Below are 288358 nucleotides of genomic sequence, written 5' to 3'. Positions count from 1 at the left end.
GAACTTTCGTGGAGTGAAAGTCTTCAGTAGCAGAAAGAGATAAGACTCAATACAATTACAAGTACCTCAAAAGTAAAAGTACTTTGTTACTCTCCACCACTGGTTGTTATTATTAGACCTATTTCCTCCTTGTTTAGGACGCTTAATCAGTTGTTTACCTGTTTAACGCAACACAGTATATGTTGCCTGCTAACCTGCTGAAAGGCTGTCCCCTCTTTGTCACCAGGTAGCGGTCCGAGCCATGACAGATGTTGTTCATATGATGAGACGAACATGGTGGATGGAGTGTACTGCCATCCGATTGGTCACTGGATAGAGGAAACAGGACACACCGATGAGATGAAACACACCACCAGCTTCTATTTCAGTGTGGCTGGTCAGAAGGCCATTCATTTCTCCAGGTAATAAAGTACAACAGCCAAACAAAAGCCAAAGCATTCAGTTTGATGATACTTCTCTGTGATTCATCCCCTCTATAAGGTGCTGGTGCACTTCTTTTATCTATTCCCTTGATCGGAACTGATGATCTGACTTTTTATTGATGGAGTCTTTTAAGATATGATTGATGACAAATCAGAAAATTTCTTGCCAGAATTTCTTGGTGTGAAAAGAAAAATGCCAAAATATGTACATCTGAACATTCATCACAGAAAGAGCAGTCTGTGTTTGTCTCTTTTTAGAATATCTGCATGTAGTGGGTAATAATCATGAATAATTATGAAAAACGTATGAACTGAGTATAAGCACCCTACCCTTACAATATATTACATTAACAAAACCATTCCAAAATGCCATGACATATGAAAGTATAGTCGAATTGGAAAGTCGTTTCACATATTGCGCAACATCCTTCAGAAAAACAACAAAATATGTTTCTGATAGATCCGATTTCATTTCATTTTCTCCTTTTTCTTTTATTTTTAGGGATTTATTCAGGTTTATACATAGAATGATTTAATATATGCTGTATTAGAGAACTTTTCTGATCACATGACACGTTTACAAATCAGTATGAATTGGTTAAGAAACACCATAAAACAGCAACATTCCTTGTTCGAGTTACAGCCAGGAACCTTTGTTGCTTGTCAATTCCCTCTCTGTCCCGTCCCATCTTTCCTGTCTGTATCGGAGAGAGAGTTATTCCAGTTTTTAACATTCATTGTGAGTCATTAAACATGTAGTTACATGCATCTGAAGAAATCTGCCCTTGGAAGCATGAAAACATTTCTCACTTCACTTCAGATTGCTTTAAACCTGGGATCCACTGAAGTGAAGGGAGCTGTGGAAAGGATGTCACTGACCTCTTCTTGTAACAGAGTATGGAAGCTTAAACCCTCTATGAATTATTTACATCGTGTTCCAGTTCGGGACAGTGTGTGCACATCTTAGATGGCACAAAATGTCACAGTTTGCAAATGTTGCGTTTTTGATGTTATGTTCGTGAAGTCCACAGTCTGACCACTTTTTAATGCCTATATCTATATGGGATGTTGCCCTTCTGATATACAGTCATTAAGACGAAAGAATAAATTTGCGTATGATTCTTCAAATTTTTCAAGTGAACCTTGACCCGCCACCATTTGAGTATCTTTTATAGACTTGTATAGAAAAGACAGCACATCAAGCAGAGACGCTTTTCCAGAGTAAACCAATTGTGTATGTGTTCGTTCTAGTAAGCAACGGTCTTAATAGTGCAGACGTAGCGTAGCGTAGCTACCGGCAGCTATACAAGCAAAGCACTGTCACTAACAGAACACGAGTATATTTAAATCAGGACCCAATGGAGACTCACCGACAGCTCCGCAGGTGAATCACCTGTGCAGGACGAGGGGAGCCCCAGAGATAGTCTAAAAAAAACATGAAAGCCAATATAACGCCAGACCAGTATGACTGGGAGAAACAATGCAGCTGCATTCCTGCATAGTATGCACTGCATACTGTGCAGGTATGCAGTGCATACCTGCACAGTGGCGGATGTCCGGCAAACCGGAAGCGGGACACGCGTTTGACGTCAGGAGGGAGCAGAGGGGATCCCTGGCGCATTTATGCGATGCCCGCCCACTGCGATTGGCCTGGTAATTAAAGGGACACAGAGGCCCTGAGAATGGTAATGCTCCCTTCTGCTACATAAAGTTATATGTTGTGATGGTTATAAAAAGAAAGCAAGTTATATGTTGTGATGGTTATACTTTTTCTACAATCTCTTAACAGTAGGTATGTATGTGCACAATTTGTTTTGTTTACGATTGACTTGTAAATACACGTTTCATTTCTTATTATCTGTCCAGCTTTGTTGTCCTTGTCCCTTATTTATATTTCTGTGTAAGTAGTAGTAGTAGCAGTAGCAGTAGCAGTAGTAGTGGTAGTGGTAGTAGTAGTGGTAGTAGTAGTATAGAATTTCAGTGGTAGGACCATAACGCATGGTTTAGTTCAGCTGCTGATGACCCTCTACACAGCTACACGTATATCAGCTGAAAACAAGAAACAACATGTTTAATTGACAGTTACAACACCTCTTATGTCAATACACAGTGAGGGAGGTACTTAAAAGAAGGTTGAAGTCAGGGTGGAGGAGCTTACAAGAGCCAACAAGCAGGAACACAGTTCACAGAACAGCTTCAATCTGAAGGTATGGGTAGGAACTTTCCTTATCTTTCCTCATGGTATAAAAGTAGATTATCTACACTTGTAGTAATGTAAACAGGATAATCCTAGACAAAGTTAAGTGTTAAAAATGTTTTTTTGATAGCTGTTGACAAAAGAAATTGAGTTTAGAAAAACTATCAAAAGTTTTTGGTAAATAAATTATTTACAAATTTTAAAACGTTTTGTACAAGTGGTATCAAAACATATATACACTGTCATGAATGCATTTTTTGAAGATCATTGGAGCATTCACTCTGCAATTTAGAGATCTAAATGTGTTTATTTTTCGAGACAGTTTCCACAGACTGACCATGACTGAGTACAAGCTAGAGGTCACAACAGGTGACCTGCAATATGCAGGAACATGGGACCACATATTCATCACCTTATTTGGAACTGAAGGGCAGAGTGAGCGAACTGAGTTGGACAACTTTGGCATCGACTTTGCAACTGGGACAGTAAGTTGAATCCTGTTGAACATCCTCAAATTAGGTCTGGGACAAAGTAATGATTTTTGTTCGTGCATACATATATGCTGGGGTAGTATTTGTCTTCATGACTAATTCAAGAAACGTTTACCTTTATGCAATTAATACACTTTAAGTTACTGTGAGGATCATTTTACTGGTTATGCAACCGTCTCAATATAATACTGATGCCTCTATATGACCTACATAAGTAAATGAGACCATCAGCGAGAACATTGGCGATTTCTATGTAGTTATTGTTTATGCTTTTCATTGGTCCCACTGGCACCAAGTCTGTCCAGTCTTGGCGGACATATGTTCTCTTTAGATGCTTGCCTATATCAACATACGTGCTGAACTGAGTTTGTTCAACACAAATCGTTTGGACACAGTTTTATGTGACACCTACCGTATACATTTGATCCATACTTTTCTAAATTTAGTATATAAAATGTACGGACGAGTTCAGGTTCACATTTGGTTTTTCATAAGGTGCGCCACACTAATTTATGAGTTGTCAAATTCTTCCTCAAGGTGTGGCCTATCTGACTCGATAGCCTGGAGCTCTGCAGGGGGTCCAAGGTATCCTTCCCCGGGAATTGTGTTGTGTTAAACAAGCTCTATTTTGATGCTTATTTACATACTCCGACACCTACAATCAAAGTACATATATAATCATTTTTTAAAAATCAAGTGTGTAACACAAAAACTGGTTAACTTTACAGATTAATTAAGAATTGACCCTTCACGAAACCCCATCCCCTTGGTTACTGTTGCCTGTCAAAGTGGCGTTCTCATGTTATGTTATATGAAATATTATCAGTTCAATGTGTATTGACAACACTCTAACATACATGTTAAACTGCATTATAATGTATTTGTTTGTTTAAATTCATATTAATGCTTATTTCCAGACAGGGAATTACACCATCAGCACCAATTTGTCTCTGGGGAAACTTCTGCTGGTCAAGGTGGAGAAAGATCCTTCTTTGATCCTCCCAGAAGATGAGTGGTACTTCTCCAAAATAGTGGTGACGACTCCTGAAGGAGAAGCCATTCTTTTCCCCTGTTACAGATGGATCTCCAGAGGAGAACTGGTGGAGCTGAGAGGAGGGAGAGGTCTGCTTCAAGTTCCCAAAATATTTCATTAAAGATACTTTATTAAGATTTATAGATATCACTACTTTTCACACGTTTGTTTTGTTGCGTTTGTCTTTTAAAACTTTACTGATGTTATGTTCTTTTCATGCCTCAGCCTTGAAGGCTTTTGAGGAGGACCATCCCATGTTGATTGACCATCGCAAACAGGAGCTGATACTTAGCAAGAGCTTTTACCAGTAAGTTTTTATGTGTGCAGTACAGTATGTACCAGGAGCTGCTGTTATGGTCTCAGAAGTTCATCTGGAGAAATTTATACTTTTGGTAACTTTGATTTTTTTGTTTTTGTTTGTTTTTCAGATGGACCACTTTGGCTGAAGGACTAAACCACATCAGCAGCTTCAAGAATATGTCTGATCTCCCAGCTGAAGTCCGCTTCTCTAAGTCCAAAGCAACCGAAGTAGGAAATGTGAAAAGGGAAACGTAGGTCTACATCATATAAAATGGACACAACCAGGCTCGATTATTGTCACATTTTCTATGTTTTGAGACAAAAAGTAAATTTGAAACAATAATATCAGTATAATGTTTAATCATGTATTCTGGATATCTTTTTTTTTTACCCTGTCTTACTTCAGTGGTATTGAACTCATACTCAAGGGGCTGCTTGGATCTAAAGAACAATGGGAAAGCATTGATGACATGAAAAACATCTTCCGGTGGAAAAAGACAACTATGTCCGGTAGATTGTTTTTCCCCATTATCCACATCTGCAGCACAACTCACAACAATAATGTCATTGTCATCATTTCATAACAAGTGAATATGAGCATTTGGCAGACACTATCATCAGTTCCAATGTCACAACAGTTCTTTCTACAACACTGCTTGATACAAATACAATATGTATGAAAACAGTTCAAGAAAGGTTGATACACTGCTTCTTAAATGAATGAAGTGGACTCGGCACTAATATATCTGTAATCCATCTAGGATTTGAAATAAAATGTAAAATCATCCGGAAATGTAAACCCAAGGAACACTTCTAACTAGAAAGGTGCACTCAGCAGAGTGTAGATATCAGCTAGGTGTGTCTAAACAACTGAATACAACCCATAATTGGCTGTAACATTTATTGTATAATTATGAATTTACTTTGAAATATGGTCTGATAAAGGACCATTAAAGAAACAACAGAAACCCTGTGTGATAGCACCATCCAACATCTATTGTCAGTTTTGAATGAAATTCTACTGTATCTTAAATATCAATTACATAATGTTCTCCATTAAAATGAGTTAACGATGTCTAATTACATTAGATTGGATGTTGTTCCTGTTGGGTAAAACAATTTATTTTACCAAAGTAAAAATCTCTCAGGAACAAACCAGCAATGACTATGATCAACATGTACTTCAAAAAAGTTAGACATCAGATAGATATTTAGATATTATATGAAATATCATATTTGCAATTCTTCCAGAGTATGTTACAGAGCACTGGAAGGATGATGACTTTTATGGATCCCAGTTTCTGAACGGAGTCAATCCCAATGTGATCAAGCGCTGCTCAGAGCTTCCCCCAAACTTTCCAGTCACAGAGAAGATGGTGAAGCCGTTCCTGGAAGAAAAAAGCTCTCTGAAGAAGGAGCTGAAGGTATGAAAGCAGAGTGGCTTTACTTTGGAGATAATCTTTGCTTTTGGAGACGATATTTGTGTTTCATCCCAATATCACATGTGTGATCTGTGAAACCTATTGATGTCTTAAACACTTCTTTCCTCTGTCTTTCTTTCCCATACAGAAAGGCAATATATTCCTCTATGACCAGAAGAAGATGGATGGAATACCCGCTAGAGCCTATCATGGTGAACCTCTGCACGTGACTCCTGGTCTCTGTTTGCTCTACGTGAACCCAGAAAACAAACTGATGCCCATTGCAATACAGGTCTATTCACATGATCATAGTACATCCCGTAGTACATTACTGTGTCTTCAAAAGTCCAGTTGCACTATTTTAACAAACAAAAACTAAATATATTTTTTTTCAGTTGCATCAACAACCTGCTGAGCTGAACCCCATCTTCCTGCCCAGTGACCTGGAGACTGACTGGCTGCTTGCCAAGATGTTTATTAGAAATGCTGATGCCATGGATCATCAATCAGTCCATCACCTCATGAAGACTCACTTCCTGGCAGAGGTCTTTACTGTCGCTGCTCTCCGCAGCTTCTCTGTGATTCATCCCCTCTATAAGGTATGATTACACAGCAGAGGTCAGAGTGCTGGTGCACTTCTTTTACCTATTCCCTTGATCGGAACTGATGAGCTGACTTTTTATTGATGAAGTCGATATGATCAAATTGCAAATCTGAAAATTTCTTGCCAGAATTTCTTGGTGTGAAAAGAACAATGCCAAATTAAAGCTGCGAGCAGCATTGATCGGGCCCTCGCATCTTCACGCATGTCGAGGGTACTGTAACAATAACTTTGCATCCATCAGGGTTTACTCTTGTAAAAGGACAAAAAGCACTTGAAGAAAGCCGGTTTTAAGTTTTGCTTATAGATTCCTTTGGTGATCAACACAAACAAGATGTGCTGCCTGTTGTTTGCTCAAATAAGTATCGTAACATGACTTTTAAAATATTTCCCTTTGTCTGCACAGCTGCTGTTTCCACACTTCCGGTACACTCTGCACATAAACACTGCAAGCCGCATATCTATTTTTGGACCTGACGGATCTCTAAATACGGTACGGCTCTGTAAAATACATATTTCTGAAAATTCAAACTACTCCAATTAGATTGCACCATTGCAAGATGAAATTATAGCCTTTGACTTTTTAACAATGCATAAGCCTTTTATTTCAAGAAATGTGTCTAATGGTAACCATTTACCTAGGCCTAAACTCATGTCCTAGGCCTGCTTTTATGCCATGTTTTTATTGTGTACTTTGTTTTTTGCGTGTTCCTAAATGTAAACTTTTGGCCCTTATATGGTCACTTTGTATTATTTATGCTTATGATTCCACTCCTGTTAAGCACTTTGTGACTAATGTCTGTGAAAAGCGCTTTATAAATACATTTTACTGACTTACTATTTGTGCATTATTGATTCATTAACAATGCATCATTCTTTTATTTCAAGAAATGTGTCTCATGGTAACTATTTGTGCATTATTGATTTATTAGAGTTCACTTGGATATGAAGGACTGATGGAGCTCATGAGAAGGGCTTTCTCTGAAACGACCTACAGCTCCCTCTGTCTACCAGAGAACATCATTGCACGAGGACTGGAATCCATCCCCAACTTCTACTACAGAGATGATGGCCTGAAGCTGTGGAACATCATCAACAGGTTATCTTTCAATAAATATCACATCTGTCCAGACCGATTTATTCTACAAGCAACAGCTGAGTTATTCAGTGTTGTTCACATCCAAACATTTTAAATCTAATTATTTTGTGTTCATAGCTTTGTGAAGGCAGTAGTGGGGTACTACTATCCCTCAGACAGTGAAGTACGTAAAGACACCGAGCTGCAGGAATGGATCAGTGAGATATTCACACATGGCTTCTTAGGAAACACAGCCTCAGGTATTTAACCCATGCTGTGAAGTCATTTGTAAACACAAGATATATAAAATCTTAATAGTAGCCTTTAATATTTAACGAAGACAGGGATTGCCAATAATTAACTCACAGTAATTGTGCTACCAACAGGGTTTCCAGCAAGCTTTCATACTGTCGAGGAGGTGATCAAATTCATCACCATGCTGATCTTCACAGTGACGGGTCAACATGCTGCTGTAAACAATGGACAGGTAATTAGTTGGGACAATGGAATATGTATTGATGTTTGATCAAGTGCAAGTTTGCTTTAATAATTCAAATTTATGAACATTTGGCAGGTCTGCAATCTGGTTATTATTCATTCCATTGTTTTCTTTCGCTGAGCATTACAATGGTGCAATGGTTGAATTCCCAATGTAGATTTACATAATTATTTTTGTAATGTTTGACATTCAAATCATTTTATTAAATTAGTTTTGTATCAAAGATGTTACATATTGAAATGTCTCTTATAACTTAGTTCGACTCCTACTCCTGGGTGCCAAATGGCACACGCCTGCTGCGCAAACCTCCTCCAACCACTAAGGGGCAGTCAAGCATGAAGACTATTTTGGAGACCCTCCCAGATGTTGGTGAGACAGTCAGCATTGCAGCAATTGTTTGGATACTTACAGAGAAGTACACTGACACGGTAGGTTTGGTGTTGATAAACGCTCATTATAACTCGTCCACATTTTAAATGTTTAAAATAAATTGTACAAAGCACAATACTGTGTCAATCAGATTTACAGTTTCGTTTTGTCCTTTTGGCAGGTTCTCATTGGTGCATACCCCGAAGAACGATTCCAAGAGCCTGCTCCAAAGCAGATGATGAAGGAATTCCAAGCAGAGTTGTCCGACCTCAGTGAAGCAATTTCATCAAGAAACTTGCAGCTTGAAATACCCTACACATACCTGAACCCTACTGAGATCGAGAACAGTATTACTATTTAGCTCCGCCTGATAAGCCTTTTCTATCTCTGCATTAGGCAACAATATCAATACCTTTTTAACACCTGTCTTGCATGCTGGGTTGTGAGTTTAACTCTGGAAGACGATAGGCTGTATCATATTAAGTCAGCCAATGATAGGGCACCTGTATCTTTGTGTGAATTATATTCCACATGTTGAGTAATAACTTAAATGAGCAGTTTAGGTAGCAAATGCTGATGTTCTCTCCAAAAATGGTCACAGCTAATTTCCTCACACTTGTTATTATGATAAATTGACCACATATTGGGAATCTAAAGGGTTATTTCTGGCATGTAAACATATTAAACCTTAATAAAGTGACATATAATCAGCTTTTCTCTTGCCTCAAAATTTTGCAAGACTCATGGCTGGTCTCAAGGTACTCAATCCCAATGTACTCTGGGGCACTTCATTATTACCTCTTTATTATCAAACTATTACCCCACTATTGATATATCATACTGTACTATATGGTATTACCGAGCTGTAACGTAAAGTGCTACATGTTTTGGTTTTGTTTGTTACTGCTGTTGCGTTTCTATTTTCACCTTTTGCATATAACTGACTTAAGGCCATTACTTCTAAACAATATCTTACAGGTGAATGAGGGGTGATGGGAGGGATGCATCGCGCATTTGTGATTTGTATTCATTGTGTACCCTGGGGGTGCGCGAGGTGCTTCTAGGGGGTGCGCGAGAGGTAAAATGTAATGGTGGTCTAATGGTGTAATAATTAATATTAAAAATAAATTTCACAAAGTAAAAACATGAATGTAACAGACTGTCTCGTGTTTGTCGTTCTGGTGTTGACGATGATATGTCCCTTGAGTGTTTCCGTAGCGAAGGCGCAACCCCCGCCTCTGGCCAAAGGAGAAAACAATAATAAAGAGAGTAGCCGTGGGCTGATACAAGATGTCTAATCTCCCGACTCCAGTTATTACTGTATGATAAGTGCCCTTATACACGAACCCAAGACGCTCGGTTACATGCATTATAAAAATCCGCCTTGTAAGATTTAAATTTAAAATTAAAGACGTACAATTTAATAAATAAATGCAATTCTGCTCCTGCCGCCAGACTGTCTTTTACGTGGCTAGCCTAGCTTGTGCAGCTAACGTCAGCTAACAGCTAACTTCATTCATTCAGCAACATTCATGCAAATATGATAAACTGGCTGAAAATCGGGGAAACTGTCAGGTGGGACATCTGAAGCTATCAGTCATAAAAGAGGAGAGAGAGAGAGAGAGAGAGAGAGAGAGAGAGAGAGAGATAGAGAGAGAAGGGGGGGGGGAATCGGAGGCGAGAGGAACGGAGAGGTGTGTTGGGGAGAGACCGGGAGAAGAAATCGAACGGGAGTCAGAGGAAGATGAGACGGAGGAAGGAGGAAGGGATTGCACAGACAAATCGGGAGCACATAGGCCCATCGCGGAGTCAAGGTAAAAAAGTTATTGAAACTTTGTTGCAGTGTTTCAGGGCGTTTTCACACCTTCAGTTCGTTTGCTTTGTTCTGATTCAGGGATTAATATGATACAATGTTGCAGTTGCCCCTTTGTTCGGTTTGTGTTCACACTGCAACATTTAACAGCGGACTAAATATTGTAAACAAACGCCACGCGCGAGCAAACTGTTCTCTCATTGGTCCGATTTCTATGAGGCTATAAATAGGCTCTGTTGCTTCTTCTTTTTTTAAGGTGTGGGGGATTGGGGGTGCGTGAACCCGGTCGGGATGTAGAAGGGGGTGCGCGGCCTAAAAAGTTTGGGAACCGCTGCTGTAAACAATCTGTGACATTAAATGAAATCCTATATCTATCTATCTATCTATCTATCTGTCTGTCTGTCTGTCTGTCTGTCTATGTTTTTACCAAGTTTTAGCAGCATTCCCCAGTGTTACAATATAATCTCACATTTAATGTTGCTGCATTCAAAATTATACCTCAGTGTAATGTATGTAATTTAACTGTACAAAGGTATTATCCGCAACAGTAAATGGACTCAGAATGCCAAAAGGCCCCATTCAGTGTTAATCATATTATATTACTGTTACAATGTTGTAGCTGGTTGAGCTGGAGCTTATTATATGTTATATACTGTTGGGTTGTTTGTAAAAACCCATCATATTGTATAAGCTTCTTCTATAAGTGATTTCTATTTAATTTAAATATATCAGATTCATGTACTGTAGTGCAGTACAATTTCCCTCTGAACTTTCGTGGAGTGAAAGTCTTCAGTAGCAGAAAGAGATAAGACTCAATACAATTACAAGTACCTCAAAAGTAAAAGTACTTTGTTACTCTCCACCACTGGTTGTTATTATTAGACCTATTTCCTCCTTGTTGAGGACGCTTAATCAGTTGTTTACCTGTTTAACGCAACACAGTATATGTTGCCTGCTAACCTGCTGAAAGGCTGTCCCCTCTTTGTCACCAGGTAGCGGTCCGAGCCATGACAGATGTTGTTCATATGATGAGACGAACATGGTGGATGGAGTGTACTGCCATCCGATTGGTCACTGGATAGAGGAAACAGGACACACCGATGAGATGAAACACACCACCAGCTTCTACTTCAGTGTGGCTGGTCAGAAGGCCATTCATTTCTCCAGGTAATAAAGTACAACAGCCAAACAAAAGCCAAAGCATTCAGTTTGATGATGTATGGCAGGGGTGTCAAACTTATTTCCACTCTGGGCCACATCAGCATCACGGTCGCCCTCAAAGGGCCGGTTGTAACTGTAAGACTGTATAACTGTAACTTCTCCTAACATATTGTTAAATAAATCTCTGCATTTGATTATTGTTTATTCAAGTGTACACATATTGTACATGCAGTTATATAAATGAAAAATTATATTTAAAAACATTTCTGTTATTATAACATAAATCATTTTAATTGAGGGTTAAGAAACCTCTATCAAAGATCAAACTATTAAAGAAAATAACAAAGACAAATATCAAACACAAGTTATTACATTGACTTTGTTCAAAGCTGTTTGTGTCACCTCTCTGCATCACTAATGTTCCTCCCTGTCGTCGTCCTGTGCATGGCAGCTACATCCAAGAGCTCCTCACTGAGAGTCAGGTCTGATGAACACGGATAGATGCTCTGTATCCGTGTTGTCTGTGCTTTCATCAACAGTTAATTAGAAACACGAGTACCTGCTCGTCTCTTAGCTAGCTGTGTTGTTAGATTGCTGCTAGTTCATGAACTCGGTCTGCGATGGTGTTTCTTCACAAACTGACGTTTGTAAAAGTCTGTATCTGGTCGGAGCACTGCTCACATACCTTTATCATGCACTGGGCTGTAGCTGTGTAAATATATTCTGCTGTGATTGCAGTCTGCCTTTTAATTCTTGGACAGTTTGATGTTTTTCTTGGAGGCTAAATTTAGCTCCGTGTTTGGTGTCAAAGTGCCGACGTGAATTGTATCCTTCATCACCGACACGCCTCATAACACAGAAGACAGACACGTTTTTCTCCTTGAAGCACAAACATGTATTCGCTTTCACATCTTTCATTACATTTTCTTCCCTCTGCATCAATTTTTCTCTTTGTGATTATTTGTCGATCTTTTTCAATCGTTGGAAAACTGCTTTTCGGGCTGTTGCCTCTCCTGTCCACCTGTTGTGATAATTTTAATGTCGGTACACAGACAACATGCTGTCACATAATTTCAAATGTCTATCTCATAATTTCGACCATGGGGATACTTTTATTTTCAAGTCTAACTTTTAATTATTTTTCCAAAAAAAAAAAAAATCTTTTTTTTATTTGAATTTATTTTTTGCTGGCGGATTCGCGGGCCACATAAAATGACGTGGCGGGCCGAGAGTCACAAGGAATGTTAAAAACTGGAATAACTCTCTCTCCGATACAGACAGGAAACATGGGATGGGACAGAGAGGGAATTGACAAGCAACAAAGGTTCCTGGCTGTAACTCGAACAAGGAATGTTGCTGTTTTATGGTGTTTCTTAACCAATTCATACTGATTTGTAAAAGTGTCATGTGATCAGAAAGTTCTCTAATACAGCATATATTAAATCATATGTATAAACCTGAATAAATCCCTAAAAATAAAAGAAAAAGGAGAAAATGAAATGAAATCGGATCTATCAGAAACATATTTTGTTGTTTTTCTGAAGGATGTTGAGCAATATGTGAAACGACTTTCCAATTTGACTGTACTTTCATATGTCATGGCATTTTGGAATGGTTTTGTTAATGTAATATATTGGAAGGGTAGGGTGCTTATACTCAGTTCATACATTTTTCATAATTATTCATGATTATTACCCACTACATGCAGATATTCTAAAAAGACACAAACACAGATTGCTCTTTCTGTGATGAATATTCAGATGTACATATTTTGGCATTTTTCTTTTCACACCAAGAAATTCTGGCAAGAAATTTTCTGATTTGTCATTGATCATATCTTAAAAGACTCCATCAATAAAAAGTCAGATCATCAGTTCCGATCAAGGGAATAGATAAAAGAAGTGCACCAGCACCTTATAGAGGGGATGAATCACAGAGAAGCTGCGGAGAGCAGCGACAGTATAGACCTCTGCCAGGAAGTGAGTTTTATATATGTATGTGTATATGTATATATATATATATACATATATACATATATGTGTATATATATGTGTGTCTATATATATGTGTATATATATATATGTGTATATATATGTGTATGTGTATATATATATATATATGTGTATGTGTATTTATATATGTGTGTATATATATATGTGTATGTGTATATATATATATATATATATATATATATATATATATATGTGTATGTGTATATATATATATGTGTGTGTATATATATATATATATATGTGTGTGTATATATATATATATATATATATGGGTGTATATATATATATGTGTATGTATATATATATATGTGTGTATATATATATATGTGTGTGTATATATATATATATATGTATATATATATGTGTGTATATATATATATGTGTGTATAGTTATATATATATATGTGTATATATATATGTATATATATATATATGTGTATATATATGTATATATATGTGTATATATATATGTGTATATATATGTATGTATATAATGTATATATGTATATGTATGTATATATATGTATGTATAATAAAGATCTTGAAGGATTAATCTGCTGTGTGAGCGTGCTTTTGGGTCCATTTACTACACCACCACATAACAGAACGGACTGACCATGTCGGACCCAGCCGCCGCAGCAGATTTTCTTTCTGCGGATCAGCTGCAGAGGGCGATGGCCAACCAGGGCGCGCTCCTCGGGCAACACCATCATGTTCTTCGGGACCTAGCGGACTCGCAGCGATCTATCGGGGCCCAGGTAGCGGAGATAGGAGGCCTGCTGCAGGACTTCACGCTACGCCATTCTCCTCCCTCGGAGCCGGTCCCTGAGGACGCATCCAGCACTTGTGAGTCCTTTGTTCCCTCACCGGTGCCATATAATGGAGCGTCCGGGGAGTGTAGGGGGTTCATGCTCCAGTGTGGATTTGTTTTTAACCAGCAGCCCCGCACATTTGCTTCGGACAATGCGAGGGTGGCCTTTACGGTGGGGTTGCTGCGCGGCAAGGCGCTGGTCTGGGCGGAGGCTTGGCTCAACAGTCGCAGCCCAAACCGGGTTCCCTACGAGCTCTTCGCGGAGGAGTTCAGGAGGGTATTTAACCACCCAGTTTACACCAGGGACGTTGCTCAGCGCCTGCTCAGTCTTCGTCAGGGTTCCACCAGCGCAGCGGAGTACACGGTGGACTTCCAGATTCTGGCCACGGAGTCCAGTTGGGACAAGGAGGCGCTTAAGGGGATATATCGCCACAGCCTTTCGGATCTGTTCAGGGATGAGCTCGCAGTCCGGGAGGAGCCAGAGTCATTAGAGGAGCTCTACACTCTGGCCATCAATATGGATAACCGTATCCGGGAACGCCGCCGGGAGAGGAACTTCCGGCCGTCCAATCCGGTGCGTCAGTTGGGTTTCTGTCCCAGCCTTCAGTTCCCGAGCCCGTCCGGACGGTACAGCTCTGCGCGCCCCCGTTCTCCTACCTCGGCCCCTCCCCCTTTCGAGCCGGAGGAGCCGGAGGAGCCGATGCAGCTCGGGGGGACTCATCTCTCTCCAGAGGAGAGAGAGCGACGCATCTGCTCAGGAAGTTGTCTGTACTGTGGTGAGTCGGGACACCGCAGGGCCGTCTGCCCTGTTCGACCAAAAGAGAGCGCTCGCTAGTAAGAGTGGGGATGCTGGCGAGCGATGCAGAGAGAATTCCCCCTTCTAAGCCTCGTGCACTGTTTCCTGCCACCCTGAGTTTAGCCTCTGGGCCTGTGCACCTGCCGGCACTCATTGATTCAGGGGCTGAAGAGAACTTTTTGGACACTGAGTTTATTAGGAGTAATGGGATTCCCGTGGAGGCGTTGGAGTGCGCTCAGCTAGTGAGCGCACTGGATGGCAGTTCACTGGCAGAGATAACACACCAGACTCAGCCAATTTCCCTGCTCGTTATCCGGTAATCACAGCCAGAAGACCTGGTTCTACGTGTTTCCTACCCCTCAGACACCCCTGGTCCTGGGACTTCCCTGGCTTAAGGATCATAATCCACAAATCGATTGGGCTGGGGCAATGTTCCCTCTAATTTTTCATGTGTCTGGGCATACACACAAGCTCCCTGAGCACACTGAGGACCACTATGAGCAACATCAGATGTGCACGCTGTGGCCACACACCAGTATCACACCTGTTCAAAACCTTGGATCATAGCAAGTTACATGGCTTATTAAAAGAATCAAATTACAGCAGCAATTTTCACTAGTTTACTTTTATTATAAGTGATTTGACAAACTTTAAAGGAAAAAGACAAAAATCTTGTTGTTCATGAGATGTGTAATATGTTTTATGTGAGAGTCCTGCTTGGCCATGGGAAGAGTCTTGCTTTGGCCATGGGAATAGTCCTGCTTTGGCCATGGGAATAGTCCTGCTTTGGCCATGGGAAGAGTCCTGCTTTGGCCATGGGAAGAGTCCTGCTTTGGCCATGGGAATAGTCCTGCTTTGGCCATGGGAAGAGTCCTGCTTTGGCCATGGGAATAGTCCTGCTTTGGCCATGGGAATAGTCCTGCTTTGGCCATGGGAAGAGTCCTGCTTTGGCCATGGGAATAGTCCTGCTTTGGCCATGGGAATAGTCCTGCTTTGGCCATGGGAAGAGTCCTGCTTTGGCCATGGGAATAGTCCTGCTTTGGCCATGGGAAGAGTCCTGCTTTGGCCATGGGAATAGTCCTGCTTTGGCCATGGGAATAGTCCTGCTTTGGCCATGGGAATAGTCCTGCTTTGGCCATGGGAAGAGTCCTGCTTTGGCCATGGGAAGAGTCCTGCTTTGGCCATGGGAAGAGTCCTGCTTTGGCCATGGGAATAGTCCTGCTTTGGCCATGGGAAGAGTCCTGCTTTGGCCATGGGAAGAGTCTTGCTTTGGCCATGGGAAGAGTCTTGCTTTGGCCATGGGAAGAGTCTTGCTTTGGCCTGTGTGAGGTCCTGTTGTGGCCTGTGTGAGGGTCCTGTTCTGGAAGAAATGATACATATACACCTTTCAGACATAACATTTTGTTCACATTAAAACATTCACATTTGTGTATTCACGCTTGTGATACAGTGTAAATTCCTGTAACTCTGTCTGTAAAATATGTAATTACTCAGTTTTTTTATTATCATTTCTACTACCCATAAATTATCTAGTAGTAACATAATTTAATGATTAATATCCATAAGTAAAAAATCGTAATAAATGTCACTAGAATATGCACAAATCTGACTTAAATTTTACCTTATTTTTCACGTCTGTCCTTCTCACTTCTCCAATGGTTGTACACTTTGTCCAGGTTGATGGCTTCGTCTGCTTCTTGCTTTGACTTTATGTGCATCAGCTGGTCCAAATGTGCCACTTCAAGACGATTTCTGGATGCTGTTTTGATACGATTCATTAAACTGAATCCTCTTTCACAATCTGCACTGGAAGCTTGAAATGTAGCACAAATATCCACAAGCTGTGAGATCTCCTTTAGCTCCTCACATCTAAGTGCTGCAGCAACCATATCTGAGAATGTGCTGATTGACCCCTGTTTAAGTTTTTGCTTCATTATGTACTTGAATTCAGCATATTGACTGTTAATGGCCTCCATAGACTGTGGGTGGTGGAGAATGGCCTCATACTTCTTTGCCAGTGTGGCAATGTCTGCTGATCCAAAGTCAAAACTGATGTCTGAGCTCAGTGCTTCAATGTCAAATGCAGACCACTCCTTTAATTCATCCTCTGGAAAACGAGCATCCATGTGATCACAGAGCTTACTAATGAAAAGAGTAATCTCACCAGTATTTCTGCCATCAGCTGATGAGGTCCCCATTGCCTCTTTGACACGGTCACTCCACTGTACATCCTTCCGCTTCAAGTATTGGGAACGCAACTTCTCAATCTTTGCTCTGGCAAAGCAATGTCCTTCCATCACAGTCAGGTTGCGTCTTTGCAAAGTGAGGCAGAGTTGTGCTAGCTCACCCAAAACATCTCCCAGAGCAGTGACAGTAACCTTGAACTTTGAATCACTCAGCTTTTTGTAGCAGTACTTTGCCACTGGATCTCCGTTATCACTGGATTCTCTCTTGCAGTATTCTTCAAGCACAGTGTAGTTCCTCAGAACAGCATTGACAGCTTGGTGCCGCGACAGCCATCGCACTTCGTTCAGAGGCCTGAATGACAGTGTATCTTCATCAAGAATCTTTGCTAGGTCCTCCATTTTGCCCCTCTTCACAGTGGACCGAGAGAAAGTGGAATACACAGTTCTAAGAAGAGTTTCCACATCTCGCATCATAGGTACATTTTTCCAGGCATCATCAATGCCCAAGTCCTCTCTATGGGCCACACAATGTTGTTCGGTTAGGTGTGGTATTTGGCGCTTTAACAAAGCTGCGACTCCGTTGTGTTTTCCTAGCATTACTGTGGCACCATCGGAGGTCAGCATCACCATTCTCTGCAGGTCCAGTCCATGTTTGGAGTAAAACTGAGTTATTGCCTGCACAATATCCCGAGCAGTGCATGCTGTCAGCTGGATGATGCCACCAAACACAGTTTTATAGTTAACATCATTTTCCTTCCTGTATTTAATATATAGGACTAGCATTTTGTGTACTGATATGTCTGTGCTCTCATCTACTATCAGGGTATGCCAGGGTGCATTTTTAACACTGCACATAGTCTCATTCTGCACTATCTCATTGATTGAGTTCACAAATTCAAAGGCATAGTTTTTGCTTCGCCAGCTTTCTGGTATACTCACATACTTTGCCATGTGATCGTGGATTTGTTGAACTGACAGTATTGATGCATTCATTTTGATGGCTAGTAAAATGTTGTCAATGACAACTTTAACTTGCTTGGGGTCAGATTTTGTTTTGTGTGACAGCTCGTTCCTTTTCTCTCTGTCTTTTGCGTTTTCCTGCAATAATGTACCAATCCCCTGTCCCATCTTGAGTCTTCGTACAATTCCAACAGCTTTCAAATGACTTTTCTGCTGAATGTGACGCTTGAGGTAGTCCAACTTCCATTCAGTCCACATTTTTCCCTCGGAAAACTCATTTGCTACTTTAGCTTCGCTGCATGTTTTGCAGAGTAGACCCTTCTCACTCGAAAAAGAAAAAATCTCACCCAGTTTCACCGCTTGTTCTTCTATTTGAACATACTCCGACAGCCATTCCATCTTAAAAGAACCACATTTCTTTTTTCCAATGGCTTGGTGAGTGGATGTGTCGCTGCCCGTTCGTTTCGCCATGATAAGGGGTTAGCATTTGCGTCTCGTAACTGCGCCGCACTGTTGTTAACTAGCTAACCTGCACGGCGCGAATGGGCAGGGCAATAGTGTCAATGCTATGATTGGCTGCGTAGCGTAAGTGAACCGAATCGTATCATTGGCTGGACACCTGTCACTCACTGAGTTACGTTGCAAAATAGTACAGAAAACAAAATTATTATTATTATTGCTCAAGCGCGCAGCTTAGAGGGAACATTGGGCTGGGGGTAGTATCACCGGCTGGAGCTCCACCTGTCACTCTCGCTGCCTCAGATCTGCGGTCCCCCGGCAAGCTCCTCCCTCCAGCAGACCTGACACCGGTCCTAGCCTCTCTGCCATGCCCCGGGAGTATTTGGATTTAGGAGAGGCATTCAGCAAGGAGCGGGCTCTTTCACTCCCCCCTCATCACCCCTACGATTGTGCTATTGACCTGCTCCCGGGTGCCCCACTTCCCACTAGTCGGCTATATAATCTCTCCCGGCCAGAACGCGAGTCTATGGAGAAATATAAAACTGAGTCAGTCGCCTCAGGAATCATACATCCCTCATCTTCGCCTGTGGGAGCGAGTTTCTTCTTCGTCTCAAAGAAGGACAAGAGCCTCCGTCCCTGCATCGATTTCAGAGGTTTGAATCAAATTACTATCAAGAATAAATATCCTTTGCCACTCATCTCGTCTGTTTTCGAATCCTTAGCTGGAGCTAAGATATTCACCAAGCTGGACCTACGCAACGCGTATCATCTGGTCCGAATTCGCGAGGGACACGAGTGGAAGACGGCCTTTAACACCCCCTAGGGACACTTTGAATATCTGGTGATGCCGTTTGGATTGACCAATGCCCCTGCCGTCTTTCAGGCACTGGTTAATGATGTCCTCCGCGACTTCCTCAACCGTTTTGTGTTTGTGTATATTGACGACATTCTGATCTTCTCCCCGAATCCCCAGGAGCACACTAACCATGTCCGCCAGGTGCTGCAACGACTGTTGGAGAATCAGCTCTTCGTTAAGGCTGAGAAGTGCGAGTTCCACGTCTCCTCTGTGCAGTTCCTGGGCGTCTTCATTGAGGAGGGTCAGGTGAGAAAGGACCCCGAGAAGGTTAAAGCCGTAACGGAGTGGCCGGTGCCCACCTCACAAAAGAAGCTCCAGCAGTTTCTGGGGTTCGCTAACTTCTACAGACGGTTCATCCGGGACTACAGCCGAACGGCAGAACCGCTGACGCGACTCACCTCCTCCAAAGTGTTGTTTTCATGGACCCCAGAGGCCGACAGGGCTTTTTCTGCTCTCAAGGAGCGGTTCGCCTCGGCTCCAATCCTGGTCCACCCAGACGAGACACGGCAGTTTGTCGTCGAGGTGGACGCCTCCGACACCGGAGTCGGAGTCGTACTGTCTCAGCGGTCAGTTTCCGACTCTAAGCTCCATCCTTGTGCTTTCTTCTCCCGTAGACTTTCCCCTGCTGAGAGAAAGTACAACGTGGGCAACCGAGAGCTGTTGGCTGTCAAGTTCGCCTTGGAGGAGTGGAGGCACTGGCTGGAGGGATCGGTGGTCCCCTTCATCGTTTGGACCGACCACCGAAATCTGGAGTATATCCACACGGCGAGACGCCTCAATTCTCGCCAGGCCCGTTGGGCTTTGTTCTTCGCCCACTTCAATTTCACCATCACCTATCGGCCAGGTCACAAGAACATGAAGCCGGATGCACTCTCCCGTCAGTTTGCCCCGGAAGGGGGGAACTCTAGTCCCGACACCATCCTGCTGGCTTCATACGTGCTCGGTGCTGTCACCTGGGAGATCGAGAGGGTGGTACGTGAGGCCCAGCAGGCTCAACCTGACCCTGGAGGGGGCCCTCCGAATCGTCTGTTTGTCCCTCCGTCCGTCTGCTCCCAAGTCCTGCGGTGGGCCCACGACTCGCGTCTCTCTGGTCACCCCGGCATCCGGCGGACTATAGACCGGCTCCGCCGCACCTTTTGGTGGCCGTCCCTCGAAGAGGAGACCCGTACGTATGTGCGGGCCTGCACTACGTGCGCCCGGAACAAGGCCTCGCACCGACCCCCCATGGGGCTACTACGGCCACTCCCTGTTCCACAACGTCCGTGGTCCCACATTGCGGTGGATTTCGTAACGGGTCTCTCCCCGTCAAACGGCAACACCGTCATTCTGACTGTGGTGGACCGGTTCTCAAAGGCGGCCCACTTCATTCCCCTACCCAAGCTTCCATCGGCCTGTGAGACCGCTGACCTACTGGTCCAACACGTCTTTAGGCTTCATGGCATTCCTGCGGACATAGTCTCGGACCGTGGCCCGCAGTTCTCATCCCAGGTATTGAAGGCATTCTGCCACACCCTCGGCGCCACGGCCAGTCTCTCCTCGGGATTCCATCCGCAAACTAACGGCCAGACGGAGAGGCTGAACCAGGAGCTCGAGGCCATCCTCAGGTGTGTGACCGCCACTAATCCCTCCTCTTGGAGCCATCACCTCCCGTGGGTTGAGTACGCCCACAATTCCCACACGTCTACTGCCACCAGGCTGTCTCCTTTTGAGGCCTCCTTGGGCTATCAGCCTCCCCTGTTCCCTAGCCAGGAGGTAGAGGTGGCAGTTCCATCAGTCCAACACAATGCCCGTCGTTGTAGACGGGTGTGGAGAGCGGCTCGGGTGGCTCTGCTCCGCACGGCTGAGCAGAATAGGAGAGTGGCGGATCGGCGTCGTGTCCCAGCTCCGGCATACCGTATTGGACACCGGGTCTGGCTTTCGACCAGGGACATCCCCCTACGCACCGAGTCGAGGAAGCTCTCCCCCAGATACATCGGCCCTTTTCCCATCATCTCCATCGTCAACCCGGTGTCGGTCAAGCTGCTGTTGCCTCGCTCCATGAGGATTCACCCGGTGTTCCATGTCTCCCTCCTCAAGCCTGTTGTCTCCAGTCCCCTAAATCCTCCACCAGCACCCCCTCCACCCCCCCCCCCCCCCCGCCTCATCGAGGGGGGCCCCGTCTACACGGTCAATTGCCTCCTGGATGTCCGCCGTCGAGGTCGGGGGTTTCAGTACCTGGTGGACTGGGAGGGTTATGGACCTGAGGAGCGGTGCTGGGTGCCACGGTCCAGGATCGTTGATCCGGGGCTCATATGCGCCTACCACCGACAGCACCCCGGTAAGCCGGACGGTTCGCCATGAGGCTTCCGTTGAGGGGGGGTACTGTTAGGAGATCGGTCTGACCTAGTGTGTGCTCCTCTGTTTTTCACCCTGTCAGTGTTGTTGTTTGAAGGCCATGTGCATAGTGTCTGTTTCACCCTCTTTTTTCTAGTTTTAATTGATCTACTAATAGTACGATGTCAGCCAACACGTACTAGAAGTTTTTTAGAACTTTTTTATAACTAGAACTGTTTTTGCATTTGATCTGCTATGGCTTCACTCACCCCTCCATCCGACTGTGTCAGCTGCGCCCGCCTGGTGGATAAAATCACAGAGTTGGAGGGAAGAATATCCACGCTCTACAGGATCCAGTATGCTGAGAGCCTCATGGACACCATCATTTTCGGTCCATCACAGACTGACACAGCCAGCGACCGCGTGCATGAGTCCATCGCTTCCAGTCCTGCTGCCGCGGCACCTCCTCCGGTCGCAGCTCCTGAGGCCTCCTGGCTACGGCTCGGAGCTAAGCCCAAAGCCCTGGTCAGCTCTACTCCATCACATCACGAGCCCTGGTCCCTGGTCTGTGCTCGCGGCAGCCGGAGAGGGAGACGCTCATCTCCTACACCCCATGGCTTCGATGTCCAGCTGAAGAATGGATTTGACGCCCTTGCCCTGCACGAGTTCCCTCCTCTGACTACGGACTCCCAGCTTCCTACATCATCCCAGCTGCCGCCTCGGGGGACCCACAGCCCCGGGTCCACCGACATCCCTACGCCAGTCATTCCTGAGCCCTCCTCTCGCCCCAGGACACGCCGCTCCATACCGTGCTTTACACCAGCACCGCGGCGAGCTTCGGTCGCCCGTTCTCTCAGTCCTTGCTTGTCTGCTCCGCCACCACTGGTTGAATCCTCGCCTCCATCCACGCGTATTGCACGCGCAGTGTTGCCGCCTCGTCCCCTCTTCGCCCCGACGACGCTGATAGTCGGGGACTCAATCATCAGGAACACCCGTTTCTTCAACGCGGAGACACACTGCTTCCCCGGAGCAACGGCTCCAGACATCCTGCTGACACTGCCTGGCCTGATGCGCGCCCTCCCGTCTTCCATTCGGCGAATTATCGTTCATGTGGGAATCAACGATACAGCCCTCCACCAGTCCGAGTTGACCAAGATGGATTTTACAAATCTTTTAAGCTTTTTAAACAGCTGTGGACTGTCTGTTTTTATCAGTGGTCCAAGTCCAACACTCGGCCGTGGATCACAGCGGTTCAGCAGAGTCCTCAGCCTCCACACCTGGCTCCAGGCCGCCTGCAGGATCAACAACGTGAGCTTCATTGACAATTTTAATCTGTTTTGGGGCCGCTCTTCCGCTTTTAAGAAGGATGGTATTCATTTTAACAAGCTGGGTAGCCGCCTGCTAGCGGCTAATTTACAGTATGCTGTTCACTCCCATTCACATGATTGACTGTTTACACCTGGATCCCCTGTCCGCTGTCACTCTTCCTCTACGATAAATCATCAGCCGCATTCATCCCCTACAAGCAACACCAGCTCCCCCTGGCGGCATGGAGGATCTCCAGCCTCTAACGTAACCTCCACTCCACGACCCATGAACATTCCCGTGAGAATCACAGACTCGCGCTCACGCCCTAGTTATGGTCGGTTTCGAGGTGCTGCACGAGTGATCCGTCCTATTGCACATACCCCCAAAGCTTCCTGTGCTGATGACGACACAGTGTCTTCCCCCATCAAAATGTGTCTGATTAATGCACGCTCTATAACAAACAAGGCTCACATTTTAAATGACTTGTTCACAAGTCATAATTTGGCTTTTTTATTTCTGACCGAGACCTGGCAACAGAATATGGAATGCATCCATTTCAATGAACTCTGCCCTGTGGACTGTTCTTATGTTGGGACACCGCGTCTGACAGGCCGCGGTGGAGGCCTCGCCGTGGTCTGGAAGAATCAGTTTTCCTGCCACTTGGGGAGCACAGAATCCTATGCTACTTTTGAACTACAGCTGACTAAAGTGGGCCGGCAAAAGCCGTTTTACTGTTTTTTAATTTACCGACCTCCAGGTCCTGCAGGTCAGTTTTTATCAGAATTCAAAGACTTTCTGACCTCTATTATCAAGCTAGACAAAGTGCTTCTGGTTGGTGATTTTAATCTGCATGTCAATGATACCACAGACTGTATAGCTACTGAGTTTCTCAATATTACTGAATCTTTTAATTTCACGCAACATGTTTCTGGCGCCACTCACAGGGGTGGTCACACCTTGGACCTTGTGTTTTCTCTGGGTCTTGATATTGATAATACCCGTTGTGAGGACCTATTGATCAGTGACCATAAATGTATTTTCTTTGATCTTTCTGTCAATGCTGACCCCTTGTGTCTGAAACAAACATTCCACTCACGCATTATTACTCAGAGTACAGCTGATCAGTTCTCGATGCACTTCTGCTGTGACTTTTACACAAATCTCAATGATGTTGAATACTTGATACAGTCCTTTAATGAACATTGCACCACTTTGCTGGATAAAGTGGCACCTCTTAAGGAAAGGACCAGGGCTGCCTATAACACTACTCCGTGGATGACAGAAGCTGTGTGCAGCGTGAGACAGAAGTGTCGCAGGGCAGAGCGACTCTGGAAAGCTACTGGGCTAGAAGTGCATCGTTTATATCTCAAAGACCTCAGAGTTTCTTTAATACCACAGTAAAGGAAGCTAGAACTGCTTATTTTGCCAACCTAATCTCTTCTTCAAAGAAAAATCCCAAGATTCTGTTTGACACAATTAGAGGAATTGTTTCACCACCTGTCTCCACTGTACCATGCTATTCTGTTGACGATTGCAACAAATTCCTGATCTATTTTAATGATAAGGTAACAGGTATTAGGTCTGGCATTCGGCCTGGGATCTGTTCGGCTACTTGTAGCTCCTCGCAATCTCCTGCTGTTATGGGCTCTTTCCAGCCTATCAGCCTTCAAGACCTGATGGACTTAATTAACAATACAAAGCCATCAACTTGCCCTCTGGATATAATTCCATCCTCTCTATTTAAGAACGTTCTGTTAACTATTGGCCCTGCAGTAACATCTATTGTCAATTCCTCATTGTCTACAGGAATTGTCCCTTCCTATTTCAAACATGCCACTATCCAGCCCATATTAAAGAAACCTAACTTAGATCCAGCTTTGCCCATGAACTACAGGCCCATATCAAAACTGCCTTTCCTGTCCAAACTTTTAGAGAAAGTGGTGGCCAAACAACTTACTGCTGCACTGGAGAGGCACAACATGTATGACAAGTTCCAGTCTGGGTTTCGTAAGCAACACTCTACTGAAACCGCTCTCCTGAGGGTTTCAAATGACATTCTCATGTGTGCTGATGCAGGTGACTGCTCTGTGTTAGTTCTTCTGGATCTCAGTTCTGCATTTGACACTGTAGACCATGACATCCTGATTAAGAGGCTACGTGATTGGGTGGGCATAACTGGCATAGCGTTAGACTGGTTTACATCTTACCTCAGTGACAGAAGTTTCAATGTCTCTGTGGGTGCTTTTGTGTCTGTTACCTCTCCACTGTCTTGTGGTGTACCGCAGGGCTCGGTTCTGGGGCCTCTGTTATTTTCACTTTATCTGTTACCTTTGGGACCGATCATAAAAAGCTATAATGTGTCCTATCACTTATATGCAGACGACATCCAACTTCATCTGTCATTCAAACCCAGCGAGGCATTCACATTAACTAGGCTCCTGGACTGTGTCAATGCCATCAGAGACTGGACGGCAGAAAACTGCCTGCAACTCAACGACTCTAAGACGGAGGTCCTAGTTATTGCTCCAGAGGAGTTTGTCCCCATGATCAGGCAGATTATTAGTCCTCTCTCCTCTGCTTCCCATTGCAACCTGCGCAATCTTGGGATTTTCTTTGATCGCTCCATGTCATTTGACCCTCATGTTAAGCAGCTGTCCAGGTCATGTTTCTTCCATCTAAGAAATATCAGTAAACTGAGATCTGTATTATCAACGCCTGAATTAGAAATGATCATACACACATTTATCTCCTCTCGCATTGACTACTGCAACTCACTTTTTACATCACTCAGTGTATCTGCTCTTAACCGTCTGCAGGTCATCCAAAATGCTGCCGCCAGATTACTCACCAGGACAAACCGACGGTCTCACATCACCCCCGTACTCCGATCTCTCCACTGGCTTCCTGTAGCATCTCGGATACACTTCAAAATTCTCACCATCACTTACAGAGCACTTCACGGTCAGGCTCCGACTTATGTAGCTGATCTACTTCGCCCCTATTCACCCGCCCGCACTCTCAGGTCAAATGCTCTAGGTCTTCTGTCAGTCCCACGCACACGATTTAAGACCCGTGGTGACCGAGCCTTTGAGGCAGTGGCCCCGAGGCTCTGGAATGCTCTGCCTGCAACTCTACGCCTCGCCGATACTGTGGATACTTTTAAAAGCCAGCTAAAAACCCACCTGTTTAGGCTGGCGTTTGTGTAAAAGTAAACCCATGTCCTAGACCTGCTCTTAACATTTGTTTTACATTTTTATTTTATTTTTATTTTATTCTTTAACATTTTTTATTCACTCTGTGTATGTAATTTATTGACCGTAGGGTCACATTGTGTTTTTTATGCTTTTAAATGTCTGCTCTGTTAAGCACTTTGTGATAGTACTGTCTGTGAAAAGCGCTATATAAATAAAATTCATTCATTCATTATGTTTTGTTTTTGTGTCAGCCTATAGTTTCCACCCCCGAGTTCCATCTCCAACCATGCCCCTCTCCCCAGGCTCAGCTGTGGGGAATTCCGGTGATCAGCGCCGATGGACTTAAATACCCCCAGCTGTCCTCCGGCGCATTGTCAGTCCGTACGGTTACCAGTCTGGTTCTAGTCTCCGTGAGTTTGAACAGTGTTTTCATGAACAGTTATTTCTAACCTTTCTGGCTGTCTGCAGCACTCCTGCCGCGCAGTCGATCCCCGGGAATTCACCTGTGCGCAGAGGCCGACCCGAGTAGTACCACGGAGTTCACCGGTCAGCATCCCTTGTTTTCATCCCGGACCGTTTCCAGCTGTGAGTAAGGTTGAGTTTCCCTCCCGACTCCGGAGGCTGCATCATCCTTCCTCGGTTGAGTTTCCCTCCCGACTCAGGGAGAACGGACAGGCTTTGGCCACTGGACACGGGGCCGTAGTCTGATTGGATATTGTTGTCTGTTTAAGTCTGCAGCTATATATATATAATAAAGATCTTGAAGGATTAATCTGCTGTGTGAGCGTGTGTTTGGGTCCATTTACTACACCACCACATAACACAGAGTGTTAACTCTTGCCTTTATGCTTTTAATGGTTTCATGTGAAGCACTTTGAATTACCTTGGTGTTGAAATGTGCTATACAAATTACAAGTACAAACATATACAGAAACAACACTGTTCATGCACAGCAGGGTAAGTCAATATATTGTTTCTTTTAGCTAAGTTAACATTTAACGTTTAACGTGTAACACCAACACCATGCAACTTAAAATCACACACTAAAAATACAATCTAATGGCATTTCATCTTTATGGTGCTGCAGTCACATCATACATTTAAATTCAGTTGTCAGAGTCTAACTCATTGCTTTTTAAAAGCTTTAATTTCAAATATTACCAGACAGGAATTGTTCTAATCAGGGCTTTTACTAGCCAGTTGGCATGGTTGTCTATCATCATGTACTTAGATGATGATCAAGGTTTCTAAATGTTTTTATATCAAAATGACGATTTAAGAATTTGCATTTTTGCAGAGAATTGGAGCATTCACTCTGCAATTTAGAGATCAAAATGTGTTTCTTTTTCGAGACAGTTTCCACAGACTGACCATGACTGAGTACAAGCTAGAGGTCACAACAGGTGACCAGCAATATGCAGGAACATGGGACCACATATTCATCACCTTATTTGGAACTGAAGGGCAGAGTGAGCGAACTGAGTTGGACAACTTTGGCATCGACTTTACAACTGGGACAGTAAGTTGAATCCTGTTGAACATCCTCAAATTAGGTCTGGGACAAAGTAATGATTTTTGTTCGTGCATACATATATGCTGGGGTAGTATTTGTCTTCATGACTAATTCAAGAAACGTTTACCTTTATGTAATTAATACACTTTAAGTCACTGTGAGGATAATTTTACTGGTTATGCAACAGTCTCAATTTAATACTGATGCCTCTATATGACATACATAAGTAAATGAGACCATGAGTGAGAAAATTGGCTATTTCTATGTAGTTATTGTTTATGCTTTTCATTGGTCCCACTGGCACCAAGTTGGCGGACATATGTTCTCTTTAGATGCTTGCCTATATCAACATACGTGCTGAACTGAGTTTGTTCAACACAAATCTTTTGGACACCGTTTTACGTGACACATACATTTGATCCATACTTTTCTAAATTTAGTATAGAAAATGTACGGACGAGTTCAGGTTCACATTTGGTTTTCATAAGGTGCGCCACACTAATTTATGAGTTGTCAAATTCTTCCTCAAGGTGTGGCCTATCTGACAAGATAGCCTGGAGCTCTGCAGGGGGTCCAAGGGTTCCTTCCCCGGGAATTGTGTTGCGTTAAACAAGCTCTATTTTGATGCTTATTTATATACTCCGACACCTACAATCAAAGTACATGTATACCGTACTTTCCAGCATATAAGCCGCTACTTTTTTTCACACGCTTTGAGACTGCGGCTTTTACAACGGTGCGGCTAATGTATGGATTCTTTCGTAGCTTTGCGCCGCCAACACATTTAACATAAATATGGATGAAGTACCTTTGACGTTTGACCTACCTCTCACTAGGACTGTTAACAAAAATGGTGAGACGTCCATCACACTGAAAACAACTGGCCATGAGAGAACGCAGTTCACTTGCACAGCATCCGGACTAAAGCTTCCACTCATGGTGATTTTTAAGCGGATGACAATGCCAAAAGAAAAATTCCCGAAAGTAATCGCCGTGAAAGTCAACAAGAAAGGGTGGATGATAGAAAGCCTAATGATGGAATGGTTGAAGGAATGCTACGGGAAGCGACCGGGTGGATAATTTCAAGCGTTGCTGCTAGCACAACAGCTAGCAGCTGTTGTGCTAGCAGCAACTGACGCCGCTGATGACGCTGCTGGTCACGGCGCTCGCTAATCGCTCCAATAACAGCTGATTCCTCCACAGAAATGCAGACTTTTACTGCACTGTAAAAGTCTGCAGAGGAATCAGCTGTTATTGGAGCGATTAGCGATCGCCGTGACCAGCGGCGTCATCAGCCCTATTAAGCGGCCAAGCCAGTTAGCCGTAAATGCTATTCAGAGCTACGAGCAACAACAGTTATTGCCTCGTTGCTTTTAGATTCTAATGAGAAGACACGCTGCTTCGTTTTACTTCTTCCATTTGGTAGCCTTGAGAGACCTTATTCTGTAAGTATGTCTGTATGAAGCATGAAAAGATGTGCGAAGATATATTATATTCGCTAATGCTAATCGCGGTTAGCATTTCCCCATTAGAGGAAATGTTAAAATTAGCTTAGAAGCTAGCGAGACAGACATGTTATGATGTTCAGAGAAGAAGATAACTTTAGTACCGGTACTGGTAAAAGCATCTTGCCGTTCAACGGGGACACCTGCGGCTTATAGACCAGTGCGGCGTATCTATCTACAAATTATGTAAGAGCTACAAGTAGCCGAACAGATCCCAGGCCGAATGCCAGACCTAATACCTGTTACCTTATCATTAAAATAGATCAGGAATTTGTTGCAATCGTCAACAGAATAGCATGGTAAAGTGGAGACAGGCGGTGAAACAATTCCTCTAATTGTGTCAAACAGAATCTTGGGATTTCTCTTTGAAGAAGAGATTAGGTTGGCAAAATAAGCAGTTCTAGCTTCCTCTACTCTAGTATTAAAAGAAACTCTGAGGTCTTTGAGATATAAACGATGCACTTCTAGCCCAGTAGCTTTCCAGAGCCGCTCTGTCCTGCGACACTTCTGTCTCACGCTGCACACAGCGTCTGTCATCCACGGATTAGTGTTATCGGCAGCCCTGGTCCTTATTATACACATCGAGGGAAAAACTCACCAGTCACAATGCAAACGTCTACACCCCGAGTACAAACATAGACAGAAACAACACTGCTCATGCACAGCAGGGTAAGTCAATATATTGTTTCTTTTAGCTCAGTTAACATTTAATGTTTAACACCAACACCATGCAACTTACGTGTTATAATAATTTTTTGTTTGTTTAAATTCATATTAATCCTTATTTCCAGACAGGGAATTGCACCATGAGCACCAATTTCTCTCTGGGGAAACTTGTGCTGGTCAAGGTGGAGAAAGATCGTTCTTTGTTCCACCCAGAAGATGAGTGGTACTTCTCCAAAATAGTGGTGAAGGTGAAGCCATTCTTTTCCCCTGTTACAGATGGATCTCCAGAGGAGAACTGGTGGAGTTGAGAGCAGGGAGAGGTCTGCTTCAAGTTCCCAAAATATTTGATGAAAGATACTTTAATATTGAGAGTGGGGCTGTTGCCGACTCTGCACACGGTTTACTGGTAAGAGTGAAAGTAATGTCAGGTCAAGCCCACTGATCCAGTCGGCTGTTCAAGGGACAAATCCATTCGACAGATATGGGAGGACAAGATGTGCAGTCTGCCAAAACTCTAGTCTTTCGAGTTGCAAGTTTAAACCGGTGTTTCAGGTTTTAAAAAGAAAATGTTTGTTTTTTGTGACTGTTTATTTTGTGAAGAGAAAGGGGAGTTTGTTAAGTGCTTAGTCAGAAACGGACGACAACGGAAAGTCAGGACTGCCGAGAAAATCATTGGTGCTCGTCTGCCCTCAAATCAGGACTTATACTCCTCCAGAGTCAGGAAACCCTTCACACCCTGAACACAACCTGTTTAAATCTCTCCCTTCTGGGAGGCGTTGATCAAAACACTACACTTGTAGTAATGTAAACAGGATAATCCTAGACAAAGTTAGGTGTTGACAATGTTTTTTGATACCTGTTGAAAATAAATTAGTTCATAAAACCAGGTACAACCAGGTTCAATTCAGGATTTATACTCCTGAGTCAGGAAACCCTTCACATCCTGAACACAACCTATTTGAATTTCTCCCTTCTGGGAGGAGCTACAGAACATTGTACGCCAACAACCAGACACAAGAACAGTTCCTACCCCACAGGCTGTCACTCTGATGTACAGTTACTGTCGTACACCGTCATCAATCCAGTAACACCCAAATATACACTGCTGCTGTAATAGATTATACAGTTTCTGAAGCACAATTTGCTGTTGAAAATATATAGATCTGTCACTATAAATATACATCCTACACACTGTTTATACAGAATATAGTCATCTTTAAATATGCATACTGTACATAATAGTTCAGTCCATGTATATCTATTTGATATTGTAGCGTGAACGGGTCCTGCCCAACGGAAAGAAGGGCAGGATCGCACCTAACACGGTGATAACTCCGTCAGTAGTCCGAACAACCTTAGGGGATTCGTGTCCCTCTGAAGAGTCGGAAATTTACCTTCGGCCTTTTATCTCACCCCATAGCTGAATCGTTAATATTTCGGAATTATTGTCTTTCTGAGAGTCTTGTACAGCTACGCCCGAGGCGCTCTCAGTAGGATGTAACACTAACACCCAGTATGAATAGTTACGTAGATCGTCTATACTTTACTTTTGCCTACTTTAGTTTTCTCAGCATTTTTGACTAACACTGCCAAGTCATCACCCAGGGAACTTACCTGACGCTCCTCTGGTAGAGTCAGTCGTCACTAATATATCACAAGTTTCCGGGACAGGGGAAGAGGGGTAACTTAATCTAAAAAAACAGAGTCTTCAGTTTGAGTCCCAGACACTTACAAATGGTAAAGGCTGTGGATTTATTACAGTTTTCTCAAAACAGTCACATAAAACAATTTCAACTCAATGAAAGTCTAAGTGGTGCAAAAGATATCAGTCACTGTAAGCTGTCTTCTGATAGCAGAAATGTCTCACAGGGTCTTCTACAAAAGAAGAGTAGTCCAGTCTCTACAACTGGAGAAGAAGCTCTTTCTCTGAGTTCTACTGCTGCCTTTTATGCTCGTCTGAGGCTGGCACCTCAAAATCATGCATCACTCACACATGAGGAGTCCTGTTTCTGGATTAACAACAGGATGTTTAAACGGTTTGATCCTGTTTGAACCGGATGTATATGGCATGAGTGACTTTCTTACATAAAAAGTTATAGAAATTCTAAAAGGTTATAAAAAGTGTAAACAAGTTATATGTTGTGATGGTTATAATAAGTGTAAAGTTATATGTTGTGATGGTTATAAAAAGAAAGCAAGTTATATGTTCTGATGGTTATACTTCTATGCTTTCATATTTTTCTACAATCTCTTAACAGTAGGTATGTATGTGCACAATTTGTTTTGTTTACGATTGACTTGTAAATACACGTTTTATTTCTTATTATCTGTCCAGCTTTGTTGTCCTTGTCCCTTATTTATATTTCTGTGTAAGTAGTAGTAGTAGTTGTAGTAGTAGTAGTGGTAGTAGTAGCAGTAGTAGTAGTAGTATTAGTGGTAGTAGTAGTAGTAGTAGTAGTGGTAGTAGTAGTAGTAGTAGTAGTAGTAGTATAGAAACAACATTTTTAATTGACAGTTACAACACCTCTTATGTCAATACACAGTGAGGGAGGTACTTAAAAGAAGGTTGAAGTCAGGGTGGAGGAGCTTACAAGAGCCAACAAGCAGGAACACAGTTCACAGAACAGCTTCAAACTGAAGGTATGGGTAGGAACTTTCCTTATCTTTCCTCATGGTATAAAAGTAGATTATCTACACTTGTAGTAATGTAAACAGGATAATCCTAGACAAAGTTAAGTGTTAAAAATGTTTTTTTGATACCTGTTGACAAAAGAAATTGAGTTTAGAAAAACTATCAAAAGTTTTTGGGAAATAAATTATTTACAAATTTTAAAACGTTTTATACAAGTGGTATCAAAACATATATACACTGTCATTGATGCATTTTTTGAAGATAATTGGAGCATTCACTCTGCAATTTAGAGATCTAAATGTGTTTATTTTTCGAGACAGTTTCCACAGACTGACCATGACTGAGTACAAGCTAGAGGTCACAACAGGTGACAGGCAATATGCAGGAACATGGGACCACATATTCATCACCTTATTTGGAACTGAAGGGCAGAGTGAGCGAACTGAGTTGGACAACTTTGGCATCGACTTTACAACTGGGACAGTAAGTTGAATCCTGTTGAACATCCTCAAATTAGGTCTGGGACAAAGTAATGATTTTTATTCATGCATGCATATATGCTGGGGTAGTATTTGTCTTCATGACTAATTCAAGAAACGTTTACCTTTATGCAATTAATACACTTTAAATTACTGTGAGGATCATTTTACTGGTTATGCAACCGTCTCAATATAATACTGATGCCTCTATATGACCTACATAAGTAAATGAGACCATCAGCGACAAAATTGGCAATTTCTATGTAGTTATTGTTTATGCTTTTCATTGGTCCCACTGGCACCAAGTCTGTCCAGTCTTGGCGGAAATATGTTCTCTTTAGATGCTTGCCTATATCAACATACGTGCTGAACTGAGTTTGTTCAACACAAATCTTTTGGACACAGTTTTATGTGACACTTACCGTATACATTTGATCCATACTTTTCTAAATTTTGGATATAAAATGTACGGACGAGTTCAGGTTCACATTTGGTTTTTCATAAGGTGCGCCACACTAATTTATGAGTTGTCAAATTCTTCCTCAAGGTGTGGCCTATCTGACTCGATAGCCTGGAGCTCTGCAGGGGGTCCAAGGTATCCTTCCCCGGGAATTGTGTTGCGTTAAACAAGCTCTATTTTGATGCTTATTTATGTACTCCGACACCTACAATCAAAGTACATGTATCATCATTTTTTTTTTAAATCAAGTGTGTAACACAAAAACTGGTTAACTTTACATATTAATTATGAATTGACCCTTCACTAAACCCCACCCCCCTTGGTTACTGTTGCCTGTCAAAGTGGCGTTCTCAACACTATGGAAATGGAAATAATTGTTCAGAAATATCAGAGAGAAGTAGACAGAAAGGACTACACTGTGCATTTGAGAGCTAAGGTTACATTCACAATGTAATTTGTTGGCTGAGTGTTGTGAATGAACATGAAATTATTATTATTATACACATCGTGGGAAAAGCTCATCAGTCACAATGCAGACGTCTACACCCCAAGTACAAACATATATAGAAACAACACTGTTCATTTGGGGTGGGAATCACCAGAGATCCCGCGATACGATATTATCACGATACTGCGATATTATCACGATTCTGCGATATTTTGAGTGTTGCGATAACATAGGCCTATATTGCGATTTATTACTTTTTTGAACTTCAAATGATGTCCCCAAAGGAAAACTGTGTCAACATGTTTTATCCAATAAGATAAAGTTTTCAGTCTGTTCATCTCACTTCAATCATTTTTATTGCAGCAAAATATCAAGCAGCAATGTCAAGCAGACATACTGACCAACAATGTCATAAATGTTGCATGAACCTGACAAACTGAACTGTTTGTATTACTACATAGTCCAACTTAACTAAATGCAAACGTGTGGACTCAGTATATGAACTATAACTTATATAAGTAGGATATAAGAGTTATATAACTCAGTGTAACTTGCGATGCGTGGACGTCGAGGGTAGAGAGACAGTTATGCTCTGCACTCTCCCCATGGGCCTGGCTGCTGTTGGCAGATTTAACCCCGTTGTGAGGCCAGATGTCTCTATCTTTGTTTTGACCAACTTCCTACCAATCACACTGACCCGAAACTTTTGCTGACCTCACCAGAAAACAACTCAGCACCATCTAGTGGATAGTTTATATCATAAAAGATCAATACTTGGCCTCCGTATTTCACAATACTGTGCTGTATCGATTTTTTCCCCCACCCCTACTGTTCATGCACAGCAGGGTAAGTCAATATATTGTTTATTTTAGCTAAGTTAACATTTAATGTTTAACGTGTAACACCAACACCATGCAACTTAAAATCACACACTAAAAACACAATCTAATGGCATTTCATCTTTGTGGTGCTACAGTCACATAATACATTTAAATTCAGTTGTCAGAGTCTAAGTCATTGCTTTTTAAAAGCTGGAATTTCAAATATTACCAGACAGGATTTGTTCTATAAAGGGCTTTTACGAGCCAGTTGGCATGGTTGTCTATCATCATGTACTTAGATGATGATCAAGGTTTCTAAATGTTTTATATCAAAATAACGATTTAAGAAGACTGTCCGGTCTGTGTGGACGTTTGTACTCCTTAGACACTTACGTATATCATGTTATATTAAATATTATCAGTTAAATGTGTATTGACAACACTCTAACATACATGTTAAACTGTATTATAATGTATTTGTTTGTTTAAATTCATATTAATCCTTATTTCCAGACAGGGAATTACACCATCAGCACCAATTTGTCTCTGGGGAAACTTCTTCTGGTCAAGGTGGAGAAAGATCCTGCTTTGATCCTCCCAGAAAATGAGTGGTACTTCTCCAAAATAGTGGTGACGACACCTGAAGGAGAAGCCATTCTTTTCCCCTGTTACAGATGGATCTCCAGAGGAGAACTGGTGGAGCTGAGAGGCGGGAGAGGTCTGCTTCAAGTTCCCAAAATATTTGATGAAAGATACTTTATTAAGATTTATAGATATCACTACTTTTCACAGGTTTGTTTTGTTGAGTTTGTCAATTTTGTCTTTCAAAACTTTACTGATGTTATATTCTTTTCATGCCTCAGCGTTGAAGGCTTTTGAGGAGGACCATCCCATGTTGATTGACCATCGCAAACAGGAGCTGATACTTAAAAAGAGCTTTTACCAGTAAGTATTTATGTGTGCAGTACAGTATGTACCAGGAGCTGCTTTTATAGTCTCAGAAGCTTCATCTGGAGAAATTTATACTTTTGGTAACTTTGATTTTTTTGTTTTTGTTTGTTTTACAGATGGACCACTTTAGCTGAAGGACTACCCTACATCAACAGCTTCAAGAATGTGTCTGATCTCCCAGCTGAAGTCCGCTTCTCTAAGTCCAAATCAACCGAAACAAAACATGTGAAAAGGGAAACGTAGGTCTACATCGTATAAAATGGACACAACCAGGCTCGATTATCGTCACATTTTCTATGTTTTGAGACAAAAAGTAAATTTGAAACAATAATATCAGTATAATGTTTAATCATGTATTCTGGATATCTTTTTTTTTTACCCTGTCTTACTTCAGTGGTATTGAACTCATACTCAAGGGGCTGCTTGGATCTAAAGAACAATGGGAAAGCATTGATGACATGAAAAACATCTTCCGGTGGAAAAAGACAACTATGTCCGGTAGATTGGTTTTCCCCATTATCCACATCTGCAGCGCAACTCACAACAATAATGTCATTGTCATCATTTCATAACAAGTGAATATGAGCATTTGGCAGACACTATCATCAGTTCCAATGTCACAACAGTTCTTTCTACAACACTGCTTGATACAAATACAATATGTATGAAAACAGTTCAAGAAAGGTTGATACACTGCTTCTTAAATGAATGAAGTGGACTCGGCACTAATATATCTGTAATCCATCTGGGATTTAAAATAAAATGTAAAATCATCCCAAAATGTAAACCCAAGGAACACTTCTAACTAGAAAGGTGCACTCAGCAGAGTGTAGATATCAGCTAGGTGTGTCTAAACAACTGAATACAACCCATAATTGGCTGTAACATTTATTGTATGATTATGAATTTACTTTGAAATATGGTCTGTTAAAGGATCATTAAAGAAACAACAGAAACCCTGTGTGATAGCACCATCCAACATCTATTGTCAGTTTTGAATGAAATTCTACTGTATCTTAAATATCAATTGCATAATGTTCTCCATTAAAATGAGTTAACGATGTCTAATTACATTAGATTGGATGTTGTTCCTGTTGGGTAAAACAATTTATCTTACCAAAGTAAAAATCTCTCAGGAACAAACCAGCAATGACTATGATCAACATGTACTTCAAAAAAGTTAGACATCAGATAGATATTTAGATATTATATGAAATATCATATTTGCAATTCTTCCAGAGTATGTTACAGAGCACTGGAAGGAAGATGACTTTTATGGATCCCAGTTTCTGAACGGAGTCAATCCCAATGTGATCAAGCGCTGCTCAGAGCTTCCTCCAAACTTTCCAGTCACAGAGAAGATGGTGAAGCCGTTCCTGGAAGAAAAAAGCTCTCTGAAGAAGGAGCTGAAGGTATGAAAGCAGAGTGGCTTTACTTTGGAGTCAATCTTTGCTTTTGGAGACGATATTTGTGTTTCATCCCAATATCATATCTCCTGGATCTGTGAAACCTATTGATGTCTTAAACACTTCTTCCCTCTGTCTTTCATTCCCATACAGAAAGGCAATATATTCCTCTATGACCAGAAGAGGATGGATGGAATATCCGCTAGAGCCAATCATGGTGAACCTCTGCACGTGACTCCTGGTCTCTGTTTGCTCTACGTGAACCCAGAAAACAAACTGATGCCCATTGCAATACAGGTCTATTCACATGATCATATTACATCCCGTAGTACATTACTGTGCCTTCAAAAGTCCAGTTGCACTCTTTCAACAAACAAAAACTAAATGTTTTTTGTTTTTTTAAATCAAATTCCAGTTGCATCAACAACCTGCTGAGCTGAACCCCATCTTCCTGCCCAGTGACCTGGAGACTGACTGGCTGCTTGCCAAGATGTTTATTAGAAATGCTGATGCCATGGATCATCAATCAGTCCAACACCTCATGAAAACTCACTTCCTGTCAGAGGTCTATACTGTCTCCGCTGTCCGCAGCTTCTCTGTGATTCATCCCCTCTATAAGGTATGATTACACAGCAGAGGTCAGAGTGCTGGTGCACTTCTTTTACCTATTCCCTTGATCGGAACTGATGAGCTGACTTTTTATTGATGAAGTCGATATGATCAAATTGCAAATCTGAAAATTTCTTGCCAGAATTTCTTGGTGTGAAAAGAACAATGCCAAATTAAAGCTGCGAGCAGCATTGATCGGGCCCTCGCATCTTCACGCATGTCGAGGGTACTGTAACAATAACTTTGCATCCATCAGGGCTTACTCTTGTAAAAGGACAAAAAGCACTTGAAGAAAGCCGGTTTTAAGTTTTGCTTGTAGATTCCTTTGGTAATCAACACAAACAAGATGTGCTGCCTGTTGTTTGCTCAAATAAGCATCGTAACATGACTTTTAAAATATTTCCCTTTGTCTGCACAGCTGCTGTTTCCACACTTCCGGTACACTCTGCAAATAAACACTGCAAGCCGCACATCTATTTTTGGACCTGACGGATCTATAAGTAAAGTACGGCTCTGTAAAATACATATTTCTGAAAATTCAAACTACTCCAATTAGATTGCACCATTGCAAGATGAAATTATAGCCTTTGACTTTTTAACAATGCATAAGCCTTTTATTTCAAGAAATGTGTCTAATGGTAACCATTTACCTAGGCCTAAACTCATGTCCTAGGCCTGCTTTTATGCCATGTTTTTATTGTGTACTTTGTTTTTTGCGTGTTCCTAAATGTAAACTTTTGGCCCTTATATGGTCACTTTGTATTATTTATGCTTATGATTCCACTCCTGTTAAGCACTTTGTGACTAATGTCTGTGAAAAGCGCTTTATAAATACATTTGACTGACTTACTATTTGTGCATTATTGCTTCATTAACAATGCAACATTCTTTTATTTCAAGAAATGTGTCTCATGGTAACTATTTGTGCATTATTGATTTATTAGAGTTCACTTGGATATGAAGGACTGATGGAGCTCATGAGAAGGGCTTTCTCTGAAACGACCTACAGCTCCCTCTGTCTACCAGAGAACATCATTGCACGAGGACTGGAATCCATCCCCAACTTCTACTACAGAGATGATGGCCTGAAGCTGTGGAACATCATCAACAGGTTCTTTCAATAAATATCACATCTGTCCAGACCGATTTATTGTACAAGCAACAGCTGAGAGTCATTCAGACTTGTTCACATACAAACATTTTAAATCTAATTATTTTGTGTTCACTAGCTTTGTGAAGGCAGTAGTGGGGTACTACTATCCCTCAGACAGTGAAGTACGTAAAGACACCGAGCTGCAGGAATGGATCAGTGAGATATTCACACATTGCTTCTTAGGAAACACAGCCTCAGGTATTTAACCCATGCTGTGACGTCATTTGTAAACACAAGATATATAAAATCTTAATAGTCGCCTTTAATATTTAACGAAGACAGGGATTGCCAATAATTAACTCACAGTAATTGTGCTACCAACAGGGTTTCCAGCAAGCTTTCATACTGTCGAGGAGGTGATCAAATTCATCACCATGCTGATCTTCACAGTGACGGGTCAACATGCTGCTGTAAACAATGGACAGGTAATTAGTTGGGACAATCGAATATGTATTGATGTTTGATCAAGTGCAAGTTTGTTTCAAAAATTCAAATTTATGAACATTTGGCAGGTCTGCAATCTGGTTATTATTCATTCCATTGTTTTCTTTCGCTGAGCATTACAATGGTGCAATGGTTGAATTCCCAATGTAGATTTACATAATTATTTTTGTAATGTTTGACATTCAAATAATTTTATTGAATTAGTTTTGTATCAAAGATGTTACATCTTGAAATGTCTCTTATAACTTAGTTCGACTACTACTCCTGGGCGCCAAATGAGTCACTCCTGCTGCGCAAACCTCCTCCAACCACTAAGGGGCAGTCAAGCATGAAGACTATTTTGGAGACCCTCCCAGATGTTGGTGAGACAGTCAGCTTTGTAGCAATGGCCTGGCTACTTGCAGAGAAGTACACTGACACGGTAGGTTTGGTGTTGATAAACGCTCATTGTAACTCGTCCACATTTTAAATGTTTAAAATAAATTGTACAAAGCACAATACTGTGTCAATCAGATTTACAGTTTCGTTTTGTCCTTTTGGCAGGTTCTCATTGGTGCATACCCCGATGAACGATTCCAAGAGCCTGCTCCAAAGCAGATGATGAAGGAATTCCAAGCAGAGTTGTCCGACCTCAGTGAAGCAATTTCAACAAGAAACTTGCAGCTTGAAATACCCTACACATACCTGAACCCTACTGAGATCGAGAACAGTATTACTATTTAGCTCCGCCTGATAAGCCTTTTCTATCTCTGCATTAGGCAACAATATCAATACCTTTTTAACACCTGTCTTGCATGCTGGGTTGTGAGTTTAACTCTGGAAGACGATAGGCTGTATCATATTAAGTCAGCCAATGATAGGGCACCTGTATCTTTGTGTGAATTATATTCCACATGTTGAGTAATAACTTAAATGAGCAGTTTAGGTAGCAAATGCTGATGTTCTCTCCAAAAATGGTCACAGCTAATTTCCTCACACTTGTTATTATGATAAATTGACCACATATTGGGAATCTAAAGGGTTATTTCTGGCATGTAAACATATTAAACCTTAATAAAGTGACATATAATCAGCTTTTCTCTTGCCTCAAAATTTTGCAAGACTCATGGCTGGTCTCAAGGTACTCAATCCCAATGTACTCTGGGGCACTTCATTATTACCTCTTTATTATCAAACTATTACCCCACTATTGATATATCATACTGTACTATATGGTATTACCGAGCTGTAACGTAAAGTGCTACATGTTTTGGTTTTGTTTGTTACTGCTGTTGCGTTTCTATTTTCACCTTTTGCATATAACTGACTTAAGGCCATTACTTCTAAACAATATCTTACAGGTGAATGAGGGGTGATGGGAGGGATGCATCGCGCATTTGTGATTTGTATTCATTGTGTACCCTGGGGGTGCGCGAGGTGCTTCTAGGGGGTGCGCGAGAGGTAAAATGTAATGGTGGTCTAATGGTGTAATAATTAATATTAAAAATAAATTTCACAAAGTAAAAACATGAATGTAACAGACTGTCTCGTGTTTGTCGTTCTGGTGTTGACGATGATATGTCCCTTGAGTGTTTCCGTAGCGAAGGCGCAACCCCCGCCTCTGGCCAAAGGAGAAAACAATAATAAAGAGAGTAGCCGTGGGCTGATACAAGATGTCTAATCTCCCGACTCCAGTTATTACTGTATGATAAGTGCCCTTATACACGAACCCAAGACGCTCGGTTACATGCATTATAAAAATCCGCCTTATAAGATTTAAATTTAAAATTAAAGACGTACAATTTAATAAATAAATGCAATTCTGCTCCTGCCGCCAGACTGTCTTTTACGTGGCTAGCCTAGCTTGTGCAGCTAACGTCAGCTAACAGCTAACTTCATTCATTCAGCAACATTCATGCAAATATGATAAACTGGCTGAAAATCGGGGAAACTGTCAGGTGGGACATCTGAAGCTATCAGTCATAAAAGAGGAGAGAGAGAGAGAGAGAGAGAGAGAGAGAGAGAGATAGAGAGAGAAGGGGGGGGGAATCGGAGGCGAGAGGAACGGAGAGGTGTGTTGGGGAGAGACCGGGAGAAGAAATCGAACGGGAGTCAGAGGAAGATGAGACGGAGGAAGGAGGAAGGGATTGCACAGACAAATCGGGAGCACATAGGCCCATCGCGGAGTCAAGGTAAAAAAGTTATTGAAACTTTGTTGCAGTGTTTCAGGGCGTTTTCACACCTTCAGTTCGTTTGCTTTGTTCTGATTCAGGGATTAATATGATACAATGTTGCAGTTGCCCCTTTGTTCGGTTTGTGTTCACACTGCAACATTTAACAGCGGACTAAATATTGTAAACAAACGCCACGCGCGAGCAAACTGTTCTCTCATTGGTCCGATTTCTATGAGGCTATAAATAGGCTCTGTTGCTTCTTCTTTTTTTAAGGTGTGGGGGATTGGGGGTGCGTGAACCCGGTCGGGATGTAGAAGGGGGTGCGCGGCCTAAAAAGTTTGGGAACCGCTGCTGTAAACAATCTGTGACATTAAATGAAATCCTATATCTATCTATCTATCTATCTATCTAGCTGTCTGTCTGTCTGTCTGTCTGTCTATCTATCTGTGAATCTACCTATTGAGATTTAAAGAGTTCACTCTGATATGGGTGATGTATGGCGCGCGGTAATTCTGACAGAGTGGGACTTCATTCTCTCTCCCCCTTCTTTGCTGTAAACGACACGATCCGATTTATTTTTAGATTACACCTTACAGTCAATGGGCCACGCAGACTGAATACAAGAGCTACAATGTAGACTATAATAACCCAAGCCCGCCATACTAAACGATTGAGGACACATCATTTGGTTAAGGTGGCAGCAATGTTATTCAGGTTCGGTGTCATTCTCACTCCGGAGTCTTCGGATGTAAAGGTTTATATTTTGGGCTCGCGTGAGGAAATGGGCAACTGGGACCCGCGCGGAGCGGTTCAGATGAGAGCCTCACAGAAGCTCCTGCTGTCAACACATGAACCGTGTCTGTGGATCGGCGACGTGCAGCTGGCAGAGCCCTTCAAAGACACCCTGTGGTTCAAGTTCGTCAAAAGAGTCCGCGGCACTTGTATCTTGGAAGGTATACATGCATCAATACTCTGGTGCTGTGCCAGAGATTCAGCCGCGTGCAAAAGGAAATCGTTTTTGAGACGTCACATCGATTTAATGTAATTCCCATCGGAATTAACGTTTCAGGCAAAAGACGAAAATAACTCCGCCATGTTTGGTTCACATTGTGTAATCCATCCTTACTGCCACATGATGGCGGTGAAGTGACACTTGTTATTTATCAAACGCTCAGTGGCTCGTGGATTTCAGTGCATACAATAAAAGTGTTTTTACCAAGTTTTAGCAGCATTCCCCAGTGTTACAATATAATCTCACATTTAATGTTGCTGCATTCAAAATTATACCTCAGTGTAATGTATGTAATTTAACTGTACAAAGGTATTATACGCAACAGTAAATGGACTCAGAATGCCAAAAGGCCCCATTCAGTGTTAATCATATTATATTACTGTTACAATGTTGTAGCTGGTTGAGCTGGAGCTTATTATATGTTATATACTGTTGGGTTGTTTGTAAAAACCCATCATATTGTATAAGCTTCTTCTATAAGTGATTTCTATTTAATTTAAATATATCAGATTCATGTACTGTAGTGCAGTACAATTTCCCTCTGAACTTTCGTGGAGTGAAAGTCTTCAGTAGCAGAAAGAGATAAGACTCAATACAATTACAAGTACCTCAAAAGTAAAAGTACTTTGTTACTCTCCACCACTGGTTGTTATTATTAGACCTATTTCCTCCTTGTTGAGGACGCTTAATCAGTTGTTTACCTGTTTAACGCAACACAGTATATGTTGCCTGCTAACCTGCTGAAAGGCTGTCCCCTCTTTGTCACCAGGTAGCGGTCCGAGCCATGACAGATGTTGTTCATATGATGAGACGAACATGGTGGATGGAGTGTACTGCCATCCGATTGGTCACTGGATAGAGGAAACAGGACACACCGATGAGATGAAACACACCACCAGCTTCTACTTCAGTGTGGCTGGTCAGAAGGCCATTCATTTCTCCAGGTAATAAAGTACAACAGCCAAACAAAAGCCAAAGCATTCAGTTTGATGATGTATGGCAGGGGTGTCAAACTTATTTCCACTCTGGGCCACATCAGCATCACGGTCGCCCTCAAAGGGCCGGTTGTAACTGTAAGACTGTATAACTGTAACTTCTCCTAACATATTGTTAAATAAATCTCTCTGCATTTGATTATTGTTTATTCAAGTGTACACGTATTGTACATGCAGTTATAAAAATGAAAAATTATATTTAAACACATTTCTGTTATTATAACATAAATCATTTTAATTGAGGGTTAAGAAACCCACACGACTCTATCAAAGATCAAACTATTAAAGAAAATAACAAAGACAAATATCAAACACAAGTTATTACATTAACTTTGTTCAAAGCTGTTTGTGTCACCTCTCTGCATCATACACATGGATAGATGCTCTGTATCCGTGTTGTCTGTGCTTTCATCAACAGTTAATTAGAAACACGAGTACCTGCTCGTCTCTTAGCTAGCTGTGTTGTTAGATTGCTGCTAGTTCATGAACTCGGTCTGCGATGGTGTTTCTTCACAAACTGACATTTGTAAAAGTCTGTATCTGGTCGGAGCACTGCTCACATACCTTTATCATGCACTGGGCTGTAGCTTGTGTAAATATATTCTGCTGTGATTGCAGTCTGCCTTTTAATTCTTGGACAGTTTGATGTTTTTCTTGGAGGCTAAATTTAGCTCCGTGTTTGGTGTCAAAGTGCCGACGTGAATTGTATCATTCATCACAGATACGCCTCATAACACAGAAGACAGACACGTTTTTCTCCTTGAAGCACAAACATGTATTCGCTTTCACATCTTTCATTACATTTTCTTCCCTCTGCATCAATTTTTCTCTTTGTGATTATTTGTCGATCTTTTTCAATCATTGGAAAACTGCTTTTCGGGCTGTTGCCTCTCCTGTCCACCTGTTGTGATAATTTTAATGTCGGTACACAGACAACATGCTGTCACATAATTTCAAATGTCTATCTCATAATTTCGACCATGGGGATACTTTTATTTTCAAGTCTAACTTTTAATTATTTTTCCAAAAAAAAAAAAAATCTTTTTTTTATTTGAATTTATTTTTTGCTGGCGGATTCGCGGGCCACATAAAATGACGTGGCGGGCCGAGAGTCACAAGGAATGTTAAAAACTGGAATAACTCTCTCTCCGATACAGACAGGAAACATGGGATGGGACAGAGAGGGAATTGACAAGCAACAAAGGTTCCTGGCTGTAACTCGAACAAGGAATGTTGCTGTTTTATGGTGTTTCTTAACCAATTCATACTGATTTGTAAAAGTGTCATGTGGTCAGAAAAGTTCTCTAATACAGCATATATTAAATCATATGTATAAACCTGAATAAATCCCTAAAAATAAAAGAAAAAGGAGAAAATGAAATGAAATCGGATGTATCACAAACATATTTTATTGTTTTTCTGAAGGATGTTGAGCAATATGTGAAACGACTTTCCAATTTGACTGTACTTTCATATGTCATGGCATTTTGGAATGGTTTTGTTGATGTAATATATTGGAAGGGTAGGGTGCTTATACTCAGTTCATACATTTTTCATAATTATTCATGATTATTACCCACTACATGCAGATATTCTAAAAAGACACAAACACAGATTGCTCTTTCTGTGATGAATATTCAGATGTACATATTTTGGCATTTTTCTTTTCACACCAAGAAATTCTGGCAAGAAATTTTCTGATTTGTCATTGATCATATCTTAAAAGACTCCATCAATAAAAAATCAGATCATCAGTTCCGATCAAGGGAATAGATAAAAGAAGTGCACCAGCACCTTATAGAGGGGATGAATCACAGAGAAGCTGCGGAGAGCAGCGACAGTATAGACCTCTGCCAGGAAGTGAGTTTTATATATGTATGTGTATATGTATATATATATATATACATATATACATATATGTGTATATATATGTATATATATATATATATATATATATATATATATATATATGTGTATATGTATATATATATGTGTATATATATATGTGTCTATATATATGTGTATATATATATATGTGTATATATATGTGTATGTGTATATATATATATATATGTATGTGTGTATATATATGTGTGTGTATATATATATATATATATATATATATGTGTGTATAGTTATATATATATATGTGTATATATATATATGTATATATATATATGTGTATATATATGTATATATATGTGTATATATATATGTGTATATATATGTATATATATATAATGTATATATGTATATGTATGTATATATATGTATGTATAATAAAGATCTTGAAGGATTAATCTGCTGTGTGAGCGTGCTTTTGGGTCCATTTACTACACCACCACATAACAGAACGGACTGACCATGTCGGACCCAGCCGCCGCAGTAGATTTTCTTTCTGCGGATCAGCTGCAGAGGGCGATGGCCAACCAGGGCGCGCTCCTCGGGCAACACCATCATGTTCTTCGGGACCTAGCGGACTCGCAGCGATCTATCGGGGCCCAGGTAGCGGAGATAGGAGGCCTGCTGCAGGACTTCACGCTACGCCATTCTCCTCCCTCGGAGCCGGTCCCTGAGGACGCATCCAGCACTCGTGAGTCCTTTGTTCCCTCACCGGTGCCATATAATGGAGCGTCCGGGGAGTGTAGGGGGTTCATGCTCCAGTGTGGATTTGTTTTTAACCAGCAGCCCCGCACATTTGCTTCGGACAATGCGAGGGTGGCCTTTACGGTGGGGTTGCTGCGCGGCAAGGCGCTGGTCTGGGCGGAGGCTTGGCTCAACAGTCGCAGCCCAAACCGGGTTCCCTACGAGCTCTTCGCGGAGGAGTTCAGGAGGGTATTTAACCACCCAGTTTACACCAGGGACGTTGCTCAGCGCCTGCTCAGTCTTCGTCAGGGTTCCACCAGCGCAGCGGAGTACACGGTGGACTTCCAGATTCTGGCCACGGAGTCCGGTTGGGACAAGGAGGCGCTTAAGGGGATATATCGCCACAGCCTTTCGGATCTGTTCAGGGATGAACTCGCAGTCCGGGAGGAGCCAGAGTCATTAGAGGAGCTCTACACTCTGGCCATCAATATGGATAACCGTATCCGGGAACGCCGCCGGGAGAGGAACTTCCGGCCGTCCAATCCGGTGCGTCAGTTGGGTTTCTGTCCCAGCCTTCAGTTCCCGAGCCCGTCCGGACGGTACAGCTCTGCGCGTCCCCGTTCTCCTACCTCGGCCCCTCCCCCTTTCGAGCCGGAGGAGCCGATGCAGCTCGGGGGGACTCATCTCTCTCCAGAGGAGAGAGAGCGACGCATCTGCTCAGGAAGTTGTCTGTACTGTGGTGAGTCGGGACACCGCAGGGCCGTCTGCCCTGTTCGACCAAAAGAGAGCGCTCGCTAGTAAGAGTGGGGATGCTGGCGAGCGATGCAGAGAGAATTCCCCCTTCTAAGCCTCGTGCACTGTTTCCTGCCACCCTGAGTTTAGCCTCTGGGCCTGTGCACCTGCCGGCACTCATTGATTCAGGGGCTGAAGAGAACTTTTTGGACACTGAGTTTATTAGGAGTAATGGGATTCCCGTGGAGGCGTTGGAGTGCGCTCAGCTAGTGAGCGCACTGGATGGCAGTTCACTGGCAGAGATAACACACCAGACTCAGCCAATTTCCCTGCTCGTTATCCGGTAATCACAGCCAGAAGACCTGGTTCTACGTGTTTCCTACCCCTCAGACACCCCTGGTCCTGGGACTTCCCTGGCTTAAGGATCATAATCCACAAATCGATTGGGCTGGGGCAATGTTCCCTCTAATTTTTCATGTGTCTGGGCATACACACAAGCTCCCTGAGCACACTGAGGACCACTATGAGCAACATCAGATGTGCACGCTGTGGCCACACACCAGTATCACACCTGTTCAAAACCTTGGATCATAGCAAGTTACATGGCTTATTAAAAGAATCAAATTACAGCAGCAATTTTCACTAGTTTACTTTTATTATAAGTGATTTGACAAACTTTAAAGGAAAAAGACAAAAATCTTGTTGTTCATGAGATGTGTAATATGTTTTATGTGAGAGTCCTGCTTGGCCATGGGAAGAGTCTTGCTTTGGCCATGGGAATAGTCCTGCTTTGGCCATGGGAATAGTCCTGCTTTGGCCATGGGAAGAGTCCTGCTTTGGCCATGGGAAGAGTCCTGCTTTGGCCATGGGAATAGTCCTGCTTTGGCCATGGGAAGAGTCCTGCTTTGGCCATGGGAATAGTCCTGCTTTGGCCATGGGAATAGTCCTGCTTTGGCCATGGGAAGAGTCCTGCTTTGGCCATGGGAATAGTCCTGCTTTGGCCATGGGAATAGTCCTGCTTTGGCCATGGGAAGAGTCCTGCTTTGGCCATGGGAATAGTCCTGCTTTGGCCATGGGAAGAGTCCTGCTTTGGCCATGGGAATAGTCCTGCTTTGGCCATGGGAATAGTCCTGCTTTGGCCATGGGAATAGTCCTGCTTTGGCCATGGGAAGAGTCCTGCTTTGGCCATGGGAAGAGTCCTGCTTTGGCCATGGGAAGAGTCCTGCTTTGGCCATGGGAATAGTCCTGCTTTGGCCATGGGAAGAGTCCTGCTTTGGCCATGGGAAGAGTCTTGCTTTGGCCATGGGAAGAGTCTTGCTTTGGCCATGGGAAGAGTCTTGCTTTGGCCTGTGTGAGGTCCTGTTGTGGCCTGTGTGAGGGTCCTGTTCTGGAAGAAATGATACATATACACCTTTCAGACATAACATTTTGTTCACATTAAAACATTCACATTTGTGTATTCACGCTTGTGATACAGTGTAAATTCCTGTAACTCTGTCTGTAAAATATGTAATTACTCAGTTTTTTTATTATCATTTCTACTACCCATAAATTATCTAGTAGTAACATAATTTAATGATTAATATCCATAAGTAAAATTCTTAATAAATGTCACTAGAATATGCACAAATCTGACTTAAATTTTACCTTATTTTTCACATCTGTCCTTCTCACTTCTCCAATGGTTGTACACTTTGTCCAGGTTGATGGCTTCGTCTGCTTCTTGCTTTGACTTTATGCGCATCAGCTGGTCCAAATGTGCCACTTCAAGACGATTTCTGGATGCTGTTTTGATACGATTCATTAAACTGAATCCTCTTTCACAATCTGCACTGGAAGCTTGAAATGTAGCACAAATATCCACAAGCTGTGAGATCTCCTTTAGCTCCTCACATCTAAGTGCTGCAGCAACCATATCTGAGAATGTGCTGATTGACCCCTGTTTAAGTTTTTGCTTCATTATGTACTTGAATTCAGCATATTGACTGTTAATGGCCTCCATAGACTGTGGGTGGTGGAGAATGGCCTCATACTTCTTTGCCAGTGTGGCAATGTCTGCTGATCCAAAGTCAAAACTGATGTCTGAGCTCAGTGCTTCAATGTCAAATGCAGACCACTCCTTTAATTCATCCTCTGGAAAACGAGCATCCATGTGATCACAGAGCTTACTAATGAAAAGAGTAATCTCACCAGTATTTCTGCCATCAGCTGATGAGGTCCCCATTGCCTCTTTGACACGGTCACTCCACTGTACATCCTTCCGCTTCAAGTATTGGGAACGCAACTTCTCAATCTTTGCTCTGGCAAAGCAATGTCCTTCCATCACAGTCAGGTTGCGTCTTTGCAAAGTGAGGCAGAGTTGTGCTAGCTCACCCAAAACATCTCCCAGAGCAGTGACAGTAACCTTGAACTTTGAATCACTCAGCTTTTTGTAGCAGTACTTTGCCACTGGATCTCCGTTATCACTGGATTCTCTCTTGCAGTATTCTTCAAGCACAGTGTAGTTCCTCAGAACAGCATTGACAGCTTGGTGCCGCGACAGCCATCGCACTTCGTTCAGAGGCCTGAATGACAGTGTATCTTCATCAAGAATCTTTGCTAGGTCCTCCATTTTGCCCCTCTTCACAGTGGACCAAGAGAAAGTGGAATACACAGTTCTAAGAAGAGTTTCCACATCTCGCATCATAGGTACATTTTTCCAGGCATCATCAATGCCCAAGTCCTCTCTATGGGCCACACAATGTTGTTCGGTTAGGTGTGGTATTTGGCGCTTTAACAAAGCTGCGACTCCGTTGTGTTTTCCTAGCATTACTGTGGCACCATCGGAGGTCAGCATCACCATTCTCTGCAGGTCCAGTCCATGTTTGGAGTAAAACTGAGTTATTGCCTGCACAATATCCCGAGCAGTGCATGCTGTCAGCTGGATGATGCCACCAAACCCAGTTTTATAGTTAACATCATTTTCCTTCCTGTATTTAATATATAGGACTAGCATTTTGTGTACTGATATGTCTGTGCTCTCATCTACTATCAGGGTATGCCAGGGTGCATTTTTAACACTGCACATAGTCTCATTCTGCACTATCTCATTGATTGAGTTCACAAATTCAAAGGCATAGTTTTTGCTTCGCCAGCTTTCTGGTATACTCACATACTTTGCCATGTGATCGTGGATTTGTTGAACTGACAGTATTGATGCATTCATTTTGATGGCTAGTAAAATGTTGTCAATGACAACTTTAACTTGCTTGGGGTCAGATTTTGTTTTGTGTGACAGCTCGTTCCTTTTCTCTCTGTCTTTTGCGTTTTCCTGCAATAATGTACCAATCCCCTGTCCCATCTTGAGTCTTCGTACAATTCCAACAGCTTTCAAATGACTTTTCTGCTGAATGTGACGCTTGAGGTAGTCCAACTTCCATTCAGTCCACATTTTTCCCTCGGAAAACTCATTTGCTACTTTAGCTTCGCTGCATGTTTTGCAGAGTAGACCCTTCTCACTCGAAAAAGAAAAAATCTCACCCAGTTTCACCGCTTGTTCTTCTATTTGAACATACTCCGACAGCCATTCCATCTTAAAAGAACCACATTTCTTTTTTCCAATGGCTTGGTGAGTGGATGTGTCGCTGCCCGTTCGTTTCGCCATGATAAGGGGTTAGCATTTGCGTCTCGTAACTGCGCCGCACTGTTGTTAACTAGCTAACCTGCACGGCGCGAATGGGCAGGGCAATAGTGTCAATGCTATGATTGGCTGCGTAGCGTAAGTGAACCGCGCGCAGCTTAGAGGGAACATTGGGCTGGGGGTAGTATCACCGGCTGGAGCTCCACCTGTCACTCTCGCTGCCTCAGATCTGCGGTCCCCCGGCAAGCTCCTCCCTCCAGCAGACCTGACACCGGTCCTAGCCTCTCTGCCATGCCCCGGGAGTATTTGGATTTAGGAGAGGCATTCAGCAAGGAGCGGGCTCTTTTACTCCCCCCTCATCGCCCCTACGATTGTGCTATTGACCTGCTCCCGGGTGCCCCACTTCCCACTAGTCGGCTATATAATCTCTCCCGGCCAGAACGCGAGTCTATGGAGAAATATAAAACTGAGTCAGTCGCCTCAGGAATCATACATCCCTCATCTTCGCCTGTGGGAGCGAGTTTCTTCTTCGTCTCCAAGAAGGACAAGAGCCTCCGTCCCTGCATCGATTTCAGAGCTTTCAATCAAATTACTATCAAGAATAAATATCCTTTGCCACTCATCTCGTCTGTTTTCGAATCCTTAGCTGGAGCTAAGATATTCACCAAGCTGGACCTACGCAACGCGTATCATCTGGTCCGAATTCGCGAGGGAGACGAGTGGAAGACGGCCTTTAACACCCCCTAGGGACACTTTGAATATCTGGTGATGCCGTTTGGATTGACCAATGCCCCTGCCGTCTTTCAGGCACTGGTTAATGATGTCCTCCGCGACTTCCTCAACCGTTTTGTGTTTGTGTATATTGACGACATTCTGATCTTCTCCCCGAATCCCCAGGAGCACACTAACCATGTCCGCCAGGTGCTGCAACGACTGTTGGAGAATCAGCTCTTCGTTAAGGCTGAGAAGTGCGAGTTCCACGTCTCCTCTGTGCAGTTCCTGGGCGTCTTCATTGAGGAGGGTCAGGTGAGAAAGGACCCCAAGAAGGTTAAAGCCGTAACGGAGTGGCCGGTGCCCACCTCACAAAAGAAGCTCCAGCAGTTTCTGGGGTTCGCTAACTTCTACAGACGGTTCATCCGGGACTACAGCCGAACGGCAGAACCGCTGACGCGACTCACCTCCTCCAAAGTGTTGTTTTCATGGACCCCAGAGGCCGACAGGGCTTTTTCTGCTCTCAAGGAGCGGTTCGCCTCGGCTCCAATCCTGGTCCACCCAGACGAGACACGGCAGTTTGTCGTCGAGGTGGACGCCTCCGACACCGGAGTCGGAGTCGTACTGTCTCAGCGGTCAGTTTCCGACTCTAAGCTCCATCCTTGTGCTTTCTTCTCCCGTAGACTTTCCCCTGCTGAGAGAAACTACAACGTGGGCAACCGAGAGCTGTTGGCTGTCAAGTTCGCCTTGGAGGAGTGGAGGCACTGGCTGGAGGGATCGGTGGTCCCCTTCATCGTTTGGACCGACCACCGAAATCTGGAGTATATCCACACGGCGAGACGCCTCAATTCTCGCCAGGCCCGTTGGGCTTTGTTCTTCGCCCACTTCAATTTCACCATCACCTATCGGCCAGGTCACAAGAACATGAAGCCGGATGCACTCTCCCGTCAGTTTTCCCCGGAAGGGGGGAACTCTAGTCCCGACACCATCCTGCTGGCTTCATACGTGCTCGGTGCTGTCACCTGGGAGATCGAGAGGGTGGTACGTGAGGCCCAGCAGGCTCAACCTGACCCTGGAGGGGGCCCTCCGAATCGTCTGTTTGTCCCTCCGTCCGTCTGCTCCCAAGTCCTGCGGTGGGCCCACGACTCGCGTCTCTCTGGTCACCCCGGCATCCGGCGGACTATAGACCGGCTCCGCCGCACCTTTTGGTGGCCGTCCCTCGAAGAGGAGACCCGTACGTATGTGCGGGCCTGCACTACGTGCGCCCGGAACAAGGCCTCGCACCGACCCCCCATGGGGCTACTACGGCCACTCCCTGTTCCACAACGTCCGTGGTCCCACATTGCGGTGTATTTCGTAACGGGTCTCTCCCCGTCAAACGGCAACACCGTCATTCTGACTGTGGTGGACCGGTTCTCAAAGGCGGCCCACTTCATTCCCCTACCCAAGCTTCCATCGGCCTGTGAGACCGCTGACCTACTGGTCCAACACGTCTTTAGGCTTCATGGCATTCCTGCGGACATAGTCTCGGACCGTGGCCCGCAGTTCTCATCCCAGGTATTGAAGGCATTCTGCCACACCCTCGGCGCCACGGCCAGTCTCTCCTCGGGATTCCATCCGCAAACTAACGGCCAGACGGAGAGGCTGAACCAGGAGCTCGAGGCCATCCTCAGGTGTGTGACCACCACTAATCCCTCCTCTTGGAGCCATCACCTCCCGTGGGTTGAGTACGCCCACAATTCCCACACGTCTACTGCCACCAGGCTGTCTCCTTTTGAGGCCTCCTTGGGCTATCAGCCTCCCCTGTTCCCTAGCCAGGAGGTAGAGGTGGCAGTTCCATCAGTCCAACACAATGCCCGTCGTTGTAGACGGGTGTGGAGAGCGGCTCGGGTGGCTCTGCTCCGCACGGCTGAGCAGAATAGGAGAGTGGCGGATCGGCGTCGTGTCCCAGCTCCGGCATACCGTATTGGACACCGGGTCTGGCTTTCGACCAGGGACATCCCCCTACGCACCGAGTCGAGGAAGCTCTCCCCCAGATACATCGGCCCTTTTCCCATCATCTCCATCGTCAACCCGGTGTCGGTCAAGCTGCTGTTGCCTCGCTCCATGAGGATTCACCCGGTGTTCCATGTCTCCCTCCTCAAGCCTGTTGTCTCCAGTCCCCTAAATCCTCCACCAGCACCCCCTCCACCCCCCCCCCCCCGCCTCATCGAGGGGGGCCCCGTCTACACGGTCAATCGCCTCCTGGATGTCCGCCGTCGAGGTCGGGGGTTTCAGTACCTGGTGGACTGGGAGGGTTATGGACCTGAGGAGCGGTGCTGGGTGCCACGGTCCAGGATCGTTGATCCGGGGCTCATATGCGCCTACCACCGACAGCACCCCGGTAAGCCGGGCGGTTCGCCATGAGGCTTCCGTTGAGGGGGGGTACTGTTAGGAGATCGGTCTGACCTAGTGTGTGCTCCTCTGTTTTTCCCCCTGTCAGTGTTGTTGTTTGAAGGCCATGTGCTTATGTTTTGTTTTTGTGTCAGCCTATAGTTTCCACCCCCGAGTTCCATCTCCAACCATGCCCCTCTCCCCAGGCTCAGCTGTGGGGAATTCCGGTGATCAGCGCCGATGGACTTAAATACCCCCAGCTGTCCTCCGGCGCATTGTCAGTCCGTACGGTTACCAGTCTGGTTCTAGTCTCCGTGAGTTTGAACAGTGTTTTCATGAACAGTTATTTCTAACCTTTCTGGCTGTCTGCAGCACTCCTGCCGCGCAGTCGATCCCCGGGAATTCACCTGTGCGCAGAGGCCGACCCGAGTAGTACCACGGAGTTCACCGGTCAGCATCCCTTGTTTTCATCCCGGACCGTTTCCAGCTGTGAGTAAGGTTGAGTTTCCCTCCCGACTCCGGAGGCTGCATCATCCTTCCTCGGTTGAGTTTCCCTCCCGACTCAGGGAGAACGGACAGGCTTTGGCCACTGGACACGGGGCCGTAGTCTGTTTGGATATTGTTGTCTGTTTAAGTCTGCAGCTATATATATATATATATATATATATATATATATATATATATATATATATATATATATATATATATATATATATATATATATAAAATAAAGATCTTGAAGGATTAATCTGCTGTGTGAGCGTGTGTTTGGGTCCATTTACTACACCACCACATAACACAGAGTGTTAACTCTTGCCTTTATGCTTTTAATGGTTTCATGTGAAGCACTTTGAATTACCTTGGTGTTGAAATGTGCTATACAAATTACAAGTACAAACATATACAGAAACAACACTGTTCATGCACAGCAGGGTAAGTCAATATATTGTTTCTTTTAGCTAAGTTAACATTTAACGTTTAACGTGTAACACCAACACCATGCAACTTAAAATCACACACTAAAAACACAATCTAATGGCATTTCATCTTTATGGTGCTGCAGTCACATCATACATTTAAATTCAGTTGTCAGAGTCTAACTCATTGCTTTTTAAAAGCTGTAATTTCAAATATTACCAGACAGGAATTGTTCTAATCAGGGCTTTTACTAGCCAGTTGGCATGGTTGTCTATCATCATGTACTTAGATGATGATCAAGGTTTCTAAATGTTTTTATATCAAAATGACGATTTAAGAATTTGCATTTTTGCAGAGAATTGGAGCATTCACTCTGCAATTTAGAGATCAAAATGTGTTTCTTTTTCGAGACAGTTTCCACAGACTGACCATGACTGAGTACAAGCTAGAGGTCACAACAGGTGACCAGCAATATGCAGGAACATGGGACCACATATTCATCACCTTATTTGGAACTGAAGGGCAGAGTGAGCGAACTGAGTTGGACAACTTTGGCATCGACTTTACAACTGGGACAGTAAGTTGAATCCTGTTGAACATCCTCAAATTAGGTCTGGGACAAAGTAATGATTTTTGTTCGTGCATACATATATGCTGGGGTAGTATTTGTCTTCATGACTAATTCAAGAAACGTTTACCTTTATGTAATTAATACACTTTAAGTCACTGTGAGGATAATTTTACTGGTTATGCAACAGTCTCAATTTAATACTGATGCCTCTATATGACATACATAAGTAAATGAGACCATGAGTGAGAAAATTGGCTATTTCTATGTAGTTATTGTTTATGCTTTTCATTGGTCCCACTGGCACCAAGTTGGCGGACATATGTTCTCTTTAGATGCTTGCCTATATCAACATACGTGCTGAACTGAGTTTGTTCAACACAAATCTTTTGGACACCGTTTTACGTGACACATACATTTGATCCATACTTTTCTAAATTTAGTATAGAAAATGTACGGACGAGTTCAGGTTCACATTTGGTTTTCATAAGGTGCGCCACACTAATTTATGAGTTGTCAAATTCTTCCTCAAGGTGTGGCCTATCTGACAAGATAGCCTGGAGCTCTGCAGGGGGTCCAAGGGTTCCTTCCCCGGGAATTGTGTTGCGTTAAACAAGCTATATTTTGATGCTTATTTATATACTCCGACACCTACAATCAAAGTACATGTATACCGTACTTTCCAGCATATAAGCCGCTACTTTTTTTCACACGCTTTGAGACTGCGGCTTTTACAACGGTGCGGCTAATGTATGGATTCTTTCGTAGCTTTGCGCCGCCAACACATTTAACATAAATATGGATGAAGTACCTTTGACGTTTGACCTACCTCTCACTAGGACTGTTAACAAAAATGGTGAGACGTCCATCACGCTGAAAACAACTGGCCATGAGAGAACGCAGTTCACTTGTGTTCTGAGCTGCACAGCATCCGGACTAAAGCTTCCACTCATGGTGATTTTTAAGCGGATGACAATGCCAAAAGAAAAATTCCCGAAAGTAATCGCCGTGAAAGTCAACAAGAAAGGGTGGATGATAGAAAGCCTAATGACGGAATGGTTGAAGGAATGCTACGGGAAGCGACCGGGTGGATGATTTCAAGCGTTGCTGCTAGCACAACAGCTAGCAGCTGTTGTGCTAGCAGCAACTGACGCCGCTGATGACGCTGCTGGTCACGGCGCTCGCTAATCGCTCCAATAACAGCTGATTCCTCCACAGAAATGCTGACTTTTACTGCACTGTAAAAGTCTGCAGAGGAATCAGCTGTTATTGGAGCGATTAGCGATCGCCGTGACCAGCGGCGTCATCAGCCCTATTAAGCGGCCAAGCCAGTTAGCCGTAAATGCTATTCAGAGCTACGAGCAACAACAGTTATTGCCTCGTTGCTTTTAGATTCTAATGAGAAGACACGCTGCTTCGTTTTACTTCTTCCATTTGGTAGCCTTGAGAGACCTTATTCTGTAAGTATGTCTGTATGAAGCATGAAAAGATGTGCGAAGATATATTATATTCGCTAATGCTAATCGCGGTTAGCATTTCCCCATTAGCGGAAATGTTAAAATTAGCTTAGAAGCTAGCGAGACAGACATGTTATGATGTTCAGAGAAGAAGATAACTTTAGTACCGGTACTGTTAAAAGCATCTTGCCGTTCAACGGGGACACCTGCGGCTTATAGACCAGTGCGGCGTATCTATGTACAAATTATGTAAGAGCTACAAGTAGCCGAACAGATCCCAGGCCGAATGCCAGACCTAATACCTGTTACCTTATCATTAAAATAGATCAGGAATTTGTTGCAATCGTCAACAGAATAGCATGGTAAAGTGGAGACAGGCGGTGAAACAATTCCTCTAATTGTGTCAAACAGAATCTTGGGATTTCTCTTTGAAGAAGAGATTAGGTTGGCAAAATAAGCAGTTCTAGCTTCCTCTACTCTAGTATTAAAAGAAACTCTGAGGTCTTTGAGATATAAACGATGCACTTCTAGCCCAGTAGCTTTCCAGAGCCGCTCTGTCCTGCGACACTTCTGTCTCACGCTGCACACAGCGTCTGTCATCCACGGATTAGTGTTATCGGCAGCCCTGGTCCTTATTATACACATCGAGGGAAAAACTCACCAGTCACAATGCAAACGTCTACACCCCGAGTACAAACATAGACAGAAACAACACTGCTCATGCACAGCAGGGTAAGTCAATATATTGTTTCTTTTAGCTCAGTTAACATTTAATGTTTAACACCAACACCATGCAACTTACGTGTTATAATAATTTTTTGTTTGTTTAAATTCATATTAATCCTTATTTCCAGACAGGGAATTGCACCATGAGCACCAATTTCTCTCTGGGGAAACTTGTGCTGGTCAAGGTGGAGAAAGATCGTTCTTTGTTCCACCCAGAAGATGAGTGGTACTTCTCCAAAATAGTGGTGAAGGTGAAGCCATTCTTTTCCCCTGTTACAGATGGATCTCCAGAGGAGAACTGGTGGAGTTGAGAGCAGGGAGAGGTCTGCTTCAAGTTCCCAAAATATTTGATGAAAGATACTTTAATATTGAGAGTGGGGCTGTTGCCGACTCTGCACACGGTTTACTGGTAAGAGTGAAAGTAATGTCAGGTCAAGCCCACTGATCCATTCGGCTGTTCAAGGGACAAATCCATTCGACAGATATGGGAGGACAAGATGTGCAGTCTGCCAAAACTCTAGTCTTTCGAGTTGCAAGTTTAAACCGGTGTTTCAGGTTTTAAAAAGAAAATGTTTGTTTTTTGTGACTGTTTATTTTGTGAAGAGAAAGGGGAGTTTGTTAAGTGCTTAGTCAGAAACGGACGACAACGGAAAGTCAGGACTGCCGAGTAAATCATTGGTGCTCGTCTGCCCTCAAATCAGGACTTATACTCCTCCAGAGTCAGGAAACCCTTCACACCCTGAACACAACCTGTTTAAATCTCTCCCTTCTGGGAGGCGTTGATCAAAACACTACACTTGTAGTAATGTAAACAGGATAATCCTAGACAAAGTTAGGTGTTGACAATGTTTTTTGATACCTGTTGAAAATAAATTAGTTCATAAAACCAGGTACAACCAGGTTCAATTCAGGATTTATACTCCTGAGTCAGGAAACCCTTCACATCCTGAACACAACCTATTTGAATTTCTCCCTTCTGGGAGGAGCTACAGAACATTGTACGCCAACAACCAGACACAAGAACAGTTCCTACCCCACAGGCTGTCACTCTGATGTACAGTTACTGTCGTACACCGTCATCAATCCAGTAACACCCAAATATACACTGCTGCTGTAATAGATTATACAGTTTCTGAAGCACAATTTGCTGTTGAAAATATATAGATCTGTCACTATAAATATACATCCTACACACTGTTTATACAGAATATAGTCATCTTTAAATATGCATACTGTACATAATAGTTCAGTCCATGTATATCTATTTGATATTGTAGCGTGAACGGGTCCTGCCCAACGGAAAGAAGGGCAGGATCGCACCTAACACGGTGATAACTCCGTCAGTAGTCCGAACAACCTTAGGGGATTCGTGTCCCTCTGAAGAGTCGGAAATTTACCTTCGGCCTTTTATCTCACCCCATAGCTGATTCGTTAGGATTTCGGAATTATTGTCTTTCTGAGAGTCTTGTACAGCTACGCCCGAGGCGCTCTCAGTAGGATGTAACACTAACACCCAGTATGAATAGTTACGTAGAAAGTCTATACTTTACTTTTGCCTACTTTAGTTTTCTCAGCATTTTTGACTAACACTGCCAAGTCATCACCCAGGGAACTTACCTGACGCTCCTCTGGTAGAGTCAGTCGTCACTAATATATCACAAGTTTCCGGGACAGGGGAAGAGGGGTAACTTAATCTAAAAAAACAGTCTTCAGTTTGAGTCCCAGACACTTACAAATGGTAAAGGCTGTGGATTTATTACAGTTTTCTCAAAACAGTTACATAAAACAATTTCAACTCAATGAAAGTCTAAGTGGTGCAAAAGATATCAGTCACTGTAAGCTATCTTCTGACAGCAGAAATGTCTCACAGGGTCTTCTATAAAAGAAGAGTAGTCCAGTCTCTACAACTGGAGAAGAAGCTCTTTCTCTGAGTTCTACTGCTGCCTTTTATGCTCGTCTGAGGCTGGCACCTCAAAATCATGCATCACTCACACATGAGGAGTCCTGTTTCTGGATTAACAACAGGATGTTTAAACGGTTTGATCCTGTTTGAACCGGATGTATATGGCATGAGTGACTTTCTTACATAAACAGCTATAGAAATTCTAAAAGGTTATAAAAAGTGTAAACAAGTTATATGTTGTGATGGTTATAATAAGTGTAAAGTTATATGTTGTGATGGTTATAAAAAGAAAGCAAGTTATATGTTCTGATGGTTATACTTCTATGCTTTCATATTTTTCTACAATCTTTTAACAGTAGGTATGTATGTGCACAATTTGTTTTGTTTACGATTGACTTGTAAATACACGTTTTATTTCTTATTATCTGTCCAGCTTTGTTGTCCTTGTCCCTTATTTATATTTCTGTGTAAGTAGTAGTAGTAGTTGTAGTAGTAGTGGTAGTAGTAGTAGTAGTGGTAGTAGTAGTAGTGGTAGTAGTAGCAGTAGTAGTAGTAGTAGTAGTGGTAGTAGTAGTAGTAGTAGTAGTAGCAGTAGTAGTAGTAGTAGTAGTGGTAGTAGTAGTAGTAGTAGTAGTAGTATAGAAACAACATTTTTAATTGACAGTTAACAACACCTCTTATGTCAATACACAGTGAGGGAGGTACTTAAAAGAAGGTTGAAGTCAGGGTGGAGGAGTTTATAAGAGCCAACAAGCAGGAACACAGTTCACAGAACAGCTTCAAACTGAAGGTATGGGTAGGAACTTTCCTTATCTTTCCTCATGGTATAAAAGTAGATTATCTACACTTGTAGTAATGTAAACAGGATAATCCTAGACAAAGTTAAGTGTTAAAAATGTTTTTTGATACCTGTTGACAAAAGAAATTGAGTTTAGAAAAACTATCAAAAGTTTTTGGGAAATAAATTATTTACAAATTTTAAAACGTTTTATACAAGTGGTATCAAAACATATATACACTATCATTGATGCATTTTTTGAAGATAATTGGAGCATTCACTCTGCAATTTAGAGATCTAAATGTGTTTATTTTTTGAGACAGTTTCCACAGACTGACCATGACTGAGTACAAGCTAGAGGTCACAACAGGTGACAGGCAATATGCAGGAACATGGGACAACATATTCATCACCTTATTTGGAACTGAAGGGCAGAGTGAGCGAACTGAGTTGGACAACTTTGGCATCGACTTTGCAACTGGGACAGTAAGTTGAATCCTGTTGAACATCCTCAAATTAGGTCTGGGACAAAGTAATGATTTTTATTCATGCATGCATATGTGCTGGGGTAGTATTTGTCTTCATGACTAATTCAAGAAACGTTTACCTTTATTTAATTAATACACTTTAAGTTACTGTGAGGATCATTTTAGTGGTTATGCAACCGTCTCAATATAATACTGATGCCTCTATATGACCTACAAAAGTAAATGAGACCATCAGCGAGAAAATTGGCGATTTCTATGTAGTTATTGTTTATGCTTTTCATTGGTCCCACTGGCACCGAGTCTGTCCAGTCTTGGCGGACATATGTTCTCTTTAGTTGCTTGCCTATATCAACATACGTGCTGAACTGAGTTTGTTCAACACAAATCTTTTGGACACCGTTTTATGTGACACTTACCGTATACATTTGATCCATACTTTTCTAAATTTTGGATATAAAATGTACGGACGAGTTCAGATTCACATTTGGTTTTTCATAAGGTGCCCCACACTAATTTATGAGTTGTCAAATTCTTCCTCAAGGTGTGGCCTATCTGACTAGATAGCCTGGAGCTCTGCAGGGGGTCCAAGGGATCCTTCCCCGGGAATTGTGTTGCGTTAAACAAGCTCTATTTTGATGCTTATTTATGTACTCCGACACCTACAATCAAAGTACATGTATCATCATTTTTTTTTTTAAATCAAGTGTGTAACACAAAAACTGGTTAACTTTACATATTAATTATGAATTGACCCTTCACTAAACCCCACCCCCCTTGGTTACTGTTGCCTGTCAAAGTGGCGTTCTCAACACTATGGAAATGGAAATAATTGTTCAGAAATATCAGAGAGAAGTAGACAGAAAGGACTACACTGTGCATTTGAGAGCTAAGGTTACATTCACAATGTAATTTGTTGGCTGAGTGTTGTGAATGAATATGAAATTATCATTATTATACACATCGTGGGAAAAGCTCATCAGTCACAATGCAGACGTCTACACCCCGAGTACAAACATATACAGAAACAACACTGTTCATTTGGGGTGGGAATCACCAGAGATCCCGCGATACAATATTATCACGATACTGCGATATTATCACGATTCTGCGATATTTTGAGTGTTGCGATAACATAGGCCTATATTGCGATTTATTACTTTTTTGAACTTCAAATGATGTCCCCAAAGGAAAACTGTGTCAACATGTTTTATCCAATAAGATAAAGTTTTCAGTCTGTTCATCTCACTTCAATCATTTTTATTTCAGCAAAATATCAAGCAGCAATGTCAAGCAGACATACTGACCAACAATGTCATAAATGTTGCATGAACCTGACAAACTGAACTGTTTGTATTACTACATAGTCCAACTTAACTAAATGCAAACGTGTGGACTCAGTATATGAACTATAACTTATATAAGTAGGATATAAGAGTTATATAACTCAGTGTAACTTGCGATGCGTGGACGTCGAGGGTAGAGAGACAGTTATGCTCTGCACTCTCCCCATGAGCCTGGCTGCTGTTGGCAGATTTAACCCCGTTGTGAGGCCAGATGTCTCTATCTTTGTTTTGACCAACTTCCTACCAATCACACTGACCCGAAACTTTTGCTGACCTCACCAGAAAACAACTCAGCACCATCTAGTGGATAGTTTATATCATAAAAGATCAATACTTGGCCTCCGTATTTCACAATACTGTGCTGTATCGATTTTTTCCCCCACCCCTACTGTTCATGCACAGCAGGGTAAGTCAATATATTGTTTATTTTAGCTAAGTTAACATTTAATGTTTAACGTGTAACACCAACACCATGCAACTTAAAATCACACACTAAAAACACAATCTAATGGCATTTCATCTTTGTGGTGCTACAGTCACATAATACATTTAAATTCAGTTGTCAGAGTCTAAGTCATTGCTTTTTAAAAGCTGGAATTTCAAATATTACCAGACAGGATTTGTTCTATAAAGGGCTTTTACGAGCCAGTTGGCATGGTTGTCTATCATCATGTACTTAGATGATGATCAAGGTTTCTAATTGTTTTATATCAAAATAACGATTTAAGAAGACTGTCCGGTCTGTGTGGACGTTTGTACTCCTTAGACACTTACGTATATCATGTTATATTAAATATTATCAGTTAAATGTGTATTGACAACACTCTAACATACATGTTAAACTGTATTATAATGTATTTGTTTGTTTAAATTCATATTAATCCTTATTTCCAGACAGGGAATTACACCATCAGCACCAATTTGTCTCTGGGGAAACTTCTGCTGGTCAAGATGGAGAAAGATCCTGCTTTGATCCTCCCAGAAAATGAGTGGTACTTCTCCAAAATAGTGGTGACGACACCTGAAGGAGAAGCCATTCTTTTCCCCTGTTACAGATGGATCTCCAGAGGAGAACTGGTGGAGCTGAGAGGCGGGAGAGGTCTGCTTCAAGTTCCCAAAATATTTGATGAAAGATACTTTGTTAAGATTTATAGATATCACTACTTTTCACAGGTTTGTTTTGTTGCGTTTGTCTTTTAAAACTTTACTGATGTTATGTTCTTTTCATGCCTCAGCGTTGAAGGCTTTTGAGGAGGACCATCCCATGTTGATTGACCATCGCAAACAGGAGCTGATACTTAAAAAGAGCTTTTACCAGTAAGTTTTTATGTGTGCAGTACAGTATGTACCAGGAGCTGCTTTTATAGTCTCAGAAGCTTCATCTGGAGAAATTTATACTTTTGGTAACTTTGATTTTTTTGTTTTTGTTTGTTTTACAGATGGACCACTTTAGCTGAAGGACTACCCTACATCAGCAGCTTCAAGAATGTGTCTGATCTCCCAGCTGAAGTCCGCTTCTCTAAGTCCAAAGAAACCGAAGTAGGAAATGTGAAAAGGGAAAAGTAGGTCTACATCGTATAAAATGGACACAACCAGGCTCGATTATCGTCACATTTTCTATGTTTTGAGACAAAAAGTAAATTTGAAACAATAATATCAGTATAATGTTTAATCATGTATTCTGGATATCTTTTTTTTTTACCCTGTCTTACTTCAGTGGTATTGAACTCATACTCAAGGGGCTGCTTGGATCTAAAGAACAATGGGAAAGCATTGATGACATGAAAAACATCTTCCGGTGGAAAAAGACAACTATGTCAGGTAGATTGTTTTTCCCCATTATCCACATCTGCAGCGCAACCCACAACAATAATGTCATTGTCATCATTTCATAACAAGTGAATATGAGCATTTGGCAGACACTATCATCAGTTCCAATGTCACAACAGTTCTTTCTACAACACTGCTTGATACAAATACAATATGTATGAAAACAGTTCAAGAAAGGTTGATACACTGCTTCTTAAATGAATGAAGTGGACTCGGCACTAATATATCTGTAATCCATCTAGGATTTGAAATAAAATGTAAAATCATCCCAAAATGTAAACCCAAGGAACACTTCTAACTAGAAAGGTGCACTCAGCAGAGTGTAGATATCAGCTAGGTGTGTCTAAACAACTGAATACAACCCATAATTGGCTGTAACATTTATTGTATGATTATGAATTTACTTTGAAATATGGTCTGATAAAGGACCATTAAAGAAACAACAGAAACCCTGTGTGATAGCACCATCCAACATCTATTGTCAGTTTTGAATGAAATTCTACTGTATCTTAAATGTCAATTGCATAATGTTCTCCATTAAAATGAGTTAACGATGTCTAATTACATTAGATTGGATGTTGTTCCTGTCGGGTAAAACAATTAATTTTCCACAAAGTAAAAATCTCTCAGGAACAAACCAGCAATGACTATGATCAACATGTACTTCAAAAAAGTTAGACATCAGATAGATATTTAGATATTATATGAAATATCATATTTGCAATTCTTCCAGAGTATGTTACAGAGCACTGGAAGGATGATGACTTTTATGGATTCCAGTTTCTGAACGGAGTCAATCCCAATGTGATCAAGCGCTGCTCAGAGCTTCCCCCAAACTTTCCAGTCACAGAGAAGATGGTGAAGCCGTTCCTGGAAGAAAAAAGCTCTCTGAAGAAGGAGCTGAAGGTATGAAAGCAGAGTGGCTTTACTTTGGAGATAATCTTTGCTTTTGGAGACGATATTTGTGTTTCATCCCAATATCACATGTGTGATCTGTGAAACCTATTGATGTCTTAAACACTTCTTCCCTCTGTCTTTCATTCCCATACAGAAAGGCAATATATTCCTCTATGACCAGAAGAAGATGGATGGAATACCCGCTAGAGCCTATCATGGTGAACCTCTGCACGTGACTCCTGGTCTCTGTTTGCTCTACGTGAACCCAGAAAACAAACTGATGCCCATTGCAATACAGGTCTATTCACATGATCATATTACATCCCGTAGTACATTACTGTCTCTTCAAAAGTCCAGTTGCACTATTTTAACAAACAAAAACTAAATATATTTTTTTTCAGTTGCATCAACAACCTGCTGAGCTGAACCCCATCTTCCTGCCCAGTGACCCAGAGACTGACTGGCTGCTTGCCAAGATGTTTCTTAAAAATGCTGATGCCCTGGATCATCAATCAGTCCAACACCTCATGAAAACTCACTTCCTGGCAGAGGTCTTTACTGTCGCTGCTCTCCGCAGCTTCTCTGTGATTCATCCCCTCTATAAGGTGCTGGTGCACTTCTTTTATCTATTCCCTTGATCAGAACTGATGATCTGACTTTTTATTGATGGAGTCTTTTAAGATATGATTAATGACAAATCAGAAAATTTCTTGCCAGAATCTCTTGGTGTGAAAAGAAAAATGACAAAATATGTACATCTGAATATTCATCACAGAAAGAGCAGTCTGTGTTTGTGTCTTTTTAGAATATCTGCATGTAGTGGGTAATAATCATGAATAATTATGAAAAACGTATGAACTGAGTATAAGCACCCTATCCTTCCAATATATTACATCAACAAAACCATTCCAAAATGCCATGACATATGAAAGTACAGTCAAATTGGAAATTCGTTTCACATATTGCTCAACATCCTTCAGAAAAACAACAAAATATGTTTCTGATAGATCCGATTTCATTTCATTTTCTCCTTTTTCTTTTATTTTTAGGGATTTATTCAGGTTTATACATAGAATGATTTAATATATGCTGTATTAGAGAACTTTTCTGATCACATGACACGTTTACAAATCAGTGTGAATTGGTTAAGAAACACCATAAAACAGCAACATTCCTTGTTCGAGTTACAGCCAGGAACCTTTGTTGCTTGTCAATTCCCTCTCTGTCCCGTCCCATGTTTCCTGTCTGTATCGGAGAGAGAGTTATTCCAGTTTTTAACATTCCTTGTGAGTCATTAAACATGTAGTTACATGTATCTGAAGAAATCTGCCCTTGGAAGCATGAAAACATTTCTCACTTCACTTCAGATTATTAGTTTGCAAATGTTGCGTTTTTGATGTTATGTTCGTGAAGTCCACAGTCTGACCACTTTTTAATGCCTATATCTATATGGGATGCCCTTCTGATATACAGTCATTAAGACGAAAGAATAAATTTGCGTATGATTCTTCAAATTTTTGAAGTGAACCTTGACCCGCCACCATTTGAGTATCTTTTATAGAAAAGACAGCACATCAAGCAGAGACGCTTTTCCTGAGTAAACCAATTGTGTATGTGTTCGTTCTAGTAAGCAACGGTCTTAATAGTGCAGACCAAGATATATTTGGGAGTCCAGCCCCACTATTTTATTTAGATAACTGTAATATTCTATCCAAAATAAGATTTCTAATGAGAATGTTAGCTTATGGATTTCTTTGGTGATCAACACAAACAAGATGTGCTGCCTACAACATCGTAACATGACTTTTAAAATATTTCCCTTTGTCTGCACAGCTGCTGTTTCCACACTTCCGGTACACTCTGCCCACAAACACGAAAAGCCGCACATTTCTTTTGGGACCTGAAGCCGCTCTAAGTACAGTATGGCTCTGTAAAATACATATTTCTGAAAATTCAAACTACTCCAAATAGATTGCACTGTTGCAAGACAAAGTTATACCTTTGACTTTTTAACGATGCATAATTCTTTTATTTCAAGAAATGTGTCTCATGGTAACTATTTGTGCATTATTGATTTATTAGAGTTCACTGGGATATGACGGAGTGATGGAGCTCATGAGAAGGGCTCTCTCTGAAATGACCTACAGCTCCCTCTGTCTGCCAGAGAACATCATTGCACGAGGACTGGAATCCATCCCCAACTTCTACTACAGAGATGATGGCCTGAAGCTGTGGAACATCATCAACAGGTTATCTTTCAATAAATATCACATCTGTCCAGACCGATTTATTCTACAAGCAACAGCTGAGAGTCATTCAGTCTTGTTCACATCCAAACATTTAATTATTTTTAACATTTAATCTAATTATTTTGTGTTCATAGCTTTGTGAAGGCAGTAGTGGGGTACTACTATCCCTCAGACAGTGAAGTACGTAAAGACACCGAGCTGCAGGAATGGATCAGTGAGATATTCACACATTGCGTCTTAGGAAACACAGCCTCAGGTATTTAACCCATGCTGTGACGTCATTTGTAAACACAAGATATATAATATCTCAATAGTAGCCTTTAATATTTAACGAAGACAGGGATTGCCAATAATTAACTCACAGTAATTGTGCTACCAACAGGGTTTCCAGCAAGCTTTCATACTGTCGAGGAGGTGATCAAATTCATCACCATGCTGATCTTCACAGTGACGGGTCAACATGCTGCTGTAAACAATGGACAGGTAATTAGTTGGGACAATGGAATATGTATTGATGTTTGATCAAGTGCAAGTTTGCTTTAATAATTCAAATTTATGAACATTTGGCAGGTCTGCAATCTGGTTATTATTCATTCCATTGTTTTCTTTCGCTGAGCATTACAATGGTGCAATGGTTGAATTCCCAATGTAGATTTACATAATTATTTTTGTGATGTTTGACATTCAAATAATTTTATTGAATTAGTTTTGTATCAAAGATGTTACATCTTGAAATGTCTCTTATAACTTAGTTCGACTACTTCTCCTGGGCACCAAATGAGTCACTCCTGCTGGTCAAACCTCCTCCAACCACTAAGGGGCAGTCAAGCATGAAGACTATTTTGGAGACCCTCCCAGATGTTGGTGACACAGTCAGCATTGCAGCAATAGCCTGGCTACTTACAGAGAAGTACACTGACACGGTAGGTTTGGTGTTGATAAACGCTCATTATAACTCGTCCACATTTTAAATGTTTAAAATAAATTGTACAAAGCACAATACTGTGTCAATCAGATTTACAGTTTCGGTTTGTCCTTTTGGCAGGTTCTCATTGGTGCATACCCCGATGAACGATTCCAAGAGCCTGCTCCAAAGCAGATGATGAAGGAATTCCAAGCAGAGTTGTCCGACCTCAGTGAAGCAATTTCAACAAGAAACTTGCAGCTTGAAATACCCTACACATACCTGAACCCTACTGAGATCGAGAACAGTATTGCTATTTAGCTCCGCCTGATAAGCCTTTTCTATCTCTGCATTAGGCAACAATATCAATACCTTTTTAACACCTGTCTTGCATGCTGGGTTGTGAGTTTAACTCTGGAAGACGATAGGCTGTATCATATTAAGTCAGCCAATGATAGGGCACCTGTATCTTTGTGTGAATTATATTCCACATGTTGAGTAATAACTTAAATGAGCAGTTTAGGTAGCAAATGCTGATGTTCTCTCCAAAAATGGTCACAGCTAATTTCCTCACACTTGTTATTATGATAAATTGACCACATATTGGGAATCTAAAGGGTTATTTCTGGCATGTAAACATATTAAACCTTAATAAAGTGACATATAATCAGCTTTTCTCTTGCCTCAAAATCTTGCAAGAGATGGCTGGTCATGGCTGGTCTCAAGGTACTCAATCCCAATGTACTCTGGGGCACTTCATTATTACCTCTTTATTATCAAACTATTACCCCACTATTGATATATCATACTGTACTATATGGTATTACCGAGCTGTAACGTAAAGTGCTACATGTTTTGGTTTTGTTTGTTACTGCTGTTGCGTTTCTATTTTCACCTTTTGCATATAACTGACTTAAGGCCATTACTTCTAAACAATATCTTACAGGTGAATGAGGGGTGATGGGAGGGATGCATCGCGCATTTGTGATTTGTATTCATTGTGTACCCTGGGGGTGCGCGAGGTGCTTCTAGGGGGTGCGCGAGAGGTAAAATGTAATGGTGGTCTAATGGTGTAATAATTAATATTAAAAATAAATTTCACAAAGTAAAAACATGAATGTAACAGACTGTCTCGTGTTTGTCGTTCTGGTGTTGACGATGATATGTCCCTTGAGTGTTTCCGTAGCGAAGGCGCAACCCCCGCCTCTGGCCAAAGGAGAAAACAATAATAAAGAGAGTAGCCGTGGGCTGATACAAGATGTCTAATCTCCCGACTCCAGTTATTACTGTATGATAAGTGCCCTTATACACGAACCCAAGACGCTCGGTTACATGCATTATAAAAATCCGCCTTGTAAGATTTAAATTTAAAATTAAAGACGTACAATTTAATAAATAAATGCAATTCTGCTCCTGCCGCCAGACTGTCTTTTACGTGGCTAGCCTAGCTTGTGCAGCTAACGTCAGCTAACAGCTAACTTCATTCATTCAGCAACATTCATGCAAATATGATAAACTGGCTGAAAATCGGGGAAACTGTCAGGTGGGACATCTGAAGCTATCAGTCATAAAAGAGGAGAGAGAGAGAGAGAGAGAGAGAGAGAGAGAGAGAGAGAGAGAGAGATAGAGAGAGAAGGGGGGGGGAATCGGAGGCGAGAGGAACGGAGAGGTGTGTTGGGGAGAGACCGGGAGAAGAAATCGAACGGGAGTCAGAGGAAGATGAGACGGAGGAAGGAGGAAGGGATTGCACAGACAAATCGGGAGCACATCGCGGAGTCAAGGTAAAAAAGTTATTGAAACTTTGTTGCAGTGTTTCAGGGCGTTTTCACACCTTCAGTTCGTTTGCTTTGTTCTGATTCAGGGTTTAATATGATACAATGTTGCAGTTGCCCCTTTGTTCGGTTTGTGTTCACACTGCAACATTTAACAGCGGACTAAATATTGTAAACAAACGCCAAGCGCGAGCAAACTGTTCTCTCATTGGTCCGATTTCTATGAGGCTATAAATAGGCTCTGTTGCTTCTTCTTTTTTTAAGGTGTGGGGGATTGGGGGTGCGTGAACCCGGTCGGGATGTAGAAGGGGGTGCGCGGCCTAAAAAGTTTGGGAACCGCTGTTGTAAACAATCTGTGACATTAAATGAAATCCTATATCTATCTATCTATCTATCTATCTATCTATCTATCTATCTATCTATCTATCTATCTATCTATCTATCTATCTATCTATCTATCTATCTATCTATCTATCTATCTATCTATCTATCTATCTATCTATCTATCTATCTATCTATCTATCTATCTATCTATCTATCTATCTATCTATCTATCTATCTATCTATCTATCTATCTATCTATCTATCTATCTATCTATCTATCTATCTATCTATCTATCTATCTATCTATCTATCTATCTATCTATCTATCTATCTGTGAATCTACCTATTGAGATCTAAAGAGTTCACTCTGATATGGGTGATGTATGGCGCGCGGTAATTCTGACAGAGTGGGACTTCATTCTTTCTCCCCCTTCTTTGCTGTAAACGACACGATCCGATTTATTTTTAGATTACACCTTACAGTCAATGGGCCACGCAGACTGAATACAAGAGCTACAATGTAGACTATAATAACCCAAGCCCGCCATACTAAACGATTGAGGACACATCATTTGGTTAAGGTGGCAGCAATGTTATTCAGGTTCGGTGTCATTCTCACTCCGGAGTCTTCGGATGTAAAGGTTTATATTTTGGGCTCGCGTGAGGAAATGGGCAACTGGGACCCGCGCGGAGCGGTTCAGATGAGAGCCTCACAGAAGCTCCTGCTGTCAACACATGAACCGTGTCTGTGGATCGGCGACGTGCAGCTGGCAGAGCCCTTCAAAGACACCCTGTGGTTCAAGTTCGTCAAAAGAGTCCGCGGCACTTGTATCTTGGAAGGTATACATGCATCAATACTCTGGTGCTGTGCCAGAGATTCAGCCGCGTGCAAAAGGAAATCGTTTTTGCGACGTCACATCGATTTAATGTAATTCCCATCGGAAGTAACGTTTCAGGCAAAAGACGAAAATAACTCCGCCATGTTTGGTTCACATTGTGTAATCCATCCTTACTGCCACATGATGGCGGTGAAGTGACACTTGTTATTTATCAAACGCGCAGTGGCTCGTGGATTTCAGTGCATACAATAAAAGTGTTTTTACCAAGTTTTAGCAGCATTCCCCAGTGTTACAATATAATCTCACATTTAATGTTGCTGCATTCAAAATTATACCTCAGTGTAATGTATGTAATTTAACTGTACAAAGGTATTATCCGCAACAGTAAATGGACTCAGAATGCCAAAAGGCCCCATTCAGTGTTAATCATATTATATTACTGTTACAATGTTGTAGCTGGTTGAGCTGGAGCTTATTATATGTTATATACTGTTGGGTTGTTTGTAAAAACCCATCATATTGTATAAGCTTCTTCTATAAGTGATTTCTATTTAATTTAAATATGTCAGATTCATGTACTGTAGTGCAGTACAATTTCCCTCTGAACTTTCGTGGAGTGAAAGTCTTCAGTAGCAGAAAGAGATAAGACTCATAGCTGATTCGTTAGGATTTCGGAATTATTGTCTTTCTGAGAGTCTTGTACAGCTACGCCCGAGGCGCTCTCAGTAGGATGTAACACTAACACCCAGTATGAATAGTTACGTAGAAAGTCTATACTTTACTTTTGCCTACTTTAGTTTTCTCAGCATTTTTGACTAACACTGCCAAGTCATCACCCAGGGAACTTACCTGACGCTCCTCTGGTAGAGTCAGTCGTCACTAATATATCACAAGTTTCCGGGACAGGGGAAGAGGGGTAACTTAATCTAAAAAAACAGTCTTCAGTTTGAGTCCCAGACACTTACAAATGGTAAAGGCTGTGGATTTATTACAGTTTTCTCAAAACAGTTACATAAAACAATTTCAACTCAATGAAAGTCTAAGTGGTGCAAAAGATATCAGTCACTGTAAGCTATCTTCTGACAGCAGAAATGTCTCACAGGGTCTTCTATAAAAGAAGAGTAGTCCAGTCTCTACAACTGGAGAAGAAGCTCTTTCTCTGAGTTCTACTGCTGCCTTTTATGCTCGTCTGAGGCTGGCACCTCAAAATCATGCATCACTCACACATGAGGAGTCCTGTTTCTGGATTAACAACAGGATGTTTAAACGGTTTGATCCTGTTTGAACCGGATGTATATGGCATGAGTGACTTTCTTACATAAACAGCTATAGAAATTCTAAAAGGTTATAAAAAGTGTAAACAAGTTATATGTTGTGATGGTTATAATAAGTGTAAAGTTATATGTTGTGATGGTTATAAAAAGAAAGCAAGTTATATGTTCTGATGGTTATACTTCTATGCTTTCATATTTTTCTACAATCTTTTAACAGTAGGTATGTATGTGCACAATTTGTTTTGTTTACGATTGACTTGTAAATACACGTTTTATTTCTTATTATCTGTCCAGCTTTGTTGTCCTTGTCCCTTATTTATATTTCTGTGTAAGTAGTAGTAGTAGTTGTAGTAGTAGTGGTAGTAGTAGTAGTAGTGGTAGTAGTAGTAGTGGTAGTAGTAGCAGTAGTAGTAGTAGTAGTAGTGGTAGTAGTAGTAGTAGTAGTAGTAGCAGTAGTAGTAGTAGTAGTAGTGGTAGTAGTAGTAGTAGTAGTAGTAGTATAGAAACAACATTTTTAATTGACAGTTAACAACACCTCTTATGTCAATACACAGTGAGGGAGGTACTTAAAAGAAGGTTGAAGTCAGGGTGGAGGAGTTTATAAGAGCCAACAAGCAGGAACACAGTTCACAGAACAGCTTCAAACTGAAGGTATGGGTAGGAACTTTCCTTATCTTTCCTCATGGTATAAAAGTAGATTATCTACACTTGTAGTAATGTAAACAGGATAATCCTAGACAAAGTTAAGTGTTAAAAATGTTTTTTGATACCTGTTGACAAAAGAAATTGAGTTTAGAAAAACTATCAAAAGTTTTTGGGAAATAAATTATTTACAAATTTTAAAACGTTTTATACAAGTGGTATCAAAACATATATACACTATCATTGATGCATTTTTTGAAGATAATTGGAGCATTCACTCTGCAATTTAGAGATCTAAATGTGTTTATTTTTTGAGACAGTTTCCACAGACTGACCATGACTGAGTACAAGCTAGAGGTCACAACAGGTGACAGGCAATATGCAGGAACATGGGACAACATATTCATCACCTTATTTGGAACTGAAGGGCAGAGTGAGCGAACTGAGTTGGACAACTTTGGCATCGACTTTGCAACTGGGACAGTAAGTTGAATCCTGTTGAACATCCTCAAATTAGGTCTGGGACAAAGTAATGATTTTTATTCATGCATGCATATGTGCTGGGGTAGTATTTGTCTTCATGACTAATTCAAGAAACGTTTACCTTTATTTAATTAATACACTTTAAGTTACTGTGAGGATCATTTTAGTGGTTATGCAACCGTCTCAATATAATACTGATGCCTCTATATGACCTACAAAAGTAAATGAGACCATCAGCGAGAAAATTGGCGATTTCTATGTAGTTATTGTTTATGCTTTTCATTGGTCCCACTGGCACCGAGTCTGTCCAGTCTTGGCGGACATATGTTCTCTTTAGTTGCTTGCCTATATCAACATACGTGCTGAACTGAGTTTGTTCAACACAAATCTTTTGGACACCGTTTTATGTGACACTTACCGTATACATTTGATCCATACTTTTCTAAATTTTGGATATAAAATGTACGGACGAGTTCAGATTCACATTTGGTTTTTCATAAGGTGCCCCACACTAATTTATGAGTTGTCAAATTCTTCCTCAAGGTGTGGCCTATCTGACTAGATAGCCTGGAGCTCTGCAGGGGGTCCAAGGGATCCTTCCCCGGGAATTGTGTTGCGTTAAACAAGCTCTATTTTGATGCTTATTTATGTACTCCGACACCTACAATCAAAGTACATGTATCATCATTTTTTTTTTTAAATCAAGTGTGTAACACAAAAACTGGTTAACTTTACATATTAATTATGAATTGACCCTTCACTAAACCCCACCCCCCTTGGTTACTGTTGCCTGTCAAAGTGGCGTTCTCAACACTATGGAAATGGAAATAATTGTTCAGAAATATCAGAGAGAAGTAGACAGAAAGGACTACACTGTGCATTTGAGAGCTAAGGTTACATTCACAATGTAATTTGTTGGCTGAGTGTTGTGAATGAATATGAAATTATCATTATTATACACATCGTGGGAAAAGCTCATCAGTCACAATGCAGACGTCTACACCCCGAGTACAAACATATACAGAAACAACACTGTTCATTTGGGGTGGGAATCACCAGAGATCCCGCGATACAATATTATCACGATACTGCGATATTATCACGATTCTGCGATATTTTGAGTGTTGCGATAACATAGGCCTATATTGCGATTTATTACTTTTTTGAACTTCAAATGATGTCCCCAAAGGAAAACTGTGTCAACATGTTTTATCCAATAAGATAAAGTTTTCAGTCTGTTCATCTCACTTCAATCATTTTTATTTCAGCAAAATATCAAGCAGCAATGTCAAGCAGACATACTGACCAACAATGTCATAAATGTTGCATGAACCTGACAAACTGAACTGTTTGTATTACTACATAGTCCAACTTAACTAAATGCAAACGTGTGGACTCAGTATATGAACTATAACTTATATAAGTAGGATATAAGAGTTATATAACTCAGTGTAACTTGCGATGCGTGGACGTCGAGGGTAGAGAGACAGTTATGCTCTGCACTCTCCCCATGAGCCTGGCTGCTGTTGGCAGATTTAACCCCGTTGTGAGGCCAGATGTCTCTATCTTTGTTTTGACCAACTTCCTACCAATCACACTGACCCGAAACTTTTGCTGACCTCACCAGAAAACAACTCAGCACCATCTAGTGGATAGTTTATATCATAAAAGATCAATACTTGGCCTCCGTATTTCACAATACTGTGCTGTATCGATTTTTTCCCCCACCCCTACTGTTCATGCACAGCAGGGTAAGTCAATATATTGTTTATTTTAGCTAAGTTAACATTTAATGTTTAACGTGTAACACCAACACCATGCAACTTAAAATCACACACTAAAAACACAATCTAATGGCATTTCATCTTTGTGGTGCTACAGTCACATAATACATTTAAATTCAGTTGTCAGAGTCTAAGTCATTGCTTTTTAAAAGCTGGAATTTCAAATATTACCAGACAGGATTTGTTCTATAAAGGGCTTTTACGAGCCAGTTGGCATGGTTGTCTATCATCATGTACTTAGATGATGATCAAGGTTTCTAATTGTTTTATATCAAAATAACGATTTAAGAAGACTGTCCGGTCTGTGTGGACGTTTGTACTCCTTAGACACTTACGTATATCATGTTATATTAAATATTATCAGTTAAATGTGTATTGACAACACTCTAACATACATGTTAAACTGTATTATAATGTATTTGTTTGTTTAAATTCATATTAATCCTTATTTCCAGACAGGGAATTACACCATCAGCACCAATTTGTCTCTGGGGAAACTTCTGCTGGTCAAGATGGAGAAAGATCCTGCTTTGATCCTCCCAGAAAATGAGTGGTACTTCTCCAAAATAGTGGTGACGACACCTGAAGGAGAAGCCATTCTTTTCCCCTGTTACAGATGGATCTCCAGAGGAGAACTGGTGGAGCTGAGAGGCGGGAGAGGTCTGCTTCAAGTTCCCAAAATATTTGATGAAAGATACTTTGTTAAGATTTATAGATATCACTACTTTTCACAGGTTTGTTTTGTTGCGTTTGTCTTTTAAAACTTTACTGATGTTATGTTCTTTTCATGCCTCAGCGTTGAAGGCTTTTGAGGAGGACCATCCCATGTTGATTGACCATCGCAAACAGGAGCTGATACTTAAAAAGAGCTTTTACCAGTAAGTTTTTATGTGTGCAGTACAGTATGTACCAGGAGCTGCTTTTATAGTCTCAGAAGCTTCATCTGGAGAAATTTATACTTTTGGTAACTTTGATTTTTTTGTTTTTGTTTGTTTTACAGATGGACCACTTTAGCTGAAGGACTACCCTACATCAGCAGCTTCAAGAATGTGTCTGATCTCCCAGCTGAAGTCCGCTTCTCTAAGTCCAAAGAAACCGAAGTAGGAAATGTGAAAAGGGAAAAGTAGGTCTACATCGTATAAAATGGACACAACCAGGCTCGATTATCGTCACATTTTCTATGTTTTGAGACAAAAAGTAAATTTGAAACAATAATATCAGTATAATGTTTAATCATGTATTCTGGATATCTTTTTTTTTTACCCTGTCTTACTTCAGTGGTATTGAACTCATACTCAAGGGGCTGCTTGGATCTAAAGAACAATGGGAAAGCATTGATGACATGAAAAACATCTTCCGGTGGAAAAAGACAACTATGTCAGGTAGATTGTTTTTCCCCATTATCCACATCTGCAGCGCAACCCACAACAATAATGTCATTGTCATCATTTCATAACAAGTGAATATGAGCATTTGGCAGACACTATCATCAGTTCCAATGTCACAACAGTTCTTTCTACAACACTGCTTGATACAAATACAATATGTATGAAAACAGTTCAAGAAAGGTTGATACACTGCTTCTTAAATGAATGAAGTGGACTCGGCACTAATATATCTGTAATCCATCTAGGATTTGAAATAAAATGTAAAATCATCCCAAAATGTAAACCCAAGGAACACTTCTAACTAGAAAGGTGCACTCAGCAGAGTGTAGATATCAGCTAGGTGTGTCTAAACAACTGAATACAACCCATAATTGGCTGTAACATTTATTGTATGATTATGAATTTACTTTGAAATATGGTCTGATAAAGGACCATTAAAGAAACAACAGAAACCCTGTGTGATAGCACCATCCAACATCTATTGTCAGTTTTGAATGAAATTCTACTGTATCTTAAATGTCAATTGCATAATGTTCTCCATTAAAATGAGTTAACGATGTCTAATTACATTAGATTGGATGTTGTTCCTGTCGGGTAAAACAATTAATTTTCCACAAAGTAAAAATCTCTCAGGAACAAACCAGCAATGACTATGATCAACATGTACTTCAAAAAAGTTAGACATCAGATAGATATTTAGATATTATATGAAATATCATATTTGCAATTCTTCCAGAGTATGTTACAGAGCACTGGAAGGATGATGACTTTTATGGATTCCAGTTTCTGAACGGAGTCAATCCCAATGTGATCAAGCGCTGCTCAGAGCTTCCCCCAAACTTTCCAGTCACAGAGAAGATGGTGAAGCCGTTCCTGGAAGAAAAAAGCTCTCTGAAGAAGGAGCTGAAGGTATGAAAGCAGAGTGGCTTTACTTTGGAGATAATCTTTGCTTTTGGAGACGATATTTGTGTTTCATCCCAATATCACATGTGTGATCTGTGAAACCTATTGATGTCTTAAACACTTCTTCCCTCTGTCTTTCATTCCCATACAGAAAGGCAATATATTCCTCTATGACCAGAAGAAGATGGATGGAATACCCGCTAGAGCCTATCATGGTGAACCTCTGCACGTGACTCCTGGTCTCTGTTTGCTCTACGTGAACCCAGAAAACAAACTGATGCCCATTGCAATACAGGTCTATTCACATGATCATATTACATCCCGTAGTACATTACTGTCTCTTCAAAAGTCCAGTTGCACTATTTTAACAAACAAAAACTAAATATATTTTTTTTCAGTTGCATCAACAACCTGCTGAGCTGAACCCCATCTTCCTGCCCAGTGACCCAGAGACTGACTGGCTGCTTGCCAAGATGTTTCTTAAAAATGCTGATGCCCTGGATCATCAATCAGTCCAACACCTCATGAAAACTCACTTCCTGGCAGAGGTCTTTACTGTCGCTGCTCTCCGCAGCTTCTCTGTGATTCATCCCCTCTATAAGGTGCTGGTGCACTTCTTTTATCTATTCCCTTGATCAGAACTGATGATCTGACTTTTTATTGATGGAGTCTTTTAAGATATGATTAATGACAAATCAGAAAATTTCTTGCCAGAATCTCTTGGTGTGAAAAGAAAAATGACAAAATATGTACATCTGAATATTCATCACAGAAAGAGCAGTCTGTGTTTGTGTCTTTTTAGAATATCTGCATGTAGTGGGTAATAATCATGAATAATTATGAAAAACGTATGAACTGAGTATAAGCACCCTATCCTTCCAATATATTACATCAACAAAACCATTCCAAAATGCCATGACATATGAAAGTACAGTCAAATTGGAAATTCGTTTCACATATTGCTCAACATCCTTCAGAAAAACAACAAAATATGTTTCTGATAGATCCGATTTCATTTCATTTTCTCCTTTTTCTTTTATTTTTAGGGATTTATTCAGGTTTATACATAGAATGATTTAATATATGCTGTATTAGAGAACTTTTCTGATCACATGACACGTTTACAAATCAGTGTGAATTGGTTAAGAAACACCATAAAACAGCAACATTCCTTGTTCGAGTTACAGCCAGGAACCTTTGTTGCTTGTCAATTCCCTCTCTGTCCCGTCCCATGTTTCCTGTCTGTATCGGAGAGAGAGTTATTCCAGTTTTTAACATTCCTTGTGAGTCATTAAACATGTAGTTACATGTATCTGAAGAAATCTGCCCTTGGAAGCATGAAAACATTTCTCACTTCACTTCAGATTATTAGTTTGCAAATGTTGCGTTTTTGATGTTATGTTCGTGAAGTCCACAGTCTGACCACTTTTTAATGCCTATATCTATATGGGATGCCCTTCTGATATACAGTCATTAAGACGAAAGAATAAATTTGCGTATGATTCTTCAAATTTTTGAAGTGAACCTTGACCCGCCACCATTTGAGTATCTTTTATAGAAAAGACAGCACATCAAGCAGAGACGCTTTTCCTGAGTAAACCAATTGTGTATGTGTTCGTTCTAGTAAGCAACGGTCTTAATAGTGCAGACCAAGATATATTTGGGAGTCCAGCCCCACTATTTTATTTAGATAACTGTAATATTCTATCCAAAATAAGATTTCTAATGAGAATGTTAGCTTATGGATTTCTTTGGTGATCAACACAAACAAGATGTGCTGCCTACAACATCGTAACATGACTTTTAAAATATTTCCCTTTGTCTGCACAGCTGCTGTTTCCACACTTCCGGTACACTCTGCCCACAAACACGAAAAGCCGCACATTTCTTTTGGGACCTGAAGCCGCTCTAAGTACAGTATGGCTCTGTAAAATACATATTTCTGAAAATTCAAACTACTCCAAATAGATTGCACTGTTGCAAGACAAAGTTATACCTTTGACTTTTTAACGATGCATAATTCTTTTATTTCAAGAAATGTGTCTCATGGTAACTATTTGTGCATTATTGATTTATTAGAGTTCACTGGGATATGACGGAGTGATGGAGCTCATGAGAAGGGCTCTCTCTGAAATGACCTACAGCTCCCTCTGTCTGCCAGAGAACATCATTGCACGAGGACTGGAATCCATCCCCAACTTCTACTACAGAGATGATGGCCTGAAGCTGTGGAACATCATCAACAGGTTATCTTTCAATAAATATCACATCTGTCCAGACCGATTTATTCTACAAGCAACAGCTGAGAGTCATTCAGTCTTGTTCACATCCAAACATTTAATTATTTTTAACATTTAATCTAATTATTTTGTGTTCATAGCTTTGTGAAGGCAGTAGTGGGGTACTACTATCCCTCAGACAGTGAAGTACGTAAAGACACCGAGCTGCAGGAATGGATCAGTGAGATATTCACACATTGCGTCTTAGGAAACACAGCCTCAGGTATTTAACCCATGCTGTGACGTCATTTGTAAACACAAGATATATAATATCTCAATAGTAGCCTTTAATATTTAACGAAGACAGGGATTGCCAATAATTAACTCACAGTAATTGTGCTACCAACAGGGTTTCCAGCAAGCTTTCATACTGTCGAGGAGGTGATCAAATTCATCACCATGCTGATCTTCACAGTGACGGGTCAACATGCTGCTGTAAACAATGGACAGGTAATTAGTTGGGACAATGGAATATGTATTGATGTTTGATCAAGTGCAAGTTTGCTTTAATAATTCAAATTTATGAACATTTGGCAGGTCTGCAATCTGGTTATTATTCATTCCATTGTTTTCTTTCGCTGAGCATTACAATGGTGCAATGGTTGAATTCCCAATGTAGATTTACATAATTATTTTTGTGATGTTTGACATTCAAATAATTTTATTGAATTAGTTTTGTATCAAAGATGTTACATCTTGAAATGTCTCTTATAACTTAGTTCGACTACTTCTCCTGGGCACCAAATGAGTCACTCCTGCTGGTCAAACCTCCTCCAACCACTAAGGGGCAGTCAAGCATGAAGACTATTTTGGAGACCCTCCCAGATGTTGGTGACACAGTCAGCATTGCAGCAATAGCCTGGCTACTTACAGAGAAGTACACTGACACGGTAGGTTTGGTGTTGATAAACGCTCATTATAACTCGTCCACATTTTAAATGTTTAAAATAAATTGTACAAAGCACAATACTGTGTCAATCAGATTTACAGTTTCGGTTTGTCCTTTTGGCAGGTTCTCATTGGTGCATACCCCGATGAACGATTCCAAGAGCCTGCTCCAAAGCAGATGATGAAGGAATTCCAAGCAGAGTTGTCCGACCTCAGTGAAGCAATTTCAACAAGAAACTTGCAGCTTGAAATACCCTACACATACCTGAACCCTACTGAGATCGAGAACAGTATTGCTATTTAGCTCCGCCTGATAAGCCTTTTCTATCTCTGCATTAGGCAACAATATCAATACCTTTTTAACACCTGTCTTGCATGCTGGGTTGTGAGTTTAACTCTGGAAGACGATAGGCTGTATCATATTAAGTCAGCCAATGATAGGGCACCTGTATCTTTGTGTGAATTATATTCCACATGTTGAGTAATAACTTAAATGAGCAGTTTAGGTAGCAAATGCTGATGTTCTCTCCAAAAATGGTCACAGCTAATTTCCTCACACTTGTTATTATGATAAATTGACCACATATTGGGAATCTAAAGGGTTATTTCTGGCATGTAAACATATTAAACCTTAATAAAGTGACATATAATCAGCTTTTCTCTTGCCTCAAAATCTTGCAAGAGATGGCTGGTCATGGCTGGTCTCAAGGTACTCAATCCCAATGTACTCTGGGGCACTTCATTATTACCTCTTTATTATCAAACTATTACCCCACTATTGATATATCATACTGTACTATATGGTATTACCGAGCTGTAACGTAAAGTGCTACATGTTTTGGTTTTGTTTGTTACTGCTGTTGCGTTTCTATTTTCACCTTTTGCATATAACTGACTTAAGGCCATTACTTCTAAACAATATCTTACAGGTGAATGAGGGGTGATGGGAGGGATGCATCGCGCATTTGTGATTTGTATTCATTGTGTACCCTGGGGGTGCGCGAGGTGCTTCTAGGGGGTGCGCGAGAGGTAAAATGTAATGGTGGTCTAATGGTGTAATAATTAATATTAAAAATAAATTTCACAAAGTAAAAACATGAATGTAACAGACTGTCTCGTGTTTGTCGTTCTGGTGTTGACGATGATATGTCCCTTGAGTGTTTCCGTAGCGAAGGCGCAACCCCCGCCTCTGGCCAAAGGAGAAAACAATAATAAAGAGAGTAGCCGTGGGCTGATACAAGATGTCTAATCTCCCGACTCCAGTTATTACTGTATGATAAGTGCCCTTATACACGAACCCAAGACGCTCGGTTACATGCATTATAAAAATCCGCCTTGTAAGATTTAAATTTAAAATTAAAGACGTACAATTTAATAAATAAATGCAATTCTGCTCCTGCCGCCAGACTGTCTTTTACGTGGCTAGCCTAGCTTGTGCAGCTAACGTCAGCTAACAGCTAACTTCATTCATTCAGCAACATTCATGCAAATATGATAAACTGGCTGAAAATCGGGGAAACTGTCAGGTGGGACATCTGAAGCTATCAGTCATAAAAGAGGAGAGAGAGAGAGAGAGAGAGAGAGAGAGAGAGAGAGAGAGAGAGAGAGAGAGAGATAGAGAGAGAAGGGGGGGGGAATCGGAGGCGAGAGGAACGGAGAGGTGTGTTGGGGAGAGACCGGGAGAAGAAATCGAACGGGAGTCAGAGGAAGATGAGACGGAGGAAGGAGGAAGGGATTGCACAGACAAATCGGGAGCACATCGCGGAGTCAAGGTAAAAAAGTTATTGAAACTTTGTTGCAGTGTTTCAGGGCGTTTTCACACCTTCAGTTCGTTTGCTTTGTTCTGATTCAGGGTTTAATATGATACAATGTTGCAGTTGCCCCTTTGTTCGGTTTGTGTTCACACTGCAACATTTAACAGCGGACTAAATATTGTAAACAAACGCCAAGCGCGAGCAAACTGTTCTCTCATTGGTCCGATTTCTATGAGGCTATAAATAGGCTCTGTTGCTTCTTCTTTTTTTAAGGTGTGGGGGATTGGGGGTGCGTGAACCCGGTCGGGATGTAGAAGGGGGTGCGCGGCCTAAAAAGTTTGGGAACCGCTGTTGTAAACAATCTGTGACATTAAATGAAATCCTATATCTATCTATCTATCTATCTATCTATCTATCTATCTATCTATCTATCTATCTATCTATCTATCTATCTATCTATCTATCTATCTATCTATCTATCTATCTATCTATCTATCTATCTATCTATCTATCTATCTATCTATCTATCTATCTATCTATCTATCTATCTATCTATCTATCTATCTATCTATCTATCTATCTATCTATCTATCTATCTATCTATCTATCTATCTATCTATCTATCTATCTATCTATCTATCTATCTATCTATCTATCTATCTATCTATCTATCTATCTATCTATCTATCTATCTATCTATCTATCTATCTATCTATCTATCTATCTATCTATCTATCTATCTATCTATCTATCTATCTATCTATCTATCTATCTATCTATCTATCTATCTATCTATCTATCTATCTATCTATCTATCTATCTATCTATCTATCTATCTATCTATCTATCTATCTATCTATCTATCTATCTATCTATCTATCTATCTATCTATCTATCTATCTATCTATCTATCTATCTATCTATCTATCTATCTATCTATCTATCTATCTATCTATCTATCTATCTATCTATCTATCTATCTATCTATCTATCTATCTATCTATCTATCTATCTATCTATCTATCTATCTATCTATCTATCTATCTATCTATCTATCTATCTATCTATCTATCTATCTATCTATCTATCTATCTATCTATCTATCTATCTATCTATCTATCTATCTATCTATCTATCTATCTATCTATCTATCTATCTATCTATCTATCTATCTATCTATCTATCTATCTATCTATCTATCTATCTATCTATCTATCTATCTATCTATCTATCTATCTATCTATCTATCTATCTATCTATCTATCTATCTATCTATCTATCTATCTATCTATCTATCTATCTATCTATCTATCTATCTATCTATCTATCGATCTATCTATCTATCTGTGAATCTACCTATTGAGATCTAAAGAGTTCACTCTGATATGGGTGATGTATGGCGCGCGGTAAGTCTGACAGAGTGGGACTTCATTCTTTCTCCCCCTTCTTTGCTGTAAACGACACGATCCGATTTATTTTTAGATTACACCTTACAGTCAATGGGCCACGCAGACTGAATACAAGAGCTACAATGTAGACTATAATAACCCAAGCCCGCCATACTAAACGATTGAGGACACATCATTTGGTTAAGGTGGCAGCAATGTTATTCAGGTTCGGTGTCATTCTCACTCCGGAGTCTTCGGATGTAAAGGTTTATATTTTGGGCTCGCGTGAGGAAATGGGCAACTGGGACCCGCGCGGAGCGGTTCAGATGAGAGCCTCACAGAAGCTCCTGCTGTCAACACATGAACCGTGTCTGTGGATCGGCGACGTGCAGCTGGCAGAGCCCTTCAAAGACACCCTGTGGTTCAAGTTCGTCAAAAGAGTCCGCGGCACTTGTATCTTGGAAGGTATACATGCATCAATACTCTGGTGCTGTGCCAGAGATTCAGCCGCGTGCAAAAGGAAATCGTTTTTGCGACGTCACATCGATTTAATGTAATTCCCATCGGAAGTAACGTTTCAGGCAAAAGACGAAAATAACTCCGCCATGTTTGGTTCACATTGTGTAATCCATCCTTACTGCCACATGATGGCGGTGAAGTGACACTTGTTATTTATCAAACGCTCAGTGGCTCGTGGATTTCAGTGCATACAATAAAAGTGTTTTTACCAAGTTTTAGCAGCATTCCCCAGTGTTACAATATAATCTCACATTTAATGTTGCTGCATTCAAAATTATACCTCAGTGTAATGTATGTAATTTAACTGTACAAAGGTATTATCCGCAACAGTAAATGGACTCAGAATGCCAAAAGGCCCCATTCAGTGTTAATCATATTATATTACTGTTACAATGTTGTAGCTGGTTGAGCTGGAGCTTATTATATGTTATATACTGTTGGGTTGTTTGTAAAAACCCATCATATTGTATAAGCTTCTTCTATAAGTGATTTCTATTTAATTTAAATATGTCAGATTCATGTACTGTAGTGCAGTACAATTTCCCTCTGAACTTTCGTGGAGTGAAAGTCTTCAGTAGCAGAAAGAGATAAGACTCAATACAATTACAAGTACCTCAAAAGTAAAAGTACTTTGTTACTCTCCACCACTGGTTGTTATTATTAGACCTATTTCCTCCTTGTTTAGGACGCTTAATCAGTTGTTTACCTGTTTAACGCAACACAGTATATGTTGCCTGCTAACCTGCTGAAAGGCTGTCCCCTCTTTGTCACCAGGTAGCGGTCCGAGCCATGACAGATGTTGTTCATATGATGAGACGAACATGGTGGATGGAGTGTACTGCCACCCGATTGGTCACTGGATAGAGGAAACAGGACACACCGATGAGATGAAACACACCACCAGCTTCTACTTCAGTGTGGCTGGTCAGAAGGCCATTCATTTCTCCAGGTAATAAAGTACAACAGCCAAACAAAAGCCAAAGCATTCAGTTTGATGATGTATGGGAATGCCGTGAGTATCTAGATTTCATTCAACAAGTATGGCATGCCACAGACTCCGCGAAAAGATTTTAGAAATCAGAGGGTCAATAAGTTGGTTGCATGACTTTAGACTGTTAGAGGTGGGCAGCATGGGCGTCATACAGAGAGTCAGTCCTGTAACCTCCATACAAACTGGTGAGGTGTACTTTAGCAAGATGCCCGCCAGCATCAGAGCCTCGGGGTGTTTTTATTGTTGTTGTTGCTGAGCTTTGACTTTGACCTCCCCATTTGGTCTGTGTGGGTAAACTATGTATTAAAACATTACGAAAACAGTCAAGATATGTTTTATGTTAACATGTTTTCCAGAATTATTGGACATTTGCACTTTCCAGTGACAAAAGAAAGCCCTACACCTGCAAACTGTCAAAGTACTCTCCTTGTAGCCTGTAGCAAGTACAAATTGAAATCCATCTATTCCCCCCCCCCCCCCCCCCATGAAATCTGATGCTCGTTGAAAGTTTTCTGCCTTTCTGATGTGAAATCCGACGTGTGTACTACATTTAATAACACTGAAAAATAATGAGATCCCCAGGGGCCAATGAATTTCCATGCTGAAGTTTGATTGCTTCTTTTGATTGCTTCTTGAACCACACAGAGGGCTGATCAGCTCCTCCTTCCTTATCTTCCTTACGGTTTTCAAACACAACCAATCTTCTTTAGTAAGTTCTCAGTCCAAGTTTGAATTCTGCGTTGTTGTGATACGAGATCAGTTAGAGCAACTTCTTCTGCTGCTGACATGACTGTCGTGCTCAAAGGACGGGGCAGTCATGTCACACTGCCCTCTCTTGATGGAAGTTGTCACTCTCTCACAGGGCAGACAAAGCCACCAATCACCCTCTTAGGCCGGCTCACTCCTTTGTTTTTTGACCTTGCTCTCTCCCATTCAGTTATCAATGCTGTCTGTCACTTGAAAATCATTGTCATGTTATCGTGTAAAGCTTCCAGGCTCAATAGTTGAATAAAAATCCCTCGATGCTTCAGTCAAAATTGAGCTAAACTTTGATCAGAGAATTTAAAAAGGAATCCTCAAAACATAATTTGTTGTTCAAACTCTTTTTTGCAATCTGTCTGGCATTGATTCTACACGTTTTTGTAGGTTTTGAGAACCCAGATTTATTTTCAGCACCCTATTAGAGCACCCAGAATGTGTTTTCCCTTTTTAAAAGTTTCCAGAAATGTACGACTGGGAAAGCAAAGACTAGGGAGGGCAAAGTCTGTTGAGTCAGTCAGTCAGTCCACCACTTCGATCCATACTGCAATATCTCAGCAACTGTTACATGGATTGTGAAATTTGGAGCAGATATCTATGGTGCCCAGAGGATGAATGTCTGTCTTTGGTCCTTCATCCACTGAGTAAAAAAAACAACAACAGTCTCCCACCATGTCTGACTGTTTTATGCACCGTTACACCACCCCTCTGATGTGCCTGCCTCACAGAATATGAACACACATCTGTGACACGTGAGCAGCAGTGAGGTTAACTCACCGTCTAGCAGGTGCCTGGTCTCTCATGCTGGTATCTAGAGAGGAGGCTCGAAGGTTATTTCACCCTTTTTGTAATGAGCTTTACTTTTGAACTGAATAAGAGTCAAGTTGTAAAATAAACTGATACAACTGAACACCGGAGACAAAACAGACATATTTTCCAAAAAGTATATCCCTACATTGTTGGGTTAGCAAAGAACCATCTATACTAGAAGAGCACTAAATGGAGTCAATAAAACATCACTCTACACTACTCTTGAAAAGCATATCCATTCTGATCCTGTGTTATCTGATTATATCCACCCGTACATTGTCTTGCCTTTCTTTTATTGTGTAGTCAGTCATTTCACAAGCCCCACTGGTTCAGCATGTGTAACAACATAATAATGACGTAAACACAAATGGTGAATGCATCTCTGTTTACTGCCCTCAGGGTGCTGCCACATATTTGGCTGGGCAGCTGCCCTCGACAGGTGGAACACGTGACTATAAAGATGAAGCATGAATTGGGGATTACTGCAGTGATGAACTTCCAGACAGAGTGTGATGTGGCGAACAACTCCGACGGCTGCAGGCGCAACCTCGGAGAAGCCATGACCCCCGAGACCATGATGCATTTGTACAAAGACTGTGGCCTGGTGTACGTGTGGATACCCACGCCTGACATGAGCACTGAGGGTAAGGAGAATTCTGGGGACATACAGGAATAAATACATAATAATAACAGTATTTAGTCAAGTCCAAGTTGAAAGAATCTGTGATAATTGACGGTATTATAGCCTACTATGGCCACTGATCACCTTCCATGTGTTTCCTTTAACCAGAATGTTACACGATAGTATCTCATGTGTTGTGTAAGTCACAAAAGAAGTGCCACATATACTTCCACAGTGAATTTAAGTAAAGAAAGAATGCCCTTGATAAACCTAAGTCGAAACAAATTTACCCGAGATAGAGATCCTACTACTTGTAGTTTATTCCTGACATGTGATATTTTACTCGAGATCCAGCAACCTGCTCAAGGATTGTGATAAATGTACATTTTAAGTATGCATGGGGTGGCTTAAAGCAAACAACTGCCGACAGTCCTTTATGGTATGTTTAAGTCTCTTCTCCAAAGGTGATGCAAAGTATTAAACATTCGAGTTAATCCATACAGGTCACGATATGTTTAAGAATAAGTCTGACAATATTCTACATTGTTCTTATCAATACCATTTAAACAATACCAAAACCAACAATGAATTGACCCTACTAAGTATTATCTGTGTATCTAAAGCCTAATGTTTGTTAATAAAAAGCTACGCTGCCCAGGAAAAAAACGAAAAACATACACTTGTGATTCTTTGGAAAGATTGAATTCAGTAGGAATGAATGGGTTTGGGGCTGAATGCCACAAAGAAGAGTAAGGAAATGTCAAAGTATTGAGACGAACTCAGACATTGTTGGTTTTGTTCTTGTATTTATTGTGATGAGAAAGACATAAAAATGTCGCGAGCCTTTCCCTCTGTATTGTGTGTTATTTTCTTCTTCTGCAGGTCGGATCCGGATGCTTCCCCAGGCTGTGTTTCTGCTTCACGGCCTCTTGGAGAATGGTCACACTGTGTATGTTCACTGTAACGCTGGAGTAGGCAGGTCGACGGCAGCTGTGTGCGGCCTGCTCATGTACGTCCTTGGCTGGAGCCTGAGGAAGGTGCAGTACTTCGTCGCAGCCAGGAGGCCGGCAGTGTACATAGATGAGGAGGCTTTAGTCCAGGCTCAGGCAGATTTCATTCAGAAGTTTGGACAACTACGATCATCCGTCTCTTACCCAGATACATGATACATGCTCCTCGGTAAAGGATTTTTTTCACAGTTGCTTTATTTCCCATGAAAGCCGCTGGGATTTGTCACTGAATGGATGCCCATGTAATTGGTAAACATGGTAAACATGTTGCATTTATTCCACTGGGTTGTTGTCAGTGATTGATGTTGGAAAGTATTTGTAGTCCATATGATTTCCGGGATCTGCCAATCACCTATACCGGTTCCCCCGGATCCTTGCTTTCACATTAGAGTAAGCATTCGAGAGAATTTGCAACTGTCAAAGAGATGGCTTTTTATGGTGCAGATGAAGCCACAAATATTTCAAAAGTTCCATTTATTCCAGAATGTGCCAGGAGGATACACTGTGTACTTGTTGTGAGCCGATTGTTTTGGCATGCAATGTCACAGCAAGCCATCAGCTTGTATGTATTCCTGTTGCTTCTTCTATTACAGACATTCATTTTGCTGATTTAAAGTGTCACAGACCCATTCTTTAAACTTTTTTTCCCATTAATGGACCCATCAACAATGCTATTTTCTCTACTGTAAAGTGAAAAAAAAAACGATCATGAAATAAACATTTAGGAGGAGGAACCTTTTCAGTGAAAGGTTCAATCCCACTGTCTAAGCAGAGCGACTTGGTCATGATAATGCATTTGTTTGAAATGTGGACAACAAAAATTACAGTATCCCAATACATACAGTGTCCTGTCATTTATGCCCAAAGGTAAAGATTACACTTAAAGACATTTTTACTATAGTCCTCTTAGTATCCATATCCTGTATATAGCGTATACAATAAGTATATAATAACTTAATGATTTCAGCCATTTCAACTGCTTCAGTTACGTTGAGGATGTTAATCAAGAGGATGGGTTAGATCAGGGAAGCAGCTGGGCAGAGGGGTTTATATTAAAACTCCTTGGACACACATTATGATATTTAGTGTATTTTAACAGGTAATGTTAATTTTCCATACATGCGATGCAGTTTCAAATGCTCTTTGTCAGAGTGTTCCAAGTGGCAAATTTAAATCAGTACAAGTTCATGACAGTGCCACAGAATGTTATCAGCCAAGACGAAAACAAAATAATAGAGCTGTGAATCTACAGAAAGCCTGAAATGGCAAATCGCACCAGCTGTGACAATTGTATCATCATTTCTGCAGCAGCAGTGGGAATACTGCCCGTCAGTGTATCCAAGACAGCAAGTACGCCGGACAGCTGATCCCTGGTGGCCTCTGGGTTAGCGCTGTACTCTCCATCTGCTTGTTGACTAGAAAAGACTATTGTACATGAGAACCATACTAAGGGTAACTTCCTCAACCAAGTTCATAGCCTGCTATATGTCACGGAGGTGAGCCAAATCTGAATGACTCATTTAATCAAGTTTCCTCATCTAAGCAGCCCCACAGTTTGTGGGTTGGTAGGCGCTCCAGACACCCAAAACGGTTGTGTACAAGCACTGAAAAAGTCATTCTTTTTCATGATATGTTCCCTTTCAATTCAGTATATGAGATATTACAGGATTTATTTGTTGCAGCAGACAGCACATATACACTGTGCAGAGACAGTACAGAGTGCAGGTAGACGACACAATTCGTACAGAAGTATATCACTCTAGGTAAGATACATTATCTATTTGTACGGTTGTATTTATTCTCAACCATTGCCTGATTTCATCCAACAGTTTGGTAACAAAGCTGTTTCCAGTAACAAGCCAGACACTCAGTCCACGTCTTGCAAAGGGCTCATTCAATGTCCCTCTGCTTTATTTTGCATATCTGCAAGATGAGCTGAGCTATTTAAAGTCAGTACGGCACATTCATAAGAAGTCATTATTTGTTTATTTTCTGTCATAGATATTATCTAAACTTAGCCAGACAGTTTATTTCAGGTTTGGAGAGTGAATTGTGTTTTGTCCAATAAGCCTTTGGTCTACTAAGATGCATGATGATGATTTTGAACATGAACTCTGCCCTTTGAAACGTTTGCTATCCATCTTCCATGCAGTTCTATTAGCTAGAACAGTCTGCACTAGGCATGCATTCATCAAAGAGAGTTAAAGCCTTTTTCACCTGCAAAGACAGTCACACAAATGATTCATGGTGTATTCATCAACATCAGTCAAGGCACCACTGGTCAATTTACTTAATAGTTTCCATGTCCATCCATACCATTTGCATGGTGTGGGCTCACTGTGTGCTTCAGAAAAATCCAGCAATGAAGAGATTTCTCTTGACTTTGATCCTGGGCAGACGTCCAGCCACCCTGGCAGGTACCTACTGTAGAAGGAAAAGTGAAGAGATGCGGTTTGACCAAATAGTTCCAGATTTACAGGCTTATTCTACTATGTATGTTTCAGTAGCTTGTACCAGCAGCCCATCTTGTCGGAAGACAGGAGGGAGGTCGCTATATGTTCAAGAACATTTGACTATGAGGAATTTTTTGAAATAAAAATAATAATAATAATAATAATAGTATTGTGAGACAGTTGAAAAGAGAGGGGCCGCAATGTATCACTGTTGAACGATCAATACATCTGAGATTGACAGACAGATTGACTGTGTTTGGCTAAATTGCATTTTCTATGTGTGGGCCATGCTTAAACATGTGTTCCTTCAGACATGCCACATACAAGACTTAATGGACAATAACTATGTGTAGACTGACTCCAGCTTTTTAAAACAGGCTTTTCTCATTGTAAAATCTCCCCACTTCACCTCCACCTTAGCAGTTCAAAAGAATTATCTTGCGGAAATGCATCAATGCGGTCCAAGCTGCTGAGCTAGTCCATTGGCCAACTAAACTTGAAATGCATTATTTGCAGTCTGAGTTATTCCTCAAGCAGCTAGTGGCAGTGCCCCACTGATATTCAATAATATCCTGCCTTTGTCCCTGGGGGACCATAACAATGACTTGGTTGATATATGCAGACTTGGTATTTCTCATGCAAACTGTGTGAATACAATCTGAAAATTGTTTATCCAGTTAGCATCATAGAACAGGTGTTTCAGTTCCATGAAACAAGACAAATAAAAAAAGTCAATTCAACGTCATTTATTTGTATAGCCATTTGTGACTAGAGTAGCTGTTGTTTTGAATGAGTATTGACAAGATTATTCTTTATCATGGAAAGATTGCTTATAATGTTTGAGGTTATTTACAGTAAAGGCACCAGACTGTCGTTCCCTGTTGCTAGACTGCAAGGAGATTTATAATGTCAAGACACAACTGTATGCAATTTACTGTGCATGGTTGTTTGTGGTTGTGATGACTGCCTCCATTTATGATACTGAATCACTGAAGTCAATTTAAGCACATTACTGTTCATCACAGTTGGAAGAGTGGTGGGCGAGGGAAAATGAGAAATGGATAAAGTAAGTAATTTGCTTTGACAAACCAACACCTGGCTGTTGGTCTCATTCACTGTGCAACTGTGCCGACTAAGCTTCCTGCTAAATCCATTCTTGCTGTCAATACCTCTGTTGTTCTCTCCATCTTCCACATCGGCACTGCCATTGATCAGCGTCAGCAGGACAGATTCTGATATGAAAAACGGAGAGGGGTATGAAGCTTGGGTACCACAGTGAATAGAGTGTCGGTGTGTCACAGGGGAAAACACGAGAGTGAAAGGAGTGTGTGCTGTTCACAAACCCTGATCAAAATACTGATGTCGTTATGCAAACTCTGTCATGAACGCGACTACAACACTTCACAGGTAGATGCTAGGTTCACTGACCTTGGACTTGGCCAATAGAGATATATCCCAAATCAATGAATTCCATCTGTTACCTGGGGCTCTGCTCTGGGTCTGGACACTGTCCTGTCTGGCTCTGTATTTCACTCCTTTTCTATATCTAATTTCTCACATTGGATATCAAGCAATGATCTTGAGTCACACAGAGGTTGAAGGAAACATTTGAGTAATCGGCATTCAACGTATTTGCTTGAAACTACAGCTACTAGTTAACTAACTATATTCTGATTAAATCTATATTTGTTAACATTATTAGTTCCGCACAAAAAGAATGACAGAAAGAAATGTATACATCTATATACGTACAGAAAACGATGTCTGTTGAATTTTGTGTAAAATTATAAAATGTTTAAAACCCTTTATTTTTACAAAGACAAATGGAGCATTATAAAAATGACCATTATAGTGCTTTTGTTTGTTTTGGCTCATTAAATACAAACTTCTACTTGCTCTTCATGAGCAAACACTATGACGGTTATTCTTGTGGGCAATAATCATGCAAGTTTGCTGCAAACTCCAAATATAGGTCGGCAGCTCCACAAATCAAGTGGGTTTAAGTTTTGATTTCTTGAATCAATATAATTGCATTGGTTTTTTTCACATTCGAATCAGACTTAAAGGCTTTTGATTCGAATATTAATACAAATTGGGATCCCTGAAACCTTTTTGCATACATTTTTTATGATGCTCTCTCTTGCTCTTTGTGCGTGAGAAAGAAAGATGCAGAGCCTTATTTCTGTGCTTTGCTCCAGATTTACAGCACAATAAATGTGAGCCCAAGATGGCCTAAAATAGTATCATTAAACCTTTGGTGGTGGTCACATTCAGAGCAGTTTCTCACTTCATCTAAATCTAGAGGAGGATAGGCATATTTGACAGTTTGACAAAACAATCACTCAGTTGTCTACTCTTTCAAAATCATGTCTCCTTTCAGTTCATTTTTTAAAATTGTCTCCTGATCCACTAATCCATCAGATGGCTTTGCAGTAAACAGTGGTGATCTGTTGAGAAATCAGATGTTTTCATCTGAAACGTACGAGTGTCTTTACAAACTGTTTGTATTCAGATTTGTAATCCTGCTTGAACTAAACAAGACCGGACAGGTATACATTACCTTATGAAAGGAGTTTGTTTGAAGACGTGTTTAGCACGTAATTAAGCCGGCTAGCTTTCAGAGAGAGACAATAGAGATTGTGTGATCATGCATGATAAGTGGGCCTGCCTCCCTTGTTTCTTTCCCCCTGCCTGAATCTGTGATGCCAGATGCCAAAGCTGACACCTCAGTTAACATGATAATCATGAGTTCAATGAGCGCGAAATGGATCCAATGAAAGACATGTCCATCATTTTAGCATAGAGTGACTCTGCAGGGGAAAAGGTTGCCATGCGATATGTATATGTGGTTTATATTTATTCTTTTATAAATACTAGGGTTGGAACGGTACCATTCGTACCATCCGTTGGGTTATCTATGAGTTTTCTGTTCGGAACAACCAGCAATTCAAACTCTCGAAATAGCTTATCAATGTCTACTCCTCTCACGCACGGAAAATAAAAATTCTGGAGCTTTTCCCCCTGGAAATATCCGGCAGCTCACCAGTTATTGTCAGCATTAATCAGAACTGGTAGTTGTCTACAATTCATATTTATCCGGTTTTTCAAAGAGAGATACATCATGAAAATGAGTCTGAGGATGTTTTATTGTTGTCTGTGTGAATGAAAGTTTAATTTTATTTCGCGAAGGTTTGAAAGACAGTTTACCATGAAACCTTGGTGTGTGACACATCTCAGAAAAGAAAACCATGCCGAACATGAATACTGTGTGTTTGTTTTTATATTCCTCCTTTCAAGGAGTATCAAAATGATGTGCTTTGTTTCCAAAACATTTTTATCTTGAGAAAAGTAAAATGTACCCATATCTGGTGTTCTTTAACACCGTGTTTTTTGCTGTGTGATGATGTTTTTCTGACTCCATTGTGTATTGATACCATATTTCATCACACACTGGAAGTGTTATCTTTACCCATAAATGCAAACTGTATTGCATTTGCCTTTTTTTTTTGTCATGGGAATAACCCTGTAGGCTGGAGCCATTGTTTTGAAGGCATTTAACCGTGACCTTATTATCCCTTTGATCATTTTCTTGGCAAAAAGGAGATTGTGAATGCCATGGCCACCTTCATGCCAAAGAGGGAGTGCCTGACTGTGTCAAATGGGAGTGGGTGTTTGAGGAAAGGGGTGGTGAGGTTCATGTTTTACTGCATCTGCTTGCTTGTGAGGAGGCACTATTTATTGTGTCCACTGAAGCACTGACCGAAACATTTTCCAATGTTCTACACGTGAAGATGCCAAACTAAATAAACAGCCGGCGCAAAACAATGAGATGGTGTAGTCAGCCCTGGCAATCAATGAAGCACCCACTGTGTTTGTCTTTGAGTCTGACTGTCTTCTCACGAATCAACATTATAAATCATCTGTTTATTTGAAGAAAATACAGCTTTTAAAGGGACTTGTTTTCAGCCAGGCAATGCAGTGGTGTAATGTTTCCTAAAAATAGAGGAAATCAAGAACAGAACTGACTGATGGGAAAGCGTGAGACATGTGAGGAATACATGTGGAAGTATACCGGATGAGGGGAAAAGAATGATGAGACGTTAAAAGTGAAGAGTGTAGTGTAAGAGTAAGGGAGGGGTAAAGGCTCAGGATGAGAAGTAACTTAAGGGTGGTAGAACAGAGAAGTAGGTTCATGGTCAGGCAGTAGAGTGCCTAGATTAGATCACAAACCCTACTGTTTTACCAGAGCAATTTGCAAAAAGACCTGAGAAAGAGACTGAGAAAAGACGAGGGAGCAGGGGGGCATTGTGTAATCTCAGAATAGCCCATTGAAGTTTTGTGCAGAGAGCAAAGGGCAAAAACAGGAGGTGAGAAACAATTTCTTACAAATGACATTCATATGCAGCTATTCTCTATCAATGATTGGCATTCAATGGCACTTAAAAGTTATTCTAGGATGAGCTTCCATCACAACAGCTTGTCATCTATCAGACGGGAAGACTTCCTAAAAGCGTGAGATCAGCTGTTACCACCTTTCTCCATAAGAAAGGAAAAGGATAATTTCCAAAATTCGCAAAATATTTTCATACAGCAAAATATTTTGCGTCAATCCATATTTGTTGGCGTTTAGCCTTTCAAAAACATTTTCACTGCGGTCAAAACCTGTTTACTCTCTCGCGTGCCTATGTATTAACCGAGTAGTCTAGCAGCAATCTAACAGCACAATGAATTACATATCATAATAACACAAAATCAGATGTAAAACGCACATTGGGAGTTGTGCTCAACATCTCTTACCTTTTCTTACACACTGGCACACAATATAACTTTGATTTTTTTAAATCAAAGAACAGTAAAGTGACTTGAAAAACCCACAATAATACGGAGCATGATAAAGGGGTTCACACACACACACACACACACACACACACACACACACACCCAACAACCCTCTTTGAGTTCACAGAGAGTTCATTCATATTCAACTGTGAATGTCCATCCAAGCCTTGGTGGTGCTCCAACTGTCAGTCAGCTTGTCTCTTCACAAAATAAACAGGACTTTCACTTTAAAACAAAAACATAATCCATGTTTGCAACTGTATGGTTTGTTGATTGACAAAAAAAAGCAATACATAAAAAAAGAAAGGAAAAAATGTTTTCTTGATAGAAGTGAAGGAAAGAGTTGACAAAAGTTGACAGAGGTAGAATTAATTCCGTCTTGTGTAAGAAACAGTGCAAGAATAAGTGTGTTGTTTATGTTGTCCATACTACTCACAGTAATGGCGGTGTATTATCAGCAGAGACAATGAGACTCGGGAGCCAATAATGCCAATATTCAGAGAAGCAAGCAATTTCCACATTCCAATACAAATGTTTGTGGGGAAAAGTAGAGTATTTGAAGTGAGGCTGCACTATGACTTTGCTTTTTCTGTCACTGTCAGCTGTAGGCTATAATCTGTCCAAAGAGACATCAGTCAGGAAATATGACATGAAATTACCCACAATCCCCTTCTGCCCTCCCATCAACTTAGCAGTTGTTTTAGTACTTGATTGTACAAATATATTCCTGAAGTAAGTTTTGAACACCTGGCTTAGTCCCCAGACTAAAGTCAGGCCTCATCTACTTTCCAGCTGTGTGGCTGTGGGGCCCAGATGTGCTGACCAGCAAAAGTAATGAAGGCAAGGTAGAGAAAGCAGAACATCAGGACAAATGCAGAGTGGTATGAAAGCTCAACCTCTCATAGCTACATTTCTATAAGAAAAGACATTTTCTGAGAACATTTCAAACAAGCATTATTATTTGTTTTGGGGCCAAATGTTGTACGCTGTTGCACAATACTCTTTTCATAACTTATTCATACTTGGACACGTAATTCATGTAGAACACAACTTTTACTGTAAATATAATTTCTACCATCACTTCACATAACTGATATAGGGATGGGCAAACTAATCTTCTCTGATAGGCCTGCGTTCATTATCCACTGTCCCTGGTGATTTATGAGTCTTGCTGTGCGGGGTACTGGCAACCATATGTCTGCTCATCCCTACACACACACAGGACCCGTCCTATTAATGATGTTCCAAAGACACTATAAACACACTGAATGAACGTTTAATGGTATTGACAGCACCAGAGCTTTTCCTCTCTTCAACTCTCAGCTCTGCTAAACATAACAGAAAGACTTCGATTTGAGAAAGAAAATGCTCTGTAAAGCAATTTTGAGTTCCAGTGGCTGGTGTTGCTGCCAAACACGGACAGAGAAATTACTCTGTTTCAATTGTCCATCAGTCAGCGTGCTATTACGTTGAGAAAGAGAAAATCCCATTAGCTTCAAAGATGTCGATTAGCTGGTGGCTAATCTAAAATTCATTTCCATTGTGTTGAGTGGCTCATTATCTCGTTAACGGCCTAATACCATGAAAATGATGGGATGCACATCATCAACACACTGGATATCCCATGTAAAACATTTGTATGAAAACGTTCTAACGCCACCTTGTAAATGCTTAGCTTGATAGTCTGGTCAGTTTAGAGCCTTTCATGTCGAGGAGTATTAAGCAGAGACTGCTTTTTTCAGCAACTCGTGCATGTGATTACATATGAATATCTGTGTGTGTGTGTGTGTGTGTGTGTGTGTGTGTGTGTGTGTGTGTGTGTGTGTGTGTGTGTGTGTGTGTGTGTGTGTGTGTGTGTGTGTGTGTGTGACTCCAGTCCATCTGTGCCGGGCTGTTCCCTGATCTGTAGTAAATGTGTTCTGATCTGGCAGCGAGTCCATGTGAAATACTGTGAGGGTGACGAGGCGGGTTAGAGTCACGCTGTGTTACTTGTCAACCTACTTCAGGTCTCCTCCCTTCCCCCGGTGGCCTTCTGGATCTCTGTGATCATGGACAACTCAGGCTGTAACGGGTGTAGTTAGGACCCAGGAGGGGGGATGGGCTGGGTCATGGCTGCAGCCTCTGCCCGACAATCTACAAAAAGTTCCAAATCCTTAAAATATAGTCACAGCTAAACAATTAACAGTTTTTATTAATATTAAACCTTTATTCAACCAGGTAATCCCATTGGGATTAGAAAATCTCTTCCCCGAGGGAGCCCTGGCAAAGACAGCAGCAATAAGACTCTGACCTGTTCATAATTCTTGAACTGTTCTGCAGCTTGTACTCACTTCACTTGTATCGAATGCTTTTATTCGGTATTGTGTTTGATCAAATGTGGTCACATATAGGCAGCTATAAACACACTCCAGCATTTGTTGTTACTTTTGCCGTGGTCTGAATCTGCCGTAGGCGGCTGCCTGAACGCTGCAGGGAGAAAGACTTCCCAAGACTTGTTTTTATCTCGTTCCGCTAATAGAGTAGTCTCGTGTGACGTCACAGTTTAGCTGTGTTGGAGGACACACAAAGCCACTGGCATGCACGGCTGAGTCGCATAGCCTATCGATCATGGTGAACTTTTGTGCTGTCTTTGGTTGTGGCAGCAGAGCTGATAGACAATAAATCATTCTTTCGTTTGCCAGCGGTCATTACACATCAAGGAAATGACACGAAGGAGCTATCCAAGCGACGTCGCGAGAAATGGCTGTCACGCATCTCTCGAGATATAAAGGAATGGAATTTGGCGTACACTAGAGTATGTGCGGATCACTTTACAAGTGGTCAGTGATTTTATTTACAAATTCGTTTGTGAACAGTATTTAATAAAGGAAATATAAATTAAACTTGGACATGAGAAGGTTACCGAAGCTTCATCGGCCCGTGACAGCAGTCTGTGCCAGAGATGTGTCGAGCGTGTACAACAGGCGAAACACAAAGATGCAGCCTCAGCATTGCTTGATATGAGTTTAACGTCAGATCATATATAGATATATATATATATATATGTGTGTGTGTGGGGGGGGGGATGAAGTTAGGGGTTAGTTTAAAGTGAATTCCTACACACACGCACACAATGACATGCATGTACAATGTACACAAACACACGTGTCTGTTTGCACTGAGTAAACATTGAATATTGCTAAATATCTGACCATATCTGTATATATTTACCCTCCCAATGACAAGATGAGAATTCTCGACGACCGTTGCTTTGACGTCTCGGACCCATCCACTGACAAACTGATTATAAGCGTTGAGCCCTTTGTAGCACTCCAGCTCGTCTTTTGTGTAAGGACTGGGGGTGTTCACGAGATACGCGTAGATGTTGGCGTAGTTTACCGATGGAAGATAAGTAGGATCGGCACTGAAACGATCTGCACTCATCGTATAGGGATCCAAGTTACCAATAACCTTCAATTTGGCCAGGTAGCGAACCTTTGATGCACGATCCAGTGATTCAAAGTATGGTATTTTCGCCGCACTTCCTTGTTTACTCGCCGCCATGTAGGATCTGTATGTACTCCAACATGGCGGACAGACCTCGTAACTAAGGAGATCGTGACGTCGGCGAGACCACTCTATTGACACATTCGGGTGATGCTTTCTCAAATCAAATGTTTGGAGTGTATCCACAGATATACCTGACTGGAGCTGAACAGTGTCAACATACAGTTTGACACAAATCATATGAGCTCGACTAACCGGGCCACGCCAACTAGCATGTTAACTCCAACTGGCTACTGAAAATCTATCCATGCAAGGACCCCAAAGGATTATGTTTGATGGGTCACCTTTAATGACCCACTGTAAACTCCGACATATAAAAGCCGAAACGATAAGCTTTCTAACATAAATGATTGCCTCCACCACGGCCAACCAAAGCTTTACAGCAGCTGCCCCTCTACCTTCAGGGCGGAAGATCTTTGGCTGAAAAGAAAAAAAGAGAGATAAGGAAGTGGAGAGAGCTGAATTATTCATATATGCTCTTTACACTTGTGTCATGATGCTACAACTGTGTGAGTAAGTGTCTGTTCTTCTTTAGTTGTTTGTATTTGTGTGCAAGTCCCAGAGCAGTCCCATTCAATTCCCTGCTGTCAGTTGTAAGAACCAGGAGGCAGCCAAAGTAAGATGCATTTGCAGGACAATGTCAAAATTACACCATTATGAGATGCTGACGTTTTTATCACTTTGGGCATGTAAACAACAGCTCCAAAGCTACAAGCCCTGACATAACAATTCTCAACAGCCCAGTGCTTCGTTTAATATATCGTCTTGTGTGGCACTGAAAATATCCTGCAGGCAATATAGTACGTTGACTGAATTTCCCTAAGTCCTTGTAGTACTCTCAAAGAACAACAGAGAGCTGTTTTGGGAAGTGAGGGTGGTCATGAATCAGGAATGAACATCATTTGGCGCTTCAAGTTCAATAAAAAAGACTGAATATCCCACATTTTTTAATGGATTAGGATGTTGTATGAATCTAAATGAATTCACACGGCCTCTAGCCGTCTCTGTCACAGGGGGAGGAGGGTTTACAAGTCTAATTGGTACCCAGGGGTCAACATAAGTGCTCGCCCACGGAAAGTAAACTCTGTGTTCGGGCAAGTGGAATGCCTCATGCAGTTGTCCGATCGGGCAAGTGAAAAATAAATGTGAACTTTGTTTTAAGGGCCGATATTCAGTAAAAAATATGCAATCAGGAAATTGGTACTAATGCTCTCAAGTCGCAGATCACTGATAATGCTATATTATATATCTGTTGAAATCGGCAAGAGGAGAGATAACGTTGGCTGTTAGCAGCCGGTTGGCAGCATAGTCCTGCTTAGCTAAATAACGGAGCAATACAGCAGCTAGGGGTGTAATGGTACACAACATTCATGGTTCGGTACGTATCTCGGTTTTGGGGGGGAAACAAAGCAAATGCAGAAAATAACATTTTTTGTTGATTTATTCTGAAAATAATGAATGGAGCAACTGATCATAAAACTCACGGTTTGGATTGTATCACAGATCAGAGTCACAGATTGGATCAGCACAAAAAATGGGAGGGGAAATATAACTTTTAGAGATCCCTGATCAGGTTTTTGATGTGATCTTTTTTTTTGTTATTCGCATTAGTAAATAAATTATTGTATTTTTATTTATTTTATGATTTTCAACACAATTATTTATTTGAGCTACCATCTATTTGTTTAAAATCCAAAAGAGGGGCTTGCCCTCATACTTTCTATGGACGAGCGTATCACCAATCTGACAGCGGTAGATTGGAGAAAGATGTGATGCATGACACGATCCGTTGGAGAGAATATACTGTGAATATCATCGCCTACAGGTTTTATTAGATGGAGCCCAGTTCCAGGTTCATTCATGCATTATACAGGCAGTAGTTAGCCGACCACTTTGTATTAAAATCAATCATCTATTTATTATATACAAAGCAAAACAAAAAAAAATGTAAATCATGTACTACTCATGCCCATCCCTGCCCATGCTCAATAATATAAGCGAAATCCTATTGGTAACACATTATATTACTTTTTTTTACTGCTAAAAGCAATGTATTACCCTCAGCTGACACTGCATGTCAATAACCTCCTTTACTCCCTGACGCATAGACGATGTTGCTGTTGGTCCACCTATTCACTAGTTTTGCCATTTTTCCTTCTTCTGTTGAAAAAATGTTTCACTTTACGCGAGAACCTAAACACGATTCTTTTGTTTTCTTCTTCACCACAAAGAACCGTGGGTTTCAGTTTTGAATGCACTCAGACAACAATGGCCCTTTTAGAACTCTGCTATTTTTGAGTGCCTACTGGAGTTGAATTTGAAAGAAGTGATTAACGGTTGAGTACTGCTAATTATTTGAGGGTGTGAATACAATTGCAACAACAAAATTGCAGTTATTCTTTACAGACTAATATAAAAATTTTCTCTGAAAACCCTGAAAGTACTTTAAATTGATTCAAGAAAAAACACAGCTATAAAATGAAGACATAATAATGTAATCTCTCTGCACAGGAAATTGTGCAAAAATTGAATCTCGAAAAAGAATCAATATTCATAAACCACAACTTTGCCGTGAGTGAGCAAAGTTGTACGGAAGACAAGAGATGCAGATAGATCTGATCTCAAAAGAGAGGCATCGACACAATGCACTTCAAACAGTGATTATGAAATGATAGTTAGGCACAAGGCAAAAGAGGGGAGGGGAGGAAATGAAGAGATGGAAGAACGAGGGCCGATTTGGTTCAAGTGATTGGGCTTTGTCCCGGGCTTGTTGGCCAACTTCATCTCAGCGAAGACACTGATGAGCAGAAGTTTTAAAGTGAAAAAAGGCAAATAAATGTGGGTAGCTAAGACAATGAGTGTGGACATATGACAGAGAAAGTTAGATACACTCTCAGAAGACTGTACATACTATAGAAACCCCTGTAATGAAATGGCAGTGATGTTCAAACTGATCTAAGTGATCTGATAAATAAGCTATTAAGTATGAAAAAGGCAACAAAGCAGAGAAGACAATGGTCAATGGCAAAGAAGACAATGGTCATTTTGGCCATTCAGTTTGGCTCTTTTCTGTCAGTGGTGTGTTTTATCTGGAAGATGTGTTCGGGAAGCTGAGCGCCGTAAAACAATGTTCATTTAAACGCGACAGAAACTAAATAAAACCCAACAAAACAGTCTTTTCACTGCTCCAACCATTTGGTCGAAATAAACCTTTAATTCATCAAGTCAATATTTTGAATTGTGCTCTACTCACTGTTTTCACCCAGTGTCTCTCTCCCCAAAGGGCAGCGTCGAGGGTAATAAATAATGTCGTTTTGCTTGAAATGCCATCCCCTATTATTCCGTCACAAATTTAGCCATCAGGCTCGTTTGTCTTTATTCATAATTTTCTAGAAATGAGCATCAACATCTTGATGTTTGATAAGGCAGATCTCTGTGCTTGTGTCACAAAAAGACATAGCCGACTTCTAGAAAAATGATTTATCAGAAACAGGTGAGATTATATTTATTCTTTTTCTTGTTTTAAGTAAAAAATATTTTTGAACTAAATAATAAACACACGTATGACAGGGATTTTGGGCCCACACTGCCCACATGCAAACACAGATACGATGCAACCATAGAGTCTCTTTCATTGACAAGCAAGCCAATGCCAGTACTCTTCATAAGTAACTGCACAGCTGTCATGGTGCTCATTTTGCCGATATTTTATTGTCCTTTCCATCTGTGTCATTCTGTTTTCAGCCGTCTGCGGGTGCGATGGCTGAGGTGCTCTGTGATTGCATCACGTTTTAATATCTGTCCGTGGTTGTTTTCATGGACGGAACACGATGAGTGAGAGAAGGAGGATATTGAATGTGCTTAGACGGGAAGCATCTGTCCCATTCGCCACCCAGTTCCATCCAGTAACTCATGCAGCACATTGGACACACACACTCAAAGAATTCCCAAAATTCCCCTATTGAATGTATGGTAGGTGGGCCTATGTGTGTGTGTGAGCAGAGGGGACATGTTTAGGGTTTAGCAGAGAAATGAGACAACGGGCACCACAGCCAATGCCCTGTGTATCAGAAAACACAGTGGAACAGTAATACTGGTGATCCATCACTGTCTGTCTGTGTACACCAGCAGCTGGTGACCCACAAAACTGCATACTAATGTGTTAAGATGTCTGGATAATGCTACTTACAATGTACTGCACAGACATTGTAAATGCAGTTGTTCAGGGACCTGAGATATTTTGTTGCAAGTGAAATTACAGCTGCTTCGTTTCCTCTCACCACAGTGAAGTAACACAATATTTAACATTAGGATATATTGCGAATGTAAGTGTCTTTCCATTGCTGTTACCTTTATGTCCAGGTTGTCTGCCGAGTGCCTGCTGGGATGTATCTAGTCTCCAGTTGATCTGGTCATAAATGGACGGAAATTTGATTGTCAGGCTTTTTTTATTTTTCTAGCCTGTTATATTTACTGGTGTTGGTTTTACCTTAAGTCTCTCACAATTACACAGTAAAATAACATTTAATTAACAGCTGGAACAGTGTAGTATGAAATAAAATAATGTATATTACTCCTATATTACAGTATCTTCAAAATGTAGACAGACTGACTGCCTGAAGGGCCACACTATGGACATATCTATAGTGCAGACTGAGGTTGTTCATCCCCTCAGTTCAGCCTGAAGCCAATTTTCAATACTCCCTCGATGGTCTACCAATTCTATTGTAGCTTGTTCCTGCTACCGCAGTGGTATTTTGGGTGTCTGGGTAGTCTCCAGAGCCTGTAACAGTGTGTATTTGTGTGTGTGTGTGTGTGTGTGTACGCACGCAACAAATGCAAATGGCCTACCAAAGAGAGCCATATCACCATTAATTCTTGCTATGATATGAATTTTTGACAATTATTATGTCAACTGTAATTATGCAAATGCAGGCGTAACAGCTCACTTTACACAGTGAGAGAGAAATAAAACTGTAAATCAATGTAAATGAATACTGGGTGTTGCTTCAACTCTACATTCACATACACAAAATGGCGAAAATTGTTGCAGTTTGTCTGGTGCTCAATAACACTTACAGTCAAGATTGGTAAACATGCACATCCCACTTAATTTCACTTTAAGGGTAGATGAACTTAAACAAACAGTCACAGCAAATAGAGGGGGGGGGGGGGTCTGTTGAAACCCCCTAAATTCCATCCAGCACACCTTCAGCACAGGCTCAGATAGAGATGGATAGAGCTTGTGAATGTTTGTATTGTGTTTTTCGTTGAAGCAAGAATATAGTCAATAACTCTACTTCTCTTCCTTTCTCTCTTACCCCATAAACTCCTAAACTGCTATGTGAGACAAGTTCAAAAGCATTTTCAAAAAAATAAGAGATTAGGGAAGAAAAAAGCCATCTCGGTATATGACAAAGAGATGTCACTAATGCTTCTTTTATTTCCAAGCTGGTGCCAACACACCTTTGATGGAGTCACATCCACAATGTGCATGTCATGACTGGCTGTGGAGGATATTGTCAGAGAGAGAGAGCGAGAGAGAGAGAGCGAGAGAGAGAGAGAGCGAGAGAGCGAGAGAGAGAGAGAGAGAGAGAGCGAGAGATCAGGTCATGGTGGCTGAACAATAATTGAGTCTACAGCCAAACCAAAGCCAAAAGGATTCAGATAGTCTTCAGCTTTTAATCACTGTGAAGTACTACTTGGTAAAGAACCAAAGAAACTGGAACCCTTGGTCCTTCAGAAAACAATTTCACATTGAAATGAACAACATCACATTGTATACACTGTCAGATGGATGGCTTGTCCCGGCCTTCAAAGAGCACTGTACAGACAGTTCAAATATGCATCCAACTTCATTGTTTCAGTATTTTTACATTGATATTCCACCAAATGATATGATAATAAAAACGTTTCGGCGAACAGTCCTAATCTTGGGATCCACGACAAATCACCCGTGGTGCATCCCATCAGTCAGCTCTGCAAAAACAATGCATCTTTCTGATGCCTTTGTGAAGCCTGTTGTTTATCCCCGGGCTCCTTAAAAATTCAATCATGTTCTGCAGCAACCAGGGTGGGAGAGAGAAAATAGATATGGGAAATCATATTGTATGGTTTCTAGGGAGGAAATCACTCCCAATTCTGAATATGTTCGAGAAATTGATGTTGGCTGCTGCTGAATAATAGACGGCCCTATTGGCAGCAGACACACTGCATCTCTCCCGCTTTAATAAGAGGACGCCGGCTCGCGCTCTACAGTGAATGCAAACAATTATACCACCAGGAATGCAATGACAAGACACCATTGATCTGGCAATTGTGAAGCTTTAGTAATGGTCGATCATAGCCGCAGTCCACTGAGCGTAATTTATGAGGGCCATATTTGTCTCATAACATCACAGTCAATACAGTTTATCATTTTTAGACATGTGTAATATGAGCCAATGCTGCTGTGAGACTCTGGATTCATTAAAACCTTAATCAGCAAGGCTAGGAAACTCAGTGTACCTCAACCAATTCACCGACATCCAGCTGATTTTCTGCGGTTTGAGGAGAGGAAAAGAAAAGACATCTGGGATACAGTGTGTTTTAGCCTGTAGAGACAGTAACATTAAAAGCAGAGTGGAAGACGCCGTTAATCATCCCATATGTGTCTGACTGTCCATTTCCAACCAACCCCTCTCTCCGCCCACAGAGTAATGAAAGCCGAAGCCAGCGCGCCAGGGTCCTGATAGCTCCCCTCTGTTCCAGGACAGTGGCTGTGCTCTCGCCCTCGGGCCCTGAGCAGGATCTCTTTATTCCGCTTGGATCCTCTTCTCTGTGCAGCCAGCTGCTGCCCTACTTGGGTTTCTCATTCCGTGCCTGTGAATGGCCCCCTCTGCTAAAAGCCTGTGCCACTTTCCTCAGAAGGCTATTTGAATCCATTGCACCTTGAATAATTGTGCAGGTCAAAGCTCTGCGTGGAGGAACACAGTTCGAAAATGGTTCGTTATGCAGGTCTGACTTCGGTTTTCAAGCATTTCACTAAATTGGTTCATTTGGAAATGCTGCATAAATAGCAGATAGGGTCTCCGTCTGGGTCTAAATGACACACATTGAGTCTTTTCTTGCAACGTATTTCTCACTCATCTTGTCGTTTTAGTGTTCAGTTTGGCCACCTCGTGCAGTAATTGAACCTGTTACATCAGCATGGGCCATTTAACATGACTAAAGCTGGCATGCAACTCCTCATAAGCAGCAGTGGAGAGAATATAGAAAAAAAGGTTTTAGCACGAAGTGATGAAGCAAGAAGTGTGTTGCATTTATCATAAACACAATCTGTAGGAACAGAGGAAAAAGTTCAGGTGAACCACGATCCTTGTTATGAATCCTGCACCAGGCCGTAGATTCAGCAAAACATTCCGTAAGACGTCAAGACGACCCTCGTTAAAGCTCTCTTTTCATTAGCATTAGCCGGGTGAATATGTGCAGCTGGTAATAGATGTGGCTCTGTGCTCGTTAGGCGACCTGGTGTACATTCGTCAGGATTTAACAGGTAGCTGTGTTCATTAAGAGCCGATCAGCTCCGGAAAGAAGGTTAACAGATGGAGCAGAGGTTATTCCCTTCACACAACCGTGTGAGGCGTTTAGTGGGTGTGTTGTGTCTTTTTTTTTTATTTCACTCTAGTTAACGTTTGTAACACACTCAGGAGCATTTGCTGAGACAAACACAAAGATTTACTGTGACAGGACAAGTGGTGAGTCAGATGTACTATGTAGCACAGCGAGCGGTGACGGACAGGAACAAACAGGAAGAGCAGTCATGAGGAAGCAGTCATTCTTTGCAATCCGTTTAGTCCTTTACTGTCCAACCCCATCACAGCGATAGAGACATAGAGCGCCTCTCTCCTGCATAATCAGCACCTCCAGCCACTTTCTGCATGGAATGTTATGCCTAATCTCTCATTTTGTGCTTGTCAGAGTTTACACCTTCAATTCTACCTGCCCTCTTGCTATCTCATGCCGTCTGCTTCTATGTTGATCAGCAGAAGGCCCTGGCTATTGTTGTTCCTCCGGCAACTCTCAACACTGACATTTTCCTTGCAAACTTCTGTGTGGACATAGGTTCCAGATGTGACAACAGTGGACAAGATGTGTCTATGTTTTTCAGTATGTGTGTATTTTGTTGTGTGTGTGTGTGTGTGTGTGTTGCGCGAATGAAAAATAAAATGGGCAAGGTTCAGCAAGATTCAATAGCTATGCTGGTGGTAAATGACCTTTACAATAAATGCATTCATTTTTCAGCGCAGGATAAGCAATCCATCCAGTCAGCTGCATTGAAGCAAACTTTAAGTTCAAACTATAACTTTAAGCCTTACCCTGCAGGTAAATATGAACTCAATGTACATGCACCCACACACATACATACACAATGCTATTCTGTGGACCAAAATAATGTAAAACCTGGTATAGGCCAATATATTCCAATGTTTGGTCTCAAAATTGGCACATGTCCTGTTCTAACCCGACCCGCAGGACTGTTTGTTACACAGAACCATCTGAGAAGGAAACGTTGGACTGTTTGGAAAAGGGCAGGAACTTGGCAGGTGATTGGATGAACCGTCTGTCTGTCAAACGAAAGTTACGAACGTAACTACGGTTCTATGAATCCTGGATGACCGCCAGAGGCAGTGCTTAACACTGGATGTATCCCGTCTCGCGCATGCGCAGGTCGAATATTTATATCAACAAAGTCACGTGTGACCTCGGATGACCACCGTCATCTATAAGTTCCGGTGTCATCCTGAGCTCAGTCCTATGGAATCTTCTCGCGAGTTCACGGGATTCCGAGTGACCAAGAACTCTGGCGGTCATCCAGGATTCATAGAACCGTAGTTACGTTCGTAACTTTCGTTCTATTTCATCCTTACTGACCGCCAGAGGCAGTGCTTAACACTGGATGACTTATACCAAAAGAGTCACGAGGAAACACAGTAACTACCCCTTATAGCTCCGGCAGAGAAAATTGGCCAAGAACCCTCCCCAGTGGGTGAGGGGTGGCAACGTTAACTCTGTAGTGTTTGGTGAATGTGCTCGGTGATGCCCATGAGGCCGCCACATGTATCCCCCACAGGCACACCACTCAGGCTTGCCCTCGGTGTGGAGACACTCTTGGTAGTGACCCTTCACCCCGGATGGCCGAGCGCAGCCGCTCGCCTTGTATGTATCGGCAATGGCCTCCACTATCCAGTGGGACAGGTGCCGTTTTTCCTTTTTTTTCTTAAAAAGGAGCACAGCCCTTCTTAGGCTCACCATAACTGACTATGCAGGCGGTGGCTTCCATATAAGCTCTGAGGGCCCACACTGGGCACAGCAGCCTTGACCTCTCCTCTCCCGATGGGGGAGGGGGGGGTCAACTTTGCCAGCTGGATAGGCCGGTTTATATGTGAACGTATCCACCCCCTTGGGAGAAACACTGCCTTAGGCCAGAAAGTGACACCCAAGCCATCTGAGTTCCACCTCAGACATGATTCTTCCACTGATAGGGCATGCAGCTCGCCCCCACATTGAGCTGAATTGACAGCAAGGAGAAAACCGTCTTGCTGATAGCCATCTAGGCTCCGCCTGTGCCAGGGGTTCAAAAGGACAAGCATAAGCTGTCCAGTACCAAGGGTAGGTCCCATGCAGGGGAGACCGGCCCTTATCCAGGAGGGACTGTAGAAACTCAGTATAGCAGGCACGGGGCGCTGTACTGGGACCTTGTTCTGAGCCGCACACTAGTCGGAGAACAGCTTCCACCTGTTTCTTGTACTGCAGGCAGGTAGACCGCGCACTGGCATTCAGAATAGTCCGTCAGACTGGTTCTATGCAGCCACTCAGCATCCGGTCGGGCCCTCCCGTGACCCCTAATTGAAGGCGGCAGGGATTGGAATGCCAAATCCGACCCTCTAGTTGCGACAGGAGATCCCTCCTGTCGGGGAAGAACTCTGACAAGCTTATAGCAAAAGCAGAGGGACTGGTGGAAAGGCATAAAGAAGATCCTCTGGCCACGTGTGAGCCAGGGCATCTTGACCCAGAGGGCTGGTCCTCTCCGTCAGGGAGACCCAGTGGGGGCAGTGGGTCGACACGTCTGGATGCAGCCGCCACTCTCCCGGTGGAGGCTTGTAACGGAACAGGAAAACCACAACCTTGTTCCATTCTCCTGGTGGGTACATTGCCCACAGGCTGGTCAGGCGAGGGGCCTCCCAAGTCAGAAGGCCACGGTGATCCCCGTAGCAACTTCTGCAGATCTGGTGCCCCATCGATAGTTCATGGGAAATCACAGCAGAGGTGCTGTCCACCGGACAAGCACATGCTTTCCCTTCAAACATGGAAGGGAGTGCTCGAGCGCTAGCTCTAGAACCTGGACCTGCGGTCTTTCAGCAGACAACTGCCCCCAGGCTGTCCCGTTCTGTCACCCTGCACCCGCCTTGAGAGGCAGGTAACTGTTGTGACAATCTCCTGGTGGAATGGAACCGAGCCCCTGGGGCTCGGTTCGCCAGATATGCACTCCCTCCATGGGGATAGTGAATAGATGAATAGACACTGTTTCGATAATATTATTGCCCTGTATCTGTGCCACTTGGCATCCAAGTGAAGGCTGTTCAGCCATCCGCACTGGGGCGACAGACAGGCCCTCATAGGGCCACCCTAATGAAGGTTATGCTCTGAGAAGGGCTCAGGTAGCTCCTCTCCATGTTCACCTTGAGGCCTACCGGGCCACGTGAGAGAAGGCGAGCAGTGTCCTGTGGCGCCTGAAGCCGGGACGGCGCCTAGGTCAGCCAGTCGTCTAAGTACGGCAGTATGTTCACGCCCTGCGATTGCAGGGGGAAAGGACAGCAGTAACACACTGTGGACACCCATGGGGAGATGGGAGAGTCCGAATGGAAGCACCCCGGACTGAAAGTTGTGGTGATGCACCATGGGAACAGGCGTCGATAGACGTGAACCACTCTCCCTTGGAAATCCGCTGATGGGAGAAAGAACCCCGACAGCCGGCCTGGAGACATCTCCTGGCACCCCTGCCGGGGGGGACGGGGACGTAAGTTGGGTTGTATAGGTAGCGGTCCGGCCTCTCAGCAGGACGCCGAGGCCTGTTGCGCTACTAGGGTAAGCTGGAGGCTGAGAAACGGCCTTGTGGGCCAAAAATGGGACCCCTAGGTCTGGGGGTGCAGGCAGGTCCCTGCAAAGACCAGAGAACTGCTGCCAGGTCTGGCTAGCTCTAACAGTCCGCTGAAGCGCCTGTACAGCAGCTGACTCGAACAGCTCACCAGGCTCCACTGGGACAGTATGGAGGGTCCTCCTACATGTCTCAGATAGGGGTGACTGCGCCAGCCAAACCTGGCGGCGAGTCTGAACCAGGGTGGACATCATACATCCACGTTCCCTCGATATGAGCGCAAACGCCTGCAATGAAGCATCACTGAGCAGAAGCGTCGAAGTAGCCCGCTGCAGAGAATCTGCGAGGGAAAGCATGAGGTGGGAGAGGGAGTTGTCGATACGGTGCACAGCGCTGCTGTGTCCTAAGCCCTGGATAGCAGGTCATCTTTGACCCGACATTGGGTCGAGGGCACCTGGCATCGGGCCTCAGAGTCTCCTCAGGGGAAACTGATGGACGCCATAGTCGTCTAACTGGCTGGCATACGTGCAAGGCCAGATTTGCCACCTCCTGCATGGTCTGATGTAAGGCGGGAGAGAGCCCTGGTGTCTCCACCATGCACGCAACTCCCTCAGATATTCCTCGGAGGGAGGAACAGAAAAGGTGGTGAGGGCGGGAAGGTGCCTGAAGAAGGCACTCACAGGTGGATGTTCCAGCTGCTGTGTATGCCCGGCGTGCAAGCGCCATACAAATGACCAGGGTAGGTTGGTCTGGATTCAGCTGCCCTGACAGGGGGAGGTAGCCCTCCCGCATCAGGTGTTCCACTTCGGCCAGCCTAGCAGACCCTACTGCTCAAGGTGTGATGCCGCAGGTCCTGCCTGGGTTCTCCCTGCTAGGGCAAGAGGTCAGGGCCGTCCTCCGGCTGAAGAGGAGCTATACAGGTCCTACAGCCGGGAGAGTTTAACATGGCCGCGATTCTGGTGGAACCCTTGTCCCACTAGTTTATGCGGAATTCCAAATCAGTCCGAGCGGGAGCGCTCTGCTGAATGTTAAGAGAACAGGCAGGGGGCAGTCAGTGGCGAGTGATCCTTCGGACACTCTTCCCTTAGCCAGCCGCTGCGGATATTGGTGACCCACCAGTTAGCCTGAGCGAGAGCACTCTGCAACTGTGGAAACAGGTCAGGCAAAGTCCTTATAGTGAGAGGGGCGAGGGCACTCTCTAAGCCCACTCTCTTCACTAAGATAGTTGCTGCAGATATTAGTGTCCCCCCAGTTAGCTTGAGCGAGAGCACTCTGTTACCGTAAAAAACGGACAAAACAGAACACAGTCCGTACAGTGAGAGGGGAGCGAGGCCACTCTTCACTAAGATAGTTGCTGCCGATATTGGTGTCCCACCAGTTAGCTTGAGCGAGAGCACTCTGCCACTGTGGAAACAGGTCAGGCAAAGTCCTTATAGTGAGAGGGGCGAGGACACTCTTCACTAAACTAATTGCTGCAGATATTGGTGTCCCACCAGTTAGCTTGAGCGAGAGCACTCTGCCACTGTGGAAACAGGCCAGGCAAGTCCTTATAGTGAGAGGGGAGCGAGGACACTCTTCACTAAGCTAGTTGCTGCAGATATTGGTGTCCCACCAGTTAGCTTGAGCGAGAGCACTCTGCTACTGTGAAAAACTGACAAAAAGAACACAGTCCTTACAGTGAGAGGGGAGCGAGGACACTCTTCACTAAGACAGCTGCTGCAGATATTGGTGTCCCACCAGTTAGCTTGAGCGAGAGCACTCTGCTAACTGATATCCGCTACCGATATGTCCATAATGTTTACAACAATCAATGGACACACCGAGTATTAGCTTAGTCTAGTTAGCCGGAGCGAACTCGACAGCCGTAATGCGTAAAAACCATCAATGGGCACAACCTCAATGTTGATTTAGTATAACTAGCATTCACCGAGTTAGCCTGAGCGAGCACATTCCGCTAACTGTGATCGTTGTAATGCTACAAAGTTGATGGCCACAGCCCCAGTACCAGCTTTGTTTAGCTAGTTTCCCACTGAGTTAACCTGAGCGAGGACGCTCTGTTAACTGTGACAGCTCTGTTAACTGTGACAGCCGTAAGGATACAAAGTTGATGGACGCAGTCCCAGTATCAGCTTTTGTTCAGCTAGTTTCCCACTGAGTTAACCTGAGCGAGGACGCTCTGTTAACTGTGACAGCTGTAAGGATACAAAGTTGATGGCTACAGCCCCAGTATCAGCTTTGTTTAGCTAGTTTTCCACTGAGTTAACCTGAGCGGGGACGCTCTGTTAACTGTGACAGCTGTAAGAATACAAAGTTGATGGCTACAGCCCCAGTATCAGCTTTGTTTAGCTAGTTTCCCACTGAGTTAACCTGAGCGAGGACGCTCTGTTAACTGTGACAGCCGTAAGGTTTACAAAGTTGATGGACGCAGTCCCAGCTAGCATCCAAGTTAGCCTGAGTGAAGACACTGCTAACTGCGAATTACGTCAGATGTAAAGATTAAATCTCCATGTACACAACGCCAATGCGGACTAGTGTCTCACAAAGTTTGCCTGAGCAGGAACACTCTGCTAACTGTGATAGCCGTAACACTGTGAAGGGCGGGCCGACAGCGTAATTCTACGCTCTCGTTAGTGCGCCACTCGATTACTAGAGCGGAAGCGCTCTGCCAACCGTGGAACAAACAACTGTTATAGAAAACAATGTTAATCGATCTTACCGATTGCTGTCATCACGACTTAGCTGACCCTTATCAGACTGGTGACGACCGATGATAGGGGCGTCCACCAGTCCGGGGCTCGATGTCCGAACGGCGAACACACCGTTCCCTCCGAAGAGGGACAGCTCGTCGCAGCCTTTGGAGGGCGAGAGAACCGCAACTCCGACCGGTAGTCACAAGGCTACAGCGACGAGCTCTAATATGTCTTGATCGTAGACACATCCTTGTTTAAGCTACCATGGTAGCTAACCTGCGACGCGAGAAGAAAAAAAGGACTGAGCTCAGGATGACACCGGAACTTATAGATGACGGTGGTCATCCGAGGTCACACGTGACTTTGTTGATATAAATATTCGACCTGCGCATGCGCGAGACGGGATACATCCAGTGTTAAGCACTGCCTCTGGCGGTCAGTAAGGATGAAATAGAACTCTTGCCAAAGCCAGATGGTAAAAAAGCCAAAAGATCGTTTCCATTGGGAAAAGCCTTTCAGTGCCGTTCTTTACTTTTCTTTCAGAAATACTCTCCAGTTCTGACATAACTGATGCTATTGCAGCATCTACGCTAACCTCCTTAAAAGCCGCCATTGTTGTTTTGAACAAACAGTCGCCTCTCCATGCCTTCTCGCACACACCTATACCTCACCCATAGCTGCCAGTAGCTCCTCACGGGCTGCCGATTGATCGAAGCATCATAAATTACATTTTAAGATTTACATTTTCTCAACATAAAAAGGATAGTTTCATAGTTTTCACTTCACAAGTAGCAGCTTAGTTCATCATTGACTCTTTGTTGAACTGCACCGGCCGCTTCCTGGCATTTTGTGTTCCTCTCGCATCATTTCTCTGATTGGATCTCCAGTTTGCCGTGAAAATGTTTCATTCCATTTGGGAAACCTTTACCAGATATTGTTTCCCCGCCTCGCTTCATCGCAGCACAAGTGAAGCGGGATGTAATGACGGAGGTTGGCCATGAGTGTTTGCCATTAATTACTGAGACTGTTGCTGCCAGCTAAAGTCTACTTTGTCCCCAACAGTTTCAAAATGAACTGAAAACATTTTCCACTTCTCAACGTGTGGGCTGGCGGGCCCTCTCCAGTGCGCAACCACCGGCTCTAGTTCGGCACGGAAAGTGAAAGTTTCAGCTCCGGCCGTTTCAGCTTTACAGCACCCCTTGCCCGAACGTTGCTAGAGCACAGTTTAAAAACACCTTTTTTTATTAGAAAAGATCCTGCATTCAAAATGCTACAGAAGTAAAAGCACAAAAAATTGAATATACTTCAAAGTACCAAAGGTAGAAGTAAATTCATTGCCCAGCTGGTAAAGGTGGAACATTATAGAACCATTAAAAATGTGCACGTATTATAAATGATGTAAATGATGATATAAATGTAATGAATTGTAATTTATTAAAATAATGGTATCCGATACCAGATCGGCCCATTGTCACCGGTACCCGACCCAGCTGTTTGAGTCAGTATTGGACCTGTATCCGATATCAGTATTGGTGTGTCTCTAGTTGACCCGATGACTACCGTTACATGTTGTCTGTGATTAGAGATAAATAGAAGTTATCTACTCAACAAATGTTTTCTCGGTGTGGTTACTCTTAAACATGTTTTTTCTTTAATAATGCTATCCAGCTGCCACAGACATATCAAGGCCAGCAAAATCATTGCATATAAAGTAAATTACAATGTTTGGAAGACCAAAATTGTTGAACATCACTTTTCAGGCGGGAACTTTTTTTTTTATGTGATTAAGGCCACTCTTCTCCTGGCTTCATGTCATTGACGCTTAATGCCAACTAAGAGTAAAATACCGACCGGTAATAAGAAAATTCAGGATCATTGCAGTGATGCCTGCAAAGAAGAATGTCATTTGTATTGATTTTATATTTTTTTATGAAATAGTAGTCCAGCATCAACGATGCCTGAAACTGATACCTTGCAGATAAATTGTTCATTAAGGAAAAGAACACGAAAAATAAAATGAAAAAGGATACGTACAGAACAGGCAATAAGTGGCACTGATGTATTTTGGCCCTCTTCCATGGAAGTAAATTGGATTGTAAAGGCAAGCCGGTGCCTCGGGCTCTTTCTCCAATCTACAAAGCTGCCACTGCCTTCCACATTAGTAATGAGTTGAGCCAAACACTCAGATGGAATGAGTATCCGGTATGGATAATGCACTTTTTACGAGCAGGAGTATCATACAAATAAATGTGTCAAAATCGGTACTCGCTCCTCCCCTACGGAGTTCACTGCAGTTCTGCTGTGCCATGCACATGCACACACACACACAGACACACACACAGACTTTTATTGCTTCTGCACCCATCAGATTTCTTCCATTGGATTTGTCTCGCTCCTAAAATATCTATATCCAGCCAAGTTACTTGGGGAAGTTGGCTGGTACCAGGTTGGCGGTGGGAATCTCGAAGCGCCTCACGATTCGATTCCGATTGAGAGGACTACGATGCGATTATAAAACGATTATCAGTTCATCTTGAGAATTGAGTTTTCTGGATCGGGTCACAATCTTTCAATGGAGAAAAAAAAAAGTAGCGCTGTGCAATTGATCAAATTTAAATGATGAAAACAAGAAAATCGACATGAAACGATTATTTTGCTGCATCCGCTTTGCAATGACGCTCTCCTTATCTTACCTCAAAACAGGATGCATAGAAATACTGATTAGGATTCTCTTCAGATATATGTACCATGCTGGTTGCTTCTTATCTTGTCCTTTGCTTTGTCAACACACCTTTTCAAATGTAAATGTGAAACGGGAGCAATGTCAAGTGCTTCTGTCCTGCTCCCACTTGAGTGTCCTTTGGAGCTTTGTGAGCTCCAGGAAAATAAAACTTGCATGTCACGAAACCAATAACATCTTTTATTGATGCGGAATATTTAACCCTCATGTGTTTAAGTAGGTCTGCTTGTTCCTCGTGCATTGAAGCATGAGATAGATACAAATCTCCTTTCAGAGATAAACAGATGTGGCATACCATTGTTATTCCAGCCCACCAGTCTCAACAAACCTCTGTGGCTGAGCAATGTTAGAACTTACTATGGTAGGATTCATGGTCAGTAACCAAGGGAGCTCCAAGGGTACTTGACTGAAGATGTAGATAAAGAATGTCACCTCACCATGATTGCTGGAACAACTGCACAAACGCAAATGCAAACACACACACACACACGCACACATTCAAAGAAAGAATTGAAACAATGTCCACATCAGCCAACCATGACAAGCCTGACAGGTAATCTTGGGAGAGCAAAGAAAAGGGCATTCACTGTGTCTCTGCCTTGAGTCTTTGTGTGTCCAAATATGAAGATTAGAAAGGGATTTGGTTATGCTGGTGTGTGGAAGACCCAACAGCCTCGCTCAGTGGGGGAACCTCAAATAATAATACAATTCTTGGATTCTGAAAATAAACTCAGTATCACAATCGCATCACTTTTTGCAAAAAAACATAAAAAATATCAGCATCAGGTTATTACATAGTACACTCAATGAGGGGGCCCTTCATGATACAGACTCATTGTCTCGTACCTTGCAAGAATTTGAAAACAAACACTGCTAATTATTTTCTTGTGCAGGCAGACAATGCTGGTGTTAATTCAGCTGAAGCCCATCTTCCACGTGATATTATTATAAAGAATTGACCTAAATGTACAGTATATTTGCTCCCACACAAACAAGAAACCGAATTGGAAAATGAGGCGAGAGGAAAAACATCACACCAGTATTTTCCGTGGCCCGCAGCACTCCAAGCACACACAAGTCGACACGCACACACAGGGTTATAATCTAGCATGCATCCACCCTCCAATGGGGTATAGATCCACACTCTACAACCACTAATTAGTTTACAGAGAACCTTTGGCTGGAGAGAAACCAGACGTGTGTGCAGGGGAACGGAGTAGTTTGTAAAAAATGGGCGGTCTGAGCCGATCGCAGTAGCATGAACCAGTTGTTAATAAACAGATTGGCTGGAAAACTAAAACGGCACTGGAAACTGGAGAGGTACTATATAAGCTGAAAACAAATGGTGTACTGTAAGAATGTGTGTGGGTGAGAGTGTGTGTGTGTGTGTGTAGTTGTGGTTTTCTGTATGTGAAGATGTATTCGCCACCATATGAAATTGTATGCATGTCCAGACCGTGCATTCTCCGTTGTATCTCTCTGAGGCTTTTCTTACTCTCAGTTCTTTATTGTTTGGCATACAATGGAAAATTTTAGCCCACAGCCCAGAACGTGATTCATAAAATACTGGACAAATTACAAAAACAGCCGAAAATCATTAGCATTACACAGCTGGGCATTTAATAAAAGCTATCCCTTCCATCCTAAAACACCAGGCATCACTATGCCTGCTCTGAGAGACCCCGTCACTGACCGGATTAGCACAGATCAGTGTTAGCGGCTCGTCTGAATTCAACTGGGCTTTCAGATAAATTCTGTTGTCTTTGGTAAACAGTGATTTGTACAGTCTCAGACAGACATAATCCTGCACATAGGGAGGGATTAGCCTGAATCAATAATGACCCCACACAGTGACCATGTTGTGGCAACTGGAATCCACCTAACAGAGCTGTTCGGGTGAATTTGTCGAGGTTTTTGTTTCGAAATCAAGGGTAAGAGCTTTCAGGATGCAGAAGCAAATCTGTGGATCATTGCGGAAGAAAGGAAGAGGTTACCCAACACGAGAGCTCACAATCTGTCGAACAGGTTGGAGCATTAAACCCAATGTGTCGTTTCACTTGTCTTCCGTTTCAAGTGAATTGAACAGATTCTCATTCATAAGCTAAATTAAAAAGCTATCATTAGGCATTGAATGTGCTCGTTAAAAATTCCAGAATTGCATGCGGTCCCGCTTTTTGTCTGGCATCCACTGAAACTGAATATTCCTCTCATTTACTCAACACTAAAGCCCTGTCGGCAAGTCATCAGTCTCACAGGTCTGGCCAACTAATCAATTAACTTGTCAATCAAGACTACTACACTTGCATGGAAAGAGCAGTATATGGAGGCTTTGTCACATGTGACGTAGCGTCATCAGGCTGCTGTCACTCACCCTGTGGCACTAAAAAGACAACATGAAGGAAGACGAGTGAAGCACAGACCACACCAGGAAAAGGCAACATAAAAAAAAACTACACTACAGCTGCGAATGTAAGTCTCCCAATTGTTGAGGGACTCAGTCGTGCTCATATTGGATTGTGTTTGTCTGAAGACAAAGCAAAATGTATGAGCATAGTCATAGACTCCTGGGTCAGTTTTCACCTGAATCATGGAAAACAACAGGTACTTTAAAAAGGGGCAATGTGTGTCATATGGCCAGAATTCTATTTTAAAACATAAAAACTAAAAAAACATTATCAGCATAAGAACATAGGAAGAGTTTACAGCGTTGACATTATGTCAAAAACGTGTTGTGGTGCACAGATATCAACTGAAATGAGCATGCTAACCAGCTAGCCCCAGCCCGCCCTGTCTTGTAACACCCCTTGTACCTCCAGAGGCACGGTGACGTACAGTCTTCCCTCAGTCCAACATGAGTTGATGAAGAAGTACAGCTTCCCCCGAGGGCGTGTCAATCATGCTGAAGGTGTAGGGTCCGTGAGCGTTTTGATGGTTTTTTTATTGGATTCAATTCAAAGTGGCAGAAACGAGCAAACGCCTTCTGTAGCAGTTAGCAGCCAGCTTAAGCTCAGCCAGTGGTGCCCTGTGAGTAAATGAACCAATGAACACTTCATTGACAGAAAAACTACAGTTTGTAGGCTGCAGAAGATTTAGAGACTGCTTTGTTGTTGTTTGTTCCCAATTAAAATATTGTTGTTTCACATTCAAAATACCTAAATTTGAAATGAATCGTCAAATTGCGAGTGACACAGGTTACACAGGTTAGACCCAGCGTTACACCAGCCTTGTGAAGATTAGAGGATATTTGCGTATTATTACCCTGCTGTTTGTTAGTAGTTGACTCGTAGTTTTCTTCCGATAACTGACGATTAAAGAATTCCGATTGAGTGGACCTTGTGGTGGAGGTGAAATGCTGACCCCCCTCCGTTTCTTTGAGGCATGTGCCCAGATTTCACACATTGCCCCTTTAAGAATTTGCAAATGTACCGATTGTTTCCTCCGTGTTTTGTTCATGCACGGGAGAGCAACATGAAGGCGTGATGAGGAAAATAGCAAATGGCAGCAACGGAATTGAAGTGAAGTAATCAGTGTGAGAGATGAGAGAAATGTGGGAGAAGAATGAACACAATTTCAACTGAAGATATATGCGATTCTTAAAAGGTGGTAGGAGAAAGCGAAACAGGAGGAGAAAAGGCTCGAGATTCATGAATGCATGGGACGGATATGGACCATTAGGTGATTGCTGCAATGTTCGCCAATAAGACTCTCAGGGCCGGCCATTTCCCCTGCAATCATTTACCCCACAGTAGTTTCGAACACAGGCACAAAGGCCACACGGTAATCAGAATGCAGACGAAATAAGACCGTCTCAGCTGAATACATCCAGAAACACATGTGCACACGTAGATTAGGCACCATCATCTTTTTCTCTTCCTCTCAGTCTCGAGCTCACTCTCAAGCTGTGTCAAGGTCATAAACTATTTTTGCTTCCTTCCTGCCGCGCTATTGGTGTTTCTTCCTCGCATTGTGATAATTAACAATTAACCTTTAATCGAATATGCTTGTCAGAGCTCACACTTAACATGTCCATTAGTTTCATGTCGGTGCACAGCCGATATTAGCAGCCAGCACGCACTTAATACATCACACAATCCAAAGTACACAAAGTCTGACCTTCTAGCTGTTGAACAGATGATTAACCTTTAGCCTCTGGTTCGCTTCATTACTTGATGAAATTTTAATTACAAAGCTGAAATCATGTTCCGAGAACCCTCCCTAGAAATCCATATCTGAGCTCTCCCTTGAAGACTATCTGTGCAAATTGAATCCATCCACACGTTTTGTCTTGGTTTGCTAGCTACTAGGGACAAGAACACTTTTTAGCTGGAGTTAAAGGAATTTGTCTGTTCAAACTTTTGTCTCCTAAATCTCCTGGCACAAAAACATGTCAAGGAAACCTCTTGGCCATCAGTTATTTGTCATTTTGTGAAATTCCCAATGCAAAAAGTCGTGCATTATGGCTGTTCAGTGGCAGCAGGAGCCCATATTAAATGGATCTTCAAGCCTCTTTGTTGCTTCAGGATCCAGAGCTTGACAAGGAATTCTCCAAAGCAGATGTTGTTTTCAATAGTTAATGGAAAGACTGAACACATCTCCCAGAGAAGAGCTAACAAACCCCAAAGCTGTAGACTTGTAATACACCCGGACAATATTCAGGCACACTACACACAGCTAAAAAAAAAGCCCCGCGCTGCATCAAAGCACACAACATATAAGCTAATGCAACCACATTCACGTTTCTATTAATTCAGATAGCACAGCCAGGCGCAGTGTAAATGTATTCACACAGGAGCACATTGCTGATCGTGGGGCCGTAAACTAGTTTCTAATATATTTAGCTGTTTGCTCCACTTTTGCACTTTAGCTTGTCCCTTGTCAGCAGCAAACACGAGTGTGCAGAAGAGACAAGGCTGGCATCTCTGGTTGAGCTGATGCCAGTGCCCAGTGCTTGCATTGTTCACCTGCAGATTTGGGAACAAAAACAAGGAGTTGTGTCATCCCAGGCCTATTCCTGTGAAAGGATAACCTGCTTTCCAACTGCAATCTGTATCACACAGAGAGGCCTGATTCCCAGCTCATTTCGTTGAGACGACAGCAATTGAAAGGGGCTACGAGGAAACTTAGAGATGGGTCTTAAGCCGGATTGGTTTCAGCTTTATTTCAACATTTATTTTAAGAGGGGGGGGAAAGGGAAAAGTGGGGCAACGCTTTCCGTGGCAACTCATGTCATCCATGGATAATGGAAGTCAGAGTAGAGGGAGCAAGGAGGTGAAATTAGGAAACTGAGATTCCAGCCATGATATTTTCATTTTGAAGAGTGTTATCGCATCATAAAAAAAAAACTGGTAGTAGTATAAAAGTTAGTGCTAGTTCTAATGTTGTCACTCTACCAAAAATGATGACTTTAAAAGTATCTTGATACCGATAATACAACAATACCACAGCAAAAACCTAAAACATGATGGAAAGTAGTGGAATCATGGAACTTTAAAATCGAATTATTTTTCTTTAATGCGTTTGCCATTTACGTCACGCTCGTCTCTCCTCTGATCGCTGCGTTTCACGAGGGCGCAGAGCAGAGAGCTGGCTCACGGCGGTCCACTTGCTGTTGCTCTTGCTACCAAGATCAGCTGTTCTGGTTCAACAATCTTGGGCTGGAATTCTACCATGGTGTTGTTAACCCTGTCGGGTGATGCGGCGATTTAAAGCAAGTAAGAGCAGAAGGGCTATGGGTAAGGAAAAGTCTGCGAGCTGCTCTGCTAAATAGTGCAGTGTAAAATGCTGCAGGCATTCAGAGCCCTGAGCTGCTATGTGAAAACCTGATTTTTGTAGATTACAGTATTGATGTGTATTAATACAATTTTTGGTCCATATGACCCACAGCCAATGACTATTTGTTTTATTATCTTGACCAAATAGAGTTAGAGAAAGCTCGGACCAGATTTCTGAGGAGTAACTTGTATCTCTATTTGTAATGTTTGCACTCTTCATTGTTTTGACCAAGGTTGTCTTTCCACCAGACATTGCAAATAAGTCTTTCCTCTGAGCTCTGTTTCCTTTTTTTAATCTTCCCATTGTCTTCAAAAGGCCTCTAACCTACAGAAAGGGGGACAGACAAAGCTAGAATATTTTATCAAGATAAAGGGGTTTTTAAAGTAAACTCTTTTGGTCGTACAACCAAAAAAGGTGGCCCAATAGGTAAAGTAACAGTTGGCACTTCAAACATAATGCAGTTTTGAAACATATCAATCACTAAGAGCTAAAAAACAATTACAACAAAATAACATTTGCCATTTTACAAAACTCAATATTCCTTACTTTGAAATTTGGGTATTCAACAGAAAGGCCAGCATATTACCTTTTATATTAATGCTATATATTTCTATTTTACAAAAGTCATTTTTTTATTTTACTATATTGATCCCTTTAAGTGGGAAATTTGACTCCGCATTTGACCAGGTACACTTCGACACGTCCCAGTCGAGGATTGAACCGTTGACCTTCCGGTTACTTGACAAGCCTCTTAACCCATTGAGCCAAGTGTTGTTTCAACACCAGCATATCACAGATACATGGTCCCCTCACAAACATACCTGCCCACGTACACCCACATATTGTGGTATACTATGTGTCTATATATTCGTCAACTGCAGGTAGAACTTAATTGAAAGCTGCTCCTGATTGGTTGGTGACTTGGTCACCCTAGGCATCTTTCATTTGATTGGTTGAGGGGTGGATGCCATGAGGCAGCCATGAGCTGATTTATAAATAGCCATCTACAAGTCTGGTGAAACTACAATGCATAAATATTCACTAAAATTAATCAAAATCATGTTTTTTCAAAATGACACTTGCAGTACAACAAAGAGGAGCCCATTGGTGTGTGAAGTGATTTTGGTTACATTACATTGCATGACAGTGAAGCTATTGAATATTGTTGTAGTAAGTATTTTCGGCATTGCACTTTGTAGACGGTCCCTGCGCACTCGTCTTGCAGCCAGCCGCTCATTGAGACCGATGCCGATTGTCCAGCTCGGAGGAGTCCGTAAACCGGCCCCATTTTAATTTAATTGAGGTTGTAGCTTGTTGCCTACCTCACTACGGTTACAGGGAGGTATCGTTTGTATTTTAGCAACGTTTCGTGAACGATTTATTGAACCGGGAAGTCCGAATCTGTCTATCTTTCTAACTTTACCAAACCATTACGATGGCCTTAATCAAAAGTGGCTGCCACCAGCTGACAGCTTGATTCTCTGCTTACCTTTCCTCCTTTAGCTTCAGCCAACTTATTATTTCTGCTTATACCGTAGAATCATTGCTACTTGCCTTCCCGTTGTTCTTTCTGCACTCTTCATTCGTTTTGCACGGTGTTCTTCTCCAATTTCCTTCCTATTCTTTCCTCACTGGAACTGTCAAGTGAACACGCATCTCAGCAGCCTTGTTTTTAACAAGGACCACTTTGCATTTTCAAGTGTAGTCAGATGAGCTCATTGAGTCTTTGCAGCTGACATCCAGCTTTATACAGTCCTTAGTAACAAGTCAAATGAGCGTATCAAACCACTTTCATACTAGACTACCTCCTACATTATTCACCGACATCTTCTCCCATTTCTCAGGTGGCAGTGTAGTTACCTGTTCCTTTGACACATGACATCTCCCCTTCCTCCCATCAGCCTGCCAGCTGAATTTGACAGATTATTTAAAGGCCTCTGAGTTGTGTTTTGATCATTAGCACTCCATTTGTCAAAAAGAATATGATGTGCATATTTTTAAAAAGAGAACGAGGGGAAAAACTGAATCCCATGCAGCCTATTTCTTTTGTGAAGCAAGTTTCCTGCTATTGTAAGGGAACCAGATACTCTCAGTGTACTTAGAGAGTGTTCAGGTGTCACACATCAACTTTCAGTCAAGACTCCTGGGTCGGTTTCTTGGAGTTTGCACTGTCACCCATAGGATTTTGCAGATTCCTGATCAAATCATCAATAGATGATTAAAGAGACCTGCTGATCTATTTATTTATTTACTGGACGACGGGTGTTCGTGCGCTCAGATCAAGGGTGGGCAACCATTGCCCAATCAACTTAGGTAACGACTATCAAATACAATGACGACAGGAATAGGGATCTCAATGATCAATCCATGATTGGTTGATTGCTGTTTGTAATTTAACCGCCTATGCATCAGGGATGTATTTTTAAGCTGTTTTGAAAAACTAAAATGTGAAGTAGTAAACTCCTTTAAAGAGAAATTAAAGCCCCAAACCTCTTCTTTCAGCTGAAAAACAAAGTATGTGTGTATTTAGTGGTGTTGTTGACGGATTCTGGTCCATATCTTAACATTCTAGTGCAAAGTATTTCAATTTAAATCTTACATATTGTAATTATGCATAGTGACTGCTCTTTACTGGTTGAAACCCAATTATTGCAGTTACATTTTGCTGTTGGCTGTCTGGAGGCAGGTGTCATACGTTGGCCGCTTTCATCGGCAACCAGCCCACTCCTAAAAAACCAAACGTCTGCCAACTCTGCAGAATGTGGAGAGAAAAATATGAGTAAAGAGTAGAGGTTACCCTTTCAATTCGTCTGTGATTCACGTAATAATTAACATACACGTAGCTAGCCCTAATGCTAATTGCATGCAAATATCACAGCCTTGCATGTAAAACGACAAGTGAGCAAAACACCTGCGAGCACATTTAGCATGCCAAAAGTTCAGCCTCAGAAAACATTCAGAAAATCATCTGCATACCAAACAACTATCGCAAAGGTGCGAGGAAAATCACCTGGCACCCGACGGCTTTCCGACATACAAGGAAATATGCTAATCAAACTGCAATCATTTGGCACAAAATGGTGAATGCCTTGGTTATTATTTATTTTCCCCTATATGCAACACATCACAACAAAGATCCATTCCATATTTCCCATCAATCTTTCAGCCAAATTGAAAAGGCCCATCAAATTGCATTAGCATCTGCGTTTACAAGTGGCATGATTGGTTCATACTGGCATTGTGGCAGCAGGGCTCTAAACATCGTGACCAGGGACGTCAATGACCTGTCAGCAGCTAATGGTCCATGCTGTAATGAAACTGGGAAGATACTGACTGATTCCCCACACACCTCCCACTGCTCTAATTTCAGTCGCACCGATTTCGGTTGTCTCCCTTCATTAGTCCGTGGCCCTGACCAGGCATCCTGAAAGAGCCCATGGGGAATTCTGTCTGAGAAAGCTTAGTACAGTCATCTTTGCTTTGGAGAGAAAAGCAGGTAGAATAGGTGTAATGCAACAATACAAGTGTGTGTGTCAGGATCTATGTTTGTGTATCTGTAATAGCCATAAAGAGGGGTGAATGATGTCAGCATATGGATTGGGGCAAATGACTGCCTTTAAATGAGATAATAAGGCAGCCAGCAAGGCAACTGATGACTAGGCCTGTGACAAAAATATTTATCTACTTATTGTACGATGCATGGACAAGACCTCAATCATTTATGCTGACATCGATATTGCCCGTTGTGTTTGCATGCATGTTGGTTGACGTAAGAATGTCGCCTACATTTCAGCCAACAGGATGCCAGAACAAACATTAACATTATCAAACTTAGGAATTGTGCACACATTGCACATTTTCATTAGCTTGGGAGTTCATTGTATTCATTGTTTTTTTGTTGTGTGGTTAAATGTATCCACGTTTTATGTATTTAGGATATTTTCATATTTTTTTCATATTCCATTTCAAATATCTGAATTTTCTTAAGAATTAAAGGTTCATTGGTCTGGCATAAAATGTTCTTAAAATGACAATAATACAGTTTATCGCAATTTTTTCTGGGGAATGAGAGACGAGTAAAAATGAAAAATATATAAATTTGAAAAAAGCAATTTCCAGTTAAAGCAGGGCTGTTTAAGAGTAGAGGTCAGACATTGCAAGCTGAATGCACTGTGCCATATTGAGGCTGGCTCTAAATGAAATACATAAAAGTGATTGAAGAAAGTATACTAAAAATATCAGGTTTCGCTCTCCATTTCATTTCTTTAAAGCCCACAGAAGAAAATGCTGACATGGGACAAATGCCCAGAATATTCCCTGAAGCATCCAAAATGTAAACCCCACGTCGATGCCCTGCCAGGAGAAGGTCCTGTGCAGTTAGATACTTCAAATGAATTGTCAAAGAGAGAGCTAAAATGGTGCTAATGCTAACTCACTATATGCACACGCAGCATATTCTGGAGATCTGGAGTGCACTGAGGATGATAAACTTCAGCAGATAAGCACTGCAAGGGAATTGTTAAAGCCGGCAGGTTCATTAGGACACGGGTTTATCTCAAGTTTGTGTGAGCTGGAACATTTACATGGAGGAGCACTGTAAGCATAACAGAGATTCAACTGCTAACATAATAGCAATAATGAAAACTGAAACTACCTCTAGTAATCTCCTGATCAGTTCCCCCCCCCCCCTCTAGGTTGCTTGTCTTGTACTCCTCCCTTCCTCTTTCCCTGACTCCTCTCGAGTCCAGCCTCTATCCCGGACAGGTCTTCCCTCCCCGTCCTCAACATCTGTTCCCCGTCCTCTGTGCCCCTCGCCTTGTGCCAGGGGCAGCTACCCGCCAAGACACCCACCATACCACTGGCTCTGCCGCTGCCTGCCAAGCATCTGATCAAAGCGGACAGCTGTCGAGCGGATCTGCATGCCAGCCAGCGTTGATGCATGAATGAGAAAAAGGGGGATGAGGAAGGGGGGAAGGAAACAACCATCCAGCACTGTGCCATCCAAAAAAACAGGTTGGATGGTCGGTCGGTGGACAGCTGAGGCCATACGGCCAAAGCCCGGAGGAATCGTCGTAGTCTGTTTTTACCCCACAAAAGAGAGCAAGCAGATCACAGATGGTGATGCTCAGAGGAGTTTAAGGACAAAAGGACAAGTGAATTAAATAGATATTGTGGGTTATCCTGTGAGAGGCTCATATACACAGGATACGAGAGAGCCTGTAGTGTCGTATTTACTCTGCATGTGGAGCACAGATAGGGTCAGGGTAAATGTTTTACTGCCAAGGAGGGCACCTTTACGAAAAAGGAGGCACTGGAGGCCACTGTGGAACTGGGAATATCATTGATGACTCAGGGCGTTAAACAGACGGATAATATAGGGAAGATATTTATTGCATCAGAAGTTTATGTTAAGCTTAAACCTTTGCCCTTTATCACCCAAGAGGTTACTTGCATAGTGACTTACTTGTGCATGCATGTGTAGTTGGTCTGGGTTTAAACACCTCGAAGCAAAATCTGTGCTGTTTGAAGTGTGGAGTTGAGAGAAACAAGAGCCACTGCTGTCTTGCTGTCTTGTTGGGTTTAATCGAAATAAATAAAGTAAAAACTAAATGAGCAGAGCAGTTTCAGACACAGGGCTTCTTCAGTAGGTTATTTATAAATTTATAAACACCAGTTCTCCTGATGGAAGGAAACTTTCTTCAGCAACTTATTTGGCAGAAAATAACTGTTTGTCAAGGGTCCAGCAACAACAAACACATGTAATCCAAGCCAATTTTGAGAGAGTACTTTCCTGTAGAGGAAATCAATTACACAATCACAGGTGGTGTAGGATTCTTGATTACCGACCAGGTTGGTGATTGGGCAGCACTGACTCAATGCATTCCTACCAGCAGCAGGGCTGACCTTTGATCTCCATTTGGAGTGCCATGGAATTTCACTTTCACAATTGTTATATTATTATTAAAACATCCACTAATTGAATTGTGTTTTTGTTGAACTGCGGAATCCTAATCTTTGCGCAGACTGCGCCTCACTGGAGCGTGACAGTTTAATGCACTAATTCCCAGAGAGCTTTGTCTGAGCAGGATTAAAATACTTTGGAAAGATGGCTGATAAATTGAGTAAGTTTCATATGAGCCTATCAGATTGTAACAGTAATTAAACCAAATCCTCCTTCACATAGATCCTTATTGTCACATTAATATTAAGAACAATACCAGTGCACTTCTTTCTATCACGGGATCCAGTGAGCAATAAGTACCACCTCTCGCTCTTGTGTATGTTTGTCACTTAAACTTCTTTGCCTTTACAAACAAGCCGATTCCTGCAGTACATCACAGAAATGGGAGTGGCGGACTAATTAAGGCACCCCAGGGAGCCCAGAGGAGGATGTGAGTCAGATCCAATTAGGGTGCACTTCCACTTTGCATTATTGAAGTGCGTTATGGCTGGACCACAGATGAGAGGGAGTGATATTCACCAAAAACGTGGCATGGAAAAGTTACTTTTATTTGTGTTGAATTTGCACAGGCGCCACAACAAAAACCAATATGGACACAATCAAGGGATTGATATGTTAGTCATCAATATTTCCTCAGTACTGTAGTGGAGGACATGGTTATACGAGGACGTGCCGGTGCACTTAAAGGAAGGAAACAACCCATTTGTGGTCCAATAACTGCAGCCAGAGTGCAGCAGGCAATTTCCTGTCTGACAGATTGCTAAAATGAGCAGATTTTACACCTTTAAATGACTTGTCTCGTCAGATTTGATTTATAACCAGCAACAAGTGACAGCACGGCCAAGGTGCACAAACTAAATGTCTTTAAATCAAACATTGCGCAACCTTTAAGAATAATCAATGAATGCAGCCACAAGAGAGTAATGCTGCTCAATTGAGAAGAAAAAAAAAATTGAAGGCAGCAAAGGCTAATTACCTTTCATCATTCATTTGGAGTTCAACAGCTCAGCATGTTAACTGCAAACGTGTAATAATGACACAACCTCTCACTGCATGATCAATTCCTTTGATAAATAGTAACGCTACGGTCCTGGCTGGATGATACTGAAGCGTTGGCAGTAATCAATAGATGGTTTTAAATTCAAGGCAAGTGCTGCATATGAAAACACTTCAAGTAGTGGAATTGAATTTCTGATCAGTGTTTATGAAAGTTAAGGGATTTATTAACTTTGAATATTTACAGCCTCAATCGACTATTACAGGCCTAACAATTACATGAAGTAAAGCAATGCAGAGGGGAGACGCACTTGTTATAAAATTTTTATTTAGAATAAAACGTAGCCATATTACACGTAGTGTGGTCAATCTATTTTACATACCTCAGGAGAAGCGACACAGTTCTGCTATGGTACTGTCCATCATGATTGGAATCATTAAAATCATCACCATCATCACTAGTCTACAGTCAGAGGAGGTTATAGTAGTGTTGTTCAGTCTCACAAGTTTTACAGGATAGCATATAGCACAACAACACAACGCAGTGAGGGACCAGTGCTAGTAGGCCAGTGGAAAAACCAACATCAGATAAAGTAATACTCGTCATCACGCACGGCTAGCTTCATCAGGCCACAGACCCATTGTGGTACAGTAATAGATTTTCTTTTCTTTTTTACTTGGCGTCTCCTCGTTGCAGTGTACACCAATACAGTAAGCTAAAGCTTAGAAAGCTAAACCAGGTTGTTCTTGTTCTGTAAATGATCACAACAAAGCACAAAAACAAAACTGTGTCTATGAGTCTGAGGTAGCAAGGCAATCATGGCTTTCCTCTGATTTCTGAACATATATCTTTAAAAAAAAAAAAAGCTATTCTACATGACGGCGGGCCTCTTACAAACCCAAATTCAGAACAACTTTAGATTAAAATCTTTATTCTCCAAAACTTCACTCTTTGTACACAAACCCACTTTCATTTATCAACTCTTATCTCTGTCTTCCGCACGTGGAATGACAAACTGTATAGGCACAGAAGGGGTAAAGTTGATATCAACAAATCGCAGTGGACACAAAGTCTGCCGCCATATCAATGCTTTAAAGGGGAACTTGACATCGAGCATGCTACGAGATCGATTTTCAAAACAAAACACAGGCTTGAAAAGTGACGGTCTTCAAAACGATAATCCTTCCGGCCACTAGATGTTAGTACTCAGGAACTGTGCGTGCTCCCAAACATGGAAACCTGTGGCTACTTCCTTTGACCAAAAAAAATTGCAAGTGGGGGACTGGAGGGTATGAAGCAGTGGAATGACAACATATGTAACAGTTTGATCCCCAGTGAGGGCAGAAGTTAACAAGAACGAAATACAAATCTCAAACAAACCTCTGGAAAAACAAAAACAAAAGCACTTTTTTTTTTTACTATACAAAGCCCCGTGTCCATATACTAATCTGCATATCTAAACAAATCACTGACAAATGTTGAACCAAGTTCAGGTACAATCTACAGTTCATAAAATGTACAGTTTGCATAGTACAAGACAAGGTGGTAAAAGTAGTTAAGTTGTCTGGTCCTGTGCGTCTTTGGGATCGGGGGGGGGGGGGGGGGGGATTGTTTGTTTGGGAATGGTTCTGTCTCCTCCGACACTGACTGCACAAACACCAAAGCGGCATCCTCTGTGGTGACTGTGCTCACAATACCTGCAAAACAGAGAACATAAATATGAAATCCTCAAGTCAGATCAGACAACAAGAGTGAGGTATTGAAAAAGACGGTGCACACGGTGCACGCCTGTGGGGTTCGTTAGTACTGCTGTGTTTTTTATTCATAGCCCAAGTGAAGCAGGTAAAGCCGCCTCATTGTTTCTGATCAAGACATCTCGGGGTGGAAATATCAGATGTCCGAACAAAGTAATCGGATTTGAAAGCTGGTAAATGGACTGCGGCCCCTCAAGCCAGTTGCGGTCCATTAGGGAGCTCGGTGTGGAGGAAAGGGAGGAGGTGGGCGGGGACACTCAAACCTATTCACCCATGCCTTTGTGTGAAAACCAACAGAAAGCATTTGCCAAGGACAATGAAAAGGAAAAGGAAAAAGTGAAAGGATGATTCAACTAAATACCAGTATGAGACTGCGGCGATGTAAGATGTTTGGTTCACTTCATCTCCTCAGTGTACTGAGTACAAAGTGTGTATTGCGTCCGTTGTCCGTCTACAGCCACCACTAACAGATCAATAGCAAATAAGGACATTGAAAGGTATTAGCTGTGTGTGAAGAAACAAGCTGAGCAGTCTAACAAAAAATACAGTGAGAGAAAGTAAAGAATGGGGGGAGGGGAGAAGCACCAGAGCGGGTGAAGGGGTCAGTGGCAAGGGCTTTCACAACACCTCCGTCCCAAAATGCACCTTGGTGTCCGACGGGGGGGAACGAGAGGAGCAGCTAATGGCACTCCAGAGACATCCATTAGTTGTTTCTTTCTCACAGGCCATGGATGGCTGAGGCGGGTGAAGGCTACATGGAGGCGGACTGCTTTTGTGACAGCAGCTGTAATTACCTCGAAAATGTGGCCCTGCTCAAAGTTCTCTCACCTTTGCCAATTACTCAAACCCGTGAAAACACACACAGAGAAGCAGAAAGTGCCTTCCACACAAGCTGCACGTGCAGACTGGTTGAGAGAACTACTGTGGTCTTACCTGTGGTCTCGAGGAGAGGCTCGAAGCTGTGGAAGACAAAGCAGAGAGACAATAGCACGGTTTAACACTCGGAGCTGTTCAGTTTACAATGCTGGAGCGTCTACTCTGCCAGATTAGAATGGATTTTATAACTCAAGCTCTCATTGGAGCTTTGATTGTAAAATTTGAATGCAATTTAAAGTCAGTGAGCTCTAACTCGCTATTCAAACCTTTTATCGTTCATTTCTCTACTTTCATGAATATTCCCAGAGGAGGATATTCCTTCAAATTCTGCTATAAAGAGTAATGAGGGTCAAAGTCTTTTCCCGATCATATCGCATACCAAATTGAAATGATGACCAACGAAACCTCGAGGCTGTATTTAAAATCGATGTCCCAAAAAGCACGGCAGAAAACTTGATAATAGTTATAGGAAAAGCACACTCTATATACCACACTCCAGCGAATTACAGGACAAGACCTTTTGTATTCATGACTAGAAATAAGAGCACAGCTGCTACTATTTACCACACACACACCATCAACAAAGTCCAATGACAGTATGAGGTAAAAAATAAAATGCAGCACTATGTGAGGTGGTGAAAGAGGACAGAGAAGACAGAAGGATCAACAAAAGCAGTGCGAGGAAGTAAAGGAGACAATTAGAAGGTGGACGATGATTCAAAATGAAATTGTAGATTATATCGATTGCCTCAGGACAGAACCACCGTTTCTCCCCGGCCTCAATTTCCTGTTTCTATTTCATTCATTGCTGCAACAACTCACAGAAGATGTCACAGGTGTAAGAAGTACTGACGTGGATAAACAAAATAAACTTACAAATGTATGAGATGTATCTTATAACAAACATATCTACAGATTCCAATTGAATATTGATTTAAGAAGAACATGATAAATGTAACATAACAGCGGAGAAGATTTAAGCTTAAAACGGACACTTTTTTTCGATGAAATGTTTCGTCCATTAAATCAGGTAGGGCTGGTCAATATAACGATAATATATGCATCATATCAGGATATGAGACTAGATATCGATTTCGATTTTGGATCTGATAAGTGTCGTCTCATCCTGGTTTGTTGGCTACATTACTGTAAAGGCATGTCATGTGTAGATGTTTTATTTACGCGACTCAAAAAGCACCAATAGTCAACTCTACAATATCATCGCAATATCAATATTGAGGTATTTGGTAAATAATATCTTGATATTTGATTTTCTCCATATTGCAAAGCCCTAAAATGAGGGTGAGCAACTATTTTGATCAATCATCTCAGTTTTGTTTCACGCAAAACATTCTTTACTTCCAGCTTATTAATGAGGGTTTGCTGCTTTATTTTGTATGTACATCAGTTAACTGAATATCTTTGGGTTTTGGACTGTTGGTAGAGATAAACAAGTGATTTCAAGGTGTCATGTTGGAGTTTAGGTAATTGCGATGGCGAAAAATAGTTTTCTACTATTTTTGACTTTTTAAAAATGTAAAAATTCAGAGAGGAAAAAATGTATTGATGTATAAGGGGGGCAAAAAAATCTCCCTCATTCCCATATCTGCTTCGCTACACTATTTTTCCCTGCAGGGTACGAAGTATGACCAGTTAAACGGAGTGACGTGCACTACTTTTCTGCTGACCAGCGTCCTTGTGGCGAAACACAAATCTGCCGACGGCGGCTGAGAAGACACGGCGGGGGAGAGTTTGAGAAGGACGAAACTTACGACTGCATGCAGGGAAGGAGTTGTTAATCTGCTCCATTACATCCGCCAGGTCAGAGCTGCTGTGGTGGGAATCCAGCAACTCATCTGAACACACACACACACACACATTGGGTTCAGTTACCACAGACAAAATGGTTCCATAAGATACTGAGCAACATTTGCAGAGAACCAGTGTACCTGCTGAAAGCTGCTGCTACATCCTGCTATTGAACTCCATGTCTTCATATATCAAGATGATCAATGGGAGTGTCGGAGTATACAAGTCTCTTTGAGCTAGAGTGTCTCACCTGAGTTCTCAGTAAGTGGCCCTCCATCTTGCACAGTTGGAGAGGACACTCCATTCACCCTCGAGTCCATCTCCGGCTGAGAGAGACAGAGGAAAGACAGCAGAAAAAGAAAACGCCATTATTGTAACGTAATTATTCTGCTTGACAACTTCAAAATTAGCTGTGCTTCACAGCGCCGGGCAGGAGACAAGGGAATACCAGAGGGCGGCACGATGAGGCTGTCTCATAAACTTGTCTCTGCCATTTCCCCGACTACTTCAGTATGCTACAGAATCAATCACATCAGAGGACCCCGAAGGACATTTGAATGGAATCCTTCGAGCTATTTGTCTTATGCAGAGTTATTTTATTGAGTGCAGCAATCGAGGTTCCTAGACTGATAACATTAACGATTTAAATTGAAGTCATGACCAACCAGCCACAAGATCGAAAAGATATTCCTCTGTCCATATATCCATACATGCCCTGTCCACATCTATAGCAATAATATGAGTTTAGGCCTGCACACGGAGATACACTGAGGATTCTCATTCTTTACGATACACATTAAGCTTTAAGTCATGGGTGATGGTGAAAGTCTGATGAAAGCAATTTGTCAAACCAATGAAAATATATCACAATGACAGTAAAAAAACAGCCCAGCTCCTCTGAAAAACATTCGAAAACAGTGTCTCGATTTATCAATTAGATATTAGGATTGTGTCACTGAAGTACTGTGGACAGTTGATCAATCGTTGCAAACACGCTCCGTTGCTTTGATGCACGGAGCTTGATGTCTGGTGACATTTAAGGCAGACTCCCACACTCCCGTCAGCTTTTCTACTGCAAATCAATGTTGCCTCCCTCCCCTCCCTCGTCACCCCTCCTCTTCTTCTCCTCCTCCTTCATCTCCTGGTGCCCCTGGCGCTAGTAAAAGGCTAAAATGTTGGAAACGTCTCTCGAGCGCAGCCACCGTCTTGAGGCTCGCCTGAGAATAGCTCAGGTCAGGGCTTTGGTCAGCCTTCAGGAGTGGGAATTTAGTGCGTGCCATCAAGCTGGCTGGGTTTATTATGCTGCGGCTTGGCAGTAATGCTGGGGTTGATGGAAAGACATGTTGACATATCATCAGGACTCCTGGGACATAAATGTCAGGAAACAGACGTTATTTAGTGCGGGGGTGTTTAAGTCAACGCAGGTAGTTGTCTGTGCCATTAATGTTTGCATTTGTTCCATTGCAATCAGCAGAAGAATCACTTTCCCCCGTGAATACAACAAGCACACACAGGAGGTGGTGACATTGGTAAAGGAAAGAAATATTTGAAACAGTACCGGATGGACAGAATGTGACCGTTAACTGCAGGGGCCATATTATACTGCTTAATGAGTACTTTTGCTTTTCAAGACTTTACACTCTTAATGAAGGAGTATTTCTACAACACATCTAAAGTTTGAACTGGAGGGAAGTCTCCAATATGGTGAAGGATGGGTGCATCTCATTTCTGTCAAACCGTTACTCTTCATCCATTCAAAATCTGCAGAGTCACGTCAGCTGCCTTCCTCATTTGTTGTGAGTTATTACTGTGCCTCCACAGCTACCAGAGAGCAGATATTGTTCAATCTGATTTGTTTGTTTGGCTTGAGGATTGTGCATTTCTCACTTTGCACAAACAATCCAACCTCTGTGAGCAATTAGGCCGGGCATAAACAAATCAAATAGAAGGACTGTAGACAAATGCTGGACTCCTGGGTGGAATGGAAATGATATGATTAGGATCTAATCCGAGCATTGAGCAACGGGTTTTCGTATTCACGGGCACAAAAACTACAACTAAAAATTGAATGGGTGAGCACGTTTACATGCAAATATGTGTGGACATCTATGTGGGGGCTACTGGGGGCAGAAGTTCATATTTATGTTGATGATTTATTCAAATTACTCTGAAAGAATCCTTTAATTCATTAAAGGCATTTTGTATCAGTGTGTGAGTGAGTCTGTGAATTGTAATCACTGCTCCCCAACAATTGGCCTAATGCAATTAAGGAAAACTATCTATGACTATCTACCTGCGTCTTCTCTCAGCCATAAACCCGAGGCTTCTTGGGAGAAAACTTCCCGACAGATCTGTGCAAGTGTTCTGTCACCTGGTGCAGTAGCTGTCGAAGGCGGTGGAGCTGGGACTCCAGCTGTTTGTTGTGTTCCTCCAGGATGTGCATGCGGCCCTCCAGCCGGCCCTTGTGTTGTCGTAGCAGCTTGGCCTCTGCCAGAAGATCAGCGTCATCAGGATGGGCAAAAGAACCCTCCGAATCCCAGGGGCTCCCAGCAGGGGCCCCTCGCTGGCCGTGCTGCTCCTTCAGCTGCTCGTACTCTTTCTGCAGGCTCCTGGGAAAGAAGGGTTGGAAACACCACTCAAATCTGTCACAACCAAAGGTCAAAGAAGAATTCAGATTATCGACCCACTGCAAGGAAAAGCAGCAATACAACAATGCAAGAAGACAGCATTACAAGTAATTGCATTCTAAATTTGACTTTGGAAAAAACCTTTGGAAGAATGGTATTTATTCCTCTTCTGTTGACTAGCAGAGGCCCAAAAGCCCTTCTTTTTATTTGACAGTATATAAAAAATATATGATGTATATAAATAAATCATATACGCACCGCCTCACCGGGAGGCATCATATCTTTGCACAATATTTGCCAAAAGGATACAATTCAATAAAGTCCAAGAGCTTATTTCCATTGTGGTCCTAAAAAACCATCTTTCTCTCCACATACAGTACTCAGTGCAACGGGGAAGGAAGTTGAGTCTGTATATGTATACATGTTTTGGCGCTTTACTTGACGAACATGAACATAGGTGTCGGTATGTACATGTATGCGTCTACTTTACTGTATTTTCATGCTTATGCTGCCGTCACTCAACTGTATGTATTTGAATAAATGTACTATATAAAGTATAAATAAACAAGAATTCCTATGTGCATGCACAGTATGCTTGTATATACAGTATATGCAGTAACACGTACATTTTGATCTTCTATATGATTTCATTATGCTTTTTAAGGGTCCATCTGCTAATATTTTACGAGCTTGTTTCGTAGTAAGCCTTGTGTTGTATTCCTGGGAGTCTTCTATAAATAGATTAGAGGAGTTATGTTCCTGAGAGCGGGCCTTTCATGTTATTATGACACATCTTTCCTGTGATTTACATATAATGCTGCGCCTTTTTGTCACGCTGCAAATACTAGCCCTGGCCGGCTTCCCCCTTGTGTGCTAATAAAAATGAAAAAAAAGAATTACCACAAACAAAATAAAACAAAAGAGTATTATTATCAATGACAATCTCCTTTCTGAACCCCCCCCCCCAGTGGGATACCACACAAAAATACCAGAGTAATGTTTACCGTTGCTTTCTGCTGTCTCCGTGAAATACTATTAGATAGACAAACATAATCAAATCAACCAAATCTCTCACTGTGTCCGGCCTCACGCTCTCTCACGCTCCCTCTCAGTGCAGAACCATAAGCTGCTGTGCGTTACTTAAGTTGGCATTCATGAGCCTGGCAGCAAAGCTCTCTCCCTCCTCCTCCTCCTCACTCTCCCGTAGTGCCTGTGTATGTGAGTAATCAGTGTTAAATCACTCCAGTCGAGCCACTGGCTGTGCAAAAAGCACCACTGCAACAATAGATCGGAGAGTGACTCCGTCTCCAGTCTCCAAGCCATCTCCATTTACTAATCAAAGCGGGGAGGGACTTGGCCTGTGAGACGTACCGGGGGTACGGGAAGTGTCTGGATGTTTATGTGTTGTCCACCGGAGCGTAATGACGAGCACATGGACTCAAATGACACCAAGAAGCTGCGAGTGAACACCATTGCCCATTTTCAGAAGATTGTCCAAGCATACGTGATGTTTTCCCGATATTTTGGGTCTTAAACGACCTCTTTTGTCACTGAATTCTTGTTTCTATTGCCTTACCTCTGCTCCTCCTCCAGACGGGCTATGATGCGCTCCAGCTCGCCTCGCTCCTCCCTCTCCACGGCCTGCAGGATCTGGGCCGGACTCTGGGGCTGACTGCAGGGGGAGCCCTCCCCTCCCAGCGTCTGGCAGTACTGCAGGATCAGGGCATGCTCGTCGTCCCTGCGGGGGCGAGTTATGAGAGTTATGTGATGAGCGAGGAGCCATGACACCTTGTCCCTGTTACTCCGCTCAATTCACCTCCTGTTCAGTCGGGGAAGGGAGGACTTTTTTTTTTTTTTTCATACCAACGATGTGCAACTGGAAAAAAAAGACAATGTTTTTGCACTTTAAAAGAATTCTGATGAAATTCTGATTGCAAATCATTATGTTTGGAAATAACTAGGAATGGATGCTTAGAGATGACCATATAGCACGGTAATGCTCTACAAACTGCAGAACAGAAAGAACATTCACTTCACTTCAGACCGGTTTCAGCTAATTAGGTTTAGTAAGGAGCTACAAATAATCCACGCTAAAAAAAAACAAGCAGATCAGCAGAAATCGATTTACTTAGCATTCTAATCTATTTTTTTCAGATTATTTACAGTCCATAATTATATGGATTAAACATCTGTTTTTCTAGTTTCTGCCCGTCTATTTATAACAGTAACCTTTCAATTGCTGGAGTGACTTTAATTTCCAGAGCCAGTTTGACAGCTCCAAACTGAGTTTGGCTGAGACAGTTGAGATGCATCATGGTAACTCAACGTGTGGCTCTCTGTCTACCGCCGACTCTATTTTATTGATCATTTTTATTCACGGCTCCAGCATCTCTAAATATATCCAGCAGTGCTGAGGCTGTCATTCTATGACGTTAACATCCTGCCAGCAATGACAGAAACACAGGCGTGCAGACAATAAACTAACCAACAGTTTGACCAGATGATCAAAAAGATTTAATCTGAAAGTGAAGGTGAGCTGATGACCAATGACCTGAAATGCAAATTACTGATCCATCATTGCACAGAAAACAGTGTGTGTGCACAACTACAGCAACTACGGTAAAAGTCGTAAATCGTGGAGGACAGTTTCAGCAAAGAGTTTGGGTAAAAATGTTTACAGTTTGCCTATCCTGGAGTCAGATCACCTGACCGCTTCCTCCTCCGGTTGCGCTGCCTTTCCAGATCATAGCAGTTAACTTGGAGCACAAGGATACTACAACCAATAGGAGCGGGTGCCTAAAGATCCAGATCGTAATACAAGGGATTCATCCTTTAAGAAATAGATAGTGTATTTCCGTTTCCCTAAAACAAACTGCAGGTCATTTCGTTTAGGTTGGTGCAACTTCCTTCACATCCCGAATAGTAATGACCAGCGAGCTGTTCCTTATTTGCTTAACGTGTTGTGAAGTCAGCTGCTCCAATGACAGAACGCCGCATTGACCTCTGTGAGCTGGAAACTGTGCCGTACTTTAAGTCACACCTCAATCGGTGACATCCAGGCAGGAACTCTTGGCACCTTTTAGAAGAAGCAGCGACTCGCTATGAACTTGCTTCACAGACTCTTATCGAGGCCAGACCATAAGCGAGTGCATACTCCCTGGCTATAATGAGTAAGTTCATCAAATACGCTCCGGAGAGCAACAAGACAGCCTTGAATTTCACCAGAGGAGACGATCAATGAGTATTCAGAAAATATTCAGAATGCTGTTATCACCGCATGTATACCAGAGTTCACGTATAGGATGCTTTTTCCTTCTCAGAGATGACAGTAATTATACTATTTCGGACAGATATGAAAGGTACACAGAATGAGGAACAATATGCAAAGCCAGTAGCCTTCCATCAACCAGCCCAAGCTCCCCGTGTGATCTGAAGCATACCTTTAGAGAGTTCTTCTCTTTTTTTGGAACAGGATTTGTGTCGAGTTCAACCTTTTCATGTAGCTCATGAGTTTAAAACAATGAAAGAGACATGAATTAAACCTTCCATACAGGGAACTCATTTGTATTCCACTGCTTCTCTATCTCGTGTAACCAGTAGGTCTTCCTTGCCTTCTTTTGATCCCGTTCTTTCCTATGCAGTCTTTGTATTACACATCTAACTTTTATAGTATGCATACACATACAGTATTTTACGTAGTTATTCACTCATTTCACTATCGGGGAGAGTGAAGCCATGCTGTGACTGCTGGGCTACTGATAAATGACATAGAGAAAGCTGACAGAATGTCAAATTTCCACATGCAGCAATAAACCAACACACACGTACACACATTTGAAATATGGGTATGCTGTAACAAGGGAGACAGGGACGATGAAGAAAGGCCTCGTTCTTTGTCGAGAAACTTGACCAATGGTGGCATTATTGTCTGCTGGGGACCTGCACAAACTGAGAGGCCAATTAGTCAGGTCCCTGGCAACAGGAAGCTGCAGCAGGACATTATGGCAGGCAGCGGGAGCCCAGAGGATAGCAGGAAGGGGATCATTACATGCGGCGATGGGCACTACGGGAAGCAGAGCTGGCTCACAAGCCACCTGCTCTGGAATACTGGGAGAAAGAGGAAGTGCAGTGTAAAGGACAGAAGCATAGTGATGAATGCACAGGATATTAGCTACATTGTGTGCTGTGAATATGAGTGTGGTGCTTGCTGAGCTTGGCTTATGGTACTTTACCAGTCTTATCTATCCAACAACAACAGTATCCGGGCCTGATGTCTTGCTGAAATATCACAAAGCAAGCTGCTCCTCTCAAGCTGAATAGCACAATCAACTGCCAAGACTGAGCTCAGAGAGAAATGATGGGAGATAAAGACAAGTCTTTCAGTTCTCCCCTCTGGTGAGATGTTTAAATCTCCCTCCCTGTGAGACTTCCACATTTGGGGACTGATCACAGTAAAGTCCAGGTGTAATATTTATGTTGCAGGGCTTCAAAAAAAAAAAGTCTTTCAATGTTTACCGATGAGCTTAGTGTTCAATCTGAAGGTTTCCTGGGCCCAAAGGTAAAACATGAGTAGACCATAACTAAAATGATGAAAGGCGGGCACATGATGAAAGGAGGTTTCAAAAGAATAGGGCTGGAGAAATTAAAGGGAGAGGGACAGAAATAAAAGGGCAAAATATCAAAAGGCAAGAAAAAAGGAGACAACACTGGGGGAAAGACTGGAAAGCGAGAGATAACCAAACAAAAAAGCGAAGAGGGGAGTCGAGTTCCTCCCTGACGTCCCGAGGCATCGATGACAACATTGTGCTTTGGCTGGAGGTCAGAGAAAATGGAAAACATAACTAATTAAGCATTCCCTTTTAGATAAAAGCAATACAGGACAAAAACTATACAAGCACTGAAACCACTAGCGCTCGCGCTCGCACACACACACACACACACACTTTATCTCTAGAGCTTTCTCACATACACACACACATACTAATTATTGATATCACTGCACAGTTGGCAGCGAGTCCAAATCAGTGTTTCGCAGGCTATGAGCAATCAGGAAATACAAGCCAAAAGCCAAACATGCATGTAATTGGCAAATGCAGTCATCCATGTTCCACTATGCATGTTTTCATAAGCTCAAACACTGCCAAGAAGGAACCTTCAACAAGCACCGAGATCATTTCTGTGTGTGTGTGTGTGTGTGTGTGTGTCGGGTGTGTGTGAGCGGGTGTAAGAGACAAAGAGGCTTGGGTGAAATCAGCTGTAGGCGGAAAAGAATACATCTTAGAAAAAGAGATGGAAGACAATCAACCACTCCAAACCAAAAGGCCTTTAGAAGGAAGGGGAAGGACTCATGGCTGAGGAGTCTGACAACACAATGTAAAGCCTCTTCTTTTGAGAAGAGATCGGGCTGAGTGGGCTGTTTTACTTCAGTGCCATCTATAAAGCACAACAATGCTATTTTTACAAGTTACTTTTTCCTTAACAGTAGCGCTTGATGGACATGTTGCTGTATAAAAACAGAGCTACAGTCGGATTTTGGCCTTCTGAAGACAGCTCATCCTTCATTCACAACTGCTGTGAAGGACATTTTATTGCAGCACAGTTAAGATTTTAGTGAGCAAATTCACAACACAGCAAACTTGCAAATAGCTTGAATGTATATCAGCCTTTTTTTTATTATTCATTGAAAATGAAGCGCGCTATAATGATGATTTTAACAAGTACCAATTGACATTCCGAAGATCTCAACATTATTTCGGTCTCTGTTAAAATGAAGTGCAGGACTCCATTCCAAAATGTTAATGATCCTGGACACAACCAACAAATACGAACAGCAGACTAATTGAATGTAATTTATTTTGTTTATTTGTTTGCTGCCTAATGAGTGGCACTGTTCAAAAAGTTGCAATAAATAAAAGTGTATATCGTGTCCTAGGCTCCAAGTGTTTTTTTATTGAGAGCATTGTTATACATTTCATGTATGATAATAACCAAACGTGTGTTTGCGTCACATCAAAACAGATTTTTTTTTTCTGGGAATGTGACATACTGTGCTATACTGTACCACATGCTGATAAGTATAAAACCATTCTTGTCAAAGACGTGTGCTGGAGAAACGCACTCGTTCTGGTATTTTTACTGATTGGCATTTCAATTCCCTTTTCTTGGTGCATTGCACACTTTTTTATCTTCACAGTTGCATTGTGGTTGTTTTGCATTAAATCCGAATGCAAATCTTACAGAAATGACACCGACGTGAAAGTGAGTGAAAGCAGAAGAACTATGATTATGTTCTGAATGTGCCCTGGTGGGTGTTTCTAAAAGCGCTATTCTACACGGCTGCAAGGTTGGAGGAAGGTAGAGCATGAGAGCAGTGGTCCACGCGATGCAGGCACATCAGCAGGGGACGCAACCTACGACAGAAGGAAGCTTGTTGATGCGTCATTTCATCTCCACTCAAGATTCTCAAAGGTTTTAACCTCCCATGTGTAATACTCCTGTTATTAGAAATGTTCTACTTGAAAATCCCAAAACTTGTTTTTCCTTTCCTCTACATGCCATGCAGGGAATCGCTTCTCTCTCCAGGTGCAGACTTTACACATTTGGCTTTGTGCTACTTGGAATTCTTGAGAGAAAAAAAACAACATCTTCTGCACCCCTCTTCGTATCGGTTACATTTTCATGCACAAATTAATTTCACACACAGCTAATTTCCAAAAGTACGATAATGATCTATGATCTGGGAAATCTTGTGATCTACAAGTGTCTTATCAAAGCAGGCTATCAGAACGAAAAGTCAGAACGAAAAGTCGAAAAGTCAAAGACAAGAACAGAGTGAAAAGTGTGAGCCCATGTGTGTGTGTGTGTGTGTGTGTTTTAGTTTGAACAAGTGTGACCATGAGCTCAAAGGGCGTTTGAATCTCAAGAGCTCATTCCCCCGATTTGGATCTCACTTAGGAAAAGGGAAAAATATGCCCTTCAACTCGAATGGCTTGCAGAAGACATACACGTCTTCACACGTACACACACACACACACACACCAGAAACTTCAGACCTCGTGCACCTCATCAGCTCCCCCCCCCCTTTTTTTGTGATTTCTTCTTTGCCATGTCCTCATCTCCTCTGGTCAAAGACAACTGATCGTTATCAGAGATCCTGAAACCAATCACTCTCACTTCTCATTGTTGGCACTCGAATCCATTACAGTTCTACTAAAGCCCCGTCCGCCCCGCTGAATTCAACCACATCCCATTGTCTTTTTCCCCTCAATCCACATTTCTTTTGCTCTCTCAAAAGTATCCTCATTTCTCACCCACTCTCTCGGTTGTTTTTCAGCAAAGCGGGAAGACACCTTCTCACTTCTTTGGCTGCTTTTAATACACTGAAAGTGGGGAAGGCAAGAGTTTGGGCTGCCCTGATGGGTGAACAGTGTACAGGAAGATGTCTTAAGAGTTGTAATGAAAACAAATATCAACAAAAATGAACAACTATTTACTTGACTCCCCCATCAAATGATGTTGTTGTTGGCTGGAATGCATTAATCATCTGGAGGAAGATTTTCTGATAAGGTGCATATGTACCGTGTACATGAACATCACGAAAATGTATGAACGCGAGCAGCATTCAGAAGGAAATCTGTGAAACAATAATTGAAGGAAACATAGAAACAAATACAAAAATGTAGAAATGACCAGTGGTGGCTTACATGCTCCCCGTGGCTGAGCTGCTGTCTGTGGGCAGAGAGCCGTTGGAGTGCTCCATCTGGGCCAACCTGAGGAAAAGAAACCCTCATCAGTGGCTGACACTTAAATTACCCGTTAAAACTGAGACATGTCAACGCCGTCGTCATCTCATCAAAATGCAGAGCAGCGATGTCAACAAATGAGGATCTCAACACCACAGTAGCACACCAACAAAAATTGAAAAGAATGTCGTCTCGATGACGAATGACCAAATACGTCTTTGTGGTCTAGTATGTGTGTGTGTGTGTGTGTGTGTAGGCACATGGGGGAACTGGTTTTTTTCTGGTCATATATTCAGACAATGCCATACTAATGAGGCCGGTTCCTCAGATCTAAGCCTGTATTTATATTTACTGAATGTAACGAGGAGGCAGCCGGGTTTGTCCGGCAGATGAAGAACACCATCCACACACACACTGAACTTGAGGGTGAAATTGAACTGTGGTAGAATATGCACGGAGGGAGATATCTAAAGTTATTATACCACTGGTGAAACCTCATCACTGTGTGCAAATCTATAAGCTACGCTATAATCTACAACGTCAGCGTCGAGATTTCAGTTAAAATTGAAATTCACAAGGCTCATGTCTGTGTCGTCGCTGATAAAACAATGCAGGCGGAAAAGCGCTGAGCGAAGGTTAATGGTGTGTGACCAATGAAAGGTTACAGGCCAGACAGAGCAGCGCTGCATCAGAAGAACCTTCGTGATAAAGCGTTTTTGTGGAAGGACGCCGGGTTCTGTTTTGAAAAAAGTAACCCTTGTTCCCTTTAGAGAAGATACGTTTTGGACAGATTAGAGATGCATTCAAGGGGCAAGATGGGATTTGTGATACTTTGGGGTCTTAACGATCACTTATCTTAATGTCAAACATGACAGGTTTTCCATCTCAGTGCAGCAGGACACCAGTTTGGTGATGATTAACTGCAGATCACACACACTGTGTATATGAATGGCATGTACACAGCGGGATCATCTGAAGGAGGCGGCTGAAAAGAGCATATTCCCACTGGACTCAAGGTTTATATAATATCTAGAGATGCAGTGTTTGTCACCGTGTACGTATTAAAAGGTTCAGGCTGACATTAACGATCCCATATTCAGAGGTAGACTTCAACATTTGTGGAGCATTCATTTGTACAGATTCTTGGCCATGACAGAAATAGAAATATTGTTCAGTTGTTCTGGTGCTGTCAGAGGGGAAACTGGAGAATGTATTTTTTTTTGCTATAATTACTGGTGAAAGAGATTTCAAATTTTTTTGTGGTAAACTTGCTTTCTCCTTCTTTCCGTCTCGGTAATGTCCCGGCAATAAAGCCAGTTTATATTCCCCAAAAGGATTCTTTGATGAACACTGGAATGTACAGATAGATAGAACGTGCTTTGTTTGTGATTCTGATCTGAAGCGTGACCCTCGTTTCATAGTGTGATGAGAATAAATAGCAAACATCTCAAGGAGCTCAAGGGCAACTAATAAAAACCTCCAACACAATTAGGATTTGTATGATTTACAGTCAAAGGCAAACAACAATTATTTAAACGTTTCCTTAAACCATTGTACTACATGTGTATCTATGAAGTCTTTCCAATGCATATTATAGCACATGCTATTTTAAATGTCATTTTTCATCACTTCCATTGCTATCCATTTAACTCACAACTCGGTTTGGTTGAGCACCAACACCATGTCTGCATTCACTGAAACAACCCAGGTCAGATTACCGTTGCATAGTCATGCATTGTTCAGAAAAAAGGGCAAGTACGAAAAAGCAGTTGACTTTTACTCCATCCTCCAAACTTGCAAGGCCCTTTAAAAGTGCACCTCTCATTCTATAATGAAGCTGTTTAAATGTGCTACATTTAAATGCGGTTAGCAGGGCGTGTATGTGCGCGTGGCATCTGAGATGATGAGATGCTGATTGGGGAATGCAATGCGTACCTGCTGGCATACTGCTCTATCCGGGAGTGGGTGTCATCATGAGAGAGCTGAGGTGACTGGGACAGCCTGGAAATGAATGGGGTGATGGAGATGAATGAGATTCTGCATGCTCACACAACCTCATTGACACACAGAAATTCACAGGCACATGCACGCGCTCGCTGACACACGCACACGCACACGCACACGCACACACACACACACACACACACACACCCTAATGGGCCTTCACAACATCACCTAGAAAACCAATCTGATGGTCCTAGAGAGAGAAATGGGAGAGCGGGATGATCTACGCAGCGGTTGGATGTTTTTTGACAGCCGCTGCTGGGATGAGAAACCGAATTCTAGTTGGATGCTTTCGAGAAGAGTAGGTGACGGCAAGGAGAAAGTGGGTGAGTTTTTCGGTCGCATGTTCAACCAGTGGATCAGGCAGGCGAGTAGGCAGGCAGGCAACATGCAGTGCAGTCATGGCTTAGTTGGATTGAGGACTTATAGGGGGGGGGGAGGTTGAGTGAGGAGAGAAGGGAGCAAAGGAGGTGTCATTAAAAGGCATTCCGGTCTGGAGACGAGGTGGTGTTGCTGGTGGCGTAGATACTCACTCATACTGCTCCGGACACATGCTGATGAGGGTGACAGGACTGTAAGAGAATCGGAGGGAGGGAGGGAGGGAGGGGGAGTTTAGGTACCACAAAACATTGCAGGGTCCAAAACACAGCAGGGTGGAGGAAGAAGTGGAAGGAAATGTCTGTCCAACATCTGAGTGGCTGGACTCCACACGGAGCGAAAAGCATGTCAAACAAACAGTCACCAATATACACACACCACATGTGGTTATGATTATCCCCTCCGACATTCTCTGACACCTGCATCAAAGTAGACTTGTGACACAGGAAGTGTGTCGATTGATCTGTCAGTTTTGAAGGGGTAAAGATGGGCACACGGTAAATTACCCAGGCTGTGTGTGTGAAAGCTCACAAGGGAAAAGACTGATCGTGTCAGTTGGCTTTGCCGCAGTCACATATATTTCATTTTAATGTTTTTTTTTTCCAAAATGCCGGCTGCATACAGGATGATATGGCCCAAAATTCCCTCCCATTTCTCATTCATTTCAAGCAGGATTTACTGAAATAACATGCCAGCAAAAAAAAAACATACAGAACCTATTTTGGAGTTAATTTGCAATTATTTTATAAAAAGATGTGTTGGCTGCACAAGAGCTCAGTAAATGCTGTTGATTAGAGATTTTGGAAACAAAATGTGACAAACCCAGACGCTAGAGGGATGTGTCTTGAAGTCCTTTCAAGGTTCCTAGTCCATGATAATTGCAGCTATTCTTAGAGATGCAGATAATAACTTTATTATTTGTAACAAATGGGACACTTTTATCTGAAAAACACAAAGAAATGGATCTTTTTCCACAGAGGAGGCTTGATAGAAATTAGTAAGATAAGGTCGAGGTTGGTTTTTTTGTTCCCACATTAAAGCAGGGACATTTAGATGGAGACTTCTGCCTTGGTGGTTATGTTTCTCACAGCGGGGCAGCCAGTGTAGTCACACTTCTGTAGCTGCGAGGCGAATTTGAAATGTAGCAGGGGATTCAGACGGAAAGAGAGAAAAACTGTGAAAAAAAAACAAAAACGGATCGTGGGTCGGCAGGGCAGACTGAGCTAACTATTCAGAGTCTGTGGTGCGGCATTCATACGTGCCCCCGCCGACATTCGTCGCTAGAGGGAAAAGTCAATCTGGTCATTTTGTTTTTCAGGAGAGGGATTTCAGTTTTCATCTTTGCCAAAAATGGATAGCTTTTGTAGAGCGTAGATGGTTTTCCTTTCACCCAAATGTGTCTGACCCGCATTCAAAACGACACAACCTTCAGATGGACACACTGGAAAAGACAGTTGTGCTGAAGGCAGAAACACAAGCTACTGTAACAGAGAGGGAGGAGGAATTGGAAATGAGTGAAGGAAAGGTGACTGAAGGAAAGAGAGGGAGGGGAGAAATCACGTCAGCAGAGACCTTGCGAGTATTTGGGGCCTGACAAATGTGGCTGCTGTAAAGGCTGACTTTTTATGAAAGGTTTGTTGTGCCTGTTGAAGTACAATAAGAGGGAGCAGAACAGAGCCCGGTTCACATCTCTCTTCCACTGGTATTGTGTGAAAAGTCTGAGCAGCTAAAGGTCTCATTTACTTATGTAGATCATATAGAGGCATTGAAATGAAATTGAGACGCTTTCATAACCAGTTAAGAGTCCCTCACGGTCACTTTAAGAAAACGGATTTGTACAAATGGTGTCGTCTGTGTTTTACTTGTCTTTTCAGAGTTGATGAAGGTTTCTAAAAAGTTAGTTAATCGTGTTGGCACTGCTTCCCTCTGTTCTACTTTTTCCTCTGTCATGGATAAAAGACAATGAGCGCCGTTGACACCTCGACCTGTCTGTCAGAAAGACGGTTAGAGGGCTGACAAGAGAACGTGTGTTTAATGTGGAGCCGGCACACGTCGGTGCTGTGTCCCACCATAACTACCACAACGCACACAACTCCATCATCAGCAGATAGTTTGGAAACAAAAAGGTTGTGCTTTACCCGTAAACTAATTAGCTTGGGATAGCTTCTCTACATGTAATAAACATGCAGAAATAAAAACATTTTTACTTTGTTTTTTTCTTTAACCACAACAAAATGATTTTGTTCAGACTGGATTCTGAAGAAAAAAAAAAAAGAATTTCAAATCCCCATTCAACTCCATTAGCCCCAATGCAGCAGAGGCTCATCCACTGAGTGGGAAGCTGTTAGAGCGGTTCTTTCACATTATCAAACATAGCTGTGACGAATCACAATCCCATCTGCCCTGAAAAGAAGCAAAGGTAGAAGTGGGAGGTGAGAGTGCAGCTGGTGTTTTGCTCTCTCAAGGTGGAACGAAACAGAGAGGGTGGAATCAAACAAGAGAAATGATACCAAAGAGGAAAAGAAAAAGACGGCGAGTGAGTGCATCTCATTTTCTCTTCTGCTGCCACAGTGTTAAAAAAAACTAAATCTCCTTTTTAGAAGTTCACTTTGTTAAGACTAATGGAGCCTGACGATGCACTAACAGTGTTTTCTTACAACATTGTTCAAAATGTGTACACAGCAAGAGAAACTGGAAAACGTCGACTTTAAATCTTTAGTTGTGATATTTAGGATGACGCTACTAGTATGTTTTCTTTGAATTGACTGATTGTATTAGACACAAATAAAGAAATAAAAAAAATAAAGAAATATTTTCATTTCAACAAACATGAAAGCAAATGTTATGTTTAACCAATCGGTGTACTTCCTGCATTCTAAGCAGGGACCCCGTTACAGAAATATCCATATCAATGTAGGTCACATATTCATTTTAGTGACATGGAGAAGGCAAAAGCCAATGAAGTGGGATAATATGAGTCTAAAATGAATGCTGAGCATTTCTTAACACTGATCCTATGTTGGAGCCACATCTTATAGACAGTCCAATAGCAAAGAAATAGCACATCCAGGCTTATTTCAACACATAGAGCTGTACATTTCTTAAGTCTCCAGTCCCTGCTGCCGTATTTGGAAAAGATCCTTGCGTTTCGCCACAATTCCTCAACCTTTTAGAGGCATTTATCAAGTAGGCATCTCTGCAGGAGTCATTTTTCAGAGAGGAAGGGAAGTGAGAATAGAGCAAGGTGGGAGGTGAGTGGGAGGATGGGAGGCATAAAGGAGGGAGTGCAATCCATCTGAGAAGTGTGCAACTGGACGTCGAGGAAAATCTATCTCGACTGAAGAGGCGAGTCACTGTGAATAAACATCTTTCAAGACTTTCTGGTGCTAACAAGATGCAAAACTGCATTGTTGAAAAGAACGAGAGCCCGAGTGGGAAATGTGTGACAGGCAGAGAAAAAAGGAAAAACAATAAATAGATTGATGGATAAAATGTAGAAAAAAAACCCCACCGAAACATGCACAACAGAGTCTCGGAGCACACGGAGCAGCTGGGCTGGTATTCGAAAGGGCCACAACTCAGAAAAACACTCAGATGTGGAGGATGAGGAGCCCGCCTGAGGCGTCTGCATAATGTGGGCCGAGTTAAATGTCTCTCCGAGGGGGATTTAAGGCTGGCAGGAGCAGGGACATAAAGCAGGCGCTGCAGAAAGAAGATCTACAGTGTAGCGGCGGCACCTAATAATGACTGGACCGACAGGTAAATAAACACATAAACTGAGTGGTGAATTAACACTGCCCACATGCTGGAGCACAGGTGTGTGTGTGTGTGTGTCAGGCATGAGACTTCTCATAACCTGTGACCTGAAGGAGGTTCCAAATTCACGCCTTAGCTGTGGAATTCGCTTCCTGGTAATGTAAGGCAGGCACATTTGCTTTCATGTTTTATTGTGAAGCATTTTGTAACTTTATTTTGTCATGGAGGTCACTTGTCTTTTGAAGTTGAAGGATCCAGGAGAGTCCATTTTTTTTTAAAGGATTTGATTGAAATCCGCCTTGTAGCTAAAACCCGCCACATGTTCATTTTCACTCAGAAGCATGTCACATTACAGAAGCCAAAGACAACTCTCCTTTTGAACGGCATTGTGATGCGTGACAGAAACAAACAGAGAGGATTCTGTTTCAGTCGATCTGTAAATGTCACATCATCACATTGGAGTGTGACTTACGTTTCCATGTTGTCGCCCTCTAGAACTGTCTGGACCGGTAGGTAACCCAGCCGAGGATGTTTGGCGAAGTACTTCTTCGATCGGAATTTGTTCTTCAGCACTTTGGTGAAATCACGCATGTCCTCACCTGATGTCGTCTGCAGTGCGAGAGAGAGAAAGTTTATGTTATTTATTGCAGTGCGCGTGTGTGTGTGTGTTGTATGCATTCCCACAGTCTCTTGTGCACGCATCAGCAGCATATGCATTTGAGTGGAAGAGAATGTGTTGTGTTAATTAGATACTTAGCAAAGGTGTTTCTGCCTTGCAAGCAAACAACAAATTACCACAACAGCGTGACCGGAGGGGGAGAAAATCCCCTCGCAGAGGATTCAGACAACCACCGCTTAACACAAACACACACACGCAAACGTACGACTCCCACACTTGACAGATGGGGAGTAAATACAGGCTCTATTGAGTTCATTGGGCTTATTAACTAATCCATGCAATAGCTTGAGCAAACCAACAGCCATTACTGAACAATTAAACTAAAGCTGGAAGAATAATTTGTGGAAGGGGGTTGTGAAACAAAGGTCCAAAGCTGGAATCTCGTCGGAGACGTTGAAGTTGCAGTGTGTGCATCATAACCGCAAGGCAACCGGGACGCTCCCTGACGGACTGTGACAACAAAATGACACCAGAGACGCCGGCCACAGTGGAACGCAGACAGCACCTCCACTTAGGAAAGGTAAAGACATTGAAATTACAGGAATCAATACAGCACAGCAGCACATCTAGCTTCTTCAGCACTGAAAATTCCCATTGGAACTATGAAAATGTCACTCCCATAAAATTGAAAACCTAATAAAAAAAAGAAAAGCAATACGGTGGCCATAAAGTACACAGTGTGAAAATAAAGAGAGAAGGAATCTTATTCGACAAACGCTGCGATCAGTCTTTAAATCTCTGCAAAATCTGTGTTTTGAAGAATCATTATTCAATACGGACTCCATATTTTCAAAGTTATAAAAACGGAAACACAATTTGGTTCGAGTATAGCGAGGAGTGAAAATACGTTTCCATATGATGCCGATATTTTTCAGAGGAAACAAAGAGAAACTAACAAACAGTTAAACTCAACTTCAACTTCCATTTGATTTCGGCAGGTATTCTAGATTTGGGTCTTGGATACATCCAACACCTTTGAACTGCTAGATTTGGCTGGTTTCCTACTAGTCTATAGTATCTTGCAGTTCATTCAAGCTCTGTTAAGTTGCAGTATTAATTAACAGCAAGTATCACATGATATCAGAGCTTTTCAGCAGGATCCAAGTCAAAGCTTTTTAAAGGTTTTTCTTGCTTTTGTTCTCCAGACATTCCAGTATCGATCTCATCGTACTGTATGCTTTCAGGTCAGTTTGAGTAGAAAATAGGCTGATGCACCCGTCCTCGATGTTTGGCACTGCGAAGCAACCTGTCCTCAATCATTTGCTTGTATTTGGCTCCATTTGATGCTCCCTTCATCCTTGTTTGTGCTGAAAAGCCTGCGGACAGTATTTTGCTGTCACAGCCATTCTTCAACGCAGTGATGGCGATAAGTTGTGAGTGACTGCTTACTGCCAGATGCAGAACGTTTAGCAGCTTGCGGTCAGCTGTCATGAGCCTCTGACCACAGACTGGGTCAAGATGAAGAATTCATATCATTTGGATTAACCGTAGGGCTGTTTGGATTTATATTAGTTGCAGCAATTGGGAATAAAATGAGGGCTCCACCAATGGGACTTATTCAGTCCACATACCTGGGCTTTGAGTATCGGCCGATACAGAGTACTGATCCGATACCAGTTTTTAATTCATAAGCTGTATGACTCGCTGTTTTTAATGTGGAAGGCAACATCTTAAACGTCGCTTTCCTAACATTTTAAAACAAAATGTAACAGATAAATGCATCGATTCAAATGCAGTGAATTGTTATGTTTCGAAACAATGTTATCCTATCGCAACCGATATTCAATCCAGCTGTCTGAGTCGGTATCGGATCAATATCTGAGATCAGTATTGGTGCATCTCTGAATGGCAAACTTTCCTTTTATGGGAATGAACTTCGATTTTAAGAAGTGACATGACAGAATGATGAATGGACTTTTATTGATATAGTGCCTTTCTACTCTTCCAAACACTCAAAGCGTCTTACGTTAACATGTCAACATTTACGCATTCATCGACATGAATGAACGCAGCCGGGCATCGAACCATCCTTCTTCCAATTACTGGACTACCCGCTCTCACCCCTGAGCCACAGCGGCCCAACCTGGAAAGTGTTGAATCCTCTCTCAAGTCAGTTTATTTCCTCCTTTCTGATAAAGCAGCCGAACAGTAAACTGCAGAGTGATTAATGTACCCTGTAGCTGCGTAATAATCTGTAACCACCATTTAAAGTGTTTGTTGTTCCAGCACAGATAAAGTTTTTTTCAAAGCAGCTGCTGGGCATCTTAACTCAGGGAAGAGTGATCACTGCTCCCTACAGCTACTCTCTCCCAGAGTCAATATCTATCCCATTTGCAAAATTGAAAAAGCAAATTAAAAGACAGAAATGAGAAACGTCTCCACTTGAGTCACTCAAAGTTCGACGTGAAGCAATATTGAAACGAGTTGGCCCGCAAGAGCGCGCTCCTAATTGGGAAAGAGGGCAATGTTCAATTTCGCCAAGCTCCCCCTTTTCTAATGTTCTTCTCTCTGCGTAGCAGTAAAGTGAAATATTGCTTTCTGGCAGGAATCATAAAAAGACCTAAGAGAGCCACAAGCATTTTACCATTTGTTCGTGAAAATGAAAATGAAGCCAGAGGTCTGTCCGGAGGGTTGATTGTTGAACAAGTTGGAGAAATCAATTGCATGGGAAGTAGGACGTAGAGGCAAGTGGCGGGGAGTGATTCATCACAGTGAGGGGACACAAATCTGTTCTACTTCTACGTTTCATACTGTATGTGAAACGCCTTCACAACAACAACAACAACAACACTGTGAGGCCAAGTGGTTTTCTGAGACTTGACTCAACCCCATTTGATCTCAGAGAACGATGAACTTGATTGGCCGATGCACTACTTTGCCGAATGACTTCGCATTGCGACAAAAGTTGAGCGAGGTGAAACTCTTGTGCAGGAAGACCAGACAATGAGATGTTCACCAATCACATGTGGGGGAAAAAAAATTCAGCTGTCCACCTACTTTAAGAACAACTAATTCATAGAATTGCTAAATATTTGTAAGACGTTGATATTGAAAATCTTTAAAAATGGATAAGTGAAGAGTGTGAGCGAGTGGAAATGAGATGCTGTGTGAGATGAGGTGCTGTGTTACTCCCTCACCGGTGTGCAGTACTCCACCATGGGGTAGTTGAGCTTGTGGCCCTTGGCGGTGCGCCCAGAAAAGAAGCAGCTCTGACACACGTCGTAGTTGAAATGCTTCAGACTGCGATACCTATAGAGATAAAGAGAGAGAGAGAGACAGTATGAGGAGAGGAAAGGAAGTCAAAAGTGAGATGAGTTGAGAAGTTGTGTGGGTAGATGTCACTTGTGTAAGATGTCAGGTTGTGTGTGTGTGTGAGCACATATGCAGCCCTACAACGATTCACATGCACGCACCCTTTCTCGATATGCTGACAGTGTGACAGGCAGTTGGATTTCCACCAAAACACAACACCTGTCAGGATGTTGTTCTCAGCAGCAGCTGTAGCCAGAAGGCCATTTAACAGCTCTATTGAGACGGGGCCCATTCAGACGTAATAGCTGAAGTCTTTTATCTTTCCCTCTTCTCCAGCCCTCCCAAGGTCAGCTGACTGATGAGCTACGAGAGGCGGCCATATATCAAAGGATGCAACAGCGCACACGACACCAGCAAGTCAAAAGCACCATTACGTACTGACAGGTAGCATATTACTATGAAGAGGGGGCGTTAATTCACCTTCACAGCTGGATTTGCTGCGACGGCCCTTAATTCATCAGTATATCCACTAACAAATGTGGTTAACGATAGACCCTGTATCGTCTGGCCTCATTAGTGGACATCCTATTGTTAAAAATAGCTTTTTATTAGGTTCCTTTCTGCAGAAACTGTCAATGTATGATCAACTCAAGCAGTGTTTGAAATAGGAACAAAGGAATTAGCATAAGGGCGTCAACACTAAAAACACCACTGTTACAGCTGACTCAGGCTGGTGAGATATATATGTTGCAGTCAGCCCTGTGCAGAAAATTATTTGTGGATTTGTAGCTAAATACATTTGTTACATGTACCCCATGTTGGGAATCACTGATTTAAACAATGGCAATAAGATGACACGAAAAAACGAGATTAAAAGTGAGAAATAAAACTGCTTTAAAAAGATAAAAGGTCAACATCCAATTTTAAATTATTACTCTCACAAATGATCATATTAAAAACACCATGAAGGTATTTTGTCTCACTGACATTTAGTAAGAGAAGCAATTGCATTTTAATAATTGTTGGCAGGTCCAACACTGAAAGTAAGTATGTCGTCTGCTTGACTGCACAGGAAATGGTGCATGTTGAATGTGGCTCTTGGCTCGTTGACGATCCCACCAATTTGTGGCGGTTGAGTTGACATTTATCAAATGTAAACATATCTGCTGACACAATACCCTGCTTGGGTTCTTGGATGATCCCATGTACCATGCTAGTTTGAACACTACTGCTACTTGCAAGGGTGGAAAAAAATGAAATCTACAAAATGCCTGCTGTGCATTTTCCTTCCTCTTTCTCTCCGCCATTCCCTCCTTTGCTCCCTCTCATCGATCAATGACAGAACTTGGCAGACGTGTGCTTCATCAAATGTCTGACTGTATTTCTCTTTTTGCTGGCAAAGCAAGGAATCTGAAGGGGACAATACAGCAACCCTACTTCACTTGGCACAGTGTTGCACATATCTCCAGCCACGGAAAAAACCTTTTCCCTGCACAACTGGTCAGAGCACAACAAAATTGTATGATGAATTGACGACAGCTGTTGAACAGCAACGCACATCTTTTGTTTACCTGTTGTTTCCGTATACCTTTAAGATACGGATCAGGAACCGGCTGAAACAAAGGCAGCTGTGTGTGTGTGTGTGTGTGTGTGAGAGATTGTAAATCCTGCACAGTATCAGAGGGTGGTCTGTTATGGATTATTGCCAGCCAATCAGCGCTTTGTGAACTTTGTGAATGTGGGAGAGCACCGCATGTTTGTGTATGAGCGTGTTGCTGCCTTTGCGAGGATGTGTGCATGTTTCCTTGCAAACCAGCGGATGGTATTTAGTCAGTGGTGTATCAGCTGTTGACATTTCGATAAATGCCTGCCCTCCAGAGCAGAGCTGCCCTTTATGCTCAACCAGGAGAGAACAACACAGAACACAGCCACATTCTGTGTTTGGGTGTGAGGCCTGTCACATGTTGCAAACTTGTTTGTATTTTGTGTGTGTTCACCTGAAGCCAACAATAGGACACTCCTTGCAGATGTTGCACTTGGCCTGGTGTTTTGCCGTCTCTGCAGCAGCCACTCTGTGCAGGACAGGAAGCCAAACCATGGACTGGGGCTCCAGACGCATCCAATCAACAAACTGCCTGGGCTCCAGCTCCACCTTATTGGTCACCTGGGTGCAAAAGAGGCAGGGCCGAGAGTTAGGAGCGGTCCAATCAAAAGTTCAGTTTCCAATGAAGTTCCCACAAAGCTGGTAAACCGTAAGGTCACTTTGCGTCATGATAGAGAAACATCCACAACATCATTCGCATCAATGAAAAACAGGCTGTAACTCTTCGCTTGTTACTGAAAGCCTAATAAAGATGCAGACATATTTAAGATGACCATACAGAAGATGACGATTCCCTCAGGCACATTACGGCCTTGAATTGTGGACCAAGATTAAATAACTTTTATGAGCTCTCTATCCGTGTCTATTGGTTGAAATATCAAACAATAAACATTGATATTGCTGCTGTAAACTACACCCCCAAACTCCTATTATTAACTGCTGCTCAAAACTTTTGGCGGTGTAATTGTTTATCCAACCTATACTTGCACAGTGCTACTATCTATTGTTTTAAATACTCCGGATGTGAAACAATATCTACGCTTCTCCAAGAACAACCAGCTATAAAAACAACAGTGTCCACTTTTTGTCCAACATTTGTACCTTTTAGAACCAACCTGTCAATAAGGAGAAACATAACAAGACATTGTTAAGAAATTGATATTTCAGGAGACTATTTGCCCGACTGCAGATTATAATGAGCTCATTGGAAAAGCCAGCACAGGATGAGAAACTTTGATGTGGCTGTTGTTGCCGCTAATCAAATCAAAGACGACCTTTCCATCATCCCTGACACACAAAAAGGGCAGCAAATGGAGCAAAGGAGCTGATTACATTTGAAACGGCAGGAGAGAATAATCAGAAGGAATAGAGTGAGCATGTGTGGGTGTGTGATCCCTTCGCAAGGCTCATGGTGCGCAAGGCTGTAAGTGTCTCAATGTTATTAGCATATCCTCCTGAAAATAAATTCATGCTGCAAAACAAGCTACAGGCGCATCCCAACCTGGAAATTGGAATCAGGGATTGGCTTATTTAATCAATGTGTGCAGTCTGCTCACAGTGACAACATTCACCAGTGAGCTTTAATCGAAAAGGTCAAGCACCAAAAACTGGCAAATATTTATTCGGATTTGTTTTACTGATGAAAGGTTTATTCTGTATAATTTATGAGGCAGCATTTAAACATTGAACATTTGAGAAGTTTTTGTTCAGCTGTAGAAAAACGTGTTCATATTACTAAAAGTAGGAATCGGTTCTAAATTTTTTTTTTTTTAAATCAGGTATCGTATTGGCATTAGTGTCAAAAAATGTCAAACGACACTCCGGCCTGAAGATCGTCTGGTTAAATCCATTTCAGGTGATCAATCAGTGATTATCTTTAATGTTAAGTGAATAATGTGGCCATTTTGAAAAGTTGAAAACCATAAAATGAAGTGTTAATTAAGTGTGGGGTCTTTCAGACGAGTTAAAGGGCATCCGGAAAGAAGGCTTCTGCAAATTACTGGTTGAAAAATGAGAATTAAAACTTCCAACCTGATGACATCTCAAATCATCTTTACACCCTTCAATGTGACCTTCCCCTGCACAATCAGAGCAGGTCTCTCCTTTCCCATACGTTAGTCTCACTGTCGCCTCCTGTCCCTCCTCCGAGTCACCTAACGGCAGAATTATAGCACTCCCAGATTAATAACTGCAGAGGAGAGATGTCTGAGAGGATGGATGGATGGATGGATGAAGGAGAGGGACAAAGGAACTGTGAAAGAGGCCATATTTATGGCGGTGCAACTTGTTCATCACAGGCCAAATGGACTGGGTGACTGCAGTGTCACTGGCAGGGCAGACTGACACACAGGTGGCTTTGCTCACATTTATGTGTTAAATAAAAGAGAGAGAGTGACTGTGGGCGTGTGTGTCTGTGTTTATGTGTCTGGTTTCTACCTGCAAACTTGGTTTGATGATTGAATGATTAATCAGCAACTGAACAGCTGGCACATCAACTCCTGATCAAGCCTGTGCACTTGTGCATGCTCACCTCTCTGTGTGCATGTGTGGATTAATACGTCATCCAGAGAGTGAATTTGCCCTTTTTCAGTATTTTGAGAAGAAAAGGGAAAGAAATAAGGTTCAAAACTGCCTCACTCTGCTATTTTGGGAGGCGCAGGAGATCAGGGAAATGGATAGCTTCCTAATTTCAATGTTTGGCTCCCATTTATGACTGACGAAGCCTGAGCCAGGGAAGGACGAGTGAGAAAAAAAATGAACCGGCCATCCTGGGGGATGAAGACGTCATTAAATGCCACTAACGTGCGGAGATAAACCAGAGGAAAGTGGTTAGCTGGCTGCTGTAAAACACTCGAGGACAGCCAGCAGAAGACTGGAGGCCATTTGAGACTTAATGGTTGGTCAGCAGAGCTTAAATATTGAAGCACTTTGACAGGATCGAGAGAGGCAGGCGATACAAGCTTGGAAGACATGGAGGAGTCTGGGGGTGCTTAATGACAATTAACTTTGGGGAGATGCACTGAAACTTAATCTCTTACAGTACTGATTACCTGCCAAAAACTATTATCAGTAATGTAACTCGAGATATACTGACCACTTTGACCTACCTCTGGTTACTGTGACTCTAAAACCGTTACACGTACATGAAGCTAGACAAAGCCACGGGTACGTTTAGAAGCCGATGCAGAAATGTTGGCAGAGACCGTTTCCAGCTCTGTTACAATGCAGCGGAACAGCAAGAACAATAAAAAATGGCATCTTTTTGAAGCGTTCAGCTTTTCGAACACTGCGTCACGTTGATTTATGTCAAACACAGTCTGACAAGAAGGGCTGTATTTGAAAGAAGTCGTGTTTTTGTTACAATTTATTTAAGCTGCAGCAGTCAACGGCAGTCAACTGTTTTGTTTGTAGCAGATACAGAACTGCAAACTCTGTGCCAGGGGAGGGTCTTCCACGATACTGCACGGCTACCTAAATATGTGGATATGCTATTTCATCAAAATAAGAATGACTAGATATTATGAAAGCTGTCGGCCGTTTTGAGACGAGTTGTAAATTTGAGTGTTGTACCCGAGTGGCTCCGGTGCAGCATTGTAATCCCTCACGAGCCCTGGGCTGCGTTAGGGCTGCAACTACTATTTTCTTCAGCAATTGAGCTGCTAATTATTTTCCTGATTGACAAGGTCGGTCTATAAAGTGTCATAAAATAATAATTGACTGACCAACAGTCCCAAAATCCTAAACTAAATCTAAATCTAAACCAGCAAATATTCACATTTGTGAGGTTGGAAGCAGTAGGTTGCTTTGGAATTTATATAGTCCTCAGACGTGTGTATAAGTACACTGACATGCATGCGCTCCAGTGCACAGCTACATGCGTGTGCGTGTCTCTGTGTGTGAACATACGTGCTGGAAGCAGCTGCGGACACTGGGTTCGATGTTCGAGCCTCCGAAGGCGGCCACCTCCCCGAGCTGCTTCGGGACCTGGATGGCTTCATGGAGCAGCAGACCAAGCTGCCTCTGGTCACATGTGTCACCTGCTGACGCCACCTGGCTGAAGAGGTCTGAGGGTGTTGGATGAGGGGGAAAGAGAGAAAGAGTCAATTCACGTGGGTGATATTTAGAATAAAAGACATCGGTATAAATAGATGTAGAGGGAGAAAGTGTGAGGTTAAGAGCACGGAGTGGGAGGGAAAGTGTTCGTGTGCGTATATGTGGGTGGGAGGTGGTAGGGAGGACACAGAAGAAATCAGGGAAGAGATGCATTTTGAATCCATCAGTCTTACTTTCTTACATGCCAGGTTCTCCCTCCTCTAATCTCTCTCTCTCTCCCCCTCCCCCACACTCTCCCAGAGATTGACAGAGCTGTTCCTGGATATGGATGCCTGCCCAGTGACACGCAGGCTTCGGCCGGTTAACACGTTCGATTTTAGATGAAGTTATGGAACATCTCCACAGCTCATGCACAAACTGAGCAAAGGGAGCAGAGAGGGTAATCCATAGGAAGAGGAGAGGGGAGTGGGGGAAACGAAGGGCACACGCAAACGCCAGCAATGGCGCGTGTTCGTGACCCGCTTCCTACACACACCTCTTGAGTCGTCTGACTGATCTCCAACTCACTACTTTTGCCACAAAATTACATTTGACATGCACAACTGTCACAAAGAGAGTGTCGAATGGCAGCACGCCTGGTTAAGTGTGTGTGTGTGTGTGTGTGTGTGTGTGTGTGTGTTGCACTGTAGCTATATGTATGGGACTGACAGCGAATGAGACTCCAAGAGAGTAAAGGAAGAACGACGCAATCAAGCATGGTTGATACCCTTCTCGGGCTAATAGAAACTGCCAGTGGAACGAATAGGCTCAGGAATAGGCTCAGGAATGGCAAGAGACGGGGAGGAGAAAGACGAAGAGGGGAAGGAGGATGAAGAAAAGAGGGAACGTAAGAGTAAGTAAGACAGGACAGAAGACAAAGGGGCACTGTTGGATGGATGAACAATGGCGTGAGCAGTGACAGCAGTGGAAGATAGACAGAGAGAGATAAAGCACCAGAAACAAAGAGCAGGAAAAGCCAGAATGACAGTCTCCTCCCAGTGCAGCAAGCCCATATTCACGCTCGCTAATCCTCAAAAATAAATCAGAATGGAAAATTAAATAAAGAACAGGGGAAACGCGTAGGAGGTCTCTCATGCAATTAGACGACCGGCTCTCCAGCTGCTCTCCATCTCTGTCTTTCTGCGAGTTTGATTAATACAGCTGGGATTGCAGCTTTGCTGGTAGAGTAAAGGACGGACTCGCCGCAGTCTGGCGTGGACAGTGTGGGGCGGAGCAGCGGTGCGTTCAAGTGCATGCGTACATCAGCAGATTTCTAACCCCGTCGTCCGGTACTTACATTTGTATTTCTCCTCCAGGTGTCCCTTGGAGAGAGAGAGCAAACCGATCTTCATGGACAGGACGCGGATCTTCCCACTGCGACCACTGCAGGGACCACACACACACACACACACACACACACACACACACACACACACACACCAGACAGTGGCAATGAGCCAGTTGTATTGTGGGTGTATATTTGTGGATAAAGAATATGTTTGTGTGTGTTCAGTTCAATTCAGATTTGAATTATATGCAACAGCAGTGATAGGAAATCATTAAGTGTTTGGAAAGAGAGGATTTTTCAAGTGTGTGTGCGTTTGTACTTCTATCATTGTGGGTGAGAGCTGCTGAGATTAGTACATTTTCTGAGTACCCACAAACAATGTTTACACCTGTAAGCTTGTTGCTTTACAGCATGTGAACACACATGATTATACAGTCTGTCCATGCTGTGTAGGCCAGTGCAGAGTGAATATGAACATGAATGTATGCATGTCTGGTCTCATGTTGACATTGCCACAATATGTATGTACAGAAGAGCGTGTAAATACGTACAACATAATCATTTTGCACAGACGGCGCCAATGCAAATGGATTTAAAAAATAGTCGAGCATAGTGATGATGAGATGTATCAGTTCTGCCACTTTTATCTGATTAAAGACATTTTCCCGCCGCATTTCGAAGCGCATGTTTAAATGTGTGTACAAACTCACTACAGCAACCCTGATTGCAATCATTTGTTACGTTTTTCAAAAGGCAAAGACGCAGGTGGTGACGGGCTTTGTCATAATCTGTGACAAATTCAGAAAAGAAAGAGGCTCGTGTATAATCCTCCATCCTAAATGTGAAGCAGATGGCATACGTACGTGTCGTAAACATTGAGCAGCCAGTTGAGACACATGTCAACGCAGAGCGGCACGTTGACCAGGTCTTTGTGCTCCTGCTCCAGGCCGTCGTAGATGGACGTCAGGCAGTTGATGACGTCGGGGACAGACAGCAGCTGATTGTTGTTGGTGAGCTTGTGCTGCTCGAAGGTGCTCTGGGCCACGCTGAGGTCCAACAGGTCCACTGCAGGGGAGGAGGGGGAGGAGCGATGGAGGGGGAGAGTAGGAGAGAAGCAAAGGGGAGACAGAAACAAGGACGGGGAGAAAAGTGAAGAAAGGTTAACGAGAAGGAACAAAGAAGGAATGTAGAAAAACATCTTTTTGTAAAAGAGATAACAGGGGACCAAAAGAGGTACTTCGAACCATTAGTAACCTTTCTGACTTGTTCAATGGGCTTTCAGCAGCGGTTCCGATTTTTCAAAAAATGTCAAATCTGAACAGGATCGAGGAGCTGAAAACGGCATCGACTATTCATAGAGGCACTTATAAACTGCAGACGTGACTGATATTTTGTCCAAAATAGTTCAAAACAACTAACTGTGAAAGTCTGCAGGGAGCACAGACAGAGAGCAGGCAGATCATTGTGGTGAAATATTAATATCAGAGAGAAATCTGAACAGAAAAAGGACGAGAAAAGAATGTCAGACTTATAGTTAGTAATTGAATTTGTTGGCTACGCCTTCAGAGACAAAGAAAAAATGGAATCAATTTTTTATCAATATCTCAATTAAACTCGTCTTCTATAATGCAGCTATCACTGATGTATCTTGAAAGTAAAACAGTAGAAGAAGAGAATATTTAAGAAAACAGGCTAACCAAGTCCTTCGGAACAAAACCATAAAGGACCCAGCTGCATAAACGCAAACACACAGAAACAAAATAAATGAACAAACAACGGACAGAATACGATACACTTTCCAAAGCTGGTCATTCACACACATACACAGATATCGTGGGATTTATAGTGTTTAAACACCAATAATCCATCTTAACATGTCATTTTTCTTCCTTACGGAGTATAATTAGGGCCCGAGCCAACGACAATGTCGGCCGGCGAGGCCCTATTGAAATGCTAAGGATTATTATTATGATTTTTCTTTTTGTGGGGATGGAGCTTGTAGGGGCACTTGGAATTTATGAAAACTCACCATTTTTGTACCCCTCTCAGATCTGGTGTAGAAACTCTGCTGCCCAAATTTGCATATGTGTGGAAAATAATGACTCCTCCTAGAGAATTTATGCGATCAACCGACGGTCGCGGACGTTCTCAGACGCGCAGGCCGGAGTCCCGCTGGCACCCCGACGTGCGCATGGCGAGGGCCCGTTCATCGCTGCTCGCAGCTTTAATTTTCTTTGAAAAAGCTAAAACAAATCTACATATTGATTCTAAGCCAGTTTTGGGCATCTAGTGTGCTCCCACAAGAAAAGTGTCAAAATAAAGTATGCTCAAAGGTGACAGCATGCCGACTATATACAGTCCATTACTGAATGTGCTGTGGCACGCCCCTCTCCCACAATGCAATGCACATTTTCTCGTGTACTGTGATGCTGTGCATCAACTTACAGTATGTAGTACATGCTGTGTAGAGTTTGTATGGATTTGGGACACCACTCATATGTTCTATTCCAGAGCATTGTTCTTCCTTTTTCTGTCTTGTAGATTGGCACTTCGTTAAATGTGCAAATGTTAAACTATTCATTTAAGACTGTTGTGAATATACCGTTGACTTAAAACGTGTGTGGAATTAGTACCTAGTCTGCATTTGTGACCCAGTGTTTGTACACAAATCTAGAGATGAATTAACTTTTAATCAGTGCTGTATTCAAGCTCCACTGGAAAGGTCAAACAGTTAACCCAATCTCTGTTCCAAACATGTAGACAGCAGTGCAACAAATACACAGGAGCGCATTGTTTAGAAGGGATTGGGCTGCTAAACAGACACAATTAAGACAAAGACGAAGAAACGCACCCCAAACTGTGCTGCCAGGCAAATTGCATCTCGGTGCTCCTGTGCTCTTTGCACCTATTTTAAATGAGGTAATACGCATACATTCGGCACAAAATTGGCCCCCTTCAATGCAAATGAACCTCATTGCAAAAACAGTCAAATTCGACCGTCGTGTCATGAAAAATAAATTTAAAAAAAGCTTCAGTCATTTTGAAAACACATGAGAAAAAAAGGACTTACTTACAAATAAGGTTATGATATAAATGAATAAACCTTTTTTTTCTTTCCTCTCCCTCCTTTCCTAAATCCTTGCCTTTCTCTTAATTGCCTTGGGAGGTTTGGATGGAAGTGGTGCTCTTGCTCAGGCTGACTCTCCCCCCTCACAACCACTGCCCTCGCCTCAAGCACATAATTTATACTTTGACATATAGATAATTGAACTCTAGATGCAAAAGAAGGGCAAATTGAACTCAGCTGCAAAACTTTATGGGGGTGTTTGCGCTGTAATATTAGCGCCATGTCTTTTGTATGTATGTCGTATCACGGTACGTTGCATGTATGTGATACAGAAAAACTATATACTCTATATTGATACTCAAGAGTATCAATATTTTCATACACCCCTGCAAAATAAAGGCTATTACTTTGTGGATATATAGTAGAGAATTAACAAAATAAATGTATACCCCTCATGTATATTTATATTTTTAAGGTACTGATTACAGTGCACTACTTCCATCCATCGAATACTAAAACAGAGGAGGTTAAGAAACGCTTTACAGATATACTAGAAAGTGAAACAATGGACATAGTTTTTCATGAGCCATGAACCCTCATTGCTCTTTATGCACCTCTCACCTGCACTCCTCACTTCAGTCTCCTCATTTGCCCTGATGCATGCTCCTTGCAAACCCCTCTACGGCTCCTTGCCTCACGTTACCTCCTGGTCGCCAGAAAGCACTCATTAGTGTGGCGTATCCGCGTGGAATGGGCACAGCAGCAAAACATGGCTTCTGTCTAGCTTTCTCACTTCACACGCAGACAGGAAACTATGAGATATGAGAGGCTGTGGCACATTAACGGGATGCCACGCGAGCTCATTGGTGCTTTACCAGCCCCCTGGCACAGACTTAATACCATTACACAAAGGTCTCCAAGCAAAGATTCCACATGAATCCAGGCTAATAACTAATAACTACTGATCCTTCTGCTGTGCGTATGCGTGTGTGTGAAATTGAATTGCAGTGCCCCAAGTCGAAATCACTCAGGCTAAAGCCTTCCCATCAGAAACAGACTCATGCGATCACAGAGGCAATATGAGATGAGAAAACCAAAACGTGTGAATCGCTCAAACTCATTAACAACGAACAAAAACACTTTGATACGCACGGTTATTCAGGTACACATGCCTAAGCTGCGCACACACACACACACACACACACACAGCTGCATGAGGCATGGTATATTTCATCCGTCTGTTTCAAACATGCACTCAGAACAAACTTCCTACAAGCAGCAGGATGTAAATGAGCGGTGTGGGCTCGCAGTGCGTGTTGCCATAACAATGTCAACAGCTGGATAATAGTTAACATTTGTCAACACCATTACACTGTACTGAGCACAAGTGGCTGCTGCCGTGATGGTTGAGTCTGCATGCACTTGCAGTGTGTACGAGTGTGTGTGTGTGTGTGTGTGTACATGGGTTTGATAGCCACCCGAGACTGTCGGTAATAGCCGCCTTTATCAAAGCTTCCATTATAAACGAGAAGACAGCAGCTCTTGTGCTGAGAGAAATAAAAAAAAGAATAAAAGCAAAGCCGATCGAAATCCCACCTGTGCACACCAACATGAGGCTATACTCAACAGGTTTCACAGTCACCAGCTGTGACCGTGCACGGTCACATCCTGCCCATACACACGCTGAAACGGAGTGTCATTTTAAAAGACAAAATATCCTTGGCTCCTGCACTGTTCTGGCACAGCTTCAAATCATTACCGCAGCCCCTCGCTGCACTCAAGACTTCAAAAGAAGCAGATCACGACGGCAGGTATTAAGGTGTGTTCGAGTGTATGTGCGTCTTACTTACAGCACAGTGCCTTCTGCAGTCTGCGGATCTTCATGGCTGTTCGGTATGCTGAGAACCTCACATTGTTCAAGTCCGCTACAGACGGGGATGGAGACAGAGAGATGAAAGGTGGACAGACAAAGAGCAAATCACAACACAAAGTGCCCACCGAGTAACATAAGCAATCTTCAATGACAGCAGACTTTTTGTTAGTTATTGTCTATGGAGATGAAGGGGGCCGGTGCTATTTGTTGAGCTGCTGGCCTACAGCGAACGCTCCCAAAGTTTCACAGCTTATTACTTATCCGGCTGCTCATGAATGACCCGTCATACATCGTGACTGTGAATGTGTTTCTTACCTAGTGACTGGTATAGCTCTGTCATCTTTGGATGGTCCCAGCAGGTTGTCTGTGTCTGGTGACTGAAAAACACAACAGCAGAAGAGGACCATTAGACTGAGAAATGCAAAAAACACAAACAGAACGGAAGCCACTGACAACACACACACACAAAAGCTTTCAAGGCTCATCACAAAAACGACCTCTGTTAGTCCTTAGAAACCTAAGGAACACAAAAACACACAAAAGAGTACAAATAGACACAAGCAGCACACAAGCTAACATTATCATCATCATCACTTGATGAGTGCAAACGCCGTCAATGGCTTTATTGACAACTTTTCTGTTATCAGGCACAAATTGGGGACAGAGGCTACAGATTCTCCCACAAATCATAAATCACACACAAAAAGCCCCAAAAAGCCGTATGCATGAAACAGCAAAACACACACACACACACACACACCTACAAATAGACACGTATACTGTGAATCCCTCTTATCACCACAGCATCTTTCTTTTCAAACTCCCTGTTTACATTTCTGCATCAGACAGAAGCCTCACAAATACACACATACAAAACAACACACCAAATCGACTGAAAAACCAATGCCATGAAAATAAATAAAATAAGGCTGTGCTAAAACTGATCAAACACAGTTGGCTTCACGCACGGGGCTGCACAGAATCTGACTTTTCTCAAAGCTGCGGCTGCCAATCTGTGCATGTATCTGAGCTCTGCTGGTCGTGCTGTGGCTGTGTGTGTGTGTGTGTGTGTGTGTGTGTGTGTGTGTGTGTGTGTGTGTGTGTGTGTGTGTAGGTGTGTGTGTGTGTGTGTGTGTTTTATCTGGCTGCCAGAGGATGCACTCAGATCTGTGTGGAATGTTTGAGAAAATTTCTGGAAGACTGGTTTTTGTTTTTTAAACAAAAGTCTGTTTTTGAATGCAGAGGCTCCCCTGTGGTTTCAGCGATGGCTCGCTCTCTCCGCTGACAGGCAGCAGGAAGTGAAGTGGAGTGCTGACAGTGAACTGAGATGGCGGAGCGGCCCTCCTCCTACACAGAACTTCATCACTATTCAATGGCCGTACAGACTGATGAACCCTTTCACACTTTCACAGGCATCGCTTAGGCCTGCGTCGTCCGCTGCTGATGACAAACTGCCCAACAGCTAGGTTAAGTGTAGAAGGGTACATTAGGGAAACAGACACACGATCAATTCACCACTAAAAAAAAAGAAAAACTCCATTTCCATCAATAGAAAGATCAAAGCCTGTGCTTATGTCCACAACTCATGTATGCCATAACGAGGACGGCTGAGCTGCCAGGTTCAACGGTACTCAACGCTTTCCCTTCAATGTATTCCCTTTGTCATGCCTACGCAATCTTTTTTGTCGTGCTTTAGGAGGGAAAAAATATATCAAACTGTTGACACATTTACTACAAAGCTGCTGCAGGTTTGACAACACAGCAGGAAACATTCAAAGGCGAGAGGAGAGGCCACAGAGAATATTAAAGAGCGACTTACAGAAGTGCATCGTCAGTGAACAGTGGGAGGTCTTCCTCATCAAAAATTGCCTTCGCACCAGTAATTCGGTTTGAGTTAACACACACCGGTGTACTTGTGTAGTCCGCTGCAGAGTTCAGTTGACAGCTTTCATACCAGCTTAAACTCAGTGGACACTTATTTGATTGGACAAGCAACAGAAAATAAATCAACAGCGGTTTCTCTCTGTTTTATATGATTGAAAATTGAATAATATCAGTGTTTTGGACTGCTGATCAAACAAAACTTGTAATTTTACGTGGTAAATTAAAATGGATATGTGGTGATAAAGCCTCTTGTGTCTTTTTGCACTGCATGTGACATATGCCTTCATAAACAGAATTGAATGACCTCTCAAAGTAAACAAACAAATCAAAGGAGGTCACAGAAGATGTTTTTGTGAGATTTCAAAGTAGCAGTAGCAAACAGATCACCATGGTAACAGGGTAGCGTCGCTACATTTACGACTGCTACAGAGTCCAACAGAAGGTTAAAGTGGTTCTGCTAATTATTCACTTCTCTGCTGCCTCATAATTAACCATACCAGCAATTTCCTCATAACTAGCGACTATGCCCGTCTGTCTTTCCTACTAAAGGACAATAAAACATCCCCCATGGTCCGAGAGGTGGACGTATCCCATCAAACACTTCTGCTGTGTCTCCTGACAGTTAGTCATTGTTTGACACTTGGAGAGCACAAAGAAATAGTATGAGTGTGCAGATGAATACTTGGATGTCCAAATAGACTGAATAAGGGAAATATCTGAGGAAGCAAGAGAAAGATTTCAGGAACTTTTTTTTTTTTTTCCCCTCTCGGTGACAGCAACCTGCCAGACTTATCACGAAGTGTCTGACAGGGGAGGAGAGCCTGCATTCACCACCTGACATCTTCTGGCTTTCACGTCTCCGCCTCCTTTGCTCTTATAAAATCAAACCCACCCCAGCCAATGTTATCAGCGTTCTGCTTTTGACATACAGTTCAAACTGCTTTAATTGAAAACTATTTTGCATACATAAGAAAGAGGTGCATTCGGTCCACAAGGCTGTCTGTAGCGTTCTGTCCAACCAACCCCACCAAAGGTTTCCGAACAAAAACACGGAGAGACAGCACAGACTTTATCAAATCTTTGCAGAGATGCAGTCTTGCTATATTTCCCCTCAATTAGCCTACGAGGCGTGTCAGCCCTCCCCTGAAGTGCCAGAATGGGTGAAATGGGACAACATGCGAGGTTGCCAACGTGAGACGGCAGGCACAGAACTTGTGCGAAGCCATTTGATTTTCCTCCCCGATATGTCGCCCGAACTCATCACTACAGGAGGCGGACAAGGCTCGGTTTTAATCAGGGGTCCTTTGTCCGCCCGAAAAAAAGGAGGCAGAGTGTGAGAGGAGATGGAAGAGGAAACGAGGATTGGTTTGGGGTAATGAATGTGTCAAAGACTGATGCGGGTGTCACGAGGATGTCCCGGCACTGAAAGCGACCTGTGATTAGTCCTGGAGATGGATTTAGAGTTCAGTTTCCAGGCTGCAAATGAAGTGGATTTGCATGAGTGTGCAGCAGCCTGCATGTATATTTATGTGTGAGGGGGGTTCAGTGAGGGCAGTGTACAGCACAGTAGACTATCTTCATTTTAATAAGGAAAGAAAAGCCACACATTGAGGTAAAAGTTGAAAAGGGATTGATCCTTTTCTTCCTGTTTCTAAAAAAAAAAAAGAAGCAATTTAATGTGGAAAAGGGGCAGGCAGAAGGAAAAACTGCTCCAACCAACTCAGAAGCATCAACAAAACGATCGGTGTGTGCTCACTATGCTGCGTGTGTTTGGTTAGCCAGTTTGAGCTTGTGTCCGGTTGGGGCTTATACAATATGCATTCTTGGGTGCGTGTCAGCGTTTACTTGCCAGTGAGACGATGGGAATCTCTATTTGTGCGTCTAAATGCATGCGTGTGTGTATTGGTTTGTGTGAATACGCTTGTGCACACGTGTTTTGTTTGTGCGAGTGGGCGCATGCAGGTGCATTGGCTGGGCACATCTGTGATCACAGGCTGTTGTTGACTGTAATGTCAGACGCCTGTCCTCCGAGTCGTCCCGTCTCTGGCTTTCATCTGATCCGCCTCTAGTGCCAAGCTGCAGCCTAAACACAGCGCAGGTGTCCCTTCCCCCACTCCCTTTGTCTAAATCCCTGGGTTCATGTCTTCCTAGTCGGTCTGACAACATTTGATCTTGACCTCCTTCCAAATTTACTCAGATTGTTTTTAACAGGATTTATTTATTTTTTTTTAAACTGAATCAGTTCATATTAATTAGCTGGTTGTATCATTTGGGATACAAGCTTTCCAGAAAAACTTAAATGCACCACCGAGCTAGAGTCTTGGAAGACAGTCCCAAATGTACACCAACTGATAATATTATGAGGTTATCAATCTCGAGCAAGTCTAAATTTAGACTGTACTAAACATAAATTGCTATGCTTTGGAGAATGTTGCATTAAATCTCTTTGGAGACATTTAACCTATCACAAGACCGGTCTGGATCTGTTCATCTTCGTGGCTGAAGCTTTTATGTTCTGGGAACAATGGCACAAGGGGGATTTTTCAAAAGAATGGCTTCTGACTATTTAACTGACACGGTGGCATTCTCAACTCGGGGCAAAAGGCGATTTAAGGGAGTCCTAAAAATTACAACTGCCTTATCATCCTAAATCACAAAGTTGCACAGTAACAGTGTCTCAACAGAAGCCAGAGAGAAAAACAAGGAAAGCACAACTGACAAGTGATGCTGTAGCTGAAACTACTATGTTTCTAAAATAAGGATGAATTTAGCTTTGGTTAGTCAGCAGTTTACTGACAGTTACATGATTTCTGGAAAATGAGGTCCCTCAAACTTTGAGAAAAAGCAGAGAAGCTGCCTTTGTTTACTCTCGACACAGATATTCTCTCGACCCGTTTTAATAAAAACCTGCTGTTTGGCCGGAAAAAAATGTAATGGGAAGCAAGACGTGAAGCTGAAGTTGTTACAGTCACTTTTAGAACAGTGTGGAAGGCTGCCCAGGGATTCAGCCTGGTATTTATTAATTCAAAAGGAAGTGCAAATGCTAGACTGGATGAGTCATATTGCAGGTGAAACAGTTGGAATTTTAATATACACACACACACACACACACACAGGAGCTAATGGGCAGAAAGGAGCTTGTAATTGGGAGCAATATAAATGATGTACGTGCATTGAATGTGCACGGAACAATGGCTACCTGAACACTGATGTATGCGAGAGGTCACTAGTGGTCAGAACTTTAATGTGAAAAGGTGGAAAAGCATTAGATAGAAAAGATAATGACTTATTTCACAGTCAACTTTGAACATTTTTGAAATGAAAAATAAAAATGAAAAATCAACTCCATCTGCACCATACTGCCCACATCTGGTCTACCTTGAGGAGGATATAGAAGTTGGAAACTACAGCAATGCCAGTTAAAGTCAAAGATCATATGACAGTCTGAAAATTCAGTATATTTTGTCTTGTTCTGATTGAATTAATCTGCATTTTTACAAACTCTCCAGGTCGATAGTCTCAATAATACTCTCAATAATCTCAATTATCGGACAGCGGTTCACAACCTGAGGATCAAGACCCTAACAGCGGTCACAAAATGAACAAAAGGGGTCAAAAGAAGATCAGCGGGTTTAGGAATACAAAAAAAATAAACTCTGCTACGCACAGTTATGTTCTTTTCTGGAACCTTTGCTTTTATTTAAAAAAATACTTTTTCATTTGACCTCGAAAAATTCGATAAACAATCTGAGACAAGAAAATCAATCTTCAATTCAAGCGCTCAGAGATCAAAGACATACACCCGGTGATGACAACTAGAAAATGCATTGGTATAAAGGGTGACACACAAAACACATTTCAAACCAACAATAAAGATGATCGGTATAAATACAGCATTTTTACAGACAATACCCTGACTGCTCTGCCTTGAATGCCAATCACTGTAGAATACCGGTAATCATTGTCTCACACACACACACACACACACACACACACACACACACACACACACACGCGCTTACAATTACGACACACAAAGATGGCTATTGAAGCCCTTTGTCGACACTTACTTGATGTAATATGGAACCTTATTCTGAGATACTGCACGTTGCCAGGGGAGCTCAACAGAAGCTGCAGACAGAGAGAGAAAGAAAAAGAAGAGATGAAGTACAGTAATCCATTTACCGGGTAGTGTTTGGGGCGTGACTTGAATATAAATCTCACATCTAACACTTCCATAATAATAAGAATAATAAGAATAAGAGGAAAATAGGGCTTGAAATGATCAATAAATTAAACAACAAAGAAAAATACTGTTGAGAAAAATGCGCCACGTGTCCGGGTTTATGTTCAACTTCATGGAAAGAAAAGGAAACAATGAATACTGACAGACAAAGGACATGTTCGACATGACAGGCTGACACATTGTGGAAATGAGCCAGATATAAGACTTGAGAGGCTCTTAAGAGAAATACGGAGCAGAAGTGTTCCTTGATTTATTGCCCTCCTCCTTGACAGTTATACGCTGAGATAGGGAGATGAAAACACAGCGAGAGAAAGAGATTAAGCGAGATTGGGAGATATACGAGATGGAAAGGCAAGATAATGACGCAGTACTTTATTGATCCCAGAGGGAATATGAAGCTACTCGTGTAATGAGCGCGAGTGTGTGATTGAGTAGATAGTGTCATAGTGCCGGGAAGATGAAAGAAGAGACGGAGTGCGGTTTTGTCTGGTGCAGTTGCTGAGCTCTCAGCGGGGCTCACTTGCTAAATTCATGTCTTTCGGAGACATGGCACGGCGGGCCGAGCTTACCGCCTGCCTCTGAATCGCACGCCGTCCATTTTGTCTCCGTGTCTGACAGCCAGCAGAGCAAATCAGGTGGAGCAGAAAGAACACTAATGGCCGCATGATTATAGAAAATGACATTAGAAAGAGACGCACAGGGAGAGTGTGTCTGGCTGCTTTGTTTAATGTTCACACTCGCGCATTTATCTTTTCTCTCTATAGCTCTGTCTCTAGCTCTCTCTGTTACGCTCTCTCTACTAATGACCACTCTAAAGAGGGGGGGGGAAGAAAGGGAGACAGTGGAGAGCTGTAATTAAACCTTGCATTATTCAAGAGTGAAGTGTCTCATCTGCAAACTGTCTGTGTGTGTGTGTGTGTGTGTGTGTGTGTGTGTGTGTGTGTGTGTGTGTGTGTGTGTGTGTGTGTGTGTGTGTGTGTGCGCAAGAGTATGCATGTGCACCCACATATCCACCGAGCATGACTCGCATGACTGTGAAGCATATGGCCGAAGATTAGAAGATGGGACATGGGGAAATTTAGGGGGATGTGAAACAGTGTAACAAACCCCCCCCCCCCCATTGGTTCTGTACTTACTGGAGAGGAAATGTTGAGAGGACGGGCCGAAGTCTCTGTGGGCTTCTTTAAGCAGCTTCAGTCTGTCCTCCACCGCCACCTGCACAATGACCAGACAGACAGACAGACAGACACACAGACAGGAGAGAAGACAGTCAGCTGCAGGCCTGAAAGTTGTACTCGGAGAAATAGATGGAGTTGGCATCATGGTCACGATGAATTCAATTTCTGTGCAATTAAGCTGAAAGTGGAGTTGTTCAAGCAACTCTTTCTTCTTCTTTTGGACGTATAAACAGATTCTGCAAAGTATCTTGAGTATACAGTTAATATATGCTGTTATTTACCTGTATAGCACTGTATATAAATCAATAGCACAGTTGGAACCCCCCCCCCCCCAGGGAGCTAACACAGAGTGTGATTACATGCACACTGGTATTCTGGTTTCACCTCGTCTACACCGGCCGTGCAGCGAAAGCAGCAGCAGCAGCAATCCTACATCCATATTTACAACAGAAGTCTCATTACTGCAGTGCATTCAGAAGTGTTTTAAAAGAGTAACAATGGACAGTTGCGCGTTAAAGACAGAAGCGTTAAAAACAAGAAAATTCTTAAGCTCATAGTCGTGAGCCATTACGTGGCCGGTGTGGATAGCTGCATCGATAACTAGAATTACAGCCTCGCGGTCGTATGACATGTTGTTCTGCTGTACGTCTATTAGTGTGGAAGTTCAGCAATTCAGTATCTGACCAAATATGGTCACAAACTTTCCCTGCTGTTCCTGGTGCTTCATAACGGCCAGAAAAGTTGTTTTTGCAGAGCATTATGAAGTTGGAGAAATTCCCTCCAGGCGTTTATGAGATATATCGCATCACGCCAACAACGGGACAGAACTGATGAAGACCCAAAAACATAATGGCTCAGGCCACAACAGATACGCTGTGATGATCGAGTAATGCGTTTGCAAATGTAACATATTCATATCCCGCTTTCAACAGGATACGTCTCCACAAGCAGATAACTGCCATGTGCCGAAGTTAGGAATGTTAAGTTAAGATATGAATGATATCCTCACAAAAACATGTTGGTATGACACACAGATCAAAAACTTGAATAATATCACAATCATGTGATGTCTCATGTTGCATGTAAAACATCATAATATCCTGAACATGATCACAACCAGGACAAGAATTTCAAAGCGTCCTGTGCAAAAAATACCATCGATTTATGCATCCTTATATACTCCATATAACTTGTATTATTACAAAACTTTATTTCAAAAACAAAAAGCTTGCTGATAAATAATGCTGATTGAACTTGGCTTGCACACTCACTCGCTCACTCCGGTGCCCTTGTGGAAACTGTGTATTGACCTCTCAGGCAGTGCACCTGTGCCCTACGTGGCAGCGGTGTTGCTTTGCTCCATGAGGCGGACTAGCAGGACCGTATTGGCAGTCTAATATTGAGACTCACACACACACACACACACCTCAGGTGGTATGGCAGCCAGATTACAGCTGTCCACATGGGGATCTTGGAAATAGGCACAGAAAAGGCCAATAGCTCACTTTCTTTCTGGCCACTAATGGCTATTGTGGCAACTGTCCCACAGAGAGGAAGATGGGAGCTGTCTGCATATGAAAACCAAATCATCAAACTGCACAGCCAGAACTGGCTCGTTAGTAAAGCTGTCGCCTTCCTAGACGATGAAAGAAATAAAGTGAACGGACACCAGAGAGAAGTGTGCAGACCGCTGAAACGTTGGCCTCCTCTGACTCAGTATTTGAGTTACGTTCATTCTCCAGGCAGAAAGACGATTCGTCTGTACAGTACAGGGGAAATATCACAAGAGTACAAATTATTCCAGCTTCCCAGTTTGTCTCTGCGGCAGTGCAGCGCTTTAAAAAGGGATGACTTAAGGTCTCTGTCCAAGGTTTCATTTTTTTCTCTCTCAACATATAACTCCCCTTTTCTTTTCTTCATTTGGTAAACAAATGAAGAAGAGGGACGATGGACCTTGCTCGACAAGGAGAACGTGTCTGAAAGAACTGAGATTTGAAATGTAGACTTCACGTAGAGGATTTCACTCCCCAACTCAAAAGCAACGTCTCTTCTCTTTCCTTCTGACGACTTGTAAACAGACTCCAGGACTTTCCCTCTGGGGCTGAGACGTGCTCCACTCTGAGGAAAAACTACGCGAGTCCCCCAGCGGATCAGACAAAGACACTCAGGTGCGTAGGGAGACAAGAATGTGACTGGTGTTCTGTGAGAATCGTGTCCATTGATGTGCAGAGACAAAGTGGTGCAGTGAGCACTGGGCTGCGTATAAATAAAACAGGTACACAGGTAGAGGGACAGCTCTCAGTCTCCGGTGTGTCTGGCTGACAAAAAGTGAAATCAGCACGAACAAAGCGAGAGAAACTGAGAGAGCGAGAGAGAGAGAGAGAGAGAGAGACAAAGACAGAGAAGATAAAAACTCACAGGCAGTAGGAGAATGAAACAGGAAGAAAGAGGATCAAGATATATTGAAACCTTTAGGCAAGCGTGGGCAAAATGCTGTCGGATGAAAAGGTGGTGGATAACCCAAGAGAAGGAAAGAACGAGATGTCTGCTCCAATATCTGCATGTGATTCGGGAGGATTTCAACTACCTGCAGCAGTTTCCATCTCATGTCGAGCTGGTCCAGTTGTCTGGAAGCAGTGGAGGACAGCTGGATGTCCAACGGCGTCAGCTCCGCGGAAAGCTCGTTGACGATTCTCACATCCTGACGTAACGGGGCGATCTCCTCTCTGAAGGTCTGAAAAGAAAGTTTTACGTTGTTACAAGGGTGAAATTATTTTATTGTAACTGTATTACTGTTATAAACTGAGGCTGTCTAATTACTTGAATCGTGATGTTTGTGTTCTTGATGCACAGAACATCGGTTATCTTCCGTTTCATCTTAATCGCTGTTTGACTTTTTCTTGCTTACAGTGTGGAACTCATGACGTCCGATTGGCGATAAATCAAGTTTTAAATTGTGTTTTGTTGTTGTGGCTGTCAATATACACTTAATGCCTATAGGTACTATGTGTGCGTCAGATACCGTGGACAAGTGTTTCCACTGTTAATAGATAAATAGATTTATTCACAGTGGATGCTTACATGGTGTGGATATTGGGAGATATAAATGGCCAAGACTGTCCATACCACTGGGAGGCAATCATTAAGACGTGAAGCGGTGTAACAGATTATAATGTTATTTTTGACGATTTTACTGCCACTGTTTCTTAGGAAGCTATTTTTCTGCCTGTAAACTAAATGTGATGCTTGTTTCTTTTTGGCCCGGTGTCCTTGGGAAAACACACCCTCACACATGAGTGGCATTTGCAAAAAAAACAAGACCGACTCATCAAAACCGGAGTACGTCATCAAATCATTTTATTCTGAAAAGAAAGATGGGGGAAGTGAACAATGAGCGTCTCACTCGTGTTATTGCAGACTTATTTCATGGGTGTGCAGTTTCGGCTTCCACTGAATCAAATCCCAATTGGCAGCACCAACTTTACTGTTAAATCAGTTGGTCTTGCGTGAGGTCCTGCAAGAAAGACTGGATTTATCCAAGTTGATTCAGTGCTGCGTGTTTAATGATGAACAGAAGGGCGGAGTGTCTAAATCCTGACATGATGCAGTGACGATTACGGTGCTTTGGCAGTCGTGCGTACAACGGCAGTGCCGTCGGTCGGACTCACCATGGTCTTGTCGATGTGGTCCTGCAGAGAGTCGATCAGCAGATCCCCAACAGGCTGCCAGGTAGCTTTGGCCTCCTCTGCCTGAGTCAGCCGCAGGTCGAGCTGGTCCATGGAGCTCTGCAGCTCCTGGAGTCGCTCCAAGGCTCGCTCCACCTGACTCTGCCAGCCACCCATGTGTCCTTTCAGACGCTCCCATCGATCCATCACCTCGCCTGTCTGCTTGCGGATGGCCCGGGCCAACCCTCGGGCCTTCTCCTCTGGGGTGAGGTCTGGAGGAGGAGAAGAGAAAAGACGAAGTAAGTTATCTTCCTGACAAAGACAGTTTTCGCTACACTTCAATGTATACTTAGTTTCCATACCACTACATGGTATCGGCAGGAATATTTTTCTTCAATCTGGAATATATAATGTCCTCCACCAGAAACCTGAAGATCCCATTTTTGTACTTTTATATACAAGTTACGATTAAAGCAAGAGAGCCATTCTCCAGTCAGTCTTTATAAGATATACAGGTTATAAAATATAGAGCTCTGTACGTTTTTTTTAATTGCATCCTATGGTACTGAATAAGCCTTTCTTGGGAGTTTTCCATCTTCCTGTACATTACTTTCCTTTTGTTTGATTTCAGTTTGGGCAATAAGGAAAACTCAAGAGACGAAGAGAGAAGAACAGGAGGCAATAAAAAAAAAACAAGGATCTCAATTACAGTGGAGGGTGGAAGTGAAGGCAGCCGAGGCATGAGGAAAGTGACCAAGAGAGATAAAAAGGGTGATAGAATATTTGTGACATATCAGAGGATGCAGACAGAGAGGAAAGAAAAGAGCGGGCAGAAGAGGAAACTGCTCCCCAAATACCCATTTTAACTGGAACGAAAGATGAGCAGCTTTTATGAGGTCTAAGGTCTCCTCTCCAGGGTGGTGACAGGATTACCATCTTCACCTCTCTTTTTGCCTCTCTCCCCTCCTCACATGCAGACTGTGCACACACACACACACACACACACACAGCAGACATCTGTGACAAGTACTGCAGGTGGAACCTCATACAGATACACACAATGTGATGCTGTCTGTCTTTTGTCATGAAGAGCGTGGGGTACAAACAAAACAATAAAAGTCCATTTAGTGGCAGAGACTAAACTAAATGACTAAAAGAGAGCATGTAAGACAACGGGAGTTGTTAAGACTTTGCTGCCGTGTCACTGTACGAAATCCCATCTCCGCTGGTTAAACAACAAGCTCAGCGTCTCATCCTGGATCAGCAGGATCTACTTATACAATGAGGCGACGCTTTAATATCCGTATCAAAGATCACAGACAACAAGCTTGTCGGAATGCACTCTCAAAGTCTTGCCACACCCCGACACAGCCCCTTGGGAAGGTTTAATTATTTACACAGTGGAGTTTTAGTTTGAAGGGAAATGTGCTGACTTAACCGAGACTTCAATGGCGCATCCGACAGAGACAGAGAGGGAATGCTGAATGAGTCTGTGCATATTTTATTCTCGGTCGCTGCGTAAGATATTGGTATTACCACCAGCTCAGACTTCAGTGAATGGTGTTTCCGGAGCACTTAACCTCAAAACTGGCCCAAATAAGTCCTTGTGTTTGATTTAAAGACAACCAGACAGGCCTGCTGTGCATGTCTGAGTGCTATCCGGTCCAGGATGCACTGAATGAGACACCATGTTGATCTGGTACTCCAAGCTGATTAAAAAGAAGTCGACGTATAAATAGCTGCAGGTCTGCTGAGACCCTCAGCTCATTTAAATCAAGATTGAAGACTTTTATGTTTGCTGCTGCCTTTAATTGAACCACATTCAATTAATATATTAATAAATTTCCTGCATTTCTGCATTTTACTACTGTATTTTAAAATAGTTTTTTTTTTTAATGTTTTAATGCAATAAATGTTCTTAATTGTTTTTAAATCTCCTTTTCTTTTGCCTTATGTTTTGATGCTTTTAATGGTTTTATGTGAAGAACTTTGAATTCCCTTGTTGTTGAAGTGTGCGATACAAATAAACTTGCCTTGCGTGTAATCACTATAGAGCACTATTTTTACCCTCCGCCATTTTCAGTAGTGTCCATAGCATGTTCACTTTCCGGTGGCGATCCAACAACGCAATACGTTGCATTTTATAGATGCATTAACAACAGTTGTGCAACACTACTCACGACACAGAATGCACTCTAGAGTACGCCACTGAGTGTCTGTTATAGAAGGGAGTGTGTGGAGGTTTTTTTAATGGAGAGTGTAAACGTGCCTGTCTTTGGCTGCAGGTTCTTGCGTGGCTCTCCGGGACCCTCGATGGGCTGGTCAGCGAGAAACATCCGGGCTTGATCCAAAGTACTCATCACAAAGTACTCGCGTTCCTTCAATTCGGACCGTAGTACCTGCAGGAGAAATGCAAAGCAAATGGGTTGACGTGGCTTCCATTTATATGAAAAAAAAAAAGTTAGTGTTCAGAAAAACAAATGGCTTTTTTACTTTGTGATGATTATAATAGAAAAGACAGTGTGTGCGTGTCAACTCTATGATAGAAGACAGAACAAGCCATCTCAATGAGAAAGACATTTGAGAACCGGGGAATTCATTTATTCCCTCTGCAGGTATGTGCATGTTTGACTCTTTATCCCGTCAGCACCAGTGAACTCCAAATGAACCTGCTGAACAAGGTGTTGGATCCAGATTGCTGCTGCTAATCAACCAACTCTGTTGAAATCAGCTCCAACTTTCCTTTGCTTCCGAAAGAGACACTTGTGATCTCCTCACGCTCACTAATATGGCAAAAAGAAGACAAGCAGGTGTTTATTTTCAACTTATGGATGAGATAAACAACACTCTCAGCGGCTAATTCGGCGATTGCAGAGTCTTCCCATTTTAAGCGGGAAAGCGAGAGATAAGGAGCCAGAGAGTGAGGAAAGTTGATTAGATGGGACGACTCGCTTTGACAAAGTCTCACACTTATCAAACAGACGAGTGCCGCTAAAATGAGACGCCGAAAATGATGTTTTGTAGTCGTGCACACAACACTGACTGAGCGGCAGATGTCAAACATGCTGGGTTCATTGGGATCGTATATACAGTCCCATCTGGAGAGATACGAAGATACGGGAAGAAATGTCAGGGTAAGAGGGTGGGAAGGAACAGTCTGCTCACAGGCTTTGAGATGTACTTTTTGTTCTCGTCTCAAAATAACAAAGCTAATTTCGGGGAGTAAGTGGCTGTTAAGTTAAGATTAGATCACCGCAATGACAATTTCACACGGTGCCCTGAGGACAAAAGCACCCTCGCGCTGAAATGGAGCGTCCCCGCTGAAGATAAATTAAATCACACCTGCTAATAAATGGTTTGCTCCGTTCCAATGATGTCCTACCTGCTCACATGGAGGAAACATATTAGGCAGGTAGCTCAGAGAAGGGACCTTGAGAGACGGAAAGTAAACGAGAGCTGATTGAGGAAGAGGAAAAGAGGTGTGTATGCGGAGTCAAGATAAAAATAAAAAAAGGAGGGTGGGGAGCTAAGCTGCGAGGACAACTGCCAGCAGAAACCTTTTTTTATCCGTTTTTTTGTTTTGCACTCACAGATCTGTTGCTGGCTATAATTGGGTTTTGAAGGGGATAAAATTGAGTGTGAAGATGTTGTTTAGCAAGTACGTCACAATCATTTTTTCCTGCAAATCACAGATAGCGTTGGTGCTCGTGTGAGCACAAACAACAACATCCCGGTTGGATAAATCAGAGACGCCTGATTACAACCAGATTTTTAAAAAACAAGCTCAAACGGCCGCTGCTGCCAAAATATAAACCAACTTTGGCTCTGTTTTGTGTGAAGTATCATAAAAAAGTGCAAAGCAAAATCTCAGAACAGTTTCTTTAGGTCTGGGTGATCATTCAATACGATCTAAGACTCGTCAAATTTAACTGATTTATTCTTTTTAATTCAATTAATCATTTTGTGACAAAAAAGCATCTTTACATTGTTTTGATTGAGAGTGACTCCATTCTCTGCTCAGGTACACTACTCCACTGTATCTCTACGTGTTTGCTGCTATATTAACCTTCAGATGTTAAACACAGCTCCTTTAATGTTGTGCAAATCATATTAATAACCACATCACACAGCCCTAGATTGCTAAATACTGATGTTATTTGTACCATTACAGTAGATGTTGAAATTGACGACAGTATATCATCGTTTACTGTTAACTGGCTCCAAAGAGAGACAGACAAAGACACAGAAGGTTGGAACAGTGGCAACACAAGTAGTGCCAAGTAATTCCCTCCGTTAGAAACAGCCTCTGGGTATCCGAGAACAGACGACAACTCCAAAGACCTTTCCCCAACGCTCACATGAGTCTTTTGGGAGATGCCGCCCACTTGCACTCACATTGTCAGAGTGACTCACAAGGACACACTTTTCAGAGGAAAGTGAAATGAAAGGTAAATATCAAACAGATGTACAGATTTAAGGCTGAGAAAAAGCTTGTTTTTTGATAGCAAATTCCAGAGTGATGAGTAATAAGACATGGTTGTCTCTGTCAAAGATAAAAAAAAGAACCAGGTCTTCACTGTGCTTCGGTAGATTTTAGCAAATCAAAACATGGTTTGGGCTACTGTGATTTGTGAAGACCAGATCAAGCTCCTGTCAATCCCACAATGCTTGATGAGTGACCGCGGCCTTGGTTGTGTGCATGTGTGTGTATCTGAATCGTTGTGTCTGTGTGACGGTGCTCGTGTCCAGGTCTGTGATTGCGTGTGACTCTCTTCACCGTGTGCCCGGCGCCGTGGCGGCGATAAGATACCGTCACAACACCGCTGCTTTCCGAGCGCTGCCAAACATCCCCCTCTATCCCCGCTCTCAAAACCCTGCAATCTCAGCCTCACTGCAATATCACCGCACCCCTAATCTCCAGGAGGAACACAAGCCTCCGGAAACCACAATGTACCAGCTGTAAACATCAGAGCAGCAGGTGACTCCAGGAGCATTCACACACATACGAAGGAATTACAAACTGTCAAGGAAATACAAATATTCCTTTTGGTATTTTTAGAAGAGGCAAATGATTGAACTTGTTGTCTGAGACAAATTTGATTTTGCATCTGCAAAGCGTGCACCTTTCCCCTCAACACCCACCGTTATCTTGCAACAGCCAAAAGCTACCGATGTGTAGTTGTTGTTGTTGTTGTTGGCAATCATACTCGCCGACATGCTCGACTAATCTGCCGCTTCCAGCCTGAGCCGTATTAAAAACAGTAAAATACCCACGGACCCATGTGTCAGGCTAATAAAGAAGTAAAGCACAGTTAAATAATAATGCAAACTCAAGTTTCTTCAGTGACAGTTTCTAATACGACATGGTTATTTTATTATTTTCTCTAAAATCTGTATTGGATATGTTTATTTTACAATGCTGCTGCCACTGCAGTGATCTTTCAAGGATTTGATTCCACTGAAGAGACTTTTCTGTTGAATATTTTCAATTCCCAATGCAAATTCCAAACATAAAATCATATTTTTGTAATTTGTATCATCACTGATCACTACCCACTACTATGTAGTCACAGTTATTCATTAATTCCGATGTCGATTACATTGTTTTATATGTTACCTATGACCTGCATTTACCTTTTTTGTTATTAATTTGAGGGCAGTGGAGAAACAACTCAAACATACTATGACAGAGTCATGTGTCGGTCAACCTGATGAATGCATGTCGCATATAAACTCTCTTTGTAGGTATTGAACATCTTTATCTGGAGCTGCTAAATGGCAGAGAGACCTTTCACCATCAGGTCTGTCTGCCGTTAGTTGCTGGACGGGTAGCGTGCAATTGGTTTTGAGAGAGAATTTGCTAAAAGTGCTCGATACTGTGGCTGAAGACAAGGCTGATGAGAGCAGTGAGAATGAATCAAAACAGTAAAGCTGCATACACATGCATGTATTGATGTCAGCCATTGTTAACACAAACACCTTGATCATAGCAGCTTTGATGGTTCATGCTGCTGAGGTGTAGTGTAAACAGAAATATGTAGCGTTTTTAGTAAGCCATGCACATGAACCTCAACTGAAACAAAACTGCACTCAGCAAGCAGGGCTACACACTGTCAGGACACAAGTCTGTGAAAAGGATGCAAAGGCAAAAACAATCTGGAGTTACTCACAACGAGGCAATTGAGTATTTCAAAATGTCCTTCCTTTCCTGAGAGATAAGGTAAAGTCCAGCCCAGCACTTTAATTCATTCCATTCTCCTTTCCTACCTGCCCGTTCAGGTGCAAATGGTGCGAATCAATCATGCAGGCACTATGATTAAGATGGGTTCTCCAGCGGACTATTATACCCTCCTCGCTTTAGACGGGTTAACTGTGCCCTGCTGAAGCGTATTAAGAGACTTCAAAGAAACCAAGTTAAATAAATTGAAATATAAATCGAATCCCACGTTTGTTTGCCTACTTATTCCCTCTGAAACAGTTGGACGAGTGTTTGAAAAGACTTCACAGTCCGAACAATGTAGACAAGAAGCCAACCGTTGCTGTAAGATCAGAGTTGTTCAAAATGCCCTTTTCCTTGTTCCCGCTTCTTGAAGCTGCTAATTTAATAGAGGAGATTGATGAGTTTAAATCAGCTGGATGCTGACGGAGGCCTTTTATTGGATCATTGAATGTGCAATTAATAAATGCTATAATGGCCATTTTAGCAGGGGAAAACACACAGACACAAATCAATACAGAGAGGAAGGAGCACAAGTAATACAGGGCAATGCCGTTCCCTCTCTGTCTCACAAACTCTTTTTTAAATTCCTCCTGGGTGTTGCCAAATGAACGGAAAGGCTTTCAAGCAGAATCTAATGCAACAGTTGTGCTCGAAACTGAATGCCATGAAAACAGCCAGGTGAAAGTGCCCCATGCTTCTGCCCCTAATAACTTCCTTTCTTCCACATATAAACCTCTTTCCTCCTCTTGCTGTCAACCACTTTCGTCAGGTGTTCGGACGACTGCTCTCTCATATTTTTCGTCCCTCTGATTCTTTAATAACAGCAATATCTGTTTCTCTCTGTTGGCCTAAGTGGCTTAGCCTTCCCTTTTTCTTCCAGAAAAAAAAAAGAAAAAGAGGGGAAACAGACAGGTTTTTCCACTTAGCCCTTCTAAGCCCTCCGTACCGCATAAGATACCTATTTCCATAGAGAAATGCACATTTCCCCATTACACTGACAGAGTAGCTGCGTATCACTGAGTGACTTAAGTGTGCGCGCATGAATATGTAAGCACAGGGGAATAGTGTGTGTGTGTGTGTGTGTGTGTGTGTGTGTGTGTGTAAGCAAGTAATAGAGCATGACGTGTTCAAAGCCCCAGCTCCGTGTGCTGCTCAGCCCCCTCAAGGTCGAAAAGACCCTCAGGCCAATGTATTACGAATACAAGGAGGAAGCAAAGGGAAAATACAATGCAACATCGTTCACAAAAAAAAAAGAAAGTGAGCCTTCAACTCAAAGCTGAAGACCTGGAGATGAACAAGGAAATGGGAGAGAGGATAGAGTGAGAGAAAGACGGTGAAGAAAGGAGATGCAAACGCGAGGGAGACCAAGAGCAGGACAGACACCACGGACTAGAAAACGAGACAGAAGAGCTGAGAGAGGGTAACGAGAAAAGGAAGGTGACAGTCGCGATGCGGGAAGATTGTATTCTCCTGCGGGTATTGTGCGCTCGCAGTGCCGTTCCGTATTTAATGGACCGAGTCTGATCTGCTGGGTTGAGGCCCGTCTCTGTTTTCTGTCAGTTTCTGAGAACAAGATACAGAGCGCACCACTCTATCATCTCAGACCTCAGAGGACACATTTTTGATTAACCTGGGCAGTTGTTTGTTGTCTCATGGCTCAAAAACGCAGACAGAACAGAAACTCAGATGTTGAGTCCCTCATTCTAGGTCTTAACTGGCAGAGTATCTCTCTTAATCCCACAAGCCCAAACATGAACATGTTCCTTTAAAATTCATACATCTCTTTCCTTCTCAGACTGAATATATATAACGAGGGCAAGAGCGTTGTCGTTTTTCGTCCCTGGATACATTATATTGACCCGGTCTGGAATTGTCCTGACAGGAATAGTTTAATAACATAAGAGTTTAGCCATGATTTTGAGGAACACTACTCTTTTACATAATCAGTTCTGCTTTTGAATGATGGTTCGCCATTCAATCATTAAAAGTATATACTTAGCAGGCATTACAGCAGCCAAGAAATTGATTGCCTGCCGATGCAGAGAGCCCCACTCTGTCTCTAGATCAGTTATCTGCCAGTCTCAATTTTTCTGTCTTTGAAATTAGAGGCCGCAAAAATGAGTTAATTTTACTAATGCTGAAGCTTTAGTTCCCCGTGTCTTTGTTGGGGGTTAGGATGAGGTTTCTAGACTTTTGTTACGTTAAAATGTTTTACATTTCCTTTATTCCATCTTCTTCTCCTTCCACTTATGGAAGTGTTTGATTCCCCTCCTTATAATAAAGGCCGTATCTTATTTCAGCTTTCTTGGAAACTGATCGTGTCTCAGTGTGCACGGCTGCTTTATTGGTCTCGACTAGTATTCCATCTACCAACATGAAATAAGAAAATGTCATGTAAAATGCAATTACATAAAAGTGTAGAAATGCTTAGAATTGTTTGTCAAACTGTAAAAAGAACATCCTTAAAGTGGATACATATGTACCTGCATACATACGGTATGCACACAGATGAGTTGTGTGTGTGTGTGTGTGTGTGTGTGTGTGTGTGTGTGTGTCCCCCAGAGGGCCAGGGTCTGTTGATCTGTCTTAGTGCGGGTGTGATCCTGCGCCCACGCACAAACAACACGTGTATTAACTCTCGAGGCATTTTGGGGAACAAAATAATAGCGTGGTGAACAGAGTGCGGAGAAACGCATTACGATGTGAAGAGCGACATCAACAGTAGTAGCGGCGAGCAGACTGGGAGTAAACAGTAGCCGCGGGGTTAGTCATCTATCAGAAAGCAATTACACGCCAATGCACTATCACAATAACCAGTGGTTACAATAAATAATACAGTGGGGAACACGGATGACAAATAGCAGTATGGACAAAGGTGCGACTGGGTCGGCACAAACGGATATTGATCTCGTTAGAATGAATGCTATGATGTGAAATGAGTGATAAATAACAATATTTCTAGGAATGGAACAGAAGGAACACTGATTGTGTGGGAGTCATTTTGATATTGGTCTTTAACTCTGCGCTGATACAAGCTTTGTGCTCGTTGACTGCCGAGTGACCATAATAACACTGCTGATTATCAACCACGGAGCGGAAACGCATCCCGCTGTGGTTCTGCTTGACTGCTGCAATCTGTACTTCAGCTAAACGTACTGCAGCCACCACGCTGACCGGCCTAATGTAAATAATGTCGGGGTGATTACTGCTCCTGCTTTATGGTAACAGTGTCTTCTTGTGGTTTCAGTCCGTCCCGTTTGGCACTTGTGTAGACACTCAATACAGTGGCTACATGAGCACTTGCACCAGCACTATAAAATACTGTTCAACTGCCTGGATTATCATCTTCGGTCTGGATCATTACAGGTTATAGGTAGAGCGCAAGATTTCTTTTAGCGAGACTAATCCAGCATTGTGTCGCCTGGTCCAGTCTGGAAACAGAGTCATTGTCAATTAAGCAGGACGGCACAGATCATAAGATTGAATGATGGCTTAATTCTATTAAACTGAGTCATTAGCAGTCAAATATAATTAAGTCCTAGTAAAGCTATCGACATGATGCTTATTTAAATTCTCATCCAGTTGCCTTTAGACTTAAATGCCCCGTAAACTCACACAGGTGTATTTATTTATTCTGCCTAATAAAAACTGCTCTGTTGAGGCAAGTCAGTACACACACCAAAGAGCCTTTAAGAAAGGCTTTAAAATAGGTTAAACTCCTCGATAGCACATTAAAGAAGGGCCTTTAATACATGGTTGCAAAAATGTAAACCTATGCAGTAGAAACGCTTTCTCATCTGGGAAAACCTCAACAACTCAACTTTTAGGAAAGTTGAAGGAAACAAAGGGGGTACAAGGTATGATGAATGTAGTCCAGAGTGACAGGAGCATTGCCTGTGGCAACAGAACGTACCGTGCAGTGGTTTTGCTGTTGCAGCAGAATAGGGACATCTCCTCCGATGGGCATCTGCTTGGCCAGCTCGTCATCCTTGGTGCAGATCCACCTCCACAGCTCCTCCAGGAGGCCCAGCAGACGAGACCAGCGCTCAGCACTCGCCTCCAGATGGGCTCTGCCAACATACACCGACCGCGTCCGCTGTTATTATACTGTGTGCATTTGAAACTCTCACTGTTGAAGCCTGTACAGTCTTGTGCAGACATAAAACTGGATGTTTAAGAGACACACATGGAGCAGAAATGTAGGCTGATTTATTGATACAGAAGTATTGACACTCATTCTTTTATTTTTAAGAAACGGATTATATAAAGAATAGAGCACAGCTCACCCGGTATCAGACTTGCTGAGATGCTGGAGCTATAGACTCTTAAATCAGAAAAAGCATCCTCGCACTAAAATCGGTGCAACATCTTTTTATATAGCAAGCTTTTGGTCAGAGACCTTCTTCAAAGCAAGAACCAGGAAGCTGATGATTTAAAAAAGTTCATAGCTTATGAAAACATAAAAGAAGAAATCAATGAAAACAACTTCATTACGACAGAAGCCCTGTAAAAACCGGATCCCTGACCACTCCAGTGGTAGATTTTATTCATGAAGGGGAACACAAGTTCGACGCTCAGTGTGTGGGTGGTAGCATGCGTGCAATATGTGTTGATAAGCACTCTCGGCATAATGTTTCTGAACACAGTGTACAGAGACCTCCTATTGCCGCTCGCTGAGTTAGCCATAATTACACATGTACTGCAATTAAGGCATAATGGGCTATATTTAAACAATCAACAAACCTGGTGCCCCATCTCCCACACACACAGATCTCTCACTGTCTATTTTTCTCCCGCTTGTCTTCCTGTGGAACATTACGTCTGCACTGCTTGAACTTGACCCAAGGACTTTCCAGGGAAGAATCCTTTCCTGCACCTTTTGTTATTTCCCCTCCCTTCCCTCTCCAGCCTCTCTCCTTGCCCCTGAAGCTTTGTTGCGCTCTTCTGCTGCTTCTCTCCAGCCTCCCCTCGTCCTTGTTGTCTTCATCTCCATCTGGCCCTGTCAACTTCACTTCCACCTTCACTTTCTTCACCCTCTGCATCGCCAATCTTATTTATTTATGCCACGGTTGCAGCTGACACGGCATTGTCTCTGTCCTCACAAGTTGATGTGCCACTGTGGCAGCCATGATGTCCTTTTGGAGCTGTATCTCATCCCTGTGCTTCACGGCAGACATGTGGAACACAGGAGCTACTGTATCCATACAGCTGACCGGAAACACAACAACCTATTTAAATATTACATGTGGTTTTCCATGAATCCAAGACATGCTGCTTGACCACGAACACTGGAGCAAACAAACTTGTAAGCACTGGATGAAGTTTCACTGACCGGATGTTGGCGGATTTGGTCTTCAGGTCGCTCCAGCGTTGGTTCATGTCATCCAGTCGATGTTGGAGGAACACAGCTTCCTCCGAGCTGCCCAGAGCCTTGACCATCTTCGACTTGTTTCCATCCACACTCTTGTAGATGTCATTGTGGGCATCGATCTCAGCCTGGATGTCCTGCAAACACACAGACAAAAAAAAGAATTGTCACAAGTGACCCATTTCTTCAGGTAAACTGAAGTCTCAGTCAGTCAAGCAGGTTTATCACAAAATCATCCACAGTGTGGACATCAGAGTCTTCCAGGCTGTAACAGCTGAGTGTTGAAGAACCGGAAATAACGTTGGATTTTGTCGTGAAGGACTGATCTTGAGGGAGTTCACACATTTCCAGGGGGCAGAGAAGTTTATATTTTTATGAAATGTCCTCACGGTACTTTTTGACTCCGACTAAGAAGATCTTAGCTTCTACCCTTTCACTGACTTCCAAGGCCTACCCGAGCAAGTCCCTCGGCAATGTCTGCCTCCATGCTAATGCTGCATAGGGTTAAACCAGAGCATCACCAAATCAAGCTTTGATCATTTGATGCTGAGATACAGTATCCAATACTAGTGTACTGCAGTGCTATTCCAAAACACTGCGATTGTGTGTGTCTGCGTTAGTGGGTATGCGTTAGTGTTTGTGTGTGAGGGCGGAACCACAAGGGGGGATGACGCAAGAAGAGGATCCTGTCAAATGTTTTATTTTTAGATGTGTAAAACTGCTCCATTTTCTCTCTCGCTCTCTCTCTCTCTCTGGTGGGACTCCCTTCAGTTCAACCCATTTGAACTACAGATATAGAAATGACTCCAATACCACACGGATGAGGGTAACACTGCCTGCAGCACAGAGACAGATTTGCAAATGGGAAGAAATGAGAGCAGATAAGAGAAGCGTAATGAGACATATAGCATAGATAGTATGGTGATGCAAGATATTGTGGTCATTGTGTGTGAAATGACCCATCTTCAGTGCCTGCAGGTTGTTGTTCGTGTATCCATCACATTGTTGAATTACAGATTGGAAATTACTGAACTCAATCAAGCATTTCTTTTTACAATTCCTGTCAAACTGCCTTATCTGGGAAAATGAAAGGAACGCTGCTGCGCCGTTTCCTTGTAGTCTCTGCAACATTAAAATGCATTCACAATTACCAACAGAGTATGAAGAGGCAATTAGAGTGCACTCCGCTTTCACAAATCAGTAAATTAAGTGAAGTTTGCAAATTGAATTCTGTAAAACCAATGTGCCTGGAACAAGTGACTGTTAATCACCAGCCAAATCACACGAATAGCAATATACTTATGTACTCGCATACTTACTCATGCAGATAACATATATTAGAGAGAGCATACAGTAATGGAAACCCCCATTATCATACAAATAGACACAAACATACCTACCAGCAAGGGATTCAAGGCTATTAAATGAAGGCGGAGACACCATGAGAACGATTGTGTCGGACACACGCGCAAAAGTGACTGGAGCTGCGATGCTGGAGAGTCGTGTTCACGCCAGCTAGGGAGCCTGTCGGCAAGTGCAGACTCGGGATGCACTGATCCGACTTTTTCAGCTCCAACACCGAAAGCGACATCTGGTCTTTGGGTATCGACACAGAGTATATCAATCCGATACCCGTGTTTAATGACTACGCTGTGTGCCTCACTGTGTGGAAGTGACCATTCCTTTATGTGAAAGGCAACATCCGGCTCCATGATAACATAGCTTTCCAAGTTTGTAAAACAACAGGTAACAAAGGAATATAAAACAATATAAATGCACTGAATTGTTATTCATTAAAATAATGGTATCCGATACAGATGAGCATATTGTCACATATTCAGCCGCCCGCACTCTCAGGTCAAACGCTCCAGGTCTTCTGTCAGTTCCACGCACACGATTTAAGAGCCGTGGTGACCGAGCCTTTGAGGCAGTGGCGCCGAGGCTCTGGAATGCTCTGCCTGCGACTCTACGCCTCGCAGATTCCGTGAATACCTTTGAAAAACAGCTCAAAACCCACCTTTTTAGGCTGTCCTAGACCTGCTCCTGAAATATGTGATTTATTGACCCTATGGTCACATTGTGTTTTTTATGCTTCTTAATTTCTGCACTTAGGCACTTTGTGATTTTTTTTGTCTGTGAAAAGCGCTCTATAAATACATTTTATTATTATTATTATATTATTATACCGGATCCAGCAATTTGAGTCAGCATTGGACCGATGTCCGGTATCAGTATTGCTGTTGTTGCATCTCGTGTGCAGACCAGATTTGACTTTGCATGTGTTGTACTCCACTGATATCACGCTGGGACTTCTCCTCTACTTTAGCCTCCCTGAAGGGATTTGAGGATGCTGCACATCACATGGGGGACACAGAGTGGATGCAGGTTAGCTGCACATGACACCATGTGCACAGTAAAGCGGACCGTGTGACCACACAGCTCCGCTTCTCCGTAAACTGTGTTCTTGAACAAATGAACGGACAAAACACAATCCAGTTACAGTAGAACCAGACTTCTCTCAAAACAACGATCAATTACCACAGTCATCCGTGGCACCGCGCTGCCATTTACTGAAGGCTGAAGCAAATCCCTCCACTGTGATTTGCGAGGATAATCACCCGCTGGCTTTTTGACAAATCAAATGACTCTTAGTAAAAGGTTAGAAGAGAGGAAGAGTGAGAGAGACAGACAAGCAGAAGGAGAAAGACACAGTAAGAACGACAGACGTACAGAAAAAGAAAGATGAAGGACAGACAAAAGAGTGAAAGACGGAGTCATTCTGTCACTCAGCCAACTGGCCGTGTTTCAAGTCATTACCCAAAGTGCTTCCCTTTCCGTTGTCTTTAGCGCTTCTACTTCCACTGGACGTAATCCTGACTGCACACACACCAGCACACGCTCTCACACCGTCACAGAAGGCACGCAGACTGTGTGGGCATACAGAGGCACATATATATTCATTTACAAAGCTCCCTTTAAATTTCATTTCACCCACTGAAAGACTACTTTGAGCCAGCGGTTTATGTATGTCAGTGTGTGTCCCGGGGGGCTTAAGTGTGGTAATGGATCACTTTCTGTCTCTTGCTCTTTAACACACACACACACACACGACCAAAACAGAAAACATCTGTGTGCCACAGGTCACCGTGTCAGCTTCAAAAAGTCTCTGTTTGCCACTATCCTATGACGTGTTCATGGGCTTGTTGATAGAAATGAACTCAAACAGCTTTCGGCTCATCGTGAAGACACTGAAGACAATGACGACATGATATATGAACATCAAATATAAAAAGCACTCATACATACACATCACAAACGGACAGCTACTGACTCAACTGAACCACTGACTCGGGGAGGGAGATTGAAAGTTAATGGGTTCTGAATCGCATGCAGACTTTAATGAGTGATAAAGATTTTTGTTGGCAGCGGGCTGCTGCTTGGAGCGCAGCTGAGAAGTGACACACTCTCTAATTTTAACCGAGGTTAAAACTACTACTTAGAGCTTTATGAAGAATAAAAGCATTAAACACACAGTTAAGCTGTGGCTGAGGTAAAATACACCTCAACAAAATGTCCTTTTGGTGATACTTTTGCCTAAAATATGTATTTCACATCGACAAACAACAAGGACCCTTACTGGGCGAAGCCATGTTTGTCATTAGCCTTTATTAACACAATTACTGTAAAGGTTTGCTTTGACAAATTAGACCGAACTCAAAGCTCTGGGTCTCATTCTATACTCTCTCTCCGCATGGTAGCGCTCTCTAATACCTAGCAAAGCAGGCCAGAACTGATTATACCATTTTAATGAGTGCAATAATGACTGTTGAGACCTTATGAAGCTGAATACATGAGGTCCACAACTACAAACACGAGAGACGGAGAATCAATGGTGGCTGTGCTTGTACTCATGGTGTTAAAAAGACTTAGAAGCCACTGTGAGACCAAAAATACACCCCAAGACCAGGAAACATATACCTGTTCAAGCTTTTTGAGCAGCTCCTGCAAGCTGAAGTTCAAGCCAATCATATTGGAGCGTGTGCACAGACTCCTCCCGCTCCCTCCGGCGTCTACATGTTCTCTACTGTCGAACAGATCGAAGGTCGGCAAGGAGTCAGCGCAGGCAGGTAAGTCCTCCAGTGGTTCTGGTCAAAACAGATACCTTCAACGTCAAGGCTGGGATCAATACTAAATCCAAAGTAGGAACAAACTTCAATCCAACCACAGAGAAACCCGGCTGTTGTAAAGAATTCAAAAGCAAGAGGGTCAAAGTCGATTCGCAGTCCCAAAACAGGCAATTCACACACCCGCTGGCAGCACTTGGGCATGCGTGGCGGTGTGTGTGCTCGCCCAATCCCGCCACATGTTCGTAGCATCCTCTTTGGAAAGGCAGCAATGCTCAAGAGTTGGGGTGACAGCTACCCTGCAGTCATGCTTCAGAGCTGGGACTAGGATTAACGGGACGATTGGTGCCACTGTAGGCGGGACAACGTAGAGGCTGGAGGCTGACAGCTGACTTCTTCTGGCCAGGAATGGGCCACTAAAACTGGGAGAGGAATCCAACAAATCTCGGGTGGACGTCTGCAAAAGGGAGATAACGTTTCATGTCTTTAGGGCCGGGCCGCCTGATGTAGACCTCCGAATGGCCGAGGACAGGTCCAGCTCTCTCCTTCAACTTCGCCGTACTTCCCTTCCTGCACTTCCCCTCTGGGCATGAAGGAAGCTGTGTACACGATGTCCGGCAGTCAGACTCAGAGCAGGGCTGCGGAATTTGCTCTCAATTACTCGGATGAAAAGCACTCTATTCCTGCCAGTCACACAAGTCCGCACGGTTCAAGAGGAGCAGCACAAAGAGGCACATGGTTCGCCCTCTCGCTCCCCTGCGTGAAAGGTAACGGGTGACTCTGTCTCAAAGAGACAGAGTCACCTCAGTGTCTGCCTTGCTACCCACTCCCCTCGGGTCTCCAGCCCCGGTCTGGTCTCACTCTATCACACCCTCATAATCACTTCCATGACTGGGCCACTTAGTCAAAGAATGCCTCCTTCTTCTCCTGGAGCCACGTGTTCGCAGGCAGCTGCCTCAGGACTTGGCGTCTCGATCCCGGCTCGGTAGTCTTAACTCTTCAGCCTCTTTGAGTCGAAGCGCTGCCGATTATCTCCTCTTTGCCTCTTGAGAGGGAGGAGAGGTTGATTCGTTTGTCATCCTGTTCGCTGTCCCCCCTCCCCCCCCCCAGTGGGACGAGGAAACTTCTGAAAAATAAGTTACGTTTCTTCTTTGGCTTTTTGTTCCTTAGGGGGTCAAGCAAACACTCGTACTGGTGTCCACATCCCTCTCTCCTCTCGCTCTCTCTGCCCACTGGCCCCACTCTTTCACACAGCTGTTTATTATTTTGATCAGTATCCTCCCTTTCCCCTCCCTGTCTGCCTGCCTGCCTCTCTCTCTCTCTCTCCCCCCCCCTAAACTAACTCAACACACTACACACCCACTTCCTGAGGCCTGTATGGGCAGAGAGCATGGTGTAGAGAGGGAAGTTTAGAGTAAAAACTTTACATGGTATTTAGTTGTTATAAAATGATTCAAATGTGAGAATGGCACAAAGATGGAAGTGATAAAAGGGACAATTGAGCAGAGTGCAAATGCAAGATGGCAGGAGAAAATAAAGGAAAGTGTGTCTGGGAGAGTTAAAATAAAGAAAGTGAGGGCAGAGGGCCAAGTGAGCAGAGCTCCACTAGTGGAACGTTCTACGTGTCTGGCTCAGGGGTGACGAACATATGTCTGTTTTGTCAAAAGAATAAAGGACAGGGCAGACATAATCTTCTGTACAGAGGACATTATTCATGCATTTTAATCAATGTTCAACACCTTTCTTTGACAGCTCCTATTTAAAATTTTAACTCTGAACTCGGAACTACTGAACTACCGAAGCCCGTTACGGCTCAGATCCCATAATGTGAATACCATCAGCCTGCAGAGGACTGCATTAAGAGAGCGCTGTGGTTCCTGCGACAGAACAAAGGCCGAATGCGTGAAACGAGTCTATTAATAACATGTAAAAGAGATGCAAGTATATCATTAAAATGTATTCCATATGTTAAACCTATATGTGGAAGTCTTTGTGTTGCCAGTTTGTGTGAGGGTGTGTGTTGGCATTTTGAACAGCAGGGTAGACATGTGGTGTGCATCAAAGACACACAGACAGATGGCTGTCGACCGAGGGAAAAAAAAAGAAGAAAAGATACAATACAACGTTGCATATTCATAAGAGAAAGACTTTGAAGTGCGCTTAGCTAATTCAAAAGATTTACATACTCGAGCCCCTTAAACAGCATTGTTGACCTGCGCCCGACAAATATATACTATTTGATGGCTTTCCAGCGAAGGATGTGAAATTAACTGGTGGGAATTGGCACATTTGACAAGCGTAACTAATTCAACAATGAGTGGAAGCTGAGATTAAGCAGAAAAAAAAGAGATGAAACAACCTTTTTGTGCAACATGTTTGGCAATTTTGGCTTACCGAGGGACATATTGCAAGCAACTTCTCTCATTCACACAAACAAGACACTTATTAAGATTGCAAACACGCACATGTGTGGAGCGTAAGGCAGGACGTCGGGGGTTAACGTTGGGCTACATTACTACACTGAGCGGATTAGGACCATTACAGGGGTAAGAATGGAATGGTTCCAATCCCTCAGGAAAGAAATGGACTGATTGAGAAGAGAGAGGCAGTGACGACGAGTAACGCTTGTATGTAACAGGAAAAATAAATAGTGAGGAGTCAAAAGAGACGGAAAAGAAAACTGAAAGATGGTCTATCTGCCTACAATTACTAAGAAGCTGAGAGAAGGAAGGAGAGGAAAGGAAAGGTTGGGAATTTTTTATTGGAAACTACAATTTATGCGACGTAAAATCAGGGCAACAGAGTGGAAGAACAGACATCGGAGCGTAACATTTTGCACAGGTCAGCTGAGTCAAAAGCCCGTTCTTTCTGTGCTCTCCATCACGGCTGTGGTCGCTCGACTTCTCTATCTGCAGAGGCTACGTGCTGCATCGAGACATTGTGGCCTTCAAATCTGACAAAGAAGTGCTCTTTACGCAAACCTTCAAAGCTGCACAAATCAATATTCCTCTTCTGCTGAAAGTAAAATATTGCTGCTTTAATAACAGACATCTTGGACCAACAATCCAGGTTGTGCTCGATGGCTTTATGTAATAAACAATTATGAAACGGGAGGCCATTTGTATTCATCCACTAACAGAAGTCAATTCAGAAGAGACACTGTTCAAAGGGAACTGTGGGAACAAAAGAAAAAACCAAGAGACGAGAATGTGTATTTGCCCAATCCTCAAATGCAGCTTACCTTGTCTCACTAACAAGCAGTTTGGCTTCAAAAAATAATGACTCAAGAGAAAACTGCCAAAAGGGAAAATGTGAACGAGTCAAAGAGCAACAGCAGAGGAGGTTTGCTGTCTCCGATGATGTCGAGAGGGAGCAGAGGCCGTGCCGTCTAAATAAAGTTGTGCAACCATATCAGCAAGATCACAAACAGAGCAAATGAACACCACAGTGAACAAACACAGACACACAAGTACACCCAGAGCCAGAGTTCACAGGAGGACCCGGCCGCCACGGTAACGCTCTGAGGCTGTTCCCCAGTCGGATCACTTAAGATTCATCCCGTCTAATCCGGACTTCCTACCTCTACAATTTAGTGTCAGACAAAAAAAATCAATGTAGCTGCAGCATTCCACCATAATTCTCACAAACAGGCCACATCCAGTGAAGTCACTTCCTGTGCCCCAAGGCTATCACTGACACTCCTCTTCCTGTTAGGAGGGCAGCACCCATCTGGGGAGATTAGGGCCCTGACTTTGTTTGTATACACAGCATGTGTGTGTGTGTGTGTGTGTGTGTGTGTGTCACTGGCAGACAGAGTAGCTGGAGCGGTTCTTCTTTGCCGCTCATTCGGCGGTACAACAAGCAAGTCAAACTGTGGAACAAATCACAGTGGGTGTGCAAAGTTGAAAGCGCTCTTCGTGTGTGTTACGGGGCACGAGTGCTCTTCATTCAAAAGTAAACATACACTTTATTATTTAGTCACCTTTGCTGTGGTAGTAGGTCTTTAATCACTCCATAACGTACGCCTTGATCTTCTTTTTTTTCTCGACGCGATCACAGAGCGAATAGCAGCTTCAGTCGTCACAACCTGAAGACTCTTTGCTTTTGTCGCCACAAGGTTAGCGCAGCGCTCAGTTTGAATGGTGGGTAGGAGGAAGAATGGAGGGAAATAGTGCGGTAGATGGAACAGCATTGACAAAATGGTGCCGCTCAACAGCATGTGTGCGTCAACCGCATGACGTTTTCACATCCTCTGCGTCTCCCAGGAAAAGAGTCATCGGACATACCAATTTTGAAACGCGTAAGTTGTGTGTGTGTATATTTATACTCTTCATATCTCAGTGCTGGGCTCACACTGCCAGAGGGCTTTTATCAGACGACGGCTGTCCACGTGACTCTAGTGAAGGATTTACCGTCTAAATCTCAACTTTTGTACGTCAACACAACTCCAAATGCACTCCTGAACTGAACATGAACTCCTTAAAAAAACAAAAAAAACAAGAGTGAGTACAGTGCAATGGAAACGAGCACAATGCCAACAGCAAAGTCAAAGCGGTAAAACATTTCCCCGAGTCGGCGAATTGTTAATGTGCACTTTAGAAAGCGTGTCCATTGACAGCTGACCAGTGCTGCTGTGACAGAGCTGCTATTACAGAAGAAAACTTGGAGTCAAAGGTCACACACACATCACGAATAACTTATTCCAGGGATCCAATAATGGACCGCGAGTCATCCTTGTAATCATAAGTAAGAAAAGGTTCATCCTGAAATTCATATGTAACTCCGGAACAGGGAAATTGGGAGCGCTGTGTACTGTTGCCTGATAATCAGCTATTGATTCTGTTGGGCCTTCTGTGTTTTTGTGTGTCTACAAGACACTTTGTAGATGCCCTAAAGATTGAGGTGAAATGCAGAGGCTCTTCGACACTCATCCTTGTGCAGGAGAGGAACAAAGGTGGCTTTGGGGTTGTGTGCAAGAGGCCGCACCAACAGTCAGCGCTTGTGACTGCTTACTGTTTAATGAATGATGTTAATCTGAACGAGCAGCAGGAGAATTTTTTTATTTTAGCAATAACTTCAAGGCACAATGTGTTGGAGTTTCCTGCAATACAATTAAACTCAAAAGAAAATAATCTCTCTCGATCGTCACTTATGAGTGTCTGCAGAGACCCCGTCCTCTTCCGGCGTTTTCTTATTTTGATGTGTGCGAGACGTTTCAGGGTGTCAACCTCTATAAAAAAAAAAACGTATCAACCAGGTGCATGATCTTCAGCACGCATTCGAGAGGGAAGCTAGGAAAATGCCAGACGCAGCATTGAAAAAAACGCCAAATAATGAGGCAAAACACAGAGCAGACAGAACTCGTTCCAGAATGAGAGCGAACGTGGGGAAAGGGAAAAGGAAACATTGAAGGCAGACATAATTGGGGTAAAACTACAACCAGCAATGCTGGATTGCACACATAAGGCATTTCCTATGAAAACCTTGTGCAATTTAAGTCCCCGCCGGAAAAAAACAACAACTTATCATATGGAGAGGTAACGTAAATACATGGAATGCCTTTTGCCGATCGTAAACAGTATCAAAACCAGGTTCGATTTCATAAAAATCTTAAGTGTTGAAACTTCTAACAGTTCAAAACTGAAACTGAGGTCTCCAAAAAACGACAGGGAATAATGAATTCCTGGATAACACACCCTTTCAAGTAAAACGATTTCCACTCACTACATTTTGAGGAAAATAAACTTGCTGAATTGACTGGATTTTAAACAGACATGCCTGCTGTGGGGCCCTGTGAGTTCTTATCAGCCTGCTCTTCACCAGTGTTCAAAGATTTCTTTCCTTTTATCACTGCTTTACTCCAGCAGGGCATCTCTTCCCCTTTCTCCCCAGTCCTCAAGGCTATTTGAAGTGGTGTGCCTCTTGGGAACAGTAGATCTTGACCGCGGTAGGGGGTCCGTCAGCGCGTAGGGAGCTATACAAAAAAAAATAAAGGTCTGTGTGACGTGATTGCTTCTGAAGTTGCCGTCGCCGCCACAACAGGCAGAGATAGGAGCGGGCCACCTGTTGAGTTTGATGGGGAGGAACGGGGCCTCGAAAGGTTACGTGACTGCACCAATTAGACTGTTGAGCTAACAAAGGGCTGTTACCTGCTAGAGAAGAACCCCTGTGTGAACAAAAGCACAGAGGAGTTATGGAGCTAATGTCTAAATAATAGACCATCACGCGTCATAACTAAGACCTCTTTGTTGGAGGGGGAAGATGATGAGTGACGATAGAGAAGCTAAAACACTAACAATATGTCGTGCAACACACATACAGTAGAATGTAACCCAAACACACAGAGAGGCCGAAAGAAAACGAGGAAAATTACTAGTATTGTCATACTATTAAAAAAAAACAACCAGCAATGGTATTTGGCCTGAAGCAAGACGAGAGAAACTAATGAAGATCATGATGAACCTCCATTAAAGATGAATGAAAAGGTAATTTAGAAAAAGTGAGAGACCGCAATAATATCAGGGAAAGAACAGATGGCACAATGCCCTCAAGAAAGCAACGGGAAAAAAAACAAACGAAGCAGAAAGTGAAGCGTTTATAGTTACGAAGGCATCAAGGGATTACCTCAGGTTATTAGGTTATTTTCCAATCATTTGAATGGTGTGTTTCGGGACCAGAGATAACAGGTAGCGTGGGAGAGAGTTATATTCAAATCCTCCTCTGCCCTCCACCTCCAACAAAAAAAAACATTCCACCGTAGTTTCTGATAACAGCCCTAAAATCCACCTGGTAATCAGATACTTTGCTGTGAACTCACTTATCCATCAAAAGCACCGCTACCACCCACACGTCCTCTTTAATATACGCCCTGTATCGACTCAACGTGGGTTTAAAAAAGGGGGGAAAATACATCAATGGAATATTAATTCTGCTAGATACGTGCTGTTCAGCTCTGGTGTCCACTGAGACAATTTATTGGGTTCACATTGTTCGATGGAGGGGGAAGAGTTTCCTAGTCGTAGTGACCCTGCGGGTAAAAAGGTTCAGCTTTCAGCGTTAAGAGATCAAATAATCGGACAGTTTCTGTGCTCCCTCAATGAACTGCTCTATTGATCTCAAAGATAGACCAGCTGGGAGTCTGAGATGAGGTCTGGATGAGAATTAGAGCTTCATTCCAGTTAAAATCGATATATATTATACTGTATATACCACAACCCACACGTTCTGTCTCAGTCTCTGTTTAGCGAAAAAATACCATGCCAATGGAATCAAGCACTCGAAACAGCAAACAGAGAACAAGCAGCGCCCATTTGATGTCAGATGATTCCCATTTCCATGACCCAAAAATCACACAGCGTAGGGGTGTGTGTGTGTGTGTGTGTGTGTGTGTGTGTGTGTGTGTGTGTGTGTGTGTGTGTGTGTGTGTGTGTGTGTGTGTGTGTGTGTGTGTGTGTGTGTGTCTGCCCAAATGCTACAGACAGAGTTCCTGTCGGGTCCCACAGGGACGAGCCGCTGGGTGGGACTCAACAACAGCGCTGCAGTTGAGGGGAAAGATAAGCAAACGCCAACCGCTACGCTGTTACAGTACACCACAGACATTTCTAGGGACATAAAGCTTTATACAAGAACATGGGCTGTGGAACTGTTTTTATATTGGAGAACTTTTTCTAACTTGCTTTAACAACCAACGATTGGGGAGCCCTGTTGGTCTGACGGTTTAATGCACTGACCATGAACATCAACATCCCCGGTTTGAGTCCAGCTGGGGGACTTCTGTTTGTTCCACCTCTGGAGTCAAGTCATATAAAGGCAATAAAAAAAACAGTGTAGAAAAAACACTTAAAAAAAGTTTTAAAAGACACAGAGAGGACACTGAGGGTGGATTTAACAAGACGGGCTTTGATTAAAGGTGAAAGAATGGTCCAAAGGAGGAAGACTCAGTGAGGAGACTAGATTGTGCAAACAATTCAAACCGGACTCTTCTGGCCTGACAGAGGTGAGGACGAGACGGCACAAACTGAGAAGAACACATCCCTGTTGGGCACAGAGTGTCCAATAAAGTGTGACATGAGATGATGTGTAAGATAAGAGTATGTGATATAATATCTGGTGTACATCGTGCTGGCTACCCAGGCCATTTGGTCTTCTCACTGTATACATTTTTCTTTTAACGTTACCTTTTGGAAAATCTGAAACAGGCTGGATATTTTTTTTTCTCAGCAAAATATGCCAAACCTGCCCTTCTGATCCAATGCGTTGCTTTGCGATTACTTTCTAGGTTTCTCAGTCAGACCCTGGGGAGATTCCAAACAACTATCGGATTCATACCAACGGGCCAAACGAAAACGAAGCTGGCATCGTTCAATGAATACACAATAACAGAGTTTGAAATACCTGTGCTGAAAAAGAGATGACACTGAAATAGTGGGCGCATAAGTGTATGATGAGTTATACAGCCGATGCGCTCCATCCACACCCCTGCTCCTCCACCCGACCCCTCAGATAAACTTTTCAGCGTTTCTCTTAGTCATGATCGTCTTCCTCCTCTGCTCCCGTTAACGCCAACTATACTTTCTACCCGTCTCCCTCCTCCATCGCTCACTTTCAGCACCTCCATTTCATCCTACTCTTCTTCTTTTTTTACTCTATCCTCCCCCTCAGGGTTATGTTATTGTTCAGGCAAGGTGAGTGAGATATCTAACCCCCCCCCCCCCTCCCCTCACCCAAACCTCTGGCTGACGGTTGGCTCATTACTTCCTGGAGTGTTTAGTGTAGGAGAGCTGTCTCGGCCTATATCAGTGTTTTCTGTCGTGCCGAGATAAATTACCTCACCCATCATTCAAGCAGGACTCTGGTTGGAGGGTCTGTCTTCATTTGTCCTCATCCCTTCCCGATGCACTGCTTCCCTCAACGTTGCTCTTCATATAGCTCTCTCTCCACTTGTGTTCCTGTCATAACGTCGACACTGCATGCTGCTATTTCTAACCATGTGCTATTGTTGAGTGAAATGACTCCTTTTATGGTATGTAATCCCTGATATCCAGTGTACCCATCAGATTTAGAATGCATCTGACTCTGTCTCAGCAGGAGTACATTTTTTTTGCTACAAATATGTGTGGCAGCCGGAGGGGCAACCTCAGAGGAGAAGTGGTAGAGGGACGATATTGCCTGACATGGAGGCGGAGCCCCCATGTCAGGGAGTGGAAAAGAGCGCCAAACCACCATCAGCCCAACAAGCAACACCTGAGGAGGAGAGACGAGGGAGCGACCACACCCTATCAGAGGAGGAGGAGGGGACTATAAAAGGGCCCCGGACACAGGAAACTAGGAGAGAGTAGGAGTGGAAGGAGACGGAGAAAAAGCAAACCCATTGGAGACAACTGCCTTACCCCTTGATCACCCTGGAACGTCTGACTACCCGCCCGGCTCCCGACCCCTGCCTGTACGACTACCCTGCTCCTGCCCGCGCCCTGGACCGTATGAGGAATACCCGTTGTGCACCGAACCGTGGAAGTGAACACCGACCATCCCTCTGGAAAGCGGACAGTGTATTGTTGAGTGTCTATCCTACCTCTATCCACTCTCTATATTCAGTAAAAACCTCACTTGCACCATTTATCTACCGACTGGTTGTGTTTATTGGTCCGTGTTGTCGTGAAACCCCCTTGCCACCCCGGGGGCTGTCACAATTTGGTGGAGAATGTGGGAACAGTCCGGTTCTGGCAACACTGACCGATAGACCGACCGACCCAGTAAGCATGGCCACCCCGGTGCCATTTCAAGAGCTGCTAGCGGGGCTAATCGCTAGCAACCAGGAAACCCAAAAACGCCACGAACAAGCCATGCAAGTACAAATGCAAATCCTCCAAGCACAGCAGCAACAACAATACCAACAGCAAGTACACATGGAGAAGTATATGGAGGTACAAACCGAACGCGCGGAGGCGATGCAAAGCGAAATCAAGGGCATGTTACAGACACAACAGGAGCAACGTACCGTGGAGAAAGCCAACCCAGCGCGCTTCCTTCTCAAGCAGACGGCAGCTGACGATGTTGAAGTGTTTTTTCAGATATTCCAGACAACGGCACTCCGGGAAAAATGGCCAGAAGAGCACTGGGCTGAGTTGATAGCCCCCTTTTTGATCAACGAAACGCAAGTAACGTATCAGGACTTAGAGCGCGCTGGAAAAGTTGACTTCCGGGTGTTGAAAGCGGAAGCGTTACAGCGATGCGGGGTCACGCTGTTAATAAAGGCACAACGATTTCATGAATGGACATATGACACCTCCCTTTCTCCGCGAGCCCAGATGCATGAGATCAAGAGGATTACGACGGCCTGGCTGCACGCAGAGCCAACCGAGGTGTCGCCCACCGATCGTGTCGTCATGGACAAATTCCTTAGATCCCTCCCGTATGAGGCAAAAAAATTGGCCGGCCAGAGAAACCCCCGCAACCTCGAGGAACTGGTAGAGATCATGGAGGGTTACCACGCAGCACAAGCGTTAGTGCGTGGGGGAAGAAACCCGAAAGTGGAGGGGTCCACCCGCAAAGAAAAGATGAGAACGGAGGAAACTACCTATGTGTCTCCCTCCTTTCCCCCAGGCTTTCCCCGACGTCGGCCGGCGTTTGGACCGGAAGAGAGGAGGTGCTACCACTGCGGCGAGATCGGGCACATCGCCTGGGAATGTCCTCACCGCCAGGACGCACCCATGCCCACGGCCAGTGAGGGGAGTCGCCCATGCGGACTGATTACCGGATGCTGGGCCACTCACGAGGACCACATGCCCCTCACCCCGGTCAAAGTAAACGGCCGCGACGCCTCCGCGATGGTGGACTCCGGGAGCGCTATTACCTTGGTGAGACCTACGTTTGCTCAGTACCCGCTCCTAACCGGCACCCGAGCGGTCACGTGCATCCATGGGGAGACCCGCGAATACCCCACCACCGCCCTCGAGATATACACGACGAGGGGTAGATACGTCGGCACTGCAGGAGTAGTGGAAGGACTCCCCGTAGAGGTGCTGGTCGGCCGAGACCTGCCCGTGTTCCAGGAGCTGTGGCGCAGCCTGGTGGTGAAACCAGGTACGACCCCTCACCGAAAGTACAAGAAGAAAGCCATCTGTGGGCTGGGGGAGGAGATCTCCACCGATCCCCTATCGGAAGGAGTCGCCAGTGCCGTGGCCCGGGCGTTGGTGGAGGCCACCCAACCCAACCCCGAGGACGTATATGCCACAGCCGTCGAGAACGACGGACCCTCCAGCCCCCGTGAGCCCGAAGGAGAGGCGCCGCCCATCCCCGAGGAGGCAGATACCCCCTCCCTCGAAGAAGAGGAGCTGGCCGGGCTGTTTCCCCAGGACCCGGAGGAGCCCATCTTACCCGGGCCCCTCACAGGGAGGTTTGGGACGGCCCAGTTGGAGGACCCCAACCTAGCCCACGCCCTTCGGCAGGTGGCCGCCGTAGACGGACGACCACTGGACGGGGTAAGAGACCTCCCTCCCACACATTTCTCCATTTATAACGGGCTCCTCTACCAGGTAGTAATAAGGGACGGGGCCCCCCTCAGGTTGTTACTGGTACCCCGTCCTTTCATACCCTCTGTCCTCCAGTTAGCCCACTCCCATATCCTAGGTGCCCATCTAGGAGTGGAGAAAACCCTGGAAAGGGTGAGGGCCAGGTTCCACTGGCCCGGAATAAAAAAGGCCGTGGAGGATTACTGCCGGAGCTGCCCCGAATGTCAACAAGTGGCCCCACAACCCCATCACAGAAACCCGCTGGTGCCCCTGCCGATCATCACCGTCCCCTTCAGCAGGATCGGGATGGACCTAGTGGGGCCACTACCCAAGACCAACCGGGGACACAGGTACATCCTGGTGATAGTGGATTACGCCACCCGGTATCCCGAAGCCATTCCCCTACGCTCTATGGCCACCAAGGGCATTGCAAGGGATGGTGATGTTGTTTTCCAGGGTCGGAATACCGGAGGAGATTCTCACCGACCAAGGAACCCCGTTCATGTCTAGGATCATGAAGGATCTGTGTGGCATGCTGAAGGTGACCCAACTGAGGACGTCGGTGTATCACCCCCAAACGGACGGACTAGTAGAACGATTCAACCAGACACTGAAAAAAATGTTGAAAAAAACCATGGACCAGGACGGGAAGAATTGGGACCAACTGCTACCCTTCCTGATGTTCTCCATCAGAGAGGTGCCCCAGGCATCTACCGGATTCTCGCCCTTCGAGCTCCTGTACGGTCGACGACCCCGGGGGCTACTCGACCTGGCCAAAGAAGCCTGGGAACACCAACCCTCCCCCTACCGCACCATGGTGGACCACGTCGAGGAGATGAGGGTGAGGATGGCATCCCTCTGGCCCATCGTCCGAGAACACATGGCCGAGGCACAGGCGGCCCAAGCCCGCGTGTACAACCGGGGAACCCAACCCCGAGTGTTTAACCCAGGGGATCGGGTGTTGGTCCTGGTACCCACGGCGGAATGTAAGTTTCTAGCCCGATGGAGGGGGCCGTATGAAGTGATGGAGAAATTGGGGCCGGTAAACTACCGAGTCCGGCAACCAGGTCGGAGGCACCCGACGAAGGTTTATCATGTGAACCTGCTCAAGAAATGGGTGCGTAGGGATGCCATGCTCTGTTTCTCTCTCTCTACCCTCCCAGGAAAAACGGAGCCAGTCGAGGTACCCGTGGGAGAAGAGTTGACCCCCCGGCAGAAGCAGGACGTCCGGGAAATGGTGGATCGGTTCCGGGACGTGTTCTCCCCGGACCCCGGATACACCACACTGGTGCAACACCGGATAATCACCGAGCCCGGGAAGAAGGTGAAGCTAAGGCCGTACCGCATCCCCGAAGCCCGCCGGGGGGCGATAGAGAGGGAGGTACAGAGTATGCTGGAGGCCGACATCATCGAACCCTCGACGAGCGAGTGGTGCAGCCCTATAGTGTTGGTTCCGAAACCCGATGGCTCAGTCAGGTTCTGCAATGACTTTAGGCAGCTCAACGCCATCTCAAAATTCGATGCCTACCCGATGCCCCGGGTGGACGAGATGATAGAGCGCATCGGGAGGGCCAGATACATAACCACCCTCGACTTGACTAAAGGCTACTGGCAAGTGGCAGTAGCCCCCGAAGACAGGGAAAAAACGGCCTTCACTACTCCCATGGGACTGTACCACTATAAGAGGCTGCCGTTCGGTCTCCACGGAGCCCCCCCCACGTACCAGAGACTGATGGACCAGGTACTACGTCCCCATCGAGAATACGCGGCAGCCTATCTGGACGACATCGTCGTGCACGGGGAGGAATGGGGGGCTCACCTCCAAAGACTGGAAGCCGTCCTGAAAGCTCTGCGAGGGGCGGGGCTGACAGCCAACCCCAAGAAATGTCGCCTCGGCCTCCGGGAAGCTGACTACCTGGGGTACACCATCGGCCGCGGCTGCGTCAAGCCCCAGGTAGGGAAAGTCGAGGCGATCCGGGAATGGCCCCGCCCCCGCACAAAGAAACAGGTACGAGCATTCATTGGGCTAGCTAGCTACTATCGACGGTTTGTTCCCCAGTTCTCTGCTCTTGCAGCACCCCTGACGGACCTAACAAAAAACCGGCTGCCAGATCGGATCGTATGGACGGCAGAGACCGAGGACGCCTTCGAGAAGCTGAAGGAAGTACTCTGTTCTGAACCAGTGCTGGTGACCCCGGACTTTACGCAACCGTTGGTGGTACAGACGGATGCCTCCGAGACCGGGGTGGGTGCCGTCCTGTCCCAGCTGAGGGATGGAGAGGAGCACCCGATCACATACGTAAGCAGAAAATTATTACCGAGAGAAACGAGATACGCCACGGTCGAGAAGGAATGTTTGGCCATCAAATGGGCTCTGGGGGAGTTGAGATATTATCTGCTGGGACGACACTTTACCCTGGTCACGGACCACGCCCCCTGGTATGGATGTCCCGTTCAAAAGACAATAACGCCCGGGTCACCCGCTGGTTTTTATCCCTTCAACCGTATGCTTTCTCTGTTGTCCACAGATCCGGGGCCGCTCATGGAAACGCGGACGCCCTGTCAAGACGGGACGCCCTAGGTTCCTGGAGCAGTCCTCCCCCCAGGTCGGATTTAAGGGGGGGGGTATGTGGCAGCCGGAGGGGCAACCTCAGAGGAGAAGTGGTAGAGGGACGATATTGCCTGACATGGAGGCGGAGCCCCCATGTCAGGGAGTGGAAAAGAGCGCCAAACCACCATCAGCCCAACAAGCAACACCTGAGGAGGAGAGACGAGGGAGCGACCACACCCTATCAGAGGAGGAGGAGGGGACTATAAAAGGGCCCCGGACACAGGAAACTAGGAGAGAGTAGGAGTGGAAGGAGACGGAGAAAAAGCAAACCCATTGGAGACAACTGCCTTACCCCTTGATCACCCTGGAACGTCTGACTACCCGCCCGGCTCCCGACCCCTGCCTGTACGACTACCCTGCTCCTGCCCGCGCCCTGGACCGTATGAGGAATACCCGTTGTGCACCGAACCGTGGAAGTGAACACCGACCATCCCTCTGGAAAGCGGACAGTGTATTGTTGAGTGTCTATCCTACCTCTATCCACTCTCTATATTCAGTAAAAACCTCACTTGCACCATTTATCTACCGACTGGTTGTGTTTATTGGTCCGTGTTGTCGTGAAACCCCCTTGCCACCCCGGGGGCTGTCACATATGCTACAAATATGGATGACTTTAGTTTTCATATTCAGTCTCGCACTGTGAATCCATTACAAGTTTTGATGAGTGTCATCCGCGTACAGTACTCTCCTCCCTGGAGATGGTTTGCACAGTGCAACAATTTAGCACATGGCGTGGACGCCTGAGCTCAATTGTATTCCTCTGGACGAACACTGAGACACTTTAACTCCACTGGGCATGAGGTGAAAATAAGAAAATTGAAAGGAGAAAGTGCGTCCTGTGCTCCCGGTGGTTCCTCTCCCTAAGCTCTTCATCTCTAGAGACACATGTCTTCTTTTCATCAGTGACAAAAGCAATGTTCTCTCCTGTCACCTTAAAAATCGAATCCTTAAATGAATCATCTTTGCCCAATTTTATTCCCATCTCTCCAACACAGGTCTTGGTGGTTCCCGATTGACTTTCCCTGAGACAGAAATTAGGGGAATCACTCGAGCTTACGTCATCCTCGGTGTCTTCGTGGCCTTATCAGGTTTCTCTCCAGGGATCAGATCCGGCTCTATAACTGTAAACCCTGAAGTCAGGACGGCACACTCCACTCCAGACGTGCCTGTACGACTACTGCCTCCAGAGGAGGAATCGGGACCACTTGAAAGAACCTTTTATCGTTTTTTTTCCACTTTTCAGCAGCATGCACACCTCCGCTAGAGTTTGAGTTTTAACACCAGCTGCCTCACGGCTCTGCAGTCCCTGGCAGCCTGCAGCAGCTTTCCTGAGCGCTCAAAACTACCAACAAGCAAAACCTTTTCCCCAACATAACGTCCGAGTAAGAATCTCCAAAGCTGTCCGTTATAATGTTTGCCAAATACTTAGATAGGTTCTATTTAGGAACGATAATAATGCCTCAGCACTCCTTAACAGACCATAATAAACTCCTTTTGTCTGGATGAGCTAGAGGGCGATGCAGATGTCATCAAACATATTCAAAGATTCATGCAATTAAAGATTTCTGCCTGCAGTAGATATGCTTCATCACCCCACACAACCCTTACACACTGTTCCGAATGCTAATGAGACGGATTCTGTCACACGTCAACTGAGGCACAAACTGAGTTCTGCACATTCACTGGGCTGGAATAACTCCAAACATTAGTTTGGTTGTCCTGCCTGATGGCCCCGACAAACAATGTAACCGCCTACGTACTCAAGAAGACGAGGCGAAACGTCAGCGATGTGGCCCGTTGCAGGCGATTAAGAGCGGGGGAGACAGGTTATCATTAATCTGACAAACAATCAGTTTGAAAACCCTATTCACTCAGTGGGGGGGATAACAGTTGAGACAACCAGGTGCTGTTACCAATAAATATGAATCTAACAGTTGAATAGTGACATACTGTAGACAAGCATCATGTCTGTGAAGCCAGACAGTCTAGCTCATGATAGGTTTATGTAAACATTATCTTTTAATGGGTCGAAAAGTTGTCTTTTCATGCGATGTTTTGGTTAAATCGAGACTGAAAGTGACTTATCTCAACATGCTCTTTGAACTCAAGTGATATAATATACACAATTGTGTGAGCTGCCATCATTCCTTTCAATGTTCATAACAACTACAACACACACACACAGCTTATCATGTCCTGTAGTGATGTAAAAGTGTCTGTTTTCAGTTTTCATGGGTAAAGGGACAATCAAGGACAGGCAAGGGTACGATACAAACGTAGCAGATGTCAGATCAGTATGGCAGCATGCATTCATCCACTACCCAATCCATTCAGATGACGAGCTGTGAAGCAAAATGCATCCAGTCTGGAACAATATCATCCGTCATCTGTTGTATGGGTGTCTTCACAGCCATTTTTCATTGTTGAAATCCAGAGGAAAGGGAATTTTGAGAGGTTTCCAAAATCCAGTGCAGTGAACATTCAAGGTTAAGAAATAAAGTTTGAAAAAATATATATATATTCTTTAAAAATAAATGAACTATTGAACACCTGGACATGGCCATGAAACAGGATGTGACACCAAAAACGGGCTTTACTATGTTGGTCCTAATGGCACTTTGAAAGAATTGAAATTGCATGTGCATTATTATACAGCCGTTACTGAACGCCCGTATGAACCACAGTGTTGTACAGTGTGAAATTTGAGACTAACTGGCAGGCTGTAAATGAGATCTCGAGGGGGCCACAAATTGCTTGACAGGGCCAATTATAGAGGATTTGCCTCTTCTGTGTATAAGCGCACAAAGACTGATGGTGTTACATGAATCCGTTCTGAAGTTACGTGCCTTTCCATCAGAAGTCACACAAGCCTTTGAGTAATCAATGAGAAGAAGTTCCTTCCTAACAAAGTTTGTGCAGATCCACTGGTAACAGGATAAGATACCACGACAAAGACAACAGACCGGAAAGGGATGAAAACACAACCGCGTCCCACTTTGTTGTCTCTGAATGCATTACACACCACCTCAATGTGGAAATCAGGGCAAATTGCATCCACTGTCAATCAAACGTATGTGGACAGGTCACGGTGGCACAGCTTCGAACTTGCACTCACAAGCATACCACAGGGTTATGCAAATGAATCTGCAAGAGGGGCGGGGGAAAGTAAGGAGAGAGGCGTAAAGATCAGAGTGTGTGGCCTGAAAAGACATTTCCTTTTTCGCCTCGATTCGCACAGAAGGAAATTGTTCTGAGGCTGTACAAAAATACACACATCCCGTAGTTTGATCCGCCTGTGCCTTTTCTCTTCCTCAGACTTCCCGACTGATCAAACAAAAGCCACAATCTTTTAGGAGCGATGTCGTACGACAAGCGAGACTCTTCAGAGCAAACAAAATTCAATTGGTCTAATTAGACGGATAAACACAGATAATGAGCATGCGCAAAAAAAAGCGAGATTGAGAGAGAGACAGGTGTGTGCTAAAAGGAAAACAAGGTGTTTTGTGTGCGGCATGGCAGAGAGCGTGTGTTTGCACGAGCACACCCTTTAAACACGGTGGGATATGTCTGCTACCTAAAAGAAGTTAACGAACAAACAACAGCTGCTTCCATCACCGAGGACGCCGGAGCACGAGGAGTGGGAGGGAAAATGAGAGCGATGAGGAGAACTGCTTGTGCTCCTCTGGGCCTCTGTGGTGCCTGCCATGGCTCAGTGCCTCAAATGAAGATGAGAGGGGGGGGGGGGGGGGGGGGGGATAGTTGGGGTGAGAACAGTGGCAACCCCACTGAGACTGGGCCAGCCCCGCGGAGGCTTTGCCGCACACTCCTCAAAACGGCGCTGAAGGAGACACTAATGTTACGCAAGTTTGCCTGCAAATGTGCATGTTAAACATCCTTCTGCACGCCGGGGAGATCTGTGAGGGGCGCGCTGGGTCAAGAGGTGACATGATGAAGCATGACCAGCCACACAACATTTGAATTGATCGGAGAGTAATGAGTTTGTTCTAGGGCTGGGCGATAAATCGATTTAATCGATTAATTCGAATGTGTGCTTTAAGGCGATGTGTTTTATTGAAAATCGAGAAAATCGCCCCCACCCCTCCCCCCCGTTGGGCTCCCGTAGTAGAGTGCGCGCGCATTGTTTACAAACGAAAACAATGGCGGCCAGCAGTGAAGCTCTCGTTCATAAGAGAGGGAAGAATGTGTCTTCGGTAGTCTGGAAATGGTTCGGGTTCGTGTCATCTGACACAGAACAAACAGCACCACGATGTAAGGTCTGTCTAAAAGCTATTGCTACAAAATCAAGCAGCACAACAAATTTAATGCAGCACCTCAAACAGAGGCATGCCGCCGAGTGGGAGAAGTGTTGTTGCCCTGAGGAGGGAGCAGGACCGCGGGAGCACAAGCGCCGCCGCCGCCGCCGCCGCCACCTCACAACAACAACCCAGCATTTTGGAGACATTCACCAACTGTACTCCGCATGAGAAGAAGAGTGCCCGGTGGAAAGCCATCACGGATGCAGTCGCGATGTATATCGCAAAAGATATGGTGCCCATATACACCGTGGAAAAGCCGGGGTTTATTCACCTTCTCAAAGCTTTGGACCCCAGGTACGTGCTACCAAGCCGTAAACATTTTTCTGACGTTGCCTTGCCTCGGCTGTACAATAGTACACGCCAAAGGATTTCTGCGGAGCTGGAGGGGATGTCATTCTACTCCGCAACAACTGACCTGTGGTCCAGCAGGTTGACCCAGACACCGATCCACTTGACTGGTAGAAGCGTCACCAACTTAACTTTCCAAGGCTAAGTACTTTAGCAAAGAAATACCTCTCTGTGCCAGCTACAAGTGCCCCCTCTGAGAGGCTTTTCAGTGTGTGGGAGGGCATTGTTACATGCCACCGTGCATGCCTGAAGCCAGAGGTAGTAGACAGGCTTGTCTTCCTGGCAAAAATATTTAGAAAAAACATGCACTACTGTTTAATACTGTTGGTTATGTTGTGAATGCACTTGATTTTGTTTACATGCACTTATTTACTGTGCAAAATATGTTATGTTGATGTTAGATCAGATGTTGCACTTTTGAAAATGTGAATGTTAAAGGGTCACATACATTTTATTTCATGCTGTGTTTGTATCAGTGTATTCAGTTAGAAAAGCTTACTGTAAAAAGTTACATTTGCACAGTTGTTTACAATGGAAGGCTACTATTTAATGCCATTTAATGTTATGTTTAATTTAATTTTATATTTAAATGATTCAGGGAAACAAAAGAGTGACCAAATACTTTTTGTATACTACAGGCACCTTTCTACAATGTTCAGGTTTTGTTTGCACTTTATTTTTATCAACCTACTTGGGAAAATCATCACAAAATAAAATAAAAAATAGTTTTCAACAGCTTCTGTCATCTGCAAAAAAATTTGGGGGAAAAAATCGATTTAAATCGTGAATCGGATTTTTTGTAAAAAAATCGGAGATTTTTTTTTTAGGCCATATCGCCCAGCCCTAGTTTGTTCGCATAACTTTCATAAACCAGAGCCTTTGTAAATATAGTACATGACAGGTATAAATGAAAGGATAACAAGAAGATAGACATATTATGAGTCACACTAAAATACTAACTGATTAGTGAATCACCCCACCCAATGTCTCCAAACGTCTTTTTATTTAAAGATATAAAATGAACAAGTTACATTTCCTCACTTCTCACCATTACTGATCACTTTGGGCAAATGCTCTTGGTCAGTTTCCCAGAAGCAGGGAAGAATCCATCAACAGACGCACCAGCAGGAACTCTAAAGTTCATTATTGCATCTGAACTGCATATTGATTTGGTGTTCCTGCTGGCTTGTTAAACATCTTGTGAGTGTTGACAAAAAGCACATTTAACGATCACTACAGAAATCAAATACAAAGTACTCGACAATTAGGATTAAGAGCAGTCAACAAAAAGCAGTAGTTTTATCATAAAATGGATTCTTTTTTTGCCCATTGGCTTTAGTTGCATTCACATCAATGCAGTCACGTCTCATTATAGTAGTTTAACAGTTGTGAAAGACATTTCGCTGACAATTTCAAGAAAGAGAAATACAAATATTACGTTTGACTGGGGAATATATCACAGTACAGACGTTAAAGATGCTCAAACATCTGTTGCACTGGGACTTTAAGGCACCGAATAAAGAAAAAAGCTCCTTCAGCAACGTGTGTATGCATCAACATTGAGTTCAGTGAGTCCCTGCAATGTAAAAAGGTTGTTGCTGCTGCTGCCGCCGATTCGACTGAGAATCAAGAACCAATCAAATGATTTCAGCCTTTAAAACTGTGGGCAAGTGCCTCCATTCATAGAAGCTCAAGCAAGGAGATTTAGTTTGCTACCAGTCCAGCATAAAATGGTGACATAGCTCGTACATCTGAGAAGCCAAAAGGGATCTGTAAGTGCTGCCTTTGATCTGCCATGATGAGGAGACGCAGAATCAAAGTCAGCATGAGCAAGAGATGAAAGGCCTGTCCAATTATGGTGAACTAAAGCGATCCTTGAAATATGCAGTTGTTCATAAACACTTGTACACATTAGTTTGATATACGCGGCAAAAAGTCCATACCCCGCCACATTCAGCAGCAACACAGACGTAGAGACGTAGGCACAGTTTGACGTCTCATTAATACATATATTACTTTTTAGAGTGTTGTTGTATGTAGTTAACTTTCTATTGTTGGCACGGCATCAATTTGATGCGCAATTTGAATGGGTTGGTCTTCATTCAAATGAATTCTGTGGATTACTTGTAAGCTTGTCATCAATTTCATGGATTCTTTCAAAGGCTTGTCTAATCATTGAGGTTTCTGCTATTACAGCTGGAACGTGGCGACGCTTCAAATAGAGCAAAAAGATGGCGTGCCGATGACAACTGAAACAGCCGTCTTCAAAGGACATTTTTTGTTTCGTGATCCTCGAAGCGATGTAAAACATGATCAAAGCAGCAAAACATAGCAAATTCCTTCAATGGAAGTAAGTTTACTTTTTTTTTTTTGCTGTAAATGCCGGATCAACCGTATCCAACCAGCCTTATTCAACAAGAGTCTGCAGCCACGCTGGCAGCCCTGTGGCAGGCTGGACTGAACTACATCCTGATGTCAGCATGCTAACATGCTAACAATAACAATGTTAGTGAGCATACTGATGTTTAGCAGGCATAACATGAACTTAGTTTGGCGTGTTAGCTTGTCGGATGAAAAGTCAGGGATCACCAAAGTCATTGCAGTTCATCCTGAGGACATGAATGTCTCTACCAAGTTTCATTGCAATCCATTCAACAGTTGTCATAGACATTTTGCTAATAAGCTAAAAAAGACAACCTCATGGTGGCGCTAGAGGGAAAGTCCGGGGATCACCAAAGTCAGTAGGATTCATTCTCTTTGGGACGATGAATGTGTGGCAATCCATCCAATCGTTGAGATATTTCAGTCGGTGCACAGACCGATATTGGCATCTCTAGGGCCATGCCACTCGTGGGCTAAAAACATTGCAATGAATTAAACAGCTGAACTAGCGGGTGAAGGTTCCACTCAAGGCATAACCTCATTTCACTGAGTGCTCCTTCCAGTGGAAGAAATGAAATAACCTTTCATGTCATACGATCACCTTTCACGCCATACACGTCTTTAATGTAGAACACACTAAGAAATGCATCGGAATGTCTCATGCAATTACTTTTAAGTGGCAGTAATATCCATCTATGGTAAGTGCAAGATCCATTTTCATACCTATGATTTGCATCTATTTAGTGCCTGTGGGTGTGAGTGGTGTCGGCAGCTGCTCTCACCTTTTGGTACCCAGTTAACCCTTCTCTAACATTTAGCAGCTGTATAAAGAAGACGACAAGGGAAGAGCGCGACTGATTCAAAATGAAAATACTGTTTGATTTTTTGTTTGTTGACTTGACAGATTCAGCAGTCTGCAACAGACGGCTGGAAACAGAAACCAGCCGAAGGCACGACGGGAACTGATAACTTACACTGATACTGCCAAACAGAATGAAAACGGCAACAAAGTAAAAGTATAAGCGCTGAGGCTGCAGTGGCTGCAGTATGAAACCTTTGACATTCATTTTATCACACACATAATCAGTGCGGTAGAACCTACAGAGAATGAGAAGTCAAGTCCAGAATTACTGCGTAATATGAGGCGATTAGTCATCCGTGGGAGGGCTGTTAGAACATCGTCCCACTATCTGAGCAAATAAAAGTGTCTACTTCTAAAATCGACTTCACAGATTCATAACACGTAAAGTCAAACTGACATAAAGGGTCAGTCTGCTTTGTATGATTAGCACATGTTTTTGCAGTTGAAACAGCAGCACAGCTCCGTGTACTTTATATTAAAATATGCCCGTTCCTGACTGGCAGTGCTTTTAATGAAGCCTGAACTGCTTAGCTGTCCTCCCTGCTGATAGCAGCCCCTGTAATTGAAGAGAGTATGTGGCTGAAATCCTATTTTTTTTCCAGGCTAAAAATAATGAAAAAAATAACATGCTTTGAAGAATCAAGGACATCCCGGTAATAGATGTTTACCATTACGAATCTTCCAAGCTCACAAAAAAAAAAAATTCCATTCAATGTGGGATGGCTAAAAACAGAAAGAACGGTGAGCACAAAAAATGTCAGAGTGAAAACGAACAAACAAACAACTGAGACACTAATGGCGTTGAGGACATCTGCACTCAACAATCTGGTCAAAAAGAAGCACATTACTGGATTTTATTTGTATTACCAAATTGAAGGCTCCAACACTGCACTTAGTTTTGCCATCATTCTCCCTCCACCACCACGACTGTCATCGGACCGGCTCGGAGTGTGACGGCGGGATGTGATTTACGCCTCGTGCCTCTCTGTTAGTTCACTTAACCCTGACTGGGAGAGTTGCGATGCAGTAATTGGCTTGACTTAAAGCCCAATCTCTAAATCATGTTGCATGCAAATTAACCCCCCCCCCCCAAGAAAACACACACACAGTATTCACACATCATCTCACATTCATTTTACTCGACAACTTCTCCCTGATACAGCCCTCTTCAGACACGTTAGGATTCTCCACATGAACACAACGCTAACAGCGGCCCGTGCTGAGGGCTCCTTCGCCATCACACACATTTGTATAGAGTGAATTCACTAAATGCACTGGTCCAGAGCAATGGTCAGCATCACAGAGCTTTTATTCTAGGGAAGTCGGTGTCGATTCAAACTCAAAAGAGGTGCTCTAAAAGCTCCAGGACGACAGCAGAGAGGCTCATTTCTCTCCACTTGTTTTTACAGTGTTTACATTTTGTGGTCCTGCAGAAACAAAGGTTCAGCACTGCAGCCCAGTGAGGCCAAATCACATTAGGAAGGAAGACATACAGACAAGGGAACGTATTGTTTTGTGCTAAAATCGTAGGCAGTGTCTACCGTGTGCAATGTAATCACGAGGCAGCCTTTCAGATATTCAAGGACCTCCACCATCAATCTGTGAATATAAAGCAAGAGCCGATGACTCTAATGTTGACAGGCATTCAGGGGAAAAAAGAGACTATTAGCGATGCATGCTAGTTAGCTATGACCTCCAAATTGCCTGGCACAAGAGACGAGGAAAATGTGAAAAGCAAATAAGTGAAAAAGAAGAAAGAGCTGCAACGGCGAAAAGGCAAACAGAGATGATCTGATCTGACTGCTTTCCATAAGTGGAGAAAAAAACTACTTCATCTGTCCTAAAGCACCAAAACTTCTTTTTTCTTTTTTTTCATTGACTCAGATATAAACTTCATTTATGTGCAGCAACTATGTAAAACATGGTGAGGGGAAGGGAGACAAGAAGACTGTGACCTAATTACAATACACTTTGATGGCTTCAGCGTGAAAGATAAAGGATGTACAGTAGAAGAGTACAGTATGTTATACTGTAACTTTGTTTGACAAAATAAAAAGACACAGTTTAGGATGTTTGTTGCCTTCCTGTGTTAGCACAATGTCAGTACGGTTCATTTTACTCAGATGGCCGGTTCATCGTGTAGTAATGTGACATCCTTGAGGTCAATGGTTTTCAGTTGGTTTTCACACAGCATTACAGCACTGTGGTGCAGACACAAGGCATGAGCCAACCTCATGTCCGAAGGCTTAACAACATCCGGCCAGGTTAAATATGAAAGTCTCGGGGCACTGCTATATAAAAACCACAGAGCGCAATTAAGGAAATACTTTTTTTGGATGTCAACTACTCACATCGTGTTACCTTGAATTGTGTTTTTCTTGCATGCTTATAAGGGGAAACGGAAGATCAAAAGAAACAGACAGAAGCCTTGGAATGAATTGGAGTAAACCATAAACGTAACCATGAAATTGCAGCGATGACTACTGTATGCTGATTTGTTCGTGTTTTACTGACATCACATATACACTTGACTTCCTGTAGTTTCTCGAAAATGAGGTTCTGCAGCTTTGGGATCAAGAAACAGGCAGGTTGGAGAATTCACATTCCAGTGGTTTGGAGTCAAAACATCGATCACATTTTCTTTACCCGGTATACAATGGGATAAAAAATGTTAATAAAGTTAATATTGAAAATGTCAGCACACAAATCAATTGCCTTGTTAACGGCTTGATGGTAATGCATTTCTAATAATATCCAATAAGCATGGAAAGGTTTTGAATCAAAGATCATGGATTGTCTTTTCTCCCCTCAGTGCACAGAAAACCAGCGGGCATCCTTCATCCGATATCAAATGTAAAAAAATGACAACGTTAGCACGTCACCTGCCAACAGAAATATGCAGCACATGGTATTATCATAAAGGTCATCTCATAAAAGTAGACTGCATCAATAAAACAAAATGCCACAGAGAGAGGCAGCACGGCAAACAATCTCACCAGACCCAAAGATATCCTCGGCTGCAATGAAAAATAACACCAAATCCAAATTGTTCCTGTCGATATAATAATTACAACAATCCTATTCAGCGAGGGATAAGTTGATGAGCTGGAAGGTGAGTATATGAGTAATGGGAGCAGGACAGCAAAGTTTAGAAGCACAATAATAAACAACGATCTGGAGCATTGGTCCTTTCTGTCAATGTGCCTTGTACATTCTGCCGTAGGAGGGAAGCAACAATGACCAAATGAACTAATGACTCACGCCATCTGTAGTACACCAAAATTAGCTCAACTCCAAACGAGATGAAATGTTCCCACTATAGTGATTTTCTATCAGAAACATATTGCTACAAATCGATCTATTGTGAAGGATCAACTCAATACTTGACTGAATATACATGAACAGCTTCGCCAGGCCCTTGTTTGTGCAAGCGTGTGTTGCTGTTTCTTTCTTTCTACATTAATTTTCCATGAAATATGAAGCAACGTGCAATTTTTGATACATGAGAAAAACATTGGAGCTGTTGCTGGCGGCATTTAAATTGCACTTGTCAGATTTAATCACAAGAGTTTCCAAAGACACAGCACTAATGGACAGAAAACGAGTGTAAAATCAAGTTAATATCCATTCGTTTCTTTGATAAACTGGAAGCGCGTGTATTTTATAAAATATAGCTAAAATGGAAAATGAAATGACTGATTTCCTTTGCTTATCGTCTCAGTACTTTTCTGCCTGAAGTAAAAAAAAAAAGATGCCCTTTAAGCTACGAATGTCCCGGATATATTTGCCGTTTTAGTAATTCCAGTACATCATGGCCTGAAACAACTTAATCATTGTAAAGGAAGCAGCCACTTATAAATGTCAGTTCAGCCCTAACAAGGCACTCGGTACTCACAGCGAGGTAGAGGCAGTTAAGAGAAAAACGATGGAAATAGAGAGTTAGAGACAGAGCGTGACATCCTAACTGAGCAGCCAATCAGCGTTTGATTCACAAACACCAGTCAGCACCTCCTGCATTAAAGCCATTCATCAATCTACCGGTAGTCTGCTCCGTGACAAACGATAGAAAAAGCTGCTGTGTGTGTGTGTGTGTGTGTGTGTGTGTGTGTGTGTGTGTGTGTGTGTGTGTTAATTAAAGTATACTAGTGCACTGGGCAATTATTTGATGAGTGACAAGTCTATGGAAAGGTCAGATCCCTAAATTGATTTCCCACTGAGCTTAAGGGCCCAGGCCTGTCAGCGCGAGTGTAGAAAGTGGGCCCAGACAGAAGAAAAAGTGTAATCTCACACCACCATTGTTTAAGTCACCGGGGCACAGCAGGCCACTCGCACAGAAACTTCGAAAGGAAAAGGAAAAAAGTAGACGGCGATGAAATAGAGGAAAAACTGCTCTGCCGCGTGTGATTGCTCCGTGCTGAAATTGCAGAATATAGGAGTGAATAAAATCCACAATAGCCTGGGAAAAACTGAGTTACACTACGGACAAAGCCAAAAGGCCATCTTCCATTACAGCGACTATTTGTCCCCTCCAATTCAGCCCCTTAATACATGCAGTTTCCAGAAGCAATTCGGCAACACGGCACATCAGCCCAATATCCTACATGCTGCTGGGAAAATACAATCCTGGTGTTGGGAGCAATTCAATCAGCCTTACAGCTGCTTCATTTGACGAAATTGCATCGGGGCAGCAACATCACCTGCAATGCCCCAGAGAGCTTTGGCTGGACATTAAGATTCAGAATTCACATCCGAGTACGAAGTGCATTTCGCCACAATCACACAACCTCTCTTTTTTTTTTTTTATTGCTCTTTTATATTATTGTATTTTTATAAGAGCAGCCTCATTAATTTCCATTATAACCTGCAAATCACAAACCAGTCCGGTCAAACAATCATCTGCTTCGTGTTCATATACACAACAATGGAGAGACCAGCGAAAGCGTTTAAAACTCCTGCCGGTCTCGTTTCTAATGAGAACACATCGTACCCTCAGAAAGGGAGAGCAGCCGAGTTTTTAGGAACCACTGAAACCAGATACAATTACTCTAATGCATGCTATTTAGTGCAAGCCAGGTTAATCATAATTGAAGCCATTAAAATATCTGTACCACAGATTTGAATGGCTGGGAATGAACAATGAACAGCCTCTTGAAGCCAGACTATGAATGAGCACGAATGCTGTCACTTCTCTCTAAAATGCTTTACTGGCAGTCTGGCCCGTCTTTCAGCCTGACTGGCATTTGTCATAAAAATGGAAAACTTTCCTGTAATTGTTGTGCTCATAAATCATTTAACTTTGATTTTATTCGATGCACTCAGGTCTCGTTTCCCGAGCATAGCGGACCCTGCCCCCTGACTTGCAGGTATATCTGATGAGCCTCAGTCTGTGCTACTCAGGACCAGTCGGCATTGGGATTATTGTAAGTCATGCTTTATATTATAATAATAATAATAATAATAATAATAATAAAAGGTTGCAGCTCGTGTCAGGACCGTTTCATGTGGTTATGAAACAGCAACCTTTTACGCAAACTAGCTCCGACACGTCTTTGACTGTGACCGAAGTACACACCGCTTCATGTGGAGGGCGAGATGACATTTCTTCTTCCTTCATTATTTTCCATGTCCTCCCGCCTGCCCGCTCAGTGGTCCCTTTTTTCTCTTCCAGCCAGTGACACTGCCATGGAAACCAGTATTTTTGCAGTTCATGCTTGCGCTCTATATAGTACAGTAACCTACATGCACAATGAAGCCCACACTCTGTTATTGCTGTCAGGCTTTTCACACAAAGATGAGATGTTAAGTGTGATGGAGGAGGAGGTGAGGGATGTGGTTGGAGAGAAAGACACTTTGTTTCCTGCAGATAGACAGACGCCTTGGTAAACAGTTTGATGAGCTTTGTCTCAAAGTCTTTATCAAACCACTCGAGCAAACAAATATTGAAGAGAACACTGGGGAAGTCAGTAAAGCTGCAAAGAATTATAATACTTCAACTGATCGACGCACTGAGATGCAGCTAAGCAGAGAAAGAATATACGGTACATATTATCAGCTATAGATTCCCAAAGCATGTACTTTAAGATAGTCAGGTTTGTCAGCCCGTCAGAACGCTATACTTCTGAGACAGTAAGCTCCCCATGCTGTCAACAAGCGTTATAAAGTTAAGAAGAATTCATATCTTTGGAGTGCAAACAAGAGTCCTAGTGGCACCGTTGCTGAAGAGTTAGTGGCGAGTACAGCTACGCTGCAGGGAAACCAATTCATCTTCCTGCCGAACAGAGAGGAAGACAGATATATACGGTGAAAGTGAAGCCACTGGGAGGACAAAAGGGCCAAACTGTAGAACTTAGACTGGACGAAGCATTCGGTCTGTTTTTGCGTGATGCTCTTTTCGTTCAAAGTGCAGCTACTGCTGCTGATTTTCTCATCACCCCGACGTTCTTTTTACTCCAAGCAAAACAAAACACTTGACCTCCTGTGTGCAGACTCTGGAGGCTAAGAACCGCTAAGCTACTCTATTATGAGTTGGGCATCGCTCGAATGCTGATGTTCTTGAGGATTAAAAGGCATGTTTCATACCTCAGATAATATCAAAACATATCGCGTGTTCGAAATATATCTAAAGCATATACTGTATAACCGGCATTGTTTCTTTCAGTTGCCTCACTCGAGTGACAACCTCAATGTGCGACATTGAGTAATGTCACCAAACAGCCTGTATCTACACCACCATTTTTACATCTGAGGTGTCATAATTAGCACAACTGATACTTCAATTATTAATTTTTTTTTCTTCACTTCAAAGGGTAATTGAAACTTTGAATAAAAACTGATAGCCCGGCTAATATACAGGCACACAGGTTAAGGGTACAGGGTAAGTATTTAATGGAGTCAAGCACAGTAAAGGTGGTGTGTGAGTGAGTGTTTTATGACGCACATCCCCTCCGTGAGCTGGGTACTCTCTCTGCGTGAGAGGGGACATTTGGCAGCGAGGTGTAAGGCCATACGAACTGAGTTATGATCTCACACACGGGCAGCGCGCACTGAAACTATAGACAGTCAGACACGAGTGATATCACAGGGAAGGTCAACAGGAGGAAGGAGAGTGCCAGATGCATTGAGCATGCTTGTCGATTGCCCTGTCAATCATTTAGTTGCCATGGCGCTGTCTGGCAGGGCGGGGCCTAAAATGGGCTATAAATAGAGCATGGCAGGATGGAAAGAGGACAGAGGACAATTACGATACATTAGCCAGGGGTAGAGGTGTCTTCCTCTGCGTGTGCATGTGCGTGCGCGCGTGCGTGCGTGCGTATGTGCGTGTGCGTGTGCGCGTGTGTGTGTGTGTGTGTGTATGTGCGCGTATTTTCCCAGAGTGGTTAGTAGTAATTAAAGGTCTCTCTCCAGGATGGAAAACATCAATCCAAAATTAAATCTTGATGAACTACCACAAATCGATGAACTTGAGGGCAAACAATGAACACACACACACACACACACACACACACACACACACACACACACACACACACACACACACACACACACTCTCTCTTTAGCTCTATCTATGTGAGGAACAACAACAAAAATCTTTTCTAAACACGAATCCTAAAATGAACCCCTTCTTAATTATGAGCCCAAACGGAGGAATAGTTCACACATCATTTGAAATGATCTCAATTTGGAGGCCTCCCTTGATTTTACTCTTGCTGTGAGAACATTGTGTCCTCACAAACACACCTACACACACACAGGCTGACCACGTCTCAACTAAGAGCAGAGTTCAGTAATCTGACCCGAACCCGACGGGTCTAGACAACGGATCGTGCGCTGGGTCTGTTTTGTTGCGAAAAGCTTTGGGCCTGGGTTGGATTACTTTCAAATCTAATTCAATAAGAAAATTCTCTCTCTTTCATACCCTGACTCTGCAAATCGATGTGTGTAATGTGTTGCTGATGGCTACACAATGCCCACTGGGAAACAGGGGAGGGACTGAGCACAGCCAAGGCGGTTGACCAGAGGAGAGCGGCACTAAAACCATCTACTCCACAACTCCTACACTTAAAGGGCATCGCCATTATGTCGGTACAAAGTTCTGTTCTGGATTCGAACTGTTTGGACCTTTGAGAAGTTCAACTGAGAACGACATTTAGAGTTTACCAGCCATGTTCATCTGGCCGATATGGAAAAAGGCAGAGTCGATCTGTTCATTTTAAGATCCTTTAGTGTTACATGCTGGTAGTTGACTCATATCTGTGCATTGCCACTAAACCTATGGCTCATCAGCCAGTAGAAGTTATATTTATTTTGTGCCGTGCTATATGATGTGCTGCTCTATTGTCAGTTTATGTATTTTTATTTGTGAGAAAACCTTTTCAAAGCAAGCATCTAACTCACACTCAGGTCTGGTTTGAAGGCCGTTGGTACAGCTCGGGTTCGTTTTTAGCACCTTCAAACATCTTGCTGGGAGCAACTTACATTTCCTATCCTTGAGCTTCAAACAACATGCCGTTATCCCTGTACCTTTACCCAAACCTCGCCCCGAGGTTCTCAAAACCCTCACACATAAATCTCTAGTTTTACGAGTCACCACAAAGCATCCTTTATATTCAGAAAGAGCCGTCAGGGTTACAGTGAAGGAAACGCGCACACACACACACACACACACACACACACCGGTATATGGCAGATTTCTCTCCGTCTACCGTCTCCAGCATACAGGGTTCTTCAAGGGCACTCCGCAGTGCGTCTCAGAGAGATGATCTAATTACTACCATTGGCAACATCTAATTGAAGCTCTAAAATTAAAAGATTTGCTCTGGTGCCAACTGTACAAACTTATTTTAGGGTTTAGAGAGCAAAAAACAGAAGAGAGAGATGGACAGAGAGAGCATGCTAACTAGCCCGACGGAGAACTTGACTTTGTTCTTCTCTGGGCATATCATTTGCCCCTTTAACCTCATAAACAAACGCACAGAGGCTACGAGAGGCAAAGGGGATATGAAGCCCCTTCTCGACCGTTTTAGCCTCTACCCCTCTTCACTAATGAACAATTGTTTTAATCCTCTTTTAATTCAGCAGACAATTGCACAATTTGTGTGCGTGTTTGTGTGTGTGATGCACGCTGAGGGTCCATCGCACCATTCACCAGATTAGTCGAGCTACTCTTCGCCAAGTGTCGCCCACAGCGACCAAAGGTAATTGCTTTTTAATTAAGCCCCCGGTACTAATCCCAATGATATTTAGCAGGCACGAACTGGCACGCACACTAATTCACACACACACACACACACACGGTGAAGAGGGGACAGCGGCTAAAAGAGGGAGACATTCAACAAGACCTACCTGGCTGTAAACTGCACAGATGTGTAATGGGCTTTGCTGGTATTTCTCTTTTGTCCACAGTGGGAAGCAAGGCAGTCGGTGAAAATGAAGTCCTTGTAGCCGATGTACTGAAGCAATAAATTCATTTTCACCCCATGTCCAATCTGAGAACATGCTTTTGACTGAAAATGAGCACTTGGATCGATCCTGTGTGTGTGTGTGTGTCTGTGTGTGTGTGTGTGTGTGTGTGTGTGTGTGTGTGTGTGTGTGTGTGTGTGTGTGCGTGCGTGCGAGAGATTGTCTCTCCGGTGACCCTCAAATCAACCCTGCAAACCTCAAAGATGTAAAAAGCAATTGTACACTTCTATCGACCACTTCTTCCTCTTTCTTCCCCAACCTTTCTGCAATTCCCACTTCTCCTCGTCAAATATATTTTTCATTTTCTATGCTTCTACAATGCCATGGTCTGTCTTGCCTCACCGCAGTTCTTTCCCCGAAATGAAAAAGCAAAACAAACTTGGCAGCCATTTTCTTTTCTGTCATGTTTTTCTTTCCTCTCTTGCTTTTTGACTCACCCTCCTTGCTTCCTTCCTTCTCGGGGAAGCTAGACTCATCCCCTCCGGGGTGATGAGTGAAAACGTCCCTCTTTTCAGACATTTGGGTGATAACTATGAAATACGCTGAACTAATGAACACCCACACTTGCAGCCCTGTGGTGAATGAAATGTGATTCCTTGTCACGTCTAACAGCTCTGACTTCCCTTTGATGTCCATGGTCCGATGTGTGAAGGTACCACTCAGGCGGAGTTCAAGCTTATGTTGGACTGTCTTCCACACACACTTTCGCTGCTCACACTGATCCTTTTCCTGTCATCTCTGATCCCGCTGTCGACTTCCTTGAACATCACACATTTGACGGAGCCGTCTCGTGTCTAATCTTTTAACCGCGACGTGTGGAAAAAGACATTTCTGATTTAATGTGTCGTTTTAGTTTTCCCAAAAGCTGCTTTGCGCACAAACTGCATGTCAACAGCAAGAACTCCTTTGGGCAAAGTTAAGATATTATGCTAACTCGAATACGTCTGTGAAGTGCTTCCGACGACCCATCATATCAATTTGACTCCGGCTCCTCTTGCAGGCTGTAGCCTCCTGCAGATTACAAACTATATATAGCACGATTTATCTTTAATCTCCCTGTGATATAACAGTGGAACCATTTTCAGTCACTCTTTGTTTTGCCGCGACACAGACTTTACCTCTGAGGGGATGCTCACTGCACTACACTGTACCTTGTCCTTGGTATTCTTTTTTCTGTTGTACTTCTTCTGCATCCTTTTTTTTGAATCCCCCAACCACCTTTAATTGAATAGTCAATGTTTTGATCAACAAGGTATTCAGAAGATTCACTAAGTAAGGTCTTCTTTGATACATTGTTGACGTATTTCTGTATTTCATCATTAACCTGCAGATGGTTACATCCTCTCATTCATTCTAAAGAGGCTGCTAAGCAAGCTCTTGATCACTCAAATGATGTGGGCGTTTCAGTGAGTTTCAGTGATGGAACCTCGGCCCCCCAAAGGAGATCTGACCCTGCCTAATTAGACGTGACCGTGTCAGAGAAAGCGCTTGATCAATGTTTCAGCAAGGCGTGTTCAAGTAGCATGGACGCCATCTGTGTAAAACTTGAGGAAGAGATGGGCAGAGGGTTTTCGGGGGATGGGAGGAAAAGAGGGAGAGCATGAATGATTTAGGAGTGGCATGCAAAGAGCAGATGACGGCATGAATGGAAAGAGGATGATATGAGCCAGAGCATATGCTAACTTACTGAGGGCTGGTTTTGGGGAAATTGGAAGAGGCAACAGAAGAGGAAACAGACAGGTACAGCATGAGGGGAGAGTGTGGCGCCATACTAAAGGCGCCAGCTAAAGAAATGCTTCATAAGTTGATTCCTTATAAAACGATGTGTTTCTACCAAAAGGGAAACACTCAGAAACAGCAAAACAAAGACTTTTATGTCTTCCACAAAGCAGAGGAAACACTAACTTCTTTGGGCTAAGTGCACCACAGAAATTAAATGGCAAACCACTGAGACGTAAAAGGAGCAAACTTATCTCTCAGCAAATGTGCCACTTCTTTTTAAGGAATTAATTACCCTTGACAGGAGAGGGAAAATGGCCAGAAGGTAGAGGAACACTAAATAGAAAGGATAAGTGTTGACGTAAAAGTGGGTAAACAGACGGGCAGGACAAGCGAAGGAGACAAGAGGAGAAAATAACGGCGAGAGGAGGAGAGACTGAGCAGCCTCTCACCGGTCACTCAAAGTCAATGTGTCCCCTTTTCTCTCTCTTTCTATGTTCGGCCAAAATCTTGAGACTGAGGGAGAGAGGGGGGTGTGAGACAGGGAGACTTTCTCTCCATTTATATTTGCATCTAATAATATATAATATAGTTTATTGCAGCTTTCATCTAATCCCAGGATGGCATTTGTCAATTACATGGGGAGTTTCTCCTGCTAATCAAACGGTCACTTGCTCCAGAAATGCCGATTGAGAACAGGGAAACAGCTGGACTCTGTGCTGTATCCATGATTTAAGCGCTATTTCAAATCACCACCACTGCCATTAGCAGGTCCAGCTGCGGTCATTTACATGGAATGTTGATTGGGAGCAGAACCCCGACTTCATTTTTTTGTATTGGCCCTGCTCTCTCCCAATATTGTCTTGATGAATTTAAATGATTGACATTTATGAATCTTATCTATGAATTCCCATATAATTCCCGTCTGTGACTCATCACTCGGCCTAGCTGTGGAGTAAGAAAGTGTGTGTGCGTGCGTGTGTGTATATACTTGTGGTGGAGTGAATAAATGTGCGTGAGAGAACAGAATGCATTGTGGGCATGCGTGTCCCTACACTAAATTTGTCTAAGCAGGCGTGAAACAAAATAAATCTGTGATTTGAGTGCGAGCCAGGTAACAGTGGGACGAGTGGGGGGGGGGTTATCTGGTGGCACCTGAGGCTCTAACTGCTAATGCTAACACTTGCTAATAACCCATAGGACCCCATAGGACCCCGTTGGAGCTCAAGGACGGGAAGGGCAGGCAGCTGGGCTCCATGCCCATGCTTGAGTCACCTGTCCTGGGGTAACAGTGAATCCACAAGCAAAGGTGGATGGAGTGTGGAGGACAAAGGCCAACATGTTTGCCAGAAAAACAATAGGAAAGAGATGGCATGACTACACTCTGTCAAGGCTCTAGGGCTGTTTCTTCAGTGGGTTTTGGCTGGATGCACACACACACACACGGAGCCAATGCCACAGTAATGAGAGTAGGAGGACACTCCTCAGGAGGGAGGTGGCTCCTTCAGCCAATTCGCAGCTCGTGATCTCACACACACACACACACACACACACACACACACACACACACACACACACACACACACACACACACACACACACACACACACACACACACACACACACACACACACACACACACACACACACACACACACACACACGGCGCAAAAGTGAGGAGATGAGATGAGGTGCCGGGGCCCTCCGTGTGCCTCAGTGTGAGCTAACCAGGCATGCTACTCAGAAGTGCTCTTAACCAGTAAACTAGTCATGGCACAAATGTGCATGCAAGCAAAGAAGAAGCGAGAACACTGAAGAAGAAGGGCCGAGAGTTAAGTTGATGTGAAAAGAAACAATCGGGACAGAACAATGATTCACATGTACATTTCAGGAATTTAGCTGGTGTCTTTAATGGGAGGGAGTGCGGTTCTGTGTGTGTCATAAATACACTGTAGGACCATACACATAAACAAAACCTTGGGGAGCAGCACTGCATCGATGCAAAATATCCCTAACTGCCTACTAGCTCATTAAACATCATTGCTTTGAATTGGGAAAGCAGGAGAAAAAGGAAAAAAACACAATATAAGCACCAAATAATAGATGCAATTCTAAAAACTGTTGAAGCTAAATGGCTTCTGCTTGCAAAGTCTGCAAAGCGCAGTATCATACATCAACATAATGAGTGCTGTTAAAAGGGCCCACAAAGACCCGAAACACTACCAGCAAAGCACGATTAACAGAAGAAGAAAAAACAATTGGTTGGTTATGACTCAGGAGACTTTATAAAGTTCCCCATCACTCATAGCTTAGTGAACTGGCACGGCGGTCAGCCTGCTTCATCCTGCCAGTTGAGACATAGTGAGGACCAATATGATGGCGGTCATTAGGTTTTAGAAGATGAGCTCAGCTTTGCAGCTTAACTGGGCTACCGAGAGTAAAATGAAACCTGTATGTACTATAAAACCCAGAATGCTGATTTGGTCAGATAAATCAGCTGAGGATTATTGATATGCTGATGTTCAGGTACAGGATAATAAATACATTATCTTCCCATGGAAAATAAAGAATATTTAATCTGACGCTTTTCATAACTTCTCTCAAGTTATTTCCCTCAGTGGTTGTGTATCATTTAAAATCAATATAAGAGGAGGCCACTAGTTTATTCAAGTGCGTATCATCCCGAGTCAGACAACAGCCATGTGGGCTGTTTTAGGACCAGCGCTGTCCTGAAGCAGAAAGAATGGCCCGACCCCAGAGGGTGAGCCCCGAGCAAATCCATCACGCAGAAGTCACTGTTCCAGTCTGGCAGCCAGTGAGCGCACCCTAGGGAGGCAGGACAAGCCCGGCATCACTGATTCCCCCCAAGGGAAGGCCAAACGAAGCTGGAATGACTGAAGCAACCCAGGGGAGGGTAATCGAGTGTGGAATGACTGATGCCTCCCACCGGTAGGGACGCATTCCAGGAAGGTGTAGCCTAAGGGTGCTGAACGGAGCCAAATAAGCGGGTTTACAATTTAAACAATGAAAGAAAAAGAGTATTGAATGCGCAGATTCTGTACACCTGCAGGGCTGCAGGAATGATCGGATTTCACTTGGTTTCCCCAGAATTGGCTAAACAAGCATAAACGAGCAAAGTATCAACAAGATAAATAACTGAGAAAGAAATTACTGATGGTGAAAGATCGGTTTATTGCTCTCACCCGCACTCAATGTTTCACCAAGTCTTGTCCTTGGGTCATCGATCTAATCCATTGAATGTTTCCCTTTCTTTATGAGACTTGAGAGGTGACCCAAACCAGTAAAATACACTAAACTGACCTGTAATCAGGCTTTGGCATAAATACAAAGTAAACTGATAAAACCAGCAAAACACATGATCTAGATAAAAAAAAAGAAGATTGGAGCCCTAAAGAGCGATGGATTCATGGATTAAAGATGGATTAAGTCCGGCCACCACATGTTTGTTGGAGCATGATTGAAGCTGGCGTGCAATCAGAACCTGGTCTGATGCATTCGTCTCTCACACTGTCAAATCTCAACAGCTGGTCCCCTCTGCCCTCTTACTGAGAGCGGGGCAATGTTGTGCAAGGCAAGCGAGAGAGCGATGAAGATCAGCAATCAATCGTGAACGGCAGTGGTAGAAAACGACAACAAGTCCAGCACACAGCAGCGATCGCTTCCTCTACGGCGAACTCGACGGAGCTGACAAAACAGCTGCAATACGACTGGCTTTGTTCGTTGTGTTAAACATCAAGAACACAAGTCTGTTAAACTCTTTTCAAATGAATTTTCTGCATGCGATTTGGGTAAATTAATTGAATTAAGGGAGTTAATCATTCTGGCCATGATAGAGTAAACTCTCCCATCAATCCTCTGAACAACTGAGGAATTCATGTCTCCTTTCACTCACAGAGTACATCCCGTCAGGATGCCCCTCGCGAACCGCAAAGCCCGAAGACGATGCACTCGCTCAACGACAGCACATCCTCTGCTCTCTGCCTTGTTAGTTTGTTTATGCCTGCGCCACGATAGAGTCAAAACTCACTTCAAAGCAGACAATATACAGACACGCAGACATCGGTGCACACTCACCACGACAGGGACTTGGAGTCATTATTTGTTACGCAGAAAAAGTGTGAAAAGTCCTCAAGTCAGTGAGGTGTATACTGCATATACAAATATAATATATATATATGTATTTTAAACGACATACTGTAGAGGTGACAGACGCAAAAGAAAAACCTCCTGGAACAGAATGTCTTGACAACCAAATGACTCATGAATTGAAAAAAAGACTCAAAATAAAGGAGAATCACATGGATGTGACATAGATGGATTACTTGGCGAGCCATTCCTGATTTGTGACATTTACATTGGGGGAAAAAAATACACATACGCTGCAAAAACTTTGGGACTCTCTGCTGGGAGGCATGCACAAACACAAACAGCCATTACATTAGCAGGAATCGTCTTAAAAACAAATCCAAAAGCATCCAAAAACATGCCATGAAAGTTTTGAGAGCAAAGTAAAAATGAATTGAAAAGAATCAACTGGACACATGTTGAAACTTCCAACTCATCTCAAAGGAAAGGATGGAAAAACAAAAACTCCCGGTCCTCCGGCCGCTCTCTCTCTCTCTCTCTCCTGGATTCCACGTACCTTGCAGAGTTTCTGGTAGCGCGGCGAGGAGATGGCCATCCTCTGGAGCCTGTGTAGGAAGACCACCACTTTCTGGAGGGAGGTCCGGACCATGGCCATCATCTTAAGACTGCTACAACTCTGCAGCAGCCTGCTCCTGGTCCGCATGCTAGCACTGCCCTACCCCGCACATATTGTTCTCCCTCTCCCTCGCCTTCCGACCAGACCCCAGCCAAGCTGATGTGATGCGCGCACACACACACACACACACAGAGTGCGTGCAGCCTCAGTTATCTCTCTCTCTCTCTCTCTTTATAAACAGTCACACACACACACACACACACACACACACAAACGATGATGCCGGTGAGCAGGACAAGACGAGACACTCACTTTCTCCTCCACGCGGACATTCACACTTGCAACCCCCCCGACTGCAGAGCCAAAAGAGAATCAAACAAATCACTTGTGACGGCAGAGTCGGAGGAGGGTGAAGAAGAAGAAAAATATATATAAATGAAGAAGAAGAAAAAGAACGAGAGGGGGGAAAAAAAGGGAGACAAGAGTGGAAAAGTGCCGGCGAGCAAAAGGTGGAGAGGAGAGAGGAAAGGCACGAGTTGTACTGGACGAGAAGAGAAGCTGATCGTGCGCGGTTCACTTTTTACTGCCACTGATCCGGAGAGAGATGGAGAGAAGGAGGGACATAGTACTCCTTTTGGATCACAGAAAGAGAGAGAGGGGGAGAGAGAGAGAGAGAGAGAGCCGGATTAAAAGCAGCAGCGTAAGGGAGGACAAACACTGCCTCTGCCGTGAAGGTAGAATGACATTATACGCAAGGCAACCAACAGATCAATGAGCGGGAGACAGGCAGAGAGAGAGAGAGGGCGAGAGACAGAGACAGAGACAGAGACAGAGAGAGAGAGAGAGAGAGAGCGCTCGGTGCACACACACAATAGAGTGACGGAGAGGGAGGAGTTATTTCTACCGTCCAGGGTTCCTGGAAGTAAATGTCCCATTCATCTTCTGCCTTGGCAATGTTCGTGACTGAGCACGTCCAAGGCTTGGATGGGCATGAAACTCTCCTGGTTGAATCATGAGGACAAAAGCTGAGTAACTAAAAAAAATAAATAAATCAGTTTCTTTGATGAAAGTAAAAAATTACAAACCTGTGTACCTTCAGAGTTAGAGAACATTTGGGAAACATCCAATCACAGAGTTTAAATTTCTGATGTGTGTGCCACTAATGCCGGACTTTCAGATTAAGGGTCAATGCAATTCAGCAAATTCCCGGTTGCAACAACAAAGCATTTCTAATCAGCCTCTTCTCCATTTGGCAGCTAGTGTTTAAACCCATGAGCCGAATCAAACACCATCTCACACAAATGTTAAAGCTTTTATTCGCACCGCACTTTCATATAAGTATTTACAACAGACGGCCAAAGCATACATCTGGACGATAATGTCATAATCCAAAATACTATCTATGTTGACAAACACTGAAGATGATTGAAACAGGAAAAACACAGCGGAGAGAAAAATACTTCAGACATCAGCAGCTCCTCCTACTTTGCAACTGTGTGGTGTGTGTGTGTGTGTGTGTGTGGGAGAGAGGGGGAGAAAGAGCGAGAGAGAAAGAGAGACAGAGAGAGAGAGAGAGAGAGCACATGCGTTTGTTATGTGTTGTGTTTTTGTGGCCCATATGCAGCTTTCAAAAGATTAACAGAGGAAAAGAGCGAGTTCTTCCTGGAAAACTGCAGATAAATGATGAAAGTGGGAGGAAAATAGAGCAGCGGGAAGAGAAGGTAGGAGGGCAAGGGCAAGAGAAGATAAGAGGCTTTTAAGCAACTTTTATCGATGCAGAAAACGGTTTAATCTGTCGAGAATAAATCCGTTGGAAGCACACAAGTACCGGAAAGATGACATCAAGAGACAAAGAAGCAGGAGAAGAAACAGAGCGAGGTGAACAATCAGCAGAGATTATCTTAAAGCAGCCACTCAGCTCCTGCAGAGCCACTGACCACACAGTATCACACTCGCTGGGGATTTGGAACACGTTCATGTCGTCCTGGACTCCTTCTCTTGACTTTCATTTGAAGTGCTGGTGAAAAAAAAAAGCCTCTCTTTCTCCCAATCACAAGACAAGGGCCATATATTTGAAGTGAGGATAAAAAAAATTTAAAAAAACATCTGTATTGCCCAACGGCAGCATGCTACACACCGACGGCTGCCAGTAACTGTGAGTCGTGCATTTAAAATGAGCACAAACTGACACACATACGCACACTACGGGGTTGCATCACAGCACTCGGTCCCTTGCTCGCCGCGTCTCTTCATACAGATGAAGGGAGACTCCGAGGCAGAGGGGGACAAATGAACACAAACAAATTCCTTTAAAGCAACACGCGGCTCACCTGCGCAGCCAGCTAGAGTAATCATCATTTACCGAGAGGCCCGTGCACAGATACACACACACACACACACACATAGTCACAGAGTCACTCGGAGAGGGGATCATGATGAGCTTACTGAGGTGCTCTGTTTAGTTAAGGTTTAACTGGCTACAGCGTCCACGCCGCTCGGTCCACAAAGTACCAACTCTGCTTCAGGGGCTCAGTTTTAAATGGCGCTGACACGGGTCTCAGTTTAGAAGTCGGTGGGGGAGCGAGCACGTGTGTCTCTGCTGCTCACATTGCTGTGGTCAACACACACACACACACATTTCTGATGCCCACAGCGAAAGATGCAGAAGTTGAGTTTGATTAAAAGAAGCAGCTCCTCCCGCTGTGTGCACCTTCGCACTTCTCTGCTGCCATCATTGCGAGACCCCCCCCATCACTCCACATGCGAGGTGTGCTGTGATACCACACATACCGGCTCCAGTAACAGTTAGGAGATATGATCTTATTATGTACTACGAGATGACATCAAATTAGTCAGCGGTAACTATCCTTTTATTATGACTCCGGATGGAATGCACCATTAAAAACAATGTTGGAAATGAATGAGCAGGAATGACAAAATTGGATTCACACATAATGTGCTCACTCCTATTAATAAACTATACCACATTGTACGACACATTAATAAAGGATTTTATCCATAATGCCCTCCTGTAACTCCGATGCAAAGATCGTGAAACATTATTACAGTGAAGCATCTTAAAAATGTGTTTTAAGTATTCAATCTACGAGAGTCTGAAAGCAAACGGATATGAATGAGAGTTACATTTTAGGAAATATAAGTATTCGCCTTTCTTGCTGAGAGTTGAAGAGAAGGTTGATCGCGCTGCCATGTTCTTTCGTGTACAGTATGTAGTGGCTATAGAGCCAGTAGGTGGTTCAGTTAGCTTAGCATAAAGAGTGGAGAGCAGAGGGAAACAGATCGCGTTATTTATACAAACAAACAAAAGCGGGTGAATCCTGTGGTCCAGTCAATCATGAGTGCATCACATGTCGCCGTTGAGAGTTGTTCAGTATTCAGCCTCTATGTTTTCAGGAAATATGTCCGTTAATGTGCCACATTTATATTTGTCACTGCTCCTAAAACCACTAAATGTAGGTTTAACATGAAAAAAGAAGTCAGAATGACAAATATTGTGATTAAAGAAAGCCGACAGTCATCGGTGGCAGAGCAATCACAGAGTTAATAAAAGGGTTGTGGAGACACACATCCTCTGAGGCTCAAAGGTGGTTTTATTCTTCCACTTTCTACACGAGTGCCATCCATAAATCATGACTCCAACTTAGACAAAAACAAAATGAGGATCAACATTTAAAAAAAAGGGCATGCGATGATCAACTCAATGAGATCTGACATGTTAATGTGCCAGTATTTCCAGAGATATTAGCCTCAGACTGTTGCGTAATCTACATTCCGTACCCCACACTTAGACCTTAGAGATGACTTCTTCGGAATAAAATGTAACAGCATGAAGGACGTGTCCTTTTAACAACTTTGACAGTGGGGCTTAAAATGACGGATCATGTTTGACGCAACAAATATAGATCCCTGTAACGGGCAGATGAAAGTGATAACAATATAATATTCTTTAATGGTCAGAATCGTATCAGACCATGTCCAGCCAGGGCTTAACGATGAGCTGCAAAAGGCTCTCAGCCTCGCGTCCAAACCAAGTTAATGAATCCTCAGAGATCTTTGTGGCCATTCATTGTGATTTTCTTTCTATAACCTTGGCCTGCTTTTAACTAATTGGATCCTGGAAACGGGAGTGATAGAACTGTGCCATTCAAGACAATGAAACCAAAAAAATGTTATTGGCCTTAAGCTTTCGGTCTCTCTAGAAGATGTACGACACTGCAGCAATTTCTCAGGGACAAGGAGTTTATCCAAAGACCAAGAGGAAGCTTGGGTACACACACGCACACACACACATATACACAAACGTCTGAAAAGGAGGTTGTGCAAATGACAGCCCCTCAGTGTACAATCCAAAAGAGATGAGGTCGCGGCTGACAGGGGCAGCATTTCAAAACAGAGACCATCAGTGGCCGTTTTATCCGTTGAAAGGGTGAGGTGGAGCGATTTGGGGATTAAAACGTTACATAAAGCATAAGATGATGCGTGTCAACAGATCCCTGAAGGGAGGTCTGGGTAAATGACAAGCTGGTGTGAGGGAGCGCTAGCACACACACGCACACACACACATAACAAACGAGCGCACACACACACGCACTGAATTCCTAATCAGCACAGGACAAGAGGATCAATGAGCAGCACTCAATGCATACAAGCACTCACACGCCCTCTGTAAGTCCTCTCATTCACACACCTTAAACCAGCCACTTACACATGGACACACACACACACACACCTCTGCCTCACACCGAATGGTGAAGGATGCTCTAATGGAGGATGACACTGAGATAATAGGCTAGCACCTGTGCATAGATTCCACACACACACACACACGGAAATTTCCCTATCTGTTTATAGCCCTACCTCGAGTTGTCGCCTCAGCTCTTTCACGTGGGCGGAGTCCTGCGACAGGTCTTCCCTCTGCGAGGCGTCGGCCAGAACGTTGACCGTAGTCTCTGCCTCCTGGAGCCATTTGAGGAAGGACTCCAGCTCCCTGAGAGACATCTGCAGGCCCTTCAGCTCACTGTCCAGATGTGCGTGGCGGTCGCTCGCCCTGCCGATCAATAACGATGAGTCAAATACGTGACTTCACATGTAGAAAGATTTAGGAGTTTAAACTGCAGGCAGTGCATGATTAATATACTGGCAGCAATAGCAGCCCCCGCATGTGACACAATCAAACTGCATGCACAGGTAAACAGGTGTGTGTGTGTGTGTGTGTGTGCACCTGTTGTTGATGCTGTTCCAGCCACTGTTGTGCTTATCTGTGACCTCTTTGATCCTCCTGGTGTCGTCAATAGAATACTCCCGCAAAAGATGATTGGACAGCTCGTTGAAGGCCACCACCGCAGCTTGGCCTCGGCCCAGGTCTTGGAGGAACGCCTATAAAACAATCAACGCGGTGGCATTAGGATCACCGGGACTGGAAATGTGACAAATGTGACTCAACAGTTCCGTGTCACTGTGAAGGGCCCTGCTGGCACGGCCCTTTTGGCCTGGTATCAGCTTCAGTTATTAATGACCTATTCGACAAACTTTATAAAATCAAATTAAACTTCAGGCACTAGAAACACAAAGACATTTGTTATTCCACTGCTCAGCAATTTGACATTGTTATTCTACCTCTACTTAATCAAGCAGGTTACATAAGACCACAACTGTTATTCATGAGGCCACATCATTATTTCAAATTTAGCATTCGCAAATAAGTCATCCATATTTGACCCCCAGCCTCCTGTTCTTTTAACAAAAATGTGCACTTCACCATTTTAAATGGACAATTACTCATCATCACAAAACCACACAAAGCAGATAGCTGTGTGTGTCGAACCTGCCGGATTCTATTAAACTCAGTTGCCCTCTAGTGGTTGGTTCTTGTAATGCGTCGGACACACTCATGAGGCAGAATTTGTTTCCCAGAAACTCTCGGAGAAGTCATCATCTCAAATTAAAATGATGGATGATGTGGTGTACGGATGCTATTCGGGTTCAAAGTGACACTGCAGAGAGGTGATTCATTCATTCCCACCCTGCACAGACTTATACAGTTCGTTAAAGGAGCTCCAATACTTAAAGTAAGGATTGGTTTCGTATACGATTTTTCTCTCAATTAGGAAAGTGAGCAGACAAATTCCCCTCGAGTACATTTCTAATCCACCGTAATGACGCGGGTATAGATTCACAACAGGTGACCAGCGGACACCCAGAGGACATGGAGGGAAAAGTCTAGCGGTTCAACTTTTCCCTAACCTTGTTGTCAGCAAGCTGTTTAGTCAGGGGGTCGCTGGACTGCTGAAGAAGGTTGTGGAAACGTCCTTCGTTGTGCCCAATTAGAGCGTTGACCTCCTGCCTCTGCTCCTCCCAGTGGTTGCTGTAGCCAATCATGTTATCCAGCTGCTGGAGCCGTGCCTCGACACCATGCTGAGTGCTGTCCCACTGGCTGCGGACCTTCTCCACTTTAAACGGAGACAGATGCAGTCACAAAAACAGAAGGTAATGACAGCACCTAGAAAACAAGACATCGCACTGAAAGAAAAACAAGCTGTCTTTGTGTTTTAAACTGCTTTCTGCATACGTTTCTCGGTAATGGAAGTGCGAACGTCCAGATTAGAGGTCTTGTTCTTAATGTTCTGTGCCAGGGTGAAAATGTCCTCGAGCTGGGGGTGACGCTGTTCCAGGTCACTCTTTGTCACCTGAGGCACAAAAGCACACACTGTCACACAAAGTGTACAGCTCACAGGATATTTGACAGTTCAGTTTTCACAAAAAAACATGTGCTATTCCATTGATGAATGTTCATCACACAATCACACTGTCGACTTTTCTCAGTCTGTCCTCTCTGCTCCCCATTTCTCACCTGAAGACGTCCCATCGTCGTCCTGATTTCCTCCGTGTCCCCCACAGTGACGATATTCGACTTCAGCATCTGTGTGATGAGGAGAAGCCAGTTTGCCAGTTCGGTGGCTGTCTCGTTGAGGTCGGTGGGCGCCACGCCGTCCGGTGTGTGCGGGGTTTGGTGGCGAGGGTCCTCGCTAACCAGGCTGGCCATCTGCACGGCTGAGGGGACAGCAGACACTGGAGCAGGGACGGGACAAAAAAAAAGGCAGGTAATGTTGACATATAGAGCTTCTTTACGAGGAAATGATGCAATGAACATTTAAGATGTTAGAGCGAGAGAGGAGGTGCTGCTGTCAATGGCTCTCAGGGGGATTGTGGCATCACACTAAATCGTGATGAATGAGGCACCGGGGTTTGCGTCGTGTTCCACGAGCAGGACTTTGTTGCTCACCTCTTATTTGTTATTTTATTCTGCATTTTCACGCACCAGATTAAGCCACGCCTAGAATGAATTTCAAATCCGCCACCTGAGTACTTATTACGAGTCCATGTTTATATGTTTCTCTCCTCCTGTTAATGATCCAATACCTCATTTCCTTTGTCCCATTAAAGGCTTAATACTTCAATGGGAAGTTACATTTTTTCTGTTGACGATTTATAAAAGAATAGCGCTAGAGATACAGAAGTGAGAGAAATCACGAGTGCAGTCCTAGATATCTTTACCAAGCTGCTGGTGCTGGACGACATGTTGGTGCTGTGTCCATGGAGAGACGGGCGGCTGGAGAGATTCCCTCAGTCGACCATCCAGAGCTTTCCAATCCCCTGCCAGCTCCTCTACTTTACCCTACAAGCATGAATCCAGAGATGGGAATGTATAATTAATGACAAATTATCAGCAACAGGAAACAGGAGTGCATCAGCTTTTAATAGGACAGCCAATTACATTTGTGGCACTCTAACAAGCAATATGGCATAATGTAACAATTAGCAGCACGTCATTGTTAAATCATATTGCAATGGAAACTGGGACCTTTTCCTGAGGCAGCAGCTGCTGTTGTCTCTGTAGCTCTATAGAATGAGCCAGCAGGTCCTCCAGGTCCTTCTTCCTGTCCTTCATGGAGGCCTCCAGAGACTACAACAGGAAAGAACTCCCTTTAGGTACAACATTTATGTTTGTGATAAAAAAAAAAAAACAGATTTGCAGTGATATTGGGTGTCTTGTGATTTATTGTATTCAGGCGATCTACCTGTGCTTGGCCGGGGCTTAAGCCTCTGGTCATGATTGTCTGGTGTGTGATGACGACCCAGTCAGTGAGCCTGCTCATCCTGTCCTGGAACTGGGCATGACTTTGCAGGTTGGTCTCCACCTCCGCGACTTTGTCCAACAACTCATGGGTCACCTGCAGAGGAAAGGAGGTGAGTAAACAAGTAGGAGGAGAGAATGTCAAAGGGCAAATGAAGAAAACAAGGAGGACAGGACGCGTTGCAGCCGTCTCGATGTTGTGAAACACGGTGAACATTACAGTATTACAAGGTTTACAGTATGAAGTTGCCTTCACCTTTCGCCCGATACAAAAACATGGAAGACGAGGCAGAATAACAAACTAAGAAAATGTTTGCACCTTGCTCCAGTTGAGGTTGATGGCTCTCAGTTTGCCGACATGCTGGTCTCTGCTCTGAGGGCTCACATATGGACTGGCCAGGATCTGAGGAGCATGCTTGTTAACCCATCCGAGATGTTCATTCTGTGCATCCATTTCCCCGGCAAGGACCTGCAAGGGAAAAAGCGCTGACCCTTAATTCCGTGAAGACGGACTTGATTTGTTGATGAAATAAATCAAAAGAAAAATGAAATCAAGAAGGAAAAGTCTGACTGAGGTGGTTGTCAGGAAGGAATGAAGACCGAAAACACAGAGTAACTGTATTTTCTTCAACAGAGCTGTGTTGTGCAAATCAAAAGACGCGAGTTAGGTCTCCGTGTGTTCACTGGGTTTGACAGGTTTGGCTTGTGATTGAGATACGGAGAGCAACACGAGGGGAGAGGGGAAAAGAAGAAACGCGGGGAAAAAAAACAGTCAGCGCTGACGATAAAAATAGCTGAATCTTTCAGCTCTGGAGCAGAAATAGAAAAACCCTGCACACTAACACGAGCATGTTTGGGCCTTGCTGTACCTTGAGTTCTCGGAGGTTGCTGTCGGTGGCGGTGACGGGTAAGGAGCTGACAGCGTTTTCTGCCTCCTCCAACCATACAGCCAGCACCTCGCCTCTCCTCACCAGGTCTGACAGGGCCGCGTCTCCTCCAGTCATCCTACAAACACACACACACATTATGTACTCAGATTAGGATCTCCATTTCCTGCAGGTTGCAGGCCTGTTTAAAATGACTGTTATAGACTGATTGGCCACACTGATAATGTTAACCTGCCAAACGCTGATAAGGAAACAAAGACCGTCGGTGATGGAGAGGGACCTCTTTGCTACATTATACTGTAAAACCAAATCTTATACAGTCAAGACACAGCAATGATATGTATCATGTGTGTCAAAATCCACATTTCACCAAATCCTCTTAATATTTTTGATCCACAGGAGAAGTAACATCCTGTGTGCTTTCCCAAGTATACATTACCTGCGCTGTCTCTCAAGGACATGGCGGTTGACAGCTCTCCAGCGCTGACCGAGGCTGTCTAGCTTCTCCTCGAGCAGGGATCCGTCAGGGGAGGACAGCTGCCCAATTATCTGCTCCCCAGTGCGGGTGAGTTCAGCCAGGACGGGCTGGTGGCTGACAAGACCTTCCTCCAGCTCCTAAAACACGTTTAAAAGAAAGAAAGAGAGCATGAGCACAAAAAAAAAAAAAAAGGTTGAATCGGGGGATCAATCGAACGGCATAAGCCGATTCACTCAGGTCCAAATCCCCCAGCTCAAGTCCGTCTCGCCAAGCAAATCTCTGATTGACACAGAGGCATGATTTGTGGCACATCAAGATTGAAGCTGCTAAATCTCTACTTCCACCAAGAGAGATTTAACGTGCCAAGACTGGCCCCTGAAGCAGGGTGAGCGATTGTGAAGACCGCTAAAGGGCGAGTCAGCTAATTGATCTCTCAATTCCCATCCACTTGATCCCTCGCATCAATCTCTGCGACTGTGAAAACATGTAAAAGAGCAGATGGAGCGTAGCTCTGACTTTGCAAATCACACCGATAAAAAGGTGTTAATGGCCGTCAGCGATAATGCAGCAAGCTTCAGAGAACCTCAGTAAATTAAATTAGCGCTTTCAAAAACAAAGCTACATTAGAGGCCCCATCTCATCTTACTTTTCAGTTCCCCTCTCGCTGTCTCGCTCTGCAGAACGAACCAGTAGTTGTGCTCGTGTGTTTGTTCATCAGGTAGAGTATTGCACCCATTTTCCCACGAGAGGAACAAAATGCAATTATCTCTGGTCTAACATTTCCAAACATCTGGCTGCTTATATTTCAAACATTTTACTGGTGCACCCTGGGAAGGTAATAATCTCGCTTTAAGCTTGTAAGCATACTGTATGGGATATCCTGAGTCTATATTTGACTTATTAGTGTTATAATGACAAAGGTGGAATACCATGCAAGTTTTCTATAATGACAAAAAATATGTAAGAACATACAATACTCTGCACTTAGTGAGACTTACGCAGGTCTTTGTGGTGGTGAGACAAAATGCTAATGTGAAAAGCATGTGAAACACACCAGTATACATGTAAATTCAGGCAGTCACACACTTGCACAAAACTCGTATTCAGACATTCACGTGCTTCATCACTCTCCACTGACCGCTTGGTGTTGTCGGGCACAGTTCAGGTCCAGCTGTCCATCAGGGCCAAGGCTCTCTGACAGCAGTGTCTCTGTATCAGTCAGCCACTGGTTCAGGTCATTCATGTCACAGTGGAACTGCCTCCACTCCTCTACAGCGCGGTCAAAACCCCTGCAGCAGAACAAGGACACACACACACACACACACACACACCAGGTCTTTCTTGAGTATGATTTAGATTCAAAAGTTGTAAAGAATGTTTGTAAGGTAAACTTAAAACCCGTTACATACAGTATATCTATAATGGAAATATGTAACGGGGAATCTGACGAACAAAGGGTTGGTGTGTAAGACTTGGTGGTATCTAGTGTGTGGTTGCAGATGGCAACCAACGGAATACCTCTCCGCTCACCTTGTGAAAACTGCGGTAAGATGATCCTTTTGCTTCGCTCAGAGGCCATCTTTACCATAATCACACTACTTCATTGCTTAATTGCTGTTAAATCTCCTTTTCTTTTGCCTTATGTTTTGATGCTTTTAATGGTTTTAAAAGGACTGACAATATATCGCCATTTCCTCCGGGACCGAGTTTGTGCAAGGCGTACACTATAAAACGCAGATCGGCAGAGATCTTTTCCAGACGTGGTTTGTGTGCGAGTAATTGCAGAATTGCGGCAGTGTATGGTTGATTGCGTGCAGCGTAATGTCTCAGGGAGACATCGATTATTGTTTCAATGTATGTTTTAAATCTCCTTTACTTTTGCCTTTATGCTTTTAATGGTTTCATGTGAAGCACTTTGAATTACCTTGTTGTTGAAATGTGCTGTACAAATAAACTTGCCTTGCCTTACTTTAAGAGCATATTCCATTTCTAAATATTACCCCGGAATGCTACACACTGTCCCTTTAAGGAAAGCTTAACATATAAATGCTAAACATATAGCAAACATTAGTTGACATGTGAAACATTTGCATAGGACACCAATTCTCTTTGACTAAACATCCAACACACAAGAGAAAATCTCCACACTGGAAGTTAAATTCACATAATCAGCATAATCTTCTTACGGTTGTTGTTTTTTCATTCTACTTCTTAAACTTAAAGCTCAGTTCATTTTGACGACTCAGGCTTCGATTGCTCCGAAATAACAAATTACAAGTATTTTCTTTACTTCCTCGGTTTATGATTAGGAAAAACGGAACAAGTTGACCTCTATTAAACACCAACAAATGTCATAACAGCACAGGAACGTTCACAGAGATACTGTTGAATAAATCAGCATAGACGGACCGATTACTTAAAACGCCCAAAAAAAACAGATCTTCATCTCAATGACGGTCTGCATGAGGGCTATTCCCTCTTACTGCACCGCTTGGAGCAGAACAAATCTGATGAGAGAGACGAGGTGAGCAAATCAGTTTTGGATGAGCAATTTCACAAAACACACTCAAAGTCTTTTGATTTTTAATGACGCCCCAAAGGTCATTGCGATTGCAGACGGAGAGTGCTTTCGCATTTGTGTGTGCACTCTTCAGAATTAGCTGACTCGTTAACTCTAGCATTTGCACAGTACTCCGTACTCAGCATACGACGACTGTTTACGCCAAAGGTATTGTGTGTTGATGGTAGTCACGGTCACCCAGTGTGTGTGTGTGTGTGTGTGTGTGTCAGTAAGTGAATGAGTGAGTGAAAATGTGAATAGGCATGAGATTGTTTGTGCCCGAGGAAGTGTGTTGATAGTAATCAAGGTCAGTGTGTGTGTCTAGCCAGCTTGATTGTGTGCCTTGGTCTATCGCTTTATGTTCCTGCTGTCTCCCGACCAGTGTAAGAAATTTGAGCATAGAACTGTGTTTAGTAGCTATAATAAAAGTGTTCAATGATTCATGTTTAAGAATTCATAATTGGTCATAATCATAAGGGTTTTGGAAATGCATAATTAAAATAAGCATGAAGTGTTTTAGGATTAGTAGCTAGAAGTAGAATTTGAGACATGAAGCTTTTGCCAAAGTTGCAGAAGTTTAACGTTTATACTGAAGGATTATCATAGAAGGGATTAAACCGTAACTGACGGTCATTGAATGTGTTAGTGAACTCAGGGACAGAAAGGCAGACAGGCGAATACACTCCTGGAAGTTAGCCAATAGGAATCGGGATAAACGGAAGAGGAGGCGTTTCGAACGGATGTGGGTGGTTTAATTTCAAGTCTTTTTCTCTCTCGCGTGATGGCTCTCAGAGGACGGACGGGTTTTATACCTGAGGAGCTGAGTTGAGTTTTTTGCAAACGGGGTTTTATTGATTTAATATTTCATGAACTAGTGTACTTCACTGCAAATACTGTACTTGCATCAGTGGAATTAAATTCCTTTTAATTGTAAACCAGTCTTGGTAGATTTCTTATTGCAGCGTGTCCACTGTGAACAGCAGCCGGACACGTGCTCTGGCCTCCTCGCTGTGGAACAGACTCAAACGTCCACACCAGCGGACAGCTGGCATTCAGTGTCCCTGCAGCTTCGACCACATTTCCTGAGACACGAACATTCACGTTTGAAAACCGCAGCTTGTTCTCGTCTCCCAAGTCGCACAATTTCCAGTGGAAAACGTATTCAAGTTTGATTCGCCACCTTATTTCTAGTCGACGTGTGTATGTACAGCGTGATCTGTTGTACGCGTGTGTGTGAAGTTGGAGCACACGCACCCCATGCGGTGGTTGTACATGCGGTTGATGCGGTCCCACTCGGCGTTGAGCTGTGTGAGGCCGTCTCCGATCTGGGCAACCTCAGCAGGGGAAGCATCCCGAATGGCATCGGGCTGTCGCTCGTGGATCCCTGCGACCTGCTCACCAACACGCTCTAGATTCTCTTTGATATTCTACAAAAAGACAAATGAGAGATGAAGGAAAAGAGACAGCACATCTATCAGAATGGTTGATACCAGAACACTTTGTTTTCTAAAGCTCTCCTCACAAGGTGCAGAGCAAGTGCTTTAAAGTAAATCATTCCCTCTATTTCTACTACAAAATGTCCATTAACTTTCCCCTTTTCTGCTATTTTATTGATTCACTTTGTGAAAACTGTTAAACAAAAGCTAAAACAACACAATGTCAGATCATTTTTGTGACGTTTACAATGACCCACCCTCAGTGCGTCCTCCTGGCTGGAAAAGTCTTCGTAGAGCCCGCCGCTGAGCTCAGAGGAGTTCAGAAGCAACTCGTTGTCGGCCATGGCAAGGAGCACTTTGTTGATGTCCAACAGATAGTCGGAGGGCCTCAGTGGGGGAGCGCTGCTACGCTCCACTGAAGACATCGCCTACACCGAAGATGAGAAAAACACAGAGCGGTGAGAGACGCAACATCTGTACGAACGCATATTGTGCCACCTGATAACACGGCATGTCACAGTACGCTGAACTCACACTAAGGTCAACACAATCAAGCACAACACACAGCTCGGCCATTAAAGGAACATGCTAGATAGTGTGTGTACGGACCATGTGCATATCCATGTGTGAATCCCTCACTTCGGCTCTTATCTGCTCTGTGAAGATGAGAGTAGACGACTCCACAGATACTTCGGCCTGCCTGATTCGTAGCACCCTCAACTCCTGACGCAGGAAAACACACACACACACACACACACACACACACACACAGTGAGTAAACCGCAACAGTGCAAACACAATAAGATAGAGAGCTACATTTTGCGAGATGAAAATAAAACATTCCCATATAAACCTGGTTTAAGGAAGACACAACATGTTTTATATGCATCTCACCCTGTGAGCAGAGTATTGACTCTGCAGCCGGAGCAGCAGGAGCTTAAACTCCTCCCTCTGGCCTTCGTCTGAGGTTTGCTGCAGCAGTTCGTCTCCTCTTCTCAACAAGTCTTCCACGCTGGCTTTCTCCTCATCCATCTGGTGCAGAGAGAGAGACACAGACGGGTCAAAAGAAGAGTTCAAGCAATTCAAATCCCAACTTAATTGCAGAGATTCTTTTTAGTAAACTACAGCAATCTCCAACACATCTTAAAGCTATCGATTCAGTTACCATAAGTAACAATCTACACACCGGAAACTGACATCAGCTGTTAGTTGCGTCTTAACACAGAGTGCATTCCAGACTTGTTAGGCCTTGAAACGCCCAATCAAAGTGTGTTTTATCAGGTGGCAGCTTTAAATAGCCTGTAGCCTGGCATGTTCCTCATAGAAAATCCCATAGGACTCCGGAGAGAGAATAATAGGCAACCTGGGGCAATTTTCTGTGCATGTTTTCAAATGTCTGTGGGAAATTGTTAGAGATGACAACCCTTAATAAAAAATATTGGCCAGAAAACAGAGAGAGTGCCCTTTCCCCACCCCCCCCCCCATCAGCAACACTACAACCTTTGGGGCTACATTTTAACAAAGCAATTACTACTTGGCTGCTCGTGCCATGTGTACGGGTACAGATCTCATGATATGACCATCATTACGAATCGTCATAATTCTAACTTCCGTTTCTTTGAGGATTTTAGGAAACAAAATAAGAATGCTACAACAGGACAAACTTTAAAGGGGACCTTGTTTACCTCGTCGTCATCCAGGATGTGTGTTGGCTCATGCTGCTGCTGCAGAGCCCTCAGTGTGTCCTGGAGCTCTGCCTGGAGGCCCATCGCCTCACTGGAGACCCGAGTCCGACTCGGACTCTCTTTTCGGAACCCCTGGCTGTGAATGACCTGATGACCAGAAACGGACCTCAAGTCAAAACAAGTAAAACACCTGACTGCATGCTTCGGTTTGTTCAGCTGTGGTATCATTTGTGATGATACACCGACTCCAGTATCTTCTCTGAAAGGCTTGGCATCTGTATGTAGTTTGGATGAAATCTCCGTACCTGCTGAGGTACCTGCTGGTTCAACTCAACGCCACCTGATTGCAGACACGTCATCATCTGAATGCAAAACAGACACGGGACAGATGAAGTGACTGGACGGACGATGCCACATGCTTTCTATTGCACAGTTAAACCTTTTTTCGGTTGAGCAGGATTTCATGTTACACTGTGTTGTTCGTTAGTGAATGCGTTAACACAATATTGGCTTGCTTTATGCAGTGATTTTAGGTAACATACAGTGCTTTTGTACCTTGGCAGTTTTGATGTGTTGGGAGACTTTGTCAAAGTTGCAGTTGAGATCAGCCAGTTTTGGCTCCACCACATCGCGGCAGGCGGGCCCCCTGCTGGTCATCAGGATGATGGCCTGGTCCCTCACGTTGTCCACACGCAGACCGATGTCCTCCAGCTCCTCCAGCATGCTCTGCGTGCGTGACAGACCACAGACTCAAATCACTTTGTGCTATCAGTCATTCTCACAGACCGGACGGTAGCCTTGGTACAGAACAAAGAGCTCAGCACAGCATGTGCTGATGAAGGTTAGCAGGGCCATGCACCAGCTGATATTTAGTGGAGACCTTCATGTCACGGAGAGAGGAAGGGAAGGGTTAAGAATTTAATATAACTGGAAGATAAATTATTTGAAGCTACGGTGAAAGACTCTTTCCTCACTTTCTCACTGTGTTCTTTCCCATGCTTCAACAAACCTCTCTCTTGCACAGACTCGCTTTTACTCTTTTTTTTTTATTCCATCTGGTGAAACATGGGGAAGTTGGGCATTTTTATTCAGAACTATTTCTGTTGCAACAGTGGACGATCCAAACTGGTAAATTTAGAAATTATTGATCGTATCCTTGATACTCCTTTCATGAAGAAACGCTTTAAAACCTCTGTATACCACAAGGTAACAGGAGGGGATTTTTCTTGCAATTCTAAACTACCATTCGGTCCTGCTTGTCAAAGTATAAGCTCCGCCAATTCTTACATATTTTCAGACATATAATCGAATAACTTTGCAATGATAATATGGAAAAGGAGAGGCTGGTAACTATCTCCTATGTACCGGGTGTGCCGTATCCTGACTTTAGGGTCATTCTCCCTTTACTGATCGTGATGCTTCTCTCGCACAATGTGAAAACGTCCCGTCTTACCGCTACCACCTTCTCTCTCTCTGTCGGGGCGAGCCGCTCAGTCTCGTCCAGGTGGATCTGGGTCTGGTAGAGCCAGGTGCTGATATGAGCCAAGTTCTCATCAAAGATTTCCACTTCATTCTGGTGACTCTGCTCCCGTACAATATAAAACAAGGGCTCAATGTTTCCATTCAATCGTACACAATAAGAACATGAATTACTGCTAAAGGTCTCTCTGTGTTTTCACCATTTACTACTTCATCTAAAACAAAGACATTTGAAAGATTCTGTGAGGTTCCAATACATTTAAATGACTTGCACTTCAAATAGTATTAATATATATATATTTAAAAAAAATATATATATATATATATATATATATATATATATATATATATATATATATATATATATATATATTTTAAAAAAAAATATATATATATAGCTCAGAAATAAAAACTACATTCATTCTCCCAAGAGTAGCGTTTGTTCATTTGCAAATAAAAATATTGTTGAAGCATAAATCTATTTTTTTTTAAAGCAGGTGGGAGTTTTGACTTACTCAGAGAACATAAAATGAAGAACACAGCATTATTTATTAAGCCTTGCAGTATAAAATATTTGCACTCACCAGCACAGCACTAAGCCAGTCCTCGGTCCAGGTGCGGACACGGCCCCAGGCTTCATTGAGGCCACTGAGTCGGTCCTCCAACGGAGCCTCGCTGCCCTCCACCAGAGTCTGCAGACCAGCACTGGTCTCCGTTAAGCTGGACAGCTCCGCCTTACGACACTCAGACTCCTTCAGCAGGCCCTGAAGGAGGGACACGCGCATACAGTTCAACATACAGTAATCATGTGATGACCTCCGTGTCTCAAGAAATGATTGTCTTATCAGCCAGCTGTTGTTAGGAGTTATTGTACAGCAAAGACACTGTAATGCACACCAAAAATAAGGCATGAATCAGGTCACTATTCATATTTTCAACCGCATTTATATTTTAAAAGTTGAAAACACGTGTTTATGCTGAAGAAAAGTGCATCTGGAGAACAAAAAAGTAAATTTGAAGAATCTTTTTACACATTTTCATGTACTGTACAGTGAACCGGTGACTCATTTAAAATGCATAAGGCTTCACTTCTTCACTAATGCTGTCGTCCTGTACACTGAATTGGGATCTCAGAGAGAGAAAAGGGGGGGATGCACTCTTTTTTAACACAGAAGCACTCTCAACAGTCGTCCTCTTTCTTTATCTCCGGCGCTAAATAGAGAGAGATTTGCATTTTCAGGAACATCTTACTGTCCCTCTGCTCCACCTACTGGCCAGAAGCAGAAACACTTCTTTGCTCCTGCTGAAGGGATTTGATGAAATGTTTGGAGTGTTACTCACATTAGCCCATGCGATCTCCGCATCAATGTCAGCTGGCATGTCTCCACAGCTGTTCTTCTGCTGGAGCTGGGCCTCACTGGTGGTCAGCCACTCCTCCAGGGCGGCGCTCTCCTTTTGGAAGTTTTGAGACAGAGACAAAGCCTTTTCCAGGTCCTGCTTGCCCTCCGTTACCTGTAAAGAGAAGGACAACAAAGGAGTCTTAAATTGGTCAAAGAAACATTGAATATTACATGAGCTGCAGTCAGAACGAGGAGAACAATATAAGAAGACGTTACCTGTGCCCCCAGGTCATTGTAGAGCAGTTTGAGAGCAGTGAGCTGTTCGTCCATGGCCTTGGGGTTCTCCGTCTGCTGTTTCTGCACAATCTGTCGACCTGTTTTTATCACCGTCTCCACCTCCAGCTTCACCTCACTCAACAACTTGTATAGTTTCTATCATCCAAAAAAAAAGAAAAAGGGAAATGAGCCTATGCGTGAGGGCGAGATAGACTTATGGTATCTGCATAAGTAGGAAGCTAGGCTGGCAGTTAACTTTTGTTCATGTATTCTTGAATGGGCACACGGCACAGTTCACACAATCTGCAATGAATAAACCATTTGTGCTTGCTTATAAGAGAGAGAGAGAGAAAGTTGTAGCTCTCACCATGCAACCACCGAGGTGGGACTGGAGTTGTTCCGGGTCCACGTCCCTGACATCCAGAATGTGAAGCTCAGCCTGGGCACCGTCCAGGACTCTCTGACAGTCCAACATGCGCTGCTCAAAGTTAGCTGGCTTCTGGAACAGCTGGTACTTTGTGGAGATCTCTCTCAGTTTCCTCTGCAGTGGGTTAAGGGAGAGAACAGTAACGTTATACGTCTGTGTCACAACACAGGTAACACACACACACACACACATTTCTCTTATCGTGCTGCCAAGATTCTTCCACAGCTTTAAACATGAAGGCATTCACAGTACACCAGTCTGACACGACTTCCTGCACTTCCTGATATTCTCCAGTAGGAGTCAGTGTTACCTGTAGCTGGTCCAGCATGGTCCCACCTCGAGCAGCTTTGCCATCAGTGGTGGTGGGAGGCAAGTTGGCCACGTTCCTCTTCCTCATCTCCTCCACTGTCACCTCGTGGGCTGCGATCTCCGCCCCGATGGTCTGAAGGACAACAAACACACACACCATGAGTGTATGTGCACTCGTACAGACAGCCCTCTTACTGGTGCTGTTGGGGATCAAAGAATGACATTTAGTTCTTAGTTTTCCGAAAGCATCTGTGGACAACCTGATGTGTTTTGTGTGTGTATTATATTAACACTATTTATTAATATTTGACGACTACTACTACTTCCATGGGCCTCTAGGTGACGGGAGGACCTTCCGACAAGTGAGATGACACCGCCTGAAGTAAGATTCATCAAGTTTGGATACTTCCTTGAGTTTCCCCGTCTTGTCCGGTAACTGTGTGCGAGTGTGTCACGCACACGCGTACGGTACCTGTGCTTCCTGAGTGAGCTGGATGGCATCGATGCGGTCGGTGAGGTAGGACGTGAGTGTGTGGTCCAGCTGGCTCAGAGACTCCTGCAGTGTTTGGAGCGCCTGTTCGTTCTCCTTCAGAGTCTGCAGCTGCTGCTCAAGGCTGATCTGCCTGTTGACCGCCTGGAACGGGGACACGTACATTAAGCCATGTGTTTGAATATGTCACGGCCCGAGGATGTCAAGATTGCACAATTTCAATTAACTACGGGGAAATTCACGTCTTAAAAAGGGTAGATGGAAAAGGCTGAATATAAGCTGGTATATTATATCGATGGAGTGCAATACAGTTTGTGCTGATACAATGTAAAATATGGTAAAAATATAAATATGTTATTGATAATGTGATAAAACATAAATGTGTTTGGTATCGTATCAAAATAAATCTCAACATACAATACCTTTCCTTCGAACAACCCATGGATGTTTGGTGAAAATGACACAGTTGCATATTTGCAAATGATATATTTCAATACAAATTCTATATGTCTGAAATATGTCTGAAACTGAAAACGAAATCCAAACAAAACACATAATGGATGCCTTCTTTCTACAGCAACAAACGCACACGTGCATCCCACATGTGTTGACACACAAACCTGGTGGTTGAGTTGCTCGTAACGGGCATTGAAGGCCTCGAGTTTCTCACTAATGAGTTCGTCCAGTATGCCCCCGTCTATCAGCGTCTGACCCAGCTCTCTGATTTGCGTCCGGTTGTCCCCGGGGTGGCGAAGCGCACTCTCCAAACACTGGCGGTGAACGACGAGATGGAGAAGGGGGTAAAAGTTATGAGCAAATAATCATAAAAATCAAGCAAAGAGGGAAGCAATGGAAGTGAACGAGAGGAAGCGATCAAATAAAGTAGTCCTTTGATAAAGCTGCGACGAAGATCAAGAAAGTGGAACTGCTTCACAGTTCCAAAAATTTGCCACAGACACAAGAAAACAAGAGAAGACGGATTTACTACCAAATAGCTGAGCAAATAGATGGAGCGCAGATGCAGAAATTGCAGTGGGTGTGTCAGATGGAGGCAAAAAGAGAGAAAAAAAAGATGATAACTGAACAAGAAATGAGAGACAAGTGAGAGAGAGAAGCTTGTCGAGTGACGACACATGTTTGGCTTCCACGGTCATTGTTTACGTGGGGTCATTAAATGTGCTTTTCCTTCCCGGAGGTAATGAACAGAGAGAGAGAGCGAAAGAGAACTGGGAGGGGTGAGGGATGAGAAAGAGAGGGTTAGAAGAATGGAGAAAGAGAGAAAGAGAAAGAGAGAGGGAAAAAAACAGCCAAAACACATGAGGACGAAAGCAGCACTGTGATTAAAGTGAGTTTGACAGTCATGCCGCAGGCAAGTCTACAGATATAGCAACGACTCAAGACAGAGCAGGAGAAATTTGGAAGACAAAGTCAATGAGGTTATTAACAGAGTTAGAATATGAAATGGCTTGTTGATTGGAGAGGAGATTTCATCTTAGACCACTAAATCCCCAGGTGTCTATAGCATCGAGCAGCAGCTTCTCTCTAATATAATGTAGGTGCAGGAATATGGAATGAATGCAAATCTAAACAAATTCAAAGATGGATGGCTGGTCCAACTATATAATTCATTATTTAAATATTTTATTCATAACTCATTTCCACAATTCGTAAGATCAGAGATTCTTGTTCACTTGCTGTTGATGGGCCTGTAGTCGTAGAGTCATTTCAAAAAAGTGGTTAAAACATAGCGGCATCTTCTATGTATGGACAATTTTGCACACACACACACGTGTCTGAAATTATGTAGATTACTGTTTATATTTTTTAAATATATTTTGTTTATGTGTCACCAGAAGAGTGTCTTGCTGTATTTGTGAAATGTGACACAAAGCAGTGTCTCGTAATCACACATGGGACAAATGTTTGATATGAAATAACTATTGGACAACGTCAAGATGAAATGTTGCCGTCAAGTGAGACCAACAATAGCACAGAGTCAAAAGACGGTGCATCTCCTGTCCTTTTGGTGCTACTGATATGAAATTAAGCCAAACTAAGCTCGTCTCACATTCAAACATATTCAAACTGCACACATAGAAACAAATGCATGACTATTTGACTGTGGGTAAGTCAGAAAAATATAAATATTCCATAAAAAGCTAAATCTTCCTCTTTAAAAGAGTGAAAGAATTAAATGGAGAGAAAGATAAGAAGACTAACGGTCAACCATAAGATGACAGATGAATTAAACGCAATTACAGCATGCGTGTTTGCATTTGTACCTCCAGAGCTTCATTCACGGCCTCAGTGCTCTCTGGTAAGTTCTCAGTAGCTTGGACCTTCTCCCCCAGCGTGTTGAGCCAGGTCTGCTCCATATCCAGGTACTGAAGCAACTCCATCCAGCAGGACCAAACCTCCTACACACAAACACTCAGTCAGAAACATTTAAACAACGCTGTGCACGGCCAGAAGAACACCGTGACTCCAAAGTGACCGCTGTGTTAAGCATGCCCTCGCTTACAATCTTGAAGAACAATATGAAAAATAAATCGAGGAACAAAGAGAGAATAGTGACTAATGGGAAATCAGGCAAAGAGTATACATGACGTGTTTGAGCTTTTCCCTGCAGTCTGGGGGATGATAATCAAAAACAGCCTTAAACTATGACTTTACACTCACAGATTAGCTCGTAATACCAGAGACAGTGCCCTTCCAGCTGCTCTTGTTCTTTGCATGAAAATGAACAAAAAGGAGCCCGAGAAATGACACATCGCGGAAACAAACATGTCATTCCAATACTGTTGCAAGTTGCTGGCCAAATTAGAGCATTCGTGCATAAAATTAAGATTTTATTCTTATTTTCACGTGATTATGTGTTAGAGGAGTATTTATGGCTGTGAAAAACACACTAAAATCCAACTGGAATCGACAGTGACCAGGCACTTCTCGGTTTTCCGTCTCAACGGATAAACCGAGAAGCTGATGCGCAAGTACATTTTTTACAACAAGAAAAGCATAAGTCGCCATCAGAAGGACATCACACCCACAAACTTTACCTCCAGAGTGTGACACTTGCTCTTAAAGCGGTCACAGAGCTTTTGGTAGTTAACGAGAACCCCCTCCAGCTCAGAGGTCAGCTCCTCTGCACCGCCTCCACCAGGGGGCGATGTTCTGGACACCAGCATGTTGATGCTGTCCTTCAGGATCTTCACCTTCACCTCCTTCTGCAGCACATCCTCTTCAGCCCTCTGTGCGAGAGGTCAGAGGACAACGGAGACAGTAACAGAAGAAGACACTTAGACCGACACACTCAAATAAAGCAGAGTCAAAAGTAGAGATTCAACATATTTGTGTTTGCCCAAAGGTCTCCAAACGTTCCTACTATGTTATAACCGAGCCTGCACTCCCACCTTCATCTCCTCCAGCGATGTTTCCAGCTCCTCTGGACTCTTGTATTCAAAGTCCCTCATGAGAAACTCCTCATCGACCTGGGTCATCCATTCCTGCATCTCCGCCAAGTCCTTCCTCAGATTCACCTGCCTCTCCCGATTCTCTGCCACACGCTGCTGATGTTTCAGCAGCTGGAGTGACACATTAGCGTCGTCAGCGAAACAAGACACGAAAGTCTCACCGTAGTTATGTGAATGAAAACAGGCATACAAATACACGGAATAGGAACTGCGGGCTATAACGGCACACTACGCAAACAAGAGAGGAGTTATTCCTCACCTGTTTGCCGAGCGTGTCCCATTTGCTCTGGCACTCGTCCAACTTATCCTGCCCCCACTTGGCTAGTCCCGGGACTGCAGCGGTCTGTATGGCGCTCACATTCTCTCCCATCTGCTTCAATGAACCTTCCACTGACTCCATCTCATTCATATACTCCTTGTTAGCAGAAAAAAAAAGAAAGAAAAAAGAACAATAAAGAACAATACTTTGGCTGCAGTCTTCACATAAACATCTGTAAAAGTACCGTTTAAGTGGTTACGTCATGATGTCTTTACCGTTAGAATGTCAAAAAGCATATGAATAACAATCAGTGTTTTCATATTTTGCATTGTCCCCTAACCTTGCACTGGTTAAGCTCTTCCTGCAGACTCTCTTTGTCGCCCAACCCCGTGGAATCACGAGACAACAGTTCCTGAACCGCATCCAACCAACGTTCAACTTCCACCAAACGCACCTGACGACGGCATTAAAACAAATGTATCGAAAACATTGAAGTAAAGACCAAAAACACTCGAAGGCTTTCCGTATCACAAACCACAGCTACTTCACCTGATTGTCCTTCATGCTACCCAGGACGCACTGCAGTGTGCCCAGCTCCTCCCGGGCCCTGGAGGAGAGCTGACTCCATCTTTGTAGTTCTGTAGGATCAGAAGCTTGCTGTGTTTGCTCAATCTCCAGACACAGGCCCTGCGGTGAACAAGAGATCAGGCTTCAAAACGACACGTCCAAGCTGTGTGTAATGGAAACTCTTCATGAACAATTATATTAAACAATGTGTTATGCAGCAACATTAACAACAACATCGAACAGTGCGTCATCTCTTGGTGAGAAGAAGATAAGAAGTCCCTCATCTCTCTCATTAACTGAGGCTGTCACGTCCTTTGACAAACCTTTGGAATCCTTTTGTTTTTTCAGCTTGTGATTACTCCATACTGATCCCACGTTTCTCCAAGTCATTTGATATTTTGCCCCGCAGTGATGTTATATTATGAACCCCCTCAGAAGTACATAGTACAACCACAATTATCCTCCACAAAGTTCCACAGCAAAAACGTCTTGAAGCCGTGTGCAGCGTTCATGTACTCCGATTTGGTTGAGATGAGAAAGATTCCCGTGTTTATGACTTCGTGTGCGTGGAATTCACTGGACGACTCATGACAGTTGTTTGACTGCAGAGTTGTGGTGTGAGGGTTAAAACTACTGAGCATTGACAATGTAACGCTGTGACCGCCACATTTGGGACAAATTATCTTCAACGACTTTGGCAGAAATGAGACATTCGTGTTTGTTTGGTTTTCCGGCACTTCAGAGTTATTAGGCTGCAAATCTAACTTTCAAAAACAATTGACTTTCCCACTGCTACTTCAGTTGGTAATTACATTTATTTCAATTTGACATGAATGCGGCGTTACAACTTGTTCGTCTTGCAGCTGTCAAACGGCAAAATAGTGTGAAACTGAAATGGACATAATATAACTGGTGTGCAGAGGGACCTACTCCTAAAATCATTGCTTAAAAAGAATGTATTAAAAACATACCGTCAACTATGTGGAGAGATGGGACCCAATAACGTCCTTGAACAGAGGTTAATTCCCACTTTTTTATAGTTAATTGACAATTACATAAGGAATTCAAATGTGTGTGTAGTGAAAGATGAATCCATTTCAACATGACAGAACAACACTGGGCCAATCAGATGACTGTCACCTTCTATCATTAGGCTAATTGCTAAAGGCAGATGAGATGCCGTCATGGGATTGTGTGTGTCGCCTGTCAGGCTGACTGAGTGATTGAGCGCCCGCCCCCCCCCTCACTGAGCCGTTAGGAGCTCCATGCAGCATGAATGGGCACGCTGCCCAGAATGTGCCACGTCGCCGCCCCTTTCCCCGGCACCATGCCCTATCTAACACGATAACAAGAGCTCTCGGAGTGAGCCACATTCCACCGAAGGATGGAGGAGGAGAGAAACACACGCGAAACACAACGCGTCTCACAAAGCTGCATACCAAAACACACACACACACGCACACACACACACACTCTTTTCCTCCCACAGAGGTTTGATACAGTGCAGAGGGAAGTGACTGATAAAAGGGGCCTATTGTGTGCTTAAAAAAAATAAACTGACATTGGCTAACACTCTGATTGACGTGGAGGCACACGGACAGACACAACAATGAAATCATTTTAGTTTAGATGTCAGAGGGCACATGTGATATCAGCTTCAGTCTTCAGATAAAACACAACGACAATAGTTCAAAAATACATTCCAACGCACGAGTATGCAGTTGTGTCGGTAGTTTTCACTTAATGTTGTTATTTATTGAAATATTATTCGATTTATTTTCAAAAAAATGTTACAAGATGAGCATGAAACAGCAACGTGGATTATAAAATAATAAATATAATTGGCAATAATAAAAATAGCTGAAGTGAACGGTGAAATGTATTTGTTTATTGTGGAAATGTATTGACTGACTATTGAATACAAATATTTGAGTAATAAGAATATTAGAAAATATTGTATCGTAGAGAAATCCCAGTTAAACCTTCAAGACAACCTTAAAATACATTAATAATAATATTAATACTGTCAAACAATAGTAATGAGACTCTGTGGTCATACTTTAATGGTAACCTCCACCTAGGAGTTCATGTTTTGGGTTCCTGGTCATCAGAATATTTCTATTTTACAGATTTCAATGTAGTTTGGTGCAAAGTTTGTTTTTCCCTCATGGTTTTTGGAATCATAAGTATATTTATGAAGATCATGCACTTCTCACCTGTGCACTCTCCACTGCTTCCTCAGCTGACGGGATGTCTACTATTCCTTCTCTCAGGGTGGCCAGCCTGGCCTTGAGCCCGTCCACCTGGTTGGATAACACCTGGTTGGCCTCAAGACTGGTCAAAGCTGGAAACAAGGAGGAATTACATATTAAGTTAAGGTACCAGAACCTTTACATCAGGAATAAAACCACAAGGGGGCAGTGAGCAGGTTCAGGATTCCCCGTGTGTGTGTGTGTGTGTGTGTGTGTGTGTGTGTGTGTGTGTGTGTGTGTGTGTGTGTGTGTGTGTGTGTGTGTGTGTGTGTGTGTTTTTACAGGAGGATCCCAGATGTTTGACAGTCTCAAAATACGTTTAGCTGCGCTCTTCTGACCAACTTATGCATTCATTTAATCATCTAACTATCAATGCCACGAGACAGCATGTGTGTATTTTCATCCCACAAAGACATCTTTATCTATGTCGGACCGAAATAAATCAAATCAAACTAAATATTGTATCCATACTATCTCGGACACATTCAAATTCAATCGTTCTTTCCACAATACCAACAGCAAGACGATACGACAGAGCTTATAAAATCGTTGGCAGCCTTCCCCTGTGGACTCCACACTGCACTTTCAGATCCAAACCAACAGCTCACTCACTGCACTTACTGCTGTACTTCTAAGAAACAACACAAGACAGGAACGCATCACAAGATCTAAATTGCCTGCACTTATCCCGGTGCAGACTTACATGTGTTGTTGTTGTCTTGTTTCTGTCTTTATTTTGTGACGTCATTGTGAATGTGCTGCAGTACAGGAACCTGCTAGTTGTAACAGAGTCAGGCCAGATTAACTGTAACACATGAAATGTCACTTTTAATGTATAATAATAACAGTTTGCAGATTAAATACAAATAAACTCAGTGTGACGGATGCATTTTAATAATTGAATTAAAAAATGTATATTGAATGGCTGTATTGTTTTCAGTTCCTGCTCTTCTTACCGTCTCTCTCCTCATCTCCTTCTCTGTCGGTGTTGTAATAACCGGGTGATTTAATGCGTTCATAACATGGCTATGTTTACATACGCAAAGAGCAGAGATGGAACTGGGAGAGAAATAGAAAGAGGCACTGGTGGGAGGCAAACGGCCCTTAAGCAGAGACAAAATGGTTTTCCTTGGCTTTCGTCCAAATCCTCACAGTCATAAAAGCCTAAAAGGCAGAGTGAGACAGACACACACACACACCTGTCATCTGGACTGGAGGGGATCATTCAAGTCTCTATTTACGGACTCACTTTTTGGCCAATAGGAGTGGATGTAAATTCCAGGGTTAAAACAGTGACTGATTTTCAGGACTGCTCCAGGTCCAAGTCCCGTCCTCAGGTAGAGAGATGGAGCTGGCACGGAGGGATGATCTTACACTCGATCGCTCGCGTATACACACGCGCTTCCAGTGAGCTTTTGGAGGCCATATAAGGACATCATTACTTGTGGCTGTCCACAGATTCATATAAAAGCCGATGTCAAATTTACACAACCCCTGTGGGACTGAGCTCTGCTGATCTTAGCCATCGCTCTTTCCGTCTCCCTATGAACCTGAAAGCTTTGAGCCAAGAGCAAGGAAAGAGAAATGGGTCTTTGTTTTAAGGAAGGCTTAAATCTCCTGTACTGCAGCTCTCTGAAATAAGAGGATGCCTCAAGGCTGTCAAGGCCTCGTGAAAAGCACATCCTGTTTATACCGCTAAACCGCCTCAGAGTTTTGAAACGGGTTCCCCTCTGCACCCATTTTGAAAGATCAGTACCTTTGTTGACTTCTTGCTCTCTGCTCTGTAGCCGCTGCAGGGTGGAGGCGTGATGTGCCGATACCACCACCATGGTGTCTTTCAGAGAGGGCATGGCTCCGAGGGACCCCGCCTCTGCAGAAAGCTGCTCCAGTCGGGGACTCGCGGCAGTGACCTGGACAAGTCGGGCCTGAAGAACACAAGAGGGAAGACGCAAGAGAATTGTTCAATGATAATTCAGAAGGGAAATGTTGTAAACGTGGCTCAATACAAGTATATTCTCTTGACTTCTTCTTTAATAATGAAGATGGAAAGTTTATGTTTCAGCGAGTCTTTTCCTTGCATCTGATTTATTTCGTGCCATTAAGAATCATCAGTGTCATCTTAAAGAAATAATCTTTTCTCTGTATAAAAAAGAAGAGGAAACCTGCAACAGACACAATAAGTTATTCTGGGGATAAATTCAGAAGTTACAGGATGAAGTCGTGCTTTACACTGACAGGTTTTCCCTCCCTGCTCAAAGTGAATTAGTCTCAAATTAAATATTCTCAACTCCACACTTCAGGACAGTGTGATGAAGGGTTTTATCTGAATCTGTACACCCTTTACTGACTTTGCAAACATTTGAAGCACTCCGTCTGTTAAAGAGTCTCATCTCTGCTGCGAAAACTGAAGTGTTTATGAGATGCCAGCATGAGCTGAATGTAAGAGGCCTGAGGAAAGGGCTGGAGGTGATATTAAAGATTAAACTCACACTAAAGAGATCAGGGCACAATGACTCTTACCTGACATCCTCCGCTCAGGCTTCTGAGCTCAGCCTCGTCACACTTTTCTCCAGCCGAAGTTGAGTCCAGCCACCGATCCTGCTCCTCGAGGGCTCGGTCCAGGTCTGCCAGCTCTGCAGACAGCGCCCTGACACGGCTTTGAGTGTGAACTCGATCGCGGGCTGCCTGCAGCTCCCTCGCACACACATCCCACTCAGTTTGGGTCAGGTCTATGTCCGCCCTCACTGAGTCCACACACACTCCCTCTGCGGAGAAAGAGAGAAGCCAAATGTACTGAACAACTAATTAAGTCGACTAAGTGGATTTTCACATCATTTAGTCTGTCACAGCCTGAGTTTTTGGTGTGAGTAAGAGACCCCAGCAAGAGTAAAAAGCAGACACGAGGTCAGAAAATGAGTTCTGTTTTGTGGAAAGTTCAGTGTTTGACAAACGTACTCCACTACCCCTCACTGCCTCCAGAAGAGTGTAAACACCCGAGCGCCTCTTCATTTCATTGAGCAGTTATATGAAGTCAGCAACCCACCAGGCTGACAGATTTTACTACTCTGTCCACAAAAACACAATTGTGTAAAAAAAACGTAAGCTTGTAAATACCCAGAAAAATACCAACCAGCTGTGGAAAAGTAGTTACGTCTCATGAGATCTCCGGTAGAATGAATGAATGAATTTTATTTATAGAGCGCTTTTCAGAGACATAACATCACAAAGTGCTGAACAGAGCAGACATTTAAAAGCATAAAAAACACAATGTGACCCTAGGGTCAATAAATGACATACACAGAGAAAAATAAAAAATAAAAATGTCACTAGTCGTGAGCCTCTGAGCAACAAGAAATACGAGCAGCTATCTTGGAACGTGACAAAACTTGGATTGTTTTGTGTGGTGAGTGAGCAAGGAAATCATACCTCTCTCCAGCTGGTCCATCAAGACCCGTCCCTCCTGGATCACTTGACTGACTGTGGCTTCCTTTGCATTGAAGTCCAACTCTAAACCCTGCAGCGATTGGGCAACACATATTTACAGTGTGATTTTAGAAACACGTGCACAGACTTTAAGTTGGAATTGTTTGTTCTTAAGCCGTATCAACCGCAGGTTTACCTTCAGCGTCTCCTGCAGGTCTGGTGTGTCAGACGTAGTGTCGGGGTGCGTGGAGGCCAGCACCTGAGTGGACGTCTTCCATGTTTGAATCCAGCTCAGGACACCAGAAAGCTTATTTTCAAACCTGCAGAACCCAAAACACAATGCGTCTTTAATTCTTACGCTTTTCTGAGAAAAGGAGGCCTAGTGTGTACAGTACACGTCCCAGAACTGTCCCAGTTCTTACAATTGTCTGACTTCTGCATCGGTCTCCACCAGTCGTTTCTTCGGGGGAGCAGGTGGGGCCAACTCCTGGTCAGCAATAGAAGCAGCAGCAGCAACTGCATCCACGACGACCTGCTCCTCCTCCACCGGAGTCATCCCAGCATCCGTCACGGCTTCCATTACCTTAGCAGGGAGACAGAGCAACAGTGAGAATGGGACAGAAATCAACCACGCTCAGCAAGTCAGAACCAATCAGGCTGTGACCAAATTCATTCACGGTGCAATTTAACTGTAAACTTATTCTATACACTCAATAACAATGTACAGCAGTGACATAAATCAGAAATAAACAACATTTTGCACTCTTGAATGTTGTTCTGACTTAGTTAAAATTTTACAACCATAACAGTGGTTTTGGTCATTTATTGTTCATTACTTTACTTAAACAGACTTCTTTGTCTTCAATGAACATCCAATGAACTTCCACCCATCTTACTTCCCCTTTTTGTTTTTCCAAGACCCAGAAAGGCCAAATCAACACATTCTCACTGTCCAGGCGGAGCAAAAGTCTCTTCATACAAAGTAGGTTGAGTTATCTTTAGTAAGTGGCTCCAGTTACAGAAATACATAATATCTCTATTAGCTCAGGTATAAAGGATGAAAAAGCACACACACACACACACACACACACACACCTGGAAGGAGCAGTCCTCCAGCTTCTGCACTAGGTTGTCCCATCGATGTGCCAGCTCCTCTGTGTTTGTCTCAATCTCGGCTCCCGCCTCAGGGCTCTGCAGTAGCGATATCACATCCTGTCCTGCATCAGAGAGCTGGTCAAGAGTCCTCCTCTTATTTTCCATGTCTTCCTTTAAAATCTACAGAATTGAATCACAAACAAAATCAATGGCTAAACACAGAGACCTTACTGCTAAAGTTCACAAACTAGAGGTGGTTCGTTTGTTAAAGTATCTGCAGCAGCAGCAGCAGCAGCATGGCAAGACTTGGCAGACTACTTACTGCTAATCGGCGCACATTGGTATTCATTTCACTCGGGTCCTTAAAGTTGCTGGTCTGTACTTCGCTCAAGGCCTCCTCTTTTTCTGCCAACCACGCTAGAAACAAACTCTACAGAGGAGGCGAGAAAATAGTATTCACTTCAAAAAAAAAGAGAGCATTGGTGTCCTGGAGCCTCGTTGACATGTAACACATTTGGAGTTCTGAATTCGGCGATCGGGGAAAAGAAGACAGTGTGCATGTTTGTGTACGCAGTAGGGAGAGCGTGCTGCATGTCCAACCTGGTCTGATAGAAGCTGCTGCCACACCATGAAGACTTCCTGCAGCTTGTGCCACCTCTCCTCTGTCCAGCGACACACAGCCGCCCAGCGCTCACCCAAAGACTTGAAAGCAGGATAAAGAGAAACATTAACACACGGATGTTCAGAGAAACACAATGTAAAGGAGAGGAAAAAGTTTAATACCGGTACATATAATTAGGGCTGCATTTAACTTTTACTTTCACTGTCGATTCATTTGTTGATTATTTTCTCGATGAATCAATTGGTCAACAAAATAGTGAAAAATGTCCATTCAGCGATGTCCTCAAATGTCTTGCTTTGCCAGAGCAAACCCAAAGGCATTGAGTTTATTAAGATACAAAACAGCAGGAAATCTCCATATTTGAGAGCCAGTTTTTCATGAAAAATTACTTAAAAGATGAATCAATTATCAAAATATCATTTTTCGGGTAGATACACTTAATACAGCCTGGCAATCTATAGAAAATGTGTGGTCAGCTTTTGTAGATGAAGTTCTAAAAACAAAAAGGAGGATATCATTATATATATATATATATATATATATATATATATATATATATATATATATATATATATATATATATATATATATATATATATATATATATATATGACAAATTCACCAAGACGTCTGATAACTCACTTGTAGCTGCTCCTCCAGGGCAGCGGTGGCACTCTCCCCACTGTTCTCATCTACGACCACCACCATGTGCGTTAGCGAGTTGACCTTCACCTGCTCCGCCTCCAGGTCGTTCTGAAGCTCCTGAACAGAAACGCAAATAGTGAATTCAGCACGGTGGCATATTACCCATTAACAGAGCTGGCAGAGAAGCCAGTGAGCTTTATAGTGGCACACAGTGAATGACTCATGCATTCATGCTCTACTTGTCCATGGTCAATCAAAAACACTTGAATGGGAATATTTACTTTGTGCTGTTCTATCTGTTCTTTGTAGAGCTCCAGGTCTTTAGCTGCGGGTTCAGTCTCTATCTTTTTGATTCGCTCCTCTGTTCGCGACAGCCAATCAGAAAGCTGCTGTAACTGCTGCTGCTGAAGATCCATCAGGACTTCATGGAGCCTGGGGAGGGACAGAGTCAGCACAGACAGTGAGGAAGAAAGGACATGAAAGTTATCCGTTTAATAATCTTAGAAAATACAACGACAGCCAACTGGTTTCTAAGGCTGTGTGGATACAATTTTGGAGCTTTGAATGTTTGGGTGAGAAATAATCGAGAATATTTTTTACAAGCACTCGGCTCAACCTTGCTGGTTTCCGACGCAATAAAGTAAAAGAAATCCCGTGATATTTGCAATGAAATGTATTGCAACAGCTCTATAGGACTAAAGCATGTGTACATGTGTGTGTATCGACCTGGCCTGGCGGTCCATGCTGGCCACTCGGAGGCTCTCCCAGCGGGAGTTGAGGAGGCACATCTGCTCCCGGATTTCCTCTTCTTCCTCGTCTGTCAGATTGCCCTGGGCAATCAGTTGGTTACCCGCTTGGAGCACATTACCCACACTGCTCTGGTGCGCTGTCAACTCCATCATGAAGGCCTTTTAGATGAGGAGAAGTAAAGAGTTACGGTAAAATCATGTTTTACTTCATACCCTTAGAATTATGCAGATTCAGTCGAACATGGAGACCTAACATTGCTTATATAACCGGGGGCAGCCTGCTGACAATGTGCTGCCCACATACTAAAACCTGGATGCGTGCCTCTGCCAACCCCTTACCTCGAGCTTCACTAGGTACAACACTTAATAATGCCCCGCAGAAGCACCGGGTATCACCTCTGCACCCTCGCATTAACGAGTGTTGCTGTAGCAACAGTCAGACAAGCCTGCGAGCACAAACTGAAGAGCAGAGCCTGTCAAGCAGCCAACTGAGGCCAATTACAAAACAAAAGAGGGAGGAGAAATGCTTCAAGACGGAAAACAAGAGCAACTTTGAAGGAGTTAAGTTGCTTCTCAGCTGCTTAGAGGAGCTGCTTTTTGCTGGTCCCTGTTGTGAGCAATATGAAGCCTAACGACACACAAATCTACATAACTATGTCACCAGGGGACTATAATCCCATACAAGGGCTGGGTAACTGCATTGAACAAACCAACAACTGGATGTGCCAGAATTGTCTTCAATTAAACAAAGACAAAACAGAAGTAATTGTTTTCGGTACCAAGGACGAACAATTGAAAATCACCGCTCAGCTTCAGTCACTGATGTTAAAACCCACAAACCAAGCCAGACATCTAGGTGTAGTTATGGATTCAGACCTCAACCTGAACAGCCATATCAAGACAATTACAAAATCAGCCTACTATCACCTGAAGAATATATCAAGGATTAGAGGACTTATGTCTCAACAGGATTTGGAAAAACTTGTCCACGCATTTATCTTCAGCAGACTGGACTACTGTAACGGTGTGTTTACAGGTCTCTGTAAAAAGTCCGTCAGAAAGCTGCAGCTGATTCAGAACGCTGCAGCTCGAGTCCTCACTAAGACCAGGAGGGTGGATCACATCACTCCAGTTCTGATGTCTTTGCACTGGCTTCCTGTCCAACAAAGAATTGACTTTAAAATCCTGCTGTTGGTTTACAAAGCACTGAATGGTTTAGGGCCAAACTACATCTCTGATCTGCTGCTACCTTACGAACCATCCCGACCCCTCAGGTCGTCTGGGACCGGTCTACTTTCTGTTCCCAGAGTCAGAACTAAACATGGAGAAGCAGCGTTCAGTTTTTCTGCTCCACATATCTGGAACAAAGTCCCAGAAAGCTGCAGGTCTGCTGAGACCCTCAGCTCATTTAAATCAAGATTGAAGACCTTTCTGTTTGCTGCGGCCTTTAATTGAACCACATTCAATTAATATATCAATCAATTTCCTGCATTTCTGCATTTTACTACTGTATTTTATTTCTTACACTGTTCTTAATTGCTTTTAAATCTCCTTTTCTTTTGCCTTGTGTTTTGATGCTTTTAATGGTTTTATGTGAAGCACTTTGAATTACCTTGTTGTTGAAATAAACTTGCCTTGCCTTGCCTTAATGAATTGAGTTGTCGGTTTTCCGTGTGCTCTCTGGATGAGTAAGCATTTTTGACTGCACCTCAGAGCACATTGTTTTTGATCAGGCTTTGCTGGAGAAGTTGGGAGTACGTATGTGAACAACAAGGCCGAAACAAACTGGATTCATTTGTTTTCGGCCTCCTGAGAAGCCTGGCTGTTAAAGAGGCTTTGGGTCTTGTTGCTCAGTCTCACTACCGGCTTTCAGCTTTGACCTGGATTCCAGACATCAGACTTCACAAATATTCACATTGCAGCCAAAGGGAATCCAGCCAAAGCCCCTTTACACACATGCACAGACACAAACCCTGCAGCTACGCCTTCTCAGGCAAGCAAGCGAGGTCTGTGCCAGGGCACCGTGGGGTGCTGTGCGCCACTGTTCACAGCAGAATTCCTGGCATTCCCAACATGTACGGAGCATGTACTGCTGGTTGTGGGAGGGCTTTATCTCTGGGACACGATATGCAGGCTCAGCAATGGAGAATGACAGTTCTTAGACAAAAAAAACTGGTGATTAAGATAAGATAAGACAAATGTGTCATCATTTGTCTTAAAAACATTAAAATGTTTCATTCTAAACTGAAATATGAGTCCATTTAGACAGTTATGGACTTTTCATATATTCACCTTTGAGAAGCACCGCATAATGTATCACTTTGTCACTTTTTTGACAGTGTTAGAGGTGCAAACAACAGTGTTATTTATGTATTTATTTGGTTGCGTCAATGTATCCGAGTCCTGTCTACATGTGCAAGCGTGTTTACATCTCTGCAAGCCCTAAGCCAGCCAGCGGGTCTCCTCCTACCTCGTGCGTGTGAAACTGCTCCTTGACTTCTTCCACATCGTCCGACACCTCCTCCTGAGTATGCAGGGCATCCTCGGCCAACAGCAGCCAGGTGAGGACCTCCTCCAGCGTGGTCTGGTAGCTGTCCAGGTCCACTTCCAGCAGGCTGCCCTCCATCTCCCCCTCTGTCTCCGTCAGGGTGCTGGGGGTCTCCGGCCGGGGGCTGCTGCCTGCTTCCTCCATCTGCACATTCTGTAAGACATGAGGCGGGGATGAGGGCACCGGTCGACCATATTTTAAACATCTGGGATTCTCATTACTGTGAGAATAGGAACGGTATAATCGTAAAAGTAATTACTTTAGGTCAAAACCTCCATTTGTCTTTTCATCCGAGCACATTAGTTGGTAAGTTTTAAAATAGAGCCAGACATCTAGGAGGGGCCAGTGTTGCTCTGGAGCACGCAGAGCAACCTGCCCCTCTAAGTTAAGAAAAAAACAAAACAACTGCAGGCCTATTATAGGATGCTTAGAGGAGCCCTTTCAACACTGGGCAGGGCAATGCTCATTCTAGGAATAGCAGCAAGTTTGTCCCGGTTAAAGTTGAGTGTACAGTCAGATATAAACGGTGCAGGAGAAACGGCTTTAAGAACAAGAGGGAAAGCGTGTTTGAAATGAAACAAAACTTAGATGCAAGTGGAAAGAAGCTTTGTTGTGTAATGACAGTTGTCTTATCAGTGCAGTGTCCTTCAATAACAACTTCCCGGAATACATTTCTAACACCATAAAAAAAGAGGCAGTTCATTAATACCTTCAACACAGTCTCACTAAATTATAAACAAATTATTCCAGGTTTCCATTTTCTGAAGGAAAGTTGGAAAAAAAGTTCAACAAATCGGTCTGGAGCTGAAATGAACAGGAGATAAAATCTTTGCAGCCGGAGCCGTGCCAAGTCAAAGATGACAGAAATGCTAATGGCTGTGGAGAGACCGGTCCAGTAACGAGTCAAATGGACCTTTGTTCAACAGGCGGAAATCACACAAAAGTAACGTCTGTGCAGCGAACTCAGAAAAAGGTCAGCTGCTGAAAATATTTGATGACCTTTCAGATATTTTGGTGTAAAGTCACAAAAATACTGTAAGTCCTTATGTTAGACCGGTGGAGGCAGATACATCAGTAACAACGTTAGACGGAAAGACGAGGGGGAGGGGGGGGAGAGAGAGGAGAGAGGAGAGAGAGAAAAAACTGCCGCCTGATTTACTGCTTGATTTATTGACTTGAATGGCTGTAAAATAGCTGTGGTCTGGCTCAACAGAACACTTTATTATCACCAGATGATTTGCTCAACTCAATCTCTGCACTCATCACGCTTGCAGTTGTGGTTCTGGAGCATGCAATCATGCGTACGTAAAGTTTGTGTTTGATCGCAAGCTGTCAACATTGAAAACACTTGAAGATGAAGAGCTCCACAGAAACAGCACGATCCAGTAGCATGAACATCAAAAACACAATTACCAGAACAAAACACAGTTATGAGAAACAAAGAGCCTTTATTTTCTTCCCTCCACTCGCTCACTTACCAGCTGCATTACGCATCACTTCCTATGGAGAGAGGAACTTTGCCAGGAAAGTAAACCCCTTGTCGGACCAATCAGGACACTATTTTAAAAAGAGACTTTTCCAGCACTCGTTCCAGGACGTGTGAAGTATGTGCCCACGGGTAATAAAAACCTAAGAGGTGGTTTCTGGGATTTTCTGACTTCTGACAAAAAAAAAAAAAAAAAACTCTGAAACAGCCAAACCAGGGATGTATCCATACAGGGCTGCAGTTTGATCTGCTGTAGCTACTCATCACAAGTTAGTCAAACGGCAGGAAAGTCCAACTGAATCAAGGTGTAGAAATAAGACACCCTGAAATGCTCACAGATGTTAAACATTGAACAGTGTCGGTGTGTGCATGTAAAGCCACCTGCCCACCAGCACGCAGGCATATTTAATGCTCCAATAACCTTCCCTGTCAACTCTCTGCACACACTCCCATTCTCCCCAATTTATTCCCTCATTTCCTCCCCCCCCCCCCTTTTTTTACAGCTCTGTGTTTCCAGCAGCATGCAGTTCGGTCTGTTGGCTAATGTCAGAGGGGTGAGTCATGGCTCTGCTCCCTATTTGCCTCCGCCTGCTGTGCTTTTCATGAGCGGTGCTGGAGAGAATGAAGGAGATGGCTTTTTTTTTTTCTGGGTGGGGGCGACTCCCTCTATCTGGCAACACACACAATGAGACACGTCACAATATTCCTTTTACGCTTGCACATAACGGCGTATGTGGCCTTCAAACTGAATGTTATCAGAAACACAACACAGCAATAAAGGTTGAAGCAGTTATGGGTTACATTTTTTTTTTTTTGCCCCTTCAGCTTTTCAGTTGTTGGTTGTTTTTTTTGTTACCAGGGGGCCACAGACAAGGGGGGGGGGGGGGGGGTCAGACACTGGGGAGCACTGTGTCACTCTTGAAATAACCGAACCATGGGGATTAAAGAGACAGCACACTGTTGTGTATATTTCCTGAGGGGTGTATCCATACACAAAATGATCATAAACAGCTTGGGGTGGGACATCCACTGTGCTGTTTACAAAAAGGTACGTCCTATGAACCAAATATTTACAGTCCAGCACAGTATTTGCAATACATCTTATACTACATCTTGGCATTTGCAGAACATAAATCCAAATATTCAAGTCCAATAAAGTCAGATGTTCGACTGTTTGCTTCAACGTGACAGTGAGGTTAGCCTAGCTCCCTGATGAACTAGCCCATTGACTTCTTGAAAATAAGCTCTGAGGCAAACACGCGTGTGATTATGATAATCTTAACAAATAAACACTTCTATGATTTATTTTAGGCATGAATGCAATCAGCAGAAGCAAAAAGACGTAGGGCTATAATAACGAACTATACTGTGGTCGCATGACGTCAGCCCCCCCTCAGCGAAAGGTGGACTCGTGTTCGGCGTGTTGACGTTCAGTAATCTCCTTTAGCCACTTGTGAGCAACCGCCTTTTTTAAGGCACGTAAACGCTTCAATGTTCGCAAGCGGGGCTTTTACAAGCGTATTTGATTGACCTGGGTTCGTGTATCGAGAACCAGTTCTGAACTGCTTTTTTTTTTTAAATTCCAGTTGTAAATTCCAGAGGTTTGGACTTGATGTGCTTTTGTCTACATTGCTGGTTACCAGCTGTGGATTTTGAAAGTTTGCACATGAAAGAGCACCTTGGATTCCTTGAAAAACAGATGTCGCCATGGACTCAGCAGCTTAAAAGGTTGTGAGAATAGTACGGTGACTTTCCCGTCGGTATGGAGCCTCAGCTGTTGGTGCTTTTTGCATGCTGATATCGTACCCTCCTGTATCATATCACATGAAGTACAAACATGCCGTGTTGTGCGTTTTACCTGAGCACTGAGGCCTGGACCCGAGTCCTCAGACTCCACTTTGTATTTGCGCGGGAGGGTCTCCACTTCTCTGATAGCCTCCATGCTCACGTCTTTGGGCAGCACGGCGAACAGCGATGTTACGTACATGATGATGGACTTCTTATCCGGTAGCTGCACTGCCACGTCTGAGAGAGAGCGGGCAAGATGGTGGGAGGGAGGTGGATGTAAAGGCAGAAAGGTCAGAGATAGAAATTAAGCAGGAGATGCAGGAGGAGGAGGAGAGTGGGGGATAGAGAGGTGAAAATTGCATGTGGAGAAAAGCAGCATGGTCGATGAAGAGAGATAATGGTTAAGGGTGACGGCAGGAGATTAGATGGGAGGGGAGGGGGGAGGGGGGAGGGAAAAAGGCAGGTCGAGGCAAGTTGTGCTAATTAAACAAGGCTTTGACACAGGTCAAGTGTGACTACCTCTCGGTCATGACATAACAAGAAGTGTCTGAAAATAGACAGCTCACGCTTCGGGTGCGCCATGAACTGTAAAAAACGTTCTGCACAAACGCAGCTTCTTAACAAACCTTGAGCCAAAGACAACACCTCGGTATTTGCTCCACCGTGAGCATATCCAACTGCTGGCAGGACATGAAGGCAGGCTCCATGAACACAGGCCATGTTGTAATATGTGGGAATTTTGGACAGTGAAATATAAGTCATTCCACATCCAGCTAATCTTTGAGAGTACTATAAAAGGTAGTTGGTAGGTGCCTTTTCTTTTGTAACCAATTTTTTTTACATTTTCATAAAAACGTTCTGCAGTTATCCATGTCCAAATAATTACAGTTGGTGTACAGTGTGGTTCAGTGTTCAAAGCTGCTCAGTAAGGCCGTACCTTCGGCATCCAGTAGCCTCTCAATAGCCAGCTGGTCTTTGGCTACAGTGAAGGCGTGGTCCAGTCTCTCCACAGGGCTCAGTCTGACCACCTGATCCCAGCTGAATGCATTCGGCCTGAAGACACAAAGAACAGTGGCGATGAGAGAACAGCAACATGGAGACTGTAAACATTTCCAAAATGAAGGTTACGGTCTCAGATAATCCATAAAACACAAACATCATATCCGCAAAAATGTGTAGATTTCTCAAAGCGCTGGTGGTGTTGGAGGGAACAAGTATTTGGAACATATAATCTGTTCTCCGCACAGAAAAGACTCTTCCCTGAGTTGTGCAGGGGGGCCTTGTGTTGAGGCCAGTCGTGTGTGGAATGTGTGTGTTCAGTTATCCACCTAAATCCTGGCCCAGGTCTAAACCAACACTGGCCTTTCTCACTGCTTACAGGCCTGTGTGTGTGTGTGTGTGTGTGTGTGTGTGTGTGTCACTAGTAAAGACAAGGGGTTACAGAAAGCGGGAAAAACAGCCTTAACGCTTCTCCCGCTCTTTCTTTCACACACACACACAGCAGCTTACACACATACACCAAAGCGTGTGTAAACAGTGGCATGGCAGGCGTAAACAGAGCAAGTCAAGCGGTGTACACACACCCGGCAGGCGCTGACCTGTCAACCTGACCTCCTGCCACTTAGCCTGGGTATCCTCACAAGCTCGCCCTCTCTCACACACACACACACACACACTCACATTATTGTCCGTTTCATCAGAACACTGCAGTAAAGTGTTTGTTAACGTGACCCCGTTTTGCGCACCAGCAACGCCCAGAATCTACGATCTCTCCTCACCTGAAGTGATGAAGGATGCCGTTGAGAGCCAGGCCGTCAGCCCAGCTGGTGGTGAAGTTCAGCACATTGACTTCTGGGTAAGAGCGGGTGCACTGACGTACCCAACTCAGCAGGATCTTCTCACTGTTGGTCTGCTGCAGGTTGGACATGATATCCTTCATGATATCTTTCACCTGCACAAACATGGAAAAACACACACATTAATATGGGTGAAGACACAGGAGTGAAAACTTGGAAAGTGATGATTATTCTAATGATCACCTTACTAACCAGGGGATGCATGATGAGAGCATCATGTGACTGGCATAAGAAAGGGTTTGAGAAGATCACAGTGCATGATAAGCATACCGTATTTACATGCTTACACGCACGTGTGCACATCAATGCTGATTTTCCATCATCTGTATTTTTAATCCCTCTGGATCATTAGTGAATTGGCAGTTTACCGTCAGCGCAAACATAATTGAGCCTGTGTGTGTGTGTGTGTACGTGCATGATGTGGGTGGAAAGAAGGGAACAGCCCGTGTGTGTCTACATGTGTGCTCACCTGCCAGTGGAGGATAATACTCCAGATGAGGCCCAAAGTCAGCTTGCGGTTCCCATCCACAATATCTGTCCCTCCTATGTTTACCAGATCGACCTGAGAGAAATGACACACTCATTGAAAATACACAACCAATAAGACAAGCAATGGCACATAGCTGGGTCCTAGTTGTAAAGTCGAAAAGATTCCTGTTTTTTTGAGCAGATGAGTTGAAAAGCCAACCCAGTTGCACACAATATCAAATCTTCTCAGAGAAAATCTTTTGTTTGCTGTAATCATAAAATCCTTTCAAAATAAAGCTGGTTACAGCACGAACCCTAAAACACAAAGTAACATCTGAATGTCTTCATCAAGTGGAGCACATGTACTCTTGCTTTGAATCTTAATGCGTGTCCACACTGGTACAGCTGAACACTTCTGAACCATGCATTTCCCCCCACGCAGTGGATTATACAACCCTAATGACACCCTTCCTCTGAAGTGTGTCTGCAGCCTTGTTAGACACAAATCCTACGAGGAGAGGCCATGTGTGGGCTGATTATATAGAGAGATATTTTGGAGAGGATCAAGGCACAGAGTGGAACATGAGGTCAAGTGTCTGGTTAAACTAAAAAGTGACCTCTCTGTCTACGGCAGAGCTGACCTCTGACCCTTCTCTCGTCCCAATGAGCTCCATCCTGCCACACTGTCCCTTGCGGTTCGTTCTTCATGCACACTTCTGCGAGTGTGCATGTTTCTATCCCCAACTTCTAAACTGGGACATATTGCCCTGTGAACTCAAACTTTCCCAAAAGTTTGTAATAAAGCAACCAAAATCAGCCAGCAGCACTCCATCGCACACCTTTAACCTCTCGTCACATGACTGCAATGAGGGAATAAATTACTGCAAGAACATCTTCAGTTCTTTCGATGCAGCTTTAGAAAGACGCTAAATGTGCAGAGGAATGTTTTTCAACAGCAAGAACATGACATCAAGGAGAACAAAGCACATATCAGTCATAAATTTGGTTTCTATACTTTAAATAAGTGTTTTTATGATTTCTATTTCTTTACAAAAACTTCCAAGGCCTTGTTTCCTTTTCTCCAGGCATTAGACTTTAAGGGCTCGTGCAAACTCTGGCCTTCACTGCCAGCTGACCGTATGAGGCGAGAAACCAGCAGGGGCTACATGCAAACTCTCGCCTCTGTGACTTCCCATGAGCACGCCCTTCCCGTTATCGCCCACTGCTACCATGAAGGCATTAAGACCGACTATTGCACACAGCGAGGAGGAGGGATGAGGGAGCGATGCAGAAAGAAAAATACTCAGTGTTGACAAAATGACACATTCAAACAGGATGGAAATGTACACATCTATGATCATGTGAGACAATGTCAAATGTACCATATAAAGCATTTGTGGATTGTCACTTCAACAACACAGCAGCAGGTACGTTTACAGTTCACTATAGTTCCTTATTTGTGGCTGTGCTATGCTAAAATAAAACCCTGCAGACTCGTTGACCTGGTTAAGAGCCACATGTACGTGGTTTGGCTAAAATCATCCGTTAACAGCAGCTGACAGCACAAAAATAGCCAGCAGAAACACAACAGATACTCACATTGTTTTGATGCAGGACTTGAAGAACTTTGTTGACGTTGTTGAGAGCGTGCACTCTGGTTGAGCCTCTCTCTTTGGTCTGCGGAACAGGAAACACACCGCTGATCAGGTGACAGCATGTTTCAGTGTTATCATTAGCCCGCAGGAATCTTTGGCCGGTCGTTAAATCATCAGAGATGCATAAAGCGGTTCCTCGAAAATTTAGCCTGTGACACATTTATTCATTCACACTCGTGAAAAAATGTGAGGCATTGCTCCAGCAAGGAAAAGGAATGCCATCACTCAGCGGAGTGCTTCTCTCCATACGTTAATCACAGCCATTACCCTATCAGCAGTGTCCACAGGCCAACTTATGGAAAGAATGGCAGGATGAACAGCTGCCAGCTGAAAAGCCTTTTTAAGTCTCCGCATAACTCGATCACTCATTAGCACCCCATTATAGAATTAGTATTGTGGTAGCAGAGAGATAGCGTGTGCACATGCATGTGCCTGCATATACGGCATGGAGACAGTTGGCACTTAAGTGTGGCTGCAGGTGCTAGAAAGCAGATATGCTGTTGAAGGGGCAACACTGAGGTGACACTGATAAAAAAAAAGAAAAGCTAAAATGTGTGCTCGTGAGCACCTGGTTGGTCACTGACGACATACATCCATAGAGAAAAATGAAGATAGTGCTTGTGTTTGTGAGGGGAAAGTATTAATTTAACCCGCTAATCTTCTGTTGAGCAAAATCTCTGTGGAGGAAAAACTAAAATAGCATACAAGCAGACAATACTACAATCAACAACTACACATCTGTAGTTGATGAAATGGAGAAAGTACATTGTTTCCAAAATATCTGCTCTAAATGCAGCCGTTTCTAATCGAGCATCCAAACTACATCTGCTGTGTGGCTCTAATGTTTGCATTCGATTTAAGGTCAAGATAAAGCTTTTGCTTGTACTAACTTGAGTGGATGCAGCAGTTACAACCCTGCCCATGCCCCCAAAAAAAACCTTTGAAAAAGTATTGATAAACCAATGCAAACCTTAATGTACACAGACTCACCAGTACAGTGCCAGTGAGACTCTCCAGCAGGTCCAGCAGCTTCCTCCCATCCCTCAGGTCAGAGAACATATCACTGATGGCCGGCTTCCCCGTCTGACAGGAGAAAACAGCAGAACTGGTAAAGGTCGGGTCTACAATGTGCCGGAATCAAGGATGAGAATTTTCCCTTTAAGATTTTAACTTTGAATCAACAATGTAATCCACTCAAGGAGGATATTTAAAATGACCCCGGAGGCATAACATTTACAGTACCGGTACATGCATTTTAATGAAAAAGATAAAAAATGGGGAGTTCATCCACCCAATGAAGGTCATACACATGAAACATGAGCAACAAGATATTATTAACAGGTAAGTCAGGAGGGAATGGAGAAGCGTGGGACTTTTATTGTGAAGAATTTATGGGAAATTAAATTGCATTGAAGAGACGAGGGTAACCACGGCATGAGAGCATTTAAGAGCTTCAAAGACAGTTTTGGCAGGTCTGGAGAGTTTATAAAATCTATTAAGCATATTGAACACAACTGTGAATGGTGTGCTTGTGAGAAAGATGAGATAGAAAAGCAGGGCCACACACGTAACGCCATTAGCGCTCTGAAGGAAGCTGTTGCTGGGTAGAGTAATGGTCTAAGACGTGCAGTACAACTAAATGCTTAGTTCATTGGTCTGAACATTTGTGCTTCATTTTACCACATTCAAATGAGAAATATGAAAGTAAATCACAGAACAGTAGCAACAACATTTACACAATGCAAGGTTCACATTTCAACGGTTTACTACCCGACTACCCTGCTAGCAGCAAAGCTAACCTGCTGCAATAGCCTTGATGTAGTCCCACCGTTTCAGTCCCTCAAAATAGTTTTTTATTTTAATATCAGGCAGATGAAGCTCTTTTAAAAAGAAACAACTCAGCTGAATGGGCTTCTTTTTTGAATACATTTGCGTTTTCTAATCTGTTTTCAAGCAGTGCAGTTAAAGTCTTTCACGTTACCTTGGAGAGCTGTGCATTTATCCATTTGGTGAATGTTTTCTTCTGTACTGAATCATGCTCATCTGTGGAGGACAGAGAAGAGGGGTTGTTAGAGAGCTGGGCGATAGACACGTGGTTAATAAAAAATGTCCACATCGACGGAAGGTACAGACAGTCTTATGACGACAGCACAGAGCATTGTTAACACTCAGAGTCCATTTTCACTCGTTTATTTATCAGGAACCCACTGCCTTAATTCACTCTCACGCTGACATGCTGGTAAATGGTTACTGAGGCTGCAGGCGTCACGGCTTAGAAGCCTCATGATCGATGCGGCTGGAACACCAGAAAACTACAGCAACACAATGCAGGCGAGAGGAGCGCTGGAGCATTTGTAGAAAACGTCAGAAAGGTGTGTGTCAGTCGAGGAAACCGATCTGCATCTGTGCACAAGTCCTTGCCCATTTAGAATGTTCCCCTGGTCTCCGAATGGACAAATATTTCACATTCTCTTCCCGCTCGACTCCCTCCCTGCTGTTCCATTCTCTCCAGCCTGGCTCTCCAATAAGGCCTTATTGTGTGTCAGCTGCTCTGATGTGCCTGGGCGACGGCTGGCTACTGTAACGGATCACAGTTAGCTCCATACAACGCCTTGGACTTGACTTAGACAGTCTGACAGTCATTTTAAATATCCTCCTTGAGTGGCTGAATGAAATGAAGTGGAAAATCATTTCCATATGCCCAGGAAATGATTAATGCTGATTCATCATTGAACACTAAATTAAACAAAGGCATTTTTGAACCGCAGACTATAAAGTAATGACTCAAAACATGTCGTGATTACAGCTGCTCAGGTCTGAGCATTTCATTCATTTAGGAAACTGAATCTTTCATTTATTTATTTAATATTTTTTTTTACTCTACAGACAAAATAAGCAATTGCAAGTCTTCACTTTGGACTAGGAATGATCCGATCTGTCAGATCAGTATCAGCCCCGATACCACAACCAATACACAGTCAATACTTTTTCAGGCCATAATCATTTAGAGGCCATGGAGTGAATTTCAGTCATCAATTTCCAGACGAGAACATCAAATCACTGCAGACAAATATGACATTCCTCAGCAAAGTATAGCAGCCGTATGAACTTCCAGTCAAACACAGAACAGCATCAACGATAGACTTGTGCACCTGAGGGAACGAGTGTTATCCGTTATCCTGTCAGAGAACCTGCACCTCACATAAATGTGTACGTCGGCCTGCCATGTTCTGCAAGTTCAGCTTGTGTTTAGTTTCTTTCTTTCGCGTGTGAACCTCCTATACTCTAACCTCCCAGATAATCTGTTCATTAAGTTGTCATTCTCCCTCAGAATTGCACACCTGAGGGAGTCGAAAAGAAAATAATTTACAGGACAATACAGTCCTGGATGGAGGTGCAAAAGACCGTGTGTGTGCATTAAACTGCCACTGCCATTCAACTATAGCCGCTGTGTAAAGTACCATGAACTGAACAAAAGGTCAGAGGTTATGATCACCAGCCCCAACAGTCGTTGGCTTCTTTGTTTGGGGGGGTGTGTGTGTGTGTGTGTGTGTGTGTGTGTGTGTGTGTGTGCTGGCTGGGTGAGAAGGGGCATAAAAACAAGAATGTACTGCAAACAGAGGCCATAGGGGTGACAGAGGTGAAGAGATGAGGAGGAGATAAATGGAGGTGGAAGAGACAAGACTCGACTAGAGACAGGATTTTGTTTTGGACCTATGACGGGTCAACGTATAGAAGGCGTTGTCTGCTATACAGATAGTTAAGCCCTTTGAAGCAATTTTTTGATTTTGGGGAAGAAGACAAGACAGAGTTTCTACATCTTCCATGTTATTCTGAAATTCCATTATTTAGGGATACTTTAAACTTTTGGCTGAATTTGAAAACTTTTTAGTTGTCAATCACAAATATTCTAAATTTCCATGAAGACCAGAGAAGCTGATTGGACCAGAGAAGAAGAAGGTGGAGGGGTGTTTCTGTGGAAGGAGACGAGTGGACGGGTGAGGTTTTTAGGTGGGGACTAAAGCAGGAGAGACTAGTTACTCGTATACACTTGCACTTCGTCCTCTTTCTCTGTGCCATTGTCTTTAAAAGGGCTTTGAACCGTAACACTTTAAAAAGGCCCTCCTGAGAGTACGTTGACATATTTTTCCACATAAATCTCAGGCAGCAACAATAAAAACCTAAAGGATTCTTTCTCAAGAGGTGAGGAAGACAAAGAGGCGACCGCTGAAGGAGGTGATGAATCAAAGAAGGTGATGCAGAGAAAAGGATACAGGAGACAAAGACGGTCATGGGGTCTTTGAAAAAAATTAAACGATGGTGTGATTGACAAAAGGGTAGGTGACATAACAGAGGGCGCAATAACTGTTGGCAATCAATCACAGCGGATAACGGACCGGTGGAATGGCTGAACATGTCCTGACAGACACAGAGGGAGGAAGAATGAAAGACAAAACAACAAAGAGAGAAAACAAGGAGAGAGAGAGAGAGCGAGACAAAAAGATAAAGAGAGGCAGCCAGAGAGAGAGAGAGAGAAATGCTGGCAAGAACATTGAGAAAACAACTCACGAGGAGCAGGACAGGTACAGGACAAGCATGCTTTCAACACAATTTACATTTTCCTTTTGTAAAATGCAGAGGCCTCCTGTCCTGTCGGTCTTATCAGCAGCCTGTGGAGGGCCTCTGGGGCCCGTGAGGAGAGGGTCCCCGTGGGCTCGGGTCTCCTCCTTACCACCTCGACAGGACAATACAGTCGATTCATGCCCTGCTCCACCTCAATCTGTCTGCTGCTCCTACTCACCACAGCACAGGAATGTCTTACTGGTGGATGGATCAAAGCAGCGAATGGGCTGTGTGCGCGCAAGTGTGTTCAAGAGGGTGTGTGTGTGTGTGTGTGTGAGCAAGAGAGAGAAAAATACCCTCACCGAGCCTGTATAAACATCACTACCACACCATTACATATGTCCACTTATGTCACTTTGCTTATGACCAGTTACATTTCACACACAAAGTGAATACAGTGTCTAGTACCTGTAAGTAAAGTCGAATTAGTTATGCTGAGGCCATGGAATGATTAGAGAGACAGTCAACATTCATTTTAAAACTACACTAGCTGAGGTTTGTTTATGCATAAACACCCCCTTCCAATGAGCTGGTATGCCAAAGGGATGCTGACAAGTTAAGTCACAAAAACAACTAAATGTACAAGTTTTGTTTACTCTCGTCTCTTTGTAACATTTTGCTATTTAGAGTATTGTGCCGTGTCCTGTTCACGGATTGCACACAAATTCCTGTTTAACTTATAATTTAAACCCACTGCTGTTGCTAATTGAAGCCTGTCAACATATCATCTTGGCCTGGTGTATATTTAAACCAAAGCAAACAAGGCATCAACAGAAGCATGAGTAATGTTAATTATTACTGAGGAAATAGAACCATCACTGAATTTGAGGTCCTACTAGTATTAAAAAGCAACGCGCTTGCCTGGTCCGATTCAAAACAACTGGCAACAGTTGAGTAACGCTTGCACTGGAAACCAATCGTTCTGGGTCACTTGGTCATATGATAAAGATATCAGCCCAGTGAACTAACCCTAACCCGAGCACAGAGGAGCAAGAGTCACAGGCACATTTATTTGCAGCACAAGCAGTCAACCCCTGTCAAATAATCAGTCGTCACATTTCACATTTCAGAGCCAAACACACTCACACACACATTAGTGTAAGAGGAGTCACGTACAGTTAATGTGCTGAGAAACAAATATTTCTCTTCCTCAACAGCCAAACAGGAAGTCGTGATTACATCAGGAAGAGTAATCCCACTGGTGTCCTCTCACAGTCCACTGAGCACACGCATGCTCTCAATATGTTGCGGTGTACACACTTGCACACTCACACCACAGCAGACTAACTGTTTTCTTTCACATTTTGTGTCGGGTTCCCTTTCTGACAAAATACTAATTCTCATACTTATGTACACAGCCTGTTTGCAGAGCTCTCTATTTCCGTCAAAAAGAGCAATACATTCTGCAAACCCCCCCCCCCAAACAAAATGCATTCTGATACAAGTTTATTTTTCGGAGATATTCCATGATCTGTCAAAATTGCCTGGCTGCGCCCACTTCCCTTGACCCAGTGTTGACCAACATTAAAGAAGTACGCTTTGACTGAGAAGTTTGAGAAAAATGAACCGCAAGCAAACCTCAAAAGAGGACATACACACATGTTCTTCAGAGCAGCCAGCTGGGAACACAGAGCGGACACGTAAAATATACAGCTCTGGTCTATTAGTATAACCCCCCCCCCCCCCTCACAGGTGGAGAGAGCCTGTGACCACACAGCGGGGAGAGGGGGGGGGGGGGGGGCACAGAGGTGAAAATCAAACAAACCCTCAGGGTTTCCACGGCAGCATCACACGGTCAACACGAGAACTCAGAGATTAGATAAATAGAGTTATTTACAAAGTTGAGCTGCACCAGTGAGCAGCGATCACCTTTAGCTGAGTTTGACTTGTTACGCTTCGATGAAGCGAAAACGTTTCTCAACAATTGATTTGTTGTTGGCTAAAATGTATGTGTGGCCACTGAATGAATAACTGAGACGCCACACATTTAGCCCCAGTATCAGCTGAAGGAACTGAAGGTTTAATAAGCGGGAAAAACAACTGGAGTGTTTGTTTGAAAGTTGTCACAGTGTTGAAAGTCACTACACCATAGACTGTAGGTGTAACCGGCAAAACGCCATAAACCGAGGTTATCCGTAAACTCATATCTCATATTTATGGACTACTGTTTTGCTTTTGTGCAAGCCCTGTAAAGAAACATGTTAAGTATTACATGCAAGCGATGGAAACTAAGGTTTAATACCATGTAAAACTATGTACATTTGGTTGCTAAATACATACCGGTACTCAAATGAAGATTTTTAACACCTCCTGTTACGAAATCATCTAAAAACAAATTGGCCTTCTTTGTATCACCCCGAGACGAATAACGTGTTTTTATCAGTGAGGTGACCACGCGCCGCGGGGCCCTGATTGTATCATTTTCTGGCGCGTGCCTCACTTAAAATAAGCTTTACACAGATACACAAACAGTCCTACAACAATCACACTGTTAGGCTTTCAGGCCAACCATTGTCCATCACTGAACTTAGAATCCCTCTGACAAATTTTCTCATATACGTATGCTCACATAAAACTGAATCCAGTTGACAGTTGGATGTGTTTTATTTTGACTATGTACGTTGCGAGGAATGCCTAGAATTCCTATCATTTCCACCATGCATTCCTCCCTCCAGTGGTCACTTGTCTAAGCTTGTCCCAGGCAGCGGCGGCGGCGGCACACAGCCTTGTTGACATGCTTCCCCCCCATTAAATGAGCATCTTTAAGAACATACTTATAAAGTCACAACTGTGGTAAACTGTGGCATCTTTACTGTACGTATAATAGTACATATATGACAATACACTTGAATCTGAATCTATACAGCATTTGTCTACCACACAAAACGGCACCACCTGTAAACACACCCAGCTGCCAGCAGGCCATGTGTCACACACCTGTCAAAAGTTCCTACCTCTGAGTTTGAGCCCATACTCTGCCATCATTTACCACAAGCCCCCGCAATGCTGAACCAAAGAAGAAGAAAAAAAGGCAGCGAGAGACAATCCAAGTGTATCAGCACAAAACAGAGTTTGACATTCATGCCTCGCTCTCCTCCTCTCTCTCTCCCTTGTGCCTCTGTCGCTCCTTGACCAGCGAGGGATGAAAAGATCAGAAGAATGCAGCACAGAGAGGGGGGGGGAGAGAGAGAGAGAGAGAGAGAGAGACACTGCCAATGAAAGGGAAACAGATTGGGGGCAGAGCAGAACACGACAGGGCAGGCCTAGCGTGGGGAGTTACAATGCATCGTGGGACAAGGAGGGAACACAGGTGAACACAGCAACACTGTTCGGCACCATCCCTGCGTGCAAAAGGGCAGAGTGCACGAGCCGTGACGAGATGGGAAAAGGAGACAAACAAGGTATCGCCCGGAGATCGCTGCCCAAATATGTAATATTTTTCTTCACGATGAAAGTGAGAAATCTGTCAATTTCATCTCAAAACAAAACCTGATGCCAGTTGTTGACCAGCTGCATGCAGCAAACACCGAGATGCTAAAGATACAGATCAGCACGTCATTAAGAAACGACAAATATCTGGAGGTTGAGAGGTGGAAACACACACACACACACACACACACACACACACACAGAGCGCCTGAACACTTTGTCAAGTGATCGGGCGAGCAAAGTGGATAAACAGCTAAGTTTCCTGTCATGCTTCTTTGAATTCGTTGTTAAACTCCACCACGGATGGACAGTGATACAGATGTGCTCATCCACTTACCTAGATCAGGACTACTTTCAGGCTTTCCTTTCCTCCTGAAAAAGTCACGCTTTCTCCACGACATCCACTTACTCAAATTCATGTTGGAAAGCAAGTCTTTGTACAAAACAAAAAAAAAAGAGAGAGAAAAGGACAGAGAAAGAAAGAGAAACAAATCCGGAACAGGAAGGCAAGAAGGTGGTGGTGTGAGAGAGCGAGAGCGAGAATAGAGAATAGAGAATAGAGAATGAGGAAGTAGAGGTGTTAGAGCACTTATCGAGTACGCTGGGTTTGTTTATTTGGGGTACTGGGCCGGGGGGGGTTGTCAGATGTGACATCCCACACATGTTCACACTCGACAAGGAGGGTGAGGAAAAGTGAGTGACAAGAGCAGCGGCTGCTTCGGCAAGTGAATTATAAAAAGGTAAGTGACAGCTGACGTAGACGCTTGTTGGACGTATATGAAACGCACTGCTGGAACTGACAGCTGATTCTCCCCCCCGAAAAAAAACTAAATCCTGACGGGGACGGCGGCCTCTCGCTCTCCCGCGTCGCAGAGAGCGACAGCAGATAAACACGATCAAGAGCGACCTGAACCCGAAAACATACCGCCGACACCCATCGGCTTCAGCAGCCACTTCCTTTGCTGCCGCTTATGTGAAAGTGTCAAAGAAATGACTCGGCATTAATGCAGGACATGCAGTCCAAAACTGTGACTCGTGACATTTAATGCAGGTCTGCGAGCCAGCGCGGTGGAACAGGGAACCGGGCAAAGGTCCGAGTCCATTTGCTCATTGACATATTTTGTCAACGAGGGGCAACTGAACAAACAAGTCTATTCCCACAGAGAGGGACAGCCGAACAAAAACAATGATGTCGAGCTACAAGGTTGAGAGTTGTGACTGTGTGTGTCCTCTGGCTGACCAACAAAAGCCTCCTCGCCCACAAACTCAATAAACAACATTTAGACGACATCAAAAATAAATCATTTACAATCAAGGAGAGTCACATCCCCATGCCTTCTAGTTACACTAATAGGCTTCACTGTTGACACCCACTCGCCACTGACAAAAACCTCCACTGTGCCGTCACTCTTTGACGTCCAGCAGACATGTGTAATGGAATAATGTAACTCTTTCTGGCAGCTTCCTGTCCTGATTGTCAACTTTCCTTTCCGTTTGTGATCCCCACCCGACACAAAACGGCAGTCAAGAGTCGCACGCCTCACTCAAACTTTCACATGATTTGTTGCAACAAGCCATGGCGGTTAGGGCAACCTGTCCACTTGTTTTACAAGGTGAACAATGACAGATGTCTTTGTGATTATTATCTCAAACGCACAGCAGTTAACAGGGCCACGAAATGTAGGACACGCTGAAAATGCTTGCTTACCAGGAAAATACCTTTCTAGAAGTGGCAGATGTGATCAGGTAATCACACACACACACACACACACACACACACACGAATACATAGATACAGAGCAGACGAGTCAGTGGTCTGACCAGCGTCCAAGAGGAAGAGATGGAAGATGCACATTTCTAAATCATATCATTATATGAATCATTTATATCATATGCATTGAATGTGTTGTAAGATTTCTTCCTTTTTAGGAGTTTTTCCTGTCCCGATGCGAGGGTCCTGGGACAGAGGATGTCGTATGTGTACAGATTGTTACGCCCTCTGAGGGAAATTTGTGATTTTGTAATTTTGTGTGCAGGGTGTGAAAAACACAAAAACAATGTTTCAACATATTCTAAACTCCCCCCAGGGCTGGGGAGTAAAAAAATGAACAACAACTGTAGAGTTTCTGGTATCATTCCCACTTTGAACACAGTGTCAGAAAGATTTATGCACCTAGTTTTAGTCCATCAATACTAGAACAAGTAACACAAACAATTTAGAACCAAAGGACAAAAAAAAACTTCAGCACGATCAGAAAAAAAGATAGAGGGATTCAATCTCCTCACGTTATTTACTCAGTGGTGAAATACAACACAGTAGCTTCCAAGAGTTCATCTAATCTCTCTTTGGGCCTCAGCCTGTTTTCTTGTTTTAGTAAATCCTGTCATGCGAGGGGTCAGAAGGTAGATTGGGCAACATGGCTTTGTGGCCCTAATGAGCTAGGGGAAGGGGCTGAAAGGGGGCGGGGGGGGGGGGGATTTAAACTAGAGGGCTTGCTTTGGAAAGGAGAGATTCACAGTAAAGACGAGACCGGTTTCTATGTGTTCAACAACCACAGGAACATCCAGCACTGATCATTGGCTGACATTTTCAGCCCTCTCTAGAGGAGTTTAAATGTCAGCTGGGCGTGGTGTCTGAATGCTGCTGGGCGCACGCACACACACACACACACACATTCACATGGACCAAAGAGGCAGAGTCTCACAGACAACCACACCCTGGGGAGATGTTTTGGCCACCGCTTCCATTCCCATATTTCCAGCCTGAATTTTGCAGCAGAGCTTGTTTCCTCCCACTTCCCAGGCAGCCAAATCCAACACACACTTGTGTGTGTGTGTGTGTGTGTGTGTACTGTATATACTGTATATATCTAGCTCCATTCCCTGCGGACGCTTTCCTTCCTCAAAGTCAAAAAGATGCTCTTGGAAAATCTCAGTGACCATGGACCCTTACAGGAAAGTGAAGCTCAAACACCAGAGGCAGAGAAACAAAGCAAATTCAGGTCACGACATCGCAGAAGGAGAGGGCGGCCGCAGTGAAAGCTTCTTTGTTTTGATTTGTGTTCCATGCTACCCACACATGCAGATGCACACCCATCATTATGTATTTGCATAATACTGCATACCTCTGACAGAAAGTTGTTACTGTCATGGCTGAAACGCGTATGAACACTGGGTACACCCTGCTACGAGCAGCCACGGCTAGCATTACGCAATCCATGACGTGTATCTGAGCTCGTATGGTGACAAACCTTCAGAGAAATCTTCCTACCACACCCTCCTCCGTTTGGTTCCTGTTCTCTTATAAGACACGAGGGTTAGAAATGACTGCTGGTAAAATATGCAAGTGGATGCTAGACAGGCTGACAATAATAGCGATATAACACTCAAGGAGCTGGAGTCATCTTGTATCGGTACAAAGTCACAGTCAGTGAATAACAGGAGAGAGCGCTGAGTGAGGGAAAGTAAAGACACATAAAACAGCAGAGAACAGAAAGATGAAGAAGAACAAGACCAGGTCGGGTAACCAGAGTTCCCAGTTCCCCTGCAGAGCTCTCAAGTGACAAATAAACAGAGAGGAAATAAGGTCAGGTGAGTGTCCATTACTGTGTAATGGTGGTTAAACAACAGTGGATGATATATGACCTTTCACCTTTGTTTCTGGAATGGAATCACTCTGGAATGGGCAGGGTGAGGGGAAGGGAACGGGCAGGATAGGTAGATAGGGCTGCAGGGTGCTGTGGGGTAATTCAACCAGGAAATGTGTGTAACTACTCGTTAACATCTGGTTCAGCTCTTTAAGAACTGCTGTACCACGACCCGGACCACACACACATCTGGTTCTCACCAGAGTGCAGCCTATTGGGTGAGTTTCAGGGGTACAGGTAATGATCCCTTCATTGCAGTGCGTCCGTAGATGATTTCTGTCGATTAACTGCGTGAGATTCAGGTCTATTTAATGCGAGACACACCTGTCGCGAGTTCCTAAAGCTTAAGGGAAAGTCTTCAAGCTGCCTGGAGGTGTAACGAAGAAAACCAACGCAAATACTCACAGCTGAGGAGCAGGAACCGGTTACTTTGTTTGATAAATGACTCAAACTCTTCACATTATTCAATCTTGAAACGCTTTGTCGTCTTTTTTCAGTGGCATGTGCTGACAAATACTGAAATGCTGCATCGCACCAACTTGCCAAGGGAAAGCAGCACCTGAGAGTCGGGCTTACACTTGACAGGTACATGTTGGGCATATTTCTGTTGAGTGCGTAAACCCGTCAAGCACTCAGTTGAGAGTCACTTTTCCCAGCAGCACTACTTTCTCCAGCTGCGCACGGTTCTACCCTGCACGTTTGTCTCCGTCTCTCTGGTCCATTGTGAGCTTGCAGAACAACTCGACACGCTGGAAAACATGAGCCCCTCAAATCACCTCTCAAAGCCAATGTTTCAGCCCCACGTATGCTACAAATCTCTCTCTCTCACCAGCTACCTTCCTGTCTCCACTTCTTCCATCGCAGCAGACAAACCCACGTTTGTTGGGCTTTCACATGATCCATTCGAACCACCGGCCTCTGAAAAATAACCTTTTTCCTCATTTTCTCATCGTGAGGTGTGCAGCGGTTTTCCCTGGTTTGACGTGGATTTGCAGAGTTCACGCAGCCTCTGACTTAAACAACAGAACACCTCATTTCAGTCATATTTCCGAAAAAGGCCAGAAACAATTGGGCAAAAGGCCTTCGACACACAAGCGTGCACTGCAAGTTCTCTGTGGGTCGTTTTAGTGAGCAGCTAAGCTACGCGCTAAATGTTGCCCCGCTTTGCCAGAAAGAGAAAACATTGCTTTTGGGGTTGCTAGGGGAACCGGAATCTCTGTAAGAAAAAGCACTGTGGTCTGGATACGAGCGCTGTAAATTACAAACTCCTGCCGGCACGGAATCTGCCGGGCCTTCTGGGGCAGCACGGGCGTGGAAAGCTGGCACATGGCTTTCCGGACCACCACTTTGATGGCAACATCAGCATTTATATGATTGATTCCAGCTGCACATTGCAGGTAACATTATCAAACCAACGGAAGTAACATACCAGCGATTTGCTGCTTCAAGTTGATTGAAGCTATAATTTCAATTTACCGACAAGACTTCGTTAAAGGGTAACCATCACCGGACGGCAGTGTTGCATGCTTAGTTGTGTTAAGTTTTTAGGCAAAAGTACAACTCATGGACACAAAGTCACTTCAAGTTAAAGCCTATTCCAAAAGCCAGCGAGAAATCCCATCTTTGAGCAGAGATGGACACACAATATCAGGTTCAACATACTAAACAATGTGCCAGTCCTGAACGTTGACAGTTTGCTCAAGTGAAGCACTGCCTCTGCCAGAGCAACAGCGTGTTTGTTTGTGTGTCTCTACAAAAGATTAACCCACGGAATGGAATGATCCACAGAGAAAGGGATCACAGGGCGCGCCTCTTTAGACCCATCCCTGCATTCTTTGTCTTCTCCGCTGTCATTGGTCACCTTGCCTGTGACTTTCTCCTTCTCCGTGCAAACGCGTTACAACCGACCGTCTCCTGTTCTCTCCGTGGCGCCGTTGCTCTGCTTTCCTTCTGTCCCGTCGCCTCCATGGGAACTGAGGTTAACCGTGCACAACAGGACTTCTGGCTCCGTCAGTGTTTCCTTTCAGCGACTGCTCTCATGCACGTACGACTAAAAAAAAAAGTTCTCCCAATGTACGCGTGAGAAGACATTGTTTTTTAAGGACCACCAAATGATCTGACAGCTTTTTTCGGTTTGGCACACACACTCTGCAAGCGGGGTGTCCAATATGGAGCGTCAGACATTAAACAATCTCAGAAACGTACCAGATCTCCACTTGATGATGTCGTTGAACTCTTCGTTGGCTCCTCCCTCTGCGATGTCGCCGTGCGATGCCATGGTGGCCAATAGATTCACCGCTTTATCGGTTCAAAATCGTGCGATACAGTTCCAGGCTTCTCGACGCACAATGCAACAGCCCTCGTTCTGCACCTGCAAGTAAGAATAAAAACGTGAGCTCCTTTCTGCTTTAACGTGGTTTTAAGCAGAGATAATAATCTCAAAAAAAGGAGGGCCGGGGAGAGTGGAGTCACATGCTTTTGAGCTTCACACGCAAAAACATTCAAACACGGTCACACATAGCACGCAGCAATATCTGACGCAGGTCATCAAAACACTAACAGCTGTTTTGGGACCTCCATGTCCGCTCAACAATCCTGGAGTAGAAACAAGCCGGTTTCATGGCCGTCGCTGGAAACATGGGCCTTGATTTATGTGTAAGGCAAATCCCATTCGTAATTGATGCTGTAATAATGGAAAATGACAGTGTAGGCTTCTGTAGAGGCTCGTAAAATACTAGCCAATAATCTCAGAGTTTGAAACACCCCCAAAGCATTAAATAAAGGTGAAATTAAGCCACCGCAGAGATGTGTTGAGTGTGCTGATTTTCCTTTGGTTGGTCCCCACAAACAGTCAAAGTCTTGACAAATGGAATGAAAGTACTCACGAGCTAATTCGTTAATGCAAGACCCTGACAATGATTTCAGAGGTATCTATTGATATTATGTAGGATGGTGAATGGGTACGGTTGTCATCATGCAACCCTGGACTATGAATCCTTGCAAGAAGTAATGAGATCAAGCGATGGGAGTTTCCTCCAGAGGATTAATCTTATGTACATATTATATTACACTCAACGTCTATGTGTGATATTTTCAAATGGCACTGTGTTTTCTTTTATCATGGGACGTTTGCTCAACTTTCATTCGCTCCAAAAATGAAACGCCATCATTTCCAAAGTTCACTTTGACCTCGTGAATAGATCAGCTGGTGCTGCAGTTGCACAGGTCACTTTTAGTGTCATGCTTGTGGTCTGTTTTCATTTAAGGAGTCCTTTCAGAAAAAAACACTCAACCATGTCCACTCCCAAAATAGCTTGCTTTTACCATGAAAGGAGTGCATGCGCAGTTTTAAAGAGGAGTGCTTGGTGGGTTACAGTTGTTGAGAGATGATGCAAGACCCCCAAAAATAGCAAATGCAAACTGGAGGAAAAAGACAGTCCCATCTATCTGTGCTGGTGGTGGCTTTACAATTTCGGTTCCTCTCAGTGGGAGTGAAGTAACGTTAGTTTTGACAACAGAAACCACTGACGGATACAATCAGCCAGTTTAATCAGAAATCATTGAAGCTGTAAACTTCCACAGGTGTAGTTCAGTCTTTTCTAGACTGCTTTATTTGAACAGAGAGCAGTGTCAATGCTTTGGCTTTGGATCAATACATTTAAAGTGCTCCTGTGTTGTAGTAATCTGAGGAGATTATCAAAAATAAACTCACAATGATACAGCCACACAACACATGAAGGGGACTTTTAAACTGTAAACCAATCGTAGTTAATGTTTTATCTCGGAGGTATTTAGAGCTTACTGACTTGTCATCATGTTGCAATGTACACTAGGAGCTACCTCAGTACAAGACCTCATAGTAAGTAGGAACAGTGGCTGTTTGACGTCTTATTCCAACGTTTTAACTTTTTAAAACACCCAAAGTCTGACTTCACAATAAGCTTCGTATTCCGTTGATACAATGTATCGAGACTCACCTCCGCTGTCAGGAGCCAGAAGACGTGCGCCCTCAAAATAAGTCCGAAGTGTGTCGAGTACGGATCGACCAATGACGTAAAATGTATTGGAAAAGTTAAAAAAAAAAAAAAAAAAGTTTTTTTCTAACGTTACATTAGATAAATGAATCTAAGGCATTTTCTACTCGATGCGAGGCACTCGTCTTCTTAACTGCGTTAGCTGACTAAAAGGATCCCGTCCTCCAGCGCATCCAGTCTCCACAATGTGCCAAAAAAACACGCCTTTTCTGGAACGCAAAGCAAAGCACAGGTACGGTAGTCTTTAAAACACACGGTAGGCTGTGTGTGGGGAACGGAAAGATGGTTATTGCATTTCAAGGGTGACCACCGCGGTAATGCGGGACTCGGGTCCCACAACTTTGTTCCTGTTGCTTACTTGACTCTTTCTCCCTGCTGCTTACAGCGGTGTCAAGCTCGAGAAAGTTAGCTAATCAAAGCGGAAATTCTGGAACAGGTTCTTCAAAGTAAAAGGGTCTGCAGCTGGTCCACCATGACAATCACTTGGAAGTTATTCCAATTGGCAATTGCAGTTTCTCCTGTTGTCTTTATGGATACAATTGTGCAGTTGTTTTTCACTTTTTCATCTTGGTAATGTAACGATAAGTTCCCATTGCAGCTTCAATCATATGCAGGTACCCTGCCACCCCAT

At 43.2% G+C, this 288358-nt stretch overlaps 7 protein-coding genes across 14 annotated transcripts; 6 read left to right on the top strand and 1 right to left on the bottom strand.

The window, feature by feature from the left end:
• The first annotated feature begins 2705 nt into the window (after nt 1-2705).
• LOC306793442 (hydroperoxide isomerase ALOXE3-like) lies at nt 2706-9704 on the top strand. The gene is made up of 14 exons (XM_079291072.1): nt 2706-3104; nt 4028-4232; nt 4369-4450; nt 4572-4694; nt 4850-4953; nt 5695-5867; nt 6013-6156; nt 6260-6463; nt 6872-6958; nt 7398-7564; nt 7682-7803; nt 7930-8030; nt 8300-8470; nt 8593-9704. Exons 1-14 carry the CDS (start codon nt 2868-2870, stop codon nt 8770-8772), a joined length of 2100 nt encoding a protein of 699 aa, XP_079147198.1. The 5' UTR covers nt 2706-2867; the 3' UTR covers nt 8773-9704.
• A 23228-nt stretch (nt 9705-32932) lies between these two features.
• Nucleotides 32933-41022, top strand: LOC306793444 (hydroperoxide isomerase ALOXE3-like; the record flags this gene model as incomplete). The annotated part of the gene is made up of 14 exons (XM_079291075.1): nt 32933-33079; nt 35318-35522; nt 35668-35749; nt 35872-35994; nt 36150-36253; nt 36995-37167; nt 37315-37458; nt 37577-37780; nt 38189-38275; nt 38715-38881; nt 39000-39121; nt 39248-39348; nt 39618-39788; nt 39911-41022. 14 exons carry the CDS (start codon nt 32933-32935, stop codon nt 40088-40090), a joined length of 2010 nt encoding a protein of 669 aa, XP_079147201.1. The 3' UTR covers nt 40091-41022.
• Nucleotides 41023-42121: 1099 nt separating this feature from the next.
• On the top strand, nt 42122-45265 carry LOC306793699 (laforin-like). Its single transcript, XM_079291421.1, has 3 exons — nt 42122-42473; nt 43302-43476; nt 44685-45265. Exons 1-3 carry the CDS (start codon nt 42224-42226, stop codon nt 44743-44745), a joined length of 486 nt encoding a protein of 161 aa, XP_079147547.1. The 5' UTR covers nt 42122-42223; the 3' UTR covers nt 44746-45265.
• Nucleotides 45266-54884: 9619 nt separating this feature from the next.
• Nucleotides 54885-68870, top strand: LOC306793443 (hydroperoxide isomerase ALOXE3-like). Of its 2 annotated transcripts, none has more exons than XM_079291074.1 (14): nt 54885-55043; nt 62624-62828; nt 62965-63046; nt 63169-63291; nt 63447-63550; nt 64293-64465; nt 64611-64754; nt 64858-65061; nt 66290-66376; nt 66539-66705; nt 66840-66961; nt 67088-67188; nt 67458-67628; nt 67751-68870. In XM_079291074.1, the coding sequence occupies exons 1-14, from the start codon at nt 54897-54899 to the stop codon at nt 67928-67930; spliced, it is 2010 nt and encodes a 669-aa protein (XP_079147200.1). In that variant the 5' UTR covers nt 54885-54896; the 3' UTR covers nt 67931-68870. The 2 variants fall into 2 exon arrangements, with proteins under 2 accessions (XP_079147200.1, XP_079147199.1); XM_079291073.1 differs by lacking the exon at nt 54885-55043 and adding an exon at nt 60232-60384.
• A 3920-nt stretch (nt 68871-72790) lies between these two features.
• On the top strand, nt 72791-81429 carry LOC306793124 (hydroperoxide isomerase ALOXE3-like). The gene is made up of 14 exons (XM_079290593.1): nt 72791-72943; nt 75183-75387; nt 75524-75605; nt 75728-75850; nt 76006-76109; nt 76852-77024; nt 77170-77313; nt 77417-77620; nt 78849-78935; nt 79098-79264; nt 79399-79520; nt 79647-79747; nt 80017-80187; nt 80310-81429. The coding sequence occupies exons 1-14, from the start codon at nt 72797-72799 to the stop codon at nt 80487-80489; spliced, it is 2010 nt and encodes a 669-aa protein (XP_079146719.1). The 5' UTR covers nt 72791-72796; the 3' UTR covers nt 80490-81429.
• A 393-nt stretch (nt 81430-81822) lies between these two features.
• epm2a (EPM2A glucan phosphatase, laforin) lies at nt 81823-88877 on the top strand. 3 transcript variants are annotated; one of them, XM_079291539.1, is made up of 4 exons: nt 81823-81957; nt 84621-84795; nt 86806-87050; nt 87911-88877. In XM_079291539.1, the coding sequence occupies exons 2-4, from the start codon at nt 84668-84670 to the stop codon at nt 88192-88194; spliced, it is 657 nt and encodes a 218-aa protein (XP_079147665.1). In that variant the 5' UTR covers nt 81823-81957; nt 84621-84667; the 3' UTR covers nt 88195-88877. The 3 variants fall into 3 exon arrangements, with proteins under 3 accessions (XP_079147665.1, XP_079147664.1, XP_079147663.1); XM_079291538.1 differs by lacking the exon at nt 81823-81957 and adding an exon at nt 83440-83780; XM_079291537.1 differs by lacking the exon at nt 81823-81957 and adding an exon at nt 83440-83792.
• Nucleotides 88878-128487: 39610 nt separating this feature from the next.
• Nucleotides 128488-287729, bottom strand: utrn (utrophin; the record flags this gene model as incomplete). Of its 5 annotated transcripts, XM_079290349.1 has the most annotated exons (79): nt 128488-129871; nt 130862-130887; nt 132577-132660; nt 132864-132939; nt 134985-135222; nt 136817-136978; nt 142944-143009; nt 144918-144983; nt 145520-145558; nt 149593-149729; nt 152937-153048; nt 155049-155215; nt 158561-158718; nt 160044-160129; nt 160898-161099; nt 164952-165026; nt 165290-165351; nt 170929-170989; nt 172241-172319; nt 174870-175016; nt 175951-176219; nt 178217-178346; nt 186081-186237; nt 187500-187672; nt 234468-234657; nt 234832-234986; nt 235854-236059; nt 236179-236296; nt 236461-236678; nt 237165-237285; nt 237472-237573; nt 237689-237841; nt 238064-238213; nt 238614-238749; nt 239071-239246; nt 240248-240398; nt 242924-243096; nt 243363-243533; nt 243715-243828; nt 244000-244137; nt 244791-244937; nt 245096-245152; nt 245346-245516; nt 246244-246372; nt 246854-247033; nt 247611-247781; nt 247886-248041; nt 248253-248426; nt 248623-248754; nt 249094-249255; nt 249732-249881; nt 251394-251528; nt 252168-252359; nt 252522-252692; nt 252841-252996; nt 253181-253294; nt 253390-253527; nt 255624-255751; nt 257416-257584; nt 258180-258424; nt 259086-259173; nt 259279-259402; nt 259505-259665; nt 260178-260357; nt 260500-260607; nt 260778-260879; nt 261442-261561; nt 261726-261876; nt 262171-262352; nt 264664-264885; nt 268086-268252; nt 268953-269068; nt 269794-269966; nt 270341-270433; nt 271939-272016; nt 272985-273077; nt 273976-274037; nt 285899-286064; nt 287671-287729. In XM_079290349.1, the coding sequence occupies 78 exons, from the start codon at nt 285969-285971 to the stop codon at nt 129863-129865; spliced, it is 10623 nt and encodes a 3540-aa protein (XP_079146475.1). The 5 variants fall into 5 exon arrangements, with proteins under 5 accessions (XP_079146475.1, XP_079146474.1, XP_079146476.1 ...); XM_079290348.1 differs by lacking the exons at nt 285899-286064; nt 287671-287729 and adding an exon at nt 280384-280465; XM_079290350.1 differs by lacking the exons at nt 285899-286064; nt 287671-287729 and adding an exon at nt 280384-280465 and having other exon boundaries at nt 243745-243828.
• Between the last annotated feature and the right edge of the window lie 629 nt (nt 287730-288358).

Source organism: Melanostigma gelatinosum (assembly GCF_949748355.1).
Source record: "Melanostigma gelatinosum genome assembly, chromosome: 19".
In the NCBI taxonomy this organism is placed as follows: domain Eukaryota; kingdom Metazoa; phylum Chordata; class Actinopteri; order Perciformes; family Zoarcidae; genus Melanostigma; species Melanostigma gelatinosum.
Note: the sequence above shows the minus strand (reverse complement) of the source record. Positions and strands in the feature narration are given on the sequence as shown.

Bases quoted from the DNA above. Each gene is read 5' to 3' on its own strand.
- LOC306793124 (XM_079290593.1), top strand. From the start codon at position 72,797: ATGACTGAGTACAAGCTAGAGGTCACAACAGGTGACAGGCAATATGCA. The intron at 79,521-79,646 runs GTATTTAACCCA...TGCTACCAACAG, and splicing joins CTTAGGAAACACAGCCTCAG to GGTTTCCAGCAAGCTTTCAT. The intron at 79,748-80,016 runs GTAATTAGTTGG...CTTATAACTTAG, and splicing joins CTGCTGTAAACAATGGACAG to TTCGACTACTTCTCCTGGGC.
- epm2a (XM_079291537.1), top strand. From the start codon at position 83,543: ATGTTATTCAGGTTCGGTGTCATTCTCACTCCGGAGTCTTCGGATGTA. The intron at 83,793-84,620 runs GTATACATGCAT...CTTTGTCACCAG, and splicing joins CGGCACTTGTATCTTGGAAG to GTAGCGGTCCGAGCCATGAC. The intron at 84,796-86,805 runs GTAATAAAGTAC...TACTGCCCTCAG, and splicing joins AAGGCCATTCATTTCTCCAG to GGTGCTGCCACATATTTGGC.
- LOC306793443 (XM_079291074.1), top strand. From the start codon at position 54,897: ATGACTGAGTACAAGCTAGAGGTCACAACAGGTGACCAGCAATATGCA. The intron at 63,551-64,292 runs GTAGATTGTTTT...CAATTCTTCCAG, and splicing joins GAAAAAGACAACTATGTCAG to AGTATGTTACAGAGCACTGG. The intron at 64,755-64,857 runs GTCTATTCACAT...ATTTTTTTTCAG, and splicing joins TGATGCCCATTGCAATACAG to TTGCATCAACAACCTGCTGA.
- LOC306793699 (XM_079291421.1), top strand. From the start codon at position 42,224: ATGTTATTCAGGTTCGGTGTCATTCTCACTCCGGAGTCTTCGGATGTA. The intron at 42,474-43,301 runs GTATACATGCAT...CTTTGTCACCAG, and splicing joins CGGCACTTGTATCTTGGAAG to GTAGCGGTCCGAGCCATGAC. The intron at 43,477-44,684 runs GTAATAAAGTAC...TCTCCGATACAG, and splicing joins AAGGCCATTCATTTCTCCAG to ACAGGAAACATGGGATGGGA.
- LOC306793442 (XM_079291072.1), top strand. From the start codon at position 2,868: ATGCATTTTTTGAAGATCATTGGAGCATTCACTCTGCAATTTAGAGAT. The intron at 6,464-6,871 runs GTATGATTACAC...TTGTCTGCACAG, and splicing joins TGATTCATCCCCTCTATAAG to CTGCTGTTTCCACACTTCCG. The intron at 7,804-7,929 runs GTATTTAACCCA...TGCTACCAACAG, and splicing joins CTTAGGAAACACAGCCTCAG to GGTTTCCAGCAAGCTTTCAT.